The 288,358-nt window shown below is 43.1% G+C and overlaps 8 protein-coding genes and 1 long non-coding RNA gene across 31 annotated transcripts; 3 read left to right on the forward strand and 6 right to left on the reverse strand.

The window, feature by feature from the left end:
* Nucleotides 1-19,520: 19,520 nt before the first annotated feature.
* Nucleotides 19,521-93,388, reverse strand: LOC118360346 (disco-interacting protein 2 homolog B-A). Its single transcript, XM_052482525.1, has 37 exons — nt 93,136-93,388; nt 61,078-61,149; nt 51,066-51,245; nt 50,540-50,665; nt 49,724-49,957; nt 49,332-49,478; nt 47,857-47,976; nt 45,954-46,151; nt 42,647-42,738; nt 42,326-42,436; nt 41,919-42,042; nt 41,510-41,619; nt 41,213-41,315; nt 40,417-40,575; nt 39,969-40,088; nt 39,131-39,245; nt 38,771-38,910; nt 38,326-38,462; nt 37,903-37,983; nt 37,467-37,594; nt 36,913-37,027; nt 36,538-36,739; nt 36,232-36,344; nt 35,444-35,524; nt 35,045-35,168; nt 34,771-34,892; nt 34,485-34,596; nt 34,230-34,339; nt 33,889-34,019; nt 29,621-29,789; nt 28,649-28,819; nt 26,999-27,060; nt 26,751-26,808; nt 26,477-26,551; nt 26,075-26,249; nt 25,704-25,827; nt 19,521-23,077 (listed from the first exon to the last, which is right to left on the reverse strand). The coding sequence occupies exons 1-37, from the start codon at nt 93,218-93,220 to the stop codon at nt 22,825-22,827; spliced, it is 4,779 nt and encodes a 1,592-aa protein (XP_052338485.1). The 5' UTR covers nt 93,221-93,388; the 3' UTR covers nt 19,521-22,824.
* A 10,051-nt stretch (nt 93,389-103,439) lies between these two features.
* atf7a (activating transcription factor 7a) lies at nt 103,440-154,798 on the reverse strand. Of its 4 annotated transcripts, none has more exons than XM_035739364.2 (12): nt 154,693-154,798; nt 128,435-128,506; nt 120,182-120,278; nt 118,648-118,778; nt 118,227-118,388; nt 117,674-117,861; nt 117,272-117,356; nt 116,737-116,856; nt 112,924-113,067; nt 112,328-112,516; nt 112,022-112,127; nt 103,440-107,413 (listed from the first exon to the last, which is right to left on the reverse strand). In XM_035739364.2, exons 2-12 carry the CDS (start codon nt 128,480-128,482, stop codon nt 107,124-107,126), a joined length of 1,560 nt encoding a protein of 519 aa, XP_035595257.1. In that variant the 5' UTR covers nt 128,483-128,506; nt 154,693-154,798; the 3' UTR covers nt 103,440-107,123. The 4 variants fall into 4 exon arrangements, with proteins under 4 accessions (XP_035595257.1, XP_035595254.1, XP_035595256.1 ...); XM_035739361.2 differs by having other exon boundaries at nt 118,212-118,388; XM_035739363.2 differs by having other exon boundaries at nt 120,167-120,278.
* A 5,130-nt stretch (nt 154,799-159,928) lies between these two features.
* asb8 (ankyrin repeat and SOCS box containing 8) lies at nt 159,929-164,291 on the reverse strand. Of its 2 annotated transcripts, none has more exons than XM_035739365.1 (4): nt 164,138-164,291; nt 163,162-163,384; nt 162,747-162,851; nt 159,929-162,350 (listed from the first exon to the last, which is right to left on the reverse strand). In XM_035739365.1, the coding sequence occupies exons 1-4, from the start codon at nt 164,188-164,190 to the stop codon at nt 161,715-161,717; spliced, it is 1,017 nt and encodes a 338-aa protein (XP_035595258.1). In that variant the 5' UTR covers nt 164,191-164,291; the 3' UTR covers nt 159,929-161,714. The 2 variants fall into 2 exon arrangements, with proteins under 2 accessions (XP_035595258.1, XP_035595259.1); XM_035739366.2 differs by lacking the exon at nt 164,138-164,291 and adding an exon at nt 163,667-163,800.
* A 4,705-nt stretch (nt 164,292-168,996) lies between these two features.
* On the reverse strand, nt 168,997-188,341 carry LOC118360154 (la-related protein 4). Of its 3 annotated transcripts, none has more exons than XM_035739367.2 (17): nt 187,774-188,341; nt 183,693-183,807; nt 182,794-182,961; nt 182,478-182,565; nt 182,073-182,209; nt 180,560-180,663; nt 180,179-180,289; nt 179,996-180,049; nt 179,625-179,831; nt 178,364-178,467; nt 177,823-177,864; nt 175,593-175,799; nt 174,685-174,736; nt 174,305-174,463; nt 173,931-174,103; nt 172,283-172,502; nt 168,997-172,101 (listed from the first exon to the last, which is right to left on the reverse strand). In XM_035739367.2, exons 1-17 carry the CDS (start codon nt 187,888-187,890, stop codon nt 171,670-171,672), a joined length of 2,490 nt encoding a protein of 829 aa, XP_035595260.1. In that variant the 5' UTR covers nt 187,891-188,341; the 3' UTR covers nt 168,997-171,669. The 3 variants fall into 3 exon arrangements, with proteins under 3 accessions (XP_035595260.1, XP_035595262.1, XP_035595261.1); XM_035739369.2 differs by lacking the exon at nt 187,774-188,341 and adding an exon at nt 185,698-185,909; XM_035739368.2 differs by lacking the exon at nt 177,823-177,864.
* Nucleotides 188,342-199,182: 10,841 nt separating this feature from the next.
* On the reverse strand, nt 199,183-224,427 carry LOC118360347 (ATP-dependent 6-phosphofructokinase, muscle type). 2 transcript variants are annotated; one of them, XM_052482527.1, is made up of 22 exons: nt 224,244-224,427; nt 222,576-222,649; nt 222,220-222,297; nt 221,476-221,665; nt 219,468-219,633; nt 214,748-214,901; nt 214,480-214,575; nt 208,985-209,077; nt 208,649-208,774; nt 208,371-208,435; nt 208,178-208,241; nt 207,913-208,059; nt 207,375-207,445; nt 207,106-207,193; nt 206,664-206,816; nt 203,385-203,549; nt 202,911-202,972; nt 202,636-202,747; nt 202,396-202,495; nt 201,771-201,876; nt 201,199-201,352; nt 199,183-199,255 (listed from the first exon to the last, which is right to left on the reverse strand). In XM_052482527.1, the coding sequence occupies exons 1-22, from the start codon at nt 224,323-224,325 to the stop codon at nt 199,253-199,255; spliced, it is 2,349 nt and encodes a 782-aa protein (XP_052338487.1). In that variant the 5' UTR covers nt 224,326-224,427; the 3' UTR covers nt 199,183-199,252. The 2 variants fall into 2 exon arrangements, with proteins under 2 accessions (XP_052338487.1, XP_052338486.1); XM_052482526.1 differs by having other exon boundaries at nt 199,183-201,352.
* On the forward strand, nt 204,894-206,650 carry LOC127912549 (uncharacterized). 5 transcript variants are annotated; one of them, XR_008083236.1, is made up of 5 exons: nt 204,894-205,035; nt 205,342-205,579; nt 205,988-206,191; nt 206,294-206,361; nt 206,464-206,650. It is a non-coding gene; the product is annotated as an uncharacterized LOC127912549 (long non-coding RNA). The 5 variants fall into 5 exon arrangements; XR_008083239.1 differs by having other exon boundaries at nt 205,376-205,409; nt 205,444-205,579; nt 206,294-206,650; XR_008083235.1 differs by having other exon boundaries at nt 206,294-206,650.
* A 4,054-nt stretch (nt 224,428-228,481) lies between the features above and the next one.
* Nucleotides 228,482-246,013, reverse strand: troap (trophinin associated protein). Of its 2 annotated transcripts, XM_035739370.2 has the most exons (14): nt 245,828-246,013; nt 245,391-245,500; nt 244,929-245,211; nt 243,850-244,486; nt 243,585-243,706; nt 235,735-235,786; nt 234,285-234,422; nt 233,925-234,073; nt 233,605-233,659; nt 230,216-230,283; nt 229,930-230,025; nt 229,364-229,841; nt 228,973-229,190; nt 228,482-228,713 (listed from the first exon to the last, which is right to left on the reverse strand). In XM_035739370.2, the coding sequence occupies exons 2-14, from the start codon at nt 245,453-245,455 to the stop codon at nt 228,639-228,641; spliced, it is 2,436 nt and encodes an 811-aa protein (XP_035595263.1). In that variant the 5' UTR covers nt 245,456-245,500; nt 245,828-246,013; the 3' UTR covers nt 228,482-228,638. The 2 variants fall into 2 exon arrangements, with proteins under 2 accessions (XP_035595263.1, XP_035595265.1); XM_035739372.2 differs by lacking the exon at nt 234,285-234,422.
* A 2,034-nt stretch (nt 246,014-248,047) lies between these two features.
* Nucleotides 248,048-265,427, forward strand: LOC118360157 (differentially expressed in FDCP 6 homolog). The gene is made up of 11 exons (XM_035739373.2): nt 248,048-248,242; nt 255,766-255,906; nt 256,080-256,265; nt 257,629-257,856; nt 258,018-258,164; nt 261,423-261,531; nt 261,750-262,048; nt 262,276-262,442; nt 263,329-263,527; nt 264,000-264,090; nt 264,817-265,427. The coding sequence occupies exons 1-11, from the start codon at nt 248,147-248,149 to the stop codon at nt 265,026-265,028; spliced, it is 1,875 nt and encodes a 624-aa protein (XP_035595266.1). The 5' UTR covers nt 248,048-248,146; the 3' UTR covers nt 265,029-265,427.
* A 4,169-nt stretch (nt 265,428-269,596) lies between these two features.
* On the forward strand, nt 269,597-287,876 carry ppardb (peroxisome proliferator-activated receptor delta b). 11 transcript variants are annotated; one of them, XR_008083242.1, is made up of 9 exons: nt 269,597-270,004; nt 272,419-272,880; nt 273,092-273,243; nt 275,427-275,565; nt 277,346-277,548; nt 279,258-279,464; nt 283,651-283,894; nt 284,228-286,875; nt 286,928-287,876. XR_008083242.1 is itself a non-coding variant. In XM_035739374.2 (8 exons), the coding sequence occupies exons 2-8, from the start codon at nt 272,493-272,495 to the stop codon at nt 284,473-284,475; spliced, it is 1,581 nt and encodes a 526-aa protein (XP_035595267.1). In that variant the 5' UTR covers nt 269,597-270,004; nt 272,419-272,492; the 3' UTR covers nt 284,476-287,876. The 11 variants fall into 11 exon arrangements, 1 of the variants encoding a protein (XP_035595267.1); XR_008083240.1 differs by having other exon boundaries at nt 284,228-286,849; nt 286,902-287,876; XR_008083243.1 differs by having other exon boundaries at nt 284,228-286,849.
* Nucleotides 287,877-288,358: the final 482 nt, after the last annotated feature.

Raw genomic sequence — 288,358 nt, forward strand, 5'->3', positions numbered from 1 at the left:
AAACTTGAACTGAAACATAAATGTACATTTTAAACGTCCAATATTCGGTGTTGTTAATGATCGCATGCTGACAGCGGCCGTTGGCAGACGCTCCAGGAGGGTCACGTGTTGTTGGAGGGCGTGATGCACCTGTGGTGCTTGGCCTTGGCAGGCCAGCGTGCAGGTGAAGTCGTGGCACCTCTGTGGCGGGACTATCCTCAACAACCTCTGGGTGCTCACTGCTTCACAGTCGTTCCGTGAGTCATTTACAGGCCTGCAAGAATAGGCAGCCTATATTTAGTATATCTTGTTATTAGATAAATCCAAGCCTGAATGCCAGTCTGATTGCGCTATCATGCCAACTCCTTGTCACTCATTGTCACGCCATGTGTTTGGCTGGACAACGACAGCAATGTAGTTGGCAAGAGCACATATATATATATTGGTATAGGCTAAAGGAATTACTGTAAAGCAGATAAATCCAAAAAAGTCATAAAGGTATAATTACTTGAGATAAGTAAGTGACAGTGCCACTGATACATGCAGGCTTGGTTACAGCTTTCAGATTACTCTTGTGTTAATTGTTTAGGCCAAATAAGACAATCCTATAACACTTTGAAATTACATTAGTTACCAACACACACATGCTGCCATTCTTCCTAGTCATTGCTCAATGTAAAAAATCTGCTATCACTTTTCTGCTAAATACAGTCATTTTTGTTGTTCACCCCAACTCTCTTTTCTGCTGCACCTAGACCCCATAGGATGTCCAGTCTACGCATGTTGGCAAAACTCAATGTGCTAACAGCGCTATGTTACAGAGGTCCGAACTCATGAGTTTCACCACCCCAGCTTCTCCAGTGACCTACCTCTTCTCCGTCTCTGCTCTCCACTGGAGTACACTGACTTTGTCCAGCCTGTCTGTACAGTGGAAGACGAGATGGAGGAATTCAATTTAAACCTCAGCCGGTGTTTTGTCAGTAGCTGGGGCAGCACTTATTTCAAAGGTTTGTGTGGGATCTATTAGGTAATTACAATGCAGTGCGATATTATCTTTATTAATCAAACTGTTACATCGGAAGCTGGTCTCAACCCCCCGTATAACACAAAGACACCCATTTGAGAGAACCACAGGATCAGGCACAGTTCAGTGCCCCTGGGTGGAGAGCAGTTTAGGGGTTAAGAGCCTTAGCCTGGGTACCAAACTGTTTGTGCCATCATGACAAGGAGTTGACATGATAGCACAAACAGATCTGGGACCAGACTATAAGAGCCTTGCTCAAGGGCACAACAGTGCTGAGTGTTGGATTTAGCAGTAGATGAATACAGCATGTGTGTCTGGTCTCTCTTTAGAAATGCCGATGGGCATACTGCAGGAAGTTGAGGAGAAGCTGATTGAGAGAAATACTTGTAATCGGATAGACTGGTACAACAGTTACATCAGGAATGGTATGATCTGTGCTGGCTCTGAGACTGGGGGGGTTGACACATGTCAGGTGAGATGGCCATCATGTGAGTGTGTCCAAAATGGCACCCTATTCCCTTTATAGTGCACTCCTTTTGACCAGAGAAAATGGGAACTAGGGTGCGATTTGGGACATAGCTATTTTGAACTTTTTTTGAAATAATCGCTCCCTTTGCTTACCCCATGCATTATACCGGTCTCATAACTAAGGTGTTATATGTCTGCTTATGGTGCATTATAAAAAGGGGTTCATTTATTCCTTTTTTCCCTTCATGAATTCATTATGAGAATAAAGTTGTGTTCTCCATTACAGTGCCTTCGGAAAGTAGTCAGACCACTTGACTTTGTTCGCATTTTGTTACATTACCGCCTCATTCTAAAAGTGATTCAATAAAAAATTGTACACACAATACTTCATAATGAAAAGTAAAAACAGGTTTATAGAATTTGTTTCAAATTTATAAAACATAGAAAACAGAAATACATTATTTACATAAGTATTCAGACCGTTTGCTATTAGACTTGAAATTTAGCTCAGGTGCATCCTGTTTCCAACATCATCCTTGAGATGTTTCTATAACTTGATTGGAGTCCACCTGTGGTAAATGCAGTTGATTGGACATGATTTGGAAAGGCACACACTTGTCTATATAAGGTCCCACAGTTGACAGTGCATGTCAGAGCAAAAACCAAGCCTCGAGGTGGAAGGAATTGTCCGTAGAGCCCCTGAGACAGGATTCGAGGCACAGATCTGGGGAAGGGTACCAAAAAATGTCTGCACCATTGAAGGTCCCCAAGAAAACAGTGGCCTCCATCATTCTTAAATGAAAGAAGTTTGGAACCACCAAGACTCTTCCTAGAGCTGGCCGTCCGGCCAAACTGAGCAATCGGGAAGAAGGGCCTTGGTCAGGGAGCTCCAGAGTTCAGCACTCCACCAATCAGGCCTGTATGGTAGAGTGGCCAGGCGGAATCCACTCCTCAGCAAAAAGGCACATGACAGCCTGCTTGGAGATTGACAAAAGGAACCTACAGGACTCTCAGACCATGAGAAACATGATTCTCTGCACTGATGAAACCAAGATTGAATTCTTTGGCCTAAATGCCAAGCGTCATGTCTGGAGGAAACCTAGCACCATTCCTACAGTGAAGCATGGTGGTGGCAGCATCATGCTGTGCGGATGTTTTTCCGCGCATGGACTGGGAGACTAGTCAGGATTGAGGAAAAGATGAACGGAGCAAAGCACAGAAAGATCCTTGATGAAAACCTGCTCCAGAGCTCTCAGGACCTCAGACTTGGCACACCTTGGCATACAGGTGTGTCAAGTTGTGGCGTCATACCCAAGAAGACTCAAGGCTGTAATCGCTGCCAAAGGTGCTTCAACAAAGTACTGAGTAACGGGTCTGAATACTTACGTAAATGTGATATATATACTTTATATAATTTAGCAAAACATTTTAGAAACCTGTATTTGCTTTGTCATTATGGGGTACTGTGTGTAAATTAATGAGGGAAAAAAACACATTTTAATCCATTTTAGAATAAGGCTGTAATGTAACAAAATGTGGAAAAAGTCAAGAGGTCTGAATACTTTCCTATTGCACTGTATAGGGGATACAACAATCCCACCCCTGCAGATTTAGGTCACGAAGAGACAGACTCATTAGATCATTTGTTTTGGTACTGTCTATATGTAGCTTTTTTTTGGTCGCAGGATACTGAATAAAAATATAAATGCAATATGCAACAATTACAAAGATTTTACTGAGTTGAAGTTCATATAAGGAAATCAGTCATCAGTCATCAGCCAATCCGAATGAGTTTTTCCCCACAAAAGGGCTTTATTACAAATAGAAATACTCCTCAGTTTCATCAGCTGCCCGGGTGGCTGGTCTCAGACGATCCTTAGGTGAAGAAGCCGGATGTGGAGGTCCTGGGCTGGCGTGGTTACATGTGGTCTGCCGGTTGTGAGGCCAGTTGGACGTACTGTCAAATTCTTTAAAACAAAGTTGGAGGCAGGCTTATGGTAGAAAAATGAACATTAAATTCTCTGGCAACAGCTATGGTGGACATTCCTGCAGTCTTGAAACGTCTGTTGCATTGTGTTGTGTAACAAAACTGCAGATTTTAGAGTGCCCTTTTCTTTTCCCCAGCACAAGGTGCACCGGTGTGATGATCATGATTTTTAATCTGCTTCTTGATATGCCATACCTGTCAGGTGCATGGATTATTTTGGCAAAGGAGAAATGCTATAATTATCAAGGCTCGGGCTAAGACCCAGATGCAGACACAGGAGGCGGATAGTACGAGTCTCAGAGTTCATTATAGTACAAGGGGCAGGCAAAAGGCAAGTCAAGGCAGGACAGCCGGCAATTACATTTACATAAGTATTCAGACCCTTTACTCAGTACTTTGTCGAAGCACCTTTGGCAGCGATTACAGCCTAGAGTCTTCTTGGGTATGACGCTACAAGCGTGGCACATCTGGATTTGGAGAGTTTCTTCCATTCTTCCCTGCAGATTCTCTCAAGCTCTGTCAGGTTGGATGGAGAGCGTTGCTGCACAGCATTTTCAGGTCTCTCCAGAGATGTTCGATTGGGTTAAAGTCTGGGCTCTGCCTGGGCCACTCAAGGACATTCAGAGACTTGTCCTGAAGCCTCTCCTGCGTTGTCTTGGATGTGTGCTTAGGGTCGTTGTCCTGTTGGAAGGTGAACCTTCACTCCAGACTTTTCAGTCAGTTATGAATACCAGACCTGGTATCCCAGATTTTTCATACTGTTCTACTGTTCCCAGTACTTGTCTTATATTATTTCCAATGTATCGTCCATGTAAAAAAAAAAAACTATCTGATTAGGCTGAATAATATCTGACAATGCGTTTTTAATTTTCTGCGCTTGGTATTTTGCTAGAATTTTTGCATCACAACACCGAAGTGTAAGGGGCCTCCAATTTATTGAATGGACTGGATCTATATATTGTTTCAGTAATTGTGAAATCAGACCTTTTTGTTGAGTATGACACTTTTTTTAGGAGTGGTTAAAACATGCTAATAACGGTCCTATGAGTACATCCAAAAAGGTTTGATGTACCTTAACTGGTATGCCATCCAGCCCTGGAGTTTTCCCCTTATTTAAAAGGCTTTAATTTCATCAAGAAGTTTCTCCTCTGTAATTTGGCCTCCACATGAGTCTGTACAGCTGTTAATTATTCATAGAAAAAACGTCTGTACAATTAACTACGGTTTAGTGGAGATGGAGAAGACTGAAACGAAAACATATGCTGAAAGTACTTTGCTTCCTCTTTCAAAAGATAGTTTGGTGAATGATGGGTGACTAGCATTTCTATGTTGACGGTTCAAAAATAATTTGGTGCATTTATCCCCCATATTCCATCCAGTTCACTTTATTTTTTACAATATATTACACCTGATCTTTCTTGAATAAGTTCCTCCAGTTCTTTTTGTTTTTCCTCTTGCTTATTCTTGTGCCTCTATGGTACAGTTTTCATTGCTATCTATCTGTACTGTCAGTCCCTCTATTATGAACTCAATTGACCGAAATTGATTTTGTTTTAAATATGAGTATAGATTTTCGTGGCCTCTTAAAAGCACATTTAAAAGTGTCTCGTATAATAAATGGATCTGCTGTACCTATGTTTTGTTGGAAAAAGTCAGCTATAAGTTCTTGTCCTAGTTTAATAAAAACATTTTTTTTTAAGTAATCCAAAAGGCTTTGATTACATTTCCAATATCATTGCCCAAGTGGAAATTCTGTAAGAGTAATGTATATGCCAATTATCTGATGGTCCGACTGCATTCTGTTCCCTATCAACACTTTTTAAACTTTTGGTGCCAACGAGAATGACATAAGAAAGTAGTCAAGACGACTAGCATGATTAATCCATAAACTATGAAATAACATATATGGAATCATGTAGTAACCAAAAAAGTGTTCAACAAATAAAGATATATTTGAGATTCTTCCTGCCTTCAAAGGGGCGTCAGGGTAGCCTAGTAGTTAGAGCGTTGGACTAGTAACCAAAAGGTTGCAAGTTCAAATCCCCGAGCCTACAAGGTACAAATCTGTCATTCTGCCCCTGAACGGGCAGTTAACCCACTGTTCCTAGGCCGTCATTGAAAATAAGAATTTGTTCTTAATTAACTGACTTGCCTATAAAGGTTAAAAAAATAATTTAAAAAAATCAAATGTTATTTGTCACAAACACATGGTTAGCAGATGTTAATGCGAGTGTAGCGAAATGCTTGTGCTTCTAGTTCCGATAATGCAGTAATAACCAACGAGTAATCTAACCTAACAATTTCCTTATACACACAAGTGTAAAGGAATGAATAAGACTATGTACATCAAAAAATATATGAATGAGTGATGGTATAGAATGGCATAGGCAAGATGCAGTGGATGATATAGAGTACAGTATATACATATGAGATGAGTAATGTAGGGTATGTAAATATATACAAGTGGCATTGTTTAAAGTGGCTAGTGATACATTACATCAAGATGGCAAGATGCAGTAGATGGTATAGAGTACAGTATATACATATGAGATGAGTAATGTAGGGTATATAAACATTATATGAAGTGGCATTGTTTAAAGTGGCTAGTGATACATTTATTACACCATTATAAAAGTGGCTGGAGTAGAGTCAGTATGTTGGCAGCAGGCCCTCAATGTTAGTAATGGCTGTTTAACAGTCTGATGACCTTGAGATAGAAGCTGTTTTTCAGTCTCTCGGTCTCTGCTTTGATGCACCTGTACTGACCTCGACTTCTGGAGGATAGCAGGGTGGACAGGCAGTGGCTTGGGTGGTTGTTGTCCTTGATGAACCTTCCTGTGACATCGGGTGGTGTAGGTGTCCTGGAGCTGTTGTTAATCAAGCCTACCACTGTAGGGTCGTCTGCAAACTTGATGATTGAGTTGGAGGTGTGCATGGCCACGCAGTCGTGGGTGAACAGGGAGTACAGGAGAGGGCTGAGAACGCACCCTTGTGGGGCCCCAGTGTTGAGGATCAGTGGGGTGGAGATGTTGTTATCTACCCTCAACACCTGGGGGTGGCCCGTCAAGAAGTCCAGGACCCAGTTGTACAGGGCGGGTCGAGACCCAGGGTCTCGAGGTTGATGACGAGTTTGGAGGGTGTTAAATGCTGAGCTGTAGTCGATGAACAGCATTCTCACCTAGGTATTCCTCTTGTCCAGATGGGTTAGGACAGTGTTGCAGTGTGATTGCAATTGCATCGTCTGTGAACCTATTGAGGCGGTAAGCAAATTGGAGTGGGTCTAGGGTGTCAGGTAGGGTGGAGGTGATATGGTCCTTAACTAGTCTCTCAAAGCACTTCATGATGATGGAAGTGAGTGGTAGTCATTTAGCTCAGTTACCTTAGCTTTCTTGGGAACAGGAACAATGGTGGCCCTCTTGAAGCATGTGGGGACAGCAGACTGGTATAAGGATTGATTGAAAATGTCCTTAAACACACCAGCCAGCTGGTCTGCGCATGCTCTGAGGACGTGGCTGGGGATGCCGTCTGGTTCTGCAGCCTTGCGAGTGTTGACACCTTTAAATGTTTTTCTCACGTCGGCTGCAGTGAAGGAGAGTCCACAGGTTTTGGTAGCGGGCCGTGTCAGTGGCACTGTATTGTCCTCAAAGCGAGCAAAGAAGTTGTTTAGTTTGTCTGGGAGCAAGACATCCTGGTCCGCGACGGGGCTGGTTTTCCTTTTATAGTCCGTGATTGACTGTAGACCCTGCCACATACCTCTTGTGTCTGAGCCGTGAAATTGCGACTCTACTTTGTCTCTATACTGACGTTTAGCTTGTTTGATTGCCTTGCGGAGAGAATAGCTACACTGTTTGTATTCGGTCATGTTTCCGGTCACCTTGCCCTGATTAAAAGCAGTGTTTCGTGCTTTCAGTTTCACGCGAATGCTGCCATCAATCCATGGTTTCTGGTTTGGGAATGTTTTAATAGACGCTGTGGGTACGACATCGCCGATGCACCTGCTAATAAACCCGCTCACCGAATCAGCGTATTCATCAATATTGTTGTTCGCCGCAATGCAGAACATATCCCAGTCCACATGATCGAAGCAATCTTGAAGCGTGGAATCCGATTTGGTCGGACCAACGTTGAACAGACCTGAGCACGGGAGCTTCCTGTTTTAGTTTCTGTCTTATAGGCTGTAAGCAACAAAATGGAGTCGTGGTCAGCTTTTCCGAAAGGAGGGTGGGGGAGGACCTTATATGCATCGCAGAAGTTAGAGTAACAAAACTAGGGTTTTGCTAGCGCAATCGATATGCTGATAGAACTTAGGGAGCCTTGTTTTCAGATTTGTCTTGTTAAAGTCCCCAGCTACAATAAATGCAGCCTCAGGATATGTGGTTTCCAGTTTACATATAGTCAAATGAAGTTCATTTAGGGCCATCGATGTGTCTGCTTGGGGGAGGGGGGTTATATGCGACTGTGATTATAATCAAAGAGGATTCTCTAGGTAGATAATGCGGTCGACATTTGATTGTGAGGAATTCTATGTCATGTGAACAGAAGGACTTGAGTTCCTGTATGTTGTTATGATCACACCACGTCTCATTAATCATAAGGCATACACCTACGCCCTTCTTCTTTACAGAAAGATGCTCGTTTCTGTCGGCGCGATGCGTGAAGAAACCAGCTGGCTGTACCGACTCCGATAGCGTGTCTGGAGTGAGCCATGTTTCCGTGAAACAAAGAACGTTACAGTCTCTGATGTCTCTCTGGAAGGCTACCCTTCCGGATTTCGTCTACCTTGATGGTTTTTCCCACTAAGCCCAAGCCATGGTGGTTAAGTGTGCTTTGAATTCTAAATACATCACTGACAGTGTCACCAGCAAAGCACCCCCACACCATAACACCTCCTCCTCCACGCTTTGTGTTGGGAAATACACATGCGGAGATCATCCGTTCACCCACACCGTGTATCACAAAGACATGGCGGTTGGAACCAAAAATCCATTGCTTATGTTTCTTGGCCCAAGCAAGTCTCTTCTTATTATTGGTGTCCTTTAAGTAGTGGTTTCTTTGCAGCAATTCGACCATGAAGGCCTGATTCACACAGTCTCCTCTGAACAGTTGATGTTGAGATGTGTCTGTTATTTGAACTCTGTGAAGCATTTATTTGGGTTGCAATTTCTGGGGCTGGTAACTCTAATGAACTTATCCTCTGCAGCAGAGGTAACTCTGGGTCTTCCTTTCCTGTGGTGATCCTCATGAGAGCCAGTTTCATCATAGCACTTGATGGTTTTTGCGACAGCACTTGAAGAAACTTTCAAAGTTCTTGAAATGTTCCGTATTGACTGACCTTCATGACTTAAAGTAATGATGGACTGTCATTTCTCTTTGCTTATTTGAGCTGTTCTTGTCATAATATGGACTTGGTCTTTTAGCAAATAGGGCTATCTTCTGTATACCCCCTGTATACCCCTCACAACACTAATTGGGTCAAATGCATTAACTTGTAAGAAGGCACGCCTGTTAATTGAAATGCATTCCAGGTGACTACCTCATGAAGCTGGTTGAGAGAATGCCAAGATTGTGCAAAGCTTTTTTGGTAACTACATGATTCAATATATGTTATTTCATAGTTTTGATGTCTTCACTATTATTCTACAATGTGGAAAATAGTAAAAATAAAGAAAAACTCTTGAATGAGTAGGTATTCTAAAACTTTTGACCGATAGTTCTTCGTATACACTATCAATAGAAAACAGGTATCTGTGTTGATGGCTAGCTCTTGAACAACAGTGTCCCGACGAGAGAGTACATTTTCTATGCCAGGTGAAATCTTGCATCATTATTATTATAATTGTTATGGATGTATCTAAATAAATGTCACTAGATAACAGCTTAAACAAATGCAAATGAAGCTACATTGTTGTTCTTCTGGCTGCACTGTTTGAAGTGACTAAGTTAGCCGTAGTTGGCTAGCTAGCAAGAAAGGGTTAAGAACGTTGTCAGCCAATATGGCAATGGAACATTTATAACGAACGACTGGGATGCATCCGTAGATACAGAACAAAAAGACAACGACTGGGTCGCGTCTCTGGCAACCGAATCGATTGACCGAACAACCAGCCGGGTTAGGAAGCAACACTAGATTTGTGTTGGGACTATATCTTGTAGGATGAAATAGCACGAGTAAATGAATCAAATTAACGTGTTTAATGAAAATAGGTCAATCATTATTTGAATATGTTGGTAACCCGATGTATAAAAGTGGTAATGTCCTCAATTCCGGTGTTTGGAGGATATATTGGCACGGTTTGCTGGCCCTTGACCTCTTCTTGGCCCTAACAACACCCGTGCCAATATATCCTCCAAACACCGGCTTCTCGGGCATTATCACTTAAATATGTAACGTTAGCCTAGATGTAGCCTAGACATAGCCTAGAAGGCTCACGTTAACTAGTGTCATGACTGTCCTGTGAGGATCCAAATAGGTCAGATCAGCTTTGTAATAAATAACTTCAACCAGACCCCCCCCCCCCTCACCTGTAGAGGGGGAGGAGGGAACTGGTGGGGGTTAACACCTCAAAGACAGAACATTCAGCATCTCCCTTTCCAATGTTCACCAGAGGAATGTGCCTTTGTTTTAAGAAGACTTCCCCTGCCGAAACTCTAACACGTAACTCTAACACGTTCTAAAGCAAATACTAGCACAATATTTCTAACTTAGGATGTGGGGAATGGTCAGAGGCGATCCAAAGAACACTAATGACGTTTTGGTTCTTTTGTGATGTCATTAAAAATGTTCTAAAGGAAATACTGTAACTTGGATAGTATATACCCACTCTTTGTGTGAAGTGTCCATCCTATGCGTTGTGTATGAAATATGAAAAATGATGAGTGTGAGAGGGACATGCATTTTGGAGCCATAAGAGATAGTTTTACATAACTTTGCACGGTGACAAGTCATGCCCGTGAGTGAGGTCAGAGAGCGTGTCAGCCTGACGGAACTGCCTTTTTGAACAAACTGCATAAAATGATGAGTTAAGAATTAACCTATCAGACCAGAGAGACATAGAGCTGCAGCTCACTTTTAAAGTAGTTTGAACTCAATCTCAACACGAGGTAGAGATGATAAAGTCACCTACCGGACAATCACTGGTACGGCTGATTAGCTGTCCTAAGTAAAGTATCTTCAAAAGTGAATTTAAGTGGGACCATTCTACTACTCTTTTCAAACCATTGTATTCTCATCACCCCACTGGGAACCATCAACACAGCTGGCTAGCCTATCTTCAAAGAAGCTTCAGGCGCAAATGGAAGGAAAATCATCTCTGTAGTTCTGTTCAGGACTACACGACAAGTCACCGGATACCGGACGACTGCAGAGGAGAACAGTAGAAGACAGGTGGGGACCCCTTTTGGATAATCACAGCCTTACAAGCGTGCCATGAAAATGCCCAACCCCTTTCCAAGGCGGCCCGGTTCAGAGAGATACACAGCAAACCAAGGCATTTTCACGTAAATACATTCATGATTTCTTCCAAGCAGGTGGTGGTTGGTGTGTAAAGCATAGGAGTGCTATAAGTGAGAGTAGTATCAAAAATGTACCAACATTAAGTGTCTGTCCCTCTCTCTCCATATCTTTTGTAACAAGCAGCCATATTGTTGTCAGTCCACTTGTAACGGTTGTCGTCTGGAGAAAGAGAGGAGGACCAAAGCGCAGTGTGGTAAGTGTTCATATTTTTAATAAAACAACTGAACACTGAAAGAAAAGAAAAAACGACAAACGAACAGTCCTGTAAGGTGACAAAAAACACGAAACAGAAAATAATCACCCACAACTAAAATGGGGAAAACAGGCTACCGAAGTATGATTCTCAATCAGAGACAACGATCGACAGCTGCCTCTGATTGAGAACCATACCAGGCCAAACACAGAAATACAACATAGAAAAAAGAACATATACTACCCACCCCATCTCACGCCCTGACCAAACTAACACAAAGACAAAATAAAGGAACGAAGGTCAGAACGTGACACCGCTAGGAACCTGTTTTTAATGTATTAAGTGTGTATGTTTATCCAGTGTTACCATTTAGTTAGCTAGTAAATAAATAATTAAACCAATTTGTGTAGTACTGAATCATAAGTAAGGCTCGGATTTTTGCAGATGCAGAGGTTACGACTGTTCAGAATGATGATATGATACGAGGTTATGAGTAATAAGTTAACTGTTTATAACCTTTAGAGTTTAATACGAGAGATGGTAACTTTAAAGAACTGATCTCGTGGTGCCCCAGATCCTAATTCGTTAATTGTGACATGATTAATTTAAACTCGGGTAACAATTAAATATATTTAGGCTGATTAGATAAACAACAGTCTTCAGATTAATATTAAAAGTCAAGTCACGACACTAGCTAATTTAGCTGGTTCATTTTTGCCCATGGGAGGAAGTTAGGCTAGCAAGCATTTTTAGCTAGGTTCAACTAAACTTTAGTTTTTTTACTTGCTTGCTTGTGCGCAGACACACACACACACACACACACACACACACACACAAATCAGTACCATGGATAGCCACATGATATTAAGCTACATTGATTGAATTACATTTTCTTTTGTATCTTTATGCTTGTTTTCAGTGTATTAAACTAAGCATATATAGCATTGTTGATTTGATAATGTTTATGTTCAAATGGTCCTGGAATAGCAGAGGTAGTGCTCCTGTTGTCTTTGTGCTGATTTGCCGTAACTACGTGGTTCTAAATCAGTAGCTCGTTTTTTTTTGTAAAATGACAAAAACATAAACTTGCTTCACTATGCTGCAGGTCATGTAACTGCTTGTTACGTGCAATATTTGCTTTGTGGACTTCATTGGACAGATGCTGCTCTCCGGCTTTGTGATGAAGCAAATGTATAGTTGAATTTATTCCACTACTGTGTGACTGTCGTCTTTTTGTTGTCAGGGCCTTATTGAAGGCCTATATCATGGTGGCATATGAACGATTGGGTTACAGAGCAAACAAGGTAAATATGACAACGGGTTGTAATATGGCTTTACTGGCTTGGCTTCCCCAGTGATTTTACCCACGTACCGCTACTGATCGTGGATGCTAGGCCTCATCCATAGCTCAATTTTTTTATTTGTGTGGTAACATTTTCCCAGCAGCCACATCTCAATCAGCTTTATGTAGGCCAGGGATGGGCAACTGGTGGCCCGTGAGAATGCCCTTGGATTGGTGGCCCACGAGAAGGCCCTTGGATCAATTTCTACAAAATATATAGGCTTATATATACACAGTAGCAAGAAAAAGTATGTGAACCCTTTGGAAATACCTGGATTTCTGCACGAATTGGTCAAAAAAACTAATCTGATCTGATCTTCATCCAGGTCACAACAATAGACAAACACAGTCTGCTTAAACGAATAACAATTATACGTTTTCATGTCTTTATTGAACACACCGTGTAAACATTCACAGTGCAGGGAGGGAAAAGTATGTGAACCATTGGATTTAATAACTGGTTGACCTTCTTTTGGCAGCAATACCCTCAATCAAACGTTTTCTGTAGTTGCTGATCAGACCTGCACAATGGTCAGGAGGAATTTTGGACCATTCCTCTTTACAAACCTGTTTCAGTTCAGCATTATGTTCAGCATTATTCTTGGGATGCCTTGCGTGAACTACTCTCTTGAGGTCATGCCACAGCATCTCAATCGGGTTGAGGTCAGAACTCTGACTGGGCCACTCCAGAATGTGTATTTTCTTCTGTTCAAGCCATTCTGTTGTTGATTTCCTATCTTGTTGTCCTGTTGCATCATCTAACTTCTGTTGAGCTGCAATCGGCAGACAGAAAGCCTAACATTCTCCTGCAAAATATCTTGATTAACTTGGGAATTCATTTTTCCGTTGATGATTGCAAGCTGTCCAGACCCTGAGGCAGCAAAGCAGCCCCAAACCATGATGCTCCCTCCACCATACTTTACAGTTGGGATGAGGTTTTGATGTTGGTGTGCTGCACCTTTTTTTTCTCTCCACCACACAGTGTTCCAAACTTATTCCAAACAACTCAACTGTAGTTTCATCTGTCCACAGAATATTTTGAGAGTAGTGCTGTGGAACATCCAGGTGCACTTTTGCAAACTTCAGACGTGCAGCAATGTTTCTTTTGGACAGCAGTGGCTTCTTCCATAGTGTCCTCCCATGAACACCATTCTTATTTGGTGTTTTACGTATCATAGACTCATCAACGGAGATGTTAGCTTGTTCCAGAGATTTCCGTAAGTCTTTAGCTGACACTCTAGGATTCTTCTTAACCTCATTGAGCATTCTGTGCTGTGCTCTTGCAGTCATCTTCGCAGGACGGCCACTCATAGGGAGAGTAGCAACAGTGCTGAACTTTCTCCAGTTATAGACAAATTGTCTTACTGTAGACTGATGAACATCAAGGCTTTTAGAGATACATAAAAGCTTGAAAGGATTACAAAAGTAAGTCAACAATTCTTAATCTTAGGTCTTCTGAGATCTCTTTCGTTCGAGGCATGGTTCACAATCAGGCAATGCTTCTTGTGAATAGCAAACTCAAATTTTGTTAGTGTTTTTTATATGGCAAGGCAGCTCCAATATATCCAATCTCGTCTCATTGATTGCACACCAGGTTAGCTGACTCCTGATTCCAATTTGCTTTTGGAGAAGTCCTTAGCCTAGGGGTTCACATACTTTTTTAGAATCTACACTGTGAATGTTTAAAATGTATTTTTTTGTCTATATTGAATACAATAATTTGTGTGTTATTAGTTTAAGCACACTATGTTTGTCTATTGTTGTGACCAATTTTTGCAGAAATCCAGGTAATTCCAAAGGGTTCACATACTTTTTCTTGCCACTATATTTTTTGTTGTTGTTTGGAACTCGGGTCAGGGTCTCAACTTACTGTTTCGAGTGAGAATAGTATAATACAAAATTTGCTTGTGCATCAGCAGTTATTCTCTTTTTATGTCAGTCACTGTTATCAGTCAGTCAATTAGCCATGTCATCTAACATTTTTTAGATCGCCAAGTTGGTTTAGTGGCCAGCTATCTAAACTTGTTATCCTGATCGATTTTACTCAGATATCATATTAAAAACTGCAAACCCTCTCCACTCTATGGCAAAATGTGTAGAATTGAAAGAAATGAAAACAGCTAATTTTCCTCTCTGCCCCATGGCAAATGTGTAGAATTGCAACATACTTGCTTTAACACTACAACATACAGTTGAAGTTGGAAGTTTACATAGACTTATGTTGGAGTCATTAAAACTAGTTTTTCAACCACTCCCCAAATTTCTTGTTAACAAACTATAGTTTTGTCAAGTCGGTTAGGACATCTACTTTGTGCATGACACAAGTAATATTTTCAACAATTGTTTACAGACAGATTATTTCACTTATAATTCAGTCACAATTCCAGTGGGTCAGAAGTTTACATACACTAAGTTGACTGTGCCTTTAAACAGCTTGGAAAATTCCAGAAAATTATGTCATGGCTTTAGAAGCTTCTGATAGGCGAATTGGCATCATTTGAGTCAATTGGAGGTGTACCTGTGGATGTATTTCAAGGCCTCAGTGCCTCTTTGCTTGACATCATGGGAAAATCAAAAGAAATCAGCCAGAAAAATAATTGTAGACCTCCACAAGCCTGGTTCATCCTTGGGATCAATTTACAAACTCCTGAAGGTACCACGTTCATCTGTACACACAATAGTATGCACGTATAAACACCATGTGACCACGCAGCCGTCATACCGCTCAGGAAGGAGACGCGATCTGTCTCCTAGAGATGAACGTACCTTGGTTGCGTACAGTGCAAGTCAATCCCAGAACAACAACAAAGGACCTTGTGTAGATGCTGGAGGAAACGGGTACAAAAGTATCTATATCCACAGTAAAACAAGTCCTATATTGACATAACCTGAAAGGCCGCTCAGCAAGGAAGAAGCCACTGCTCCAAAACCGGCAGAAAAAAAAGCCAGACTATGGTTTGCAACTGCACATGGGGACAATGATTGTACTTCTTGGAGAAATGTCCACTGGTCTGATGAAACAAAAATAGAACTGTTTGGCCATAATGACCATTGTTATGTTTGGAAGAAAAAGGGGGAGGCTTTCAAGCCAAAGAACACCATCCCAACCGTGAAGCACGGGGGTGGCAGCATCATGTTGTGGGGGTGCTTTGCTGCAGGAGGGACTGGTGCACTTCACAAAATAGATGGCATCAGGAGGATGGAAAATTATGTGGATATATTGGAAGCAACATCTCAAGACATCAGTCAGGAAGTTAAAGCTTGGTTCCAAATGGGTCTTCCAAATGGACAATGACCACAAGCACACTTCCAAAGTTGTGGAACAATGGCTTAAGGACTACTAAGTCAAGGTTTTGGAGTGGCCATCACAAAGCCCTGACCTCAATCCTGTAGAAAATTTGTGGGCAGAACTGAAGAATTGTGTGCGAGCAAGAAGGCCTACAAACCTTACTCAATTACACCAGCTCTGTCAGGAGGAATGGGCCAAAATTCACCCAACTTATTGTGGGAAGCTTGTGGAAGGCTATCCGAAACATTTGACCCAAGTTAAAGAATTTAAATGTAATGCTACCAAATACTAATTGAGTGTATGTAACTTCTGACCCACTGGGAATGTGATGAAAGAAATAAAAGCTGAAATAAATATATTATTCTGACATTTCACATTCTGAAAATAAAGTGGTGATCCTAACTGACCTAAGAGTTGAGTTTAAATGTATTTGGCTAAGGTGTATGTAAACTTCCGACTCAACTGTAGATGTGGGTATGCAGACCTGCGAGCCCTCGTGAGGAGTTGATTGTTTGTGGCCCCCACCCCCATCCCTTTTATAGTCCTTCCAAATCAAATGGAGGGGTTGTCTGCCATTAAGCTGAAGCACAAACTCAGCATTATGGTTCTGGTCTTCCTTTTTAGTAAATTGTGGAACGAGACCAGACACCATCAACGATGATGCCACCTGACCATGGTGATTATGGTGGTGGTCGGTTTGTTAGTGGCACTCCAATGCCTTGTTTAAAACTGGGAAGTCTCCGACTTCAGTGTGTTCAAGACAACTGGGAACTCTGGAATACCAAGTCGGAAACACTTGTCTTTCTAGAGCTACGACGTTCTGATCTGAAGGTCACTGACATTGTGTTTTGACCAAGTTTTTCCCCCCAGAGTTCCCAGTTGTCTTGAAAGCACCACAGTTGACCCTATTATTTGGCCATGGCAAGTCTCTATCATGAACTGACCGACCACAGCAGATCCTTTCCAGCATCACTGTGGAGGAGCCATCATCATCAGCCAGGACTGAATACTGACAGTTGCCGTATGTGATCATACACCGCAAGCATTGGTATATATACACACGTCATCATATATTGAATGTCTACCATTTAGCTACTTTAGTTATGACTCTTTCCAAAATGTAACTTTTCATTTGCGCTTTTTGTTGCAGTCTTTCGACCTACCTGATAGTCAAAGTTGGGACTATGGATGCAATCAACAATGACGCTAACACACAGGCATTACAAATTTAGAGAATAGTCAGTCATAAAAGGTTTAATCCCATCACACTGTGATACAACGTTGCACTTATGAACATGAAAACCCCCTTGTATTCAACACCTTTGTGGATCAAATGTGCATCCCAGATTAATCCAAATGTTAAAGAACAGGGCCCAATGGTAAATACGAAAACACTACACTGCTTTGCATCGTCAAAGTATAGCTCGCCACATAGCCTACTGCCTCAAATGGTTAGACATACCAGTACCAGTCAAATGTTGGGACACACCTACTCATTCAAGGGCTTTTCTTTATTTTTTTTTTTTACTATTTTCTACATTGTAGAAAAATAGGGAAGACATCAAAACTATGAAATAACACATGGAATCATGTAGTAACCCAAAAAGTGTTAAACAAATCAAAATATATTTTTTATTTGAGATTCTTCAAAGTAGCCACCCTTTGCCATGACAGCTTTGCACACTCTTGGCATTCTCTCAACCGGCTTCATTAGGTAGTCACCTGGAATGCATTTCAATTAAAAGATGAACTTTTAACAAGGCACACTTGTGGAATTTCTTTCCTTCTTAATGCGTTTGAGCCAATCAATCAGTTGTGTTGTGACAAGGTAAGGGTGGTATACAGAAGATAGCCCTATTTGGTAAAAGACCAAGTCCATATTATGGCAAAAACAGCTGAAACAAGCAAAGAGAAAAGACAGTCCATCATTACTTTAAGACATGAAGGTCAGCCAATCAGGAACATTTCAAGAACTTTGAACGTTTCTTCAAGTGCAGTCACAAAAACCATCAAGCACTATGATGAAACTGTCTCTCATGAGGATCACCACAGGAAAGGAAACCCAGAGTAACATCTGCTGCAGAGAATAATTTCATTAAAGTTACCAGCCTCAGAAATTGCAGCCCAAATAAATGCTTCAGAGTTCAAGTAACAGACACATCTCAACATCAACTGTTCAGAGGAGACTGCATGTATCAGGCCTTCATGGTCAAATTACTGCAAAGAAACCACTATTAAAGGGCACCAATAGGAAGAAGAGACTTGCTTGGGCCAAGAAACATGAGCAATGGACATTAGACTAGTGGAAAATGGTTTGGGATGAGTTGGACAGCAGAGTGTTGTGAAAGAAGCCAACACGTGCTCAGGATGTGTGTGAACTCTTTCAAGACTGTTGGAAAAGCATTCCAGGTGAAGCTGGTTGAGAGAATGCCAAGAGTGTACAAAACTGTCAGGAAAAGGGTGGCTACTTTGAAGAATCTCAAATTTATTTTGATTTGTTTAACACTTTTTTTGGTTACTACATGATTCCATGTGTTATTTCATAATTATTCTACAATGTAGAAAATAGTACGAATAAAGAAAAACCCTTGAATGAGTAGGTGTGTCTTGACTGATGCTGTATATTCAGACAAGTTACATTTGGTATGAAGATAAGCCAGGAAATGGAGCAACCACTGTCGACATCTAGAAACGACTAGAAAATTCAGCTGAGAAAGAGGGTTGGCTGACCCCTGGTGGAGAGATGTAACTTCTCTCTGTAATAATGTGGTGCTGCACTGTGGCTTTGTAGTCTCTTTTTACAGTTGTCTTTCCACTCGTCTTTGCCACAGCATCTCAATTCAACACTATTGGGTATTCAGCCAATGGGCTGTTGATGTTAAAAATGAAGTTACTGACAGGTGATCACACCAATCAGACACCAGGTGGGCAGAGACAAGCAACTGAAAATAGACTAGTGGCTTTACAGATCACAGAGCAGGGCCCGGTTTCACAAAGGCATCTTAAGGCTAAGTTCATCGTTACTGTTTCCATCCTATGGTTCTAATGATGAACATAGCAGGATGCTTTTGGGAAACAGGGCCCAGAGGAGTGCTGACAAAAGCCTATTTTTATTGTTTTATTTTGCTAAACCAAATAGAAAACAAATGATCCCGATTAACAACTTCACAAAACGTTGGTTAAATAGGCCATAATTATGCCTCTTTTCTGAGTTGCACTACTGATGCATAGCGTTTATGCGTCGTGAACAGACCTCAAGCCTCGAAGTTAACAAAGAAACATGTATCTGAAAGATCTTTTTTTTTATCACTACAAAATTACAGTACATTTTGTGCTTTCAATACTGACTAAAAGATTATAACATCCTTCATTGTTTTACATTTTACTACAATTGGTACAGTGTAAAACATTAAAAAAAAAAAAGGAAATGTCTGCAGTTCTGATGGTTTATCCATGGGCAGGTTTTTTTAGTTTTTTTTTTGACTATTCGCCACTTCCAGTTTTGGAACACACCAATGTGTGTTGAATACATGGCAGGGCAACATGTTGTCCCACACAGAAATAAAATGAGTAGAACGGGCTTGGAACTTCTCACCGTGGCAATTTGACTAGTAAAACTCATTCTAGTTCTATGGTCACACCACTGTAAGATAAGATGTTTAAAACATGCGACGGTGTAATTATACAGAAGCAACTTGCAAAAAAATCCAAATACCACAGAATAGTCCAAGTTCAATACATTTATTTATGAACCATTCAATTTCAACTTCACTCAAGAGATTGACTTATAAATTACAATGTTTGTCTGTCATTCAAGTAGTCTAAACTACTTCCAAATCAAACAAGGCTTTTGTTTTGCAACAGAGTTGTGCTGTTAATGTAGGGTCGTTGAAAGAAGAGTTCATGAGAAAGAGAACAGAACTTGCATGAAAAACCATTAGAATTACATTTAAATCAATAATGTCTCATTTGGATAAAAAAAAAAGAAGTGGTTTATCAACTGATAAAAACTGTAGTACAGTGAATTTGACATAAAAAAAAGCCAATCTGGAACTAAAATATTGTTCAATATTTTGATGTTCATTTAATTAAAAAGGGCAATGAAACTTTTTTTGCACAAGGAAAAGACAAACAATGTCACCATTTAAACCATACGATCACACACACACACACACACACACACACACACACACACACACAGTAATGATATGGGAAAGTGCAAATCGTTACCACCTGCCAAACCATAAGATACTTTTTTTTAAATTTTGCAATTTGTTACTTAGCCTATTTTTATGTCAGTAATGCAGAAATTGGCTGTCAAGTATGAAAGACCAGTCAAGTTTTATCAACGTAAAGAATAAGTTCATCATGTCAATGTACACAGTAACACCAGTTATACAGTTTTTGACCTCTAAAATATACACTATGCTATACAGTCAACATCTCAACCTTACCCTCTGCAATCCCTTTTCTATTCATCACAAGCACAGCAATAAAATGAAAGCCTTTGACAAATCAAAACAGAAATGTTAAAAGTTCCACAGGTTTTATAAGGCAAGAATTTGTTCTCATCTTATACCCACTGCAAACTGTTTTGGTAATACACCAAGTCGTTGATCTATGAAGATCTTACGTTTCATGTTAACACAACAGAAAGGCACAGGGCAGCAGTCTCCTGATAACCCCGATGTAGCCTCGTGAAGTTAGTCAGAGTTGAAGATGCCCTTTGTGGCTCAATGGACAGTACAGAACGAAGAAACAAGCTTAGCAATTGACTAGCCTTGGACGCCAGGCTTCGCTTGTTGATAGCCTGTGACTGAGGCTAAGCAGTCGACTGACTGACTGATACTTATTCAAGGTAAGATATAGTGACTCGGTATAGGAGCCGCCGTGATATCAGCCAATAAGATAATCAGAAGTCAATCTTATTGTTCCATATTACCGGTATTGTGTTTGCTTGATATTTAAATAATGATTATTTACAATTCATTAATGTATGGTGCACTATAGTGAATACAGATGTTTAAAGGTAAATATCTACACTAGTTTACCTTGTCTTGTGGCTGCACAGACATATAACCGCAAGCCCATTGAATAGCGTTACAGTTAAACAGGAGTTCCTTTTCTTTACATGATCGATAAGATCACTGTCATTCCCGCTCATACATCCAAGGACTTAAACAGCTTTGTCCGTTTTGTTGTTTCCGTTTGCTGCTGATATGTTTGTTGCACATCCTTTTTCGTTTCATACCAATTCAAAGTGGGTTTTAAAAGTGATTTCTTCCAGCAAGTCAGAAAGCTTGTAACATAGCAGTGAGCCGTTAAAACAAACCTAGAGATGTGTGGGACAGAAACGTTAGATGACCGATCGATCGCAGCTCGGAATGTAAGTGCAGCTATAGAGGTGCAGGCATCCATTGGCCTGAAGTGAGCTGTACTCGCTGGCGGTAATTGTATTGTTTGAATAGTTGTTGATCTGATTTGTGTCATGAAAAATGGTGGTTAGAGGAAGTCAGTTTCACATCGACTACCCAGGAGACATATATGCACTATATAGGGAATAGGGTGCCATTTGGGACACACACCAAGCCTGGTCTCAGATCTGTTTGCACAGTCATTGTCACATGAGGAGTTGGCAAGACAGCACAAACAGATCTGAGACCAGGCTAGGAGAGACAGGACAGATTATGGAAGGACAAGGAAAGGTTAAAGTGCATGGGGGGGGGGGGGCTTCCAGCTCGTCTCATTGGCTCCACAGTCCCATCCTGACAAACATGACGGACTGTGGATCCCTCAGGAGAAAGGAGAGAGCAAGGTACAGGCTGAACTAAAAACAAACCATGGAATGGATTGAGACGATAAACAAATCTCTACAGTTTTTGTCTTCCTCTGTAAAACAAGATGCACAAAAATCATTATTTCTGGGGATAAAATCATTGATCGGAGCAGTCGGGAGAGAAGAGGGGAGAGACAGTGGATGGCCAAGATTGGCAAACGTCTCCTTGACAGGTGGACCTAAATATCAATCAAAAAGAAGTAACCAATCCTATTCCTCCTCTGTCAGAGAGAGGTGGGGAGTGGTTGGATAAGCACCAGTAAGAAGCAGCTCAACCTCATGCAAACGGACATGCTGTAGCTTCACTCCCACCGAAAAACTCGATAAACATAGTAGACTCTGGCGAGAGCACGCACTTAGGCAGAAGACACTGTAACAGGGTGGCTAAACTAAGTCCAAGCCCATTCACCATCGCCACTCCTGTTCTGCCACGCTGTCCCACTGACAGATGAGTGAATGTGAGAGGTCCGTTCTCAGGAGGAGCAGTCTATCCCACACCCCCGCCTCTCTCTCTGTCCAACTCATTCTTAGAGCCTCTACACACCCTCGCCTCCACCCCAGTGGACCCCCATATCCAGCCTTCACTCCAGTGGACCCCCATAGCCAGCCACCCCAGTGGACCCCCATATCCAGCCTTCACTCCAGTGGACCCCCATAGCCAGCCACCCCAGTGGACCCCCATATCCAGCCTTCACTCCAGTGGACCCGCATAGCCAGCCACCCCAGTGGACCCCCATAGTCAGCCTTCACCCCAGTGGACCCCCATAGTCAGCCTTCACCCCAGTGGACCCCCATAGTCAGCCTTCACCCCAGTGGACCCCCATAGTCAGCCTTCACCCCAGTGGACCCCCATAGCCAGCCTTCACCCCAGTGGACCCCCATAGTCAGCCTTCACCCCAGTGGACCCCCATAGTCAGCCTTCACTCCAGTGGACCCCCATAGTCAGCCTTCACTCCAGTGGACCCGCATAGCCAGCCTTCACCCCAGTGGACCCCCATAGTCAGCCTTCACCCCAGTGGACCCCCATAGTCAGCCTTCACCCCAGTGGACCCCCATAGTCAGCCTTCACTCCAGTGGACCCGCATAGCCAGCCTTCACCCCAGTGGACCCTCATAGTCAGCCTTCACCCCAGTGGACCCCCATGGTCAGCCTTCACCCCAGTGTGTCTGGGGCTTGGCCCTCCTCCTCACATCTCACATGTTATAGGCCACGTAGATGGGGTCCAGCTGGTCGGCCAGGAACGAGTCCCGGAGGTGCATCCTCTGCTTCTCTCCCCGGGAGTTGATGGGGATGACGCCCGGGTCCACGACGACCACCACGCCCACGATCAGGTGGTGCTCCTCCAGAACTACATTGGTCACCAGAGGCACCAAGTCCAGGGCCTCCTGCTCCGACCCGGCCAGCTCAGCCACTACCACCAGGAGGTTGGTCCATGTGAACACAGCACTGGGAGACAGACAGAGAGACAGACATGCACAAGTAGTCAGTCACTATTTAAGTTTAACGTTCAACTGTGGTTCCAATGGCTCAGTGGGTTAGAGCAGTGGTTCTCAAACCTTTTGACCCACGACCTGCAGTAGTTCACCGGATGGCACTGTGATAGACTGCATCCAGTTTGCTGAGCAGTGTGTTGGAGGCTATTTTTAAATTACATCACTGAAGTCGAGGATTGGTAGGATAGTCAGTACCGTAATAAAACTTGCTAGAATATGTTAAATCTTCATCCCATAATATTGAAGGCAGTGCGATGGCACAGCTATCTTTAGACATATAGCCAGTAGCCACCCAAAACTAGGCCTATCTGAAACATGAAAATTCTCAATGAAAATCAGGTAGCCTATTACTGCTCTGGCAAAGATGCCCCCGTTGTAGAATTCTAAACTGTGTTTTATATGGATAATATCAATGTAGGTCTACTATGTTTTTGTCTGGCAATGAAAATTAAGTAAACTAATCTGGATATAAACCCGCATTTGCACGACCAGTGGTGGAAAAAGTACCCAATTGTCATACTTGAGTAAAAGTAAAGATGGCTTAATAAACATAAAATGACTCAAGCAAAAGTGAAAGTCACCCAGTAAAATCCTACTTGAGTAAGTCTAAAAGTATTTGGATTTAAATATATTTAAGTATTAAAAGTAAAATATACTTAAGCATTGAAAGTAAAAGTATAAATAATTTCAAATTCCTTATATTAAGCGACCCAGACAGCACCATTTGTATTTTTATTACCGGATAGCCTGGAGCACACTTCAACACTCAGACAGAACTTACAAACAAAGCATTTGTGTTTAGTGAGTCCGCCAGATCAGAAGCAATAGGGATGACCAGTGCATGAATTTGGCAATTTTCCTGTCCTGCTAGCCATTCAAAATGTAATGAGTGTCAGGGAAAATGTATGGAGTAAAAAGTACATTATTTTATTTAGGAATGTAGTGAAGTAAAAGTTGCCCAAAATATAAATAGTAAAGGTACCCCAAAAAACGACTTAAAAGTAGTACTTTCACGTATTTTTACTTTAGTACTTTACACCAATGTACACACCAATGCTGATGTCTATCATTGGTCAACAATTAATATGAGCAACTTTTTGGTTCTGAAGCACAGATGAGATGTTTGAGACAATCATTTAGTACAATAACATAAGCATATATTAGAAGCCAGATCATACAGGCAAAGGTAGATAAAATACAAATGGTAGGCTATATGTATCCTATTAACATATACTACCATTCAAAAGTTTGGGGTCACTTAGAAATGTCCTTGTTTTTGAAAGAAAAGCACATTTTATGTACATTAAAATAACATCAAATTGAACAGAAATACAGTGTAGATATTTTTAATGTTGTAAATGACTATTGTAGCAGGAAACAGCTGACTTTTAATGGAAGACGCTCATTATCAGCAACCATCACTCCTGTGTTCCAATGGCATGTTGTGTTAGCTAATCCAAATGTATAATTTTAGAAGGCTAATTGATCATTAGAAAACCCTTTTGCAATTATGTTAGCACAGCTGAATGCTGTTGTTCTGATTAAAGCAATAAAACTGGCCTTCTTTAGACTAGTTGAGTATCTGTCCTCTTGCTCAGTTGTGCACCGGGGCCTCACACTCCTCTTTCTATTCTGGTTAGAGCCAGTTTGCGCTGTTCAGGGAAGGTAGTACACAGCGTTGTACGAGATCTTCAGTTTCTTGACAATTTCTTGCATACCTTCATTTCTCAGAACAAGAATAGACAGACAAGTTTCAGAAGAAAGTGCTTTGTCTCTGCCCATTTTGAGCCTGTAATCAAACCCACAAATGTTGATGCTCCAGATACTCAACTAGTTCCATAAAATATCTGCCGTTTCTAGCTGCAATTGTCATTTTCAACATTAACAATGTCTACACTGTATTTCTGATCAATTTTATGTTATTTGAATCAACAAAGATGTGCTTTTCTTTCAAAAATAAGGACATTTCTAAGTGACCCCAAACTTTTGAACCGTAGTGTATGTATGTATGAAAAATATGTATTCACACTCGTGACCCCCCAAATCCTCCTTGAGGGGGGTTGTGACGCCCACTTTGAGAACCACTGGCTTGGAGCATGGTATTGTGGGTTTAAAGCAAAAATATATGTCACCGTCAAACACAGCTCTGGGAGACAAGAGAGACGGCCAACTTTCACACATCAGGTACAACAGACAGTTTCAAAACAGTGCGAGTTACAGCTTCGGGATCCTAACTTTCATCTGTGTGCATAATCCAATCGGTGTAACTCGTACTCAGACAAGAGACAGCCACAACAATCACATTCAGCCCATTCATTCAATTTGAACTGTGTGTGCTATTGGTGCATTGGTGCCACCCAGAGACAGCAGCTATACATGTGTCTATATTCATAGTGCTGCACGCTGTGCACATGCATGTATGTGTGCACCCATCTTACATATCAGTGATTCTGCTGTGTGTATATACACAGTATACACACTCAGTGAAGCACGTAGGCACTGTGTGTGACAACACCCGTCAGCGTGCATTTACTGTGTGTGCCTGAGCAGACAACAGAATAGACCGGTGTGTATCGTACCTCTCAGCGATGCTGCGGTGTGCCCGGGACACAGAGGTCTCGATGTCGATGGGGTGGTAGCGAAGCCCCCTGAGCTCCAACGTCTCATCCAACTGGCCAACCACAAACAGGGCGTCATGCCGATCTAAGAAGGGGGGGAAAAAAAGATGGTTCCAGTTGGAAAGCACTATAATCCTTTCATCTGCATAACTGAATGATCAATCAACTGACTAAAACAATCCTTGCATGACTAAATGGAACTTCTCAGATTGGTTTAGTGTAGCAACCGACGCCCAGGGTGAGAATCGCCACAATCCCAAGAAAGACATCTGACTTGGCAGAGTCCATAACATGCTCAATGCTAGGATGGTTACATTAGAAGGGTCCTTAACCTCCGGTGGACCCCAGTAGCTCGGTCCTCTTGACAAAGCCCAGGTATCCCGTCCTGGCCCACAGGGTGTGGGGCTCCCCGAAGCTCAGCCGCGTGTTGAAGTGGTCCGCCTGCAAGCTCTCCTCTCCATAGATGGTATAGTAGCCACTGGAACTGTGGGGACTCTGAACCCAGATCTAAACAGAGAGAGGGTGAGGGAAATATGCAAAGGAGGTAGAAAAAAGAAAGCTAAGTAAAAGGCAAGGAAATGGGGGATGGGATTTGAACGGATAGTGGATTTGTTTAAAAAAGGACAAGAAACTGAGTGGAATCCTCTGTGCAATAACTCTGTGCGATAACACCCTTTTCAGCCATTCCTCAACGCTGCCATGCCTTCAACTCTAGTGTCTGTCTGCCAACTCACCTCTCCAAGATGGGAATCCCCCAGCGGTCCCCTGGTCTCCGGGTTCACGATGATCACCCTCACCCCTGGAAGAATCTGTAGACATGAGGTTTGGGTTAGGGTTAACAGACAACTCCACAGTTTCATCAATCTCAACAACGTTTTTGAACAAGTTCACTGGTTCTTCAGTACAGCAGCTCCATGACTGAACATGATGACAGGACAGCGTGTGTAACCTGACCACTTAGCTACCCTGATCAACAGTGATACTGTCAGAAACCCCGGGGATACTTACAGTGCCTGACTCCATGAGTGAAAGACTCTGGGGGGCACCTCGCTCCACCAACCTCACCCTGGAAGAGACACGGACAAGACAGACAGACAGGGAGTGAGACTAACAATGTCTCCGAATACAACACTAGTAAATTGCATTCTACTGTGGTCTCTGGCTCTGCAGTGTAGGCCACATGTTTTTCCTGTCAACGTGACCTGACCAGTTAAAACATCTGAGCTCTAGTTAATGTCAGCTATGCCTCGTCTTACCTGTCATGGCGGAGGGACTTCATGTCTACATAGGCGGTGGAGGGGTCTGGTCCAGCAGTTCCCTAGCACAGAAACAGAGAGGATTTTAAGCTTCATGTTTACCTGAGGTTAACCCCTGCAACTAGACCTAATGACGCAGTAAATTAGTAGGTGTGGGGTTATATATTTAGTCTAATGAGTGGTTGTGTGAGACAGGGGTGAAGTTCAAAGAAAGAGAGGGGGAGGGAGAGAAAGAGAGAAAATGAAAGATGGAGAGCACTGGAGAGAGAGGGTTGGACATCAAGAGCTGGGGAGAGAGCCAGAGAGAGAGAGATACAGAGAGAGAGAGCCAGAGAGAGAGAGAGCCAGAGAGAGAGAGAGAGAGCAGAGAGAGAGAGAGAGCCAGAGAGAGAGCCAGAGAGAGAGAGAGAGCCAGAGAGAGAGAGATCCAGAGAGAGAGATCCAGAGAGAGAGAGATCCAGAGAGAGAGATCCAGAGAGAGAGAGATCCAGAGAGAGAGAGATCCAGAGAGAGAGAGATCCAGAGAGAGAGAGATCCAGAGAGAGAGAGATCCAGAGAGAGAGATCCAGAGAGAGAGAGATCCAGAGAGAGAGAGAGATCCAGAGAGAGAGAGAGCCAGAGAGAGAGAGAGCCAGAGAGAGAGAGAGCCAGAGAGAGAGAGCCAGAGAGAGAGAGAGCCAGAGAGAGAGAGAGCCAGAGAGAGAGAGAGCCAGAGAGAGAGAGAGAGAGCCAGAGAGAGAGAGAGCCAGAGAGAGAGAGCCAGAGAGAGAGAGCCAGAGAGAGAGCCAGAGAGAGAGAGCCAGAGAGAGAGCCAGAGAGAGAGCCAGAGAGAGAGAGATCCAGAGAGATCCAGAGAGAGAGAGAGCCAGAGAAAGAGCCAGAGAGAGAGCCAGAGAGAGAGCCAGAGAGAGAGCCAGAGAGAGAGCCAGAGAGAGAGAGAGAGAGAGAGAGAGCCAGAGAGAGAGAGAGCCAGAGAGAGAGAGAGCCAGAGAGAGAGCCAGAGAGAGAGAGCCAAAGAGAGAGAGAGCCAGAGAGAGAGAGCCAGAGAGAGAGCCAGAGAGAGAGCCAGAGAGAGAGCCAGAGAGAGAGCCAGAGAGAGAGCCAGAGAGAGAGAGATCCAGAGAGATCCAGAGAGAGAGAGAGCCAGAGAAAGAGCCAGAGAGAGAGAGAGCCAGAGAGAGAGCCAGAGAGAGAGCCAGAGAGAGAGCCAGAGAGAGAGAGAGCCAGCCAGAGAGAGAGAGAGCCAGAGAGAGAGCCAGAGAGAGAGAGAGAGAGAGAGAGAGCCAGAGAGAGAGAGAGAGAGCCAGAGAGAGAGAGAGCCAGAGAGAGAGAGAGCCAGAGAGAGAGCCAGAGAGAGAGAGCCAGAGAGAGAGAGCCAGAGAGAGAGCCAGAGAGAGAGAGCCAGAGAGAGAGAGAGCCAAAGAGAGAGAGCCAGAGAGAGAGAGCCAGAGAGAGAGCCAGAGAGAGAGCCAGAGAGAGAGCCAGAGAGAGAGCCAGAGAGAGAGAGCCAGCCAGAGAGAGAGAGAGCCAGAGAGAGAGCCAGAGAGAGAGAGAGAGAGAGAGAGCCAGAGAGAGAGAGAGAGAGCCAGAGAGAGAGAGAGAGCCAGAGAGCGAGAGAGCGAGAGAGAAAGTGTGTGTGCTGGGGCCCACCTGTAGGCAGATGGCTAGGTTGACCCTAGATCCGAAGGCTGTGCTGACCGCGCGGGGGGAGAGACCCAGGTCTTTAAACAGCTTGGAGAAGGACTGGGTCAGTGCCAGCCGGGGACGCTCCTCTGCTATCACCACACAGCTCCTCACACACGACAGATTCACACCCCGTGCCTGGAAATATAAACACATACTGGTCAAATGACATTTTATTTGTCACATACATGTGGTTATGTATTGGTCACATTGCAATACGAAAATGTATTTTGATTGATTTATTTCACCTTTATTTAACCAGGTAGGCAAGTTGAGAACAAGTTCTCATTTACAATTGCGACCAGGCCAAGATAAAGCAAAGCAGTTCAAAACATACAACAACAGAGAGTTACACATGGAGTAAAACAAACATACAGTCAATAATACAGTAGAAACAAGTCTATATACGATGTGAGCAAATGAGGTGAGTTAAGGGAGGTAAAGGCAAAATAAAGGCCATGGTGGCAAAGTAAATACAATATAGCAAGTAAAACACAAGAATGGTAGATTTGCAGTGGAAGAATGTGCAAAGTAGAAATAAAAATAATGGGGTGCAAATGAGCAAAATAAATAAATAAATAAAATAAATACAGTAGGGAAAGAGGTAGTTGTTTGGGCTAAATTATAGGTGGGCTATGTACAGGTGCAGTAATCTGTGAGCTGCTCTGACAGTTGGTGCTTAAAGCTAGCAATACGAAAATACACACAGGTTGGAAACAGACAAAACACATATTCAGCTACTGATGCATGCGGTGGTTAAGAAATATCCTTTCATGACCCAAACTGTAATATTCTGGCTCAGGTTGTTTGATTTTTCATATTGTCCTTTCCAGCACGGTTTCAACAACTATGGTGGATTTGTAAAGCAGGACATCATCAGTACAGCTCAACTCGGCTCAGCTCAGTAGTGTGAAAAGGGTAATAGTATGTGTCCCTCACCTTGAGTGCGTCAGTCTGCGTTCCCAGGCCCTTGGTGCAGAGCTCCATGACAGAGTAGGAACAGAAGGTGTCTCTGATCTTGTACTGGCTCAGGGTGCTCAGCCACAGAGGCAAGGACAGCTCCAACTCCATAGGAGGGATCAGGATGGACTGGTGACCTGAGTAGACACTAGACACACCAACGATAGAGTATTTAATTACAATATATACTGAAATTGATGATCTTGCTATTACAATGGCCAACCTTACATACACACAGACACTCACTGGGATGGAAGCAGCCTGTCTTTCAAATACTTGGATCGTTTGATTGAGCTTGTCTGAAGAGCTGGATGGGCGGGGTTTGCACTATTCCATTGGTTACATTGAGCTAGCCAGACAAGCTCAATCAAGCACAGATCAAGTATTTTAAAGAAAACCAATACTATTTGAACTATATTTCATCTAAGGACCAAAAAAATGACAGCTGTGCCATACAGGATGCAAATAGCTGGGAAGAGATTTCCAATGTACCGATTCCAAGGCACAACGACGGCAGATTCAAAACTTAAAGAGTTTTCTATTTAAACGATCATACCAAATTCTTGCAACCAATAGAATGTGTATGTATATATATACACAACCATCCCAGCTCTGCAGATTTTGCTGCAAAGAGACAGAATCATTAGATCACTTGTTTTGGTACTGACTGATGATGTCCTGGCTTGTTTTTGGTCGCAGGTTCAGGAACGGCTGAAGAATTACAACATTTACCTGGAGCTAACACTCCAAATAGCACTGCTGGGTGATTTGAAAAGTCATAGTCATTCGATCATTAATATAATAATACTCGTAGCAAAACATTTCATCTTTAATTTACAATCTGTAGAAACAATGAGAACAGAAAGGTTCAAAACCTTAGTGAAACTTCACAGCACAGTTGAAAAATAGAAATAAAAACTGGACGGTGTTCAAAGATAGATGGGAGGAGCTGAGTGGAGCTGAAGGGTGGGGCTAAAAACAACAAGATAACTCGTGTAAAATATACTGTGTCCGGAAAATGTATATAGTATGTATACGTTGGAAGTAGAAGCCTAAGTATTGTTGTCCAGTAGTTTACTCCAATTAGGGGAGGGAGGATGGGGTTACTGGAAAATAATAAGGAAAAAATATGTATTTACCCAAAAATATATGGGGGATCGGAAATGATGCAGACAATTACATTGATAAATGCCACAATCTATCTGCAATATTAAAGCTGATCCACCCCTCAAATAATAAAACATATACATATATATCTATGGAATCATGTAGTAACCAAAAAAAGTGTTAAACAAATCACAACATATTTTATATTTGAGATTCTTAAAATTAGCCACCCTTTGCCTTGATGACAGCTTTGCACACTCTTGCCACTCTATCAATAAGCTTAACCTGCAATGCTATTTCCAATAGTCTTGAAAGAGTTCCCACATATGCTGAGCACATGTTGGCTGCTTTTCCTTCAATCTGCAGTACAACACATCCCAAACCATCAGGTTGGGTGATTGCGGAGGCCAGGTCATCTGATGCAGCACTCCATCACTCTGCTTTTTGGTCAAATACCCCTTACACAGCCTGGAGGTGTGTTGTGTCATTGTTGTGTTGAAAAACAAATGATAGTCCCACTAAGCCCAAACCAGATGGGATGGCGTATCGCTGCAGAATGCTGTGGTAGACATGCTGGTTAAGTGTGCCTTGAATTCTAAATAAATCACTGACAGTGTCACCAGCAAAAGCACCCCTACACCATCACATCTCCTCCATGCTTTATGGTGGGAACTGCACATGCAGAGATCATCTGTTCATCTACTCTGTGATTCACAAAGTCACAGAGGTTGGAACCAAAAATCTCAAATTTGGACTCATCAGACCAAAGGACAGCTTTCCACTGGTCTAATGTCTATTGCTCGTGTTCCTTGGCCCAATCAAGTCTCTTCTTCTTATTGGTGTCCTTAAGTAGTGGTTTCTTTGCCGCAATTCTACCATGAAGGCCTGATATACAGCGTCTCCTCTGAACAGTTGATGTTGAGATGTGTCTGTTACTTGAACTCTGTGAAGCATTAATTTGTGCTGCAGTTTCTGAGGCTGGTAACTCTAATGAACTTATCCTCTGCAGCAGAGGTAACTCTGGGTCGTCCTTTCCTGTGGCGGTCCTCGTGAGAGGCAGTTTCATCATAGCGCTTGATGTATTTTTGCGACTGCACTTGAAGTATCTTTCAAAGTTCTTTACATTTTCCGAATTGACTGATGTCTTAAAGTAATGACGGACTGTCGTTTCTCTTTGGTTATTTGAGCTGTTCTTGCCAGCAGGTTTTCATCAATGATCCCTCTGTACTTCAGTCAGAATCAAGGGAAAGATGAACGTAGTAGTTTCCCAGTCCCTGCCGCTGAACAACATCCCCACAGCATGACGCTGCCACCACCATGCTTCACCGAAGGGATGGTGGCAGGTTTCCTCCTTGGCATTCAGACCAAAGAGTTCAATCTTGGTTTCACCCGACCAGAACATTTTGTTTCTCATGGTGGAACCTTTCCAAATCTATCTATCTATCTATCTATCTATCTATCTATCTATCTATCTATCTATCTATCTATCTATCTATCTATCTATATCTATATATTTACAGTTGAAGTCAGAGGTTTACATACACTTAGGTTGGAGTCATTAAAACTAATTTTTCAACCACTCCACAAATTTCTTGTTCACAAACTATAGTTTTGGCAAGTTGGTTAGGACATCTACTTTGTGCATGACAACAAATTGTTTACAGATTATTTCACTTATTCACTTATTTCACTGTATCACAATTCCAGTGGGTCAGAAGTTTACATACACTAAGTTGACTGTGCCTTTAAACAGCTTGGAAATTTCCAGAAAATTATGTCATGGCTTTAGAAGCTTCTGATAGGCTAATTGACATCATTTGAGTCAGTTGGAGGTGTACCTGTGGATGTATTTCAAGGCCTAACTTCAAACTCAGTGCCTCTTTGCTTGACAGCATCGGAAAATGAAAAGATATCAGCCAAGACCTTAGAAAAAATATTGTAGACCTCCACAAGTCTGGTTCATCCTTGGGAACAATTTCCAAACGCTTGAACGTACCACGTTCAACTGTACAAACAATAGTACACAAGTATAAACACCATGGGACCACGCAGCTGTCATACTGCTCAGGAAGGAAATGCGTTCTGTCTCCTAGAGATGAACGTACTTTGTGACGAAAGTGCAAATCAATCCCAGAACAGCAGCAATGGACCTTGTAAAGATGCTGGAGGAAACAGGTACAAAAGTATCTATATCCACAGTAAAAGAAGTCCTATATTGACATAACCTGAAAGTCCGCTCAGCAAGGAGGGAGCCACTGCTCCAAAACCGCCATAAAAAATCCAGACGACGGTTTGCAACTGCACATGGGGACAAAGATCATACTTTTTGGAGAAATATCCTCTGGTCTGATGAAACAAAAATAGAACTGTTTGGCCATAATGACCATCGTTATGTTTGGAGGAAAAGGGGGAAGGCTTGCAAGTCGAAGAACACCATCCCAACTGTGAAGCATGGGGGTGGCAGCATTATGTTGTGGGGGTGCTTTGCTGCAGGAGGGACTGGTGCACTTCACAAAATAGATGGCATCAGGAGACAGGAAAATTATGTGGATATATTGGAAGCAACATCTCAAGACATCAGTCAGGAAGTTAAAGCTTGGTTGCAAATGTGTCTTCCAAATGGACAATGACCCCAAACATACTTCCAAAGTTGTGGCAAAATGGCTTAAGGACTACAAAGTCAAGGTATTGGAGTGGCCATCCCATAGCCCAGACCTCAATCCTAAAGAACGTTTGTGGGCAGAACTGAAAAAGCGTGTGCGCGCAAGGAGGCCTACAAACCTGACTCAGTTACACCAGCTGTCAGGAGGAATTGGAAAAAATTCACTCAATTTATTGTGGGAAGCTTGTGGAAGGCTACCCGAAATGTCTGACCCAAGTTAAACAATTGAAAGGCAATTCTACCAAATACTAATTGAGTGCATGTAAACTTCTGACCCACTGGGAATGTGATGAAAGAAATAAAAGCTGAAATAAATAATTCTCTCTACTATTATTCTGGCATTTCACATTCTTAAAATAAATTGGTGATCCTAACTGAACAAAGACAGAGAATTTTTAAATGTATTTGGCTAAGGTGTATGTAAACTTCCGACTTCAACTGTATATATACATACACACTATTTGAAGCCAGGTCTTACCTGGAGAGGCACCACTGTACAAAGCCCAGGCCGCAGTAGGGGTCCAGACAGATGGCTATTTGACGCGAGGAGTAGAGCTCACACTGTAGCTTGATGGAGCGACACAGAGTACTGACCGCCGAGTGGGACATCTGACGCACGCATACACACCACAGACAGAGACAGAAAAGGGAGAGCGAGAGAGAGACAGAAGACAGAGAAAGAAAGAAAAGAGATGCATTTTAATATATGATGTGCAAAACAATTACTATGGTGTGTTCCGAGTGGATACAGTATTTAAGTGTACATAGACATTGAGCAAATATACTTTTTGGTTGTTCATGTTACTACAGAGCCCTTACCTTGACCCCGGTCAGCATGCCTGTGGTGGACACACTGAAGTCCAGGTAGGCCAGCATCTCTGCTGTGGGGGGCTTGTAGAGCTGAGGGGGCCTCCTCCTGGGGAGGTCGTCTAGAAAGGGAGTGGGAGATTGAACTTAGGAAAAGATACGACCGTCTCAAAAGGTACGACTCTCACAATTAACAGCGGGTTCACTTCACTTCTCTCCTTGCGGAGAGCTTTGAATAGGTTACCACCAAATATCTCAGATCAGTACCTGTGTCTATGATAGTGGGCCAGGTCTTGACGTTGACGCTGGCAGCAGCCTCTCTGGACCGGAGGATCCTCATAAGGGGCTGGGTGGTTAGGATACAGGCTGCTTTACTCACCTTTAACACAGACAGAGACAGGGACGTTAAGAGTAGATGGGGGATCATTTTTCAAGAACATTTCAGCGCTTACCAAAGTTTTCTTTGTACAACTATATGCATGTCTACATTTTATGTTGATCATTGAGGCCAAGCATATTTTATAAAGCTGTTATGTGGCTGTAGTCGACTCACGTCGATGATCATGCGGACGGTGGGCAGGGTAGCAGTCAGGTTCTGGGGGTGAGGGGGCCGCACTGTTACAGGGATCACCCCCGCGTACAGACAGCCATAGAAGGCAGCTATCAGATCAATGCCTGGGGAGAGGGAGGGAGAGAGATGGGGAGGGGGGGCTTTTAACAATAGCATATAACTGACTATTCTAAGGACTAGATTTAATTGAGGTGAGGAAGGCCAGTCGCAGCAGTCAGGTGTGTGTGTGTGTGTGTGCGTGTGCGTAGCTCCTCACCAGGAGGGTATAGCAGCACTACGTTGTCTCCAGTGTTGAGGCCTCCTCTCTCCATCAGGGCTGAGGTTATCTTCTCTGCTCTCTTATGCAGCTGACTACATGTGGCCGTGCACACCGCTACCCCCTGCAGGATGGAGGTGGGAAAATACCATATACACAACAGAACGGCTGCAGCTCAAATTCCCAGGAAAGTCTAGCAATTGTGACTGACCGGGGTTCGAACCCTGATCTCCTGCATGGTACCTGACTAATTAGCCCACTGAGCTGAAGGCACCGCAAATCATCCAGACGCTGTTACTCGTCAAGCGAGCACGGTTCCAAACTACCTGCCTAACACGACCATGTTAATGCTTTGAAGCTCATAAAGAAAACGTGTGAACATGAATGTGTGTGTCGTACCTTAGCGTTGAGCAGCACATAGAGGACGTGGTCAGGGTCGGTCTGGGCTCTCCACTGTAAGGCTTCAGACAGAAACTGGTGCTGAGAGAGAGAGCACGAGAGAGGAGAAAGAGGGAGAGAAAGAAGAGAGAGAAAGAAGAGAGAGAAAGCCGAGATAGGGGGTGAGCTGTGAGAGCAGTCAGGATCATTCAATACTGATATTACGATTTCAGTTCAGGACTTTTCAGGGCCAATCACACAACCAAAGACCAGGATACAAGAACAGGACGGTAAGGGTCACTGTAACTGGGGAGGGAGAACAGTTACAGTAGCAGGCAAGCAGCCACAGTAAAAACACACACTGACATAGTGAGTTCTCAGTTGCTCCCTGGACGGTAGCATGCTGAGCTCGATTCCCTTCTCAACCACAGCCAGCAGCAGAGGTATACAATCAAATGACTATCACTGCAAAGCAGCACATCTGACAGAGGCAACAGGAGCCGAAGCAACACCCAGCTCAGCTAGTGGTAGACTTACCATCATGGCGGGCCAAGAACAGAGCTACCAGCGCCACCGACAGTAGAGACAGAACACAACACAACCTTAGGACAGGAAATCAGCAATAGTCACCCCTCCCTGACTCCATACCAGATATAAGGATCCTGCGTGGCCAACCTCTTTCGTACAATAATAAGGTTTAGTCAATGCTGGTATAATCCGTTGTGATGTGGTTTCTTCCAGGCGTCAGTCTGTTTAGGAGAGAAGACAGACAGTAGGGGCCAGCCTCACCAGGTACGTTAAGGTCTTACCTTCCTGACCAGGCCCTCTTCCTCCAGCACTCCCAGCTCTCTGCCTGCAGCCTGGGCCATCCTCTTCCCCGCTACCAGGTTACCAACCATGATAGAGGCCGGGCCCACACCAACTGTACAGGATAGGAGGATGGGTGAGTGAGTCAGAGATACACAAAGACTGAGACATTAGGCTAGCCAATCGCTATCACCCTGTTCTGTATACAAACACACAAAAGTTCAAGGTGCGAGACACAATCCCGAAACGCGCCAGTTCATGGGGAACTGAACCTCCCCCCAACATTCAGGACAGCCCATCGTCTTTACCTGGCTGTTTCTGTCGTGGTTTGGGCAGGTTGGTGACGCAGGTGTGTGGACAGAGGAGGATGTTACAGGGGTGCAGGTTCCCCTCTAGGAAGTTCTGTTTGGTCTCAGAGATGTGGATCCCTCCCAGCGGGGTCTTGGGTAACGTGTTGGCCGGAACCAGGGCCAGACAGTACAAACCCACCTGATGAATACTGTCTATGGCCTGCCGAGGAAAACACAGCATAATGGTCATGTTCAGCTAGGTGTGCTAACTAACAGTGTACATATCGATAGAAGATAGTGTACCCAGCTATACGTCCATCTAACTGTAACTGAAAGACTGATGCTATCCTAGATGAATGCTTAGGTGACATGCCAGGTGATGTGACAGGGTACCTGTAGTACTCGGCTCATCCACTGGAAGCTGTCCTCTTCACTGGCGTCAGGCCTCTGCTCTGCTACGATCACTATCCTCTCATCATAGAACACGGTCACTGAGAACACAGCGATCCTACACCAGGGGAGAGAGAGATTAGAGAGAGGGAGGGTCAGTCGGCAATAACACACAGCCCTGTGAACTACCATAACACACACACCAAAAGCAACGTACTCCGACTACACAACACAACACACAGTACATCAGGGAACACCGCCACAGAGAACACAGTGATCCTGGCCCCGGTGCCGAGAGGAAGGACAGCACGACTCCACACAGCACGGCACACTTTCACACCCTCACGCCGCCCTCTTACGTCACTTAAGGTCAGCACCACACGGAGGCTACATTTGAAACGGATCCAAAACGTTTTCTCCAGTGTCGTGCCTACTAAACAGGACCCAGAGGCTTCTGTATATCTCACCTCCCTCCTCAAACCACACTTCTACAAAAGGCACACTTGAACACAGCATGTGTACATTCACACGAGAAACCTGAGCCCTCTGACACCCACCTCCCCCTGTAGACAGTTTTAACAGGCTCCACGGCCAGGGCGGTGGCCACCAGGTCATCAGCATTGTGCCGTCTACCACTGACCGTCAGGAGCCCCTCGTTCTTTCCCACTACAAAGACCAGACTGCCCTGTGGAGAGAGGGAGAAGATCTTCACCTACTGCACATCAACAGACTAAAGAAGCAAATCTTAGATGGACAGGTTTTTTTCTATTCCTCCAGATCAGTAGAGAGCCTGGTCCCAGATCTGTGTGTGCTCTTGCCAACTCCATAGGTGTCAAGCCAAACTGTCTGGCCTCACTGCAAACTAGCGTGAACTTTTTATCATTCAGCCAGACTGTACGGCAGGACAATTCCATAAGGAGTTGGCAAGAAAAAGGACTGGCACCCAGGCTAGCTCAGCATGGCAAGTCCAAGGGGGACTCAACGTGGTCTTACCGGCCCTACAAAGCCCAGCAGGCCAGTCCTAGTGAAGAGGATCTCTCCTAACGGAGCTCCAGCCTGGTTCACGGGAATCACCTGCATGGAAGACAGAGGGACACACGTTCAGTTATGGGGTTTACAGAAGGGGCCTGTATTAAATATATTTCATCGTGACCATCGTTTCAAAAACATCACATTAACAACACTTTTCTACTGTCAACACAACTCCTCAACTCAGTTTAAAGAGTAGAGAGTCCATAGGCAACCATGCCCAGGGAAGAATAAAGGTGGGGTAGAGCGTTTAGAAGTGTAATACTCTGGCAGAGGAGTATTGTTTTTTTTAAAGGTTGATGGCTACACAACAGTGCCAGTACACCACACGGCTGCCAGAGACGCAGAGGCTTGATGAGAGAGTACGGTAAACAGTCCTCTCCTCACCTCGAAGGTGTTCTTGGTGACTCCAGGTAGGCCGTAGTACATGGTTCCGCCAGCCCTGGAGTTCAACACTATCTCTCCGATCTCATCTGTCTTACAGAGCTGCGGAGGGCCGTCTGGCTTCACGATACACATCAGAGCTGAAACACGAGAGGACAATGACATTAGGGCTAAAACACGAAAAGCAGAAACACGTAAGAAACTAACTTCCGAAAGCGTCTTTGGGTCCAAGATAAGCGCAATATAAAATCTATGTATTATTGAAGCAATGACTCGAACGCTGAGCCAAGTAGACTTAACACCAGACACTGACATGACAGTAAAAGCCCCACTGTCAAAGTAAGCCAGTGAGGAACAACTGTGAAAAGGAATTGAACCGTAACAGTACACAAACAGAATGTAAACGCGTGTACTGTAGTGTGGTGCACGGTGAAGTCAGTTCGCTGACCTCCAGGCATGACATGGCCCACGTCCTGTACAGTGAGGGCAGAGTTTTTATCCTCTGTGTTGACCCTGATGACCCCGTGACTCAGACCGCCCATGGACAGGATGGCTCTGGCTGGGAGGGCTGCACCACGGGCACCAGGCCTGGAAGGGGAGGGAGGGAGGGGGAGATGGAGAGAGAGGGAGAGTAAGGGCAAAGAAAATACGGGAGTGTGAGAGGGCTACGGAGACACACGTTTTCTCAATTGATGTGAAGAAGATTACTTTATTGTTCATATACTACATGAGAATGGAAATGGGTTGTATGTACAGTATATATATATGTGTAGTGCATCAGTAGCTGTGAACTGGTGCAGTGTAGTACCTGCGGATAGCCACAGTGAGGGCTTCAGGAGAGGAGGCACAGGGGCAGATGACCTCCGGCTTTAACCCGTGAGACTGGAACACGTTGAGGAAGGCGTCGCACGACGACACAGACCCTGACGGACATCCCAAATACAGTGAGTGTGTGTCAATATTCACACACACAATGCAAACTTGACTATACTTCCAATGTACTTTGATTAAGGTTAGATACAGTGCCTTGGTGTTTTTCCTATTTTCTTGCATTGCAACCTGTAATCCAATTGAGAATCTGTGGTATGACTTAAAGATAGCTGTACACCAGTGGAACCCATCCCACTTGAAGGAGCTGGAGCAGTTTTTCCTTGAAGAATGGGCAAAAATCCCCGTGGCTAGATGTGCCAAGCTTATAGCGACACGCCCCAAGAGACTTGCAGCTGTAATTGCTGCAAAAGGTGTCTCTACAAAGTATTGACTTCGGGGAGGGTGAATAGTTGTGCATGCTCAAGTTCTGTTTTTTTTGTGTTGTTTGTTTCACAATAAAAATAGATTTTGCATCTTCAAAGTGGTAGGCATGTTGTGTAAATCAAATGATACAATTCAAATAGATTTTTGGGGGGGTTAGTAAGGCAACAAAACAGGAAAAATGCCAAGGGGGGTGAATACTTTCGCAAGCCACTGTATGATTGTTGACCGGCAGATGCACTGTAGCTTACAAATACTAAATCACAGTCTACCTTTGTGTGTGTGTGTGTGTGTGTGTGTGTGTGTGTGTGTGCGTGTGCGTGTGTGTGTGTGTGTGTGTGTGTGTGTCCAAAGCGTCCATGTGTCTGAAGCCCGCGCACGTGTGTGTTACTCACAGGGGTTGGCTCCATCGGCTACTATGAGCATGCGTATGGAGGACAGGTTGGTGTCTCTCTGGTCCCTGTGAGCCATCATAGCCCAGTGGAGGTCACGACACTTCACCAAGGCGACACGTGCTGCAAGGAGGGAGGAACAGTAGAGACAGCTCAGCCTCTCACACATAGTAGTTAATGACACAGGCGCTAATGCCAATTCCACACATTTAGGTTGTGTTCATTAAGGCACGAAATGGAAAAACGTTCCAAAACAAAGTGAAACCGAGAGGTAATATCTGAATTTGCTCAATAAGAAACGCTTGTTTTTATTTCCCAGCAGACAAATCTTAAAACATTTTGCTACAATGTCTCCTAATGAACCCGACCCGAATTACCTTAATCCATAGTATGCAGTTTAGGATGCGAGTCTCTATGCAGTTTACAATACAAATGCTAACTGTAGAATTACCTTTGTGTATGTGGACCCTCTGCACCCAGGACATGGGACAGGCCTTCATGACAGCGTAGGGTACAGTGATGGTGTGGATCCTGTTCATCACACTGGTTAACACCCCGTGCCACAAACCCATGTCCTTCTTACAATCTAGCACGTTGACCAACGTTTCTCCTGAGAGAGGACACACACACTCAATTGAAATACTTGATGTCAATCCACAAATCACATTACAGCCACGAAGGATTCCAACATTTCAACAGTTACAGATACTCGGACACTTAAGGATAGCGAAAGCAGCTTCTCCATATAGCTAGGCTGCCACAGGGCATTTGATAATAGCTTTATATCACATGATAAGTATGTAGGCTACAATAAAAGTTAACTAATTATGGACAGGGAAACACCGTGTTCCAGGAACAGTCTTGCTGCCTGCCTCTGTGGATTCCCCTCACAGGATCTAATGTTCTCTGAGACACAGAGGCTAAAGTTCCCTTTGTCTGACAGATGATCTGAGTAGAGTGAGGGAGAGAAGAGAGACAGAAAGAGACAGAGAGAGTACAGGAGAAGAGACCTCAGGCCTGATCAATTATTTAACCTGAGCGCGAGTATTCGTGGTGAAGACAAGAGTAACAACATCACCCTAACCTCCTCCAAAGGTTCCAGTTCCTTTAGCTTCTTCATGCTCCTCCTTGCATAATTCACAAACTAGTTTTGGGTCATCTCTGTGTATCTAGGTTACTAAGAGGGCTTGAGTAGATATATTGTCACTAAAACAATATGTGTCGGTGTGTGTTTTTCATGTACTGACCTTCACAGTAGTTGCAGGCCTGTGTCAGGGCCTGGCAGTGAGTCAGCAAGGCTATCTTAGACACGGCTACTCCCATCACTGTGCCCTCTTTACTGGCCTTGTACTGGAAGAGCAGAACACACACACACACACAGTCAGTCATAGAGTTAAATTTATTCACAAAATAAATCTGCGATACACAGCATAAACAGAAAGACAAACGAGCATAATTGTTCTTATTTTTGTATTTATTTTTTCAAATCTGTCAAATACACGCATAAATGGTCTGTATACTTCTCACAAGGACGCTGGTCTCACCTCGATGTAAGCTGTGTCTGTGTTGGCGGTGGGGATGTGGGGCTGCCAGTCTTTAGAGGGCTTGGTCAGGTACTTGGTGTCTGTCACAACCCACTTCATACGGGGCCAACCTGGGAGGCAGAACATCATCATCAGCGGACACAGGACAATACTAGAAGTCAGTTTGACGACTGGACAAAGATCCACCGTGGATCGAAACCTTGTAGCTTTCAAAAAGGTGGTATTGGGACCATTAGTGTGTAGGCCTTGTTTCGTTCATATGGGACAATGGATGTACAAATGTACATCTACCCACAGATAAACAGTATAATGAGCAACGGGCTCCTCCTAATGTGCCTAGCTAATGAGTCCCAGAGAGAAAGTGAGTGGGGCGACAACTGCAGTGGAGCATTTTGTGGTGTGTGCTGACCTTTGAACTGCATGATCTCTCCCTGGGGTGTCTTGGGCAGTCCTTTGAGACAGATCTCACTAGTCAGGGCCAGGCCTACCCCACAGCTGCCCAATAGGAAGCCAATCTGAAGACTGCCTGCGTCCTGGGATGTGAAACACAAAGGTAACCATTACAAATGGACAGAAAATCTATACTGCCACTATTGGTCTGTAATGAGTCAGGTGACCACTTGGATCTAGCTATGTTGTTTGTGTTGCTATAGCTGGTAAGAACTGGCCCATGTCTACTGCATAGTGACTGAAAGCTGGATTTATGCTACTCTGATTTGATTTGGTTATTTGTCAGAAATCAAATATTCCATGAGATTGAGCTACATAGCTAACTAATGATGTCACTATAAAACACTCAACATCCTTGTCCCTTACCTGTCTAGACAGTGGCACCTCTATGGGTACAGGGATGACCTCTGCTAGGAGACAGCCATAGAAGGCCACCCAGAACATAGCAGGGTCACTGTTGGGGTACACCAGCGCCACCTAGGGGGCATAGACACTCAGTACAGTTTCAGAAAGAGCACCACACGTCACAATGGGAACATCTTACATTGTGTATTGTGTCGTCTGTGCATGTTCAATGCATCTAGAAGACACGTTTCACGTTTTTGAATAAAGATCAATCAATCAAAGTGGTCAAGTGGGAAGAAGAGGAATATCCCGTCTGAACGGCTGTGTGTTTTGACCACGTACCCTATCTCCAGGTCTCAGGACAGGCTCGTTCTTGGTGCCCAGTTTGTTCAACAGAGTGTAGGCCAGCTTCAGACTGCGGCTCCACAGTTTACCTGAGGGAGAGAGAGAGAGAGAGAGATACATACACCATTGTCACAAGAGCAATTTCTTAGAGAAGACTAAAATGACTTGAGTTCTCCATAGATTGACTGAGAGGAGTGTGATCTTTGGTGTTGATGAACTACGGTAGCACAAGTCATAAACTAAAAAGGTCAAATCTGAGACACCCGCAATCCTCCTCCCACCTCGGCAACAGCATCCTCCAGGTCTGTGGGTTTCATGTTGCACTTGTAATGACTGGGAAGCCCCCTACCATTTTGCGTGTAGAACACCCACGTTTCAGGAAATCATTTGCGAGCTATTGATTGTTTGATAGACCAAATGTCTGGCGAATATTGAAACTCAAGCCAACTTGACCACGTTTGTTTTCACCAAGCTTTTCGCTTTGGATGTTTTTATCTGCTCTTAACGCGCACCTGTCTGGTAAGGTTGAACGCCTCCTCTCCTACTCAGCCTCCCGAAAAAAGCTGGTGTGACACCTACTCCCGTTGCCTGCTGCACTGCTGTTTGGATCCCACCCATCGATCTGTTCCCCCGTCTGCCCTGGTCTGTCTCCCTACCCCCGGCACACTCTCCAGCACAAACGCACACACCGCAGACTTTGGACTGATCTGAATTTTATGTAGGCTAATTAACTTGAAGCTTATTACATTAACTTACTCAAACACTTTAATTAACAAGTATAGGACTACTATTTATTGATTTTTATCTCAGACTTTTATAGCCTACTGGACTCAGAGAGCTACTCTCTCAAGTTAATTTGAGTGAGTGAGAGTGACTCTGAACTTACAATGGCTAGCCCCAAGTCATTTGTATTATTTTCATGTGCTTTATGACTTCTGCGTGCTTTGTTGACTACGAACTTGCTCTCTCCTGGCCTCTTACACGAAGTCTGAATTTGTCCTGCTAGGTGACCTAAACTGGGACTCCCTAAATCTCTCTCAGATTATTACCAATCCCACAATGTATGACTCCAAATACCCAGAAAAGGCTACTCTCCTTGATGTTATCCTCACAAATAATCTGTTGTAATAACCTAATAATCTGTTTTCTGTAATGACCTTCATGATCACTGTTTACAGCCTGTGTTTGTAATGGCTGCTCAGTGAAACAACCTGTCCTGATTTGTCAGACGCTTGCTGAAAAACTTTAATGAGCAAGCCTTCCTTCATGACCTGGTCTCTGTAAATTGGTATAGAATCAGCTTGATCCCCTCTGTCGAAGACGCTTGGACCTTCTTTTTTAATATTTTCAGTGGTATCATTAACAAACACGCCCCATAAAGAGAAATTACAATTTAAAAAAAGGTTCAGCCCCTGTTTTGACCGTGATCTGGCAGAGTTACTCCACCTCAAGAACACCATTCGGCGAAAGGCTCTGCACACAAATACTCAGGCTGACTGGCTGTCGTTCAGGCAAATGAGAAATAAGTGCACTCAAGCCATCTAGAAGGCCTTAGTTAGTTACTTTAAGGAGCAGTTTTCCCTCTGTGGGTCTAACCCCAAGAAGTTCTGGAAAACAGTGAAAGACCTGGAGAATAAACCATCCTCCTTACAGCTGCCCATGGCCCTTAATGTTTTTATTTTAAAAAGTTATTATTATTTAACTAGGCAAGTCAGTTAAGAACTAATTGTTATTTACAATGACAGCCTAGGAACAGTGGGTTAACTGCCTTGTTCAGGAGCAGTACAACATATTTTTACCTTGTCAGCACGAGGATTCAATCTAGCAAACTTTCGGCTACTGGCCCAATGCTCTAACCACTAGGCTACCTGCCTCCCCAAATGTTGATGATGTGGTTGTTCCTGACATGGAGCGCATGACTGAGCTCTTTAATCATCACTTCATTAAGTCGGGATTCCTATTTGCCTCCTTGCCCGTCCAACATTTCCTCATCTCCCAGCCCTTCAATGCGACTATCCCCAATGCTCATCCCTATTTTCTACCTGCCCCGCTTCACCACTTCTCCCTGAGGTACAAAGTAGCTCCTTAATGCATGACCATTACATGACCCCAAAAAACAGCTGGGTCAGATAGTTTAGATCCTTTCTTCTTTAAGGTTGCAGCCCCTATCATCGCAGAGCCTATCTCTGAACTTTTTTTTTTTACCTGTCTCTCCTCTCTGGGGAGGTTCCCATTGCTTGGAAGGCAGAACAAGCTGAATCTAACTGTTATAGGCCAATTTCTATCTTGACCTGTTTATCAAAAGTGTTGAAAAAACTTGTCAATAATCAACGGACTGGCTTTCTTGGGGTCTATAGTATTCTCTCAGGTATGCAATCTGGTTTCCGCTCAGGTTATGGATGTGTCACTGCAACCTTAAACGGTCCTAAATGATGTCACCATTGCGCTTGATTCTAAGCAATGTTTGTATTTTTATTGACTTGGTCAAAGCTTTTAATACGGTAGACCATTCAATTCTTGTGGAACGGAAAAGGAGTATTGGTGTCTCTGAGGGGTCTTTGGCCTGGTTTGCTAACTACCTCTCTCAAAGAGTGCAGTGCCTGTCACCAAGGGAGTACCCCAAGGCTCAATCCTAGGCCCCACGCTCTTCTCAATTTACATCAACAACATAGCTCAGTCAGTAGCAAGCTCTCTCATCCACTTATATGCAGAAGATACAGTCTAATCCTTAGCTGGTCCCTCCCCAGATGTTGTGTTTAACACTCTACAACAATGCTTTCTTAGTGTCCAACAAGCTTTCTGGACTGTTTTATCTCCATCTCTAGATTCAAAGACTCAATCATGGACACTCTTACTGACACTTGTGTCTGCTTCGCGTGATGTATTGTTATCTATACCTTTTTGCCCTTTGCTCTGTTGTCTGTGCCCAACCATGTTTGTGCTGTTGCCATGTTGTGCTGCTGTCATGTTTTGTTGCTACCATGTTGTGTTGCTACCATGTTGCTGTCATGTTGTGTTGCTACCGTGTTGCTGCCAGGCTGTGTTGTCATCTTAGGTCTTACTTTTTGTAGTGTGGTGGTGACTCTCTAGTTGTGATGTGCTATATCTACATGTTTTATTTGAATCCACACAGCAGGCCTTTTTCCTATTGGTAGGCCGTCATTGTAAATACGAATGTTTACTTAACTGACTTGCCTAGTTAAATAAAAAAGCTAAGTAAAAAAATGAAGTGGGTTAGCTGGAAATGATTCACTATATAGCAGGGAATAGGAAGTCGAGTGCCATTGAAGACGGTGAGACCAACCGTATGTCAGCGTGTAGAGGGGTTTCCCGGTAACGTCCAGGGCGGTGAGAGCGGGACTCTTGGCCTGTGTGGCTCCCCAGCGTGCCAGGGCTGCCTGAAGGGCCGGGGGCCAGTTACTGACCACCCCCAGGGGCTCCCCCTTCACTGGGATGATCTGACGGCCCTCTGGCCTGGGGGTGTTGGGGTCCGGCTGGGGCACTACGGACAGGGGAGGAGACAGGGATGAAGGTGAAGAGGAAGAGAAAAATAAAGTGGGGTATAGTGAGTTAAATGTCTACTGTCTTTATATTTCATTCAAGGAAGGAAGAATGCATTGTATTCAATGGAATGTAAGTATTGGAATGCACAGTGCCTTCAGAAAGTATTCACACCCCTTGACTTTTTGTTGTTGTGTTACAGCCTGAATTCAAAATGGATTACATTAATCTTTTTCCTCTCCCATTTACACACAATAACACAATGACAAAGTGAAAACATGTTTTGATAAATTGTTCCAAATGTATTTCAAATTAAATACAGAAACAGCTAATTTACATAAATATTCACACCGGGTCAATACTTGTTAGGAGCTTTCCGCACCTGGATTGTACAACCTTTTCCCATTATTCTTTTCAAAATTCTTCAAGCTCTGTAAAATTGGTTGTTGATCATTGCTAAACATACATTTTCAGGTCTTGCCATAGAATTTCAAGCAATTTAAGTCAAAACTAACTTGGCCAACTCAGGAACATTCACGGTCTTCTTGTTAAGCAACTCTAGTGTAGATTTGAACTTAGGTTATTGTCCTGCTGAAAGGTGAATTAATCTCCCACTGTCTGGTGGAAAGCAGACTGAACCAGGTTTTCCTGTGCTCAGGATTTTGCCTGTGCTTAGCTCCATTCCATTTTATCTTGAAAAACTCCCCAGTCCTTAACAATTACAAGCATACCCATAACATGATGCAGCCACCACTTGCTTGAAAATATAGAGAGTGGTACTCAGTAATGTGTTGTATTTGCCCCAAACATGACACTTGTATTTAGGGAAAAAAGTCAATTGCTTTGACACTTTTTTTGCTGTATTACCTTAGTGCCTTACTGCAAACAGGATGCATGTTTGGATATAAAAATAAATTGTACAGGGTTCCTTCTTGTCAATTAAGATAGTATTGTGGAGTTACTACAATTTTGTTGATCCATCCCCAGTTTTCTCCTATCACAGCCATTAAACTCTGTAACTGTTTAAAAGTCACCATTGGCCTCATTGTGAAATCCCTGAGTGGTTTCCTTCCTCTCCGGCAACTGAGTTAGGAAGGACGCCTGTATCTTTGTAGTGACGGGGTGTCTTAATACACCCTCCAAAGGGTAATGAATTACTCCACCTTGCTCAAAGGGATATTTAATGTCTGCTTTTTAAAAATTTACCAATAGGTGCCCTTCTTTGTGAGGCATTAGAAAACCTCCCTGGTCTTTGTGGTTGAATATGTGTTCGAAATTCACTGCTGGACTGAGGGACCTTACAGATAATTGTATGTTTGGGATACAGAGATGAGGTAGTCATTCAAAGATCATGTTAAACACCATTATTGCACACAGAGTCCATGCAACTTAGTATGTGACTTGTTAAGCAAATCTACACCTGATCTTACTAAGGCTTGCCATAACAAAGGGGTTGAATACTTATTGACTCAACAGCTTTTAATTTTTAATTTGTAAAACATAATTCTACTTTGACATTATGGGGTATTGTGTGTAGGACATTGACACAAAATCTCTTAATCCATTTTAAATTCAGGTTGTAAACACAGCAAAATGTGGAAAAGTCAAGCGGTATGAATACTTTCTGAAGGTGCTGGAAGTATCAGAATGGAAGTATTGTATTTTATGGAGCCTAAGTCTTGCAGCAGGTCCTCTGTGCTTCTTACCCTCTACGATCTCCTCGGAGTCATCCAGGAAGAACTCACTGAGCGCTTGTCTCTTGGGCCGCTTCAGAGTGTTCAGCAGCTGCTGGATCTTAGTGGAAACACGGCTGTTCACTGGCACACCTGGAGAGCACAGAGGTAGAGGCAGACAATCACAGACATGACCATAGACACAAACACACACTCACTAATAGTCACAATCACGCACAAACACACACACACTCATACACTCAGACATTAAATAGGCAAGCACGCACAAACGGACACAAATGCTCACAAACGGACACACACAACAGGTCGATGCAACTTTATTCTTGGTCAAAAACAGAAGGATATTTCTATCTGTGGAGAGTAGATGGAGAGACAGGGCAAACAGACGACAGAAGAGGTGAAAAAGCAAGCTGATTGGAATTGATCCCTCCAACGCCCCTCCCCGGCCCCGTCCCATTTTGATTCATATTACCTTTTCGCTTTCCTTTTTTTAATGAAAGACACGACACGTACAGCCGAAAAAGGGATCACCCCAAAAAAGAACAAAATATAGTATGTTAGCAGCTTTCCCAACACAACGCCTGGAATGGGGATGAGAGTGAGTGAGATTCATTCAATATTATTATGTCTTGTCAGTGTGTCATTATGTCTGAATAAAAATAGATTATTAAAAAAGAGTGTGGTTGACATGAGCATGAGCACCCAAATCATCTGAATGGATTCACATAGGTACTGTCCCAAATGGCCCCATTACACACACACACATACATATATATATATATATATATATATGTAGTGAACTACTGACCAGGGGGCTCTGGTTAAAAGTAGTAAAAGTAGTACACTATGTAGGAAATAGGGTATCATTTGGGATGCAGACATAGCCATTTCAAACACGGTAGGGTAAACGCACTGAATTGCCAGCCACATTCATGATTACTGCAAACGCAGTACAACAGTGCTTTGTCAGTTAGCCAAACCATCACCAGATTAAGGATGTTGCAGACTAGAGATTATGGTTAAAACAGTGAGTGATCGCAGTGTGTGGTGGTTTTCTGCGGCGTGTTACCAGTCTGCTGCCGTGTGTGTGTGAGATCGTACATTCTGAAGTGTGTGGTTGTTGTTCTACAGTGCGTTCTATAGTGTGTGGCTGTTGTTTTACAGTGTGTTATACAGTGTGTGGTCGTTGCTCTACAGTGTGTGGTTGTTGCTCTACAGTGTGTCCTGCAGTGTGTGGTTGTTGCTCTACAGTGTGTGGTTGTTGCTCTACAGTTTGTCCTGCAGTGTGTGGTTGTTGCACTACAGTGTGTGGTTGTTGCTCTACAGTGTGCTCTACAGTGTGTTCTGCAGTGTGTGGTTGTTGCGCTACAGTGTGTGGTTGTTGCTCTACAGTGTGCTCTACAGTGTGTTCTGCAGTGTGTGGTTGTTGCGCTACAGTGTGTGGTTGTTGCTCTTCAGTGTCTTCTGCAGTGTGTGTGTGTGCATACCGTCAGCGGTGGTATCCAGCATGCTGGTGCGGCTCTGTCCTCGGGGCATCCCCCTGGTCATAGCATTGGGGGGCAGGTCCACCCTGGAGTCCACCCTTGAACCCCTCTCAGGGGTGTAGGACGTCACATCTGGGGGGACACTGTTCTCTGGAGGAGAAGGGACAAGGTTTAATACTCTGAGGTAAACTTACCTAAAGCTGTGGAGCTACAGACAATACATGTTCATTAAGAAAGTGTCTCTGAGGGTACGAAGAAGGGCTGCTATGTGTGTGCGCGCACCCTAGTGCGTGTGCGTGTAAGGAATATGGATTAAATGTGTGCAGGGTGTGTTTGTCTTACCTATGTGTGGGGTGTGTGTGTTTACAGAGTGTATGTGTGTGTGTGTGTGTTACCTATGCGTGTGCTTGCCAGTATGTCGGCCAGTGCTGAGGTGGGCTGTGGCTGCGGTTGCGTCTGAGTCTTATTTTCCCCATGGGACAGGGTGGAGGAGGCGGAGGAGGAGGTGGAGGAGCTCTGCACTGAGCGGTTGATCCAGTAGTCTGGGCTCTGGAGACTCTGGGCCAGCGCTGCACTCAGAGTCGCCTGGCGACGCAAAGAGCCTTCGTCCTCAGACGCTGACGATGTGTCTGACAGGGAGACAGAACGAGATGTATTTAGTAGATGACTCATGGTGAGCTTTGTCGCACAAAATGGCTGCCTTGGCAGCACCCCAGGTGGGTTATATACAGTGTTTGTGGACACCAAATATGTCTTCGCTTATTGGGGCAGAAGCAGTGATAACCTAACCAACCATCCCTGGTCCTGATGATGAGCTACAGGGTATGCAGGGTTTTGTCCCAACCCACACCTGAATCGACTCATCAAAGGTTGTCCAGTAACTGAACATCTAGACTTTGAATATGCTAACTCAAGTGTGTTAGTGCTGGGCTTGGAACTAAAAGTGTGTGGCGCAGTGTGTGGCGCACCCTGTATTTTAGCTCTCCGGGACCAGGGTTAGTTATTGAACACCACAGTGTACTACTCAAACATGGCAGGGTCAATTTTATTTCAATTCATAAAGTAAACCAAATTCCAATTCTAAAATCTCCTCATTGAAAAGCATTGAAGAGAATTGGAATTTCAGTGTACTTCCTGAATTGTGTGGAATTGAAATGGAATTGACCCCAACCCTCAAACATAGAACATAGTTTGATCTCTATGGTAGTGACCTGGAGGGGTGCAGTTGTCTACGGGTGACTGGACGAAGGCTGAGCGGCGCTTGGTGGGCATGGGCAGTGCCATCTTCTCCTCCTTGTGTTTGGCCAACGCTGCCTGTACCGCCTCCGTGTGGATATCTGACAGAGAGGGTGAGAAAGAATGAGAACAAGATCAGGACAGACCAAAAAACAGGGATGAGGAATGGAAAAAGTAGGTCAGTCACTGCATCAACTGTGTTCCACTAGACTCCTCTGTCACAATCAGAACCAACCACTATCCCTAAGCAAGGCAGCAGCTCCCACACATCCCACTCCTACTGTGGTGCCATGCATGTTAGAGGTCTGTGTCATTTTTATGAAATTGCACTTACGTCTACTTCCCATGTAAATATCCTTTGCTATGTTTGTTGCTTTTAAATCTGTAATTTCCTCTGAATGCACTGTGTTTTCTGCTAAACGAATGGCCTCATTGAGGACATTAACGTTTTCGGAATCTGAATCTGTGACGTATGAATGTACAGTATGTGTCTGTCTGTACCTGATCTGTAGCGGTCATCCCTTGCCCCCCCGCTGCGGTTTCTGCGCCCCCCAGAGGAAGAAGAGGGGCCAGAGGCCTCAGGACTGGCAGGGCTACGGTCAGAGCTGGCAGGGCTGGGCTCACCACTGGTAGGGCCGGAGGACGACTGCTGCTGGACGTCTGGGAGAGGCAGATCCACACCTGGACAGAGAGGAATGAGGAGATACTCAGCACCTAGCTCTAACACACACACACACGCACACACACACGCTAGGGCTGGTCGATATGGCCAAAAATCATTTACATTTTTTTTTAAACTTACGGGCGATTCACAAAATACAATATATATACAAAAAAGTATCTGGACACTCCTTCAAATTAGTGGATCCGCCTATTTCAGCCACACACGTTGCTGACAGGTGTATCAAATCAAGCTCACAGCCATACAATCTCCATAGACAAACATTGGCAGTAGAATGGCCTTACTGAAGAGCTCAGTGACTTTCAACATGGCACTGTCATAGGATGCCACCTTTCCAACAAGTCCAGTTTGTCAAATTTCTGCCCTGCTAGAGCTGTCCCGGTCAACTGTAAGTTCTGTTATTGTGAAGTGGAAAAGTCTACGAGCAACAACGGCTCAGCCACAAAATGGTAGGCAACACAAGTTTACAGAACAGGACCGCCAAGTTCTGAAGTGAAGTGCATTAAAAAATGGTCCGTCCTCGGTTGCAGCACTCACTGCAGAGTTCCAAACTGCCTCTGGAAGCAACGTCAGCACTAGAACTGATCATCGGGAGCTTCATGAAATGGGTTTCCATGGCCGAGCAGTGGCACACAAGCTTAAGATCACCAGCCCAATATCAAGCGTTGTCTGGAGTGGTGTAAAACTGGCTGCCATTGGACTCAGGAGCAATGGAAATGGGTTCTCTGAAGTGATGAATCACGCTTCACCATCTGGCAGTCCAACGAACTAATCTGGGTTAGGCAGATGCCAGGAGAACGCTATTTTCCCCAATGCATAGTGCCAACTGTAAAGTTTGGTGGGGGAAGAATAATGGTCTAGGGCTGTTTTTCATGGTTCGGGTTAGGCCCCTTAGTTCAAGTGAAGAGAAATCTAAAACACGACAGCATACAATGACATTCTAGATGATTCTGTGCTTCCAACTATGTGGCAACAGTTTGGGTAAGGACACTTCCTGTTTCAGCATGACAATGGCCCCATGCACAAAGTGAGGTTCATAAAGAAATTGTTTGTCGAGATCAGTGTGGAAGAACTTGACTGGCTTGCACAGAGCCCTGAACTTAACTCCATCAAACACCTTTGTGATGAATTGGAACGCCGACTGTGAGCCAGGACTAATCGCCCAACATCAGTGCCCAACCCTCACTAATGCTCTTGTGGCTGAATGGAAGGAAGTCCCTGCAGTCATGTTCCATCAGTAATGGAAAGCCTTCCCAGAAGAGTGTGGAGGCTGTTATAGCTTTATCAAGCTTTATTTATACAGCACATTTCACACATCGAATGGAACTCAATGTGCTTTACAAGAAAATAAAAGCTGAAACATTTACTATACAACAAACATAAGATTTAAAAAAACGAAAGAATGACAAACTGAACTACTAAAAAGCACCCGAAAGAAAAGTTTTAAGATCTCCTTTTAAAAATGTCCAGTTTCAGCCTCCTCAGGCTCTCTGACAGGCTATTCCAGAGGCTGTGGGCACAATAATTAAAGGCTGCCTCTCCATGCCTCTTGGTCCTAGGCTTTGGGATAGTTAAAAGGCTAGTGCCAGAGGAACTGAGGGACCAACTGGGTGCTTAACTTAAAAGCATGTCTGACATGCATTGAGGTGCACAGTCGTGGATTGATTTACAAAAAAAAAACAATATAAGAATCTTAAAATGAACTTAAAAAATTGAAAAAACTCACATGCAGCCAGTACAGAGACCTTAAAAACGGTGTAATGTGTGCTCTCCATGTGGTCTTGGTCAGTACCCACGCTGCAGCATTCTGTATGCTTTACAGTTGAACAATGGCTTTCTTGGGTAGACCAGACAGGAGAGCATTACAGTATTCAAGCCTGCTTGTAATAAAAGCATGGATTAGTCTGTATCAGCCGGAGAGAGAAACGGCCACAGCGTGGCAATGTTCCTCAGGTGTTTTAAAAAAACATTATTGGTTACATTCCTAATGTGCGATTCAACATTTTGTTCAGAATCTAAAATAACACCTAGCTTTTTTACCTGGTGTTTTATCTCTATTGCCCGTGAATTAAAATGTGCGGCTAGATTCACTCTCTGTGCTTTGACTCCAACAATAAGTACGTCGGCATTGCCTTGATTTAGCTGGAGGAAGCTGTGAGCCAGCAGTCTTATGAATATTAAAATCGCCCAACACATTGATTTTTTCATAGTTCTGAAGGAGTATAGACTCAGAGAAATCAGTGAAGAAAGTGGGGCAGTGCTTTGGTGGCCTATACAGGGTTACGGCCAGCACTGGTGGCCGACATTTAAACAGTATATCATGATGCTCAAAAGACCCAAAGTTGCCAAATGAAATTGACTATTGAAAGCATTTGTAAAAAAATAGAGGCTGTCACCCCACCCCTTTTCTCTTTTCTGATAGAGTATGGGGCGGCAGGTAGCCTAGTGGTTAGAGCATTGGACCAGTAACCGAAAGGTTACCCCGAGCTGACAAGGTAAAAATATGTCGTTCTGCCCCTGAACAAGGCAGTTAACCCACTGTTCCTAGGCCTTCATTATAAATAAGAATTTGTTCTTAACTGACTTGTCTAGTTAAGTAAAGGTTAAACAAATAAAAAATAAATGAAAAGCTGTAGTCCGGGGAGGGGGGGTGCCACTGGGCTTCGGGGTTGAGCTTAACATTTGTCCGTTGGATTTTCCGTGAGAAACATGCAATCAACTTTGCGCTCAGTAAGGAGGTCATTCACGAGAAAGATTTTACTCCAGGCTGTATCACAACTGGCAATGATTGATTGGGAGTCCCATAGGGCGGAGCACAATTGGCCCTGCGTCGTCCGGGTTTGGCCTATGTAGGCCGTAATTGTAAATAATAATTTGTTCTTAACTGACTCGCCTAGTTAAATAAAGGTTAAATAAAAAATATAAAAATTGTGATTGCGCTAACATTTAAAAGCGCCATGTCGAGGTAAGCAATGGAATAACAACCACGTTTTCTGACAGCCTCCAATCTATCAGAATGGTAGGAGATAACAGTTAGTAGAAAACCGATAAAAGGCCCGAGTTAAAGGAACATAAGTTAAGTTACTCATAGCGCCATTTCTACAGGAGTTTACATGCTTTCCAAGACCTGCCTTTCTTATTTTGTAAGGGAGAACTGGAGCACTAACAGACCAGGTACGTCCATCCCTAAAACAGTTTGCGATGTTGCGGGAAATAATACTGGAAGCCCTGCGGTTAGGTTGAATCCAGTCTCTTTTTTTAAGTGCTGGTTGCTCCCACAGCAAATCAAATGTTGTCACAAAAAGAGACATTCCTGTCGTTGATAAGTTTCTTCAAATACTCATCCAGGGCAATGAATCGGTTGAAATGCTCCGAACCCTTTCGGTAGCACGGGAGTAGGCCAGAGATAACTATTCTCTTCCCTGTGCTAGCGACAGTGCTTAAAACGAAAGTCGTTAAAACCTACGTGAGTGACAATGGTGGCAATATTGTAGTAGTTGGCCAGAACCGTGGGCACTAGGGAGTTGATGTCATGGGCACGGACTCCTGAGTGACAGTGGACCTTGGTCAGTCCAAAATCTCTCACCATCGATCTTTCCACAATGATGGTGGATGTGGTGTAAGCAACCTGCTGAACTGTGGTAGCAGTGGGGGAGGGGGGTGCCACTGGGCTTCGGGGTTGAGCTTAACATTTGTCCGTTGGATTGGGACAGATCAACGCCACCCGACTCATTGACAGCTTTACTACAGGAGGCATTTAAAAGTGAGATTTGGTTTGCCTGGGTTACAGCTAGGTCGGTGAACTTAGAAAGCAGGTTATCCTTTTCTTGCAACCGAGCTAACAGACGGAGAATCTCTTCCCTAAACTGCTTGATGGTGGTGCATTTAGGGCAGACAAATCCCTTGTTCATTTTACTGTTACAACGTATCTTCCTTCTGTGATTGTGTGGAAACATCTCACACCTGACTGCACGTGTCCAGCTGTGGATGAAAACACTGGTGGGCTAGCACAGCAAGCATTAATTAGCCTGATCCATTTTCATGATGGCTAGCAACTATCTGCTACATCTCCATTTTTGTTTGTTTAATTTAAATTAGCGTCATTGTACAATTAAATGTCAAATAGACTGCATTTAATTATTTTTGCCAAATAGTTCAACCTGCTTTTTTTGTTGTTGCAATAATCACTGATCTGACTTTCAAGTCAGTCTATGAAAATGCAATTTTTTGTTACAAACTTAACTAGAACCATGCATAATACACATCCACTAATAATGACTGACTTCTTGTAGCAGGCATTAGACTATAGAACTATAGGTCTTATCAACAATCTCTCAAGCCCACGAGCTAGTGATTGGCCAGCTAATCTTCATATTTCAGGTTTAGCCAACTTGGATCTATTTGCTAGCTAACAAGGTTGGATTGCTTTGAACACACCCTTCTGTCTGTCTCCAACTGTTTGAAAAACATGTTAGCCTGTCCATATGTTGAAATCAAGTGGCCGACCTTATTTCTCAAAATGAAAACGAGTTGCCAATTCCTTATAGATTAAACAGCTAGTATAACAGTCTTCGGCTAAAATGCTGCTAGCGGTACATGGTACCCCAAAAATGCTGTGCACGACAAACAGCATTCATTTTCCAGAATCAATGTTCAATGACACTCTCGTTTTAGTAGTGTCTGCTCTAAGCGCAATTAAAGTAGTGTGTATCGTTAGAAAAGAACACTTCTCCTCTATTACAGTAAACTAAAGTCCCAATGTGTTTGAGTCCGTTGGACCAAACCTCAAATGCAAATAGCGAGTTAAAACCACTTGTCAGGGAGGAAGATGTGATATCTCAACGTTGTAGGCGTGAGAGGTTTCACATTCTAAAATCTGTCCAAAATAAGGCCAATGCTTTTCTTTGGGCTTATTTTACACCTAAGCTTGTCGTCTGTTTTCCTGCCTTTGGGACAACAACTCCCATTGTTAGGGCTGAGACGTGCATCTCGTCATCATATAAAGATCCCTCTTAAAAATGGAAAGGCGCACAGAGGACCGAAGGAGGCGAGACCAAAAATACAACATGAGAACAAGTGTACATAAACGCTCATAAAAAAATACAAAATAAACAATGATTCTGCAATACAGGCATTTGCAATATCGCGCAAAAAAATACATTCAAATTAATATATTTAATACACCGCCCAGCACTAACACACACACACACACAAACATTCGCTGATATGCACATAGCACACGCAGACACACAATTTTGCATTGGTCAGGTAACTCTTGAAACAATATTTAATTTGATATAACCTCACTACTAACTAACAGACCACTTACAGTTTAAGTCGGAAGTTTACATAAAGTCGTTTTAATGACTCCAACCTAAGTGTTTCAACCACTCCACAAATTTATTGTTAACAAAGTATAGTTTTGGCAAGTCGGTTAGGACATCTACTTTGTGCATGACAAGTCATTTTTCCAACAATTGTTTACAGACAGATTATTTCACTTATAATTCACTGTCACAATTCCAGTGGGTCAGACGTTTACATACACTAGATTGACTGTGTCTTTAAACAGCTTGGAAAATTCCAGAAAATGATGTCATGGCTTTAAACACTTCTGATAGGCTAATTGACATCATTTGAGTCAATTGGAGGTGTACGTTTGGATTTATTTCAGGGTCTACCTTCAAACTCAGTGCCTCTTTGCTTGACATCATGGGAAAATCAAAAGAAATCAGCCAAAACCTCAGGAGGTTCAGGCCTTTATGGCAAGACAGAAGCTACTCATTAAAAGGCACATGACGGCGGCCTGCTTGGAATGTGCCAAAAGGTACCTAAAGACTCTCAGACTATGAGAAACAAGACTCTCTGGTCTGATGAAATTAAGATCGAACCCGAATTGGCCTGAATGCCAAGCATAACATCTGGAGGAAAACAGGCACTGCTCATCACCTGGCCAATACCATCCCTAATGGTAAGGCGTGGTGACAGCATCGTGCTGTGGTGATGTTCTTGGGGACCTTCAATGCTGCAGAAATGCTTTGGTACTCTTCCCCAGATCTGTGCTTCAACACCTTCCTGTCTCAGAGCTCTACGGACAATTCCTTCGACCTCATGGCTTGGTTTTTGCTCGGACGTTCACTGTCAACTGTGGGACCTTTATATAGACAGGTGTGTGCCTTTCCAAATCATCTCCAACTATTTGAATTTAGCACAGGTGGACTCTAATTAAGGATGATCAGTGGAAACAGGATGTACCTGAGCTCAATTTCTAGTGTCATAGCATAGGGTCTGAATACCTATGTAAATAAGGTATTTCTGTTTCTCATTTTTATTAATGAACATGCATATCTAAAAAGCTGTTTTCACTTTCTCATTATGGGGTATTGTGTGTAGATTGATGATTTTTTATTTATTTCATCCATTTTAGAATAAGGCGTTAACGTAACAAAATGTGGAAAAGGGGAAGGGGTCTGAATAATGTAGATACTGTAGAATTGATTCATCTAGCTCTAAACTCACGATGGCAGGTAGTCAGTTAGTCAGCCAACAGAGTACCACTGAATGATGTCCATGTCAAGTTTGTGGTGTGACCATCCCTATACTGCTCAGAAAAAAAGCAGAAGAAAGCAGATATGGCCTAACAGGCATTGAGGGAAGTAGCTCACAGTTTTTAGTTTGTTTGTCATCTCGAACCAGTGGCCCAGGGGGACCTCTTGGGTCTTTAGTTGTTTCTACTCCCCAGTTGACCACAGCTCTCTGTTCAATTGGTTGGTTGTTCTCCCCAGTTTACCTCAGCTATGTCATATTGTGGACACAGTTGAATGGGGGGGAACGTAATGATCCATTTGAAGTCGTAAGTTTACATACACCTTAGTCAAATAGATTTAAACTCACAATTCCTGACATTTGATCCTAGTAAAAAATTCCCTGTCTTAGGTCAGTTAGGATCACCACTTTATTTTAAGAATGTGAAATGTCAGAATAATAGTAGAGAGAATGATTGATTTCAGCTTCTATTTCTTTCATCACATTCCCAGTGGGTCAGAAGTTTACATACTGTACACTCAATTAGTATTTGGTAGCATTGCCTTTAAATTGTTTAACTTGGGTCAAATGTTTCGGGTAGCCTTCCACAAGCTTCCCACAATAAGTTGGCTGAATTTTGGCCCATTCCTCCTGACAGAGCTGGCGTAACTGAGTCAGGTTTGTAGGCCTCCTTGCTCACACACGCCTTTTCAGTTCTGCCCACAAATCTTCTATAGTATTGAGGTCAGGGCTTTGTGATGGCCACTCCAATACCTTGACTGTGTTGTCCTTAAGCCATTTTGCCACAACTTTGGAAGTATGCTTGGGGTCATTGTCCATTTGGAAGACCCATTTGCGACCAAGCTTTAACTTCCTGACTGATGTCTTGAGATGTTGCTTAAATATAGCCACATAATTTTCCTGTCTCATGATGCCATCTATTTTGTGAAGTGCACCAGTCCCTTCTGCAGCAAAGCACCCCCACAACATAATGCTGCCACCCCGTGCTTCACGGTTGGGATGGTGTTCTTCAGCTTGCAAGCCTCCTTCCTTGCTGATCATTATGGCCAAACAGTTCTATTTTTGTTTCATCCAACCAGAGGACATTTATTATTATTATTATTATTTATTATATTATTTCTCCAAAAAGTACGATCTTTGTCCCCATGTGCAGTTGCAAACCGTAGTCTGGATTTTGTATGGCGGTTTTGGAGCAGTGGCTTCTTCCTTGCTGAGCGGCCTTTCAGGTTATGTCGATATAGGACTCGTTTTACTGTGGCTATAGTACTTTTGTACCTCTTTCCTCCAGCATCTTCACAAGGTCCTTTGTTGTTGTTCTGGGATTGATTTGCACTTTTCCCACCAAAGTACGTTCATCTTCCTGAGCGGTATGACGGCTGTGTGGTCCCATGGTGTTAATACTTGTTTATCTGTACAAACAATAGTACGCGTGATACCTTCAAGCATTTGGAAATTGCTCCCAAGGATGAACCAGACTTGTGGAGGTCTACAATTATTTTTCTTGGATGTCTTGGATGATTTATTTGGATTTTCCCATGATGTCAAGCAAAGAGGCACTGAGTTTGAAGGTAGGCCTTGAAATACATCCACAGGTACACCTCCAATTGACTCAAATGATGTCAATTAGCCTATCAGAAGCTTCTAAAGCCATGACATTTTTTTTTAGAAGTTGCTTAAAGGCACAGTCAACTTAGTGTATGTAAACTTCTGACCCACTGGAATTGTGATACAATGAATTATAAGTGAAATAATCTGTCTGTAAACAATTGTTGGAAAAATGACTTGTCATGCACAAACTAGATGTCCTAACCGACTTGCCAGAACTATAGTTTGTTAACAAGAAATTCGTGGTGTGGTTGAAAAATGAGTTTTAATGACTCCAACCTAAGTGTATGTAAACTTCCGACTTCAACTGCACATATGGTCACTGTGGGGACGATGTTGTCGATGCACTTATTAATGAAGCCGGTGACTGACGTGGTAAACTCCTCAATGTCATTGAATGAATCCCGGGACATATTCCAGTCTGTGTTAGCAAAACAGTCCTGTAGCTTAGCATCTGATTCATCGGACCACTTCCGAATTGAGTGTCACTGGTACTTCCGGTTTGAGTTTTTGCTTGTAAGCAGGAATCAGGAGGATAGAGTTAATCTCAGATTTGCGAAATGGAGGGTGAGGGAGAGCTTTGTATGTATCTCTGTGTGTGCAGTAAAGGTTATCGTTTTTTCCCTCAGTGACAGGTGACATGGTGGTAGAAATGAGGTAAGATGGATTTCATTTTTTCTGAATTAAATCACTGGCCACTAGGAGCTTCGCTTCTGGGTGAGCATTTTCTTGTTTACCTATGGCCCTACACAGCTTGTTGAGTGCGGTCTTAGTGCCAGCATCAGTTTGTGGTGGTAAGCAGACAGGTATGAAAAATATAGATCTCTTGTAAATAGTATGGTCTACAGTTTATCATGAGGCATTCTAACTCAGGCAAGCAGAACCTCGAGACTTACTTAATATTAGAGATTGCCCACTAGCTGTTAACAAAGAGACACATAACCCCCCGCCCTTGGGTTTATGAGACGCTGCCATTCTGTCCTGCCAATGTATAGAAAAAAACAGCTAGATTTATATTAACCATGTCCTCGTTTGAAATTTAAAACGGTAAAAGGTTAGGTTCCGGCTTATGTTTAGAGTAAGGGTTTAGGGTAGGGTCGTCTGAAGGATTTCACTAAGCATCCACCATTGTACTTAGTTTGAGCAGCAATGCAGCTGTTCCGTCATCCACCACTAGAGTGCAGCAGAGAGCCATAAACACTCCCATCGCCATAGGAACAAACAGAGGGAGGTGGAAAAACAATCATGGGGAAGTCAGTTCAGTAACCCACTATTTGTGGAACAGTTTTGGTCCATCTGTGCATTCTTTCCCCATAAAAATGACTTGTTGGTACAAAACTGACTTAGTTGATGAGTTTGGTCATTGCTGTCAGTTGGATTGAAAAGGCATTTGTTTGAGTCTGGGGTTAGGCTGAAAACAATGTCTTGTTCTCTCTGCTACTATATCATCTGTGCGTGGATGACAAATATCAAGGGAGGTCAGAAGAAGAGAGCAATGAGGAGGAAGACAATAGTGGAGGAAGGAGAAGGGACTGAAAAGACGAGATGTCGTATGAAGAATTTATAAAAGGACAACGACAAAAGGGACAGAAAGAAAAAGATAAGAGGGGGAGATGCGTCTTACTGAGGAAGGTGAAAAGAGAAGGAGGAGAAGGAGAGAAGAGAAAGGCCTGTACTTACTGGTGATCTGAGGGAGGAAAGGGGCCAGCAGCCTGGCTCGTTTCTTCTCATAGCCCTTCTGTGTGATGTCACCTAGCAGAGAAGAGAACAGGACACAGCCACATTAGTCACCAGTCAATCAACACACACTACCATCAATCAATCAACAAATCAATACACACACTGACTGTCTGGGGTTTGAGTATTAGGCCTTGATTGATTGATAAACACTATTACAATCAAGATTGCATCAAGATTGAGAGAACACTAACTCTAAAGTCTCTGATTATAGACATGCACATGCTGGTCATCACCCCCCCCTGTATTTTTCCAGTTTTATTAACAGGGAGAAACATGAAATAAGGAGGGAGACTGATAGAGGACAGAGAAGTGTGTTGGGACTGGGTTTCGATCCCATGCGGTCAGGGGATTGCCAAGGTGCCGGGGGCGGCAACCTTAACCGCTCAACAACTCTCAGGCATCCTAACACACTTCAAAAAACTTTCCGTCAGCTTCGGGTACAGCTTCACACGTCCTGTGGCTCACTGCAAACAGAAACTAATGTTCATTTGTCACATGCGTCGTAAAACAACAGGTGTAGGCTAACAGTGAAATGCTTACTTCAGGGTCCTTATCCAACAATGCAGAGTAGAAAAAAATGAACAAATATTGAAATAGTGACACGAGGAATAAACACACAGTGAATAATTAATAATAATATTGAGTAAAAAAGGATCAGGTAAGATTATCGTTTCCCCTCCTTAGTGGACAAATATGACAAGAGCACACAAACCCCAGGGCAGGACAAGCAACTAACAAAAGTTATTACAGCTACGGTTATAGTCTCCCACCAGAGAAAAATACCAAAGTATCTAATCGAGCCACAGAATAGTAAACATGGACATGGCTTGCATCTCAAATGGCACCCTATTCCCTACTATATATAGGACACTACTTATGGCCCCTCGGGTACCATTTGTGATTGTAGCCATGGCACAAAAAAAAAGCAAAGAGGAAGCAATGGGAGGTAATTTCACATGGAACCCAACTCCCCCCTCTCCCCCTATTCTTCATTCTCTAGGGGGGGTGTGGGGGTAGAGGGGAAGGGGGAGAGCGTTTGGGCCAGCCCTCCCACAACTGCAAAGTCCAAACACTCCCTAGGCTCCCCCAAAACACACACACGCACAGGCACGCAGGCAGGCACGGGCGCGTACACACTCACACACATCCCCTTATCTGTGACCAGCGATAGCGTCACAGGGAGAGATAAGAGTCAGTCTAAGTGGAGTAGAGAGGAGGCCTGGGGGTCTGTAACTCCGCATCCCATTCCTCCTAAACCTCCCTTAAAACTGTGATGATTTGAAAAACTTTTTTTTTAATAGAAACTCAGATGGTTTAGGCTTAGTTATAGTGAAACGTGTCAATTCTGGTCTTCATTTTGACAGTTTGTTGCAAATGTGATGTATTTTGATATTTTAGTAGGAAATCTAGCTCTCTTTGCCCCTAATGGTTCAACTCTACCAACTCTAGTCATCTCAAGGGGGGTCGGCATGAAATACACTCCCTTCTAGATGTGCTGGGTGGTACCACCTCAATGCTGACGGCACGCCTTATTTGGCAATGTTCGTGATAAGTGGGGTATGCCAAAATATTTTGCATATGACGCTTCCTTGACTAGACGACTGACGTATCACAACATTTGTTTTTAAAAGCAGTAAGGCACATTTCCACGTATGACCAAATTCAACGTTTCTGCTTACCGTGCTTTTACGAAGAAAGAAAACGTATAGGCTATGAGGATTACACGCTTATACTCATAGCTACATCCATCGTAATAATGGGCAAAGGCTGAAATTGGGGTTGAGAGTTCCCCTTTAAGGCATCCGCATGCTTCCATCCGAAACAGTTCGACACAACTTGTGCATGAATTATGTACGGTGTTGGTCTTCGGCACGAACATTTATTCTTGAGCAAAGTCGAACTTCGGAAGCCGAAGTCTACGCCCCTTCATTTGTGATTCGACAAATGTAAGTGTAAATCGAGGCTCTTCTTCTCGATTCAGCCGAAACTCAGTGTGGATTCAAAAATGGCGAACGACAACAACTTGCAGCGTCGCTTGGTCGAGGAGGTACAGAAGTACTTGCACCTCTACGATTCCAGCCCTTGCATCATATAAAGACTAGCATGTAAAGGCCAATTCATCCTGAAGTACACAAAATGTTGCTCCTCATCAATTGGGCGCATTTGTTGAACCAGCATGGCATACCCCCCTCCGTTGTTGCTTCTCTGTTGAGTGGGCGCACTGACTATCTTCTCCTTTTATATGTGTTACTAGGTAAAGTGAATTTAGTAGATACCGGGCAATTCCCACAACTTCCATTTTCTCGCCAGTCAAGTGTCTCTCTCTGTGAACACCATATTATTTCTACAGCGCGCCTCTTCCTTGCTTTGGGTGTCGTCGTCACTTCCTTGTTTGGCCGTAGTTGAGTATTACCAGCACTATTTCCGCTCTTCCCCTTTTCAAGCGAATGTCTTTAAGGGAGTATGCGAGCGAGCACGCTCGTTCGGTTTGCTTAGCCAGGTTCTACTAGGCGCCAGCCGAACCTGTCTGGGACGGCTTTATACCCCTACACCACCTCCTACTACAACTCCCACTGACTTGTGGAGGGACAGGGGTGGTGTGTGCTGCAGCCCAGACTAGAGGAAGATAAACGTACAATGAGAGAAACTGGTTGGGGAAGTGAGAAGGAACAAATAACGCGAGGGAGCGAGAGAGAGAGAGACCGATGGAGGCGTTTGATAAGCTGCTGGGCCTGGGGTGGTGTGTGTTTTATCTTGAAGGCACTGGCATCTCTCTCTCTGCGCTTGATATTAGAGTAGAACAACAACTATTGAACATGAGAGAACTACTGCTGTGGGTTGTTTTTGGGGACAGTATTATTTGCAACATCAATCAGAGAAAAGGGGCAGGGGCCACAAGAGCGAGAGAGAGAGTAAGAGTGACTGCAGGAGTGAGAAAGGGTAACAAAAAGAGAGACCTAGTGGGAAAAATAGAAAGAGTGACAGAGAGAAGGAGAGTATCAGAGTGATAGGTAGAGAAACCAACAAAGTGAGAGGATAGAGAGAGAAAGAGTTCTGAGTGCTTTTTCATTCTGTGTCAGAGTGCTGTAGGGGTTCCCAGTATTCAGCAATGTGTTCATGCCTGGATACACACATTGTTCCCGCTGCCTGAAAATCTGGCACGGAAACAGCAACTACAAGACACACACAAACAGGGACACACACACACACACACACACCCACACACAAACGTACGCAAAGGCCTACATTACAGACAAACACACTCTTTCCGGCTTTCACACACAAACACACAGAGAGGGAGTTGGCCCCACGCTCTGCCACAGTAAGTGGTAGATTGATGTTAGTGAGGAGTAGTGGACTGGAGCTCCATTGTGTGAGAGAGAGTTCTGGCCTACTCCAAGCATGAGCTCTGAACTGTGACTGATGATGGGTCATTAACACAGAGAGACAGAGGGGTGCCTGTACTGGTGATGGGGTGGGACACAACAACAGGCACAGACTGACACCACCACACAGCACCACCATAGACAGCAGCAGACATCCAGACCTGGAGTTGGAGCTGGGCAGACAGAGTGGGCTGTGACCTGGTCAAGTCTGCACTCACCAACAGCTTGTGAGCAACACTTGCTACAGTTTGTGTATTAGAGAGAGATAGAAATAATGCTTTTGGAAAAACTGTTGCATGTTTTGAGAAATGTTTGTGTGTGCGCGTGCATGCGTGTGCGAGAGGTCTAAGGGCAGGATATGAGCGTTACCCCACCCCGTCTCCCCTGCCAAAAGCAGTTCGCAGTTTATTGAGACTACAGGAATGTGCACCAAATGGCACCCCATTCCTGAAATAGTGCACCACTTTTGACTAGGGCACATAGGGCTCTGGACAAAAGTGGTGCACTATATAGGGAATAATGTGCCATTTGGGACACCACCTAAAGGAATGTGCTGATGGGAGAACAGTCTCCTAACTGACTGGGCCAACTGGCTCACTGGGCAAACTGTGTATGTGCATGTGTGAGATGCTATTCTGATAGTGTGTGTATGCGCGTGCGTGCACAATGCTTTTCTGTGTTGTGTGGGTGATGCTATTCTGCGGAGTGTGTGAGTGTGTGTGTGTAACGCTGGAGCAGGTTAATGCAGGGTGGGGGGGGTTACAGTGTTTAGAAGAATGAGTGCTGAATTAGCTAGCGATGCAGTGGCACGGTGGGCCACCAGATCCATATGTGTCAGCACAGCAGCACCAGTTAGGGCTGCAATATATCGAATTCATATGAATGTATGTTTTTGCGTGATATTCCATAAGCATGTATCGCAAGAATCAAGGCTTTGTTATTTTTTGGGGCATTTATATCCGCTTGTTTTCATGTTGTATTTTTGGTCTCGTCTCCTTCGCTCCTGTGCTGTGTTCACCTTCCCATTTACACCAGAGATCGGTGTATAATGACGAGATGCATCTCCGCCCTAACAATGGGAGCTGTTGTACCAAAGGCGGGAAGGCAGGCGTCAAGCTTAGGTCCCAAATAAGCCCATAGAAATGCATTGGCCTTATTTTGAACATATTTTAGAAAGTGAAACCTCTCGCTTCGCCTCTTCTTCTGGTTTACAAACACCAAGCCCCTCCCCCTGCCTCTCACGCCAACAACGTTGAGAGATCACATCTTCCTCTCTGACAAGCGGTCTCAACTCGACATTTGCATTGGAGTTTTGGTGCAACAGAATTGGTCATATGGACACAAACACATTGCTGACTTTAAAGGAGAAGTGATCTTTTCTAACAATACTCTTTTTATGTCTCAACTACTTTAATTGCATTCAGAGCAGACACTACTAAAACGAGAGTATCAATGAACATTGATTCTGGAAAATGTATGCTCAGTTTGTTCCGTGTGGCATTGCGGTACCACGTACCGTACCGCTAGCAGCATTTTAGCCAAAGACTTATACAGTACTAGCTGTCTAGTCTGTGTTTCAGAAATGTGTAATAAGCAGTGTTGTGTTGCGAGACCACCTAAAACGAGACCGATTCAAGACCAGATCAAATCGAGTTTGAGTCATGACCGAGACCGGGAGGGGGAGCGAGACCGAGTCATGACCGGGAGGGGGAGCGAGACCGAGTCATGACCGGGAGGGGGAGCGAGAGCGAGTCATGACCGGGAGCGAGAGCGAGTCATGACCGGGAGCGAGAGCGAGTCATGACCGGGAGCGAGAGCGAGTCATGACCGGGAGCGAGTCATGACCGGGAGCGAGTCATGACCGGGAGCGAGTCATGACCGGGAGGGGGAGCGAGACCGGTCATGACCGGGAGGGGGAGCGAGACCGAGTCATGACCGGGAGGGGGAGTCATGAGAGCCAGAGTCATGACCGGGAGGGGAGACGAGGAGACATGACCGAGACATGACCGGGAGGGGAGCGAGACCGAGTCATGACCGGGAGGGGGAGCGAGACCGAGTCATGACCGGGAGGGAGCGAGACCGAGTCATGACCGGGAGGGGAGCGAGACCGGGGAGTCATGACCGGGAGGGGAGCGAGAGCGAGTCATGACCGGGAGGGGAGCGAGACAGTCATGACCGGGAGGGGGAGCGAGACCGAGTCATGACCGGGAGGGGGGGCGAAACAGAGTCATGACCGGGAGGGGGAGCGAGACCGAGTCATGACCGGGAGGGAGAGCGAGACAGAGTCATGACCGGGAGGGGCGAGCGAGACCGAGTCATGACCAGGGGGTGGGGGTGGAGCGAGACCGGGTCATGACCGAGTCATGACCGGGGGAGGGGGAGCGAGACCGAGACATGACCGGGAGCGGGAGGACCGAGACATGACCAGGAGCGAGACCGAGACATGACCAGGAGCGGAGACCATAGACATGATTCAGAGTCAAATGACAGCATTATTCTAAAATTGATTAAAGCGAGACAGAGTCATGACCGGGAGCGAGTCATGACCGGGAGCGAGAGCGAGTCATGACCGGGAGCGAGACCGAGTCATGACCGGGAGCGGGAGGGGGAGCGAGGCCGAGTCATGACCGAGACCGGGAGGGGGGGCGAAACAGAGTCATGACCGAGACCGGGAGCGAGTGCGAAACCGAGTCATGACCGAGACCGGGAGTGAGGGCGAAACCGAGTCATGAGCGAGCCGGGAGGGGGAGAGAGACCAAGTCATGACCGAGACCGGGAGGGGGAGCGAGGCCGAGTCATGACCGAGACCGGGAGGGGGAGCGAGGCAGAGTCATGGTCGAGACCGGGAGGGGGAGCGAGGCAGAGTCATGACCGAGACCGGGAGCGAGGCCGAGTCAGAGAAGGGCTAAGGATTTCTAAAATAAGGATTATGATATTCATATTAATTACAGTGCATTCAGTCAGTTTTCAAATGTTAAGTTACAGCATTATTCTAAAAATTGATTAAATTGGGGGGGGGGCTTTCTCATCAATCTACAAACAATACCCCCACAGGGTTTGTAAGTAAGCATTTCAACATATGGTCTCTACACTGATTGTATTCGGTGCATGTGACAAAATGTGATTTGATTTAAATGACAAAGCAAAAACAGGATAAGACATTTTTTCAAATGTATAATTACATTTTAAAAATGAAATATTACATTTACATAAATGTATAATTACATTTTAAAAATGAAATATTACATTTACACACAGTACAGGTCAAAAGTTCAGGAGGCAAAAATTAATTCCAGGGTTAATTTATTTTGACTATATTATACATTGCAGAAGACATCAAAACTATGAAATAACACATATGGAATAATGTAGTAACCCCCAAAAAAGTGTTGAACAAATTAAATATATTTTAGATTCTTCAAAAGCAGACACCCTAACACTCTCATATCTTTTGGACTTGCCCCGCAATCAAAACTTTAAAAAAATAAGATCTAACATTGGAAAAATAATGGGATTTGATATAGTACAAACATTCATGTCATTGTACTTGGAGAAAAGTACCTCTTGAAGGTCCTACTTGCAGCCAGTAAAAAGGATGTCACTAGGAAATGGCTACAAAAAGACCCTCAACACAGTGACACAATGGATAGACAATGTAAAAGAAATACACCACATGGAGAACACAAGAGATCATGACCTTTGCTTTAAAGATGTCACACAATATAATGAAGATCTGCTTTTTTTGTTCTTTTATTTTACTTTGTACTTTCTTTGGTATAAACAACTCATCCCAAACCATCTCAACTAGCTTTACCTGGAATGAGGTCTTGGTTGTTCCCATTGTGGAGACTGCTTTTCCTTCAGTCATCATCCCAAACCATCTCAATTGGGGCACTCCATCACTAAAGGTCACTAATAAGAAATACTGTAGGTATTCAGACCCTTTAATCAGTACTTTGTTGAAGCACCTTTGGCAGCGATTATAGCCTTGAGTCTTCTTGGGTATGACGCTATAAGCTTGGCATACCTGTATTTTTATGGAGTTTCTCCTATTCCTCTCTGCAGATCCTCTCAAGCTCTGTCAAGCTGGATGGGGAGCGTTGCTGCACAGCTATTTTCAGGTCTCTCCAGAGATGTTCGATGGGTTTCAATTCCAGGGGTCTGGCTGGTTCACTCAAGGGCCATTCAGAGACTTGTCCCAAAGCCACTCCTGCTTTGTCTAGGCTGTGTGCTAAGGGTTGTTGTTCGGTTGGAAGGTGAACCGTCGCCTCAGTCTGAGGTCCTGAGTGCTCTGGAGCAGGTTTTCATCAAGGATCTTTCTGTACTTTGCTCTGTTCATCTTTGCCTCAATCCAGTCTCCTAGTCTCCCAGTCCCTGCCGCTGAAACACATCCCCACAGCATAATGCTGCCACCCACATGCTTCACTGTAGGGATGGTGCCAGGTTTCCTCCAGATGTAACACTTGGCATTGAGACCAGAGTTAAAACTTGATTTCATCAGACCAGAGAATCTTGTTTCTCATGGTCAGAGTTTTAGGTACCTTTTTGGCAAACTCCAAGCGGGCTGTCATGTTCCTTTTACAGAGGAGTGTGTCTTCTGTCTGGCCACTCTACCATAAAGGCCTGATTGGTGGAGTGCTGCAGAGATGGTTGTGCTTCTGCAAGTTTCTCCCATCTCCACAGAGGAACTCTAGAGCTCTGTCAGTGACTATTGGGTTCCTGGTCACCTCCCTGACCAAGGCCCTTCTCCACCGATTGCTCAGTTTGGCCAGGTGGCCAGCTCTAGGAAGCGTTTGGTGGTGAAGAAAGATCTTCCATTTAAGAATTATGGAGGCCACTGTGTTCTTCAATGCTGCAGAAATGTTTTGGTACCCTTCCCCAGATCTGTGCCTCAACACAATCCTGTGTCGGAGCTCTACGGACAATTCCTTCGACCTCATGTTTTTGCTCTTGCATGCACTGTCAATTGTGGGACCTTATATAGACAGGTGTGTGCCTTTCCAAATCATGTCCAGTCAATTTAAATTCACCACACGTGAACTCCAAACAAGTTGTTGAAACATCAAGGATAATCAATGGAAACAGGATGCAACTGAGTTTCATGGAAAGGGTTCTGAATACTTATTTTATTTTTTATATATTATTATATATTATATATTTTTTTTATATACATTTGAAAAAAGTTCTAAAACCTGTTTTTGCTTCGTCATTATGGGGTATTGCGTGTAGATGGCTGAGGATATGTTTTTATTTAATGTTACAATAAGGCTGCGAAGTATCAAAATGAGGAAAAAGTCAAGGGGTCTGAAAACTTTCCGAAGGCACTGTATATTATTATTTTCAAGGATGTTCTGATTTAATCTCCTCAGTTTTTGTTAGAAATTAAAGGGTTGACACCGGGGAGATAAATCTAGCTAGCCAAGTCAGCCATTGGCTAGGCCATGAGAAGCTAGATGAAGGCATCTGTCATTCAACTGTATTAGGGCAAAATTTGTGAGTGACATTGGAATCAACCAATCACATCGAGTTAATGGGTGGGACATTTTTTACAAAAACGTATGGAAACTTCTGCCTTCTTGAAGAACACAGGTCACTGTGCAATAGCGAGCAGTAGTTATCCCATGGTCTAGCTAGCTAGCTTTTGTTGTCGGCTCGTTTGCAGCGGCCGCAGCTACAGCAGATTTTATCAAAGAGGATGTTGTTGCTAATTTGTTAGCTTCACCCTTTTCAAGAATAACTTTCAACAATAAGTAAGGTTCCAAATGATCCTCTGGTGAGGGGAACTGTGTTGTTTATTGCAGCGCGCTTGCTGCTGTTAGCCATCTCTTTGAAAATAACTTCTGTGTGTGAAACATTATTGCATTTAAAGTGGAACTAACAGCATTTTAGCTAAATTAAATCTTATAAAAATCTGTTCATATACACCCCCAGGAAGAATGACTCTAAAAAGCGACCACTTCGATATGGACATTTCATAAATTCTTAGAATGTTTAGGAATTACATATACTAAGACATTTGTGAAAATTCGATAGCAATGTAGAGCGGGAAAGCGGCCGTGCGTTTGGACAATTAATAGATAAATAAAATAATAGTCAATAAAACCAAATAAAAACACCTGTCTTGTCCAGGACCGGAGTCTACACAGACTGGTGCACTATAGAGTATAACAGTACGCCTTTATACAAACAAGCCATTTGCCACACAGGCCTGCCATCATTCCCTTTGAACTGGACTGTATGTTTACAAGCAGTTGCAACCGCGCGACTTTAGGTCATTAGAATATATTTGCCAAAAAAAAGCCACAAAATATACTGGAATGGATTTCTGCAAATATGTAAACACCCTTACATTTGGGAACTTTACAGTCCTATTGATCAAACAACCATGAAAAGGTAGGCTCTATCTCCCTCAGTTATGCAAATCAACAACACGATCAACAACTAATGCTAGCCAGAGCTAAAATTGAACAGAGGAACATTGGATAAACCCTCTCAAAATGTTTCAGCAAGTTTGGGGAATTGTAGCCTCCACTTCCTTCTGCAGCTTGCCTGCCAATGCATGCTTGTCCCAACCAAGCACCCATGCTAACTGGCTAAAGTTGGCTAGCTTGCTACTTCCAGACACAAATGAAAGAACACCTCACTCTGGCCATTTTATTCACCCTAACAGACCTGGTTAGGCTGTTTGAATGTTATCTAGAGCGTTCTTGACTAATTATTACTTTTATTGCCTATGTTAACGGACACCGGTCATATTCAGTGGATGTTGCGCGTTCGTAAATTCATCAGTTGTTCTGCGCTCTGACGAGAGTGCTCTGAAATCAGAGTAGATAGCCAGAGTGAATGTTCAAACACAAGAGATATGCTAACTAGATAAGTCGTTCAAGTTCTTGCTAGCTAACCAAATGACACCTGTATCTCTAGCTGTGTATATCCACCAAAAAAACAATATGAGGGGAAAAAGTCAGTGACTCACCCACTCCTCCAATGTCATGACATCCTGCTAGCAGCTAGCAAGCTAACATTAGGCTTTGTGTTTTTAGCTTGCTACATAAATAGATACGCTAGCCTATTAGCCACGTTACGACTGACTTTGTGATCATTGCCCTTGCTACCTTGATTGTATTGACATTCCCAGCCTTAGTTACATTCGTCCCTTCTTGTCCAGAATATTGAGTCATTTAAACTGAAACAGTGCATCCTGAACGGGAGGCAGAAAACAATGTACCAGGCCAGCTGTGATTTACAACCTGATCTAGGACTACCAAGAAATTAATTGGTGAATTATACATTGAGTCAAATACAACCTATTTTTAAAACCTCAAACTTTTGACTGATATTATGATTGTTTGTTTCATATCTGCAAAGTAGTCAAAACGCTGTCAGTTCCACTTGAAACTATAGTCCACCGGTTACTTTATGTGCTAAACGTGAAATGTTTTTTTTTGTAATGGGAAGTAATAGTTGTACATTTCGATTGGGAAACGCTTAATGGTTGTGTTTTGTATTCTTACGATTGGGACTTAACGGCTTATTATGTCAGAGTTTATGGACTTCTTATCCTTTAGTATTATGCTGTGTGTGACTGCTCTTTCCATCGCCCTATGCAGTGGAGTAGTGGTGCCTGGAGAATTTGCTATACTCTAATTTTGTCCAGTGAAGGTAATGCACCCCGTGTGTACCTTAATGAGTTTTCACTCTGAAAATCACACTTTTTTAATATACAAACATGATGGTTAAAGTCAACAACAATGCTTAAACCACATCAATCTGATTGGGTGGGCCAGTCAGGGCCTGGCTCCCCAGTGGGCCTCTGTCCACCCAGGCCCATCCATGTCTACGCCCCCCGATGCAAACTACGCATGATGACAATTGCGCATCACAAATAGTCTACTAACCAACACTTCGGACTAAACTTTTTGAATACCTGGTTTGCATACCCATTGTTGCTTTAGTTAGCTGGTATATAAGTTCAAACATCTTTCCTACCCAACTGGCTACCGATGTCATTCTTCTGTGAACAGCTCCATGCCAAAACCAGTTCAGAGCTGCACTCTTGCTGCCTGCAGATGATATTCCGCTGAAACTAGGGGAATATATTTGGCGTGCGTCGCGATTGTGTAGGCTACTTTGTCCAAGATTTCCCTATTGTACTACATAATTGATAAGTCGTATACCTTCACTACACTACTTTGATACGCATCAGTGGGGATTAAGAAGTGAGTATACGCAATGCCCGCCAAGACAAGAAGAGACACTCAATGTGGTCACAAGACCGGACTGGTCTCAGGTACTGAGAAATAAGGTAGGCCACTTGATTTCAACATCTGAACAAAGTGGACAGGCTAACATGCTTTTCAAACAGTTGAAGACAGACAGAAGGGTGTGTTCATAACAATTCGACCTTGTTAGCTAGTAAATAGATCCAAGTTGGCTAAACCTGAAATATAAAGATTAGCTGGCAAATCACTAGCTCGTGGGCTTTAGCGATTGTTGATGAGACCTCTTAATGTTCTATAGTCTAATACCTGCTACAAGAAGTTAGACATTATTAGTGGATGTGCATTATGCATGGATCTAGTTAAGTTTGTAACAAAAAAGGGCATTTTAATAGACAGACGTGAAAGCCAGATCAGTGATTATTGCAACAAAAAAAAGCAGGTTGAACTATTTGGATTCAATTATTAGGTACTTTATGGTTATGGAAGGCTTTTATTTCATCTAGATATAACTTCATAATTTATTAGATTATGACTGACTGTTTGAAATGCAGTGTATTTGACCTTTAATTATACAACAATGCTTCTTTAGAGGAACCCCCCCCCCCCAAAATTGAGATATACAGTATATCGTGAATCACCCATAAATTAGATTTTCTTTGTAAGCCATATCACCCAGCACCAGTATGTGTTTACACTTCATATCTGTTTCTGTCTCAGTGAGTGTGTCTCAGTCAGTGTGTGTGTGGGTGTGTGTGTTTATCAGTCGGATATGAGAGGTTTTGGGAGCTTCCTGGACTCTCTGTTCTTGGTGGGGAGGGGAAAGGACCCAGAGTACAGAGAGGAAGCGTGTGTGCGGTGCACGTCATGGCACCGTCGCACAGCTCCCGTCAGCAGGGCTGAGAGATCTCGGACTCCCTAAACATGATCAAGTTACACACTTATCATACACTGCCCTCATACCATTACCATCTTCTCTCTTTACTTAAAAGAAGGTCTTTTAAGGGAGTATGCGAGGACACTTGTTCGGTTAGCTGAGTTCGGCTAGGCGTCAGCCGAACTGAAGCATGCTGACGCCTTAAGGTCTGATCTCTGACAGACAGCTGAAGCACAAGGGTCAGCTTGAGGTCATTGACCCGCCTCCTCTCCCTCGCTTGTCACTGTTCCCAGACCAGTTTATAGAAATACAAAAACACACAGTTTACCTTAACTAGTTGGTTGGCTTTAATGTTAAAGCCATTCTGTCATTACTGACCCCTTTTTACATTTAACCCATAGGGAGGCCAGGATGGATATTATGCCATTTTATCAAGGAATTAGTCTGATGTTCCATTATATAGTCATTCAGCCACTCAACACCCTTGGACAGCTCGTCCTTTCAGCTCAACCCCTTAGTTCACTGGTGATTATGTTTCTTCATGTTAAACTTTGACCTTGGTGGGGTTGAGGTCAGCACTGTAAATGCTTTATGTTCTAATATACAGACTAGTAACTGACCCCAGAGAGATTTCTTGCCATGCTAGGGTAGCAGTCTAGCTACCGTATTTCATTCAACTACTAACCGACACTTCTTCATGTATAACTCAACCAGAGTAAATGCTGTAACTAAAATGGTATTTAATATGTACTTTAGGCCTAAATATAAAATAGGCTAACATTTATAGCTTCCACAGCAGTATTGGTAGATTAGGAATATGGTCATGGTAAGTGATAACTAAGGAGAGAGAGAGAACAGTAGTAGTTTCTATTCTAAGAGACTTGGATGAGCCTGGGATGAGCTAATGGTTGACGCTAGCAGACAGGAGGACTGGGTTGGTGTGGTAATGCGCTGATTAACGGCCACACACCCCCAACTAACACACACACACACACACAAAATCAGATTAGACTACAGTCACTGTAAATACGCTAAACTAAGCATTTGAGACTAGGGGGCTTTGGGAATCCTGGCTCAGGGACACTAAGCCCTTCCTGAAACAGTTGAATTCATTGTGAAATGGTGTGAGTAAACAACATCTTTAGTAACAATGCATCTTTATCCATTTTAGAGCTTGTGTAACGGAGTTAAGAACGTAAACTCACTCCACAGCAGCTTGGAATGTCTCCGGTGGAGCTATCGAATTAGATCTTTTTTTTGACTCAAACGGCTGGTATGTTGTCAAGGTCGGGCGGTTACGTGTGCACGGTTACGTGTGTTTGTGAGCAGAGGATCACTGGTTCGAGTCGGGTGTGATGACAGGGGCAGTGGAGGAAGCTTTAATGTGAGCAGCACACTGACATCCATTTCACTTGAAACAGAAAATGTAAAGTGATAAACTCAACATCATTCTCATTGTTATTCTTGAGGTTGTGGCTGAAAGTGGCAACGGATGTCAATCAATTCTAAACTGATCTGTGTCTTCCTGTGTCGACCCCCCTCCACTCCACCCCCCACCCACGTGTACCACAGCGGAGCGTGAAGATCACAGCGAAAACACATGCTCATATAACGTACACACAACCTCTTGCGCTCTATAAATGTCTCTCAACATGTCGGTAAATGACCCCTCTGTGATCAGTCAGCCCCCTACTGAACGTATGCAGATCGACAGGTCTAATTACGGCTGAATGGACGGATCGGACTGGTGGCTGGTCCCATGCAGCTCTGGGAGGAAGCAACATCTTTATCTCCCACTTCCTCTTTCCACAGGCACACTATCAGTTCCCCTCGGCCTGAACTAGGAACACTACAACATGAGACACTCCCACTGTCTTAACCAGAAAGACTGGTAAGAGAGGAGAGACAATGCAACTCTGGCATCCATAAAGGTCCTTTCATCAATAACGGTCTATGAATTTGAGAATTGTTACATTTTTCCAGCCAGATCGCTCTTACCACCAAACCAAGTTGAGGGGCTGCTGTTGGGCTGAAAACAAACTCAGAATTTAACCTGAGGTCCTGTTAATAGATCAGAAGGCAATAAAAATCTACATTGACTCAGTTCATCATTATAACTAATACCATCCCTCTTCCATTAGCTGAGTAGTGCGTACAGTACAGTCAGAGGGAGTGGGACATTCCCGCTGAGACCTCTCTATCATCTATTATCTCCATTCCAAACACACTCCCATCTCATGCCTGCCGTAATCCACAACTCCCTCTATAATCAGATTATTTTATGCAAAATCTGACAAGGGGGATAACTAGGGCTGACTACTGTCACTTTATCACAATCATGTCTCTCCGCCCTTGGCCAGTCTGTCTGTGCCTGTAGATTAACTTGTATCACCTCACCTTTAACTGGTTTGTTATAGATCAATATCAATAATAATATCAATATCAGTATATGTTTACAGATCAAGCCGGAGCCTAGGATGGTTGTGGTGGATTGAATATTTTTCCTATTTGAGGTTATCGTGAGTGTTGAAATGAGTTGTTCTAATTTAAGTAGCCGTCAGCCCTGGCCTGTATCACTTTACATTAATACTACAACATTACTGCAGTGAAACATGATACTTCACTTTCCCTGGTGGTGTCACACAGAGCTATGTTGAAACACTAGTCTGCCATGCAGTCAAGCAGCACTCCCTACATAACGGCCCTTTGTCTTTCTAAAGTGAGAGAGGAGGGTGTTAGAGCTTGAGTTTAGTTTACCTGTATATTAGCTAAACTAAAACCTCTATTGTTTTTGTGATTGAAACATGTTATGGTGGGGTATGCAAAAATTGGTCAATTTATGCACCTCTAGCTCCTGATTGTTTTGGCATTCAGGTCCAAAAAGTTACTTCCCGAACACTCCTACCATGGGCAAGGTTTTGTTCAAATCGAAAGGGGTGCAGTCAGAAACTGACTGAAATCATATGAAACGTCCCCTTAGTAAGCAGGTTCAATAGTCCTGACAGCATGGCCATGAGCCATCATGTAGGCTACTGATGAGTGGGTGGGAAGGAGGCAGACAGTACCTGCCAGGGAGAGGTTAGCGAAGTCACACTAGGTTGGACTCCACACCACAGGGAAGTCTCTCACATAACCATGAAGCTAACCTCGACTCCGGCCGTTCTAGGAATACGGTGGAATGTCTGGATGTGCAAGAACACTGTAGACTAGAGAGCTAGCATCAATGTAGGCTAAGGTCCCAACAGTAATCACCATTATTAACCTAGCCAGTATACTAACAGTCAGACAACTGTATAGCAGCAACAAAGTAGGTGTGTTTAGGTACCTTCTAAACCTTCACTGACTGACTCAGCAATTTACAAGAGCTACAAATGTTGAAATCTTTCATTTTGAGGAATGAAGTAACAAACTGTGGATTATCTATAAGAAGGCTTATAGGCTAGTCGTGAGAATCTGCGCGAGAACGATGATAGACAGTTTTTGTGTTGAGAAAAAGTGTTGGCCTGGATCAGACAGTGTGGGAAAGTGGGACGGGAGGGTAAAGTAAGATGGGAAACTCCTATTCAAATGGAGTTATGGATGTTGGGAAGAAAGGTGCAGGGGGGAATGGAGGATTGGTCTTGAGCTGTAGGATGAGTGGAATTTGCTGAAGTGGGAGCCTGGGAGGCTGCTGCGCTGCACTGCAGGGGTGGAGGATGGAGTGGGTAGTGGAGAAGGGAGAAGAGGGATTTCTCCCTGCCTATAGCTTGGCTAAATGTAGCCTGGAGTCTGGCACAGAACAGAGCCGCCGTCTCCTCTCTCCCACGCCCCCACCATAGCTGGGGGTAGTAACTCCCCCTTGGGGTCTGCTGTTCATAAACTGCAGCCTAATCTGGAGTGGACTCAGTAAAGATAATCTTGGTTCAGAGCCGCTGGCCACAATGACATATTTACAAGCCTTGTTTAATTGGCTCTTTATCCAGACGTGGAAGTATGATGATAGTTCACAGCGGTAAATGTATGTTTGACGCTTTAGCCTACTCTCCCCTGCTAAACTCTACTCACACTGACTCACTAAGGTCAACACACTCACACAGTCGAGCTGGCCAAGTAAGAGTGCCGTCTGAAACACTACATAGTATGTTGTTGGCCGATACTAAAAAATAAACTTAATGTAAAAAGCAAGAAGAGGTGCAAGATAGAATAGGCCTATATGTATTATTGATAATCACATTCTCAAACCAAGCTTAGTTCACTGCTTGTGTTTTTTATTTTAATGTTATTTTTTATTTAACTAGGTGGGTCAGTTAAGAACAAATTCTTATTTACCATTACGACATAACCCGGCCAAACCCTAACCCGGGCGATGCTGGGTGAATTGTGCGCCACCCTAAGGGACTCCCAATCACAGCCGGATGTGATACAGCCTGGAATCGAACCAGGGACTGTAGTGACGCCTCTAGCACTGAGATGCAGCGCCTTAAACCTCTGCGCCACTCGGGAGGCAGGCTACATATTGGGCTAGGTAGGCTACATCTTGTAATCGTATTAGCTAGTTCCCACACCAATAGAGTAGTACTGTTTTGAACTGGTAGAGGAAGTCTTGATTTAAAGAAAGGATTATTCGGGTCTGGATTCAGGCAGGGTTTAAACGAACTGCATTCTTTAGAGCTCGTTGCAGTGGGTCAAGACAGAGGAGGAGCATGCCAGGTCTCTTTGAGTGGGGACAGGGCAGGAGTAGCTAGAGGTGAACAGAGGACCTCAGTCTTTGATACCATCCAGACCACCACAGTCATCAGTGTGTCATTGGAGTCTGTGTGGGAGAAGATACAGATGAACACACAGAGATGAGTTTGTGTAACAGATACTGCTAGTCCTGCTTCCTTACCTCCATCACAGTGACAGACGGATTACCTCATTAGGCCAACCCATTACCCCCTCAGTCGTCAATGACACCATTCACTGACACAGGCTAATGCATAACATAACCCACTACAACAGCAATAAGACGTCTCTAGCTGACCATACATAACATGACATGTTTTAGCTCATATTCAGGAAGTGACTAAGACTGGACTAATTTTCACTAATGGATTGTAATGGTTATAATAACACTTCCTCTATGGCAGGTATCCCCAAACTGGGGTACGCCCAATGCCGTCAGGGGTACGCTCAATAAACATGTGATTCACATAAAAATAATAATTTTGAATTTTATTCCCCCCACATTTTCAAACAGTACATTTAGATTTTCCAACAGGGCTATACATTTTTGACTCGCCTGAGTAGCCTCGTTTCAGTGCCAAAAATAAAATGAAACAATCTAGTGTTCAGAGAAATAACAACGTCAAATACAGGTAGCCGAGTCAAATAATTAACATTCGATCACATTAACCGTTACTCTCTTGCGGAAAACCTACAGTCTTGCGCAGACATTTAGAAACGAAACACGCCAATTTGAAAAATAAGCCACAGGAGTTTTTGGAGCGAGAATTAAGATGACTTTCGAGTAGTAAGACACGTATAAACTGCAACAGATACCTTTCATAAGGTGCTAGAAGTGTCTTATATGGCGAGCTACCGAGTGGCCAGAACAGGCAAGCCCCATACTATTGTGGAGGACTTAATTCTTCCTGCTGCAGAGGATATAGATGGGACAATGCTGGGGGAAAAGGCCAAACAAACTATATAGACAATGCCTTCATCAAACAACACTATTTCACGACGCATCAGTGACATGGCAGGAGATGTTTTGAAACAACTACTGGTTTGCATACAAGCCAGTGAATTATATGCGTTACAGCTGGATGAGTCAACAGATGTGACGGGCCTGGCACAGCTCCTGGTGTATGTCCGTTACGTTTATGGGGTGTCAATTAAGGAAGACATCCTCTTCTGCAAACCAGGACAACAGGAGAGGATATTTTTTAAGTACTGGACAGCTTTGTGACATCAAATGGACTTTGGTGGTCAAGATGTGTTGGTTTCTGTACTGATGGCGCAAAAGCCATGACATGGAGACATAGTGGAGTGGTAATGCACGTGCAAGCATTTGCTCCCGACGCCACGAATACACTGCAGCATCCACCGAGGGAATGCCTGACAGCTTGAAAGACGTTTTGGACACGACAGTGAAAATGGTTCACTTTGTTAAAGCAAGGCCCCTGAACTCTCGTGTATTTTCGGCATTATGCAATGATATGGGCAGCAACCATGTAACGGTTTTTACAACATACCAGTGCACTGGTTATCAAGGAGCAAAGTACGGTCACATTTTTTAATAGAGAGACGAGCTTAAAGTTGTCTTTACTGGCCATAATTTTCACTTGTCTGACCGCTTGCATGATGACAAGTTTCTCACACGACTGGCCTATCTGGGTGATGTTTTTTCCTCACCCGAATGATCTGAATCTAGGATTACAGGGACTCTCCGCAACTAGATTCAATGTGCAGGACAAAATTGAGGCTGATTAAGAAGTTGGAGCTCTTCTCTGTCAGCATTAACAAGGACAACACACAGGTCTTTCCATCACTGTATGATTTTTGTGTGCAAATTAACTCAAGCTTGCGGACAATGTGAAATGTATTAGATGCTTCGCTATGAGTGAGCTGGGTGTGCCATTACGCAGGTACTTTCCCGAAACGGACGACACAAACAACTGGATTCGTTATCCCTTTCATGTCCTGCCTCCAGTCCACTTACCGATATCTCAACAAGAGAGCCTCAAGGATATTGCAGCAAGCGGTCCTGTGAAAATTGAATTTAATCAGAAGCCACTGACAGATTTCTGGATAGGGCTGCGCTCACTTTCTTGCCATATCTTGCTATTAAGACACTGATGCCCTTTGCAACCATGTACCTATGTGAGAGTGGATTCTTGGCCCTCACTAGCATTAAAACTAAATACAGGCACAGACTGTGTTTGGAAAATTATTTAAGACTGAGCCTCTCTCCAATACAACCCAACATTGCAGAGTTATGTGCATCCTTTCAAGCACACCCTTCTCATTAACCTGTGGTGAGTTATTCACAATTTTTGATGAACAAATAAGGTTTTATATGTAAGATGGCTAAATAAAGAGCAAAATTATGTATTATTATATTATTATTTGTGCCCTGGTCCTATAAGAGCTCTGTCACTTCCCACGAGCCGGGTTGTAACAAAAACTCACTCATTCTTATGTTTAATAAATGTATATATAGTATAGTGTGTGTGGCAAGCTTACAATGATGGCAAAAAACAACATTTGAGAGTGTGCTGACCCTGGTGCTAGAGGGGGTACGCAGCTGGAGGTTGAATGTTTGTAGGGGTCCGGAACCACTGCTCTATAAGGTACTATAAGGTATAGTTCAATGTTATTCAGTTGTTGTTACACAGTTGCTATAGGCTACAGTTGGTATAAGCCTATGAAATGATAGCCTCAAACTAATAAATGTCTAACAGACCTTGATGTAGAGCTTATTACAGCCAACTGAACTTTTCTTTACCTTTTAAACCACACCCATTCAGTGTTTTCATACCCTTTGTTCTGGCTTTCCTCTAGAGAGTTGAATTAAGGGGTCCACACACACACACACACAGCTCTGAGACAAACACAAATTATAAGGATCAGTGGGAGGGTGGGAGGGTTTCCTGAGGACTGTGAATTCTCACAAACAAAGTAACGGAAAATCAGTCCATAGGGATTTAGACAGACACAACTTTGTTGAAATCAACCACTGGATTCCTGAAAAGTATCCAAGGCAGCGACATGGCCTGCACTCGAAAGATATAAACAATTGTTGAAATGACCACCAACAACTAGATTCCTAAAGATTTCCCCCAGGGACATAGGCTACACATACCAGAGACAGTACTGATACTGTACAAAACTATGCCCCCTATCAAAATCAGCCCTAAATCCCATGACATATCCATGAAATTGAATAAACCCGGTAACAGACCATACGTCCACAGGGATTTAGAAAGATATCAAGCACCATGGGATTCCTTTACACATACCACCCACCACACAGTCCAGTAACGTATCAAACTATGTTGCCCACTATCAAAAATCAGCTCTGGCTAAACCCATGAGCTTGTTTTATATTTAGAAAGTGACCAACTGCTTAGGAAATGTTCAGTGCTCTCCACACCCTGTCCAAACAATCCACAGTCTAACGACCACATCCAGAGAGCCTAGCCCCACTGTTATAAAGAGAGACCGAGAGACGGGGGGGGGTGAAGAAAGAGGGAGGGAGAGATGAAGAGAGATTGAAGAGAGAGGACACTGGGAGAATGAGGACAAGATTAGAATGCTAAAACGTTACTGGGGGTCTAAATATAGATTTATCCAAAGTCAAACAGCTTGTTTGAAGTTGCTTCTCAGTTCATAATCATACACAGGTAGACTGACAGAATCTGGTCTTTTTCATCAAATTGACACCATTAATCAAGTTGTTTATTTTTATCATAACACTCCAACTTGATCTCACGAGCGTAGGTCAAATACCACAGACAATGAGTTGATAAGAGATGAGAGAGATAATATGTACCTGTAGCAAAGTCAGTCAGTAGGCCAATGTCGGTAGGACTAGTGGTTAGACTATTAACCGAAAGGTTGCAAGTTCGAATTCCTGAGCTGACAAGGTACAAATCTGCCGTTCTGCCCCTGAACAGGTAGTTAACCCACTGTTCCTAGGCCGTCATTGAAAATAAACATTTGTTCATAACTGACTTGCCTAGTAAAATAAAGGTAAAATAAAAAATAAAGGCCAATGTCGGGTAGGCCAATGTCAGTAGGCCATGTGTGTGTGTGTGTGTGTGTGTGTGTAACAGTGACTCGCATATGGCAGCCAAGCGGTTCGTTAGACTGACAGTGTGAAACAGTGTCAACAAACCATTCTGCTTTGGCTGTACAAGCAGGGCACAGGAGAAGAGAAGAGAAAGAGAACGGACAAACACAAATATGCCTGCCTTACTGAGTCCTACATGGAGCCTCTAAAGGGGCCCTACTTCAGCATAGCTTTTGTGAAGTGGTGTCAAAGAGTGGCTTGTTTTCCCCCTGCTCAGCCATGAAAGTGAATTTGTCTCGCCAGGTTTATTTGGTCCTATATTTAGTGAGAACAGCATTCTCCAACATCACCAACAGTCACATGGTTGCCATGGATAACATGGGGCTGGAGGGGAAGATTCCAGACTCCAGAACAAGAACATCGGTTAGCACATTCTGACAACAGGATTGTGTTCATTCGGCACCAATTGGAACAAAACAGACTGGATCAGGGAGGGACTAACTGGAGTTGTCCAATAAGAAGCACTGGTTTTCAGGGTCCGTTGCACGTTTCGTTAAGTGTGTCATAATGAACACGTCCCAGGCAAAGACACCAAGGCTGTAGAGCAGTGTTCCTGTCTCTAGGCCCTTGAGAGAGTCACAAGTCCAGGCTTTTACTCTAGCCTAGCACTAAAACACCTGATTCAACTGATCATAATCTTGATCAGTTCAATGTAAGTTAGTTGTGTAGGCTAAATACTGGGTTGGAATAAAACCCTGCACACCCTGTAGCTCTCAAGGACCAAGCGTGAGGAATACTGCACTAGTCTATGAAGACATTGTCACACTGATTCTCCCATCTCAGAGCTCTAAATCAGAGAAAGTGACAGTTGTATTTTAGTACCAACGCCTATCTTCTCTGCTGCTTCAGCGTGATGATAGAGTTGTAACTTGTAACGACTGGGTGTGAGTGAGTGACTGGCATGTGGTGGTTATAGTGGTGGTAGGTGTTAGCACATGTCTATGAGAACCTGGTGGGCCTCTGACAAAGGCTGGCTGACTGACTGACTGACTCCCAGGCAGTTTAGTAAAGCAGCTCTGTGCAACCCATCCTGTGCAACAGAGCTGCTTCAGCAGCACAACACCGCCACGGATCCTCGATTTCAGGTTTGTCCGATGACATGAACTACAAGTGCCTTGGCTTGTTGTTGTGACTTGAGAGTAATCTTGGAAACCCAGAACTAAAATCTTTCGGAGTTGCATCAGACGCTCCATTAAGTTCTGTGGGCAGACGTGTTAGAAAAGATACTAGAACGAGGAGCTGAAGCAGCACTGTAGCTCCACCCCGCTCTCTCTGATGGGCCAACTGTTGCCTCCCCTTCCGAAAGATGCGATCACCTGCGAAGTCGTGATTTGTCCAAATGACCAGTGCTGAAAAATAAGGGCACCAGAGAAGGAAAAAAAAATGTCCTTGTCAGTCATCACATCCAATTTATGTTACGTGTGTCTGTCCTTGAGAAATGAACTTGAGTGAATCACCCAACTTCTCAAGGCCCCCTATAACCACCCGTCATAGCTCTATGAATCATAGCTTTAATGTGAAAGAGGTGCATCCCACTCACAGTAACACAAACAGCCCTACGGTGACTGGAGCACTGAACAGGTTCTCTTGCTCTGCTATGCTGTGACTGACAGCGTTGCCCTGAAGGGGAGGACGCTGATCTTAATTGCATTGAGTAATGTCCCTAATGCTAACTTCATGAATGGTTTAACAGTGAGAATATATATAGATCATGTCCGGGGCTCTAAATTATAATTTTTCATTGGTAGCACTGGTGCTCCTACCTTTAAAAGTTAGGAGCACCACATGAAATTTAGGAGCACCAGAAAATAAGACATTAAATTGATTGAGACACAGCCTATATTGGACCTGAATTAATTAGAGCTACTTTCAAAGCACATGTTGTGCCCTATAAACAAATATGTAACACACAACTTTATTATAAAAGTTAAAATGTTGATACAAAATACCCATTATTGAACTTACATTTTTGGAAGATCAGGTTTCGAACATTGTGCAAAAGCACTATAGTCCAATTGAGATGCATTACATTGCAAATTGTACACAGTCTTTAGATGTATGATGATCATTGATCTCCCTTTTACTTTCTTCATGTGCCCCCAAATGTTTGCATATTACTGGTCAAGTTAGTGTAACAGTATAAGCTTCCGTCCCTCTCCTTGCCACTACCTGGGCTTCAACCAGGGACCCTCTGCACACATAGACAACTGACACCCACGAAGCATCGTTACCCATCACGGCCCTTGCAGGGCAAGGGGAACAACTACTTCAAAATCTCAGCGCAAGTGACGTCACCGATTGAACCGCTATTAAGCGCGCACCACTGCTAACTAGCTAGCCATTTCACATCAGTTACATTAGCAGGTTGTTAGCTAGCTAGCCAATGGGGGAACATAATTGGACAATGTAAACAAATGGTTGACGACTTTGAGATGCGAGTAGTTTTAGAACTGCCCACAACATGGTTTATGAATGTAAAATGTGGTCCAGGCCTTCCGCTATGGTGCCGGTCATATGGGTCAGAACTTTGCCTTGGTTGGGCTAGAAGCAAGCCGTTTTCGCTGTAGTTTTGGTGCAACCACTTGTTTCTTTAAGGGCACTCAGAAACAACGGTACAGCGCGAAAACTTATGAATACAATTATTATCTGGGAGAATTTTTGTTCATAGTCGCAGTGCTCCCAAAATAAAACTTGTGGTTGCACAGCAAATTATTTAGTTGCATATGCGACCAAATTGGTCACACTTTAGAGCCTTGACCATGTCTGTAAACATGTCAAAAGTCATGCTTTTGTCGGTATGATTTAAGCCAAGAGACAATATCTCCTGTCTGAGTCAGCATCTGGAGCAGGCCTCATATTCTGTACATTTTCACCCTCAACTCAAAAGACAACATGCCAGTGTACAATAGCGAAGGTGCATAAAGATGACGGCCCCCATGCACTCACCACAAATTCGCCTGTATTGTACATTGCTCTCGTTACTCTTTTTTTGTATGGTCATTAGCAGAGTAAACATGATCCCTTTTCAAAACCAAGTAGATTTTGCTGATTTATCGGAACACTGAACCATATTGCGCGGCGTCGTTTAAAAAAAAAAGCTCACTGGATGGTGCTAAAACAACGACGTCATATTTGAATTCAGCTAATCTTCATGCGCGTTCGCCATTAGGTTAAAATGGTGACTTATAATACAAGTTAGTAACGATATTGGGATGCGAGCACTGTTCTACAGGGTCATAAAAAAAACATTTCTTATGGGATTCATTCAGGTAATACTCAACCCTCTACCCTCGCTCCTCCTACCCTCGCTCCTCCTACCCTCGCTCCTCCTACCCTCGCTCCTTTCATGCCAACTGAACACGATACAGGTCGTTGCCACATACGCCTCAACTCTTAACTGTGAAGTAGGCTGACAGACACACACAGACACACACCTACACACACACCTACTTCCTGGGACAGAGGCCGAGTGGTGACAGCCTTGTCTCCTGGTGTTTAATGAGAGCATGTGAATTATTCATTCAGCCCTGAAGGAGTGAAGGGAACACAGCCCTTGGTCCATCCTAAAGGAGAACCATGGGATGGGAGACATTAACTATTCACAGCCCACAAGCTGTTTGGACTAAATCGTTATATAGCCTAGCCTAACAAATAATGAGTTAAGGAGATGCTGCCCTGCGCTCTATTCTCCATTAGACTTGGCGCAAAACAGAAGTCACAGATGCAGCCTGAATACAACAACTGGCTGTCAATTTGATATAGGCTAGCCCATTTCAATATGGTATGAATTGGAAGAGAAAGCTGTACTGTATTGCCTATGTACTCACAACAAGTGATTGGTCCAAAAAGCTCTACTGTAAAAGTAGACTGAGAGCAAGTGCTTGTTCCAAACAAACATCTGGTACAAGAAGGCTCAGTGTATCATGGCCAGTGGATTCTAAAGCCCCTAGAGAGGAGAGGGATGATTGGCTGAGATTCAAGCTCGATGTACTTGCATGGCTCAGCTTTAAAGCCCATGTTCCCGTTCCTGGCCAGACTCAAACTCTCCCTTCTCCACCATACGTGCAACACAACACAAAGGCTCATCAGCTGTTCTAAAACAAGCGGAAGGAAGTGTCTGTCAGTCACAAGCTTGACATCTCTCTCAACTGAATCGCTCTAGGCCCTGGCAGGCATGCACACAGAACAGCATGCTACTTTACTGTAGGCTCAATCCCATCCACGTCGTCCACAGTTCAGTTCAGACAACTTAGTATTTCTTAGGAAAACAGCAGCTACTCTTCCTGGGGTCCACGTAAAACATTACCTTAATAGGCAAGCATAGCACAAGGGCAGAACTACATACATTTAAAATGAGAAGTGCACGCTTTCATACATTTATGCATTTGCATTCCATGCATCGTGTACTCATTACAGCAACACTGTAGCCATTCATTTCCCCATATATTGCTATCCTTTGCTCTACCGCTACAATTGCTTTGTCTAAGCAGGTCCTGATATCTTAATCTCACAGCACCGGTTGTTCTGTAAACAGCAGAGAGAATCTCAGGAGGGCAGGAACCATCTGTGTCTTTGGTTCAATATCATGTGACTCAGACGCAAGTGCAACACACAAAAACGCAATAATATCGGGGGGGTGGTGGGGGGGGGTTCACCGAAGTCGTTAACTGCTGCTCAGTTCCCTGGCATGAACAGAGGCACATATCATATGGAGTTGCACCTCATTTTCACCCCTACCATGTTCCCCTGGTGTGAATGCGGCAACAACGAGAAGGAAGGGGACATTAAAGGCCCTATGCAGTCAAACGGGATTTTCCTGTGTTTTATATATATTTCCACACTATGAGGTTGGAATAACACTGTGAAGTGGTGAAAATGATTTCTGTTCAAACAGATGGAAAAGATGGTGTTAGAAAACACCTACCAGAAAAAGGTCAGAAAAAGGTATTAGAAATACAAGGCCCCTCCCAAATAATAGCAACACATATTTTGTTTGGAATAATTTTCTTGGCCTTCTGTAAGAAACATTGCCTTGTGCCTAAAAATACCATTTACCCCAAATCCCACATATCTTTAAGATACAGTGCCTTCAGAAAGTGTTCACACCCCTTCACCTTTTGTTGTGTAACAAAGTGGGATTCGAAATTGATTTAATAGTCTACACAAAATACTCTAATCTCAGAGTGGAAGAAAAAATGTAACAAATAAAAATAAATATATATCTTGATTAGATCAGTGCTAGAGGCGTCACTACAGACACCCTGGTTCGAATCCAGGCTGTATCACAAGTGGCCGTGATTGGGAGTCCCATAGGGCGGCGCACAATTGGCCCAGTGTTGTCCGGGTGTGGCCGTCATTCTAAATAAGAATTTGTTATTAACTGACTTGACAAATAAAGGTTAAATAAATAAATAATAATATAAGGATTCAACCCCCTGTGTCAATACATGTTAGAATCACCTTTGGCAGCGATTACAGCTGTGAGTCTTTCTCGGCAAGACTCTAAGAGCTTTCCACTTGTGATTGTGCAACATTTGCACATTATTCTTTTAAAAATTCTTCAAACCCTGTAAAATTGGTTGTTGATCATAAACAATCATTTTCAGGGCTTCTCATAGATTTAAGCAAATTTAAGTCACAACTAACTCGGCCAATCAGGAACATTCACTGTCGTCTTAGTAAACAACTCCAGTGTAAATTTGGCCTTGTGTTTTAGGTTATTGTCCTCCTGAAAGTTGAATTTAACTCCCAGTGTCTGGTGGAAAGCAGATAACCAGGTTATCCTCTAGTATTTTGCCTGTGCTTAGCTCCATTCCATTTATTTTTTTAATTCAGAAACACTCCCCAGTCCTTAATGATTACAAGCATACCCATAACATGAGGCAGCCACCACTATGCTTGACAATATGTAGAGTGATATTCATCAATGTGTTGTATTTGCCCAAAACATAACACTTTGTATTCAGGACAAAAAGGTCATTGCTTTGCCACATTTTTGCAGTATTACTTTACTACCTTGTTGCAAACAGGATGCATGTTTTTGAATATTTTTATTCTGTGCAGGCTTCCTTCTTTTCATTCTGTTGTTGATCCATCCTCAGTTTTCTCCTATCACAGCCATTAAACTCTGTAATTCTTTTAATGTCACCATTGGCCTCTGAGCTGTTTCCTTCCTCTCCGGCACCGAGTTAGGAAGGACGCCAGTATCTTTGTAGTGAATGGGAGTATTGATACACCATCCAAAGTGTAATGAATAACTTCACCATGCTCAAAGGGATATTCAATGTATGCTTTTTTGTTGTTGTTGTCTGCTACCAATAGGTGCCCTTCTTTGAGAGGCATTGGAAAACCTCCCTGGTCTTTGTGGTCGAATCTGTGTTTGAAATTCACTGCTCGACTGAAGGACCTTACAGATAACTGTATACGTGAGGGTAGTCATTAAAAAGTAATGTTAAACACTCCCGAGTGGGGTTCCCAAGTGGCGCAGCGGTCTAAGGCGGTGTTTTTACTGAAATCAGTTTTATTCATGAGTTATTAAGTGATTAAAACTGGAAATTCCACTATCAAATCAATTGGCTACAATGGGAAATCATAGTAGTCACACACAACAGTTGGGTTGACAAGTTTGGACAGCACAGTAGAGTATAGTAAAGTACACAGAGCACACTAAAGTGGAGTACACTATAATATACTCTACTCTGCTGTACTGAATTCTACTCTACTGTCCAAACTTGTGAAACATAGACGTCTATGATTGGTTCAGATGTAGTCCGGTCAGGACAAACCTAATTTGGTCGTGTTTGGGAGCAGAGGTCATTAAAACAATAGCCAGTGTGAAGCATATCCAAATATGCAAGGTGGATGTTGCATGTTTTGTGTACCTATTTAGGATACATCACCATGAAGACAATGACATTCATTTCCATAATTATGCATTTCTGTGTAGTACAGATCAGGGACCCACAATGTAAATCCACTTCGCATCAATAACCAAAATACATTTTCAAGGTCAAGGTGCCATGTCATAGATGACACCCCATTGTCTCTGCAGACATCTTTGAATAACAATTCAGAGCACAGAGTTATTGGAAAAAGTGGACACAACCACAACCAGCAAATTCCTAAAAGTTGTCCTTCTGCATTGGTTTGTTAAACTTTGAGATAAAATGTTTGCCAAACAAAAACCATTGAAGGGAACATTCTGAGTCTCAGCACAATTCTGTTACTGTGGAATTTTTTAGACCAATAAGAATGAGATCCAAACCTCCCTGCTAATAACAGCTAGTTCAGTTTTTCCCTCCCCACTCAGAACCCTCCCAGAGTCCATCAAAATCCTAGCTTGAGAAATTGCTCTTTGCTAAGAAGCTATTTTTGTTTCTTTTTGACCACTAACTGAAAACAATTGTTACCCAGAAATTATTTGACATGGAGATAAAAATGGCTGCATTGGACCTTGAAGGACCTGCCTTATTCTTGTTCTCCATCATCTCCTATCTACAGTGCTGTCACTAATGGGTGCAGTTGGTGGATGATAGCATCAGATCTCACTGGGGTTCAAATAGGATTCAAATTCTTTCAAATACTTTAAGCTTTGGGCGAGGTTTGCTTTGCACTTTTGGGACTATTCTGTTGGTTACCTTGCGCCAGGGCGAGCTCAAATCGAACACAGCTCAAAGCTTTTGAAAGAATAGGCCTACTTACTTGAACCTATAGGTCTGCTGGGCTGCCACTAACGGCTAGATAATAGCGTAGCACAGCATTGTGCTGCTGCGGATGCCCTTATTTCTCAGACTGGGCCTTTTTAGATGCTGTTCCTCTGCTGTGCTGCCTGACCCACTGGATAAATGACTCAGATAGGGCACAAATGGCTGGCTGGCCTAGATAGGAGGCAACTGGCAATAATCTGGACTCACACACTGGCCACAGCAGCAGGCAAAGTCAGTAAGTACGTAGGGCAGGACATCATCATACTGTATTGTATACACGCCGATGCACACACCCACACACTCATGCCACATTATGTTCCAGAAAACACTCAAGAGGAATTTTTTTTTTTTACGGTTTCCTAACGAACAATATGAAAGCAGCAACCAACAAAAAAAACTAATTCAAATATCAAAAACACCCCGAATAATCTATCATTCATAAGTAAACTCAGTGAACCCTTGCTGACGAAAGCAAATACCTCTGAAAGCAGGAAACAGCCAAATGCTTCTGTAAACTAAGGACGGAAGGACATTTCTCAACTCTCAATGAGGAGAAACTGCCGTTAGTTACCTAGGAAAGGTGAGTCACGTCTAGTCACTCCTGGCTGAACGCTAACACAACAACACGGGGGGCTTTGAACACACACAGTACACTACAGTACATCATCCTCCGAACTATGTCCAACCCCTCCCCTCCCTTTTGTATAAGAGCAGCTCATTTCTACTGCAGCACGCAAAATCTACATCCCAAATGGCACCCTATTCCCTATACAGCGCACTACCCAGGTCAAAAGTAGTGCACTATAAAGGGAATAGGGTGTCAATTGGGACACAAATAAAGAGTTTAGTTGAATGGCCTACTAAATGCCACCATGGCCATGACCAGCTGAATGAGGCGCATTGTGTCCTCACTGGTCACTGGGAGCTTTGCTCACACACACACAGAACTGGATTGTTATTTAAGAGGCCACTTGGCTTGCCTCTGTTCTCATCTAAGCAACCCAACAACAGGCATTTCCGCTCCGACTCGGTTCTGTGGTGGTGTTTGTTATGAGCCGGGCTGGCAGGGGACAAAATATGGTTGTGTATGTCACTCTTTTTTAGACGCTTGTCCCTTGAAGCACAATCCAGCATAGCTTAGCTACTGTCACAGGGGTGGTGTGTGTCACACAGGCTCGCCTACTGAATCTGGGCTAGGGTGGTCATTCAAGGGGCTGCATCTAAAAAGAGTCTGGATGGAATGAGTCATGTGAAACATGTTAATGACATCGAGTCTCTACTTTCCACTTTGTGACCATGTTATCACTCCTTTATTACACGATCTGAAGGGCTATCTTTCTAATGATCAATCACAATCCATAAATCAGTTGGTTAGGTGATGGAGCGAGCAAGCTTCTCCAGCTGAATGCATTCAGCTTAGGGATGTTTTCAGTGAAGTGTAACGGTCAGATTGAACGTTGCAGATAGGCTAGAGCTGACACGCTTCAAACCCTCTACCTGGCAGACATTCATATCTGTTGTACTACTCAATGGCTTATATTTTATATGTAAACATTCTGAAACGTTGCACCCTCCTGAACAGACCCCAGGGGCACGTTGAGCAGGGCACAACATTGTGTAACGTGCAGATAGAATGTTAAGTAGAACAAACTTGTTTCTCTGACATGTAGAATAAGGAATCATGTCAACTATATTCATGACATTTCTATTGGTAACGTTCCACAACATCTGACTTCTGAACGTTGCCCTGGTGTCAGGGAGGAGGAGACCCGGGCTGCGTTCAGTTCGGTTCAACGTTTCCTATGTCGCGTGGCAGTTTGTACTTGAATGACTCATTACTCTAAAACAGTGGGAGCCATTCTTCCTCCCGTTTGGTGCGTGCGATGTGGCCTCATCAATATGGGTGTGACCATTAGAAGTTGCAGCACACCACCATAATCACACCCTTCTTCAATCAACTGGTGGTTTAGTACAGTACCGATTCCGTTGAATTAAATGTCTAACACCATTCTGTCATACCCTGTGTTGCAGCTGTTTGAGATGGGAGGGAAGGGGGTGGGCATGTGCCACATGTGCACACACACAAACACATCCCCACCCCAACAAACACACAGCTCAAGGTAATATTGAGTGTGCCTCAGCAAACAATGGAGCCTAAATGTCATTGGTGTCCAAAGGTTACCCTATCTGGTCAAGCCATGCAGAGGACGGTATGATGTCACATCCTGTCATGTGCTATGAGGTTGACATACCAACATAGTATAGCCTAGACTGGCTACAGGTGCATTTATGATATGTGATGACTATCAGTACTCATGTTTCATTTCAATGATGTTGTCGTTAGTCATCTCCAATTCTTCCAATCACAAACCCACACATTGAGTCGCAGGTTGTGCAATGCAGAATTAACCAACTGAAAACCCAACATTACACTACGAAATCCACTGACTTACTGGTTATTGACGCCAACCCTGAACTGATGGTCAAGAAGACCCATGATTGCTAAAGACAAAGGCTTTGGCTGAAACCAAGCTGTCATAGCCAGATGACTCAGACAAGTTTGGCTTTGACATTAAATCACAACCGAAATAGTATTAGTATTTATCTGCATAGTTATTTACAGATGAATCAATGGCTTTACATATAAAATAGCTATGAAACGATTGAACCTAGATTGAACGTAGACAAGTGCGAGACGGTCACAGACTAGAGAGCCCATGGCCACAGGGGTTGAGCCATTCTCTTTCTGCTGTCTGTCAATGCAATGCTAGCAGAAAAGGGTTGCTAGCTGGCCAGACATTGGCAGAACACGATTGTGTATGGCTATAATACACTCAAATGTTACAATTTGCCTTATATACTCAAAGAGATACATAATACATAGCGCTAATTTGATAGCCGCAACTGGTGTCTATCTATCGAGCGTAACTACATGAGGTGAATTTTAATTCACTACTCTAGCTTGCTGGCCTCATCCCCTCGTCGCCCTCCTTACCTTCCGATAGCTCCAATTCCAACTCTGCCAAATGGTCTCGAAGCTCTTTCGGTATACCAGAGAAATCCACGCCACGGTCTGCCATGACTTAAAACGAAGTGTGGTTGAAGTAAAACGAAGTGTGCTTTAAGTAAAAACTAAATCTATTCTGGGTTAAAATACCAGCATCAAGACACAAAACATGAATTTGAAAAGAAGAGACAATCCATTCTCCGCCATAATGGGGAGAGCTCACCAATGGCAATGAGCCGTCACGTGATCTCTCACATACAAACCGCCAGGCTGCACCCAAAACAGGGTGTATGGATCGAGTCATACAGCTTGTGCTCCCTCTTGTGGTGCTCTAGAGATAGTACAACTGTGCACAATGGATTACAAAAGAATCATTTGATAGTGAGTCCTAAATTAGCATTAAGGTAGATTTGTAAATGTACAGTTTAACTTGACTTCATTTGTATGACACCAGATGACCTGACATCTCAAATAATTATCTGTGTGAATCATAGACTGTATAAGATTTGCAAATCAACTCAAACTTTATTTGTCACATGCGCCAAATACAAGTGTAGACATTACTGTGAAATGCTTACTTACAAGCCCTTAACCAACAGTGCAGTTCAAGAAGAGTTAAGAAAATATTTACCAAATAAACTAAAAGTAAAAAATTATAAAAAGTAACACAATAACATAACAATAATGGGGCTATATACAGGGGGTACCGCTACTGAGTCAGTGTGCGAGGGTACAGGTTAGTTGAGGTAATTTGTACATGTTGATAGGTGAAGTGACTATGCATAGATAAACAGCGAGTACGGGGGGGTTCAATGTAAATAGTCCGGTGGCCATTAGATTAGTTGTTCAGCAGTCTTATGGCTTGGTTGGTAGAAGCCTTTTGGTCCTAGACATGGCGCTCTGGTAACGCTTGCAATACGGTAGCAAAGAAAACAGTTTATGACTTGGGTGACTGGAGTCTGACAATTTTATGGGCTTTCCTCTGACACCACCTATTATATACACTACCGTTCAAAAGTTTAGGGTCACTTAGAAATGTTCTTGTTTTTGAAAGAAAAGCACATTGTTTTGTCCATTAAAATAACATCAAATTGATCAGAAATACAGTGTAGATATTGTTAATGTTGTAAATGACTATTAGAGCTAGAAATGGCAGATTTTATATGGAATATGCTATTCAAGGGGCTTTATTGGCATGGGAAACATTGCCAAAGCAAGTGAAGTAGATAATATACAAAAGTGAAATAAACAATAAAAATTAACAGTAAACATTACACATACAGAGGTTTCAAAACAATAAAGACATTACAAATGTAATATTACGTATATATACAGTGTTGCAACGATGTACAAATGGTTAAAGTACACAAGAGGAAATAAATAAGCATAAATATGGGCTTGTATTTAAAATGGTGTTTGTTATTCACTGGTTGCCCTTTTCTTGTGGCAACAAGAATATCTACATAAGTGTACAGAGGCCCATTATCAGCAACCATCACTCCTGTGTTCCAATGGCACGTTGTGTTAGCTAATCCAAGTTTATCATTTTAAAAGGCAAATTGATCATTAGAGGACCCTTTTGCAATTATGTTAGCACAGCTGAAAACTGTGGTCCTGATTAAAGAAGCAATAAAACTGTCCTTCTTTGAGTATCTGGAGTATCAGCGGTTGTGGGTTCGATTACAGGCTCAAAATGTCCAGAAACAAAGAACTTTCTTCTGAAACTCGTCAGTATATTCTTGTTCTGAGAAATGAAGGCTATTCCATGCGAGAAATTGCCAAGAAACTGAATATCTCATACAACGCTGTGTACTACTCACTTCACAGAACAGCTCAAACGGTCTCTAACCAGAATAGAAAGAACATTTTAAGGTGGCCATGTTGTTGATTTCCAGAGCCACCAGAAATTTGGCAAACATTTTTTACATTGAGGTTAATTTGGGAGTGTCAGAGTCAGGTAGTGGTGAAGGCTGAATGGCACAATGACGGACCACGCAAAGCTACCACCTTAGCCTGTTTTTGAGCCAGGAAAACCCCTGATATACACTACCATTCAAAAGTTTCATTCCGGGGTTTCTTTATTTGTACTATTTTCTACACTATAGAATAATAATGAAGACATCATACTACGACATATCACATATGGAATCATGTAGTAACCAAAACCAACCAGCTTCATGAGGTAGCTGTTAATTGCATTTCAATTAACAGGTGTGCCTTGTTAAATTTGGGGAATTTCTTTCCATCTTAATGCGTTTGAGCCAATCAGTTGTGTTGTGACAAAGTAGGGTTGGTATACAGAAGATAGCCCTATTTGGTAAAAGACCAAGTCCATAATATGGCAAGAACAGCTCAAATAAGCCAAGAGAAACGACAGTCCATCATTACTTTAAGACATGAAGGTCAGTCAATCCAGAACATTTAAAGAACTTGTGCGGTCGCAAAAACCATCAACCACAATGATGCTACTTTTTAATTACAGTTTATATTTTAGCTTTTTCCCTCCCTCTACTTTTTTTTCATTCAAGTTTTTCACTCCAGACGCTTTATCTGGACGTGGTTCGTCAGGACCTCCACCAGCCGAAGCGAAGTAGTAACATTAACATGATGCCTTCTAATTGCAGTCGCTGTACTCATAATATACAGGAGAACGATCGATCGCCTTACGGCGAAGATAGCTGTGCTGCAAGCCCAGCTTCAGACGCAATCGTTAGGCAAGGGTAATTTCAGTGTAGGAAAGGATGAAACCGCGTCTGTGCCACCAGTAAGTACAGATAGTAGTATAAATCCCCTCCTACAGTCCCCGCAGCCGGACAACTTTCTTATGGTTTCTGGAGGGAAATGCTGTAGGAATGCTCAACCGGTGTCGCTCATTCAGCCGACAAACTTTCAACCGGTTCTCCTCATTAAGTAGAGTCGGAGTCAGAGGCCGAGCCTTCTCTGGTCTCTACTCCTCCCACCATTAGCTCTGACAAATTGAAAACCCTAGTCATTGGCGACTCCATTACCCTCAGTATTAGACTTAAAACGAATCATCCAGCGATCATACACTTTTTACCAGGGGGCAAGGATACTGATGTTAAGGTTAATCTGAAGATGGTGCTGGCTAAAGCTAAAACTGGCGAGTGTAGAGAGTATAGGGATATTGTTATCCACGTCGGCACCAACAATGTTAGGATGAAACAGTCAGAGGTCACCAAGCGAAACATAGCTTCAGCGTGTAAATCAGCTAGAAAGATGTGTCGGCATCGTGTAATTGTCTCTGGCCCCCTCCCAGTGAGGGGGAGTGATGAGCTCTACAGCAGTCTCACAACTCAATCGCTGGTTAAAAACTGTTTTCTGCCCCTCCCAAAAGATAGAATTTGTAGATAATTGGCCCTCTTTCTGGGAATCACCCACAAACAGGACCAAGCCTGGCCTGTTGAGGACTGACGGACTCCATCCTAGCTGGAGGGGTGCTCTCATCTTATCTACTAACATAGACAGGGCTCTAACTCCCCTAGCTCCACAATGAAATAGGGTGCAGGCCAGGCAGCAGGCTGTTAGCCAGCCTGCCAGCTTAGTGGAGTCTGCCACTAGCACAGTCAGTGTAGACAGCTCAGCTATCAACATTGAGACCGTGTCTGTGCCTCGACCTGGGTTGGGCAAAACTTAACATGGCGGTGTTCGCCTTAGCAATCTCACTGGACTAAAGACCTCCTCCATTCCTGCCATTATTGAAAGAGATTGTGATACCTCACATCTCAAAATAGGGCTACTTAATGTTAGATCCCTCACTTCCAAGGCAGTTATAGTCAATTAACTAATCACTGATCATAATCTTGATGTGATTGGCCTGACTGAAACATGGCTTCAGCCTGATGAATTTACTGTGTTAAATGAGGCTCACCTCCAGGTTAAACTAGTGACCATATCCCTGTGCATCCCACAAAGGCAGAGGTGTTGCTAATATTTATGATAGCAAATTTGAATTTACCCGCCCCCCCAAAAAACTAAGTTTTTGTCTTTTGAGCTTCTTGTCATGAAATCTATGCAGCCTACTGTAACGGCATTCCTCCTCTTCCTCTGAGGAGGAGAAGCGAGAAGGATCGGAGGACCAATGCGTGTCCATAATGTTTTATTTTAAGATATAAACTGAACACTATGAAAATACAACACAATAAACGTGAACATGAACGAAACCGAAACAGTACCGTGTGGCAACAAACACACACACGGAAAACAAACACCCACAACTCAAAAGTAAAACCCAGGCGACCTCAGTATGATTCTCAATCAGAGACAACTAACGACACCTGCCTCTGATTGAGAACCATACAAGGCCGAAACAGAAACCAAGCATAGAAAAACAAACAGACTGCTCACCCCAACTCACGCCCTGACCATACTAAATAAAGACAAAACAAAGGGAATAAAGGTCAGAACGTGACAGTACCCCCCCAAAGGTGCGGACTCCAGCCGCAAAACCTGAACCTATAGGGGAGGGTCTGGGTGGGCGTCTGTCCGCGGTGGCGGTTCTGGTGCGGGACGTGGATCCCACTTCACCACAGTTTTTGTCCGCCTCCTCAACTGCCCCCGTGGCCTCTTATGAGCGGCGACCCTCGCCGCCGACCTCCGACTGGGGATTCTAGCCATGGGTCCCGAATGGACGGGAGACTCTGGCAGCGCCGGACAGGCGGGAGACTCCGGCAGTGCCAGACAGGCGGGAGACTCCGGCAGCTCCGGAGTGAAGGGCAATTCTCATAATCCTGGACTATCAGACCACCATTTTATTACGTTTGCAATCACAACAAATAATTTGCTCAGACCCCAACCAAGGGTCATCAAAAGTTATGTAATAAATTCTCGGACAAACCCAAAGATTCCTAGAGGCCCTTCCAGACTCCCTCCGCCTACCCAAGGACGTCAGAGTACAAAAAAATCAGTTAACCACCTAACTGAGGTATTCAATTTAACCTTGCGCAATACCCTAGCTGCAGTCGCACTAGCTCCCTGGTAACTAGCTCCCTGGTATACAGAAAATACCCGAGCTCTGAAGCAAGCTTCCAGAAAATTGGAACGGAAATGGTGCCACACCAAACTGGAAGTCTTCCGTCTAGCTTGGAAAGACAGTACCGTGCAGTATCAAAGAGCCCTCACTGCTGCTCGATCATCCTATTTTTCCAACTTAATTGAGGAAAATAATTACAATCCAAAATGTATTTTTGATACAGACGCAAAGCTAATTTAAAAGCAGCATTCCCCAAGAGATGATGGCTTTCACTTCAGCAGTGACAGATTCAGAACTTCTGGCACGACTCCTACCGAAGGTGGCTCCTCTTCCTGTTCGGGTGGCGCTCGGCGGTCGTCGTCACCGGCCGACTAGCTGCCACCGATCCCTTTTCCGTTGGTTTTGTCTGATTTGTTTCGCCAATTTCTTGTTTAGATTTTGAGTTGGGCTATTTAAGCCGTTAGGCCCACCTGCTCTTTGTGCGTGCTTGATTATTTTCCCCACTGGGTTGATGAGTGGTAGTGCGTGTTGTTTAGTTACCTGTTTTGGGCATTTGTTTTATTACGCCCAGTTTCGTGGAGAGTACTACTTTTTCCCTGTGCGTAATAAAGCGCTATTCTGAACATGCGTTTCGGTGGTCGGCAAAGGTCCGGTGCATTTGCCGTGGTCGGCAGAGGCTGACCAGAGCCTTCAATCATTTGAAGGCTCTGTTCACAGATGCGCCCGTGTTGGCGCACCCGGACCCCTCTTTATAGCGTTCATAGTGGAGGTGGACGCGTCCGAGGCGGGTACGCCACCGAAACTCTGCACCTGTGCTTTCTTTTCGAAGAAGCTCGGTCCCCAGCGTAACTATGATGTGGGGGACCGGGAGTTGTTGGCTGTGCTAAAGGTCCTGAAGGTGTGGAGACACTGGCTTGAGGGGGCTAAGCACCCTTTTCTCATCTGTACTGACCACCGGAATCTGGAGTATATCGGACAGCTAGGAGACTGAATCCACGTCAGGCAAGGTGGGCTATGTTCTTCTTAGGTTCACCATCTCATATAGACCAGGCTCCCTAAACACTAAGGCCGACGCGCTGTCCCGTCTCTATGACACGGAAGATCGGCGCATCGATCCTACTCCCATCCTTCCAGCCTCTAGGCCTGTGGCACTGGTGTTATGGGAGGTGGACACGGACATTGAGCGGGCGTTACGGATGAAACTTGCGCCTCCACAATGTCCTACAGGTCGCAAGTACGTGCCGCTTGGTGTTCGTGATCAATTGATTCGGTGGGCGCACACACTACCCTCTTCGGGTCATCCTGGTGTGGTGAGGATAGTGCAGGGTCTTAGGGGGATGTACTGGTGGCCCACTTTGGCTAGGGACGTGAGGTTCTATGTCTCTTCCTGTTCGGTGTGCACCCAGAGTAAGGCTCTTAGGCACCTTTCTAGAGGGAAGTTACAGCCCCTCCCCGTTCCACAACGGCCGTGGTCTCACCTGTCGTCTTCACGTCCTGTGTGTGGAGGGCATTTTTGGAACGTCTGGGGGTCTCGGTCAGCTTGACCTCTGGTTATCACCCCGAGAGTAATGGGCAGGTGGAGAGAGTGAACCAGGAGGTGGGTAGGATTCTGCGGTCGTATTGCCAGGACCGGACAGGGGAGTGGTCAAGGTACGTACCATGGGCGGAGTTGGCCCAGAACTCACTCCGCCACTCCTCCACAAATATGTCTCCATTTCAATGCGTGTTGGGCTACCAGCCGGCCCTGGCACCATGGCATCAGAGTCAGACCGAAGCTCCTGTGGTGGAGGAGGGGGTGCAGCACTCCAAGGAGACCTGGAGGGTCGTCAAGGAATCCCTCATGCAAGCAGGTGGACGGCAGAAGAGGAGCGCTGAGCACCACCGCAGTGAGGCCCCCGTGTTCGTACCGGGGGACAGGGTCTGGCTCTCGACCCGAAACCTACCCCTCCGCTTGCCCTCCCGGAAGCTGGGACCACAGTGTGTGCGGCCCTTCAAAGTCCTGAGGAGGATAAACGAGGTGTGTTATAAATTACAACTCCTTTCCTATTATCGTATTAATGGCTCGTTTCATGTGTCTCTCCTCAGGCCTGTGGTAGCTGGTCCCCTGCAAGAAGGTGAGGTGCCGGAGGTCCGTCCGCCCCCTCTGGACATCGAGGGGTCCCCGGCGTACACAGTACGTGCTATTCTGGACTCGAGACGCCAGGTGAGGGGCCTGCAGTACCTCGTGGACTGGGAGGAGAGGTCCTGGGTACCGGTGGGGGACATCTTGGATCCGTCACTGTTCCCATCGCCTCTATCCGGATCGCCCTGTGCCTCGCCCTCCGGGTCGTCCTCGAGGCCAGTGTCGGCGCACTGCAGGAGCCGCGCGTCGGGGGGGGGGGGTTACTGTCACGACGACTCCTACCGAAGGCGACTCCTCTTCCTGTTCGGGTGGCGCTCAGCGGTCGTCGTCACCGGTCGACGAGCTGCCACCGATCCCTTTTCCCTTTTCTGTTGGTTTTGTCTGATTTGTTTCACCTGTTTCTTGTTTAGATTTTGAGTTGGGCTATATAAGCCAGTACTATATCTCTTGACACAATGATGGCCTCTAAACATGGCCTCTAAACCTTCAAGCTGCATACTGGACCCTAATTCCAACTAAACTACTGAAAGAGCTGCTTCCTGTTCTTGGCCCTCCTATGTTGTACGTAATAAACAGCTCTCTATCCACCAGATGTGTACCAAACTCACTAAAAGTGGCAGTAATAAAGCCTCTCTTGAAAAAGAGTGGCAAAAGGTCGCAAAGTTCAAGGGGGCCGAATACTTTCGCAAGGCACTGTATGTTTTAGGAATTGTAATTATGAGATTTCTGTGGTTTGAATTTGGCGCCCTCTATTTTCACTAGTAGTTGTCATATCGATCCCGTTACCGGGATTGCAGGTATAACAAGCTAGCCTCTACACTGGCTTCCTGTTAAGGCAAGGGCTGATTTCAAGGTTTTACCTCTAACCTACAAAGCATTACATGGGCTTGCTTCTACCTATCTTTCAGATTTGGTCCTGCAGTGCATACCTACACATACGCTACGGTCACAAGAAGCAGGTCTAACTGTCCCTAGAATTTCTAAGCAAATAGCTGGAGGCAGGACTTTCTCCTATAGAGCTCAATTTTTATGGAATGGTCTGCCTACCTACAGTATGTGAGAGTCGCAGACTCGTTCTCAATACCTAAGTCTTTATTGAAGACTCATCTCCTATGATTGAGTGTAGTCTGGCCCAGGAGTGTGAAGGTGAACGGAAAGGCACTGAGGCAACAAACCACCCTTGCTGTCTCTGCCTGGCCGGTTCCCCTCTCTCCACTGGGATTCTCTGCCTCTAACCCTATTACAGGGGCTGAGACACTGGCTTACTGGTGCTCTTCCATGCCGTCCATAGGAGGGGTGTGTCACTTGAGTGGGTTGAGTCACTGACATGATCTTCCTGTCTGGGTTGGCACCCCCCCCCTTGGGTTTTGCCGTGGCGGAGATCTTTGTGGGCTATACTCGGCCTTGTCTCAGGATGGTAAGTTGGTGGTTGAAGATATCCCTCTTGTGGTATATGGGCTGTGCTTGGGCAAAGTCGGTGGGGTTATATCCTGCCTGTTTGGCCCTGTCCGGGGGTATCGTCGGATGGGGCCACAGTGTCTCCCGACCGCTCCTGTCTCAGCCTCCAGTATTTATGCTGCAGTAGTTTATGTGTCGGGGGGCTAGGGTCAGTCTGTTATATCTGGAGTATTTCTCCTGTCTTATCCGGTGTCCTGTGTGAATTTAAGTATGCTCTCTCTTTCTTTCTCTCTCTCCTCAGGTAGCCCTAGGACCATGCCTCAGGACTACCTGGCTTGATGACCCCTTGCTGTCCCCAGTCCACCTGGCCGTGCTGCTGCTCCAGTTTCAACTGTTCTGCCTGCGGCTATGGAACCCTGACCTGTTCACCGGACGTGCTACCAGTCCCAGACCTGTTTTCAACTCTCTAGAGAAAGCAGGAGCTGTAGAGATACTCTGAATGATCGGCTATGAAAAGCCAACTGACATTTACTCCTGTGGTGCTGACCTGTTGCACCCTCGACATCCACTGTGATTATTATTATTTGACCCTGCTGGTCATCTATGAACATTTGAACATCTTGGCCATGTTCTGTTATAATCTCTGCATTTGTGGTTCCCACACTGAAGCATGGAGGTGTGATAGTGCTTTGCTGGTGATACTGTCAGATTTATTTAGAATTCATGGCACTTAACCAGCATGCCTACCACACCATTTTGAAGTGATATGCCATCCCATCTGGTTTTTGCTTAGTGGGACAATCATTTGTTTTTCCAACAGGACAATGACCCAAAACACACCTCCAGGCTGTGTAAGGCCTATTTGACCAATAAAGAGAGTGATGGAGTGCTGCATCAGATGACCTGGCCTCCACAATCACCTGACCCCAACCCAAATGAGATGGTTTGGGATGAGTTGGACCGCAGAGTGAAGGAAAACCAGCTAACAAGTGCTCAGCATAAGTGAGAACTATTTCAAGACTGTCGGAAAAGCATTCCTCATGAAGCTAATTGAGAGAATGCGTGGTGTGGCTACTTTGAAGAATATAAAATATACTGTATTTTGATTTGTTTAACACTTTTTTGGTTACTACATGATTCCATGTGTTAATTCACAGTTTGATGTCTTTACTATTATTCTACAATGTAGAAAATAGTTTTTTTTTTTAAAACTCTTTAATGAGTAAGTGTGTCCAAACTTTCAACTGGTACTGTCCCCCCCCCATTTTTCACTTATCCCTGATGTTGACTATTGGCTCTATCATTATTTTCCTCAGTAAATATCTGATGCTGTTACAGGTGGCAACACTGGTATGCATGTGTAACGGATGTGAAACGGCTAGTTAGTTAGCGGTGGTGCGCGCTAAACAGCGTTTCAATCGGTGACGTCACTTGCTCTGAGACCTTGAAGTAGTAGTTCCCCTTGCTCTGCAAGGGCCGGGGCTTTTGTGGAGCTCTGGGTAACAATGCTTCATGGGTGACTGTTGTTGATGTGTGCAGAGGGTCCCTGGTTCGCGCGAGGGGACGGTCTAAAGTTATACTGTTACACATGTATGTATCTATGGTGATCACAAGATAAGATACAGCACAGGTTGCACATTATTAGTTGGACAAAAATCTTTAGTACAGAGATTGATTGCTGAATTCTGTATTGACCTATGAAGTGACCATGTAAAACAAACATACAGAATGAGATCTATTGTGTGAAAATGTCTGAATCAAATGATTCAGAAACGGTTGATATCCATTAGGTCCTTTTGTTTAATTAAATCCGCAGCACTGTAAGTGTTCATAGTAGTTCCACTTGGACATGCATGGAAAAGTAAATATATTCATATAGAACAGATGTACAGTACAATAAAGGACAATTTCAGAAATGATTAGTTCAATTCTGTGCGAAGGAACAATTCAAATAACTAATAGCAACTTTCACAATGTCTTCTCCATACATAAAATTGTTAATTTTTCTTATACAATTATGTTACTTGTTCACAACAACTGTTAATATTTTGAAATATTTATAATAATAAAAAACATTGATTTCCATGAAACCAATGCAACAATAACTTAGTTGGTTTGTGAGTTATGGGCAGTTCAGACAGAGCAGAGTTCCAGCCATTGAATTAGAATCATGATTTTAACTCACTGGTTCCGGCACAGTCCGGCTGATACAAACAGTTGGGTTACATTAAAAGTCTTTTAGATAGGAAAAATAAAGAAATCGATGTTCTGATACAAATTATTTTCTATATCTCATCAATACAACACAAAAATATATAATAGAAGCGTTTATTATGCCAGCGTATTTGTATATAGTCCTGATGACAAACAATAGCACGCAATAAAGAAAATACCAAAGACAAAAATGAGAAGAAACAAAGTGCCAATGACAAGATCAACTAACATGAAAGCTAAATAAAGTGTTTTTTTGTTTGTTTTTTTACCATTTCATATGAACAATCGTCTATTAATAAGGGACAGCTAGCCAACTATAGCGTCGGGCTCAGAGTACTACACAATGCCATACAGGGTCACCATTGGGATTGTCATTGTTGGGTAGCATCCCGAATCACACCCTATCCCCCAATATAGTGCAGTACTTTGACCAGAGCCCTGGTTACTATTGGGATTGTAGGCGTAGAACAAAGAAATTCAGTCATTTGTGAGATGTGTCAAGTAGTTACTGAGTAGCAATCCTTATTGGACTAAGTACTTTCGATCGCGAATGTCCGTTGAACACGCTTTAACGTTTAGAACCAGGCTAAATCTGTATCCGAGAAACAAGCCCATTATGTATAATATACATTATAAAGACAAAATAGCCAACTTTTGATGTCACTGAAAGTATTCAAATTAAACCAAAGTATATACAAACACAAACAAAAGAAAACACAATGAATGATAAACCTGCATATTTAAGTGCCTTTAGACATGTCCTTATGTTTTTTGACTGATACTCTAGTTACTTCTGCAGTAATACACCATGCAAATTGTTACATACATTTTCAGATGGATTGTGGGGGAAGTTACATACAAATGCAAAACAAGATTGATTATCCCTTGTTTAGGAGTTGTTTTTCTAAAACAAAATGTCTAAAACTTTGTTCATAAAGGGTATCCCTGAAGAATTGAAACTGTTCCCAGACTGCCACAGGAGTTCTGAAAGAATTTCCCTCAAGGTCCATGTCCAATTTCCGTCCTTGTGGGAAGGTGAAAGTCCTCTTACTCCACTAGATGGCAGCATTATTATCACCCAACAGTGAAGTGTGGTGACTGCAGTGGTGAAGTGTGGTGCCATTTTACTCCTGTTTTTTTTTAAGGCATCTTCTATACAATCAGCATATAAAATAAATGAATCTATTGTTACTCCTTGTGAATGGCTTTTAACTTCTGAGACAATTATTATTATTTTTCTTCCTAAGGCAGAAGCATTATGTTTTATCATGCAACCCAATCATCTTTGAGGGGTATTTTGGAGGCACGAAAGTGATTCTTTAAGGCAAAATTGTTTTCGAACACATTGTGTGTGTGTGTGTGTGTGTGTGTTGAGCAGAGATGGAGCTGTCACTGAGTGAGTGCTGATCCACAGTATAACAGTTCGGTTACATGTTTGTTCATGTGTCAGTGCCGTTTGTAGACACACAAACGTTACAGGGGAACACGGCTTTGTTTTGGATAGTCATTCATAAGAGCAGCAACGGTCCTGTTCATTAGGGAGCCCAACAAAAAAAAACATTCCAGAACGTTTTGTAATGGCAAACAAAAAGAAGCATTTCTTATTGGACAGATCCAGGTAGTTCCTCATCGTTTCAGTCCATTTTTGTTCCGTTTGGTGTCTAATGAACACGACCTAGAGAGACTAAAGCGCAGCACATTCCACTCCAGAAAGCAGCAAGGATGAACTACTACAGTACCACAAAAAAGACAAGAGAAAGGCCAGATAGACAGCCAGACAACCATTAGAAGAAAAGCTTTCTGCCAGCTAAGATGTCATAAAAGATGGTAAACGTTTAGAAACTAATACATACAAACATTGCATGGGAAAGAGGAAATGGTTACAGAGGAGAGGGGAAGTAGTCTGGAAAAAATGTCTGTGTATAATAAGTGTATAAGTCATTTAGAAATGACGGTGTACAGTGAATCTATTACTTTTAGCTTTCCGTTTCTGTCGCACGGCTTCAGTGACAACCAAAGACACCATTTGGTTCGCTATGGACCAAGCTGCAAATAAATGTGCCGTTAACGTAATGAAAGCTGCACAGGAACACAACTAAAATGCTAATTAAACAATATGTCACATGCTACCAAACCGGATCTTAGTGTATCAGATATTGAAACAACAAATTGCTATTTTCTGCTGTACATAAAAACACACACAGTTTATTAAAACGTATCATAAAAGGCTATAAATGAGGTCCACTTTTGTGAACGACTGACACAGGTGCTCAAAATGAAACCACTTAAACTATTAGGGATTCAGGAAAACAGACCAAATTTTTAAATATTGGATCCGACCATCTTGACAATGAAAGTATAAAAAAACCAATGCATCTTTGGATTCGGAGCGTCAATCATCTTTGTGTGTGTGAATAAAACATGTCAACATGTGCAGGAGAGCAAGGCCACAATCCCTTCTTACAATAATATGGACCCCTGCAGTGCTCAGTGTTTTGGTATCTCACGTGATCAACAACAAATGTGAATCAATGCAATGTTTACGTTGAGTGTATATGTATGTCTAGTATGTGCACGTGTGTTGTGAGTTTGACCGTGTGTTACCTGTATTTGTTAACTAAAGTCTAGTCTGAGTGATGAGTTTATCACAACGACCATTACCACCCTCAGGAAGATGCTATGCAGTCCTACAGTTCAGTAAAGTTCATAAGTGCTTGAGGGTGAGGCGAGAGGGTTGTAGGGTGATTTTTTTTTTGGGGGGGGGGGTCAAGGGGTGTGGAGTCCAGCCCCTGTATGTTGTCTATGGCATAGTGAACAGAACATGAAGCTCTTTCTCTCTTATTGTCCCAGTCCATTCCCAGAAGGCTGTTGTTGCTGAGCTCCAGCAAGGCTCCAGGCATGAGACAAAATGGCTGACACGAAATGGCAACCACAGCAGGGGGAAAGAGGAGGAGGAGTTTGTTTCATTTTAGTAGGAAGATATTATTTCTTCGGGTGTCCCTCCTCCTCCCATTGTCTTACGTCAGGTCGCGTCACTCCTACGCAATGCTCGGAGGCAGAATTGTCACGCTATCTGATGTAAGACAACGTTTCCTTCCTACTCTTCTGGTCACCTAAGAAGAGAGGAGTTATTTTTTATATATTTTTTATATGTATATATATATATATTTTTAACTATCTCCTCCACTCTCCTCCTGCCCGTGTGGGGTGGTGTCGCCGTAGAGTCCCGGGCCGTGATGTGTGATACGCTCATCATCTGGCAGAGTGGTGCGACTGTGTAGCCATGATGACGTGAGAGGAGGGACCATCCCTCCCGTCTCTCCCTCCATCCCTCTCATCTCTCCCTCCATCCCTTTCTCCTCTCCGCTGCTGGTGTTGACCCATCCCAGCCAGCACGGACATGGCCATGGCCTCGGCAGCCGCCCGGGCGCCCATGCCGTTGGGGCCCGAGGAGGGAGAGGGGCTGGGCAGGGAGCTGTGTTGGATGACAGGGGCTGGGGAGCCGGTGGGCTCCGACATGTCTCTCATAGGACTGTCCTCTCCTGCAAGACGAAGACACAAGAACAGTGTGTGTTACAGGGATGGGCTTACCAGAGTGACTCTTCATCAGAGATGGGCAGCTTTGGTGGAGGCCACAAAAAAAAAAAAACGAACTCATCTGCGTACCCACATCCATACCAACTGCCGGCCCTAGCCTTTTGGGGGCCATAAGCAAAATCATTTTTGGTTAGCTGCAATTCTACACATTTTGCCATTCGGCAGAGAGAAAACCTAGCAATTTTCTAACACATTTTATGCAATTGTAATGTGCTGTTTTAAAGCTAATTTCTTGCAATACTATAGATTTTGCCACAGGGTGGATCTAAATGTTTGCCGTTTTTAATGTGATATCGGAGTGAGTGACTATCAAAATCAATGGGGGCCCCACGGTCGGTAATTCGACCTTGATTACTAAAAGTTTAGACAGATTGGTAAGTCTAGTGGCCAGCTAACACATTTTAGCTGCTATGGGCTACTTGAGTGACTGCCAAAATAAGAGAAAAACCGCTGATGCACAACCAAATTTTGAAACTCCACCTTATGTATTCTACTATTCTAGAGTAAATTGAGACCCCCCTGAAAAAGAGAGAATTGATCTGCGGGCCACCAGTTGCCCGTCCCTGCTCTACAGAGTAGAAGGAATCGAGCTACCAGAAACCACAATCAGCTATTTCAACCACTATCCCCTATAAATTAAGAGATTTTTTTTTTTTTTTCCCCCCACCTTTATTTAACCAGGTAGGCTAGTTGAGAACAAGCTCTCATTTTCAACTGCGACCTGGCCAAGATAAAGCATAGCAGTGTGAACAGACAACAGAGTTACACATGGAGTAAACAAGTCAATAACACAGTAGAAAAAAAAAGAGAGTCTATATACATTGTGTGCAAAAGGCATGAGGAGGTAGGCGAATAATTACAATTTTGCAGATTAACACTGGAGTAATAAATGATCAGATGGTCATGTACAGGTAGAGATACTGGTGTGCAAAAGAGCAGAAAAGTAAATAAATATAAACAGTATGGGGATGAGGTAGGTCAATTGGGTGGGCTATTTACAGATAGACTATGTACAGCTGCAGCGATCGGTGAGCTGCTCAGATAGCAGATGTTTAAAGTTGGTGAGGGAGATAAAAGTCTCCAACTTCAGCGATTTTTGCAATTCATTCCAGTCACAGGCAGCAGAGAACTGGAACGAAAGGCAGCCAAATAAGGTGTTGGATTTAGGGATGATCAGTGAGATACACCTGCTGGAGCGCGTGCTACGGGTGGGTGTTGCCATCGTGACCAGTGAACTGAGATAAGGCGGAGTTTACCAAGCATGGACTTGTAGATGACCTGGAGCCAGTGGGTCTGGCGACGAATATGTAGCGAGGGCCAGCCGACTAGAGCATACAGGTCGCAGTGGTGGGTGGTATAAGGTGCTTTAGTAACAAAACGGATGGCACTGTGATAAACTGCATCCAGTTTGCTGAGTAGGGTATTGGAAGCTATTTTGTAGATGACATCGCCGAAGTCGAGGATCGGAAGGATAGTCCGTTTTACTAGGGTAAGTTTGGCGGTGTGAGTGAAGGAGGCTTTATTGCGGAATAGAAAGCCGACTCTAGATTTGATTTTAGATTGGAGATGTTTCATATGAGTCTGGAAGGAGAGTTTACAGTCTAGCCAGACACCTAGGTACTTATAGATGTCCACATATTCAAGGTCGGAACCATCCAGGGTGGTGATGCTAGTCGGGCGTGCGGTTGCAGGCAGCGAATGGTTGAAAAGCATGCATTTGGTTTTACTGGCATTTAAGAGCAGTTGTGAAGGCCACGGAAGGAGTGTTGTATGGCGTTGAAGCTCGTTTGGAGGTTAGATAGCACAGTGTCCAAGGAAGGGCCGGAAGTATACAGAATGGTGACGTCTGCGTAGAGGTGGATCAGGGAATCGCCCGCAGCAAGAGCAACATCATTGATATATACAGAGAAAAGAGTCGGCCCGAGAATTGAACCCTGTGGCACCCCCATAGAGACTGCCAGAGGACCGGACAACAAGCCCTCCGATTTGACACACTGAACTCTGTTTGCAAAGTAGTTGGTGAACCAGGCAAGGCAATCATTAGAAAAGCCGTGGCTACTGAGTCTGCCGATAAGAATATGGTGATTGACAGAGTCGAAAGCCTTGGCCAGGTCGATGAAGACGGCTGCACAATACTGTCTTTTATCGATGGCGGTTATGATATCGTTTAGTACCTTGAGCGTGGCTGAGGTGCACCCGTGTCCGGCTCAGAAACCAGATTGCACAGCGGAGAAGGTACGGTGGAATTCGAGATGGTCAGTGACCTGTTTGTTGACTTGGCTTTCGAAGACCTTAGATACAGACCTATATCCATCCTGCCCTGCGTAACAGTTTGGGTCCAGGGTATCTCCCCCTTTGAAGAGGGGGATGACTGCGGCAGCTTTCCAATCCTTGGGGATCTCAGACGATATGAAAGAGGTTGAACAGGCTGGTAATAGGGGTTAGGACAATGGCGGCGGATAGTTTCAGAAATAGAGGGTCCAGATTGTCAAGCCCAGCTTATTTTTACAGGTCCAGGTTTTGCAGCTCTTTCAGAACATCTGGATTTGGGTAAAGGAGAACCTGGAGAGGCTTGGGCGAGTAGCTGCGGGGGGAGTTGTTGGCCGAGGTTGGAGTAGCCAGGAGGAAGGCATATGGCCAGCCGTTGAGAAATGCTTGTTGAAGTTTTTGATAATCATGGATTTATCGGTGGTGACCATGTTACCTAGCCTCAGTGCAGTGAGAAGCTTGGAGGTGGTGCTCTTGTTCTCCATGGACTTCACAGTGTGACAGAACTTTTTGAAGTTAGAGCTACAGGATGTAAATTTCTGCCTGAAGCAGCTGGCCTTGGCTTTCCTGACTGACTGCGTGTATTGGTTCCTGCCTTCCCTGAACAGTTGCATATCGCGGGGACTATTCGATGCTATTGCAGTCCGCCACAGGATGTTTTTGTGCTGGTCGAGGGCAGTCAGGTCTGGAGTGAACCAAGGGCTATATCTGTTCTTAGTTCTGCATTTTTTGAACGGAGCATGCTTATCTAAAATGTTGAGGAAGTTACTTTTAAAGAATGACCAGGAATTCTCAACTGACGGGATGAGGTCAATATCCTTCCAGGATACCCGGGCCAGGTCGATTAGAAAGGCCTGCTCGCAGAAGTGTTTTAGGGAGCGTTTGACAGCGATGAGGGGTGGTCGTTTGACTGTGGATCCGTAGCGGATACAGGCAATGAGGCAGTGATCGCTCAGATCCTGGTTAAAGACAGCGGAGGTGTATTTGGAGGGCCAGTTGGTCAGGATGACGTCAGTGCATTAAGACTCCTTCCCTTTTCCCACATTTTGTTGTTACAGCCTCTAAAATGGATCAAATACATTTGTTTCCTCATTAATCTACACACAACACCCCATAATGATAAAGTGAAAACAGGATTTTAGATGATTTTTTTATCTACTTAAGTATTCACGACCCTTTGCCATGACACTCGAAATTGAGCTCAGGTGTATCCTGCTTCCATTGATCATCCTTGAGATGTTTCTACAACTTGATTGGAGTCCACCTGTGGTAAATTCAATTGATTTTACATGATTTGGAAAGGCACACACCTGTTTATATAAGGTCCAACAGATTTCAGCAAAGACCAGGGATTGTCTGTAGAACTCCAAGACAGGATTGTGTCGAGGCACAGATCTAAAAAATTGCTGCAGCATTGAAGGTCCCCAAGAACTCAGTGGCCTCCGTCCTTCTTAAATGGAAGAAGTTTGGAACCACCAGGACTCTTCCTAGAGCTGGCCATGGGCCAAACTAAGCAATCGGGGGAGAAGGGCCTTGGTCAGGGAGGTGACCAAGAACCCAAAATGTACTCTGACAGAGCTACAGAGTTCTTCTGCAGAGATGGGAGAACATTCCAGAAGGACAGCCATCTCTGCAGCACTCCACCAAACAGGTTTTTATGGTAGAGTGGTCAGAAGGAAGCCACTCCTCTGTAAAAGACACATGACAGCCCGCTTGGATTTGCCAAAAGGCACCTAAAGGACTTTCAGACAGTGAGAAACAAGATTCTCTGGTCTGATGAAACCAAGATTTAACTCTTCGGCCTGAATACCAAGCGTCACATCCGGAGGAAATCTGGCACCATCCCTACGATGAAGCATGGTGGTGGCAGCATCATGCTGTGGGGATGCTTTTCAGTGGCAGGGACTGGGAGACTAGTCAGGATCAAGGGAAAGATGAACAGAGCAAAGTATAGAGAGATCCTTGATGAAAACCTGCTCCAGAGTGCTCAGGACCTCAGCCTGGGGCGAAGGTTCACCTTCCAACAGGACAACGACCCTAAGCACACAGCCAAAACAACGCAAGAGGGGCTTCAGGACCAGTCTCTGAATGTCCTTGAGTGGCCCAGCCAGAGTCCAGGCTTGAACCGGATCGAACATCTCTCGAGAGAGACCTGAAACTAGCTGTGCAACGACGCTCCCCATCCAACAGAACAGTTATAGACAAGAACAACATAAGATAATATTACAAAAGTACATAGAGTTTCCCATGTGTTTTTCCTAGCTGCTGCTAGCTAGCAGGCTCACCCATGTAGGCAATCTTCTTCTGTAGAGTGGTGACAGGGCAGTCCTTGTGAGCCAGCAGTAGCTGTTTGAGATGAGCCACCTCATTCCTCAGGAGAGACACTTCATTCTGAAGAAACACAGTAACACAATGAGTCAATGCTGTTGTGTAACACAATGAGTCAATACTCTGTCTCTACCCAGTACAGCCAGAAGAGGACTGAATATCTTCTATTTTCAAACTTGTTGAAATGTTTCAACGAGTAAGTGGTTCGGAGAAAAGGAGAGATGAGACCGAAGTACAGTGCGGCTTTGAAAACCATCACACACCGCCAGCGAGACGTTCATGGAGACTAGCTCCTCTGCCTTCTTCTCCAGGGAGTTGACCCAGACTTTGCGTTTCTGTCGGCAACGCGAGGCGGCCGCCCGGTTCCTCTCCAGGAAACGCTGTCGACGGTCGTCCGGGTCGTCCTCCGCCGCACGTCGCCGCCGACCACCAGTAGGCTGGGCTGGAGACACCTGGAGGGAAGGGGGGAGAGGGCGTGGTGGAAATGGAGAGAGAGTGAGGGTTTGAGTCAGATTGTCAACACCTAAAACAAGACTGATTACAACATTTTCTTTCAGTGCCTAAATTATAATGCCCCTGCCCTTCTACTGATTTCAACGAACGACAGGTCATGAAGATCCAAGTCAAGAGGATTTTGATAATATTCTACTGCCACCAGGGTTGGGGTCAATTCAGTAAGTACACTGAAATTTCTATTTACTTTCAGAATTGACTGGAATTTAAATGGATTGACCCCAACCCTGATTACCAGAAAGTAAAACCTCCATGTGTATTCTTTACAATGAACATGCATGTGCGTAAGTGAGTGAGTGAGTGCTTGAGGGAGTAAGAGTGTGTTCATGTCTCCACGTCGTCCTACCTGTGGCTGTGCTGGGGAGGGTGCGTCAGGGTGCTGCACCAGTAACTGGCTCTGTTCCATCCTCTGGGGGTGCATGGGGCTGCCGGCCATACCTCCCATACCATGACCTCCTGAACTCTGCTGGGCCAGCGCTGCCTTCAGCCTCTACAGGAGACAGGACAACCAGGACCATTTTAACATTAAAAACACACATGGACAAAATACACACAAAATAAAACAAAAACACGTGTTCCTTTATGTTATCACAATTGCTTCTGGACTATGCCATCTCAGTCACGTGACAAACAAACCGAGATAGAAGGAGGGATTGAAGGGTAAAGGGCAACGAAGGGAGATAGATACATAGATACAGTTTAAGTCGGAAGTTTACATACACTTGGAGTCATTAAAACTCGCTTTTCAACCACTATCCGACTTTGGCAAGTCGGTTAGGACATGTACTTTGTGCATGACAAGTCATTTTTTAAACAATTGTTTACAGAGATTATTTCACTTATAATTCACTGTATCCCAATTCCAGTGGGTCAGAAGTTGACATACACTAAGTTGAATGTGACTTTAAACAGCTTGGAAAATTCCAGACAATGATGTCATGGCTTTAGAAGCTTCTGATAGGCTAATTGATATAATTTGAGTCAATTGCAGATGTACCTGTGGATGTATTTCAAGGCCTAACTTCAAACTCAGTGCCTCTTTGCTTGACATCTGTGGGAAATCAAAAGAAATCAGCCAAGACCTCAGAAAAACAATTGTAGACCTCCACAAGTCTGGTTCATCCTTGGAAGCAATTTCCAAACACCTGAAGGTACCACGATCATCTGTACAAACAATACTACGCAAGTATAAACACCATGGGACCACAAAGCCGTCATACTACGCATTCTGTCTCCTAGAGATGAACGTACTTTGGTGCGAAAACTACAAATCAATCCCAGAACAACAGCAAAGCACCTTGTGAAGATGCTGGAGGAAACTGGTACAAAAGTGTCTATATCCACAGTAAAACGAGTCCAATATCGACATAACCTGAAAGGCCGCTCAACAAGGAAGAAGCCACTGCTCCAAAACCGCCATGAAAAAGCCAGACTATGGTTTGCAACTGCACATGGGGACAAAGTTTGTACTTTTTGAGGAAATGTCTTCTGGTCGGATGAAACAAAAATAGAACTGTTTGGCCAAAATGACCATTGTTATGTTTGGAGGAAAAAGGGGGAAGGCTTGCAAGCCGAAGAACACCATCCCAACCGTGAAGCACGGGGGTGGCAGCGTCATGTTGTGGGGGTGCTTTGCTGCAGGAGGGACTGGTGCACTTCACAAAATAGATGGCATATTGAAGCAACATCTCAAGACATCAGTCAAGAAGTAAAAGCTTGGTCGCAAATGGGTCTTCCAAATGGACAATGACCCCAAGCACTCTTCCAAAGTTGTGGCAAAATGGCTTAAGGACAAAAGTCAAGGTATTGGAGTGGCCATCACAAATCCCTGACCTCAATCCTATAGAAAATTTGTGGGCAGAACTGAAAAAGCATGTGCGAGCAAGGAGGCCTACTAACCTGACTCAGTTACACCAGCTCTGTCAGGAGGAATGGGCCAAAATTCACCCAACTTATTGTGGGAAGCTTGTGGAAGGCTACCAAAAACAATTGAACCAAGTTAAACTATTATTAAAAGGCAATGCTGTTAAAAGGCAACTACTATTTAAAAGACAATGCTACCAAATACTCATTAAGTGTATGTCAACTTCTGACCCACTGGGAATGTGATGAAAGAAATAAAGCTGAAATAAATCGATCCTTCTCACTACTATTATTCTGGCATTTCACATTCTTAAAATAAAGTGGTGATCCTAACTGACCTAAGACAGTGAATTTTTACTAGGATTAGAAGTCGGTAATTGTGAAAAACTGAGTTCAAATGTATTTGGCTAAGGTGTATGTAAACTTATGACTTCAACTGTACATACATAGAGAAAGGAGAAATGGGGGAGATAGAGGGGGAAAGAACCAGAGAGAGAGAGAGAAGGTGGGTGAGAAAGAGCAAGAGAGAGGACCAGAAATAGAGATAGATCTCACAATTTTGGTTTCAGAGTGTGTGGTACACCCGAAGGGGTAGACCAAGGGGGACAGAGAGCCTATAGATCTATAGGATAATTTGCATAACTGAGTGTAATTAAATTGGCATGTGTGTATTTTCATATGTTTGTCATGCGTCTTAATTATCACACGGGCACCACACGCGCATTAAAAAGCCTAGTTTGAGCAGAATATCAACCGTCAGACACAGAGAGCTGCAGTGCCCGGTTGGATAAAACATTGAAATAAATATTCCCCTCATCTTTTCCATTACAGTTTCCTTAACTTGAAGTCAGTCGCAAACAACTTTTTAAGGCGAATTTCCCCTTTAACTGAAGTGAAAATGTTCAAATTGAGGGCCCGGTTGCATAAAACATCTTAAAATGTTTCCCTTAAGGGTTTACTTACCTTAAGGAATACTTTTCCCTTATCTAAGGGAATTGTTAAGGGCGTTGCATAGAGCCTCACAAATATTTCCTTAGGCAAGGGCAAACAACAAAGCTTAATCCCCATCAGGATACATTCTTATTTTGGGGTGTAGTTACCCTTTTATTCAAGTGTGCACCGAGCAAGAGGATGTTGTTTAGCGGTGGTTTTGTAGGGCACTTTGCAACTCCCTTACTTGTTTTTGGTTTGCAAAACAAATATCTGCTGGATTGATGAAAATAATCAAGACATGATTCTGTCAGGCTAATTTTTAGTTAGCATTTCATTGAGAAGGCTTTTGAGAAACATTTCCATCTACACACAAACATTCCCATTGCCTCTTCAGAAAGTTGCAGGAAATACGAATCACTGATGCATTCTGTTCATGTCTTATGATAAACTTGGGCAAATTAATAATTGGTCAATACATTTAGTTGATTCCCTACTAAAAGGTAAATAGATTTTAGAATATTGTTGAAATCCGTTTTAATACCTGGATTACGTGAGGGACCTAATTATGATATTTGGACCAGAATGAGGCTACCTATACTACCTATTGTTCCTGTAGTGATGATTCACCATCTTCATCTTTTCATAAATTATCTGCAGATAAATCGCCAAAAAGTAGCCTATGCAAATTAGGGAGTCAAATGAACGGCTCTCTCATCGATGCGATTCGGTAGGCTGACGAGACGAGTCACTCACTTTACCGTCACTGTCTGGCAAGCCCCAAAATCCTAGGAAAGGAAGCCTAGGAAATATGAATGATACCAGAAAACAATAATTAGGATTTTGACTCATCGTTACCACTTACATTACATGGGAGGTGCAAATTCACGAGCATCATGCTCTCTCCCTCCTCCGTGCAAAGAAATTTGACTGCAACCAACCATAGTGCACACATATTATACCGGGGAGGCGGGACAGACAGCAGACTGCAGGTGCCTATCCTATCAATAGATCACTAAAAGATGCATATCGTTCATTCTAGCGAGAGAGAGCTTGACGGACAAGCAAAATGAAAGTAGCCTACTTAATTTGAAGTGGAACATTTGTCTGTAGCCGCAGCCGGCACTAAGTGAAAACCCTGCTTGCTATCGTTTCAATAGTTTAAAAAAATGTCTGTTGTTTGTATGAACACATAGTATTTTCTGTTGGTCACATCATTTTTACTGTTTGGAACAAATGTAAGCGTTTGTTAAGCGGTTAATGAGGGTCAGTTAGATGGCAGGAAAATTGACAGGAATGTGCATCCCTAATAGAGAAAGATAGAAAGACACAGAGAGACAGAGAGACAGATGCATTTGTTCCTAACCATTTTGGCCTCAGAGTGTGTGGTGTACCCCGAGGGGGAGTTGGAGCCGCTGCTGCCACCTCCCAGAGGAGGACCAGGGATGCCGGGAATGTTGGGCACCATGTGCATGGGCCGGGCCAGCTAGAGACAGGATGCACACACACACACACATTTTAACAACCAAGGTTGGGGCTTATACAGTGTTTCAAAGTGCTTCATGTATTCTCTATGTGAATTAATACTCATTATAGACAACTAGTGCAAGCGTACAATTTAATTATTATATGATCAAACTAGACTCCCTGACTGATATGTTATTACTCTGTTACTAATGTAATAATAATTAGAATAAATGCCAGTCATCTGTGCAAACATTTTACATACGGGCATTCCAAGAATCGAACCCACTATACTGGCGTTGCAAGCGTCATGCTCTACCAACTGAGCTACGGGGGACCAGCTTCCAGGTAATGGTCAGCTTCCACTTGAATCAGAATTGGCAACAACCAATTCAACAAACCAGAGAAGGGCAGAGCGATGAAGGCAGGTTACTTACAGATATGACAGAGGCTATCTGCATGGGTCCAGGGAGGAGCCCGTTGGGAAGGTGCATCATCATGGGGTAGTGGCCTGTGGGAGAGCTAGAAGAGAGAGGTAGAGGGTTACTGATGGGAAGGAGAAAAAAACATTATTTGGAAATCTTCATCTTGCCCTCTGATAGGCTAGGTGGAATTTACACCATATAGGATACACTTATCCAATCATTTCAGTTCTACAGAAATGGCCTAGGGGGTAGGGATTGTAAAAATAAAAAAAAAGGGTTGAAGTGAGATTCGGCATTTAACAGCCATCTTTAACTGGATCTCCAGGCCCCACAGAGGACTAGCTTGGTTCCAGAACTGCTTACGCCATCTTCAGATCTGGAACCAAGTTTGAGGCGAGAAGACCAGTCACTCACCCCAATACGGTGCGGTTGGATGGTGGGGTGGGTGTGATGACAGAGGTGGGTGAAGGCATGGTGGGCTGCAGGGCGTCGAAGCCCAGGTGGAGGGGCAGAGAGCCTGGTCTGGGCCGCACCGGGAGGGCGCCTGGCCTCATGATTGTGGGGGTGGGGGCCGAACTCAGCGCTGGCCTCGGGGGAGTGTCCTGAGGAGAAGACAGGAGAGATGCTCAGTTCAACATCGGGTGAGCATGAGGTCAATAATGACTTTTTCCAATGCATTCTGGATTGTTCCTTGATAGCACATAGACATAGTAAAGGAGGAGTCCTCTATCCTATCAGTCATCCATTCGATCCCCATTAACAAACCACAGTGCCCATCCTGGTCTCTCACACCTACTTACTATGTGTTCTTCTGGCCCTCCCCTGTCCCCTACCTTTGGGTGTGACTGAAGGAACGTGACTGGCATGCCGACCCAGAACTCTAATCCTAACCAATTAGGTCATTCAACATGGGTTTGCTGGTCAGTCATGTCCCCTTAGTTTTGACCCCTACCTTTCCTCTTCTCACCATGGTGTCCCTGCTACTGTCTGACATGCTGGAAAAGGAATCTGGACTTCCTGGTGGGGAGGAGTCAACCTCAACAGGCGTCTCCTCCTTCACCTTGACGGCTTCTGCTGAAGGCGTCTGCAGGCTCATGTCCAGGGCCACCTCCCTGTTCGGGGCAGGGAGCTGGAGGAGAGAGGGGGAGAGAGGGAGACTGTGAGACACTACAAAGCACAGGAGAGATAACCCTTCAGAAGATCCAGGACTCCAATCCCATTCCACCCCATTGCTCATGTGACTGACAGGTTCCGATCCTAGTCTTCTGCGCGCAACACTAAAATTAGTCCACTGACCTAAAGCCTAGAGCTTACGCAAGTCTTCAGGTCTCAGATGGAGTAACTCGTTAGGCAAACGTGGTCCATGGAACCACCTGCGTTCTACTCACAGGGTTCTTGGCCCGCTTGTCGTCATCCTCCTGGGCCTTCCTGAACTCCTCAGCGAAGGAGCTAGCCAGCTCGTTGAACAGCCCCACCTCCTCGCAGTTCTTCAGGAAGCGAGTGGGAGTAGGGGTCTGGTCTGGAACAGGAGGAAATGAGACACAGAGAAACATCTATTTTAGAAAATCTTACCTTTTTTTCCATACTTACCGTGCAAAAAAACAGCCAACGGATGGATGTTTTATTCTGAAACACTTTGGCGTGGAGATTTAAAGCTAGAATCCTTAGTTGCTACATACATTTTTGGACATATAAATTAATTATATATATATATACACCCATTGATTATTGAATAATATAACTTAGAAACAGCTCATGAGCTTATATCAACTACCATAACCCATCAGAACCCAAAATATAAACTTGAGGGCATTCGATTATCTGGCCCGGGTTACCCCAGTGGAAGGAGTTTGCACTGGAAAAGTGACTGCATTCGTTTTGGAATCGGGCTGCCTCCCGGGCATGAGGATTCTGTGTTTTCACATGCAAAAGTGATTGCTTTTGATCAAATAAAAACTATCTGCCTTCCCAATGAAGACAAGTTTGAACATTTGAACATATTTTATAGTCTCAAAAACCGACCCTAGGCAAGTGTCCAAGGTTCTGTTTCAATTATGGACTCTTTTGGCATAGAGGAACGACATCTCTGCCTACATCACTACTTTATCTGCTCGATTACAATATCCGCTTGAATAAAATAGTAGCTAGTAAGATGGAGATCACAGAGGTTCTTTTTTTTATGAGTGTATTTCACAAGTGGCTAGTTTGCATCAACTACCACTACAAAAGGTTATGCCTGCAAACTTGGGTTTTGAATTGCGGAGATCTGGCATGTCTGCCTCGTGATTCGTTGGGAGAGTCCCCAGAATGCGTTTTTTCCCCTTTATCGACGTAGGCATTGGTGTAGTTCCTCTATGCCAAAAGAGTCCAGTGTTGCCTAGGGTCGGGTTTTCGAGACTATATATTATTTTAGGAAAATGTTGTGTTTCTGGATGTTGCACCACGCTGCCTTGTTGCAGGAGGCCGCTCCTCCCTCACCACTTTTGACCTTTCACATCACGGACCATACACCGGTGCACCACGGCTCAGGATAACAGAACTCCCTCCTCGTTTTACTCCAATGTTTGTAAACAATAGCTAAAACTATCATTTTGATATCATGGAAGGTCATTTATTGCATCCCTAGCTCTATGAATTTGAGGCTACATTTCTCCAGGCCCTTCCCTCAGCCCCCCAAAAAACAAAGGCAGGGTGACCCTTTGTTATTCTTCAACTAAGGATTGTAAGCTTTAAAGATAAACAAAACAATCCAATATTCAACTAAAGGTCTTCAGGGAAATAGAACAGGACAGGTGGTGACAGAGATGCCATTTCTGACTAAAATGTTTCGCTGATCACAACAAGTGACAAGAGTACCAAAGTATAGAGGTGACAGTAGAGTAATAAAGTTGAATAGACCAGACTCACTAGGAGAACCAGTACCTTGGATAATGACAGAGTCAGTCCTGGCAGGGGCAAACTTCAGACTCATCTCATGTTTGTGTTTGTGTACAGCCAGGTGGTCCTCGTTGGTAAACCTCTGAAGAAAGGTGGGGGGGGGGGGAGAGAGAGTTTATGAAGATGATTAAACGCACGCACACACATACACAACTAGAGGTCTCCTCGGATCCCGAAATGAGATCCGAACCGGATCCACAAAATTCCCACCCGACCGACAGGATCCAGTCATTTTCTTAGAAAATACAATTCAGATCCGAGGTGGACCAGATGTTGAGAGAGAATCTAATCCAAATTGGATCGGGTCTGCATTCAATCCAAATTGATTCAAAACATTTATTTTTCATTTAGCTTTTACATGCGGAGACCAGCAAATAATTCACTTTAGTCTGTAATATTCTGTATTCGTATACTGTTCAACATTAAAATCTAGTCTATTTAACTGTTTTGATAATAATTGATTTAGACTAAAAAAAAGCTAGGCTATAGGCCTGTTTGACCAGCAAGCTTCAAATTAAAAATAAATGTTAAATAGTCTATGGAAGGATGGAGTCTGCTGCATTCATTTGCAACAATTGGGATTTCAAGCGAACATGTAGGCCTACCATCCGGAGAGTTAATCAAAATTGAAGAGAGAAGTCCTGATACTTCTTATACCATGCCTTACACAATTAATCAAATCGGGAGCCTTTCAACATAAGGAGACAATATTTTCTACAATATCAGTCTACTGTACAAACACAACATGAGCAGATGAATAAAAACAACATTATTGACCAAGTTAAAGACGATCTGAAAGAATGTGTCGGTAACTCTGCATTAAATTATATAACTTATTTATTTGGAACGAAAGCCACGAAACTAGCGTATGAGTGAGTCCCTGCTTTATGCCTACAAATAGCCTATCACTCGAGTCATTCAACGTTACTTACGATTTTTTTTATTAAGATAGCCTACTAAATAGGCCAAGCCTAAACAAATAAATTAAATAAACTAGTAAATTGACTAAAGAAAACTCAAATGCAATAGCTAAGGTCTGTAAAATATGGGCAACCTTTCTCCCCTCTTTATATACAATGTGCATATAAATGAGGCCCATACAGACGATTTGGCTGTCGGTTTTTCCACCCCTGGCCTATAGGCTACTCTCTTTCATTCAGTTTCTGCTTCACGTCAGCAAAGAACGACTCCATGTCTCAGAAACTCCTCTCCTACAAGTAGACTATTTTACCATGTGCCACGTGCAGTGCACACTGGCTCGTTTTCATAATCCGAGGGTTAACTACAAAATGTTTTCATCTGACCTGGTCGGATCCCGGGTAAATCGGGTTGGGGTAGATCCGTGAAAAAACAAACAAAGAGAGACAGACAGAAGGAGAGAGAGAGAGAGGTGATAATCTATTAGGCCTGATGCTCAGTCGGTTAGGTGCAAGAAAGCACCTCAATATCAGATGTCAAGTCACAGAATCATATACATTTGACTTGCTATCTTTTGGAACACATTCATACTGTATCACTTTGGGTTGCACCACAAAAAGTATCTGTGATGTACAATACACTCTGGTTTTTCTACCGCAGCCCTTTCAAACTAGACAACATGTCTTGGAAGAGCCATGGCTGACTATCGCTATATGCCACAAAATGCTGCTGACACTGAAAACACATTGACTCAACAGTTTTCTCAGCAGGGAAGTGGAATGCTAGGCCTGCGTGTTGGCTTACTGTACATCGTTTGTTCTTAACTGACTTGCCTAGTAAAATAAAAAAGGATAAATAATTGATCTAGCATCTGCTGTGCACTTGTTCTACTACTGCATTTGTAAAACACATTGTCCACTAAACAAGTAGCCTTGAGCACAAGTACGTGTTCATTCAAGGTATGCGTTCTTCTCTTGTGCTTACAATAGTCTTCCTCTGTCAGTCTTTCTGTATTTGTTCTCTTCCCTTTTGGAGTTTCTTTGGTTTAGTTTTAGTTTACAGAACTAAGTTGTGTTCATTAGGCACCAAACGGAAGGAAACGCGCTGAAACCGGGATGGACTACGGTGTCACTATGTCCAATAAGAAAAACAATTCAGTTTGCTGTTACAAAACCTTTTGATACATTTTACCCTGATGAATGCGACCGTGGAGGTGAATCAGGAGGGGATGCAGTAGGTGGAATTTGAATCATAATGGCTTTAGCATTTAGGCTGAGGCCCAAACGTTACCCTATTTCCTATTTAATGCACGACTTTGATCACGGCCCAAAGGCTCTGGCCGAAAGTGGTGCACTACATAGGGGATAGGGTGCTACTTGTGACGTAGAATTTGGTTTCTCCTCCGTCGTCTTCTGAAATGAAGGCCATTTCTGGTTGCGTGAGTGTCACAGTAACAAGTTCAGTTGTGAGAGAGGGGGGAGAGAGAGGGAGACAAAGAGAGAGAGCGCCAAGTGGAAACACTGTCAAGTGTCAGGAGCATATTTTTAGCCAGTACCAGCTAGCGGTAGCGTCACCAATACACTCATACGTCTCACAGACTGACAGTATCTTTCCTGTGACCAAGACAACTGGGTCGGGCTGGGAAAACCATCTAAAATTAGCCTCTCTGACCTGTACGTACGTAGGAGATACTGGAAGTAAGGATTATCATATCTAAAAATAAATAGCAAACAGGTCAAAATGGAGACCCTGTCGCTGTAAACTCAAATTGTACAGAAGGATTCTTGGAAAGGCCAGACTAACACCAGGACAAGGTTTCCCCGTATGAATATGCTATGTGCCATAGCAAGACAAGGTCTGGACATGACCTGAATAAAATCATACTTCTGTTGTGTTTGCACTATATAACACACACACAGACACAAAAAGGGCAGCCAAGTGTTTGAGTGTGAAAGTGTCAAAACACACCATGCTATGATGATTCACAACGTGTTGACACACACACACACACACACACACACACACACACACACACACACACACACACACACACACACACACACACACACTAGGGTTGGGCGATGTCAATCTTCATCCTATCGTGATTATGTAGCCATAAAACCCTACATGAAATCGAATGCTTCAACAGGACAAATCATGACAAAAGATCATGTTGAAAGCCCAGCTAGAGACTAAATGCAAGCAAATATTTCCTAATATTTATTTCTGATGGAGGAGCTGCAGCATAGAACAGGTGTGTGTGTGTGTGTGTGTGTGTGTGTGTGTGTGTGTGTGTGTGTGTGTGTGTGTGTGTGTGTGTGTGCCCACATGATGGAACGGTGACTGTCTGATGAGGAACGGTCTTACCGTAGTGAGTAAGTAAGAGAGCACTCTAGGTTCTTCAGAACTGGCAAATAAATAGCTTAATTCGCCCCATAAAATAATAGATAAATAATAGTTTCTTCTATCTCTCGTAAAGCTTTGATTGAGAAGAGCCTATGCCTAGGCTATTAGACTTCCATTCTTGCGATTTTTGAAAGCAGCAACTTTAGGACAACACCAGGCTAGAATATTTGGCAAATAAGTGACTGTGACTAACTTGTCTCACATTTTTTTTAAGACAGGTTATTATTAGTAATTTTTACATTTGAGTCATTTAGCAGATGCTCTTATCCAGAGCGACATACATTAGTGGGTGTATGAATGTTAATAAAAAAAAAAATGTATGGTCCTCTGGCTACCTTAGGTTTTTAGGCTGTTCAAACAACTTTTTAAGATGGAACTCCGTTACGTTTGATCAGGAGAAAGCCACGAATAAAACGATCAATGTGTAGCCTATAGCCCAAAGTCATATTCATAGCCTATCGAATGGAGAGAGAAGGCTATATTTAATATAGCCAACGTTTTTTTAAAACAGCTCCACACAAGATAGTTAAGTAGTGTCATTTTACGCCGCGTCGGTGGAATTCTCGGCTCCGTCTGGCCTATATTCCTCGCTTGCGTTCTGCATGCAACATACTTATTGAAATAGGTTTAAGCAAATAGGAATTACCCAGAATGTCACTTGTGCTGCCGTGTTGTGCACTTCGAGACACCGTTCTTTCCTGCCAAGTTCAAATAGGCTGAAGCATCGTCTGTCACATCATGTCAATCATCAACGATACTATCATAATATCGCTCAACTCTTCACACACACACACACACACACACACACACACACACCAGCTACAGACAGACATCAGTGTTGATTCAACCAAATCTCAAAGGACATCCTGTACCTTTTATTTTAGCATCCATTGTAGCCTTTCTGTAACTGATTAATAAATGAATCATGTCAATAAATTAAATATGTTACAACATTGTTGTCCTTACAGAAGCAAGTCAAGTGGAAGCTGAAGTGTTTGTTGTGGTAGCTTGAATTTTCTAACAGAAGCAAGTCAAGTGGAAGCTAAACTCAGTGTTGTGGTAACTTCAATTGAGTCCCTTGCTGTCCTGAAGTTTCCGAGAGGGAAATGGAGCCAACAAGCAATCAATTATTCATTTCAGACGCATGTTATGGTGTGTGTGTGTGTGTGTGTGTGTGTGTGTGTGTGTGTGTGTGTGTGTGTGTGTGTGTGTGTGTGTGTGTGTGTGTGTGTGTGTGTGTGTGTGTGTGTGTGTGCGCGCGGCACAGTGTCTAAACACTCAAATGCAGATGACAGCACAGACTACAACACTAATGATTTCTTCTATAACAAAAAGTATTAACATCAATAATTCCATCTCCACTCTCTTAACAATGCAGTCGTCTGTTGCCTGCAAGCTGTCCACAGTAAAATATGTGGTAACACTTTTAGAAGCATGTGGGAGTCTATATAATGTTTCCTAATAACAAGGCGTGTAAGTCTCAAGTCATGGCATCAATAGTCAGGGAGGGAAGAACCAGAGAGCTCGAGGTGTTGAAAAGACATCTCTCTTAACATCTTCACTAGGATTGTATTGTAATGTTGTACTAGGCTTAAAAACAACAACCATGTGCAACTCTGTGTTGTCTGTTCACACTGCTATGCTTTATCTTGGCCAGGTCGCAGTAGCAAATGAGAACTTGTTCTCAACTAGCCTACCTGGTTAAATAAAGGTGAAATAAAAAATGTAAAAAAACTAGCCTATAGGTGAAATCTAGCACCTTAGGACAGAGTACAACAACACCTGTCTCGTTATGACTGCTATTCGTCATGTTCTGCTGGCCAAAACCAACATTACATTAGACATGATTGTGGCTTGTGTAGTCGTAGACATACATAACTGCCAAAGCAGTCACTCGTGTTGCGCGTCGCTAACCTCCAGTACGGCTGTGTCCCAAATGGCACCCTATTCCATATATAGTGCGCTACTTTTGATCACAGCCCTATGGGACTAGGGTGCCATTTGGGATGCCGTCAGCCAAAGACATTTAGTGCCCAGCCGAGTCACTATATGGGTCTTCAACCTCCGTGTCTGCAGGCCAGTAGAAGTGAGACAGAGACGGGTTGAAACAATAACGGCGCCTAGATTACTCATCTGTACCGCCTGCTGCCTGTGACTCACTGGCTAGCTGAATGGGAAAACACACATCCTGGTTAGCAATGTATCGCAACACCGCTAGGCTAGCTGTCCATGTCAGTGATCAGTGTATAGTCCATGTGGGCTCTCAATGAGAAAAAGAAGTAGCCAAGAGACCCATGTTCGACTAGCTAGCTATCATTAACAGTGCGATCAGTGTGTGTGTGTGTGTGTGTGTGTGTGTGTGTGTGTGTGTGTGTGTGTGTGTGTGTGTGTGTGTGTGTGTGTGTGTGTGTGTGGTCCATGAGGGCTCTTCCAGAGAAACAGAAGAGCTAATCTATCAAATATCCTACATAAAAATTGTTTTGCAATTCTAGTCATTGCAAGTCATTGTCAAGCCAATAAGGAGTTGGCGAGAGAACAGAAACAGACTGGTAATAGGAACGTGTTGTGTTGTACATGTGGACACTCAGTCAGTGACAGAAACAGACTGGCAATAGGAATGTGTTGTACATGTGGACACTCAGTCAGTGACAGAAACAGACTGGCAATAGGAACGTGTTGTGTTGTACATGTGGACACTCAGTCAGTGACAGAAACAGACTGGCAATAGGAATGTGTTGTACATGTGGACACTCAGTCAGTGACAGAAACAGACTGGCAATAGGAACGTGTTGTGTTGTACATGTGGACACTCAGTCAGTGACAGAAACAGACTGGCAATAGGAATGTGTTGTACATGTGGACACTCAGTCAGTGACAGAAACAGACTGGCAATAGGAACGTGTTGTGTTGTACATGTGGACACTCAGTCAGTGACAGAAACAGACTGGCAATAGGAACGTGTTGTGTTGTACATGTGGACACTCAGTCAGTGACAGAAACAGACTGGCAATAGGAATGTGTTGTACATGTGGACACTCAGTCAGTGACAGAAACAGACTGGCAATAGGAACGTGTTGTGTTGTACATGTGGACACTCAGTCAGTGACAGAAACAGACTGGCAATAGGAATGTGTTGTACATGTGGACACTCAGTCAGTGACAGAAACAGACTGGCAATAGGAACGTGTTGTGTTGTACATGTGGACACTCAGTCAGTGACAGAAACAGACTGGCAATAGGAATGTGTTGTACATGTGGACACTCAGTCAGTGACAGAAACAGACTGGCAATAGGAACGTGTTGTGTTGTACATGTGGACACTCAGTCAGTGACAGAAACAGACTGGCAATAGGAACGTGTTGTGTTGTACATGTGGACACTCAGTCAGTGACAGAAACAGACTGGCAATAGGAATGTGTTGTACATGTGGACACTCAGTCAGTGACAGAAACAGACTGGTAATAGGAACGTGTTGTGTTGTACATGTGGACACTCAGTCAGTGACAGAAACAGACTGGCAATAGGAACGTGTTGTACATGTGGACACTCAGTCAGTGACAGAAACAGACTGGCAATAGGAATGTGTTGTACATGTGGACACTCAGTCAGTGACAGAAACAGACTGGCAATAGGAATGTGTTGTACATGTGGACACTCAGTCAGTGACAGAAACAGACTGGCAATAGGAACGTGTTGTGTTGTACATGTGGACACTCAGTCAGTGACAGAAACAGACTGGTAATAGGAACGTGTTGTGTTGTACATGTGGACACTCAGTCAGTGACAGAAACAGACTGGCAATAGGAACGTGTTGTGTTGTACATGTGGACACTCAGTCAGTGACAGAAACAGACTGGCAATAGGAATGTGTTGTACATGTGGACACTCAGTCAGTGACAGAAACAGACTGGTAATAGGAACGTGTTGTGTTGTACATGTGGACACTCAGTCAGTGACAGAAACAGACTGGCAATAGGAATGTGTTGTACATGTGGACACTCAGTCAGTGACAGAAACAGACTGGCAATAGGAATGTGTTGTACATGTGGACACTCAGTCAGTGACAGAAACAGACTGGCAATAGGAACGTGTTGTGTTGTACATGTGGACACTCAGTCAGTGACAGAAACAGACTGGTAATAGGAACGTGTTGTGTTGTACATGTGGACACTCAGTCAGTGACAGAAACAGACTGGCAATTGGAACGTGTTGTGTTGTACATGTGGACACTCAGTCAGTGACAGAAACAGACTGGCAATAGGAATGTGTTGTACATGTGGACACTCAGTCAGTGACAGAAACAGACTGGTAATAGGAACGTGTTGTGTTGTACATGTGGACACTCAGTTAGTGACAGAAACAGACTGGTAATAGGAACGTGTTGTGTTGTCCATGTGGACACTCAGTCAGTGACAGAAACAGACTGGTAATAGGAACGTGTTGTGTTGTACATGTGGACACTCAGTCAGTGACAGCAGCAGACTGGCAATAGGAATGCGTTGTACATGTGGACACTCAGCCAGAAACATAAGCCGGTTGATGGCTATCTAAAACATGGTCTACTCTCTACCCATGTTCTATTCCACTGACAGCAGTGGGAAATTCCATTCATTTCACTACAGAACTAGGCCATGTACAGTATGAATGAATATCGTCAGTTTCAACTTCCCAATCAACTGATTGAGGAGGATGCTCACTTCAAGTTATTCCAGAGTCAACTGCTATAGACAACACACACTAAACACAAAGCCACACACACAAATACCAAGTACAACCATACAAGCACACACACAAATACCAAGTACAACCACACACACACACACACACACACACACACACACACACACACACACACACACACACACACACACACACCTGAAACCCGAGACAAGACAGAGGTAGTTGACGGCTTACCTGTCCACAGCCCGGAGCGTTGCACACAAAAGGTCGGTCGTCCCCCATCTTTGCAAAGAGTTTGCAATGTAACTGTGGGAAAGGAGAAGAGAACATGGTTGTCTTTTCTTTTCTTAATTTCCTCAAAGCGGTTCAGTTGGTCCTCCAGTAGACTAGTCCAGAAACCAACAAAGCAGGAATACTCCTGTCCTGCTGGTAGGCTAGCTGTAGTCAGGGCAGCCAGGAAGCAGAATGGATTTAAAAATAACCTACCCAAGCAGGGAGGAAAAAACACAGACACACACATACACACAAAGCTAGGCAGCGAGATCAGGTCTCCCTGGTGGTGTTTCCTTCATACAAGGGGCTTTCAGCTGGCCAATGAATGAGGAGAAGCTTACAGGGGAGAAGGAAGCTAGCATTTGGTTAATACAGACTTCTCCATCACACCCACCACTAGTCCCCAAGCACCCATTCTTGACTCCGTCTCTCGCTCTTTTTTTCTGTAGGCTCTCTCGCTCTCCCTCTTTTTGCCAGCTCCCTTAATATTTCAGATTCAACTACCACTCTATAGTCCTGTAGCCTACACGTCAATGACCCCCCTTCACCTACTTTTTGAAGGATGTCATCTCTAATTCCACAGCTTAAATATCTGTGCGCCATACTACCCCCCCTAGTGACCCTCAACAACAGTCTTTCACCTCACCTCGGATACATCCCAAATGGCACCCTGTTTCACTGCATAGTGCACTACTTTTGACCTCAATCCCATGGGCCCAGGTCAAAAGTAGTGCACTACATAGGGAATAGGGTGCCATTTTGGACGTAGCCCCTTATCATATGATCTCATTTGCCTGTTCTTGTCTGCTGCTGTCACCCCACTTTCTCAGTGACTTTACTGCCACAAGCTAAACAGAAACCAAGCACGTTCAGAATGCCGTACCAAGAACCCCTAGTCTAACGAGAAGAGACCTAAGCTCATAGCTGAGAAGGGAAGGGCACTACAGTTGATGAATGGGAGACACTACTCTCAGCTGGTGTTGGAAGGTGTGAATTGTCAAGAGTTTGAAACTCGCTCGTCAAAACTTGTTGCTAATAAGGTACAACACCGTAAATTCGATTTAGGCCTATGCTGCTCTGGGTCGTACTCATTAGTGCACAACGTAGCAAAATATTATGCAACGGACAAAGAAAACAAGCATTGGACAAAATCAGATTGTATTGGACAAATTCACTCCCTCCAGGACATTTCCTCTAGGCCCACCCACCTCCTCTCTAATCTGCAGTTTCAGTTGTTTTCACCCACCTCTCTCAACTCACATTTCCTTGCATATGCCTATGCTCTACTATTGACAAATGTGACATAACACACATACAGCACCGTTATGTTTCTCCTCCCAGACCACGTGCGAGTACAGTTGAACTGACATGACCTAAAAGCTTGTTTGGCGGTTACAGGCCTGGGTTCAACTTTGTCTCCCCTCCCTTGCTCGCTCTTCTCCTCACCTCTTCCTCCCTCTTCTGCTCACCCACAGTGAAGACAGGTTGGGAAGTTCAGTAAAGATAACTTGGTCATGAAATGTTTATCATGGGATGTAATGTTGGGGATAGGACATTAACATTGAATGACCAAGTTATCTTTACTAAACTTCCCAACCTGACTTCAAGTGGAGCATGGGAGAAGAGAGGGATGGAGAGACAGGAGAGGGAAGGATGAGAAGAGATGATACTTGGGGGCGGGAGGGGGGAATTATGGCATACATTTTTCAGCAGCACTCTGTTCTAACGTCCCAGCACAAACCTCTAGATGACGTCTGGCAACAACTATTACACAACGCAAGTCCCACAACACACACACACACACACACACAAACAGATTATACAACAGCATCACGTTCTCCTCCAATAACATCCACTGAAGATGCCATGTAGATCCGTAACCATGTAAATATCTGTAAGAAACCAAGTAATTACAACCTGTTATAGGCCTTTTTACATGGTAATTACATTGCCAGGTAGGCCTACTGTGTAACCGTATTGTAACTGTACATTTACATACTTGACTTACAACCTTTTATAGACCACTAGTTTTAGTAGCACTTATCATGTTTCCACTGTTCAATCTCTCGTCTCTCTCGAAAAAATACAAAGGCTGCATCTTATTTGCCTATAAAAAGCAGGCTGGCCAATCCTTCCCCAGTGTGATCAAAAGGAGGAAACGGAACACATACAAGGCAGAGGAGCAGAGGGCTTGATTCCTAACCGACCTCACAGGCTGTGTCAGCGTCCCAAATGGCACCCTATTCCATATTTAGTGCACTTCCTTTGACCCCTCGTCAAAAGCAGTCCCCAACTTCAGTAATAGTGTAAGAGGCTGGTGTCAGGCCTCTTACACTGCTCACACTAAAACACAATTCTCTGAGTCTATTTGGGCAGAGACGTGTGAGTTCAGTCCATCTACACACAACAATACACCAGCAACTCTTTACACACACGGTGTGCACTAACGGGCTGTGGGTGCCACATCAAGGACACAAACTGGACGGAGCAGAAGGCGGGGTGGGGGACAGACTTACTTGTACACTTGATTACATGGATATGAAACAAACCATTACACTTCGTAATTATCATGGCATTTCAATATTATTCAGGTAATTACTTCTAAATATTAAATCAACAAATTAAGAAATGCCAGGTTGGACAGGATCTGTCGCATTTTTGTATTGACAACATTAACAGAGTCAAAATAAAGATATGCCTAACTTGTCCTTCCTTGTCTGTTGGCTTTTCTGCACAAAAGTTTTTTTTAATACAGATTCTACCTCGACGCACAAAACCACTCAAACGAAGTCGGATGGATTTTTTTACCCCACTTTTCCCAAAAATATTCACATTACGTCACAGACCTTGCAGCTGCGGTCATTTGATGGCAGTGGCATAAGTTCTTCAAAGAGAGAAGGCCGTCGTGAGAGAAATCATGTAGCTTAAGCTACTGAAAATAGGCCTTTTACTAGATTAAATCATAAAAAGGTGCGTTTGAGTCTTATTAAAGAGATAGATATTTTAGGAAACTTTAATGGAAGTACAGTGCATTGGGAAAGTGTTCAGACCCCTTGACTTTTCCCACTTCGTTACGACTTATTCTAAAAGGGATTAAATACCCCCCCCTGAAATATCACATTTACATAAGTACTCAGACCCTTTACTCAGTACATTGTTGAAGCGCCTTTGGCAGCCATAACAGCCATGACACCATAAGCTCGGCACACCTGTATTTGGGGAGTTTCTCCCATTGTTCTCTGCAGATCCTCTCAAGTGCTCTCGGGTTGGATGGGGAGCGTCACTGCACAGCTATTTTCAGGTCTCTCGAAATATGTTAGATTGAGTTCAAGTCCGGATTCTGGCTGGGCCACTCAAGGACATTCAGAGACTTCAAATGAAATCAAATTGCGCCGAATACAACAGGTGTAGGACCTTACAGTGAAATGCTTACTTACAAGCCCTTAACCAACAATGCTTTAAGAAGTAAAGAAGTTAAGAAAAAAAGTGTTAAATAGAAAATAGTACAAATAACTAAACAGCAGCAGTGAAATAACAAGCGAGGCTATATACAAGGGGTACCGGTACAGAGTCAATGTGCGGGGTTAATGGGGGTCATATGTACTAGTAGGTAGAGTTAAAGTGACAATGCATAGATTATAAACAGAGAGTAGCAGCAGGGATCTTGGTAGTCCTTTGATTAGATGTTCAGGAGTCTTATGGCTTGGGGGTAGAAGCTGTTAAGAAGCCTTTTCGGACCTCGACTTGGTGCTCCGGTACCGTTTGTCGTGTGGTAGCAGAGAGAATAGTCTACGACCAGGGTGGCTGGAGTTTTTGATCATTTTTAGGGCCTTCCTCTGTCACCACCTGGTATAGAGGTCCTGAATGGCAGGAAGTTTGGCCCCGGTGATGTACTGGGCCGTACGCACTACCCTCTGTAGCGCCTTACGGTGGGAGGCGGAGCAGTTGCCATCCCAGGCCGTGACGCAACCCGTTAGGATGCTCTTGTTTGTGCAGCTGTAGAACCTTTTGAGGATCTGAGGACCCATGCCAAATATTTTCAGTCTCCTGATGTGGAATAGGCTTTGCAGTGCCCTCTTAGTGGGTTTAGACCATGACAGTTCGTTGGTGCTGTGGACACCAAGGAACTTGAAGCGCTCAACCTGTTCCACTACAGCCCTGTCAATGAGAATGGGGGCGTGCTTGGTCCTCCTTTTCCTGTAGTCCACAATCATCTCCTTTGTCTTGATCATGTTGAGGGAGAGGTTGTTGTCCTGGCACACACAACCAGGTCTCTGACGTCCTCCCTATAGGCTGGGTCATCGTTGTCAGTGATCAGGCCTACCACTTGTGTCATCGGCAAACTTGATGGTGTTGGAGTCGTGCCTGGCCGTGCAGTCATGAGTGAACAGGAAGTACAGGAGGGGACTGCCTTCGTGTTGAGGATCAGCGTGGCGGATATGTTGTTACCTACCCTTACCACCCGGGGGTGGGCCCATCAGGAAGTCCAAGATCCAGTTGCAGAGGGAGGTGTTTAGTCCCAGGCTTAGTGATGAGCTTTGAGGTCACGATGGTGTTGAACGCTGAGATGTAGTCAATGAATTGCATTCTCACATAGGTGTTCCTTTTGTCCAGGTGGGAAAGGGCAGTGTGGAGTGCAATAGAGACTGCATCATCTGTGGATCTGTTGGGGCGGTATGCAAATTGGAGTTGGTCTAGGGTTTCTGGGATAATGGTGATGATGTGAGCCATGACCAGCCTTTCAAAGCACTTCATGGTTACAGACGCTACGAGTCGGCAGTCATTTAGGCAGGTTACCTTAGTGTTCTTGTGCACAGGGACTATGGTGGTCTGCTTGAAACATGTTGGTATTACAGACTCAGTCAGAGACAAGTTGAAAATGTCAGTGAAGACACTTGCCAGTTGGTCAGTCCATGCTCTGAGTACATGTCCTGGTAATCCATCTGGCCCTGCGGCCTTGTGAATGTTGACCTGTATAAAGGTCTTAATCACATCAGCAACAGGGAGCGTGATCACACAGTCGTCCGGAACGGCTGGTGCTGTCATTCATGTTTCAGTGTTACTTGCATAGAAGTAATTTAGCTCGTCTGGTAGGGTTGTGTCACTGGGCAGCTCGTGGCTGTGTTTCCCTTTGTAGTCTGTAATAGTTTGCAAGCCCTGCCACAGGCAACGAACGTCGGAGTTGGTGTAGTACGATTCGATCTCAGTCCTGTATTGACGCTTTGCCTGTTTGATGGTTCGTCGGAGGGCATAGCGGGATATCTTATAGGCTTCCGGGTTAGAGTCCTGCTCCTTGAAAGCAGCAGCTCTACTCTTTAGCTCATTGTGGATGGTGCCTGTAATCCATGGCTTCTGGTTGGGGTATGTCAGCACGGTCACTGTGGAGACGATGTCATTGATGCACTTATTGATGAAGCCATTTCTTTTCTTTTGCAATTTCTATTTTTATTGTTTATTTTGTACTTTAGAGTTACCTTGTTTTGGTGTATAAATGTATTTGGTATATTTTTCAGTTATCTGCTACATAAGCTAAAGAAGGTTCAAAAGTATGTTCTGATGTTCTTTTCCTCAATGCCATCAAAAGAATCCTGGAACATATTCCAGTCTGTGCTAGCAAAACAGTCCTGCAGCTTAGCATCTGCTTCATCTGACTACTTTCTTATTGACCAAGTCACTGGTGCTTGATGCTTTATGGTCAGACTTGCTAAATGGTGGGCGAGCTTTGTATGTGTCTCTGTGTGTGGAGTAAATGTGATCTAGAGTATTTTACCCTCTGGTTGTACATTTAACATGCTGATAGAAAGGTAAAACTGATTTGAGTTTCCTTGCATTAAAGTCCCCGGCCACTATGAGCACCGCCTCTGGATGAGCGTTTTCCTGTTTGCTTATGGCCGTATACAGCTCATTGAGTACGGTCTTAGTGCCAGCATCGGTCTTGCGTGGTATATTGACAGCTACAAAAAATATAGATGTAAACTATTGGTAAATAGTGTGGTCTACAGCTTATCATGAGATACTCTACCTCAGGCGAGCAAAACCTTGAGACTTCCTTAGATTTCGTGTACCAGGTGTTGTTTACAAATATGCATAGGCCGCCTCCCCTTGTCTTACCAGAGGCCGCTGTTCTATACTGGCGAAAAAGCTTAAAACCCACCAGATGTATGTTACTCATGTCGTTGTTCAGCCACGACTCGGTGAAACATAATATATTACAGTTAATGTCCCATTGGTAGGATATACACAACCGTTCAAAAGTTTGGGGTCAGTTAGAAATGTCCTCGTTATTGAAAGAAAAGCACATTTAATGTCCATTAAAATAACATCAAATTGATCATTAACAATGTCTACACTGTATTTCTGATGTAAATGACTATTGAAGCTGGAAACAGCAGATTTTTAATGGAATATCTAAATAGGCGTAAAGAGGCTCTCTAGGCTTCTTCCTAGGTTCTGGCCTTTCTAGGGAGTTCTTCCGAGCCACCGTGCTTCTACACCTGCATTGTTTGCTGTTTGGGGTTTTAGGCTGGGTTTCTGTACAGCACTTTGAGATATCAGCTGATGTAAGAAGGGCTTTATAAATACATTTGATTGATTGATGATCTCCACAGAGGAGCTCTGTCAGAATGACCATCGGGTTCTTGGTCACCTCCCTGACCAAGGCCCTTCTCCCGTGATTGCTCAATTTAGCTGGGCGGCCAGCTCTAAGAAGAATCTTGGTGGTTCCAAACTCCTTCAATTTAATAATGATGGAGGCCACAGTTCTTGGGGACCTTCAATGCTGCAGCAATCTTTTGGTACCTTTCCCTAGATCTGTGCCTCGACACAAATCCTGTCTTGGAGCTCTATGACAAGGTAAAAATCTGTCGTTCTGTCTCTGAGCAAGGCAGTTAACGGGGCGCCGAAGATGTGGATGTCGATTAAGGCAGCCCGACCCCCGCACCTCTCTAATTCTGAAATGTGGAAGACACATTTCAGTTGAAGGCATTCAGTTGTACAACTGACTAGGTATCCCCCTTTGCTTTCCCTTTTTACACACAATTCCTTCGACCTCATTCATGGCTTGGTTTTTGCTCTGACATGCACTGTCAACTGTGGGGCCTTAGACAGGTGTATGCCTTTCCAAATCATGACCAATCAATTGAATTTACCATAGGTGGACTCCAATCAAGTTGTAGAAACATCTGAAGGATGATTTGCAAAAAATTCTAAAAACCTGTTTTCACATTGTCATTATGGGGATGTGTAGATTTTTTATTTGACCTTTATTTAATTAATCAGTTTGGCCAGTTGAGAACAAGTTATCATTTACAACTGCGACCTGGCCAAGATAAAGCAAAGCAGTGTGACACAAACAACACAGTGTTACACATAAACAAACGGGTTTGGTGACGAATATGAAGCGAGGGCCAGCCAACGAGAGCATACAGGTCACAGTGGTGCTTTGGTGACAAAACAGAAGGCACCATGATAGACTAAATCCAGTTTTTTATTTAATTTTTTATTTTACCCCTTTTTCTCCCTAATTTTGTGGTATCCAATTGTTTTAGTAGCTACTATCTTGTCTCGGCGCAACAACTCCCGTACGGGCTCGGGAGAGACGAAGGTTGAAAGTCATGCGTCCTGTCCGATACACAACCCAACCAAGCCGCACTACTTCTTAACACAGCGCGCATCCAACCCGGAAGCTAGCCGGACCAATGTGTCGGAGGAAACACCGTGCACCTGGCAACCTTGGTTAGCGCGCACTGCGCCCGGCCCGCCACAGGAGTCGCTGGTGCGCGATGAGACAAGGACATCCCTACCGGCCAAGCCCTGCCTAACCCGGACGACAATAGGCCAATTGTGCGTCGCCCCACGGACCTCCCGGTTGCGGCTGTTTACGACAGAGCCTGGGCGCAAACCCAGAGTCTCTGATGGCACAGCTGGCCCTGCAGTACAGCGCCCTTAACCAGTAGGAAGCCGATTCTAGATTTAATTTTGGATTGGAGATGCTTAATGTGAGTCTGGATGGAGAGTTTACAGTCTAACCAGACACCTAGGTATTTGTAGTTGTCCACATATTCTAGGTCAGAACCGTCCAGTAGTGATACTAGTTGGGCAGGAGGGTGCGGGCAGCAATCGGTTTTTAGAGCATGCACTTAGTTTTACTAGCATTTAAAAGCAGTTGGAGGCCACGGAAGGAGTGTTGTATGGCATTGAAGCTTGTTTGGAGGTTTGTTAGCACAGTGTCCAAAGAAGGGCCAGATGTATACAGAATGGTGTCGTCTGCGTAGAGGTGGATCAGAGAATCACCAGCAGCAAGAGCGACATCATTGATATATACAGAGAAAAGAGTCGGCCCGAGAATTGAACCCTGTGGCACCCCCATAGACTGCCAGAGGTCCGGACAACAGGCCCTGACAGGCCCAGAGGTCCGGACAACTGAACTCTGAGAAGTAGTCGGTGAACCAGGCGAGGCAGTCATTTGAGAAGCCAAGGCTATTGAGTCTTCCGATAAGAATTTGATGATTGATGAAGAAACAATTTAATTTAATCAATTTTAGAATAAGGCTGGAACGTAACAAAATTTGGAAAAGGGTCTGAATACTTTCTGAATGCACTGTATAGGCCTTGGCCTAGAGAGAATCAGAAAACTCACACACCCCCATAAAAAAAGTCACCAGCATGTCAGGCCCAACCTAATATTTCTGTGTGGTTTCCACCGTGAAGCATGGAGGTGGTGGTGTGATGGTGCTTTGCTGGTGATACGGTTATTGATTTATTTAGAATTCAAGGCACACTTAACCAGCATGGCTACCACAGCATTCTGCAGCGATACACCATCCCATCTGGTTTGCACTTAGTAGGATTATAATTTGTTTTTACAACAGGACAATGACCCAAAACACACCTCCAGGCTGTGTAAGGCCTATTTGACCAAGAAGGAGAGTGATGGAGTGTTGCATCAGATGACCTGGCCTCTACAATCACCTGACCTCAACCCAATTGAGATGGTTTGGGATGAGTTGGACCGCAGAGTGAAAGAAAAGCAGCCAACAAGTGCTCAGCATATGTGGAAACTCCTTGAAGACTGTTGGAAAAGCATTCCTCATGAAGCTGGTTGAGAGAATGCCAAGAGTGTGCAAAGCTGTCATCAAGGCAAAGGATGGCTACTTTGAAGAATCTAAAATATATTTTGATTTGTTTAACACTTTTTTGGTTACTACACGATTCCATGTGTTATTTCATAGTTTTGATGTCTTCACTATTATTCTACAATGTAGAAAATAGTAAAAAATAAAAACCCTTGGTGTCCAAACTTTTGACTGGTACTGTATATTTAAAAAGGTCTTTGTTTACTTACTGTGCAAGGTGAAGAAAACATTACTGAGAAGCCCAGCTGGGCTCTTTCCTACATTTGACATTTGTTAGAAGCAGGCCAGATACTTCTATGCTCGCTCCGTCAACATTAACAGGACAGAGAGACCAGTCACTTGCTCATTGCTCACATGGAGCGTGTAAATGATGGTATGAAATAAACCAAAACTTGTTTCTCACAAGTGTAGCAGGATGTGAACTCTGCAAACAACATTTCCACTCAGAGAAGGAGAACAGTAAATTACTGTAATTAATACATGCATTAACAGAAATAAATATAACCAAATGACAGGGATTAACAGTAAACTGTTTTATAAACGGTAGGCTACCACATGAGCATTCATTAAAGTGCATTGCGAGCCGACACTGTATAGCCTAGCCTACTATTCTACTTTGCGGTGATTGGTGGGTCTGGCATTATTCGCCTAGGGTGGATTATCGGACCAGGCCTGATCAGCGTTGATTAGTCTATACATTAAAGTAAGAAAAGATTCCGCATCAAATTATACCATACCAGGTTAGAAAGGATTGGCGCACTGTCCATTTGACACAAAATTAGCACATTATAGGACTCAGAGCCAGAACAACCTTGTCTAGTCTATGTAAAGTGTTGATCCCGTGTTTCGTGAGCTGAAATAAAAGATCCCAGAAATGTGCAACACACAAAAAGCTAATTTCTCAAGAATTGAGCACAAATTAGTTCACATACCTGTTAGTGAGCATTTCTCATTTGCCAAGATAATCCATCCACATGACAGGTGTGGCATATCAAGAAGCTGATTAAACAGCATGATCATTTCACAGATGTACCTTGTTCTGGGGGCAATAAAAGGCCACTAAAAATGTGCAATTTTGTCACAACACAATGCCACAGATGTCTCAAGTTGAGGGAGAGTGCAATTGGCATGCTGACTGCAGGAATGTCCACCAGAACAATTCCCAGAGAATTACATTTTCATTAAGCCGCCGCCAACGTCATTTTAGGGAATTTGGCAGTACGTCCAACCAGCCTCACAACAGCAGACAGCGTGTATGTTGTCGTGTGGGTGAGCGGTTTGCTGATGTCAACCTTGTGAACAGAGTTCCCCATGGTGGTGGTGGGGTTACGGTATGGGCAGGCATAAACTCGAGACAACCAACACAATTGCATTTTATCAATGGCAATTTGAATGCACATAGATACCGTGACGAGATCTTGAGGCCCGTTGTCATGCTATTCATCCGCCGCCATTACCACGTTTCAGCAAGCCTAGTTAAATTAAAAAATAGGTTTTTAACCTTTAAATGCACGGACCCATGTCGCAAGGATCTGTACACAATTCCTGGAAGCTGAAAATGTCCCAGTTCTTTCATGGCCTGTATACTCAGACATGTCACCCATTGAGCACGTTTGGGATCCTGTGGATCAACGTGTACGACAGTGTGGCCCAGTTCCCGCCAATATCCAGCAACTTAGCACAGCCATTGAAGGAGGGTGGGACAACATTCCACAACGAACAGCCTGATCAACTCTACGCGATGGAAAAGTGTCGCGCTGCATGAGGCAAAAGGTGGTCACACCAAATACTGACTGGTTTTCTGATCCTTTTATTTAAGGTATCTGTGACCAACAGATGCATTCTCAGACTAGGGTCTACAAAAGAAATGTCAGTAAAATCTTTGAATAGTTACATGTTGCATTTATATTTTTGTTCAGTGTACATGAAAATAAAATTCATACAAAATGTTGAGAAAAAAAACTAAATGAATGTAGGCCTATTTAAATTAGGGATGCACAATATATCGGTGAGCTTATCGGAATTGGTCGATATTAGCTAAAAATGCCAACATCTAGTTTAATGCCGATGTGCAAATCCAATGTCAAAGCTGACATAATGACTCCGCGAAAAATACAGTGCTACACAGAAAAGCAGAAGAAATACTAAGCGCACACTTCCAACAACTAAACTAGTTCCAAGTCATTTGAAAGAGTGCCCTTGACAATCAACCTGTCGTGGATGATGGTGGCTTTCGCCGACTGGTCTAGCACCTTGAGCTCCGGCACACATTATTTTATTTTTCAGGTGTTGCCCTACCGAAGTTAAACAGTATTGATGAAATGCACATCTATGAGCTACTTGCTATGGGAGTCACTGCTATTAGCTTCACGATTGACTGACATTTGGACCAGCGATGTCAGCATGGAGGCGCTTCCAGGAGACAGCCCAGTACATCAGGAGACGTGGAGGAGGCCGTAGGAGGGCAACAACCCAGCAGCAGGACCGCTACCTCCGCCTTTGTGTAAGGAGGAGCAGGAGGAGCACTGCCAGAGCCCTGCAAAATGACCTCCAGCAGGCCACAAATGTGCATGTGTCTGCTCAAACGGTCAGAAACAGACTCCATGAGGGTGGTATATGAGGGCCCGACGTCCACAGGTGGGGGCGTTTTTCATTTGCCAGAGAACACCAAGATTGGCAAATTCACCACTGGCACACTGTGCTCTTCACAGATGAAAGCAGGTTCACACTGAGCATGTGACAGTCTGGAGATCCCGTGGAGAACGTTCTGCTGCCTGCAACATCCTCTGGCATGACCGGTTTGGCGGTGGGTCAGTCATGGTGTGGGGTGGCATTTCTTTGGTGGGTCGCACAGCCCTCCATGTGCTCGCCAGAGGTAGCCTGACTGCACTTAGGTACCGAGATGAGATCCTCAGACCCCTTGTGAGACCATATGCTGGTGCGGTTGGCCCTGGGTTCATCCTAATGCAAGACAATGCTAGACCTCATGTGGCTGGAGTGTGTCAGCAGTTCCTGCAAGAGGAAGGCATTGATGCTATGGACTGGCCCGCCAGTTCCCCAGACCTGAATCCAATTGAGCACATCTGGGACATCATGTCTCCATCCACCAATGCCACGTTGCACCAGACTGTCCAGGAGTTGGCGGATGCTTTAGTCCAGGTCTGGGAGGAGATCCCTCAGGAGACCATCCGCCACCTCATCAGGAGCATGCCCAGGCTTTGTAGGGAGGTCATACAGGCACGTGGAGGCCACACACACTACCGAGCCTCATTTTGACTTGTTTTAAGGACATTACATCAAAGTTGGATCAGCCTGTAGTGTGGTTTTCCACTTTAATTTTGAGTGTGACTCCAAATCCAGACCTCCATGGGTTGATAAATTTGATTTCCATTGATAATGTGTGTGATTTTGTTGTCAGCACATTCAACTATGTAAAGAAAAAAGTATTTAATAAGAATATTTCATTCATTCAGATCTAGGATGTGTTATTTTAGTGTTCCCTTTATTTTTGGAGCAGTGTATATACTTGTGTATCGATTTTAAGAAAGGCATTGATGTTTATGGTTAGGTACACATTGGTGCAATGACAGTGCTTTTCTCACAAATGCGCTTGTTAAATCACCCGTTTGGCAAAGTAGGCTGTGATTCAATGACAAATTAACAGGCACCGTATTGATTATATGGAACGCAGGACAAGCTAGATAAACTAGTAATATCATCAACCATGTGTAGTTAACTTGTGATTATGTTAAGATTGATTGCTTTTAATAAAGATAAGTTTAATGCTAGCTTGCACCATATCTTGGCTCCTTGCTGCACTCGCATAACAGGTAGTCAGCCTGCCAGGCAGTCTCCTCGTGGAGTGCAATGTGATCGCCCATGATTGGTGTCCATTAATGCCGATTACAGACTGTTATGACAACTTGAAATTGGCACTAATTAAATCGACCATTCCGAAATACCTGCTCGACAAATCTGCCGACAGACAGTGGGGTTAACACTTGCAAAAGTACTCTACAAGAGGCTGTGAACAAGTGATGCGGTGGAATTCTCTGATCCTCTTTACTGTGTTGCCACCATTGTCGATGCTAGGTACAAGGGCCGCTACTTCGATGCAGACAAGAAACAGGGTTTACATGAAATGTTACAGACACAGCTGGACAAGATGGAAACGGACACAGTGACCGTGTACACTGAGGAAGAGCAGCGACAGACAGAGCTGACACTTCACTGCTTGACATGTATGATGAACCCTGGTTGAGACTGAAATGACTGAACAAATGAACAACGAAACAGCACAGCAAGTAAGTGAAAGAAATGGGTTTTGATTTGGTTTTATTGGTAATGGGGACATGCGTAAGTGCCAACAAAATAATATTTTGGTAAGTGTGGTGTGTGTAACCTTTATTTAACTAGGCAAGTCAGTAAATAACAAGTTCTTATTTACGATGGCGGACAAACCCGAACGACGCTGGGACAAATGGGACTCCCAATCACGTCAGGATGTGATTCAGCCTGGAATCGAACCAGGGACTGTAGTGACGACTCTTGCACCGAGATGCAGTGCCTTAGACCGCTGCATCCATATGTGTGTGTGTTAAATATTTAGCTGTACTAGGATGCCTAAAAATGCAGCTAAAATTTTAAATATTGGTTATCGGCATACGTTTATTTTTTGGCAAGGGAAAGAGAAAAAAAATTGGATATCGGTATCGGCCAAAAATGTCATATCGGTGCAGCCCTAATTTAAACGGTTTTGACAGTTATTTTATTTTCATGACAATCTTCATCCATAACCGTTAGTTACACGGTTATTCAATTATCATCACAGCCCTAGTCCCATCGTACATCCTGATATTACCAGGTTCTGACCACTAGATGGTGTTATTCCAAGAGATTGTTGTTTTAAGAACCCCCTCCCCCTTAATGGAAACGGAATAGTTCACAAAATTACATATTGGTCTTACCGTGTAAGCAGTCTATGGACAAAATATGACAGCAACCCATGCTTTGGTTATGTATACCTGGCCATGGTTTCAAATGCTTACTTTTTTGCATTTGTGGCAAATGGTACCACAGGAGGTTGGTGGCACCTCAATTGTTGAGGACGGGCTCGTGATGCCATTCCATTCTCGCCATTCCGGCCATTATTATGAGCCATCCTCCCCTCAGTAGCCTCCTGTGAATGGTACCTATAGTTTCCCACTTAATTGAGTTACACAACACATTAATAGATACTTCATGTGATTTAGACATGAAGCATGAAAATGCTAATATAGGTACCATTGACTTGCATTGTATTTGTGCCACAAATGCTAAAAGGTTTGCCTTTGAAACAGTGGACAACAAAACCAAAGCATGGATTACTTTCATGCCTTTCCCATAGACTGCTTACAGGGTAAAGAAACAGGGTGAATTCTCCCTTTTTACAATTTCTTGGAGATCATTTTTTTATAAAAATCACCTGGAACAGCACCATCTAGTGGTCATAACCTGGTAATATCAGGATGTAGGATGTGATTGACGTGGGGTGTTGCAGGAAGGCCGTGGGTAGCTTTTGGCGATTTCTTTGGATTCCTCGTGTCTAACTCATAGCTGTAAAAAAGGTTTGGTCGAAATTATATGTTGGGTACTATATTTATTGAATATTAAATTATTTCTATAAATTATAATAACCAATTTGTTTACGATAAATAAGAAAAAATTCAGAGCTCAAATTATATTTCAACAAAATAAATGTTGCAGAAAGACTAATTGTATCTGTGTTTCTACAACAGAAACAATTTCAGAAGAAGCAAAGATTGTGGGTGTCTAAATCTTCCTTCTTGTGCTTTTTGAGGTAAAACGCCTCCACATAAATCCTTTTCATTATATCCATTTCAGACATGCGATAGCCTACATATGAGTCAGACTCAGAGTCAGTCCACCCATCTATTTAAGCTTCCATTCATCCAAGGTGACATGGAAACATCAAAAGAAGTCAGCGCAGCCAGTGGGCCCTATTCCAATTGCTCTCTCGGAGCCTGCCGGCAATGTCCCCGTCACTGTTAACTTGGTCTGCGTCCCAAATCCCAAATGGCCAAGGGAGCGAGCAGGTCGAGCGGTTCTCTGTCTATAATCAGCTACAGGCCTGCAGTGTTTGATGCAGCCTGCTAGGTAACTAGCTAAACAAACTGTATTAATAGTTCTCCCTGCCTGCAGCCAGGGAGCCAAATGACTCAGGAATCTACAGGGCTAGAGTTGCCAGGGTTAGAGGGTAGGGGAGACCAACAAAAAAACAAAAACACAGAGAGAGAGAGAGAGAAAAAAGAAAAGAAAGAAATTGGTTGACTCTGACTTTACTGTGAGATCAAAGGGTATTTGGTAGCTTAAACAGGACATGACCAGTGATGTATATAAACCCTGGATTGCTGATCCTTTCTATTGGCCATTGAGAGGCTTTGAAGCCACAGGTCGGCCATATTGGCACTCCCCAGTAGGAGCAGTCCTCCAAAGGAATTAATGGAATTCCACGGTATTTAAATGAGATGTTTCGTGCACAAAAAGTATTTGTTGTAGCGGTGTCAGTATCATTAGTAATCTAAAAAAGTATACTTTAAAAGGAAAACGTTTTAATATATACTGAACAAAAAAATAAACATTCAAAGTGTCCCATGTTTTATAAGATGAAATGAAAGATCCCTGAAATTTTCCATCCTCACAAAAAGCTTATTTCTCAAAAATTGTGCGCACAAATTTGTTTACATCCCTGCTAGTGAGCATTTCTCCTTTGCCAAGACAATCCATCCACCTGACAAGTGTGGCATATCAAAAAGCTGATGAACAGGTGGTCCTTGTGCTGGGGACAGTAAAGGGCCACTCTAAAATGTGCCGTGTTGTCACAACACAATGCCACTGATGTCTCAAATTTAGAGGGAGAGTACAATTGGCATGCTGACTGCAGGAATGTCCACCAGAGCTGTTGCCAGAGAATTTAATGTTCATTTCTCTACCATAAGCCGCCGCCAACGTTGTTTCAGAGAATTTGTCAGTACGTCCACCCCGCACCACAACCGCAGACCCCAATCAACAGCCTGATGAATTCTATGCAAAGGAAATGTGTCGCGCTGAATGAGGAAATGGTGGTCACACCAGATACTAACTGGTTTTCTAAACCACCCCCCTACTTTTTTTAAAAAGTACACTATATATAGTGTGTGTACACAGATTCAAATTAGCGGAGTCGGCCATTTCAGCCACACCCATTGCTGACAGGTGTATAAAATAGAGCACACCGCCATGCAATCTCCATAGACAAACATTGGCAGTGGAATGGCCTTACTGAAAAGCTCAGTGACTTTCAACGTGGCACGGTATTATGGCGGTGCCACCTTTCCAATAAGTTAGTACGTAAAATGTCTGCCCTTGTTAGAGGTGCCCTGGTCTTAAGTGCTATTATTCCAAACTGCCTCTGGAAGCAACGTCAGCACAAGAACTGTTCATCGGGAGCTTGATGAAATGGGTTTCCATGGCAGAGCAGCCGCACACAAGCCTATGATCACCATGCACAATATCAAGCGACGTCTTGAGTGATGTAAAGCTCGCCGCCACTGGACTCTGAGTTTCCACTGCTCCATTCTCTGGAGTTATGAATTACGCTTCTCCATCTGACAGTCTCACTAACACCTGTGTTAACGAGAGAATCACTGACATGATGTCAGCTGGTCCTTTTGTGACAGGGATGAAATGCAGTGGAAATGTTTTTTGGGGTTTCAGTTCATTTGCATGGCAAATAGGGACTTCGCAATTAATTGAAATTCATCGGATTACTCTTCATAACATTCTGTAGTATATGCAAATTGCCATCATACAAACTGAGGCAGCAGACTTTATGAAAATGTATATTTGTGTCATTTTCAACTTTTGGTCACGACTGTAGGCTGTTATAGCAGCAAAGGGGGAAGCAACTACATATTAATGCCCATGATTTAGAAATTAGACGTTCGATGAGCAGGAGTCCACATACACTACATGACCAAAAGTATTGGTGACCAACAGATTAATTTCTGTATTCCTGGTCATGTGAACCCATAGATCAGGGCCTAACGAATTTATTTCAATTGACTGATTTCCTTATAAGAACTATAACTCAGTATGTTTAAAAAAAATAATCTGTGTATTTAAAAAAATATATATATATATATATTTGCCTCATAATAGGCATATCATTTTAAAAGTATTAATAAAAAATAAAAAAGGTACAATATACAATATTGCCTGGTTGCTAAAATACTAATAGTTCGCCTAATTTCAATTTATGTGACAAAACAAGCAATTGTGTAGAGTAGGTATTCCCCAGGGGTATGCGCAAGGCTGTTGGAGGTACGCCAAATAAAAATGTGATTCACATTTAAAAATAATAATTTTGACATTTCCCCCCATTTTCAAACAGTTCATTTATATTTTCCAACGGGGCTATACATTTTGGGTGAGGTTTTTGACTCGCCTGAGTAGCCTCGTTTCACTGCCAAAATTAAAATAACACAATGTCAAATAAAAGGTAGTCTTGTCAAATAATTAACATCCAATCACATTACTCTCTCGCGGGAATTCCAATAACGGTCCGTATGAAGCCAAACGTAGCAGACGCTCATTCCATTAAAAAAAATGTATAAATGGTTAAAAAAAAAGAAATAGGCCCGTTTCCATAGAGACACACATACCACCTCTACTGGTAGTACTGCTACGACCAGCAATACTACACCTGGACCTGTCGACGACACAAGTTGTTCAGCTTCCACAAGCACATCCAAAGCTAACATCAGTAATTCTACATGTTGTACTTAGCCCAGCTAGCATGGACACTTACAGTTGTGAATCTGACACGGCCAAAGAGCTACTGCCCCTTCACCCGGGACAGCACCGAACAACAGACAGGGACGCTGGACAATCGAAGAGGTGCAAATATGATGAGAACTACATTGATTTGGGGTTCACTTATATTGGGTGCCTTTCCTCAGTTCTTTTGCACATATAATACACAGTGGCTATCTCACAACTCGATGAAACCTTCACTCTTGTGCAGACATTTAGAAACAAAACATGCCAATCTGAAAAAAAAAGCCTCAGGAGTTTTTTGAGCGAGAATTAAGCCTTGAGTAGTAAGACATGTATAAACTGCAACAGATACCCTTCATAAGAAGGTGCTAGAAGTGTCTTATATGGTGAGCTACCGAGTGGCTAGAACAGGCAAGCCCCATACTATTGTGGAGGACTTAATTCTTCCTGCTGCAGAGGATATAGCTGGGACAATGCTGGGGGAAAAGGCCAAACAAACTATATAGACAATGCCTTCATCAAACAACACTGTTTCACAACGCATCAGTGACATGACAGGAGATGTTTTGAAACAATTACTGGTTCGCATACAAGCCAGTGAATTATATGAGTTACATCTGGATGAGTGGGGGGGAGGGGTGTCAATTAAGACATCTTCTGCAAACCAGGACAACAGGAGAGGATATTTTTAAAGTACTGGACAGCTTTGTGACATCAAATGGACTTGTGGTCAAGATGTGTTGGTATCTGTACTGATGGTGCAAAAGCCATGACAGGGAGACATAGTGGAGTGGTAACGCGCGTGCAAAGAGTTGCACCCGACGCCACTTGAGTACACTGCAGCATCCACCGAGGCCCTTACTGCCAAAGGAATGCCTGACAGTTTGAAAGACATTTTGAACACTACAGTGAAAATGGTTAACTTTGTTAAATCAAGGCCACAGAACTCTCGTGTATTTTCTGCATTATGCAATGATATGGGCAGTGAACATGTAACGCTTTTACAACATACAGAAAGTGCGCTGGTTATTATGGGGCAAAGTATTGACACGAGAGACAGGCTTAAAGTTGTCTTTACTGACCATCATTTTCACTTGTCTGACCGCTTGCATGATGACGAGTTTCTCGCCTGAATGATCTGAATCTAGGATTACAGGGACTCTCCGCAACTATATTCAATGTGCAGGACAAAATTGAGGCTATGATTAAGAAGTTGGAGCTCTTCTCTGTCTGCATTAACAAGGACAACACACAGGTCTTTCCATCATTGTATGATTTGTGTGTGTGCAAATTAACTCACGCATACGGACAATGTCAAATGTGATATAGCGAAGCATTCGAGTGCTGGGTGCGCAATTACGCAGGTACTTTCCCGAAACGGATGACACAAACAACTGGATTCGTTATTCCTTTCATGCACTGCTTCCAGTCCACTTACAGATATCTGAACAAGAGAGCCTCAAGGATATTGCAGCAAGCGGTCCTGTGAAAATTTAATTTAAATCAAAAGCCACTGACAGATTTCTGGATAGGGCTGCGCTCAGTTTCTTGCCATATCTTGCTATTAAGACACTGATGCCCTTTGCAACCATGTACCTATGTGAGAGTGGATTCTTGGCCCTCACAAGCATTAAAACTAAATACAGGCACAGACTGTGTATGGAAAATTATTTAAGACTGAGCCTCTCTCCAATACAACCCAAAATTGCAGAGTTATGAGCATCCTTTCAAGCACACCCTTCTCATTAACCTGTGATGAGTTATTCACAATTTTCAAATAAAGTTTATGTAAGATGGCTAAATAATGAGCAAAATTATTGATAATTATTACTATAATTAGATTATTATTTGTACCTTGGTCCTATAAGAGCTCTTTGTCACTTCCCACGAGCCGGGTTGTAACAAAAACTCACTCATTCTGATGTTTAATAAATGTATTGTTTAGTGTGTGTGTGGCAGGCTTACAATGATGGCAAAAAATAACATTTGAGAGTGCGCTGACCCTGGTGCTAGAGGGGGTACGCAGCTGGAGGTTGAATGTTTTAAGGGGTACGGGACTATAAAACTTTGGGACCCACAGGTGTAGAGAATCATTGTACCATCTAAAGCGGAGTGAAATATATTTTCAATAACCTAAATTATTGTATTTTCAGCTGTTAGAAGCCGGTGTACAAAATCGAAGACGCAAACACTAAACTTAAGAATGGGAAGCATAGAAAATCTACACATCATAGACTTGCTTTCAATAAGAATGACAAATGCATAACTGATTTTTTCTATGTGAATTTGGTCAGGGGTTGTTAAAAAAGTTGCACATTGCAGCTTTACGGTGTCTGTAATATAATAAATAAAACAAATGTAGACATTCATAAATTAATTTCTATAGCTTCCAAATATATATTTTTTTACAATCGTGGGGGACTGCCAAGATGGAGGCATGGTGGCTGTGGCCTCCATTGTTTAACAGAGGAAGTTTGGAACCACCAAGAATCATTCTAGAGCTGGCAGCCCGGCCAAACTGAGCAATTGGGGTAGAAGGGCCTTGGTCAGGGAGGTGACCAAGAACCCGATGGTTACTCTGACAGAGCTCCTCTGTGGAGATGGTTGTCCTTCTGGAATGTTCTCCCATTTCTGCAACACTCCAACAATCAGGCCTTTATGGTAGAGTTGTTAGATGTAAGCTACTCCTCAGTAAAAGCCACATGACAGCCTGCTTGGAGTTTGCCAAAAGGCAACGAAAGGACTCGCAGACCATGAGAAACAAGATTCTCTGGTCTGGTGAAACCAAGAATTAGCTCTTTGGCCTGAATGCAAAGTGTCACATCTGGAGGAAGCCAGGCACTGCTTATCATCTGGCCAATACCGTCCCTACGGTGAAGCATGCTGTGAGGATGTTTTTCAGCATCAGGGACTGGGAGAAAAGTCAGGATCGAGGGAAATATGAACGGAGCAAAGTACAGAAAGATCCTTGATGAAAACCTGCCCTAGAGCGCTCAGGACCACAGACTGGGTCAAAAGTTCACCTAATTTCTTTTACCCCATTTTCTCCCCAATTTCATGGTATCCAATTGTTTTTAGTAGCTACTAGCTTGTCTCATCTCTACAACTCCTGTACAGGCTTGGGAGAGACGAAGGTTGAAAGTCACGCGTCCTCCGATACACAACCCAACCAAGCCGCACTGCTTCTTTAACACAGCGCGCATCCAACCCGGAAGCCAGCCGCACCAATGTGTCGGAGGAAACACTTTGCACCTGGCAACCTTGGTTAGCGCGCACTGCGCCCGGCCCACCACAGGAGTCGCTGGTGCGCGATGAGACAAGGACATCCCTACCGGCCAAGCCCTCCCTAACCCGGGCGACGCTAGGCCAATTGTGCGTCGCCCCACGGACTTCCCGGTCGCGGCCGGTTACGACAGAGCCTGGGCGCGAACCCAGAGTCTCTGATGGCACAGCTGGCGCTGCAGTACAGCGCCCTTAACCACTGCGCCACCCGGGAGGTAGCAGAGCGGCGACCCTAAGCACATAGCCACTCCTGTATTGTATTGGCTTCGGGACAAGTCTCTGAATTTTGTTGAGTGGCCCAGCCAGAGCCCAGACTCGAACCCATCTAACATCCCTGGAGAGACCTGAAAATGGCTGTGCAGCGACGCTCCCCATCCAACCTGACAGAGCTTGAGAGGATCTGAAGAGAAGAATGGGAGAAACTCCCCAAATACAGGTGTGCCAAGCTTGTAGAGTCATACAAAAGAAGACTCGAGGCTGTAATCGCTGCCGAAGGTGCTTCAACAAAGTACTGAGTAAAGGGTATGAATACTTACGTAAATGTGTTCTTTTTATTTAATACATTTGCAAAAATTTATAAAAACCTGTTTTTGCTTTGTCATTATGGGGTATTGTGTGGAGGGGGGGGGGGATTTAAATACATTTTAGAATAAGGCTGTAAACTAAAAAATATTGGAAAAAGTAATGGGGAAAGCTAGCGAAAACTACCAGTGCTAACTTCGTACATCTCCCAGATGATTCCCCCTGAACATAATCTTGGTGATGAGCTAGTCTTGGAGTTGCATATATTTTTTATTTAACTAGACAAGTCAGTTAAGAACAAATTCTTATTTACAATTACGGCCTACACCGGCCAAACTCGGGAGACGCTGGGCCAATTGCGCGCCGTCCTATGGGACTCCCAATCACGACCAGTTGTGAAACAGCCTGGATTCAAACCAGGGTGTCTGTAGTGACGCCTCAAGCACTGAGATGCATTGCCTTAGACAGCACCACAGATATAACACCACACTTCGATTTGATATCTTTATTGACTTAGCAGACAAACAAATACTTGTGAATATGGACACATCACAGAACCAGACAAAGTCCCAGACATGGACCCTCAAATACTCAAAAAGTTATACATTGCACTAGAGGTCGACCAATTATGATTTTTCAACGCCGATACCGATTCTTGGAGAACCAAAAAAGCCGATACCGATTAAATCCGCCGATTTTTTTCCCCCTTATTTGTAATAATGACAATTACAACAATACTGAATGAACACTTATTTAACTTAATATAATACATCAATAAAAATCCATTTAGCCTCAAGTAAATAATGAAACATGTTAAATTTGGTTTAAATAATGCAAAAACAAAGTGTTGGAGAAGTAAAAGTGCAATATGTGCTATGTAAGAAAGCTAACGTTTCAGTTCCTTGCTCAGAACATGAGAACATATGAAAGCTGGTGGTTCCTTTTAACATGAGTCTTCAATATTCCCAGGTAAGAAGAATTAGGTTGTAGTTATTATAGGAATTATAGGACTATTTCCCTCTATACCATTTGTATTTCATTAACCTTTGGCTATTGGATGTTCTTATAGGCACTTTAGTATTGCCAGTGTAACAGTATAGCTTCTGTCCCTCTAGTTAGTGCGCGCTAACCAGCTAGCCATTTCACTTCGGTCACACCAGCCTCATCTCGGGAGTTAATAGGCTTGCGCAATGCTTGACGCACAACGATGATCTGCTGGCAAAACGCACGAAAGTGCTGTTTGAATGAATGTTTACGCGCCTGCTTCTGCCTACCACCGCTCAGTCAGATACTTGTGTGCTCAGTCAGATTATATGCAACACAGGACACGCTAGATAATATCATCAACCACGTGTAGTTAACTAGTGATAAGATAAGTTTAATGCTAGCTCGCAACTTACCTTGGTTTACTGCATTCGCGTAACAGGCAGTCTCCTTGTGGAGTGCAACGAGAGAGAGGCAGGTCGTTATTGTGTTGGACTCGTTAACTATAAGGTTGCAAGATTGGATCCCCCGAGCTGACAAGGTGAAAATCTGTCGTTCTGCCCTGAACAAGGCAGTTAACCCACCATTCCTAGGCCGTCATTGAAAATAAGAATGTGTTCTTAACTGACTTGTCTAGTTAAATAAAAAGGTATATAAAATAAAAATAAAATACAGATTTCCGATTGTTATGAAAACTTGAAATCGGCCCTAATTAATCGGCCATTCTGATTAATCGGTCGACCTCTACACTGCACCATTGAGAGCATCCTGACTGGCTGCATCACAGCTCGGTATGGCAAGTGCTTGGCATCCGACCCAAAGGTGCTACAAAGGGGAGTGCTTACGGCGCTACAAAGTGGAGTGCGTACATCACTGGAGCCGAACTCCGTGCCATCCAGGTCCTCTCTACCAAACGGTGCCAGAGAAAAGCCAAAAATGGTCAAAGACTCCAGCCACTCAAGTCATAGGCTGTTCTGCACAGCAAGTCTGAGACCAAAAGGCTCCCGAACAGCTTCTACCCCCATGCCATAAGATTGCTGAGCAGTTAATTAAATGGCTACCTGGAATATTTGCATTGACCCCCTTTTTTGTTGTACTGACATTCTTGTACTGGCTCCAATGCACACTCACTGCACTCTACTAATAATAATCTTAGACCACCAAGCCACTCGGGAGCCTTGTCAAATAAATTCATTAGGCACTAATCTAAGGATTTCACAACTAGGGATACAGAAATGCATCTGTAGGTCACAGATTACTTTAAAAATAAAAAAAAGTAGGGCGTGGATCAGAAAACCAGTAAGTGTCTGGTGTGACCACCATTTGCCTCACACAGAGCAACACATATCCTTCACATAAAGTTGATCAGGCTGTTGATTGTGGCCTGTGGAACGTTGTCCCACTCCTCTTGAATGGCTATGCGAAGTTGCTGGATATTGGAAGGAACTGGAACACACGTCGATCCAGAGCTTCCCAAACATGCCCAACGGGTGACATGTCTGTTGAGTATGCAGGCCATGGAAGAACTGGGACATTTTCAGCTTGCAGGAATTGTGTACAGATCCTTGTGACATGGGGCAGTGCATTATCATGATGAAACATGAGGTGATGGTGGCAGATGAATAGCATGACAATGGTCCTCAGGATCTTGTCACAGTATCTCATATTCATATTGACATCGATAAAATGCAATTGTGTTCGTTGTCCGTATACCTGCCCATACAATAACCCCACCGCCACCTGGGGCACTCTGTTCACAACGTTGACGTCAGCAACCCGCTCGCCCACAACGCCATACATGCTGTCTGCCATCTGCCCAATACAGCTAAAACCGGGATTCTTCCTTGAAGATCACACTTTTCCAGCATGCCAGTGGCCATCAAAGGTAAACATTTGCCCACTGAAGTAGGTTACGCTACCGAACTGCAGTCAGGTCAAGACCTTGGTGAGGACAACGAGCATGCAGATGAGCTTTCCTGAGACAGTTTCTGAAAATTTTATCAGCTGTCCGGGTGGCGAATCTCAGACGATGCCACAAGTGAAGAAGTCGGATGTGGAGGTCATGGGCAGGCGTGGATACACGTGGTGTGCGGTTGTGAGGCCGGTTGGACCTACTGCCAAATTCTCTAAAACGACATTGACGCGGCTTATGGTAGAGAAATTAATATTCAATTATCTGGCAGCAGCTCTGGTGGACTTTCCTGCAGTCAGCATGCCAACTGTACGCTCTCTCAAAACCTGAGGCATCTGTGGCATTGTGTTTTGTGACAAAACTGCACATTTTAGAGTGGCCTTTAATTGTGCCCAGCACAAAGTGCACCTGTGTAATGACCATACTGTTTAATCAACTTCTTGATAATCCATCCCCCTGACAGGTGTGGTCTATCTTGGCAAAGGAGAAATGCTCACTAACAGGGATGTAAACAAATTTGTGGTCAAAATCGGAGATAAATAAGCATTTAGTGCTTAAGGAACATCTCTGGGATTTTTTATTTCAGTTTATGAAACATGTGACCAACACTTAACATGTTCCGTTTATATTTTTGTTCAGTATAGATATCAATACAGATAACAATATTACAATAGAATGGAGGATTGTATATGTAGAGGAATTTGAATCTCCCAGTTTTTAAAGAATCAAACTATACTGTAATTTATTGCAGGTTATTCTTTCAGCTACACATGGTGTGTGGATCGCTTAACTTGGAGAAAACTTATTGTTAGCTAAAGTTATAAAATTCTCTTCTCAATAAGCAGAATCGAAATCATCGTCTCAAGAAGCAGAATCGCAATGACTTAACTTCTGCTAAAAGTTGAAACCATCAGACTTCTGGCTAAATTAGATGTCTAGCCAAGTTAGCATGCTAGCTGAGACCCGAATACACTTAACACACACAAGACCTGCCTTTTCCCGCATGAGACCGCCCTTTCTTTTCAAGGATTGGCTACCGATATGTCAATCACCATGATCTCGTACCCTTATCGCTCATTGGGCTGTCAATCAATTCTGACAGAAGAATGTGATTGGTTCATGACGATTCCACTCAAAAGATGGGAGTTTTCGCTAGCTATAACTTTCCCCAGTGCTAACTTCGAACAGGCCGCTACCACAGCCAGGGAAAAGCAATGTGCAGGACTAAAACCTCATCAACAAAAACGAACTTTATGCATGACAACATGAGCATGTCATATAGTCGTGTAGTTTTGCTGATAAATAATTAGTTGACACTTTAGTTAGCTAAATACTAACCAACTTGTTAGCTAGAAAGCTAAAATATGCACTCGAGTGCGAGCGAGAAGACAGACCACAACAGTTCTGTCAACTAACGTTAATTGCCCACTCATATTTCATGGCCGACAGCGCAACGATAGAAACGTACACACTAACTGGAACGACTTTCAATACTTCTATGTCACATTTCCATCGGAATTACGCGTGGATTGTACATTTTGACAATGATATACTGTTTACAAACTCACCGTTGCGCCCCTCTCTCTCTCCCTCTCTCCTCTTCTCTAGTCTTGGAATTTGACACTCCCCTCCTCCTTGAATCATCGCGAGGTTCTACGTCGAGGTCTTCGTCGTCAATTTTACTCAAATAATAAAAAACAGTGTACGGAATTTACTTTTAAAAAATACAGTAGACTAGGCCTATTTCAAAGCTTTTTATGTATTTTTTATTTTACATACGCCTACATGAATTATTTTAAGATGTAGTAGGGGGTGCATACAAAATGGTATAATATTTTTTCCCAGGGGCAACATATTCTATTCTATTCACCCTGTGTAGCAGATGTTTGAAGTGGGGTGTCATAAGCCTACCATATTTCTGACTGAACACAACACTGAATTTCATACTCACATTGCTCATACTTACAACAAAAAAACAGGCACCTTTGTTTTTGCAGCTGTTTTGGTTACCTCAATAAACCTGTTTCTGGAATGTGGCGATGAAATGCATGAAGTTTGTCTATATAGAATAATAGATACTGTCTGTTTCTGGGAAAGGGAATGTGCACAGTGTAAAGCTTTGTTTGCAATCAATCTAAAGTTGTTAAAGCTATAATAGAAGCTGGTCGATTTATAAGCAGTCCGGTTCTAAATTCATAGTTTAGAACCGTTCACATGAAGCAGGTATTCAATTCAAGATGCAACATAAGAAACTGTTTAAACAGTACACTGTACACTACCAGTACACTGTACTCTCTCCCCAAGGACACCACCCAGCAATGAGTGTTGCTCATAATTATTGCTAACATAAAATTTTCAGCTCATTTGCTTTGTTTGCCAACTGTGTTGTTCCAATATTCTGTACTGAGCCAGGAGTCTGTGGACAAGAAAACCATGTCTTCATCCCAAATGGCACCCTATCTCCTAGATAGGGCACTACTTTTAACTAGAGCACTATTGGCCCTGGTCAAAAGTTGGAAAAAAAAGGGAAAAGGGTGCCTTTCGAACTCAGACTATGTAATGAATTATGTATCCAGTCCCTAAGATCACAGTTTGCATAACAACCACTGGCCTGGCCTGCCTCCAACCTTGGGCATGTGGAGCCACATAACTAGAATGATTCCAGAACTAGAATGACCCCAGTTTATTATATTGCTATGTGTAGAAGGAGCACTGTTGTGAGGGATTGTTACAACATTATAGACCATCTCTGGTGAGGGCAGTTACAACAATGCTCTGTCACATTTAAAATGTCACATTTTCTCCTATCGTTTTTAATTTCATTTTCTCTTTTAAAAAATCTTTCTGTTTTACATTTCCAAGCCTGATTGATATACAGTGGGGAGAACAAGTATTTGATACACTGCCAATTTTGCAGGTTTTCCTACTTACAAAGCATGTAGAGGTCTGTAATTTTTATCATAGGTACACTTCAACTGTGAGAGATGGAATCTAAAACAAAATTCCAGAAAGTCACATTGTATGAAAGTCACATTGTATGATTGTTGAGTAATTCATTTGCATTTTTTTGGAAGCCAGATCATCTGATGCAGCACTCCATCACTCTCCTTGGTCAAATAGCCCTTACACAGCCTGAAGGTGTGTTGGGTCATTGTCCTGTTGAAAAACAAATGATAGTCCCACTAAGCACAAACCAGATGGGATGGTGTATCGCTGCACAATGCTGTGGTAGCCATGCTGGTTAAGTGTGCCTTGAATTCTAAATAAATCACTGACAGTGTCACCAGCAAAGCACCCCAACACCCTCACACCTCCTCCTCCATGCTTTACTGTGGGAACCACACATGCAAAGATCATTCGTTCACCTACTCTGCGTCTCACAAAGACATGGCGGTTGGAACCAAGAATCTGAAATTTGGACTCATCAGACCAAAGGACAGATTTCAACCGGTCCATTGCTCATGTTTCTTGGCCCAAGCAAGTCTCTTCTTATTATTGGTGTCTTTAGTAGTGGTTTCTTTACAATTCGACCATGAAGACCTGATTCACGCAGTGTCCTCTGAACAGTTGATGTAGAAATGTGTCTGTTACTTGAACTCTGTGAAGCAAATTTCTGAGGATGGTAACTCTCATGAACTTATCCTCTGCAGCAGAGGTAACACTGGGTCTTCCTTTCCTGTGGCGGTCCTCATGAGAGCCAGTTTTATCATAGCGCTTGATGGTTTTTGTGACTGCGTTTGAAGAAATGTTCAAGATTGACTGACCTTCATGTCTTAAAGTAATGATGGATTGTCGTTTGATCTGTTCTTGCCATAATATGGACTTGGTCTTTTATCAAATAGGGCTATCTTCTGTATACCACCCCTACTTTGTCACAACACAACTGCATTAAGGAAAGAAATTCCACAAATGAACTTTTAACGAGGCACACCAGGTGATTAACTCATGAAGAGAAAGCCAAGAGTGTGCAAAGCTGTCATCAAGGCAAAGGGTGGCTACTTTGAAGAAACTCAAATACAACACATAATTTGATTTGTTTAACACGTTTTTGGTTATTACATGATTCCTTGTGTTTTTTCATAGTTCTGATGTCTTCACTATTATTCTACAATGTAGAAAATAGATTTAAACATAAGAAAAACCCTGAAAAGTGTCCAAACTTTTGATTCTTGCTGTAGTAGAAATGTGCATTGTATTGAACATTTACAGTAGCACCAATGTGAAGACAATCCAGACATTGAACAGATGTGAGTGAATGATAACTACTGTATTGTCCTGTTTTTAAGGAAGGTAGTGTGAGAGAGTGCTGAGAGGGGGCCTTCTTCCTCTCTGTGTTGCTTTAGTTTCCTTCCAGAAATTCTCCCCCTTTTTTTCTGGTTTCCACTAGCTTCTATAGCCACCACGTCAGATTCCAAAGCCACAAAGTCAAAATTAGAAAGATGCATGATATTTTTGGTCTTAATTTATGGTTAGGCATAAGGTTAGCAGTGTGGTTAAGGTTAGGATTAAGGTAAAAGTAAAAATAATAATGTAAGATGATCAATTGTAGAAATGGGCAGGGTTTATGAATTTCTGGCTATAGAAGCTAGTGACAAACCTTTTTTCTCTGGCTGGGAAACAAACGTCCTGTCTTCGTCGGGATATGGGGCCAAAATATAGCATTGGAAATATCGAGAGACAATACCGAAGTAACTCAACAAAGGATTATTATTGAGTGGTACTTTTGAACCTGCTCTTATGTCATCAAAGGGGAAGTAGCCAATTAAAACAAAGGCAGGATTTGAAATTTGTCCAATTGCTTTGTGTTTTTACACAGTGACGATAAAGTTAAAAATTAGAGTGGCAGCCACTGTAAATACAGATTAAACAGTGAAATATATCTTGTTTACAACAATTCAACTGTCACATCTTCAGTGGTGCCACACCAACAATGGCATACAAGAGTACACTGTATTATCCTGTAAATAGGATGTAATTTTGGCACAAGATGTATACAATCATTTTGAGTAGAGTATATACTTCTCAAGATGTTGTTAAACCAATCTTTCTTTCTTGTCATATTTTCCCAATAACACATCACTGAAGATTATTAACACGTTTTTCAATGCTATACTTAGATCTCCTGCTATTAAGCAAATACAGATTTATTCAATGCCTTTAGAAAGTATTCACACCCCTTGACATTTTCCACATTCTGTTGTGTTACAGCCTGAATTTTAAATAGATTCAATTGAGATGTTGTGTCACTGGCCAACAAAAAATACCCCATTAATGTCAAAATTGAATTGTTTTTAGACTGATTTACAAATTAATTAAAAATATAAAGCTGAAATGTCAAGTCAATAAGTATTCAAACCCTTTGTTATGACAAGCCTAAATAAGTTCAGGAGTAAAAATTGCATAGACTCATTCTGTGTGCAATAATAGTCTTTAACATGATTTTAGAATGACTACCTCATCTCTGTACCCCACACATACAATTATCTGTACGGTCCCTCAGTCAAGCAGTGCATTTCAAACACAGATTCAATCACAAAGACCAGGGAGGTTTTCCAATGCCTCGCAAAGAAGGGCACCTATTGAAAGATACAAAATTACATTAAAGAAAAGCTGACATTGAGCACGGTGAAGTAATTAATTACACTTTGGATGGTGTATCAATACACGCAGTTACAAATATACAGGCGTCCTTCTTAACTCAGTTGCAATGTGGAAGGAAACGGGTCAGGGATTTTACCATGAGGCCAATTGTGACTTTAAAACAGTTACAGAGTTTAATGGCTGGGATTCGAGAAAACTGAGGATGGATTAACAACATACTAACATAAATGACAGCGAGAAAAGGAAGCTTGTACAAAATCCAAATACTTCAAAACATGTATCCTGTTTGCAATAAGGAACTAAAGTAAGACTGCAAAAAAATTGGCAAAGAAATGTCCTGAAAATAAATCGTTATGTTTGGGGCAAATCCAACACAACACATCACTGAGTACCACTCTCTATATTTTCAAGCATAGTGGTGACTGCATCATGTTGTGTATGCTTGTCATTGGCAAAGACGAGGAAGTTTTTTATGATAAAAATAAACTAAATAGAGTTAAGCACAGGCAAAATCCTAGAGGAAAACCTAGTTCATTCTGCTTTCCAACAGACACTGGGAAACAAATGAACCTTTCAGCAGGACAATAACCTAAAACACAAGGCCAAATATACACTGGAGTTGCTTAACAAGATAACATTGAATGTTGCTGAGTGGCCTAGTTACCATTTGTACTTAAATTGGCTTGAAAATCTATGGGAAGACTTGAAAATAGTCATTTAGCAACTTGACAGAGCTCAAAAAATATATCAAAAGAATAATGTGCAAATATTGTACAATCCAGGTGTGCAAAGTTCTTAGAGCGTTACCCAGAAAGACTCACAGCTGTAATCACTGCCAAATTTGATTCTAACATGTATTGACTCAGGGGTGTGAATACTTATGTATATGAGACATGTATTTTTATTATCAATAAATTAGCAAACATTTCTAAAAACATGTTTTCACTTTGTGAGTATGGGTTATTGCATAGATGGGTGAGAATCATTTTTTTTTTTTACAAATTTGGATTTCAGGCTAACACAAAATGTGGAATAAATCAAAGGGTATGAATACATTCTGAAGGCACTGTTGCAGACTAAAGACTCCTGCTGGACAAATTCAAAATTGCATGTGATGAAACCACATGATAAGTTGTTGCCAATATCCCCTAGGAGTTTTTGGTGTCTAAACTAAAATAACATAAAAACAACAGTAAGGCGGTACATAGTATAAGGGAAGGCGTTTACTTATTTTTTTTCATTATTTAACAGAAAAATGCACTTCGTATGTTTACATTGGTGTCTAAGAGAACCAAATGAACTATCAATGTTATGCATGTACACACCTGGCAAACAAGCAAACAGAAACAAACACATTAAACAACTGTGTCACTTGAGTTTCACTACAAACCAAAGTACATTGGTCAAAGCTTCTATAGTTTATATATTTTAAATACAATTTTAAAAAACATCCAAATTCATGCCACTATGACAATTTCTACAATTACTGAAAGCTTTTGCCTAAAATAAACAATTTTGAAAAATACCTTTATATGATTTGCTGGTTACATTGTTTATGGTCACATTTAAATCTGTGGTGCACAAAGTTTTGGACCAAGAAAAAGCACCATGGAAAATCCTGATGTAAAAATTATAAAATAAAAGTTTACCTAGGTTCTATAGAAAAAATATCTATAGTTGGCAGTACATCAGCATACTTCAACTAAAATAAGCCAACATACACATTTTTGAATGGAAAAGGTACAGTGTATAGCTAACACAAATAGCAAATCACATTTTGACACATATATTTGACCGGCTGGCATACCCATATATTTAGTCCAGGATGCAGGGTTGGGGTCAATACAGAATTTCTGAATTGAAATTCGCCACACTCGACAGGAAGAAGAATTTGAATGAAAGTAGAATTCAATTAAAAACCAATTCAAAATTAGATATGAAACATCAAGTTTCATTCCTTTGACAAATATTTTGCCAGAAGCATCTGCCACCTCTTACTGAAGAATACAGTTACCATTTCAAATATTTGCTTTATTATAACTCACAGATGTTTGTATTTTTGTCATGAGATGTTGAGTGGTTGAGCTAATGCATTCTGGAAAACATTTTTATTTGATCTAATAACATGTAAGTGAATTTGAATTATTATAGACAACCTTCAAAATGATCTTACAATATTCCAAACCACTGTAATTATAGTAAACTCTTTGAAGGATAATGAGTTTTAAATATAGTATTGGTAACCATACATGCCAAAATAAACATGTGCAGAATGATGTATGCAATAAATAATCCATTTGAATTTCAATTAATTTAATTATACTTAATGTAATTCAAATTCTGCTTCCTGTGGGGTGTGGCCAATTCAAATTCAAGAATGGAATTAAACACCAATTTGCAACTTAATTCAGAATTGACCCCAATCCTGCCAGGAAGTGCTATATGATACAGATGATTTTGTATAAGTCACATATCTGTTAATCAACATTATGGAACAACATTACCCGGCACACTGATTTCTATAATATATTAGTGATTTTAATTGTAATCTACAATTTTTTATTATTTTGTAACATGAAGAGTGATTATACTCAGTTATTATGAAATGCAACATTGAATGAAATGCAATTCCATATTTTACACTGTTTTTTAGGATTGCAAGGCTGATTCTGCAGACCCACTGACGGAGAGGGAAGCACTGAGAAAAAGCGAATCACTCAAATTTTACACATACAACCACATAAGAACTAAGTACTTCCTCTTCTCACTGTGACCTTTTGGACTGCCTACAACACCTCATACTATCTAGAATCAACATCATTCCTCATTACGGAGAAATGTTGTCTGAATATATGCATCATAAACTGTTAAATAGGTGACATAGGTGCGTGCAACTCTGAGCTAATTTGAGCCAAGCACAGATTTCCAGTCTGAATACAATTGATAGTGATTAAACATCCTGTCACCTCTAGTCCCACCCCCTGTAAGTTCAGTCTCTCAGCAGTAAGTACTCTTTGACTGACTCTGGTAAAGGTAGCTCTTTGACTGCAGTGGGGAGGAACCTCACCCCCAGGCTCTGTCTGACAGCACACCGTGACAGCGCGCGTAGCGTCGGTGCTTCAGCCACCATACTGGTCAGTTTGGCCAGGAGCTGGGGATCCTTACTGAGCTCCCTGGGTAAGGTACCATCTGCCCGGCGGATCTCAAACCTCCCCGCTGCCTTATACAGCAGCTCCAGACACTCCTCCTCCTGCTCTGCCCCCAGGCCCCTGGCAAGTAGGGCCACCAGGCGAGAGATGGGTGTCTGGCCTTTTAGGTTAGTAACATGGACCTGGCCTCCGTATTCTAACAGAACCCTCACACTCTCTAGGTTGCCTTTCATGGCGGCCCAGCTTAACGGAGTGTCATTGTTGTAGTCCCGTGCGTTTGGGCAGGCACTGCTCTCCAGCAGAGCCCTGACGCACTCAGGGTTGTCCTTGAAGGCCGCCCAGTGTAGCGGGGTGTCCTTGTTGCCATCCAATGCATTGGGCTGGGCCCCGTACTCTAGGAGGAGTTCCACACAGCCCTCGTCCTTCTCTGCTGCGTAGTGCAGCGCTGTGCGGTTGTAGCCGTCCAGGGCATTCACCTGAGAAGACAGGTAGGGGATTCACAGAATACAATAAAACTTTGTCAGTCCATTTGAGAAAGGGAGAGAGAGCATGGTATATTTTACAATTGGAGGCATTACATAGTAACAAATAGCAGCTATTATAGACCTAAGTTCAAAGATAAGAGATCCACTATTATTTTCTGAGATTCAGGTGAAGGGGATTCAAGTGGGAGTAATCAAGAGCAGGTTTAGATGTATCGATGCCTGCAGCATGTACAGTATAAAAACAACAAAATATATATTTCCTCAGGATGTTTAACTTTTTTTTTTGAACATTACAACATAACACCACAGGCTAAGCACGTAGCTAAATATTTTCAAACAAAGTTAAAGTTGGATGAGTGAGAGTTAAAACCATGCCACCATACATACCTCTGCGCCTTTCTCCAACAACAACTCGACACAGTCGGCATCCGCCACCATACAGGCACAGTGCAAGGGCTTCAGAGTGCCGTGCATACGGTTCACGTCAGCTCCCTGAAGGTCGACATGCAATTATGTCATTTTCAACAGTATGCAAAATATGAATAGATACCGATCCCAGACACAACAAGTCATATTCAACTGAATAACATCAGGCACTCAAAATTGTGGCATAGTTAAAAGATAGCAATGAAACTACAAAACATTGACACAATTAAAAACGTGCAGAGAGAATGTGAGGTTGAGGGAGTTATTTTACTACAAACAAGTCAACTCTGTGACACAACAAATTAGATAAGTACAGTGGTGTTCGTGTTAACATTTCATCTCTACAGTTCAAAGATAAGCCAACCAGCCAACCTACCCTTCGAATAAGATCCTCCACATTGTCGTGTGGGAAAGAGCGTATGGCAGCAATGGTGCGGATGAGCCGCTCGGACAGGGAATATTTACTTTGAATAGATTGCATGATGTACCACATAGTAGAGCTCATGTGGAGCTGAGGAACATTGCACCCAGGCTGGGGTGCACTGACGGCCACACCACACTGTCTACAACACCTGGCTGGCCAAGTTGGAGTTAAAGATCTGAAAGAAAACACAGTGTTGGTATTATTATGGTAAAGAATTACAGGTGTTCACTTTGGAGAGACATGCTTGTTTTTAGCTAGGTCTACTATATTATTCTAGGATATCAATTACGTGCATGGGTATGGCAATCCCCCTCTGGTGAATTTGTAAATGTAACGTTGAGTGACATTATGTGCATCAAATAATAACAACTATTTTGACACCCGCCCACACAAACTGAATGGCTCTGTACAAGACAGTTATCATTTCCCAACCTAGCAAAAGTGTTTTTAGTTTTACCTGTGCATCATTTGGCAAAAAGTAGAAACTTTGCAATTTAGCTTGTTATGTTAAAAGGTAACGTTAGCTAGCTAGCCTGTTAACCAGCTGTTGCAACACGTCAACTAGCAGCTAATGCTGGCTACTTAATGGCCAACTACCAGTTAGCTAACTTACTTGCATTAGCTAAGTTACCGATATATAAACAATAAAGCTAAGCTATCTAGCAAAATTCTTATACATAATTGCAGTTGCTAACCAAAACACAATTTAGCTTAACTAAATGTCGCGACCTCGATCAGCAGTAACGGTAGCTAGCTAGCGTGCTAATCGGCTCGCTGTTTTCCACTCCAAATGACAGTTCGCGCTAGCAGAGATGACCACTAATTATACATTTTATTGATTGTTCAGAATGTGTAAAATATTTCCATAGCTTGTTTTAAAATTCAAGTTGCATCGTTGGTAATCTCGATATTTTGGGCCCTTACATACCGTTTATGGCCCACAGTTTCAAGGAATGCGCTGTCCAAGCTTGACAAGAACATGGAAACGGCAACGTCATATCATTTGCTGCGAAAACATGCGACTGGGCTACGCCCATAAAATATCAGCGGTGGGAAAAGTACCCGATTGTCATACGAGACTAAAGTAAAAGTAAAGATAGTTTAACATAAATTGACTCAAACAAAAGTGAAAGTCACCCAGTAAAATACTACTTGAGTAGAAGTCTAAAAGTATTTTGTTTGAAATATATTTCAGTATCGAGAGTAAAAGTAATTGTTAAAATATACTTTAGTAAAAGTATAAATAATTTAAAATCCCTTATATTAAGCAAAGCAGACCATTTTCTTGTTTAAAAAAAATGTATTTATGGATAGCCAGCACTCAGACATAATTTTCAAACGAAGCATGTGTGTTTCGTGAGTCCGCCTAGATCACAGGCAGGGGATGACCAGGGATGTTCTCTTGATACCTGCGTGAATTGGACCATTTCCTGTCTTGCTAAGTATTCAAAATGTAACGAGTACTTTTGAGTTTCAGGAAAGATGTATGGAGTAAAAAGTACCAAATGTTCTTTCGGAATGTAGTGAATAAAAGTAAAAGTTGTCAAAAATATAAATAGTAAAGTACAGATACCCCAAAAAACGACATAAGTAGTACTTTTTTTCAAGTATTTTTGACTTTAAGTACTTTGCACCATTGAAAAATATACACAGGAATCTTCTGACTTAGAATTTTGTGTTTTGTAATGTTGTTCAGCATCTTACATGTGTTATTTTAATAGTAACAGACTTCATGTAGTGCTGGCATTTATCACATACCATAGTAGCTATGCTTCCTCTCCAAGTATGGGCATCAGGTGGCTCCATTGCTTTCTCTGGGAAGCACTTTAAAAGGCTGACTGCTTGGCAGTGCTATGTTAAATACCTTGTCGTGAAATGCAGCACAGGCAATGCCCATTAATGTGTGTGTGTATGTGTCAGATGTTAACATTGCGTGAGCCATGACATCTATCTATCTAGACACAAACGTAATATTTGCTGTCAGATTGAATCATTACATACCTTCTCTATTCTTTCATTTCCATTTCTGGTGAAGCTATAAACTCAGGGGCACTTCACTGTATAACCTTGTTTTATTTGGTACTTATCACAAAATGAATAACATTTTTTGATACATTTTTTTAATGTAAGTGGTCATTTCAAAACTCTTACTACAAAACGGATAACACTTGTAATGCCCTGTAATAACAGTCAATGCAATACCACTGGTTAATTTAACAGCTTTTCTAAGTGTGATAACTTTTAAAATGTTTATGTAATAAAACCGGTTAATGTAATAACTTGCTGGATAACGTAATAAACATGTTGAATGGATAATGTAATACATTTTTCCACTTAATTTAAAACGTTATGTTATCTGGTGGTTATTATGTTATCAGGTGAGTAACAACATTTGTTATTAATAACCTAATTACTGCAACCAATCATATACAAATCTGTTTTTGTTTATTATTTCACTCATTTTAATGCCCATATCACCCTCCACCAATTGCAATCACATAGGCAAACCTATGTGTGTACTTATACACAAACTCACAAGTACATATTGAAATGTACACATGTAACAGTTGTTAAAAGACTGCATTTCACCAGGTTGATATATTCATAATAGTCCAGGCAACATGTGAAAATGTAGTTTACTGTTTCATAAAAGCATGAAACTTCGTACACTTGTATAGTTTGGGGCCAATGATGTATATAAACCCTGCATTGCTGACGATATGCATTGGCCATTGAGAGGTTTGAAGCCACAGGTCGGCCATATTGGCACTCCCCAGTAGGAGCAGTCTTCCATAGGAATGAATGAAGTTCTACAGTACTTCAGTTAAATGTTTTCTAATTTTCCATCAACATACACAGAACATGGTTGCCATCTTCTCAGAATATAAGACATTAATGTTCTAGACACATTTCGTGGGAACTGGGAGTTTATATATATATATATGAGAGAGAGAGAGAGATTGCCACTCTCTCTATTTATTTTTCTATCTTACAGTTTATTCTCCGTTAGTCAGCATCTCTACACTAAATAATTCTCTCTGGGTGTGCTTCAGCTTTTTAAAAGTACACTTAAGAAAAATTATTTTTATTGATCATAGTGATTCAGGGGTAACAGCTGAAATGTTCCCTGGCTAACCAAACGTATGGCTCATGCCAAATGCCACGCCCACAAACGTTTCTTCTCCACAATGAGTCTGGATTTGAGTCCCTCCTAGACAGCAAACACATTCTAACCATTCTGATTGTACCAGAAACCGATGGGTTGGGCCAGAGCCAGAACACATTTGGGTAAAGCAGCACATTGCCAGTGGCCTTGATACTTGATATTGGTTAGAGACAATCCATCGCTGATGACTCTGTTTTGTAAAACACCCCTCATTTTGACTTCACCATAAATGACTTCAACGATGGCAGTCTCAGACTGAAGTATGTAGCGAACAATAGAGCAGCGGGCAAGTTAAATGCCCCACCAACATTAGACCACTATACAGAAAGCCATAAAATTGGTGAATGAAAATAAAATCAATGATGGGTGATTACTCAGACTGGCAACTGACACAGGCATGGTAGTGTAGCAGAAAGATCGGAATGCTGTGAATCAAGAGATTGTGAGTTCAAATCACAGGGGAGGACATGTTGAATAATAATGAATGTATATATGAGCATGCACAATGTAATCATGTATGTCAAAACGTGTCAAATATATACAGTATATCACAAAAAAGTGAGCACACCCCTCACTTTTTGTAAATATTTGAGTATATCATTTCATGTGACAACAATGAAGAAATGACACTTTGCTACAATGTAAAGTAGTGAGTGTACAGCTTGTATAACAGTGTACATTTGCTGTCCCCTCAAAATAACTCAACACACAGCCATTAATGTCTAAACCGCTGGCAACAAAAGTGAGTACACCCAAGTGAAAATGTCCAAATTGGGCCCAATTAGCCAATTTCCCTCCCCGGTGTCATGTGACTCGTTAGTGTTACAAGGTCTCAGGTGTGAATGGGGAGCAGGTGTGTTAAATTTGGTGTCATCGCTCTCACACTCCCTCAAACTGACTGGTCACTGGAAGTTCAACATGGCAAAGAACTGAGGATCTGAAAAAAAAGAATTGTTGCTTTACATAAAGATGGCCTGGGCTATAAGAAGATTGCCATATACTGCCGTCACATGTGCAGTACAGAAACCTGACAGAAACACCGCTTGTCTAACAAAAGTACTGTGACAAACTTGGCTGGGACATGCTTTCAATGGTGCTCTCCAACATCTGACAACAATATAGTGGATTGGGGGGGTAATCTGACTGGAACTCAAACCCTGGTCCCTATGACTGTCATTCCAAAATCATTATACTGTCACAATCATTGCTATTTGAGCCATGATTAGGGTGGCAGGTAGCTTAAGGGTTAAGAGCATTGGGCAAGTAACCAAAAGGTTGCTGGTTTGAATCTCCTAGCTGACTAAGTGAAAATTCTGTTCCCTTGAGCAAGGCATTTAACCCTGATTGCGGCTATAAATTGCTCTGGATAAGAGTGCCAAAATACTTAAAATGTAATAATACTATGCCTACCAAGTGGGTTAACCCTATTGGCATGATGCATATGGTGTTAGCTTTATACGCCAGTGACCCGGTTTCACTTCCTTGTCCTGCCGTTTGCTACATTGGTTCCAGAAGTGGGATGGCGGCCATCGAAAAGCACGGCTCGGACATGCTAGGGGGCTCAGTTGTCGAAGCACAGGGATGCACCTTGAAGTACAGAGGGTGCAGTGTAGTAAACCTGGCTATATGAGTCATGTTACAATTACCAGCAAGTGGGTTAATAAGTGGGTTAACCCTATTGGTACGATGCGTAGGGTATTTGCCTTTCAGGCCAGTGACATTCCTGCCCCACCATTTGCTACAATGCCAAAAGGCTAAATTCTCTTGGTCACTAGGTGTATTACAAAGATTGTTCAGTATTATTGCAAGGGGTACAACTTTTAGATTTTGTATACTGAACAAAAATATAAACCCAACATGCAACAATTTTAACAGAGTTACAATTCATAAAAGGTTAAGTCAATTGAAATAAATTAGGTCCAATCTATGCATTTCACACAACTGGTCTGGGGTGCAGCCATGGGTGGTCCTGGAAGGGGATAGGCTTACCCACTGGGGAGCCAATTAGAATGTATTTTTCACCACAAAAGGGCATTACAGACAGAAATTCTTCTCGGTTTCATCATCTGTCCAGGTGGCTGGTCTCATACGATCCCGCAGGTAAAGAAGCCGGATGTGAAGGTCCTGGGCTGGTGTGGTTACAAGTGGTCTGCGATTGCGAGGCCGGGTTGGAATTCATGACAAATTCTCTAAAACGACGTTGGAGGCAGCTTATGGCAGAGAAATAAACATTCAATTCTCTGGCAACAGCTCTGGTGGACATTCCTGCAGTCAGCATGCCCCCTCAAAACCTGAGACATCAGTAGCATTTTGTGTGGAAAAACTACACATTTTAAAGTGGACTAATTGTCCCCTGCACTAGGTGCACTTGTGTAATGATCATGCTGTTTAATCAGCTTGGTGATATGCCACACCTGTCAAGTGGCTGGATTATATTGGCAAAGGAGAAACTCACTGATAGGGATGTTAATAAATCTGTGCACATAATTTGAGAGGAACAAGCTTTTTGTGCATTAAGAACATTTCTGGGATTTTTCAGCTCATGAAACCAACACTTTACATGCTGCGTTTATATTTTTTGTTCAGTGTACTTTGAAACAAAGAAAGTCAGAACTCAAAAGCCAAATCAAAATAATTTATTTTTTGTGACATTTCATACAGTTTGAGAATTGTCTCAAACACTTAATTGATCCATTGCCATATTTCGTTGCCACCTCAAACCAAAAAAATTAAAATGCCAAGCATGAGAAAAAAGCTATTCCTGCAGATTTTCACAAGCCTGTCTACCTCAATGTCATTACCATATGCTTCTAAAATGATTTCACATTACTTAAACAGTAAGATTTATTTGTATTTTTTAAAACAAGTGCATTTATTTCATTACACTAGATCACTAGCTGCTCAAAACTTATGAAATTGAAAAGAAAAGAAAAAGCCTCGGTGATTGTTTAAATCATTTAGAACTACATTACTAAACCCCAAGTCAATGCATCAAGTATTTCTCTCAGTTGAAATCTCAAACAATATGTCAAATGCGTGATTCTTTGCCAATGCGAGTTCACACACAACTTTGGGGAAACCAGCCTACCAAGATTGGAAAAAGCGTTGCACAGTACAATTAAAAATAAATAAAATGTAAAAAGCAAATAATGTCCAGTAAGTTCAAACCCAAACTGCAAATACCCAAGTCAAATTTCAGTCTTCGTTTTAATGAAATTGGAAAACAGCAAACTCACCCTAAAAAGCACAACATCTGCAGTGGTGGACAGATACCAGTCTGACAAATGCCAGCCTCCCCTTCTCTGGAAGTTCAGCACTAGAACAAATACATTCTCCCACACACAACTCAAGTGAAGGGTTAATAATGTGATATAGCATAGGCAACTACACCTCTACAGGTCTAATGTTCAGTTTAACTGGGACAAAGTTTCCCCAAAGGACTACATTACCTAGCCAACCTTGACGAACGATTCAACTCTGTGCATCCCAAATGGCACCCTATTACCTATATAATGCACTACATTTGACCAGGGCCCTGGTCAAAATTAGTGCACTTTATAGGTAATAGGATGCCACTTGGGACGCATCCAAAGCTTTTACTCTACCAAGTCAACTAGGATCGTAGGCAGCTGGCACATAGCACATAGAAATGGTCTGATATCGTTTAACCCCTTTACTTCGCTGCCAAATCTATTATATATAAGCTAGCTAAATCACTCTCAGCTAACAGCATTCAGCCTACTTCTGAATGATATTGCTATACCATCATTTATTTATATTTACAATACACAGAATATGTTGCTAAACCTGAATATCCTGCATTGGTGTGGAGAAAACAAGATCTTGCCAAGACCATTCCGGTCAACTCTTCAACCTAAGCACAGGCAGTCAGGTTTGACTGCATCGACCGTAGCCTGGTCTCAGATCTGTTCGTGCCCTTGCCAACACCATTGCTGTCATTGTTAAGCCAAACATGACAATTACATAAGGAGTTAGGGCAAGAGAGCCGAAACAGACTGGCACCCAGGCTACATCAACATATCTATTCCCTAGGTTTCCATAAAAATAGCCTAACTAAGCTACAATCCCATTGTGAATAGTAAGTTGTAAACAGAGAGCCTGACTGATTATCAGTATGTATGATCTGAATCCGTTAGAAGACGGAAAATCCAGACAAATCAGGAAATAAAGATAAAAATAGATGAAACAACTTCAAATAAACAGCATTGGACCAGGAGACTGCGATTTGCGAGTCGGACCGCGCATTGCGCTGCTCCTACCCAGAGTGGATTCCAGCTTTAAAAAATATATAATAATAATTCACCCTTCCTTCCGCAAACAAGAGCCTTCCAGCTCTGGGAAAAACCACCGACATAAAACTGTAGCTTGATTTGTTACCGATAATTTTGTTGACCTTTATACAGATAACATAGTTGACACAATAATTACCAAACCTCAAATTATATATATTTTATTTTCAATGAAATAACAGAGGATCATCTCTAACTGCCTAATTTCAGGTCATCGATTCCGATTCTAGAATGTTAGAATCACAATGAGCTGCTTGTTAATTCCATGAGAATCAGTGCAACAGCAAACTGAACTGAAGCACTCTGTCCCAATCTGTTTGCTTAGCAGCAGTCAATGCATTAACAGACATCTTAATTAATCAACCCAGCTTATCTACAGTCATTCATCCTTGCCAAACCTACACTCAGAAGAAAATAATAATAAGATGTCTCGTCGTCACTGCGTTGTTACTGATATCTTCGTATGTGTACACGACATGTATGCATGTATGTTCTTTTCTTTTCTTTAGTGCATATGTTTCTGGTAGACCAACATCTATTCTTTAAAATCAAAAATGGTAGAGGGCCTTAATACAGGGCCCAAATGTCCCACCTCTTCTCAGTTAGAGAAGAAAATGAAAACGGCCTCCAAAGAAAGCACATTGATTTTAAAATCACTGATTTTAAATTCTGTGAATACATTTGTTTACGAGGCCTAATTGAGATCTTTTTCCTTTTTAAAAAATCACTGTGAAAGTTCACACTTCTTTACGCAGTTTCTTTTTTGCCCTACTTTCTCCTGGATGTCCCCAGGCTTCCATTTTCATTTCATTGTCATTTCACAAAGCTTTTTTTCCCTTTCTTTGGGACAATGCTCCAGGAGGCAGACAGGAGGCGACTACCGTTAAGATTGTTGCTTTTATATGCATTTCATTTTTTATATATTTATATCCACGTATATATTTCATACTTTTTTGTTTGTTTTCGTTATTCATACCGGAAGTTTTACTTTGGCGATACCGGGGGGATGTTCTGCTCTTTGCCGGTGTGTCGGGGGCCTCCTTGGGGGGAGCTGCGGCAGGCTGGTTGGGGGCCCCGTCTCTGTTCACGGAACTTGAGGCCCCCATAGCCTCCCTGTCTGGAGGGCCCATTGCTGCGGTAGTAGCCTCCATCCCGGGAGTCCCGGTCTCGATGGTCACGATCACGGGGACGGGCCTCCTTGCACTCCCAGCCACCATCCCTATCCTGGGCTTTGTCCAGCCGGTCTCCCCTTGGGCGGTCGCCCGAGCTGGTGGTAGAGCTGGAGCTTGGCTCCTCTACCTTATTGACGCGCAGCTCACGCAGAGGCTGGGCTAGCGTGGAAGGGGAGGCTGAGGCTGGGGGGGCCGGAGGGGGGGCTCGCTGGCACACCTCGGCATAGCTAAGCTTACGGGGCTCCTGAACAAGAGCCAGAAAAAAGGAACAATGAGTTCAGAGGAACAGATGTAGATCTGAGAGTTCAGGTAGAGAATGGAAACCAATTACGTTTCATAAAATCAAGAAGCAATCCCAATGTAAAACAAAGCAATCATCTCTAAATGACTAGATTAGAGGTACAGGATTATCTTTGGTGCCTCACCACTGATGCAGGGGTAGCGGTGGTGGCTGGGGTGCTGGGTGTAGCTGGAGTGGAGGACACTGTGCTGGGTTGAGGCTTGGGGCCAGGCATAGCTGGCGGTGTGGAGGGGACTCCGGGTGGGTTGGCTGCACAGGGAGCAGGTGTGGGTGGGGTTACTTTGGGGGCTGGGGCCTCTGCTACCCTCTCCACCTTCTCCCACTTCTTCTCCTGATGGGGTACACTACAGAAGAACAAAAAGCAGGAAGGAAAGGAAAGCCCCATTTGACCCAAAGTTAGTTTTAATGCCATTATGACTGAGGCAGACCTTTGTATGCTTCTTGGAGCTATATTTATTGACGATTCTAGTCAATTCAGCACAACTTTATTGGCAGATCACTAATTAACAAGGCAAGTCTCTAGAATTCATCTGTGACATTAGCTTTACAGCTCATTGACTTGATGCTAGCCAGTGATCTAGCAATTTCGTTTAAAGATTGGAGGAGCAGAATTTCCAGCTAACATACAAAAACGTATGCACTCACTAATGTAACTAATGTAAAGCGCTCTGGATAAGAGCGTCTGCTAAATAAAATGTAAACAGACTAACTTTTTGATTAGGGGGCAGTATTTTGACATCCAGATGAAAAGCGTGCCCAAATTAAACTGCCTGCTACTCAGGCCCAGAAGCTAGGATATGGATATAAATTGGTAGATTTGGATAGAAAACAAAAGTATCTAAAACGGTTAAAATAATGTCTGAGTATAACCAAAAAAATAATCCTACCACTGATTTCAATGGCTGGCACTTTTATAGTAGGGCGAAATCGTGCCCGATTGCAGTTTCTTAGGGCTTCCACTAGATGTCAAGTCTTTAGAAAGAGTTTCAGGCTGGTTTTAGGAAAGATTTGACAGAAATTGTAGTTTTTCTAGATGGCTCCCATTTTGGCTGTAGTGTTTCCAAGTGCGTGAATGAGAGCATGTTCTTTGGTATTTTTTTCCAGTAAAGACAATAACGATTCTTAGTCTTACATTTTTACATTTATTTGAGTATTAGGGCACCTAAGGTTTGATTATAAATGTTGATTGACTTGTTTGGATAAATTCTTTGCTAACGTTTGGGATACATTTTGTAAGCATTTTGAAGGAGGGAAACCGAGTGGATTATTGACTGAAGGGTGCCAGCTAAACTGAGTTTTTATGGATATAAAGGACATTATCAAACAAGACCATTTGTGATGTATAAGGGAACCTTTTGGAGTGCCAACAGAAGAAGATCTTCAAAAGGTAAGGCATATATTATATCACTATTTCTGACTTTTGTGTCGCAAAATCCCTTGTTTAAAATAGTTTGCTACGCATGTGTGTGCTGGGCGCTGCCCTCAGATAATCGCATGGTTTGCTTTCGCAGTAAAGCCTTTTTGAAAGCTTACACGGTAGCTGGATTAACAACAAATTAAGCTTTATTTTGATGGATCACACATGTGATTTCACGAAAGTTTAATATTTATAGTAATTAAAATTTGGCGCTCTGCAATTTCACAGGAAGTTGTCGAAATGGGACACTAGCATCCCACTGATCCGCAAGAAGTTAAGTCTCTATACACAAAGAGAGTGATATTAAACTCTAACCCTATGAAAAAAAATTAGACTTCAGCCTATTTTCCCTTACCTGGGAGCAGGTACATGGATGGGGGTTCCGTGGGGGAGTACAGCAGGTTTGGCTGCAAGCTGAGCAAGATTAGAGACACACACTGCCTCCTCATGTCCTGGGGCTGGGGTCGGGGCTGGGACTGATCCGGTACCCACTTCCTTGCTGGATTCCTTGTTTGCTTGTTCCGGCGTCTGTAGAGGGAGTAAGGAAAGACTGAAGTCAGCATATGAGCAAAAAAAACAACACCCAAAACTAACTTGAGATCTGCATGTAAAATTCCAGTTTGTGGTTTATGCAAAAGTCTGAGTTGATCATATGCATCTCAAGTTAGGATTCTGCCCAAAATGAAGTGATAGGAGTGTGGTAGTTAACCATAGGGATCCTGTCTTAACCTTGTCTCTGTTCAGTCCTCGCACCACGTCTGACATCCTGTTCTCCAGTATGGGCTCTCCCTGTGTACTGGCTACACAGCCCGGCAGCGGGGGGAAGTTAGTAGCGGCCAGGTCAAATTTAGGGACCGGCACCTTTACCTCAGCCAGGGGTATGGGCCTCTGGGGGGGGGGAAACCAAAGAGATAACATTTACATTTTGCACCATTCAAACTCAAAAATGTAAATAACAAAATAAGCTTAATAAACAAACAAAACGACATGCAAACCAGAAAAACAAGGCAAGACCAGTTGCGTTGATAACCGGTTTGGTCCAGATTAAATCTATTATGCAAAAGCCAACTAAATCCACATAGTAACTGTCATTCGTCTTGCAACGGTACCGTAATCCGCTCATCCTCTCTCCTCCTTCTTGTGCCTCTGTATGTAGTCCTTCTGTAATCGAGGACAGAAAAGGCTTTTAAAAGTGGTTCAGAAACTAGTACACAAGTGTTCTGTTAACTGACTTAACATTCTCCATCAGACCTTCAGATCTCATAATCTTAGCGCTCATCGGGACAGGTGTGGAGGATCATAGCTTACGGGAGAGGGGGAGCGTAGGTAGAGGACGAGGAGGAGAGAAGGGAAAAGACCCAAAGCCAGTCACACTCCACAGCCTGCTTTCCCCTCCTGCGCATCAAGTTGTCATCACTAGGTCTGATGAGATGACCTAGAAGAATACACCACTTCAAAAACAGAATGTCATTGTTCCATTAGGAGGATAATACCATCCCTGAGGACCTCACTGTGTTCTGTCATAATACTGGATCGAGATACATATGTATATTTAACTTTCACTCCTTTTTTGTGATATCCAAATTGGTATTTTACAGTCCTGTCCCGTCACTGCAGGTCCCCTATGGACTCAGAAGAGGCTAAGGTCGAAAGCCACGCGTCCTCTGAAACACGACCCTGCCAAGCTGCACTTCTTCTTGACACAATGCTTGCTTAACCCAGAAGCACCAATGTGTCGGAGGAAACACCGTCCAGTGCGTCTGGCCCGCCACAAGGAGTTGCTAGATCGCGATGGAACAAGGAAATCCCGGCCGGCCAAACCCTTCCCTAACCCAGACGATGCTGGGCCAAATGTGTGTTCCGGTCACGGCCGGCTGTGATTCAGCCTGGGATCGAACCTGCGTCTGTAGTGACGCCTCAAGTGTTGCGATGCAGTGTCTTAAACTGCTGCGCCAATCGGGAGGCCCCCCCGAGAGACCTTTATGAATTAAAAAAAGTTCTTAAGTGTCAGGCTCACCTTCCGCGTCCAGCCATGCTGCCGTCATCGTTGAGGTCCGAGGAGGTGGAGATGAGGGGGAAGGCTGAGGTCAGGTCTGGAGGTGTCTGGGTCTGCAGAGGTCCAGGGCCAGTGGTGGGGGGCTGGGGACTCCTCATGCCAGTCAAGCTCTCCAGGGGAACAGGAGCCACTTCGCCTGGTCTCCCCACCTGAGGCTTCACGTGTGCCCTAATAAATACGACCCAGGGTTACAGAGGCTAATCTTGGCACAACTGGGACGTGGTGGGATACAAATAGCATGCAGCAGCTAGGCCTACATTTGATGATATATACGCCAACATGCAACTGATGTGCGAAGAAAACTAGAAGACAAATATCGGCTGAAATTAACTTTGCAAGAGTATTACGAACACAGCACCACCCTTTGAATTCATGCATTTGTTTTTTCAAGCCCATGCTTAAAAGAACTTCAGATATCAATAGTTGAACTTGTCGGGACAGGTGCAGAGATTCAAGGTTTTGGCAGGAGAGGAGTAGTTAGGGGTGAGCACAGGAGGAGAAACAGAGAGATCCATTCCCTCCAAAGACTGTATTCACATCAATGTGTCATCAGGTCCAACCAGTGTCAGGGTTATACATGACACAAGAGTACAAAAGAATAAGCCCACTACTGATCTTAAGAAATACATGCATTTGTTAAGTGGTGGACGCATTTCTCAATTTAAAAAAAAATACCCTGCAAAGTTAATGTGGGAATCCGTACCAATTCACCAGCTAAAATAAGGTTATTTCTTATTCAGGTTGAAATGGCAGTTTGCAAAGGAAAAGTTATCAGTCAATCATTTTTGGCTGACCAAATCGCCATTCCACATTACAGTAAGTAGCTAGCTGTCTAACTTATACAGTCATCATATGAAACAGATTAGGTAACAGGAATTTCCCTCACCTCTTAGTAAAGGCCATTTGGTAGCATGACTACATTAGCAAAGTACAGCTGTACTACGGAAACATTTATAATGAAACTAAGAGATACATGAAAATAAATCAAATGGATGGTTAGTCAGGATGAGAGAAACAGTTAAATGACAAAATGGAGAGCTAGCTAGATCACTGTGGATAGGAGCCAAGTCATAGTTAGAACTGTTGTCTGAGCTATAGCCTATACAACTATTAACCAGTGGTGTCAAGTAAAACATATTTTAAAGTACTACTTAGTAAAGTACAGATATCCCAATAAACTACCTATTTATATTTTTGCCAACTTTCACTTCACTACATACCTAAAGACAATGTACTTTTTCATTCATATACATTTTCCCTAACACCCAAAAGCAATCATTACATTTTGACAGGAAAAATGGTCCAATTCACACACTTATCAAGAGAACATCCATGCTGCCTCTGATCTGGAGGAATCACTAAACAAACGCTTCATTTGTAAATGTTACAAATGCACACAGGCTTGCTGTGCAATTAAACTGAACTTCTTTACTTCAGATCAAAATGTTAACTCACAAAACTCACAGCTCCGTTCACATACAATGTGCCGGATACATTCTTAAACAGTGTTCAATACTCAAGTGAGCTACGACACCACATTACTGAACACAACAGTAAATTGTTGGAGTATTGGAGTGTGCCCCTGGCTATCCATAAATAAAAAATACATTTTGCCATCTGGTTTGCTTAATATAAGGAATTTGAAATGGTTTATACCTTTACTTTTGATACTTAAGTACATTTTTGCAATGCCATTTTATTTTGACAAGTATATTTAAAACCAAATACTTAAGACTTTTACTCAAGTACTATTTTACTGGGTGTCTCACTTTAACTTGAGTAATTTTCTTTTAAGCCATCTTTCCTTTCACACCACCAATTATTAACTCTTCCAAACATCTTGCAAACAGAAGCTGTCAAATGACTTACCAAATCCTATGTCAATGTTAAAAGTATTAACTGAACTGTTATGCACTGGCTGTCAGAGCTAAGACCAGTTATAGATTTAGTCATTTGGCTGTAGACTAGTATAGTAAGACATGGGATAATGCTCAACTGTTCAATCAAAATCAAATTTGACGTAGCATATTTAGCAGACGTTATTGCGGGTGTAGCAAAATGCTTGTGTTCCTAGCTCCAACGGTGTAGTAGTACCTAAACTGTTAAAAACAGCTATGAACTGACAAAGCTGTCAGTGGTATTGCAAGAGATGGGGAAGCGATGAAGCTGTTATACAGTATAATGGCTGTACCTGAAGGCATTTATTACATTCTTTCTTGAATAGAGGGGTACACTGCAGGGACAGACAGTAAGAGAACAGGTGGTGAATTCAAAACCTTACCCTGGACTGGTTCATTCAATAAGACTCGTGCACTATTAATATGGAAATGCAAAATCTGTGGTTTTATGTAAGGATATATGCCATTAGGCTACGGCAACAGAGACGCATGTACAAGAAATACTTCATATTTGCATTCATCAATAGCCTGATTTTGTCAGTCAAAGGTTCAATCCAAGTAAACCATTTTCCCGACAAGCTGCATTAGTAAAAAGGCGAGACTATTGTGCATTTTTGAATGGATAATCTCAAATTGAAAAACCACTGATTCAAACAACTTCTGTGCGGCTATAGCCTTATTCTACGCAGAAGGAAAAAAATTGTACAACGTATTTACCAATTTTACTATTGTTTATCCACAAACTGGCATGTACGGGTTTAAAGCATTTTCACCCACAGAAAGACAACTTGAAACAACTCACGGCACTTCAGAGAGAATACAAGATCAACGTACCGGTTTCGGTTATAGGGCCGAGTCATATTAAGGGAGTTGTTGCCAGTTTTGTAGTGTCCAGTAGAACTGAATCCATTCACAAAGCCACTGTTGGGAAATGGTGCCTGGAGATGTGGGAAAAGGAGGAAGAATACTTCATTGTCAATATTCTTAAACTGAATTTTTCCTTTTTGTATGATCAGCCCAATCCCGAGACACACACACAGCGGGATTGGAAGCACATGTCAGTCACAGTGTAGTGCAGGAGAGTTAGTCATTACACAAGTTTCCACCTTACAAATCACATTTATACAGGTCACTGTTGAACAAGAAATATCAATAATATTTTGTAATTCTCAATTTCATTAACCTTTTTGGGATAGGGGGCAGCATTTATTGTCGAACTGGGATTCCTGGGAGTGCCTTCTGATGAAGATCAAAGGTAAGTGAATATTTATGGTGTTGTTTCTAACTTTGTTGACTCCAAAATGGCGGATATTCCTCTGGCTGTTTTGGGTTCTGAGCGCCGTTCTCAGATTCCGTACAGTTTTTGAAATCTGACACAGCGGTCGCATTAAGGAGAAGTCTAATCATTAATTCTGTGAATAACACTTGTCTCTTTTATCAATGTTTATTATGAGTTTTTCTGCAAAATCACCAGATGTTTTGGAATCAAAACATTACTGCACGTAAGGTGCCAATGTAAACTAAGATTTTTGGATATAAATATGCGCATTATCGAGCAAAACATACATGTATTGTGTAACATAACGTCCTATGAGTGTCATCTGATGAAGATCAAAGGTTATTGATTCATTTAATCTATATTTCTGCTTTTTGTGACTCCCATCTTTGTCTGGAAAAATGTCTGTTTTTTCGACTTGGCTATGACCAAACATAATCATATGTTGTGCTTATACTGTAAAGTATTTTTGAAATCGGACACGATGGGTAGATAAACATTTTGTTAATCTTACATTTGCTGTATTGGACTTGTTAATGTGTGAAAGTTACATATTTCTAAAAAGTATTTTTGAATTTCGTGCACTGCCTTTTCAGCGGAATGTTGTCGAGGGGTTCCGCTTGCCCTAGAAAGGTTAATAGGAAGACATATCTTCTCTCCTGTAGGATTTTCAATAAGACTACCCAAATTAAATTACAGTTGACACAATTTACGAGGATAAAGTTTATAGTCTGCTGAAACTTTCCAAATAATTTGAATATTATACATTTATACCACAATTAACACCATAAAGATAGTATATTGAGTGTTGATGTTCACCAGAGGAGTCTCGAAGTAGGGTGTAGGAGAGGGTGTCCAGGTCTGTGGTACGATGCCGTAGAGAGGGTACTGCTGCTGAGGGCTGTACACGTGCTGCATGTACAGGTTAGGGTTGTACTGGGACTGGGTCTGGGCAGCGTACATGCTGCTGTCCATGCTACGGTAGCCATTCTTAGCAAAGAACGTGTTGATGGCTTTTATCCTCGCCTGGAAGTTAGAAAAATCAAATCAAATTTTAAAACACTTGTGAAATGAACCAAAATGTGGAAATGTGTCTTTGGCTTCACAATATGATTGTGAAGAGAAGAGAGATTAATAAAGGGAAGTGACAGTCTTAAATTACAAGTGATTGATTGTGTTATGTAACTCACCATGATAGGTTTTCCCTGAAATGTTTTCACCTCTTCTCTTAGATATCTGTGTGCCTGAACAGAGAGAAAGACAACAGACATGCAGAAATTCCATAGGTCTTCTCAACAAAACTGGGACTGATAAATGCTTACACCAATTAGAAGCCTGAATACTACTTTATACGCCAATCGGATCCAGCTTACCTGTTGAGCATCAGTGTCAGATTGGAATGTGATGTACCAGTTGTTGTTGTGCGCAAACTCCACACTAATCACTTTTGGACAGTTGTCATTTTTAAAGAGAGACTCCACTTCCTGAGGGGAACAAAAAAAAAAGATAAGAGTATGCGAGTTGTTGCTCAAATATAGCAAATGTGCCAGCATTTTTACTTAGGAGTACTACTAGCAATTCACCTTGTCATTTACAATAATAACACTGGCTACAAATATTGTTGTAACATGATTGCATATTGGTTATAAAGTGTGTGTGTGTGTGTGGGGGGGGGTTAAATTGTATTTTAGTTGTAAGAGTAATGTAACCACGGCAGTAACATGGTAATATATTGGTTAACACGGTCGTCTGACCTCTACAGGTGTTGTCTCAGGAACCTCCCTCAGGATGATGATGCAGCGTTTGTGATTAGGACGCACTTTCTCTCCTTTCTCATCCACTTGTACCATTGGAGAGGCTGAGAACAAGAACAAACACCCGGGTCACAAATTACATCACTATCCATCTACATTACCAGTCAAAAGTTTGGATGCCTACTGATTCCAGGATTTTACTTTATTTTTGACTGTTATCTACATTGTAGAAGACAGCAACACTATGTACACACATGGACTCATGTAGTAACCAAAACAAGTGTTAAATTAAAATATTTTATATTTGAGATTCTCCTAAGTAGCCACCCTTTGCCTTTATGACACACACTTGGGCATTCTCTCAATCTGCTTCATGAGGTAGTCACCTGGAATGCATTTCAATTCAATTAACTGACCTTCATGAGGACCACCAAAGGAAAGGAAGACCCAGAGTTACCTCTGCCGCAGAGGATAAGTTCATTAAAGTTCCCGGCCTCAAAAAATTGCAGCCCAAATAGAGTTCAACAGACACATCTCAACATCAACTGTTCAGAGGAGACCGAATCAGGCCTTCATGGTCAAACCGCCATGTCTTTGTGAGAAGCAGAGTAGGTGAACGGATGATCTCCGCATATGTGGTTCCCACAGTGAACCATGGAGGTGTGATGTGTGTGAGTGCTTTGCTGTTGACACTGTCCGTGATTTATTTTGAATTCAAGGCACACTTAACCAGCATGGCTATCACAGCATTCTGCAGTGAAACGCAATCCCATCTGGTTTGCGCTAAGTGGGACTATGATTTGTTTTTCAACAGGACAATGACCCAACACACCTCCTGGCTGTGAAAGGCCTATTTGACCAAGAAGGAGAGTGATGGAGTGCTGCATCAGATGACCTGGCCTCTACGATCACCTGACCTCAACCCAATTGAGATGGTTTGGGATGAGTTGGACTGCAAAGTGAAGGAAAACCAGCCAAACAAGTGCTCAGCATTTGTGGGAGCTCCTTCAAGACTGTTGGGAAAGCATTCCACAAGAGTGTGCAAAGATGTCATAAAGGCAAAGGGTGGCTACTTTGAGGAATCTAAAATATATTTTGACTTGTTTAACACTTTTTTGGTTACTACATGATTCTATATGTGCAAATTAACAGTTGATGTCTTCACTATATTCTACAATATAGAAAACAGTAAAAATAAATAAAAACCCTGGAATGAGTTGGTGTCCAAACTTCTGGTACTGAACATACAGTAACTATAATTGTATGGGTTATACCACTCCATTGTCCAAAAAGTATTGCCATTGGTGCGTAACATTTAAATAATAATAATAATAATAATCAATACCATTCAATCACAAGTCCACTTGTTCCTAGACTGGTCACAGAGCTGTTTGTGCCATCCCACATTGACCATAGGAGTTGGCAAGAAAACACAAACAGATTTGGGACCAGGGTACATAGTTCCACAAAAGTAGCAAAAAATTACAAATAAAACAACGGTATAGTTCCTTACATCGGAGTATGTCTAGAATGAGCTCCATGTCAGTAGTGAGGGCCTTGATGCTCTCCATGCTGGCAATGGTCCATATGGGGACAAACTGGTCACTGTCCATCTGGGACATCAGGTACAGGTCCTTAGACAGGTTCTCCCTAGACATCAAATGAGGTTATCATAAAACATACATGGCTATCAAACATTCACATTTATCCTAAAGAATTAACTTAATATATAATCTAATAGCCAAAGCCCCATCAGACTATGGGTCATTCAGTAAGGCATAGTGTAGCAAAATATTTGCAACTACAAAACTAATGTTTTTTTATTGGACAAGTTCAGGTACTATCTCCCAGTTACAAACATGGGAACAATTACACTCACCTTGAGGTAGAAGACTTAACCTAGAACACGTGTACTAACCTTGAGAAGCAGAACTCCAGCTCTTTCTTGAGGGATTCTCTCAGGTTCTCTGATGAGAGGGGCCTTTCCTCGGTCAGCTTTGTCTCCCCTGAAAACCAACATGTGTTTCATTAGCATGTACTAAGGTAGGTCAGAAAACTCCATGAGGTCCGAAAAGACATCCGGAAGAGGTCTGCCGCAATAATACATCTGTAAAAGTGTTATAATTTGTCAGTGAGAAACATGCAGCTTTGTGGCTATGATTGACTAATCTTAACCATCTTTATTGTATATGGTGCATTATGAGTAGTGTAGTTTAGTTAATTGTGCTACATACCTGATGTTCCGGTAGTGGTCTCAGCGGGGGTGAAGCCCAGGTCTGGGGGATCCATGCCGTTCACAGTGATCTCAGCTGTGGATGCTACCGAGGAGCTGCTATCCTCCAGGATAGTGAAACCAACACTGTACGGTTTACAACCGGGGGAGGACACAGACTCGGAATAACCTGGATGGGAGAGAGGGTACATCACGGTGTCATTTATTGTTCAATTCTTCAGTTAATAGGATGTGTGATAATTGTAAGAACCTATTAGTAGCCTATTAGAAATTCCACTGCCGAAATGTCTGCACTTAAATAAAAACAGTGCAACAGGGGTCGTCATTTATTGTTAAACTCTTAAACTTTGTGACAAATTGTAACATATAGATTTTGTAAACTAATTTGGATATTGTGACTGGCTATGTCTGTTGCTGTTGTGCCACTGCACCCTCTTGGCCCCACAGTTTTATACAGAGAGTTCTCAATAACAATAGGCCTACAGATTTCAGTATATGTGGCATTGATGTCATGTATAGTACAGCATAGGTTGTGGTATATTCCTTCTGTTGTCAGCCATAATAGCCAATCAGAGACAAGGGTTATTTCATTGATGTGGTGGATAAGATGAGCTTTCCTTACAATGTAAATGCACTTTGAGCATCTGGAAATGTGTTATGAAATATATTATGCATAGCCAATCAATGATTATAAATGACACCCGATGTACCCTCTCTCCCATCCAGGTTATTCCGAGTCTGTGTCCTCCCCCGGTTGTAAACCGTACACTGGTGGGTATGGTGCTAGATATGTATGAAACCAAAAACATGTATGCACTCACTTCACTCTAAGGTGCATTGGCTAAAAAAAGTCTGCTAAACGGCATACATTATTATATGTTGTCAAGTGTAGTTTCTCACCCTCAGTGACATCAGCCGGGGGCCACTGTGCTCCGTCAGGAGGGACCTCAGCGGGGGCCACAGACACCTGCCACACCTTGGCATTGGGGTTCAGACCGGCGCCCTTGGAGGTGACCTTGGAACAGGGGGAGAGGAAATGCACTTAAAAGTACAGTATCATACACTTCAGGGTTGAAAAACAATAACATTTGGATTTTTTTATGCAACGTCAGTTTACTTTCTAAACAGACTGAATCAAAATGGAATTAATCCCAATCCTGACATCCTTCTATTGTCTCTGTTTTTCATGCTGCCTGAGGAACACTCAAGTCGAAATGCGTTGCGGTAACGCGTCCTGATGTATTGTCACTCTAGGCTGATCTGCTCTATGAATTTCTGTAAATTATTTGCAAATAGTTCACTAAAATTGGTGCCGTCATACTGGCCACTGTCTTTATTTCTTGCCATGTCAAATACATTGCAATTTTCTTGCCCATCCTAAAATAAGGGAATTACACTCAGCATAACATTTGTATTTTGATTATGCACACAACCACTCAAAAGACAAAAAAATATATACTTGTCTGAGCTTCTTACACTAGGTAGACTTGTTTTTGGAAAGGGTTTCCCAGACTCAGTCCCGGGGCAGTGCTCCACATTATTCTCCCAGTTTATTTTTGAATCTTTAAAACTGCCCTGTGCACTTCATTTTCCTGTGATTTAGAGAGATGGATATATCCATCTTCACACTGAAAAGGCCACTTGAAATGTGAGCCTGTTGTGGTGGTGAATTAATTTTGGCCTGCTGTAAATTAGTTTATCCACCACTAAGATAGTCCCCAAACCTCTCTCAATAACATATTGTTTTCAGTTTCCCCTCCAAACTCAGTCCGAGCAAATGTATTGCTTGAAAAAAATTCAGTGGTGTAAAGTACTGAATGGGGATATCTGTACTTCACTACTTATATTGCCAACTTTTACTTCACTACATTCCTAAAGAAAATATACTTTACACGCCATACATTTTCCATGACACCGAAAAGTACTTGTTACATTTTGAATGGCTAGCAGAACAAGAAAATTGTCAAATTCACACACTTATCAAGAGGATATCCCTTGTCATCCCTACTGCCTCTGATCTGTCCGACTCACTAAACACAAATACTTTGTAAATATGTACGTGTACGTGTGCTGGTTCTACGTAAATAAATAAAAAAAATATGAAAATGGTGCCGCCTGGTTTGCTTAATATAAGGAATTTGAAATGATTTATACGTTTCCGTTTGATACTAAAGTATATTTTAGTAGTTGTAGCAATTGTATATTATTTTGATACTTAAGTATATTTTAAATATTATTTTTTTACTCAAGTATTATTTTACTGGGTGACTCACTTTAACTTGGGTCATTTTATATTAAGGTATTTTTACTGTTACTCAAGTATGACAATTGGGAACTTTTCCACCACTAGATAAATGACTCTGCTAAGAAGCCATTTGTTTCCATTTGACCATTTTTTAATTTAAAATATTCACAGTAAGGTACAGAAATGATTTGATATTGAGATAAAGGTCCAATGCAGAAGTGTTCATGTAAATACCATGTAATGTGAACATGAATTGTAATTACCCTGTAATAACATTGGATAATCCCCTAACGTAAATCTGAGAAATGTTAAACGTATTCAGGAGAAATATATAACAAAAAAATATATTACATCAATCTTGATACAAATATATCAAACGCCTCGAGGATGTATTACATTTGTTTCCATGAGCAAAACATCCACACAAAACCGAAACCAGAAAGATTCATAAACAAGTAGTTAACTAAGCTATTGGGAACCGAATTGAATTCGTGGTCGATTTTTACATTTTATTTTCAGAACAACCACTGATCGATAAACCACTATGACCAAGAAAGCCAAAACAAGCATGGCGCGCTGTCCCCATCCACTATTAACGTTAGCCATTTTCAACTTGCGAGCGTGTTGTGTTGCCTTATTGTATCAAATAAAGATGCTTACCTCGAGATTAACTATTTTGTTGTACTTTGTGGATAAACGTTTAAAACGCCAAGGATCTTCTATTGCGAACAAGAGTGAGAAGCAAAACTTGAGATAATTCACAGTTGTTATTAAAAATATATATTTTTAATTAAAGACTACCCATAAAGTCGATTTTTCGAAAAATCAACATGCGGTTCTCATTCAACTCCACCTACATCCTTAGCAGATGGACCCACATGACATGTATCAGCAGAGCGCGCGCTCTCTTCCGTACACTTTACCGCCAACCCAAACCCATAATCGCTGTTGGCAGGCAACACCTTCAATCTCAAACACAAGCGATACACATAATGATATTGTGTTGCTGCTGCTACCCCTGCTACTGAGCCCTTAACCATTTCTGAGGATACTTGAGGCACGTGCCACTTTCTCTCGCCCCCGCCCCACGTTCTAAAATTTAATATAGGAATTCGGAAATTAGTATTCTTCACAGGAGCATCTCGTCCGGTCTAGGGAGGATCCCCAATCCCCAGTTACATGACACCATTTTAAAAGCGGGTGTGGATGGGCTTCAGAGGCTTGGCACTAATCCAAAAAGGTGTAGCTAGCGCTACATTTTAGTAATTCAGCAGACTTTGTTATCCAGAGCGACTAACAGAAGCAATTATGGTTAAGTGCCTTGCTCAAAGGCACACCGAAGGATTTTTCACATTGTCGGCTCGGTTACTGGCCCAATGCTCTTAACTGCTAGGCTACATGCCGCCCAAGAGCTGTCAGTTACATTGACTGGATATGACAGACAAAATATGTCCAACTTAGTTTGTCAGTTACATGTGCCATTAAAGCAACAATGCCACAAATAAAAACAGATATATACTACGGCCCATAGCTTGACAAACTACAGCATAAATCAGTAAATACTTAGCTAATGACTGCCAATGCCAGCCACGTACTTAAACATTGTAACATACATATGAAGCATTTGATATTGGTCGTCATCTTGTTTCACCTTTGAGTCCACAGAGCTAGCTTTAGATAAAATAAGTACAATCTGCCCCACAACGTTACCACTGAAGGGTCGTACCTAGTCACCACCTGCTACAAAATGATCCAACGTACAAGTCTAACTGTTACTCGTGGCAAGAGCAGCTGTCACATCTCAGTATACATTGTCGTTTTAAAATAATTTGATATATTAAGGAGCACACCTTACACGGTGCACAATGCGTCTGACAGTCCCTTTGTCTAGCAAAGCAACTCTAATTAATCTTTAGCAACATACTTGCAATGCTAGCTTGCTGCCTGGTTGTATCTCGTTATAGAAACTGGGGCTACAGTATAGTCATCTGACACCGACTGTGCTGCATAGGCCGGGTATTTGCAACGCATGTTAGCTAGCTAGGTAACGTTGATTCGGCGAATTTGCTTGCTGGTTTGGCTGCATAGTTTGACAGCATCGGTGCGCCTGCCCGCCGTCTCCAATCGATAGTATACCAAAAGAGCATTACAGTTGTCACTGCATATTGATTACTAGGTAAACTCCCAAATTAGCTAACTATGCTACTACTGCTAGTTAGGTTAGCAAATTAAATGGCTGCCAAAGTAGATTGCTGAACTAAGCTTCAGATAACCCTTGGCTAGATAGCCAACGTTAGCTGGCTAACTGAGTTACTCAATATTATTCTGTTTGCAAAATAAGATAATGGATTAAATATGGTTTGCAAAGGTGATTTACCCTAGCAAACCAAATGTGTGGGCTATTGAACGACAGCAAATAAATCATTCAGCGAAACATATGCGAAACACAGCTAAACATATGGCAACATACCTAGCTAACGTTAACTATAAATAATCTCAACCAAGTTATCGATATGAATCGGATTGGTAGTTAGCAGAAATCATTGCAAATGTAGGTAATATTATCGGCCTCAAGAGCCTATGACTGAGGCATGATGACCCTATTTGGAAAGGCAGTGGCAGGCAACAAATCATGGTGGTAGGAATGGGACTTAGGAGGAGATGGGGATGGTGTGTTGTGTGTAGGCTAGGCGACGTTAGCTTAGCTAGTTCGGAAGAGTAGAGGCCGCTACTCACCATGCCGCCTGACCCTCCCCCGATCCCAAGTGGTGTGTCGTCCACCACACAGGTCTTCGGTCCCGGATCACCCTCCTCCTGCAGCAGCCGCGGCTCTCCGCCCTGGTCCGAACTCATCGGCCGCTCCTGGCTCACGTCTCCCCCGTCGTTTTCCTCCCAACCCCCCGGTCTGCTTGCCACCCCTAGTCTCTCAAAATACTGGTTTTACTGACTTACAATCAGCCTGCTTATCTCGTGCTAGAAATGTTTAGCCAACACCTAAAGCTAACTAAATAGGCAGGGTTAGCAAGTAAGCTATCCTACTAAGCTAGCTAGCCGGGTTGAATCAACGTGTATGAACCAAACTCGCACGACAATATACTACAGACGAAAACTATGCCAGATCATGAACCTACTTTTACCACCTTTGTCACTAATGTTTCTTCCCACACATTTTTACAAGCGTCAAAGGCGAATTCTTACCCGGGCAACCGAAGCGGACACTAGGGACACGCACCATGCACGCACCTTTCTAAGAGCAGGCAGAAGCAGACATTAGTGAAGTCCGCCACCGTCCCAACTCACATTGCGAGTTAGAAATGACCTTAGGAACTTTCGTGGTACTTTCCGTTTCCGGTTGACAAACTTAAAAACAAACAGCTTGGTCAGACAGGGATGTCTTAAAAAACAAACAAAAAAAAGCTTTCCCTTTATTGTACAATAATTTCGTACGTTTGATCCAAGAAGGGCAATTACTTACCAATGCAACTGGGATGCAGTTTTTGATAATTATTTGCTAAGAATAGCGTTTCTTAACCAGGGCTCCAACATTGGCCATGGAGAGCTAACATTACACCTTCCTGTACGTTTTCGCCCCAACGGTAATCTAACGCATCTGGTTCTAATAATTAGTCTGGTGTGTTGGTCTTACAGTTGGGTGAAATTTGAGACCAAATATCCACAGGAAAAGATTGTTTACCTGTCTTTTTAGGGTGCTTGAACTGAAGTTGAAATGTCTATCACCTGGCACTTGTGCAAAACCATGTAAATACCTTCTGACAACAGTTAGTATGCATGCATTGTGTTGGCCTACACAAGTTTGCTAATGACTGAATGGCACGAGCACAAGATGGAAGTACATGCACGCAATGCATATTAACAGAAGTCAGCAGGTGTTTACATGGGTGGCAAGGCAATGAAGATATCTCGAGAGGACCCATAATCAACAATAGAATCATGATTATCGCCTTTATATCGTGTGAGTGAAAGGAAGTCACTTTGATGAAGTTCAACTTCAGTGGACCGAACTTTTAGTCGAGCCAAGCGGCATGTGGTCGAAGATGAGGGATGAGAGTGAGTCAGATCCGAAGAATGCACTTTATATTGGGTTATGGCTGGGTCGTGCCGCCGGGGAACTTGGAGGTATTGTGGAAAAAGAAGATAAAGAGCGTAAAGAAACCAGATGTTGAGTTTGAATCCGATGAAGCGAGCAATAACAAGGGATATGGTGTGTTGAGGAAGATTGGTGTTAAGTACAGAGTGAGCTGTACTCCAGACCGAGTTCTGGAGTTGAAATGGAAGAGAATGAGGGAGAATTACCAGAGGTGGTAGGTGTGGGGAAGATATTGGAGCCTAAGCCTCGCTCAAATGGATAAAGATGAATTTGGTCCAGTGGGAGTGACATTTTTGGGGAAAGTTTTTGTCAGACCCATATGTGATTTCAGGGTGGGTGGGGAAAGGAGTTGGGTGCAGTTGAATCGGTGAAGGTAACCTGAAGTTGTCTTGTGACCAAGAGGGGGCGGACGCTCCACACCACACAAATGAGGAAAAGAGATGTTACTTGTTTTGCTCCCAAGAATAGGGCACCAATGAAAGGAATGATTACTGGGGTAGAGGTGAAGATGGAGCAGTGGAAAATTCCTGGTGTCAAGCGTGGTGAAACAGATGAGGCACACTATTTCAAATATTATTTATCACATGCTTCGTAGACAACAGGTGTAGACTAACAGTGAAATGGTTAATTACAGGTCCATTTTCAACAATGCATAGTTAAGGATAAGACAATAAATAAAATAAAACATTGAAATAATGAAACAGTGAATAACGAATAAAAATAACATGTAAAAATATTATGGCTATATATAGGGAGTAGAAAACAACATGGCTATATACAGGTAGTACCGGTGCCGAGTCTATGTGCTGTACATAGAAATGTCCCTTTTTCAGGACCCTGTCTTTCAAAGATAATTCTTAAAAATCCAAGTAACTTCACAGATATTCATTGTAAAGGGTTTAAACACTGTTTCTAAGGGATAGGCGTCCCGTCAATGGGGCAGTTGTAAAATCATGCAGCGATGTGGAAATGTCGTTGAGACACTTAACAGCTTACAGAAGGTAGGCAATTAAGGTCACAGTTATGAAAACTTAGGACACTAAAGAGTGCTTTCTACTGACTCTGAAAAACACCAAAAGAAAGACGCCCAGGGTCCCTGCTCATCTGTGTGAACGTGCCTTAGGCATGCTGCAAGGAGGCATGTGGCCAGGGCAATAAAATGCAATATCCGTACTGTGAGACGCCTAAGACAGCGTTACAGGGAGACAGGATGGACAGCTTATCGTCCTCACAGTGGCAGACCACGTGTAACCCCTGCGGAACAGGTACAGGATGGCAATAACAACTGCCTGGGTTAAACCAGGAAAGCACAATCCCTCCATCAGTGCTCAGACTGTGCGCAATTGGCTGAGAGAGGCTTGAATGAGGGCTTGTAGGCCTGTTGTAAGGCAGGTCCCCCCCAGACGTCCCCGGCAACAACGTCGCCTATGGGCACAAACCCACCGTTGTTGGACCAGACAGGACAGGCAAAAAGTGCTCTTCACTGATGAGTCGCGGTTTTGTCTCATCAGGGGTGATGGTCAGATTCGCGTTTATCGTCGAAGGAATGAGCTTTACACCGAGGCCTGTACTCTAGAGCGGGATCGATTTGGAGGTGGAGGGTCCGTCATGGTCTGGGGCAGTGTGTCACAGCATCATTGGACTGAGCTTGTCGTCATTACAGGCAATCTCAACGCTGTGCTTTACAGGAAAGACATCCTCCTCCCCCATGTGGCATCCTTCCTGCAGGCTCATCCTGACATGATCCTCCAGCATGACAATGCCACCAGCCATACTGACCTGTTGGATCGGAGGGTGAGGGCTAGGGCCATTCCCCACAGAAATGTCTGGGAACTTGCAGGTGCCTTGGTGGAAAAGTGGTGTAACATCTCACAGCAAGAACTGACAAATCTGGTGCAGTCCACGAGGAGGAGATGCACTGCAGTACTTAATGCACCTGGTGGCCACACCAGATACTGACTGTTAATTTTGGCCCCCCCTTTGTTCAGGGACACATTATTCCATTTATGTTAGTCACATGTATGTGGAACTTGTTCCGTTTATGTCTCAAGTTGTTGAATCTTGTTATGTTCATACAAATATTTACCCATGTTAAGTTTGCTGAAAATAAACGCAGTTGACAGTGAGAGGACGTTTCTTTTTTTGCTGAGTTTAGGTAGGGGTAAAATGACTAATAGCAGTGTATGTAGTGTGTGGCATTAGTATGCATGTGTGTGCATGTTATGTGGGTGTGTGTGTGCTGGGGTGTTAGTGCAGGTATGCATGAGTGTATGGTTATAGTCCAGTATGTGTGTACAGAGTCGGTGCAAGAGAGTTCGTATAAATAAAATAAAGCAAGTTGTAACATTGAAATACATAAATAAACACTTTTCCATAAACAAGGTCTAAATCATGTTTGATGTACTCTGGATGTAAACATTTTTGCAGTACTGTTTATTCGAGATGATATGAACACTGGACCATTTTCAGCAAGTTGCAACATTGAAATACAGAAATAAACACTTTTCCATAAACAAGGTCTAAATCATGTTTGATGCACTCTGGGTGTAATTTTTTTTTTGCAGTACTGTTTATTGTAGATGATATGAACACTGTGGACAATTTTCTGCAAGTTGCAGCTAGCTAGCTCACAGCTTGCTTGCACTCATCGTGGCACCCAGTACCGAAGCTATCCCTGAGGCCCACCTCCCGGCCTAGGGTAGAGCTCAATACACCACCGGATCCTTGCTGTAAACTCTGGACCTTGGCACCGGATCACCGCTGCTACCGATTGGCTATAGTGGCTAACGCCACTGCCACGAAGCTAGCACCAGTTAGCCGTGAGCCAGGCGCATCTCCAGGCTAGCAAACTAAATTCTACAATACCTCTTTCGCCATCTGGCTTGGTTTCTCTGTCGACACGGCGCCCCGCCGCACCACCACGACTGGTCTGCCGACGAATACTCCATCCGCTGTGCCTTCAACCGGCCTCCGTCGGAGCAGACGCTCCTACTTGCCCCGGGCTACTAACTTTAAACGCTGTGTCGCCCGCATGCTAGCGTAGTGGCGGCTTCCCTGTTCCATCTACTGTTGTCCCCTGGACACTATGATCACTTGGCTACATAGCTGATGCCTGCTGGACTGTCCATTAATCACGGTACTCCATTCTGTTTATTTATTTTTTATCTGTCGGCCCAGCCTCGAACTCAGGCTGTGTGTAGTTAATCTGACCCTCTCTGCCTAGTCATCGCCATTTTACCTGCTGTTGTTGTGTTAGCTGATTAGCTGTTGTTGTCTCACCTGTTGTTTTAGCTAGCTCTTCCAATCAACACCTGCGATTACTTTATGCCTCGCTGTATGTCTCTCAAATGTCAATATGCCTTGTATACTGTAATTCAGGTTAGTTATCATTGTTTTAGTTTAATGGAGCCCCTAGTTCCACTCTTCATACATCTGATAGCTCCTTTGTCTCACCTCCCACACATGCGGGGACCTCACCCATTACAACCAGCATGTCCAGAGATACAACCTCTCTTATCATCACCCAGTGCCTGGTCTTACCTCCGCTGTACCCGCACCCCACTATACCCCTGTCTGCGCATTATGCCCGGAATATATTCTACCACGCCCAGAAATCTGCTCCTTTCATTCTTTGTCCCCAACGCTTGAGGCGACCAGTTTTGAAAGCCTTTAGCCGCACCCTCATCCTACTCCTCCTCTGTTCCGCGGGTGATGTGGAGGTAAACCCAGGCCCTGCATGTCCCCAGGCACCCTCATTTGTTGACGTCCGTGATCGAAGAAGCCTTGGTTTCATGCATGTAACATCAGAAGCCTCCTCCCTAAGTTTGTTTTACTCACTGCTTTAGCACACTCTGCTAACCCTGATGTCCTTGCCGTGTCTGAATCCTGGCTTAGGAAGGCCACCAAAAATTCGGAGATTTCCATACCCAACTATAACATTTTCCGTCAAGATAAAACTGCCAAAGTGGGAGGAGTTGCAGTCTACTGCAGAGATAGCCTGCAAAGTAACGTCATACTTTCCAGTTCCATACCCAAACAGTTCGAACTTCTAATTTTAAAAATGAATCTCTCCAGAAATAAGTCTCTCACTGTTGCCGCCTGCTACCGACCCCCCTCAGCTCCCAGCTGTGCCCTGGACACCATTTGTGAATTGATCCCCCCCATCTAGCTTATGTTAGGTGACCTAAACTGGGATATGCTTAACACCCCGGAAGTCCTACAATCTAAACAAGATTCCCCCAATCTCACACAAATCATCAAGGAACTCACCAGGTACAACCCTAAATCTGTAAACATGGGCACCCTCATAGACATTATCCTGACCAACTGGCCCTCCAAATACACCTCCGCTGTCTTCAATCAGGATCTCAGCGATCACTGCCTCATTGCCTGTATCCGCGGTCAAACGACCACCTCTCATCACTGTCAAACGCTCCCTAAAACACTTCTGAGAGCAGTCCTTTCTAATCGACCTGGCCCGGGTATCCTGGAAGGATATTGACCTCATCCCGTCAGTTGAGGATGCCTGGTCATTCTTTAAAAGTAACTTCCTCACCATCTTAGATAAGCATGCTCCGTTCAAAAAATGCAGAACTAAGAACAGATATAGCCCTTGGTTCACTCCAGACCTGACTGCCTTCGACCAGCACAAAAACATCCTGTGGCGGACTGCAATAGCATTGAATAGTCCCCACGATATGCAACTGTTCAGGGAAGTCAGGAACCAATACACGCAGTCAGTCAGGAAAGCAAGGGCCAGCTTTTTCAAGCAGAAATTTGCATCCTGTAGCCCTAACTCCAAAAAGTTCTGGGACACTGTAAAGTCCATGGAGAATAAGAGCACCTCCTCCCAGCTGCCCACTGCACTGAGGCTAGGTAACACGGTCACCACCGATAAATCCATGATAATCGAAAACTTCAAAAAGCATTTCTCAACGGCTGGCCATGCCTTCCTCCTGGCTACTCCAACCTCGGCCAACAGCTCCCCCCCCGCAGCTACTTGCCCAAGCCTCCAAGCCTCCCCAGCTTCTCCTTTACCCAAGTCCAGATAGCAGATGTTCTGAAAGAGCTGCAAAACCTGGACCCATACAAATCAGCTGGGCGTGACAATCTGGACCCTCTATTTCTGAAACTATCCACCGCCATTGCCGCAACCCCTATTACCTGCCTGTCCAACCTCTCTTTTGTATCGTCTGAGATCCCCAAGGATTGGAAAGCTGCCGCAGTCATCCCCCTATTCAAAGGGGGAGACACACTGAACCCAAACTGTTACAGACCTATATCCATCCTGCCCTGCCTATCTAAGGTCTTCGAAAGCCAAGCCAGATCACTGACCATCTCGAATCCCACCGTACCGCTGTGCAATTTGGTTTCCGAGCCAGGTACGGGTGCACCTCAGGCACGCTCAAGGTACTAAATGATATCATATCCGCCATCGATAAAAGACAGTACTGTGCAGCTGTCTTCATCGACCTGGCCAAAGCTTTCGACTCTGTTAATCATCATATTCTTATCGGCAGACTCAGTAGCCTTGGCTTTTCTAATGACTGCCTTGCCTGGTTCACCAACTACTTTGCAGACAGAGTTCAGTGTGTCAAATCGGAGGGTATGTTGTCTGGTCCTCTGGCAGTCTCTATGGGGGTGCCACAGGGTTCAATACTCGGGCCGACTCTTTTCTCTGTATTTATCAATGAATGAGCATTTTCTTGTTGGCTTATGGCCCTATATAGCTTGTTGAGTGTGGTCTTAGTGCCAGCATCGGTTTGTGGTGTTAAATAGACAGCTACGAAAAATATAGATGACAACTATCTTGGTAAATAGTATGGTTTACAGCTTACATTGAACCTCCAGACTTCCTTAATATTAGAGATTGTTAACAACAGCTGGTGTGCAGAGACACACTCCCGCCCTTGAGTTTAAGAGACAATGGGGTTCTGTCCTGCTGATGTATAGAAAAATCAGCTTGATTCATATTAAACATGTCCTTGTTCAGCCATGACTCCCTGAAGCATAGGATATTAGTTTTTCAGGTCCTGTTGATAGGATAGTCTGGAATGGAGCTTGTCTAGTTTGTTCTCCAGTGATTGTACATTCGCCAATAGGACAGAGGGTAGAGGTGGTTTATTCACTCTCCGCCACAGTTTCATCAAGATTATCACAAGTCTAATATAACACAGCATGTGTGGGTCAAAGTCGAGGAAGAAAACACTGTTCAAGCCATCAACATACTTTTTTGGTTCAGCAAAAGGTTCAGAAAATGTGTATTTTTAGACAGGCCTAGACTAGTGCATATTATAATTCTCGCCTCTCTTTTCTTCGGCTCATATCTTCCCACTGGATATTTTCCTTTCCCTTCAGGAACCTTCTATACTCCCTCTGGTACGACACTTCTACCTTCAGCCGGTAGATTATTATCATGACACCAAGTAAAACGATACCTCCCACTGCAATCACAACATTTATAATCCATGTGTCAATCCCCCCTTTCAGGGATTGAGGAAGATATCAGAAGACCAGAGACAAAAAAAATACAAATCATTACCAAGGAATGTTGGTTAGGATTTCGCTAACCAGGTTTGTCTAACATAATAAATGGAAATTCCCCATAAATTCCAGTAAAACAATATAAAACAGACTTGGATTATCTGTGTAGTCAGTGTCGATCCATCATTTTGAGGCCCACATTTTGTGGATATTTCCTTCGAGACGGATTTGAACCAGCGATCTAAGGATTACAGTTCCTTTAGCTCTTCCCCAACAGTCACAGAAAATAAACGAAACACCGCTTCTTTTAGAAACTCACAACGTAAATGTTTTTTGGACCTCTCCTTCCCCTGTTGTTGTGAAGGTCATCACACTGGCCCCTGTGTTTGCCCCAGCAGAAGCATCGGAGACACACAGTTACCATGGTCGCTGCACAGCTGTGTGCCTGTGTTGTCTGTCTGTGTGGCAAAACACAAGGCCTCTAGTACCAGGCTGGTACCCATGTCCTACTCGGTCTCACATTCACATCGCTGGCCTGTGTGACCTGGATCACAACTGTAAAATTAACAACGATTCAGTAACAGTTTACACATTTTTTAAACAGGACACTATGGTCCACTATGGTTGGTAAGCAACTCCAGTATAGATTTGGCTTTGTGTTGTAGGTTATTGTCCTGCTGAATGGTGAATTCATCTCCCAGTGTCTTGTGGACAGCATATTGAAGCAGGTTTTGCCTAGGATTTAACCTCTGCTTAGCTACATCCCGTTTCTTTTCATCCTGAAAAACGTCCCAGTCTTTGCCAATGTCAAACATACCCATACTCGTCTGGCTCTCTGGGTGCTAGGAAGCCCTGCAGGTTGGTTATAAGACACCTGCTACAACCTCCGACGAGCCATCACAAGCAAAGAGTTAATACAGGACTAAGATCGAATCCTACTACGCCAACTCTGATGCTCGTCGGATGTGGCAGGGTTTGCAAACTATTGTGGGTTACAAAGGGAATCCCAGCCTAGTGGCGAGAGCCTACCAGAGCCTACCAGGGAAGTGAAATGCCTTCAATCAACACTGAACCATGCGTGAGCACCAGCTGTTCCGGAAGACTGTGATCACGCTCTCTGTAGCCAATGTGAGTAAGAGCGTTAAACAGGTTAACATTCACAAGGCCGCAAGTCCAGATGGATTACCAGGACGTAGTGCATACGCAGAGCATGCACTGACCAGCTGGCAAGTGTCTTCACTAACATTTTCAACCTCTCCCTGACCCCGTCTGTAATATCTACATGTTTCAAGCAGAACACCATAGTCCCTGTTCCCAAGAACGCTAAGGTAACCTATCTAAATGACTATCGCCCCGTAGCACTCACTTCTGTAGCCATGAAATGCTTTGAAAGTCTGAGCATGGCTCACATCAACACCATAATCCCAGACACCTTGGACCCACTCCAATTCACATACCATCCCAACAGATCCACAGATGAGGCAATCTATATTGCACTCCACACTGCCCTCTCCCACCTGGGCAAGACGAACACCTACGTGAGAATGCTGTTCATTGACTACAGCTCAGCGTTCAACACCATAGTGTCCTCCAAGCTCATCAATAAGCGAAGGACCCTGGGACTGAAAAACTTCCTCTGCAACTGGATCCTAGACTTCCTGTCGGGCCGCCCCCAGGTAGTGAGGGTAGGCAGCAACACATCCTCCACGCTGACCCTCAACATGGGGAAGCCCCTCAGGGGTACGTGTTTAGTCCCCTTCTGTACTACCTGTTCACCCACGACTGTGTGGCCGCGCACAACTCCCAACACCATCATTAAGTTTGCTGACGACATGATTGTGGTCGGCCTGATCCCTGACGACGACGACGCTTAGTATGGCAACTTCTTGGTATCCGCGCTAAAGAGGGTAGGGCGTACAGCCCAGCACATCACTGGGGCCGAACTCCCTGCCACCCAGGACCTCTATACCAGCCCGTGTCAGAGGAAGGCCCTAAAAATTGTCAGACACCAGCCACACATTTTTTGCAGTTTGGCTTTAGCCTTATTGCAAACAGGATTCATATTTTGGAATATGTTTATTCTGTACATGCTTCCTTCTCATTCTATCATTTAGGGTAGTATTATTGAGTGACAACAATGTTGTTGATCCATCCTCAGTTTTCTCCTACCACAGCCATTAAACTCTGTTTTAAATCAAATCAAATCAAATTTATTTATATAGCCCTTCGTACATCAGCTGATATCTCAAAGTGCTGTACAGAAACCCAGCCTAAAACCCCAAACAGCAAACAATGCAGGTGTAAAAGCACGGTGGCTAGGAAAAACTCCCTAGAAAGGCCAAAACCTAGGAAGAAACCTAGAGAGGAACCGGGCTATGTGGGGTGGCCAGTCCTCTTCTGGCTGTGCCGGGTAGAGATTATAACAGAACATGACCAAGATGTTCAAATGTTCATAAATGACCAGCATGGTCGAATAATAATAAGGCAGAACAGTTGAAACTGGAGCAGCAGCACAGTGAGGTGGACTGGGGACAGCAAGGAGCCATCATGTCAGGTAGTCCTGGGGCACGGTCCTAGGGCTCAGGTCCTCCGAGAGAGAGAAAGAAAGAGAGAATTAGAGAGAGCATATTTAAAGTCACCATCGGCCTCATGGTAAAATCCCTGAGCGGTTTCCTTCCTCTCCAGCAACTAAGTTAGGAAGGACACATGTATCTTTGTAGTTGTATGGTGTATTGATACACCATCCAAAGTGTATTAATAACTTCACCATGCTCAAATGGATATTCAATGTCAGTGTTTTTTAAAAGCCATCTACCAATAGGTGTCCTTCTTTGCGATGCATTGGAAAACCTTCCTGTTCTTTGTGGTTGAATCGGTGGTTGAAATTCACTGTTCGACTGAGGGGCCTTACAGACAATTGTATGTGTGCAGTACAGAGATGAGGTAGTCATTCAATAATCACGTTTAACAATATTATTGCACACAGAATGAGTCTATGCAATTTTTACTCCTGAACTTATTTAGGTGAGCCCATGCAAGTTAATATTTGCTTATTGACATTTACTGTAAAGCCGACCAAAACACATTACCTTCTTTGTCCTGGTCTCCTCCTGGGGATCCCAGTATTAGTAGTCTTGAGCATTGAGTCAACATTGTAGGAAAGGTGATGGTTATGAATGTAACCCTATGGAAGATACCAATGTGACAGTAGTCAGGGGTCATGAAGAAAGTCCAGACGTTTTGTCTGTGTATTGGAGGGAGGTCAAGCTTTGATAAGTTTGCAGGGGAAGTGAGAACATTAGCAACTTTGGGTGTCTTTCCAATGCATAACATTACATTTTCCACAACATTTAGCTTACGAATGCCCGAAAGAGTTACCACTTTCGCGAGGTGACTGCAACTGTACTTCACTGAAGCAATAAGCATTTAACCTTTTTTTTTTTTTAAGTTTAGGTTATGATTCTTACGTCTTGACAATGCATTTATTTGTATTTTAGAGGAAATACATTACAATTAGTGAGCTGTAAATCATGCACAAAATAAATCAGAAGAGCCAAAATCGTAACGTGTTTAATTCTTGAAGCAGTAAAACGGGTTTCCAGATCAGGGCAGCACACACAGGGTTCACTGGTTGAGAAATAAAAAGGTGCAAGGAAAAATGTTTGAGAAGATCAAAAAGAAGAGGATATGCAAGTCCAAAAAGAAGACAACAGTAAGAAAGAATGTAGCTCTTGTTTAGTTAATGAGTCAGATGATTCATTAAAACAGAAACAAACATGCAAAACAGACATTCATGTAACATTAAAAAAATTACTCTTCCCTTTCATGCACCACTTCCTTCTCCATATGCCAGGGGTCTCCAACCTTTTCTGGCATGAGAGCTACTGTTAAATCATGTGAGCTACTCACAATTGCTTTCCTAGCTTTGAAACATGCACTCCTTGTATTTTCCCAAATTCTGTTCTCTCAGTTTTATTTTTTGTGGTTTGGGATGTATTTTTATTTAACTCAGAATTACAATTATTCATAGAGAAACAATGCAATGTTATGTTCTGAATCAATGTCAATGCTTAAATCACACCAGAATACCATCTTTCGGCCTGGAAAAAAAATCAATTCTGATTTGAGTGTAATACCACTTTAAATGCACATTTTGCGAGAGAGGAACTTGCTGGTTTAGCAATGTTTTTGCAACTGCATATGTCATACCAGTTTGCAAAACAAACGCCCACCCAATCGGTACAAATAATCATGATATAATTCTGCCAGGTAAACCTGGTTTTCAGTTGACATTAAAATGATTAGGTTTGGGGTTGTCTGTCTACCGAGAAGACAATTGTTATTTCCGCTAACTGGTATACGAAGTGAATGATAGGCAAACAGGCACACCACACAGACATACAGGGGCAATATTGCGGGAAATGTATTGACAGATATTGTTACGTTTGGGTTTTAAGCCAGTTGTGACTAACTAGGGGTAATGTCAATGTGGATTTGATAGTAGCCGGGAGCTTGGTGTGTGTGATACTTGACAGTCTGCAGAGTGCTCATTCTCAGCCCGAATCCAACCGCGATCGGCCCAGTCTTTTAGTCCTACATAATAATAAAACGCTTGGTTGTATTTAAAGGTATTAATGACTCGTTTGCTGTCTAATGGCATGAATTATTGATTGATTATATTTTTGTAGGCTAAATTAAGACATAACGTGCGCTCACAGGTTGATGGATTGATTATGCAAGGCTACTACGAGGTGGGTCGAGCAAAAATACATTATTTAGGCTATTGCTTGCTAAATGTTTCTGATCAGTGATGGATGAGCTAACAAATAAATGAACCACCTCCACTTGCCCAGCCAGAGATCATTTAAGCAATATACAGACATAAATTCAGTGAAACAAAACCATATTGATTTATCAGTAAAGTCACAGGCATTAGGTCGGGTGTATCACAGGCTACTACCGAGTGAAGAGCAAAATACACTTGTTAGGCCACATAACATTCTTGCAAAATGTTCTAATCAGCGAATATGAGCAAACTAGAATAAAGATTATCACGAGCACTCACCTCAATTTAACTAACATTTTCCCAGTCTAATTGTTACCAAATATCCAAAATATTTGGATATCCAATCTGACATTGATTTAGCAAGAGGAGTCCCCCCCACACTTGTCCCAAAAAGAGCACAATGGGGCAGTCACAATCAAAACAGTGATGAAATGAACCCACAATACTGACTTTAAACAATTTGGGAAGTGCATGTATTTTTCCTAACTATTTGGTGGGCTGCTCCAATTGGCCTGTTGGTTGAACCCTGATATAGACATACATCAGAGGCGGCTGGTGGGAGGAGCTATAGGAGGATTCCTCATTGTAGTGGCTGGAATGGAAAAAAGGTAATGGAGTCAAACATATGGTTTCCATATATTTGTGTTTGATATTGTTCCATTTATTCCATTCCAGCCATTACAATGAGCCCATCCTCCTATAGCTCCTCCCACCAGCCCTCCACTGACATACATGTAACACAGAACAATTACTCTTCCTCCTCGTGTTTAGTGGGAGGACATGCCTTCTTCATCAGTGGCGCTGGCATCGACACCCTCTTTTTGATAACATGCTCCATGTGGGCATGCTCAGATGTGTCCAGGCTGATGTTGTATTTAGCAAGGATCTTCATGATTGGCCTCAGTTTCAGCCACCACGATGTTTTGGGGATGCGGTGCCTGGACAGGACAGCAGAGGGGGGTAGAGAAGCATTAATAGGAACGTTAGGGATATTTTGGCCCTGTCCAGGAACAACCACTAGCCCTTACCTCTAGACACTTGTGGAGATCTGAAAGGATTGGATAGCAATATGGTGATAACAGGTGCTAGGGTTCATTTCTGGACAAGGCCAATATAAAAAGTGGTCCTTTGTAGCTCAGTTGGTACGGTATGGCGCTTGTAATGACACAGTAGGGGGTTCAATTCCCAGGACCACCCATATGTCAAATGGATGCACACATGACTAAGTCATTTAGGATAAAAGTGTCTGCTTAATGGCAAATATTATATTATTATAGAATAATCAGCAACTGCCACTTTCAAGTTAAGCGTCATAGATTTTATTTTTGAAAATATGTATGATTTAAAGGATCTTACACAAAGTCTGTCTGTTCCTTCAGCTCAGCAAGAGGCTGGAACGTCAGTGCTCTCTTCTTCATGCCCAGCACACAGGCAGAGTCTGGGGTGTTAGCGAAGATACGACCTGGAGAAAAGGAGAAGAAGATTAACTGAGACAGAGACAGAGAATTAAAAACAAGTATATGAATTTGTGAGGTATAAGCAGGGGTTATCTCACATGGACAAACGCACGTAACAGAGGATGGTATCGTAGCATCTGTCTGTCAGATTTTCTACATCACTGATCATTTGGACAAATTACGATTTCACAGGCTTTCAAATTTTGGAAGAGGGGACATTTGGCCCATAGACTTGCCCGAATTATGCAGCGAGAGGGGGGTGGAGCTACCATCGTGCTTCAGCTCCTCATTCTAGTATATTTTCTAAGATGTCTGCCCCCAGAGCTTAATCAAGCATCTGACGCAATTATGCAAGATTTTAGTTCTGTGCTTCCGAGATTAAACCCAGGGATACAACAGACACAAAATGTACTATCAATGGACACATTTATTTTTTATATCCTATCTTCTACGTATGTGTACATTACAATTGCCATTAAGACACATGGTCTAATTGGAGACATCCCACAGCCTGTCTGTCTTACCGTGTCTATAGACCTCCTTGAGTTTCTCTGTTATCCACAAAACAGCCTTGGAACCCATCTTGGTGCCAAAGTTCCGGTCGAAAGGTGTTGGGGTGCCGCCCTGGGGAGAGGGAAGGTTGTATTACTGCATCTGAAGTCGACGTGCTGTATGTTCTGGAAAAGCTATAATATTAGGGACACTCTTCTACTACTTCTAATAGGGTGCCATTTGGGGATGCGGCCTTGTCACTGTTAACAGACCTGTTGCATGTGTCCCAGAACGTTCTTGCGGCAGTCAAAGATGCCCTTGCCCTCCTCAGAGTAGAGGGCGAAGATAAAGTCTGTGGTGTAGTTGGCATTGCAGTTCTCATTCCTGACACACAGAGGAATAATCAAAAGGTGTGCAGATACCGTTCTTAACATGAATGTAATGTGTATATACACTGTTGAAGTGGCATGGCAGTTTGGGGTTTTTGGGAAAGGTACAAGAATGGTAGATAATGAAATGAATGAGGGAATGCTTGAATGAACCCCACCTGAGAATCAAACCTCTCTTCACGTCTGTCTTCATCTTCTGCACGAGATGCTCTACGTTCATCTGTAAACCAGAGCCCGTCGGTCAGCACACCTTTGTACCTTGTAAACTATATAGAGGCCAGTTTGTACCATGCATACTTTTATGTAGAGGAGAAACTTAAGCCTAGTCCTGGACTAGAAAGTATGTTCAACGAAGATTCTCCACGGACAGCGCCTCTCCAGGAATAGTGTTCATGACTAAGCTTAATCTGTGTCCGGAAACTGGCCCAAAGATTTTCACAAGCTGACAGACTGGTGTCGTCTATGTATGTGTCTAAAGCTCTCCATGTCATGATAGATAGAGAGAGATATATAGAGATATATATATATATATATATATATATATATATATAGATAGAGAGATAGAGAGAGAGAGAGAGAGAGAGAGAGAGAGAAAAAAACTGCAAGAAAGTGTTTATCCTGCTTCAGCTCACCTCCAGGTCTCTAATACCAAATTTGTCCTCATAGATGTATGCAGCATCAGCCCCAGCAGCCAGACCTGCCATGGTAGCCAGGTAACCACAGTACCCTCCTGCGGTCTCAATGATGAACACGCGACGCTTGGTGCCTGCTGCTGACTGCTTGATCCTGTCACAGGTCTGAGGGGACAGGGAATAAGAGAGGAGACGGGTTAAGAAGTGGAGACTGACAGTTTTACAGCATCAGAGTATGTGAGCTGAGCGGCACGAGGAGTGGAGCTTGCCCAATTTGTCACTGGAGCGTGGAGCCTTCTCGCCCGCTCCAATTTCGCTCCAAGTAGCGCTCACTTCACGAGCTCAGGGTATGCCCGTGCCAGCATTAATTAGTAGTCTACTTGTGTGCTGCTATAGCCCCTTGCTTTATCTACTGTCATGGAGTTCGCTAAATATTTTCATAAAGAAACTGATAGAACACAGGTGCTAAATCAAGGTGACTTACAAAGATGAGGACCAAGAGCAAGAGAGGGAGTGTGGTGAGTGTGGTGATGAGTCCACAACTAAAGAATCATAGTGGAATCTGAAAAGACATGTATACTGAAAACATGATGGTGTACTTACTACGTGCACATGCTAAAAGAAAGGAACGAGGCCGATAGAGGTGGTCATTGTAGCAAAGTATTTCTAAACGAAAAATCAGATCTCTTAAACGTTTCGTTCCTTTTTGGTCTATTTTCTATACAATAGGCCATAATATATTTTGTCCCAATAGGCCTGGCATATTCCCACGTTCAATGAGCTTTCCGTTTTGATCGGGTTATTTTGCCTAAAAACTTTTAGGCCTACCTATAGAAAAATAAAAAATTAACTCTGCATCTCTGCCTAGCCTGGCAAGAGTGGCCAAGAGAGTGTTTATCATCCCCAGTGGCTCTGCAAGTGTTGAGAGGATACTCTCCCATCGCATGTGACTGAAGTCACAGACTAAAAATGAATTCAAAAGGCAATAATAAGTCATTTTTCATTTCATTTGTATTTAATTCTGAGTAAGTCACAGCCTATATGCGTAATTTATAGACTATAATGATTTAATACAACAAAATGTTGTTTAAATGCTGTGCACTTTATGTCCCTACCAGCCTACAGTTGCACTCGTCAATGCTTCACAATGTTTTTCTTTGTAGGCTAGAGCCTTGAAATAATTGAAATACTACAGCCTAAATAATTCATTTTCGTTCCTTCTTAGGCTCCCTGTCTGGCTCCTGACCTATATAGACTGTTTATATGCGGTTAATATGACATGTAACCTATTTGAAATGGAGCGCAGGAGCTGCTGAGCGGGATTTCCAACCACTCAATGCTCACATTCAGAATATGGAGGTTATGGTTTAGAGTAGACCATGTGCCCTAACTGTTATTGAGCAAGGCCATTAACATCTTTGTTTTTATGGGACAATTTCAGGGACAGCAGCACCTCCCTGTTCCAGTTTAAAATGTTTTCACCCTACTGAACATGATCCAGGTGTTGGTGTTACTTATGGTGATGGTGTGTTCATGTATTACGGTACTGACCACAGTTATGGTGTTGATATGTTACATTTCTGATCACGATAATGATGTATTACGGTACCGACCGAGGCGGTGGTGTTGATGTATTACAGTACTAACCGAGGTGATTGTGTTGATGTATTACGGTACTGACCGAGGCGATGGTGTTGATGTATTACAGTACTGACCGAGGCGATGGTGTTGATGTATTACAGTACTGACCGAGGCGATGGTGTTGATGTATTACAGTACTGACCGAGGCGATGGTGTTGATGTATTACGGTACCGACCGAGGCTATGGTGTTGATGTATTACAGTACTGACCGAGGCGATGGTGTTGATGTATTACAGTACTGACCGAGGCGATGGTGTTGATGTATTACAGTACTGACCGAGGCTATGGTGTTGATGTATTACGGTACTGACCGAGGCGATGGTGTTGATGTATTACAGTACTGACCGAGGCGATGGTGTTGATGTATTACAGTACTGACCGAGGTGATGGTGTTGATGTATTACGGTACTGACCGAGGCGATGGTGTTGATGTATTACGGTACTGACCGAGGTGATGATGTTGATGTATTACAGTACTGACCGAGGCGATGGTGTTGATGTATTACGGTACTGACCGAGGCGATGGTGTTGATGTATTACGGTACTGACCGAGGTGATGATGTTGATGTATTACGGTACTGACCGAGGCGATGGTGTTGATGTATTACAGTACTAACCGAGGTGATGGTGTTGATGTATTACGGTACTGACCGAGGCGATGGTGTTGATGTATTACAGTACTGACCGAGGCGATGGTGTTGATGTATTACAGTACTGACCGAGGCGATGGTGTTGATGTATTACAGTACTGACCGAGGCGATGGTGTTGATGTATTACAGTACTGACCGAGGCGATGGTGTTGATGTATTACAGTACTGACCGAGGCGATGGTGTTGATGTATTACGGTACTGACCGAGGCGATGGTGTTGATGTATTACAGTACTGACCGAGGCCATGGTGTTGATGTATTACGGTACTGACCGAGGCAATGCTGTTGATGTATTACGGTACTGACCGAGGTGATGGTGTTGATGTATTACGGTACTGACCGAGGCGATGGTGTTGATGTATTACAGTACTGACCGAGGCGATGGTGTTGATGTATTACAGTACTGACCGAGGCGATGGTGTTGATGTATTACAGTACTGACCGAGGCGATGGTGTTGATGTATTACGGTACTGACCGAGGCGATGGTGTTGATGTATTACAGTACTAACCGAGGTGATGGTGTTGATGTATTACAGTACTGACCGAGGCGATGGTGTTGATGTATTACGGTACTGACCGAGGCGATGGTGTTGATCTATTACAGTACTAACCGAGGTGATGGTGTTGATGTATTACGGTACTGACCAAGGCGATGGTGTTGATGTATTACAGTACTAACCGAGGTGATGGTGTTGATGTATTACGGTACTGACCGAGGCGATGGTGTTGATGTATTACAGTACTGACCGAGGCGATGGTGTTGATGTATTACAGTACTGACCGAGGCGATGGTGTTGATGTATTACAGTACTGACCGAGGCGATGGTGTTGATGTATTACAGTACTGACCGAGGCGATGGTGTTGATGTATTACGGTACTGACCGAGGCGATGGTGTTGATGTATTACAGTACTGACCGAGGCGATGGTGTTGATGTATTACGGTACAGACCGAGGCGATGGTGTTGATGTATTACAGTACTGACCGAGGTGATGGTGTTGAGGGCTGTGTCAGCTCCGATACTGAAGTCTGAGCCGGGGACGTTGTTGGAGACAGTGGCGGGGATGACCACCATGGGAATGCACAGCTCTTCATACTTATCTCTGCCCTGCACCAGCTCCAGACCACCCATATACGCCTGGGAGAGGGAACAGGAGGAGAGAGGAGAGGAAAAAGGGGAGGGAAAAGGGGAGGGAAGGAGATGCGAGAAAGAGGGAGAAGAGCAGCAGGGGTTATACTACTGAGGTACTGGGCGTATGTGTCTTTTGTAGTTACATGTGAGATCCCACATAGACATTACATTTACATTTGAGTCATTCTTCAAATGATCTTATCCATGATGACTGACCTACTTTTAGAACATTGACATAAGACAGCCACACATTAAAGAAGACATGCATGTGATGAGATAATCTTCTGACTCTTACCTCGAACCCTCCAATAATCACCAGAGAGTGGATATTGAACTTAGCGATAGTCAAGCTGATTTCCTCAATGTACTCAGAAGGAAGGACTCTTCAAATAAAGGACGATTTAGTTAGTAGTGTGAAATATCAGCGATTTACCGTATCACTGCCCCAAAAATGATTTTACATGTCAAAATGAGTTTTGTGTGCCCCTCAGTTCCACTCCTGCTGACAACACAAACTATTGCACTGTATTCATCCTGCATCCTAATAATCATTCTGAGTAGTACCTCTTGGTGCCCAACTCAGAGCCCCCCTTTCCAGTCCAGCCTGACACTCCAGTCCAGGTGATAGGCTCAATCTGTGGAAGACAACAAAGTCAAGGGGTCAAGGGAGTGAGGTTTCCAGATTCACTGGACAAGAGTTACTGTACCAGGCAGAGGAGGCTGCTGGGATGAGATATAGGAGGACAGGCTCATTATAATGACTAGAATGGAATACATGGAACGGAGTCAAACATGTGGTTTCCATATGTTTGATACTGTCCTCCTATAGCTCCTCCTACCAGCCTCTTCTGGTACCAGGCCACACTTATTCTATATTTAGATTAGAGATGACCTGGATCTGTACACACAAAGCATCCAAGAGTGTTGATCTAGGATCAGTTGAGCCTTTTAGATGTTTCATGGACAAAAGGGACCTGATCCTAGGTCAGCACTCCTACTCTGAGACGCTTTATGAATATGGGCCCTGATAAAAAGAGGAGTTTTGGCTGAGAGGAATGGGCTCTGCCTAGTACGCAATGTGTAGTGCGTAGGGTGTACACACCTTTCCTTGAGCGAGACCCTCGAACCCGTCATGAACGGCCAACATGTTGTGTCCCTGAATGATGCCGATCCTCACTGCAGAACGCACAGCAGCATTCATACCAGCACATGGAGCACCAATGTTTACTATAGCCACGTTAATGTTGCTCTGAAGAGGAGGAGAGGAGAGGTGACAAGAAGAGAATGGTGACACATTGCTGTCAGTGCTAGAGTCGTGACTAATTTAACTAAACTCATGTGTTCATTATGTAGCTGTTGTTCCCCACCTTGGTATCTGGAGGGTTGATGTGGGCCAGCATCTTGTATGTGTTCCAGTTGTTTTCAAAGCTCCTGGACACGGCCAACAAAACAGTGATGTGTTAGTAGACTGCGATAAAGTTCATATGTGACATCCGAGTGAGTAGTTTCAGTAATAGTGAAGCCATTGTAAGAGTGGTAAAAGTAGGCTAGTGTTCTTACTTTCCTCTGAGCTTGATAGCATCCTCCCATCTCTTCTCAGCCATGGCAGTAGTCACATCCTTAGTCTGGGGGGGATCATTGATGCAAATTTACATAGAAGTTGAATCATCTGCCATCTCAGTCCATGTCATTGATTTTCTCTGCCATATAATAGTCAAAACCCTTTAGTAGTCAATTCAATTCTTGTTGAAATGACAGCAAAAGTGCTCAGATCTATGATGAACCCATTTGAATGGCACACATACAACAGTTGATGTGGCTTAGTGACTGATACTGACCACTTGGACACACTCCATGAGGGGCAGCCTGACGGCCTGGTTACCGGACAGACTGACCACACAGGCCGGGGTCTCTGGAGTGGCCTCCAACAGGGCCATCACAGCCTCCACACCCATTCTGCTGCCCTAGGGGAGAACACACACCAGGGTTAGACACACACATCACGGTCAAACACAATCACGACACACCGTAGCTAGATACACACAAAGACACACCAACAGAGCCAGGACCACCTCCACACCCATCCTGCTGCCATGGGGAGGAGGGAGAACACACACACACATCACACATTTAGACATGCTCATACGCACAGAGACAGAGAGAGAGAGACCTACCAGGATTCTGTCGAAGGCTGAGGGAGTGCCGCCTCTCTGCACGTGTCCCAGGACAGTGGTACGGGTGTCAAAGCCCAAATTCTTCTCCACCAGCTACAAATGTAAGAAGCACACACAAAGAGCTGTTAACAACCGGCAGTTTAAGGCTAAAATATGCTGACACATTGTTCTGTCAGTTTTATAGTCTTTTAAGTAATATTTCATGTGTTAATTGTGTAGCCGTTGTCCCCCCTTGGTATCTGGAGGGTTGTTGTGGGCTAGCATCTTGTGTGTCTTCCAGTTGTTGTCAAAGCCATCTTTTTGTGTGTTGCCTTCTTGATGCTGGAGTGTTTACGGACATATTCAACCTCTCCCTATCCCAGGCTTTTGTCCCCACTTGCTTCAAGATATCCACCATTGTTCCTGTACCCAAGCAAGCTAGGGTAATTGAACTAAATAACTATCGCCCCGTAGCACTCACTTCTGTCATCATGAAGTGCTTTAAAAGGCTAGTCAAGGATCATATCACCTCCACCTTACCCAACACCCTAGACCCACTACAATTTGCATACCGCCCCAACAGATCTGCGGACGACGCTATCGCCGTTGCACAGCACACTGCCCTATCCCACCTGGACAAAAGGGATACCTATGTGAGAATGCTGATCATCGACTACAGCTCAGCCTTCAACACCATAGTGCCCTCCAAGCTCATCACTATGCTCAGGGCCCTGGGTCTGAACTCTGCCCTGTGCAACAGGGTCCTAGACTTCCTGACGTACCGACCCCAGGTGGTGAGGTTAGGCAACAACACCTATGCCACGCTGATCCTCAACACAGGGGCCCAACAGAGGTGTGTGCTCAGACCCCTCCTATACTCCCTGTTCACCCATGACTAACTCAATCATCAAATTTGCTGACGACATTAGTGGTAGGCCTGATTACCAACAACAACGAGACAGCCTACAGGGGAGGAGGTTAGAGCCCTGGCGGAGTGGTACCAGGAAAAGCCATCCACATCAACAGGGAGCAGTGGAGAGGGTCAAAAGCTTCAAGTTCCTTGGCGTGCACATCACTGAGGACCTGAAAACTTTTAGTTGTTGCAGAAATTGACCCACTACGCTGTTTATTTTCTGCATCTATGTAAAAATTGTAATAAAAAATATTGTTTTATGGTTAGGAATGTTTCTTAACGTTAAGGCTCCAAATTTCAATCAAACGTTTTAACAGTCACACACCTAGCCCTTCACAAACTTTGACAGATGCACCATTGACAGCATTCTGCCGGGCTGCAACACCGCCCTGTTACGGCAACTGCACCACCTTCAACCGCATGGCTCTCTAGAGGGTGGTGCGGTCAGCCTAATACATCACCGGGGGCACGCTGCCTGCCCAAGAAGATCATTAAGGAACTCAGCCACTGAAGCCACGGTATGTTCACTCTGCTACCACCTAGCAGACAGAGACGGTACAGGTGCATCAGAGCCGGGACGAGAGACCAAGAAACTGCTTCTATACCAGGCCATCAGACTGTTGAACAGCCATCACTAACTGGCTACCTGCCAGACACTCAGCCCTGCACCGTGAGACTAATGCCACATGTATAGTCAGTGAACGCTGGTCACCTCATATTCAGTTTATATACTGTTGTTTACTCACTGTGTATGTACAGTGCATTCGGAAAGTATTCAAACCCCTTAACTTTTTCCAAATTTGTTACATTACAGCCTTACTCTAAAATGGATGAAATAAAATAAAATTCATAATCAATCTACACACAACACTCCCCAAAGATGAAAACAGATGACATTTTAGCTAAATTTATTCAAAATAAAAAACAGAAATACCTTATTTAGATGAGTTTTCAGACCCTTTGCTATGAGACTCGAAATTTAGCTCAGGTGATCAGTTTCCATTGATCATCCTTGAGATGTTTCTACTTGATTGGAGTCCACGTGTGGTAAATTCAGTTGATTGGACATGATTTGGAAAGGCACACCAATTTATAAAAGGTCCCATAGTTGACAGAACATGTCAGAGCAAAAACCAAGCCACGAGGTCAAATGAATTGCCTGTAGAGCTCCGAGACAGGATTGTGTCGTGGCACAGATCTGAGGAAGGGTACCAAAACATTGCTGCAGTATTGAAAGGTCCCAAGAACACAGTGGCCTCCATCATTCTTAAATGGAAGAGGTTTGGAATCCCCAAGACTGGTCGCCTGGCCAAACTGAGCAATCGAGGGAGAAGAGCATTGGTCAGGGAGGTAACCAAGAACTCGGTCACTATGTCCGAGCTCCAGAGTTCCTCTGTAGAGATGGGAGAACCTTCCAGAAGGACAACCATCTCTGCAGCACTCCACCAGTGGTACAGTGGACAGACGGAAGCCACTCCTCAGTAAAAGGCACATGACAGCCCGCTTCGAGTTTGCCAAAATGCACCTAAAGGACTCTCAGACCATGATAAACAAGATTCTCTGGTCTAATGAAACCAAGATTGAACTCTTTGGCCTGAATGCCAAGCGTCACATCTGGAGGAAACCTGGCACCATCCCTACGGTGAAGCATGGTGGTGGCAGCTTTATGCTGTGGGGATGTTTTTCAGTGGCAGGGACTGGGAGACTAGTCAGGATCGAGGGAAAGATGAACCGAGCAAACTACAGAGAGATCCCTGATAAAAACCTGCTCCAGAGTGCTCAGGACCTCAGACTGGAGAGAAGGTTAATCTTCCAACAGGACAACAACCTTGAGCACACAGCAAAGACAACACAGGAGTGGCTTCGGGACAAGTCTCTGAATGTCATTGAGTGGCCCAGCCAGAGCCCAGACTTGAACCTGATCGAACATCTCTGGAGTGTCATGACTCTCCTGGTCGAGGATCCAAGGCCTCAGATCAGCTTGGCAAATGAACGACAGAGAGATGGGGGGCTTGGCCAGTTTTATGACACTTTCACACCCTGTAGTGAATCAAGTTATAGTTCTGGCTTTCTAGTAGCAAGATTGGAATTACTTTGTTAGAGAGAATATTTTGTAACGTAACAAAATGTTGAAAAAGTGAAGGGGTCTGATACTTTCCAAAGGCAAATCAAATCAAATGTATTTATAAAGCCCTTCTTACATCAACTGATATCTCAAAGTGCTGTACTGAAACCCAGCCTAAAACCCCAAACAGCAAGCAATGCAGGTGTAGAAGCACGGTGGTTAGGAAAAACTCCCTAGAAAGGCCAAAACATAGGAAGAAACCTAGAGAGGAACCAGGCTATGAGGGGTGGTCAGTCTTCTTCTGGCTGTGCCGGGTGGAGATTATAATAGAACGGCCAAGATGTTCAAATGCTCATAGATGACCAGCAGGGTCAAATAATTGTCGATGGTGCAACAGGTCAGCACCTCAGGAGTAAATGTCAGTTGGCTTATCATAGCCGATCATTCAGAGTATCTCTACCGCTCCTTTTGTCTCTAGAGAGTTGAGAACAGCAGGTCTGGGACAGGTAGCACGTCCGGTGAACTGGTCAGGGTTGCATAGCCGCAGGCAGAACAGTTGAAACGGGAGCAGCAGCAACTGTTCTCATCCTAATACTATTACTGTATGTACCATTTCCTTTTCCAAATTATATACTGTCTATACACATCACGTATTTATATTCTGGATTCTCACACATGCTCACTCTAATATATCTCCGTGGATTGTTACAGTGGGGCAAAAAAGTATTTAGTCAGCCACCAATTGTGCAAGTTCTCCCACTGAGAAATATGAGGCCTGTCATTTTCATCATAGGTACACTTCAACTATGACAGACAAAATGAGGGGGAAAAATCCAGAAAATCCCATTGTAGGATTTTTAATTAACTAATGTGCAAATTATAGTGGAAAATAAGTATTTGGTCACCTACAAACAAGCACGATTCCTGGCTCTCACAGACCTGTAACTTCTTCTTTAAGAGGCTCCTCTGTCCTCCACTCGTTACCTGTATTAATGGCACCTGTTTGAACTTGTTATCAGTATAAAAGACACCTGTCCACAACATCAAACAGTCACACTCCAAACTCCACAATGACCAAGACCAAAGAGCTGTCAAAGGACACCAGAAACAAAATTGTAGACCTGCACCAGGTTGGGAATACTGAATCTGCAATAGGTAAGCAGCTTGGTTTGAAGAAATCAACTGTGGGAGCAATTATTAGGAAATGGAAGACATACAAGACCACTGATAATCTCCCTTGATCTGGGGCTCCACGCAAAATCTCAACCTGTGGGGTCAAAATGATCACAAGAACGGTGAGCAAAAATCCCAGAACCACACGGGGGGACCTAGTGAACGACCTGCAGAGAGCTGGGACCAAAGTAACAAAGCCTACCATCAGTAACACACTACGCAGCCAGGGACTCAAATCCTGCAGTGCCAGACGTGTCCCCCTGCTTAAGCCAGTACATGTCCAGGCCCGTCTGAAGTTTGCTAGAGAGCATTTGGGTGATCCAGAAGAAGATTGGGAGAATGTCATATGGTCAGATGAAACCAAAATAGAACTTTTTGGTAAAAACTCAACTCGTCGTGTTTGGAGGACAAAGAATGCTGAGTTGCATCCAAAGAACACCATACCTACTGTGAAGCATGGGGATGGAAACATCATGCTTTGGGGCTGTTTTTCTGCAAAGGGACCAGAACGACTGATCCGTGTAAAGTAAAGAATGAATGGGGCCATGTATCGTGAGAATTTGACTGAAAACCTCCTTCCATCAGCAAGGGCATTAAAGATGAAACGTGGCTGGGTCTTTCAGCATGACAATGATCCCAAACACACCGCCCGGGCAACGAAGGAGTGGCTTCGTAAGAAGCATTTCAAGGTCCTGGAGTGGCCTAGCCAGTCTCCAGATCTCAACCCCATAGAAAATCTTTGGAGGGAGTTGAAAGTCCATGTTGCCCAGCAACAACCCAAAAACATCACTGCTCTAGAGGAGATCTGCATGGAGGAATGGGCCAAAATACCAGCAACAGTGTGTGAAAACCTTGTGAAGACTTACAGAAAACGTTTGACCTCTGTCATCGCCAACAAAGGTTATATAACAAAGTATTGAGATAAACTTTTGTTATTGACCAAATACTTATTTCCACCATAATTTGCAAATGAATTCATTAAAAATCCTACAATGTGATTTTCTGGATTTTTTTTCTCATTTTGTCTGTCATAGTTGAAGTGTACCTATGCTGAAAATTACAGGCCTCTCTAATATTTTTAAGTGGGAGAGCTTGCACAATTGGTGGCTGACTAAATACTTTTTTGCGGGAATTGTATTGTATTTGCGAGACATTCTACTGCACTTTTGGAGCTAGAAACATAAGCATTTCTCTGCAGCTGTTAAAAACACCTGAAAATCTGTGTACGTGACCAATTAACTTTGATTTGAATCCCCAAGACTGGTCGCCGGTTGGTGGATGGAGCAACACTAAAAGAGGTCCTAAAATAACAAGCAAACAAACTCATTTCAACCGCAAGATACAGTAATATGAGGGAGAGCTTGCCTTCTTGATGTCTTCAGAGCTAATGGGGTTTCCAGCTCTGTCCATGGCTCCCTCAGCCACAATAATCACATTCAGACGAGATCCTCTTGCTCGTTGCTGTCAGAGACCAAAGACACAAGATGTCAGCCTGATGATTAGGTACCAACGATGGAAACCGATGAGTGGGATTAAAAATTCTGTTGTAATGTGGTGTGTTTAAAAAGTAATTCAATATGGATAAATGAATCATTCAGGTCAGAAGTCAGTCTGTCTGTGCATGTAAACCTACATCAGCCAGTCTTCTGCACAGATGCCCCTCCCATCCCTCATCTGGGGGCATCTCTGGGATGAACACCCAGTCAGCACCGCAGGCCAGAGCAGTCACCAGGGCCAGGTAGCCACAGTGTCTACCCATCACCTCCAGGATGAAGGTCCTCTGGTGACTGAGGAGAACAACAGAATAACCATCTTTGTTATAAACCAGGTTCAGAGGAGAAATCTGAAACAGGGTGTGTGAGCGACATAGTGCTGAGTTATTAACCAAAATGTATTTTTTGTTGTTGTTAGTAAACAAAGACATAAAAATAAATGTTTTTGAAGAGCTACTCATTCAAAAGGTTTTTCTTTATTTTTTACTATTTTCTACATTGGAGAATAATAGTGAAGACATCAAAACTAAGAAATAGTACATATTGAATCATGTAGTCCATATTATGGCAAGAACAGCTCAAATAAGCAAAGACAAATGACAGTCCATCATAACTTTAAGACATGAAGGTCAGTCAATACGGAAAACTTCAAGAACTTTGAACGTTTTTTCAATTGCAGTCGCATAAACCATCAAGAGCTATGATGAAACTGTCTCCCAAGAGGACCGCCACAGGAATGGAAGACCCAGAGTTAGCTCTGCTGCAGAGAATAAGTTCATTACAGTTGCAAGCCTCAGAAATTGCAGCCCAAATAAATGTTTCACAGAGTTCAAGTAACAGACACATCTCCACATCAACTGTTCAGAGGTGACTGTGTGAAACAGGCCTTCATGGTCAAATTCCTGCAAAGAAACCACTACTAATGGACACCAATAAGAAGAAGAGACTTGCTTGGGCCAATAAACACGAGCAATGGACATTTGTCATTTATTTAGAATTCAAAGCACACTTAACCAGCATGGCAACCACTGCATTCTGCAGCGATATGCAATCCCATCTGATTTGCGCTTAGTGGGACTATGATTTGTTTTTCAACGGGACAATGATCCAACACACACCTCTAGGCTGTGTAAGAGCTATTTGACCAAGGAGAGTGATGGAGTGCTGCATCAGATGATCTGGTCTCCACAATCACCAGACCTCAAACAAATTGAGATGGTTTGGGATGAGTTGGACCGCAGAGTGAAGGAAAAGCAGCCAACAAGTGCTCAGCATATGTGGGAGCTCCTTCAAGACAGGTGAAGCTGGTTGATAGAATGCCAAGAGTGTGCAAAGCTGTCATCAAGGCAAAGGGTGGCTATTTGAAGAACATCAAATATAAAATATGCTTTGTTTAACACTTTTTTGGTTACTGTGTTATTTCATAGTTTTGATGTCTTCACTATTATTCTACAATTTAGAAAATACATTTTTTGACCTGTAGTGTAAGTTCAAGTATTTGAATTCCGTTTAGTTCTGGGGTTTTTTGTGAGCCCAACGGTGTCATTTGCTCTAGAGAGAAATCAAATCATTCACGAAAGAAATCAAAGAAAGGAGTTGTAGTTTTCATTAAGCAAATATTCAACCTAGTTCAGTGCAGAAACATGGTAATTAACTACCATGACCATAATCCATTGCCCCTGTTCTTTCCGGCTGGAACAGAGACGGATACACTCTTATGCCTGCTGAATTAGGTTAGATACACACAGACCGCATGAGAGAGGAATGTACACAACAGAACAATGAGAGGGATAGAGGCAGTTCGTGAAAGTATGCCTTGGCTGATCTACTTTGAATAACAGGTCAAAGGATTTAGTCAGACAGCTCTGCAGCATAAATAGGATGACTAACAGTACAGAGATAACGTTAGATGTCTGGCTGGCTGGCTGCTACTGCCTTAGCAGAGATGAGATGATAATATATAATAATATATGCCATTTAGCAGACGCTTTTATCCAAAGCGACTTACAGTCATGTGTGCATACATTCTACGTATGGGTGGTCCCGGGAATCGAACCCACTACCCTGGCGTTACAAGCGCCATGCTCTACCAACTGTGCTACAGAAGGACCACATGATGACTAACAGTACAGAGATAACATTAGATGGATGTCTGGCTGGCTGCTACTGCCTCAGCAGAGATGAGATGATGACTAACAGTACAGAGATAACGTTAGATGGATGTCTGGCTGGCTGGCTGCTACTGCCTTAGCAGAGATGAGATGATGACTAACAGTACAGAGATAACGTTAGATGGATGTCTGGCTGGCTGGCTGCTACTGCCTTAGCAGAGATGAGATGATGACTAACAGTACAGAGATAACGTTAGATGGATGTCTGGCTGGCTGGCTGCTACTGCCTTAGCAGAGATGAGATTTACATTTACATTTAAGTCATTTAGCAGACGCTCTTATCCAGAGGGACTTACAAATTGGTGCATTCACCTTATGACATCCAGTGGAACAGCCACTTTACAATAGTGCATCTAAATCTTTTAGGGGGGTGAGAAGGATTACTTATCCTATCCTAGATATTCCTTAAAGAGGTGGGGTTTCAGGTGTCTCCGGAAGGTGGTGATTGACTCCGCTGTCCTGGCGTCGTGAGGGAGTTTGTTCCACCATTGGGGGCCAGACTAACAGTACAGAGATAATGTTAGATGGATGTCTGGCTGGCTGGCTGCTACTGCCTTAGCAGAGATGAGATGATGACTAACAGTACAGAGATAACGTTAGATGGATGTCTGGCTGGCTGGCTGCTACTGCCTTAGCAGAGATGAGATGATGACTAACAGTACAGAGATAACGTTAGATGGATGTCTGGCTGGCTGGCTGCTACTGCCTTAGCAGAGATGAGATGATGACTAACAGTACAGAGATAACGTTAGATGGATGTCTGGCTGGCTGCTACTGCCTTAGCAGAGATGAGATGATGACTAACAGTACAGAGATAACGTTAGATGGATGTCTGGCTGGCTGGCTGCTACTGCCTTAGCAGAGATGAGATGATGACTAACAGTACAGAGATAACGTTAGATGGATGTCTGGCTGGCTGGCTGCTACTGCCTTAGCAGAGATGAGATGATGACTAACAGTACAGAGATAACGTTAGATGGATGTCTGGCTGGCTGGCTGCTACTGCCTTAGCAGAGATGAGATGATGACTAACAGTACAGAGATAACGTTAGATGGATGTCTGGCTGGCTGGCTGCTACTGCCTTAGCAGAGATGAGATGATGACTAACAGTACAGAGATAACATTAGATGGATGTCTGGCTGGCTGGCTGCTACTGCCTTAGCAGAGATGAGATGATGACTAACAGTACAGAGATAACGTTAGATGGATGTCTGGCTGGCTGGCTGCTACTGCCTTAGCAGAGATGAGATGATGACTAACAGTACAGAGATAACGTTAGATGGCTGGCTGCTACTGCCTTAGCAGAGATGAGATGATGACTAACAGTACAGAGATAACGTTAGATGGATGTCTGGCTGGCTGGCTGCTACTGCCTTAGCAGAGATGAGATGATGACTAACAGTACAGAGATAACGTTAGATGGATGTCTGGCTGGCTGGCTGCTACTGCCTTAGCAGAGATGAGATGATGACTAACAGTACAGAGATAACGTTAGATGGATGTCTGGCTGGCTGGCTGCTACTGCCTTAGCAGAGATGAGATGATGACTAACAGTACAGAGATAACATTAGATGGATGTCTGGCTGGCTGGCTGCTACTGCCTTAGCAGAGATGAGATGATGACTAACAGTACAGAGATAACGTTAGATGGATGTCTGGCTGGCTGGCTGCTACTGCCTTAGCAGAGATGAGATGATGACTAACAGTACAGAGATAACGTTAGATGGATGTCTGGCTGGCTGGCTGCTACTGCCTTAGCAGAGATGAGATGATGACTAACAGTACAGAGATAACGTTAGATGGATGTCTGGCTGGCTGGCTGCTACTGCCTTAGCAGAGATGAGATGATGACTAACAGTACAGAGATAACATTAGATGGATGTCTGGCTGGCTGGCTGCTACTGCCTTAGCAGAGATGAGATGATGACTAACAGTACAGAGATAACATTAGATGGATGTCTGGCTGGCTGGCTGCTACTGCCTTAGCAGAGATGAGATGATGACTAACAGTACAGAGATAACGTTAGATGGATGTCTGGCTGGCTGGCTGCTACTGCCTTAGCAGAGATGAGATGATGACTAACAGTACAGAGATAACATTAGATGGATGTCTGGCTGGCTGGCTGCTACTGCCTTAGCAGAGATGAGATGATGACTAACAGTACAGAGATAACATTAGATGAATGTCTGGCTGGCTGGCTGCTACTGCCTTAGCAGAGATGAGATGATGACTATAAGGAATACAAAAAAATGAAGTCATCAAATAAAAAAAGTTATATACACAACTGAAATATTTCATTATTTCATAGTAATTTCATCTTTTTCTATTGATTCATACCCAATGCACCTGACAGAGACAATGGAATATTTTCTATGTTTTAGCAATTGAAAAAGATCTCAAATCATTTTGTCATTGTTTCATCATGCATTTAGTGTTTGAAAAAATGATTGCAACGGAAATCGAAAACCATGAGTATTTTGTCAAATAATCCAACTGAAACCCAACCAACCTTTAAAAAGCACTAATCGCTTAGCACTAGATTGCGCATGTGTGTGTGTCAGGCTGCCGTTTATGGAGTGTGTCCAAGTTGTTACTTCCAGTAATTAAGCCCATCAACTGTGTGTGTGTCTGCTTGTGTTGTGTGCGCACAGTTGCACATTTGCGTGACAGTGATGACCTCTCCTCACCTCTGTGCGGTAGTGGTGATGGCATCCACCACCTCTATGATGCGGTGCAGAGCAGAGTCAGTCCCGATGGTCATGTCTGTCCCACAGAAGTCGTTGTCGATAGAACCTACCATGCCTACGATGTTCAGGTGGCACGATTTCCGGGCCTCGTCATCTGTAATTTTACCTGGAGACCAAGCATGGTAACAAAGTAGTCAGTCATACACTGTCAGTCAAACACAGCAGCCGTTTCACCAATGTAACCAGACCTGGGCTTAAATCGTATACGGTTGAAGTCAGAAGTTTACCTACACCACACCAAATACATTTAAACTCAGTTTTCACAATTCCTGACATTTAATCCAAGTACAAATTCCCTGTCTAAGGTCAGTTAGGATCACCACTTTATTTTGAGAATGTGAAATGTCAGAATAATAGTAGAGAGAATGAATTATTTCAGCTTTTATGTCTTTCATCACATTCCCAGTAGGTCAGAAGTTTACATGCACTCAATTAGTATTTGGTAGCATTGCCTTTAAATTGTTTAACTTGGGTCAAACGTTTTGGGTAGCCTTCCACAAGCTTCCCACAATAAGTTGGGTGAATTTTGGCCCATTCCTCCTGACAAAGCTGGTGTAACTGAGTCAGGTTTGTAGGCCTCCTTGCTCGCACATGCTTTTTCAGTTCTGCCCACACATTTTCTACAGGTTTGAGGTCAGAGCTTTGTGATGGCCACTCCAATACCTTGACTTTGTTGCCCTTAAGCCATTTTTCCACAACTTTGGAAGTATGCTTGACTGATGTCTTGAGATGTTGCTTCAATATATCCACATAATTTTCCTACCTCATGATGCCATCTATTTTGTGAAGTGCACCAGTCCCTCCTGCAGCAAAGCACCACCACAACATATGCTGCCACCCCCGTGCCTCACGGTTGGGATGGTGTTATTTGGCTTGCAAGCCTCCCCTTTTTTCCTCCAAACATAACAATGGTCATTATGGCCAAACAGTTCTATTTTTTGTTTCATCAGACCAGAGGACATTTCTCCAAAAAGTATGATCTTTGTCCCCATGTGCAGTTGCAAACCGTAGTCTGGATTTTTTTATGGCGGTTTTAGAGCAGTTCATACTTGTGTACTATTGTTTGTACATATGAACGTGGTACCTTCAGGTGTTTGGAAATTGCTCCCAAGGATGAACCAGACTTATGGAGGTCTACAATTTATTTTCTGAGGTCTTGGCTGATTTCTTTTGATTTTCCCATGATGTCAAGCAAAGATGAGTTTGAAGGTAGGCCTTGAAATACATCCACAGGTACACCTTCAATTGACTCAAATTATATCAATTAGCCTATCAGAAGCTTCTAAAGCCATGACATAATTTTCTGGAATTTTCCACTGTTTAAAAGCACAGTCAACTTAGTGTATGTAAGCTTTTGACCCACTGGAATTGTGATACAGTGAATTATAAGTTAAATAATCTGTCTGTAAACAATTGCTGTAAAAATGACTTGTGTCATGCACAAAGTAGATGTCCTAACCGACTTGCCAAAACTATAGTTTGTTAACAAAAAATTTGTGGAGTGGTTGAAAAACGAGTTTTAATGACTCCAACCTAAGTGTATGTAAACTTCCGACTTCAACTCTATGTTTTCTTTATATATATATGCCATTTAGCAGACGCTTTTATCCAAAGCGACTTACAGTCATGTGTGCATACATTCTACGTATGGGTGGTCCCGGGAATCGAACCCACTACCCTGGCGTTACAAGCACCATGCTCTATCAACTGTGCCACAGAAGGACCACCCAAATACTTTCATTGTGCTTGATTGAGTTTTCCTGGCACCATGGAACCAATGGAATAGCCTAAAAAATGCAAACTTGCCAATTTGGCCCTCCAGGCAGACTCAATGAAACGCTCAAAGAATTTTGGAAGAAAACAAATACTATTTGAACCCATGTCTGGAATACACTAAAAGTTCTTAGGGCTTTCCTATGGTTCCCGGGGTTCGGGGGCTCAGTCTTACCGGCTTTGACCAGGTCGACCAGCAGAGAGGCCCACTCCTTCCTGAACTGGTTAGCTCCAGTCAAGCTACCGTCACCCCCAATCACACACAGGTTGGTGATGCCCAGCTTGACCAGGTTCAGGGCAGCCTTCATGCGGCCCTCCCTGGCTCTGAAGTCCATGCAGCGGGCACTGCCGATGACTGTGCCACCCTGGTAGAGAGAGACTCATAGAATTAGAAGAAATAATGGACAAAGTTGTGGACTGCAATTTGGTGGAGCCTGTTAAAAGTCATTGAAGAACCAGATGGCCGAAACAACAGTGTTTTTAAACTTTTCTAAACGTGATCTTTAGTGATGCATGCGAATCTTGCATCTTGTCTGCAGCTCAACTCTAGGTCGGTTTGAGCACTGAGAATATGTCAGGCCATCATGAAAGAGAGGCAGCTCTGTAATCACACCCTGCTGGGATCTTTCCATGGTGTCTGGCCACATCCAAACTCAACTTAAACACCCTGTGTACGTGGAGGTCAGCGTGTATTACTGGAGCCGACCCCTGCTCTCCCTTAGTTACAGTAGGCATTGTCTATCCATCTATGAACACATTTGGTTGTGTGTATGTATCGGTCTCTAATATTAAAATAAACCAGTACTCTTGGTTTCTTGTCATTCATTTACTGTAATACCCTCTCTAGACAATGACAGCTTATGACAGTTGTGTACTGTATTGGCATCAGTGCTTGTGAGTGTGTGATAACAGGACTCACCAGTTGCAGCATCATGGACACACTCTCCCAGGTGGCCAGTTTGATGTTGTCTCCTCCATCCACCAGACCCTGGTAACCCTGCACACATCATCAACACAAATACAAACTCCATTATCATCTGAAATGGGAGACAACACCATGCTACTGCAGCCACACAACTTCTCCCTCAATGTGGGTTGTGATAGAATCCATTTGGGGGGGTATTTCTTAAAACTTCAGTCAGATAAATCACAATGGTAATCAGGATCAAATGGATAGTAAGAGGCCTCTATGGGTGATCAGCAATGATATAGGCAACACATTATCGAGTGAATAAACTTGGATAACAGAACTGTGATTCTACTGTATGACTTTACCTCATGAACAAAGTAGACCTTGGCTCCGGTGTAGATACCAACTCTGACTGTGGCCCTCACGGCCGCGTTCATACCTGATAGTCACAGAGAGACAGACAAACATGGGTTTACAGGATTGACTGAAGGCGTATACATGCTTATAACAAGTTATAAAGTGCACTGCACAATAACGAGCTGCTTGTCAAAGCCAAACTGCGACATACACAGGGCCACATCTCACAGTGGCAGTACAGTAGTTATGGCGTAAAACATATTTAATGTGTATCAAGTCCCTTGACATTTGTGTTTTGTGCTCAAGAGTATTTTGGCTACAACATCCGCCTGACACTTCCAAAATGGCTCATAAACTTATTTTCAGAATTGGAATAGAGAGGTGTCGTGTCTGTAAACAGATCTGTAGACTGTACACTATCTTCTCTCCATGTTCAGAACACTAAAGGCCAAGATGTGCGGGTGCGTGTTGTGATTGGTTGGTTGGTAGACAAGCATGGTACGGGACCTTCTCTTGTTACAGTAGAGCAGCTGAGAGAAGAGCGTGGCCAAATCCTTCATACCGTGACGTTCCACAAAAAAAGGTCAGAGGGTCTAAAATTAACACCAAATTAGAGGGGGAGACGGACGGAGAAAAGGCGGGAGATAAGTGGCTCAGAGAAAAGGTTATGGGACACATTTGGAATCATATATCTAGCAATGGTTTTCATTTTTTATTTTTTTATTGAACCTTTATTTAACTAGGCAAGTCAGTTAAAGAACAAATGCTTATTTACAATGATGAAACAGCTAGACAAACATCAGTCATAATAATAATGTTTAATAGCCACTACACCCTATACCTAGCCGCACTGGCAATGTCTCTTGCAACAACTTAGTAGAGATCTGTCCAAATAAATATAATGTAATGGTATTTACTGGTGGGCCAGCTAAGGTATTATGTGAATTTAAAGTATAAACACAGTCAGCACTACTGAAATGTAGTTATATGACATTGCCAGTAAACTACAGTCTCATTTTACTCTACTTTTATGTCTCTCAACAATCATGGAGTAGTACACAAATTTGAAGCATAAGTTATGCAACTTGAAGATAAGAAGTGTACTCTGCTAGGGAAAGATGCAGGTCAACAATGTTTGTGTAGATATTGCCAATTTGAGATCCTGGTCAAGTTGGGAAGTTAAGTTATCTATATCGGGTGTCAGCCTAAAAAGTCCTGTGGCTCTAAGGGTTCAGGAAAGCTATCACGCTGTACTCATCACGTTGTCCTCACTGCCCTGCCAACCACAGTAAAGATAAACCTAAAAGCTAAAGACATTCATCAACTCCTGACACCTGGCCTCTGGGACTAAGTGATCATGAAGACACATAATTCCAGAATCTAACTGGCATAAGTGATCGCTCAGTTGCCCAAATATTCTTTGGCTGCTTTTAGCTTGCTTTGGATGTTCTTCAGAGATAACTCCAGCCCTAACTCAATAATTCAACTCGGGGTGTTGAGTTAATATAAACTGTGATGATTTGATTTCACCTACAGAGCTGGAGGTCCTCACAGTCAAACCCAGACTATTGCAGTACTAACACTGACACACACAAAAACCTCCACACACAGTTACAGGCACACAAAACAGTTACAGGCACACACACTGCCTCTCTGACGTCACACACACTTCTTACCTTGGGCATCACCACCAGACGTCAGCACGGCTATAGACCGGCCGATGCCCATCTTGGTTGGATCCATGCTTGTATGTGACATGGTGTCCACGGGGCTCCACACCAACTAGGTGGTGGCACTAAGGAAGGAAAGGAAAAGGATAGATTGGCTGCTATGGCTGCTACCCTGTTTCTCAAGAGAGAATGGTAAGGTCACTGGCTTTATAAGGACACTGCCCCATAGCCCTGCCCCCGAATCTCTCTCAAACACGCACACACACACACACACAGCCTTGTTTAACTGACCACACAATTCAGTCCCATTCAAAATCCTACTTTCCCTCACACCTAACCTATTCCTAACCCTAGCTCCTCTCCTATAACCCTAACGTTTACCCTCTATACATAACATTTGACCTTGCGAGGACTGAAAAATGTCTCCAGTTGGTCAATTTTAGTTTGTTTACTCTTCTGGTCCCCACAAGTATAGTTAAACAGATCCACACACACACACCTCATGACTGAACTAAATATACATCACAGTGACTGTCACCTCCTAGAGGGCACAGTAACAGAACATATGATAGAATGTAGGCTACATTTAAACATGCTTGAGGGATTCAAATGTGAACATTTAAAACTAATAAATTATAATACATTCATCTCTGAGACCAGAGACCTTGAAGGGTCCCTGTGTTCAAAAAGAAATAACAAATGAGACTCTACCCACATCAGGATACTGCTAGTAGACTGCATGTCTGTTATGTTTTGGTACACCCAGCACAGATGATATGAGAAAACCATGATAACATAGAAACTGTAAGCCACCATTAAGTCAAAATTGACATCGGGACCAGGCTTATGCATATCAAAGTGACGACAATGGCCGTAGCCTAGGAGTTGGCAAGACACACAAACAGATCTGGGACTGGGATAGACAAGCCCACCTGCATGAATGTGGCAATCAAAAGACACGGGCCACAGACAGTGTGCTGGGTCATCTCTACCCCGTCTTCGTGTCCTTTAATGAACCTGCTGCTTCAGAAACAGACAGGGTACATTTCAGATAACCAGCAGTAGAGAATTGCTTACGCGATCATCATGTGTTCCTCATCCAGTATGTGTTACATATACTATAGTCTTGCTGGTCTCCACCACCCCCAGTGTCAGAGATACAGTGGCTGTGGTAAGAGATGACTTGCTTCCTGAAAACACTGTCTTTAAAGTAACTGTCCAGTGTTTCCAGATTTCTGTTAAATATGACCTATAATTAATTACAATATGCATGAAATTGTTTTCCTTCCAAAAATGTTTTAATTAAGTATGCCTTTATGCGTTGGAATGGTGTGGGCATACCCCAACGACATAATGTGTGGGCGGTATACCAGCCATTAAAAATATTCATGCGAGTAGACCTCTAACAATGAACGTAGCCTTAAGATGCTTTTGGGGAACGGGGCCCAGTTTGACATACACGTTTAAAAAAAATAGTTTGAACGCTTTTTCTCTCCAATTTATGCTTTGGCCACAAATACAAGTATAGGACGAGTCTATGACGACATTATGAGGATGAGTTAACATAATATACACTATTAAAAGTGAGATTTTCACTAGACAGATACTTTAATTTGAGTATGGCCCAAGTAGAATTTCAGGGAATGTTAAAGTTATTTGTCAATCACCCGTAGACACACATTATAAATTGTAATCTGTTATGAGGTTGTGGGGCAGAAAAGTTCAGATGAAGACACACGAAATCTTTTAACATGCCAAGCGGAACAGTTGCCAAAGCCAATGGTATGCGCGACAGGTCGCGTTCTACATTGCAGTCGCACACTAAATCTCCCAAATACTTTTGTTGTGCTTTACATGCTACTAACTGAATCAATATATGACTGCAACGTAGATGACGTAACATTAAATAATTGGTAAATGTGTGTCGCGTGACTACTTTACAGGTGTCTGATGTGTGATGTCTGGAACGCGACCCTTGTCTCGCTCTTCTTCAGAAGTGGTAGCACAGGCCAGGGTATTCATCTGTTATGCGGTATAGCCCAGTTAAAGGGAATGTCATACATACTCCCCCGCTAAAGGCTTCAGATTCCAGATGGCAATTTCATACACAGCGCTAGAGTCAGTTGACACAGAGGGCTGGATTCAATTCAGGTTATAGCTCGATTGAAATGTAAAGGCAATGATCCCGCCTTCGTGGACTGCATTCACGGTAAAAGCAGCGTCGGCTCAATCTGAAATTACCTTGACATTTTAACGCGGCTCTTCTTGGTCGTCATTGTAAATAAGATTGGTTAAAAAAAATGAAGAGACACTAGTCTGGCTCTGCGAGATTGCTGTAGTTGACACTGTGCATCAGAACCTAAAAAGCAGTCTGGCTCTGCGAGATTGCTGTAGTTGATACTGTGCATCAGAACCTAAAAAGCAGTCTGGCTCTGCGAGATTGCTGTAGTTGACACTGTGCATCAGAACCTAAAAAGCAGTCTGGCTCTGCGAGATTGCTGTAGTTGACACTGTGCATCAGAACCTAAAAAGCAGTCTGGCTCTGCGAGATTGCTGTAGTTGACACTGTGCATCAGAACCTAAAAAAAAACTATTTCAGTATGTATAGTTTCCAACGGGCTTCACGACCATTTCATAATAAAACTCACAAAACATGCATAGTACGAGTTTTACACGCCCTGAAATCTACACAATCTGATTTCGGCCTCATTTCTTTAGTGTTTAACACGAAACAATGCTGACATCGATATTGACCCAGTTTTATGAAAAATTACAATCAAACATCGAATCAAATCTACATATTCCCCTCATCATTTCCGGAAGGTCATTTAATTTAAATATTTGTAACATTGATCAAGCCACAAACTCCAAATAGTGTCCAAATGGGTTCAGTGGTCTAGAAAATATCAACATTGATTTGACAATTCATTTTCTTTGTTTGATTCGAATGAAACACTTTTAATGTCACATTCTTGGATACTGTAAATACGGGCAAAAATACAATTATTTATTTAACTTTGGCAGCGATTACAGCCTTGAGTTTTCTTGGGTATAAACACTACAGTCCAACACTCTAACCACTAGGCTACCCGGGGTTCAAGTCCGGGCTCAAGCTGGGCCATTCAAGGACATTCAACACAGGAGTGGCTTCGGGACAAGTCTCACCACCATGCTTCACTGTAGGGATGGTGCCATGTTTCCTCCAGACGTGACACTTGGCATAGTTAGCCTGCCCTGGAGCAAGTAAATCTTGGTTTCATCAGACCAGAGAATCTTGTTTCTCATGGTCAGAGCTTTTTACTGAGGAGTGGCATCCATCTTGCCACTGTACCATACAAGCCTGACTGGTGGAGTGCTGCAGAGATGGTTGTCTTTCTGGAAGGTTCTCCCATCTCCACAGAGGAACTGTCAGAGTAACCACCGGGTTCTTGGTCACATACCTGACCGCTCAATTTGGTGGTTCCAAACTTCTTCCATTTAAGAATGATGGCGGCCACTGTGTTCTTGGGGACATTCAAAGCTGCATAACTTTTTTAGTACCCTTCCTCAGACCTCTGCCTGGACACAATGCTGTCTCTGAGCTCTAAGGACAATTCCTTCGAGTTGTGTGTGCCAATTCCTGTGTGCCTTTCCAAATCATGTCCAATCAATTGAATTTACCCAGGTGGACTCTAATCAAGTTGTAGAAACATCTCATGGATGATCAATGGATACAGGATAAACTTGAGCTTCATTTCAAGTCTCATAGCAAAGGGGCTGAAAACGTATGTAAATAAAATGTTTTTTAAATTTATAATACTTTTTTTTTTTAAAACAGTTTTTGCTTTGTCATTATGGGGTATTATGTGTAGATTGATGAAAAAAATATGATTTAATCCATTTTAGAATAAGGCTGTAACGTAAACAAAATGTGGGAAAAGTCAAGGGGTCTGAATACACATTCAAAATTCTGGGCAGGTCATTTTGGCTACCATGGCTATGCCCCCATAGGATGATAATGCCCCCATAGGATGATAATGCCCCCATCCACTGGTCACTGAATGGTTTGTTGAACCTGTAAACCATACGCCATCTCAGTCATCGAAAACTTATAGGAGCTTCTGGAGTGGCATCTGGAGTGGCGTTTTCCACCAGCATCAAAAAACAAAATACTAAGTGATAGAACTTCTCGTGGAAGAATGGTGTTGCAATCTTCTAACAGAGTTCCAGACACTTGTAGAATCTACAGTATGCCAATGTACACATTATGTTGGTGTTTCCTTTATTTGAGCAGTTACCTGTACATACATACACTCCTTCAAGTCTTTGCTTAACAATCCGTAATTTTTACAGTGTTTTATCATTAAACAAGACCAGACAAAAAAAAAAAAGATTAACATTCTCAGTGCAAAGCAAAAGCCATCATCTCTCCTGTAGAGGAGAGGAGCAGGGGGAGGAAAGAGCAGACGAGGGGTCCAAGATGATTGACCGAAAACTCTGAAGGGGAGAAAGGAAGGGAGGAACAGGAAAAGAGTTTCAATTTACTTTGAACTATCACAAAATGATCAATGATGCTCTTCTGATTATTGGACAATGAACATGAATCCTCATCAATAGGTAGGAAAAGTCTGAAGATGCCACCCTTCCAAGTCTTGTTCATCACTCGGCTACTGGAGGAATCTTAGAAACCGATGCTATAGATGGGCTAAATGCCTGTAGGACTAATATGTAAATTAAACAATGCTACCAAACTCACAGTGTAGTCCTGCAGATACAGGGCTGCTGCCACAGGGTTTCCACACCTGGTCTGCATGGGCCCGGAGGAGGCGGCAATGGAGGAGCAGGGAGGGGCTGGGGAGGTGGTGTAGGTAGCCACCTCCTCATCCAGACGTAGCTCCTGCAGAGGGGGGAGGCGCCGGCGGAGCAAGGCTGCAGCAGAACTCAGAGCGCCGCTCTTTGGGATAATGATACTACCTGCAACGACACAGGCTACTGGTTAGACATTCAGAGGACCGAGGTCAGTCAATCAAATGTATTTATTAAGCACTTTTTGCATCAATGGGATAAGAACCATCACATGTTTATCTATCAATGGATTCTGCCCACTACAAGGAGTATCAAAAGGTAAATAGTCTCAGCAGTCCTACCTCTGGGATGACTCAGGGGGACAAAGGCTGAGGGGTTGGATGGCCTGGTCAAGCCTGATGCTACGGCTACAGTAGCAACCGTGGATAGAGCTTCTGGCCCAGACGAGGGTCTGACTGGATGGAGCAGGAGCTCGAGGACAGTCCCCTGTGCTGAAGCTCTGGCCCCAGGCCAACACTTCTCCAGTGGCCCACTTCGCTCCAGGGGCCCACCTCGCTCCAGAAATCCAGCCACAGGGCTTTCCTGTTCTTGTGCTGGAGCTGCTCTGAGCAGCTTCTTCCCCGTTGAGAAGAAAATAACAGATTCCCTGTGTGGGGCTTGAAAGAAGGTCTGGAGTCCTCTTCCAGTGTTATTTTGCTCTTCCTCCTCCTCCTCTTGGTCCTTGTCAGCTCGGGTCTCAGCGGGGTCTTCGTCCAGCTCTCTGTTGTCTATCCTATCTTCCTCTTGGTCCGTCTCCTTGAATAATCTCTGAACAACCTCCTGCAACAAACACACACACTCAATGACTTAACTGACTCAACATTATGAAATAGACGTTAGCAACCTAATTCAGTCATGTGGTCCTCACCTCCTTGTGTGTCTCCAGATCTCGGTTGTGGCCCTGGAGGCCCCAGAGTCTAGGAGAGCATGCATAGGGGGTCCGGTGGGCAGACAGGTGCCTCCCCTGAAAAAAAGATGGCTCAGTGAGTTAGAGCATCTATGGTGCTGGCAATATCAGGATTGTCAGTTTGATTCCACCATGGGCAACATTTGCTGAGAAGGTGCCACTTTAGTGTTGACAGTTCAAAATCAAAAAAAAATTCTACATACAGACCATGGACATACGAGTGAAAAGTGTACTGTAACATACTTACCATGGACATGGGCTGATGCCTGGTGTCAGGGACCCGCTGGGGTGTCCACTTCTGGCCGACTGGCATCACTGATGAGAGGGACAGACAGATAGATCATATTGACAGACGGACAGCGACAGACTACTTCATAACACAGAGACAGAGGGGTATCCTACAAAGCAGGTTTGAGGAGTTAGCAACTGTGGTCAACTCAGAGTTCAAATCAGGATTAAATAAATAAATAAGTACAATTTAAAAGAAAAACGGTAATGCGGAAGTGCGTCACGTTTTAGCCAGGTACATGTCTATGGAAACGAATCCTTCAGAGCTAACCTGCTCTGGGGCTGGCTAACTAACTCTACTTACCCTGAATGCAATGACAAACGCAAGTTGAAGACCAATCAGATTCACTCCGTTGCAAAGATTGCATCATCATCTCCTTCATTTGGGGAAGATTAATTATTCAATATTTTATTACTCAAAATGTTTTTCCTGTGCAAAAAAAAGTTGTTAAAATATATCACATTACACATTTAGTAATGACAGAATCCATTTTAAACTTCATGTAATGTAATACAAATATCGATAGAAGTGGGGGGCGCTTGTGCATTGATAAGCACACCAAAGACGGCATTAACGATAAGTAATACAAAGGAGATGGCACAAGAACAATCCTACTTCACAAGCAGTATTCCCCGTCGTAGTAAGGATGAAGCCTGAGCTGGAATGTGAAACTAACTGAAGCTGGTTAACTTGAGAAAACCCTCAGGATATCCAGCTTGCTTCATAGGATACTCCTCAGAGGATCGCCAACTCTAGCAGGCTTGTAACTGTCATATAAAAGTTTTACTGTGCGCGAAGATTCAAATGCATTCTGTCATTACTAAATGTGATAGGAATTTTAACATTTAACAAAAAAAAAAGAGAATACTGAATCAGTTGTGTTCCATAAATGAAGGGGATAATGAAGCAATCTTTGCGATAGTGAGGGAATAGGATTTCATTGGTCCTCAACTCACAGCTCACACTTCATTCAGGATAAATGTAGTTAGCCTGCCCTGGAGCAAGTTAGTCCTTAAGGATTCGTTGACATAGAAATGTACCTGGCTAAAAGGTGAGCCACTTTGATGGTACCGGTTGACCAAAGACACCTCGCTAACTCCTCAAACCAGGTATGTAGTATTGGGCTCAGATCAAGTTATAAAGACAGACATAACATTTGAACATTTACATTTGTGTCATTTAGCAGACGTTCTTATCCAGAGCGACTTACAATTTGGTGCATTCCTCTTAAGATAGCTGGGTAAAACAACCACATATTAGTCGTAGCGAATACATTTTTCCCTCAAGGCCCCTGAGTAACACAGACCCAAGAGGAGAGGGACAAACCGGTGAATATCTGGCGATAGAAAACGGTAGCATATACAGGGCATTCGGGAAGTATTCAGACTTTTTCCACGTTTTATTACTTTACAGCCTTATTCTAAAATCGATTTTTAAAAAATCCTTATCAATCTACACACAATTCCCCATAAATGACAAAGCGAAACAAGTTTGTAGAAAACAAAGTATTTAGACCATTTACTCAGTGCTTTGTTGAAGCACCTTTGCCTGCGATTAGTCTTCTTGTGTATGACGCTACAGACTTGGCACACCTGTATTTGGGGAGTTTCTCCAATTCTTCTCTGCAGATCATCTCACACTCTGTTAGGTTGTATGAGGAGCAATGCTGCACAGCTATTTTCAAGTCTCCAGAAATGTTTGATCGGGTTCAAGTCCGGGCTCTGTGCGGGTCACTCTAGAACATTCAGAGACTTGTCCTGAAGCCACTCCTGCGTTATCTTGGCTGTGTGCTTAGGGTTGTTGTCCTGTTGGAAGGTGAACCTTGGCCCCAGTCTGAAGTTCTGAGCAGGTTTTCATCAAGGATCTCTACTTTTCTCTGTTCATCTTTCCCTCAGTCTCCCAGTTCCTGACACTCCACTGAAAAACATTCCCAAAGCATGATGCTGCCACCACCATGCTTCACCGTGGGGATGGGGACAGGTTTCCTCCAAACATAACGCTTGGCATTCAGAGCAAAGATATTTTTTCTCATGGTCAGAGTCATTCAGGAGCCTTTTGTCAAACTCCAAGCGTGCTGTCATGTGCCTTTTACTGAGGAGTGGCTTCTGTCTGGTCACTCTACCATAAAGGCCTGATTGGTAGAGTGCTGCTGAGATGGGAGAACCTTCCAGAACGACAACCATCTCCATAGAGGAAATCGGGAGCTCTGTCAGAGTGACCATAAATGTTTCCATTTAAGAATGGAGGAGGACAATGTGTTCTTGGGGACCTTCTTCAATGCTGCAGAAAATGTTTTGGTACCCTTCCCAGATCTGTGCCTCGACAACAATTCTGTCTCGGAGCTCTACGGACAATTCCTTCGACCTCATGGCTTTGGTTTTTGCTCTGACATGCACTGTCGACTGTGGGACCTTATATAGACAGGTGTGTGCTTTTCCAAATAATTTCCAGTCATTTTAATTTACCTTAGGTGGACTCCAATCAAGTTGTGGAAACATCTCAAGGATGATCAATGGAAACAGGATGAACCTGTGCTCAATTTAAAGTATCAGAGGAAAGGGTCTGAATACTTATGTAAATAAGGAATCGGTTTTTATATTTTAATACATTTGCAAAAATGTCTAAATCGTTTTTGCTTTGTCATTGCGGGATATTGTGTGTAGATTGATGAGGAAAAGGCTGTAACGTAACAAAATGTGGAAAAAGTCTGAATACTTTCCCAATGCACTGTAACTACACTGAACAAAAATATAAAACGCAACAGGTAGTGTTGGTCCCATGTTTCATGAGCTGAAATAAAAGATCCCAGAAATGTTCCATATGCACAAAAAGCATCTTTCTCTCAAATTTTGTGCACAAAATTGTTTACATCCCTGTTAGTGAGCATTTCTCATTTACCAAGATAGTCCATCTACCTGACAGGTGTGGCATATCAAGAAGCTGATTAAACAGCAAGATCATTACACAGGTGAACCTTGTCCTGTGGACAATAAAAGGCCACTCTAAAATGTGCAGTTTTGTCACACAAGACAATGCCACAGATGTCTAGTTGAGGGAGCGTGCAATTGGCATGCTGACTTCAGGAATGTCCAACAGAGCTGTTGCCAGAGAACTTAACCAAAAGCCGCCTCCGACGTCATTTTTAAGAATTTGGCGGTACATCAACCAAGTGGGTGGACCTATGCCCTGCCAGGCCCACCCATGTCTGCACCCAGACATGTGAAATCTATAGATTAGGGCCTACTGAATTTTACTCAATTGACTGATTTCCGTCTATGAACTGTAACTGAGTAAAATCTTTGAAATGGTTAAATGTTGCCTTTATATTTTTGTTCAGTATAACTTACCCAGAGGTCCTCCAGATGCTTCAGTGCAACTCTTTGTGACAGGTACTCTCTGAGCCTGGAAAGGTAAAGCACCACAGTGAATATTCTGTTTATATTCCTAAAGCCTCTCTATACTCATCAGTAAACTGTGGCTGACTGTTTCATGCAGCACTAAGGAGACATGACATGAGAAATAAGGACATGAGGCAGTACTATGGCAATGACTTTTAAATCTTAATTGAAATGCATATAAAGTTGTTTTCACCCTGGCTGGAGAGGCTTTATATGCATTATCAAATCCTACATTTTAAATAAATTTATCGATCAAAATATTAACTCACAGTGTAGATGGAGGTTCCCCTGCCAGAGGGGCAGACAGAGGTGCGTTGTGGTGTGGCCCACAGCATTCCCCCAGCTGTCACCCCTTCATTCTGCAGGATGCTCCTCAGGGCCGTGGGGTCTGGGGTGAACGGGACACTCCGTCCTGGACCTGGAACACAAGCACATACAAGGTTACAGACATATTAGTTAAACTTTTTTTCTTTCTTTTAGCACTGGTTGAAGCTAGAAAGCTTCTTTACAATGAATATTTTTGCATCATGATAATGAAGCAGTAGTAAGCTAGTTTGCAGGCATTTCTACACGTTGCTCTTCAAAACGTGCTCAAAGATGGAACATGTCCAAGTAGTACTACCACGGACCTGCCGAGGCTGCAATCTTCTGGTGACTCTTCATGACAGACACTCTCTGGGGCTGCAGAGGGTAGGTGACCCCTTCATTCTGAAGGATGCTGTTGAGGGCTGAAGGCTCAGGGGAGAACTGAATAGATCTTACGGGACCTATAAACAATTCAAGCACATACAAGTGTACAGACTTTCTAGCCTATCCTAGGCCCTTAGATTGAGCTGGAGTAGGAGTTTGAATAGGCTGGCTAATTAAACAGATCAGCGCAAATTGTGTTTTTAAAGGGGTGCAACATGCAACATTTCAACACGGAAATAGCCTTCAATGTCAATGCTAAACTCAGCAAAAAAAAGAAACATCCTCTCACTGTCAACTGTGTTTATTTTCAGCAAACTTAACATGTGTAAATATTTGTAAGAACATAAGATTCTACAATTGAGACAAACTGAACAAGTTCCACAGACATGTGACTAACAGAAATGGAATATTGTGTGCCCGAAGGAAAAAAAAAGGGGGGAATCCAATGATGCTGTGACACACCGCCCCAGACCATGACAGACCCTCCACCTCCAAATCGATCCCGCTCCAGAGTACAGGCCTCGGTGTAACGCTCATTCCTTTGACGATAAACGCGAATCCGACCATCGCTCCTGGTAAGACAAAACCGCGACTCGTCAGTGAAGAGAAATTTGTCAGTCCTGTCTGGTCCAGCAACGATGGGTTTGTGCCCATAGGCAACGTTGTTGAGGTTGATGCCTGGTGAGGACCTGCATTTACAACAGGCTTACAAGCCTTCAACCCAGCCTCTCTCAGCCTATTGCGGACAGTCTGGGCACTGATGGAGGGATTATTCGTTCCTGGTGTAACGTGGGCAGATGTTGTTGTCATCCTGCACTTGTCCCGCAGGTGTGATGTTCGGGTGTACCGATCCTGTGCAGGTGTTGTTACACGTGATCTGCCACTGTGTGGACGATCAGCTGTCCTTCCGGTCTCCCTGTAGCGCCGTCTTAGGCGTCTCACAGTACGGACATTGCAATTTATTGCCCTGGCCACATCTGCAGTCCTCATGCCTCCTTGCAGCATGCCTAAGGCATGTTCATGCAGATGAGCAGGAACCCTGGTCATGTTTCTTTTGGTGTTTTTCGGAGTCAGTAGAAAGGCCTCTTTAGTGTCCTTAGTTATCATAACTGTGATCTTAATTGCCCACCGTCTGTAAGCTGTTAGTGTCTTAACGACTGTTCCACAGGTGCATGTTAATTCATTGTTTATGTTTCATTAAACAAGAATGGGAAACAGTGTTTAAACCCTTTACAATGAAGATCTGTGAAGTTATTTGGATTTTTACGAATTATCTTTTGAAAGACTGGGGTCCTGAAAGGGGGACATTTCTTTTTTTGCTGAGTTTATATCAGCAGTTCATAAACCCTTATATGCAGCTTGGAAATGTCCAGTACTACTACCACTGACCTGCAGAGGGTGCAGTCTTCTGTTGACTCTTCATGATGGACACTCTCTGGGGCTGCAGAGGAAAGATCACTTCAAGTTAGTTCACAGGCTGATTTTGGACACACAACAGTCAGTAAGTACCCTGCAGATCTGGGTTCACTTCAATTGGCATTTGTTTTCTTTCAAATACGTTGAGTGTTTGATTACTGACTATTCTATTGGTTCCATTGCGCCAGGCAACCTCAATCTAATAGAACAAAAATAAGTTGATGCTGGATAGTAAACAATGCCAGAACAGCCTTTGTGCAAACAAAATCAAGTAACTCATGTAGTGGAAAAATAAGAACGCCTAATGTATGGTAAGAATAAAACCCACCGATGCCTTGCAACCTCCATCAGGGTGACAAAGAATAGTGGTGGACAAACTGTTGTATAACCCAACTCTCACAGGAAGTGACTCAATTCATTAACATATGTAGTTGATAAAGCAAAAAAAGACTTAAGGATAAAAAACATTCAAGATACAAAGACAAACATGGCATAACAAGAATGGAACACCACAAAAGAAATGCAATATCATAAAAGGAAAAAAAAAAAAACTGTACACGAGCTCTTGCTACTAACCTTAAGATTGGAGAACAAAAAAAATGTACACTGCTCAAAAAAATAAAGGGAACACTAAAATAACACATCCTAGATCTGAACGAATGAAATATTCTTATTAACTACTTATTTCTTTACATAGTTGAATGTGCTGACAACAAAATCACAAATTATCAGTGGAAATCAAATTTATCAACCCATGGAGGTCTGGATTTGGAGTCGCACTCAAAATGAAAGTGAAAAACCACACTACAGGCTGATCCAACTTTGATGTAATGTCCTTAAAACAAGTCAAAATTAGGCTCAGTAGTGTGTGTGGCCTCCACGTGCCTGTATGATCTCCCTACAATGCCTGGGCATGCTCCTGATGAGGTGGCGGATGGTCTGCTGAGGGATCTCTTCCCAGACCTGGCATCCGCCAACTCCTGGACGGTCTGTGGTGCAACGTGGCGTTGGTGGATGGAGCGAGACATGATGTCCCAGATGTGCTCAATTGGATTCAGGTCTGGGGAAGGGGCAGGCCAGTCCATAGCATCAATGCCTTCCTCTTGCAGGAACTGCTGACACACTCCAGCCACATGAGGTCTAGCATTGTCTTGCATTAGGAGGAACCCAGGGCCAACCGCACCAGCATATGGTCTCACAAGCGGTCTGAGGATCTCATCTCGGTACCTAATGGCAGTCAGGCTACCTCTGGTGAGCCCATGGAGGGCTGTGCGGCCCCCCAAAGAAATGCCACCCCACACCATGACTGCCCCACCGCCAAACCGGTCATGCTGGAGGATGTTGCAGGCAGCAGAACGTTCTCCACGGCATCTCCAGACTCTGTCACGTCTGTCATGTGCTCAGTGTGAACCTGCTTTAAATCAGTGAAGAGCACAGGGCGCCGGTGGCAAATTTGCCAATCTTGGTGTTCTCTGGCAAATGCCAAACGTCCTGCACGGTGTTGGGCTGTAAGCACATAGAGTCTGTTTCTGACCGTTTGAGCAGACACATGCACATTTGTGGCCTGCTGGAGGTCATTTTGCAGGGCTCTGGCAGTGCTCCTCTTGCACAAAGGCGGAGTGTCAATCAGTGTTGCTTCCTAAGTGGACAGTTTGATTTCAAAGAAGTGTGATTGACTTGGGAGGTGTTCCCTTTATGTTTTTGAGCAGTGTATAAACCACATATCTCTTACAGGAAGGGAGAATAATAGTGGCTTGCGAAAGTATTCACCCCCTTGGCATTTTTCCTATTTTGCTGCCTTACAACCTGGAATGAAAATTGATTTTTTTGGGACTTTGTATCATTTGATTTACACAACATGCAAAATATAATTCTTGTGAACCATCCATCAATCCTTCAATTCTGACCAGTTTCCCAGTCTGCCAATGAAAAACATATCCTCAGCATGATGCTGCCACCACCATGCTTCACTGTGGGGATGGTATTCTCGGGGTGATGAGAGGTGTTGGGTTTGTGCCAGACATAGTGTTTTCCTTGATGAGCAAAAAGCTATATTTTAGTCTCGTCTGACCAGAATACCTTCCTCCATATCTTTGGGGAGTCTCCCACATGCCTTTTGGCGAACACTAAATGTTTGCTTTTTATTTTCTTTAAGCAATGGCTTTGTTCTGGTCACTCTTCCATAAAGCCCAGCTCTGTGGAGTGTATGGCTTAAAGTTGTCCTATGGACAGATACTCCAATCTCCACTGTGAATCTTTGCTTCAAGGTTATCTTTGGTCTCTTTGTTGACTCTCTGATTAATGCCCTCCGTGCCTGGTCTGTGAGTTTTTGTGTGTGGCCCGCTCTTGGCAGGTTTGTTGTGGTGCCATATTCTTTCCATTTTTACAATTTTTATAATGGATTTAATGGTCCTCTATGGGATGTTCAAAGTTTCTGCTATTTTTTTTATAACCCAGCCCTGATCTGTACTTCTCCACAACTTTGTCCCTGACCTTTTTGGGGAGCTCATTGGTCTTTATGGTGCTGCTTGCTTGGTGGTGCCCCTTGCTTAGTGGTGTTGCAGACTCAGGGGCCTTCCAGAACAAGTGTATATATACTGAGATCATGTGACACTTAAGAAAAGTCCACCTGTGTGTAATCTAACTAATTATGTGACTTCTGAAGGTAATTGGTTGCACCAGATCCTATTTAGGGGCTTCATAGCAAAAAAAAAAAAAAACAGAAAAGTGGTTTGTACATTTTTTCATTTCACTTCAGCAATTTGAACTATTTTGTGTATGTCCATTACATGAAATCCAAATAAAAATCCATTTAAATTACAGGTTGTAATGCAACAAAATAGGAAAAACACCAAGGGTGTGAATACTTTTGTAAAGCACTGTACATTTCCTCATTTAGACCTGGTAATACAGTGGCCCTTAGTTTAAAGATCCTGAACATTAAATATTTGAGACAATTCATTGACTACAGCTCAGCGTTCAACACCACCTTAAAGCTCATCACTAAGCTAAGGACCCTGGGACCAAACACCTCCCTCTGCAACTGGATCCTGGGCTTCCTGATGGCCTCGCCCAGGTGTTAAAGTTAGTTAACAACATATCCGCCACGCTGATCATCAACACAGGGTCCTATCAGGGATCCGTGCTCAGTCCCCTCCTGTACTCCCTGTTCACTCATGACTGCACGGCCAGGCACGACTCCAACACCATCATTAAGTTTGCAGATGACACAACAGTGGTGGGCCTGATCACCGACAACCACGATAAAGCCTGAGGTCAGAGACCTGACCGTGTGGTACAATGACAACAACCTCTCCCTCAACATGATCAAGACAAAGGAGTTGATTGTGGACTACATGAAAAGGAGGAGCACACCCCCATTCTCATCGACGGGGCTGTGTGGAGCAGGTTGAGAGCTTCAAGTTCCTTGGTGTCCAAATCACCAACAAACTAACATGGTCCAAGCACACAGTCGTAAAGAGGGCACGACTAAAGATTTGGCATGGGTCCTCAGATCCTCAAAAGGTTTAACAGCTGCACCTTCGAGAGCATCCTGACGGGTTGCATCAATGCCTAATATGGCACCTGCTCAACCTCGGACCGCAAGGCACTACAGAGGGTAGTGTGTACGGCCCAGAACATCACCGGGGCCAAGCTTCCTGCCATCCAGGACCTCTATACCAGGCAGTGTCAGAGGAAGGTCCTAAAAATGGTCAAATCCTCCAGCCATCCTAGTCATGGACTGTTCTCTCTGCTTACCGCACAGCAAACGGTACCGGAGCGCCAAGTCCAAAAGGCTTCTAAACAGCTTCTACCCCAAAGCCATAAGACTCCTGAACATCTAATCAAATGCCTACCCAGACCATTTACATTTCACCAGGGTCAGGTCTCTGACCCTTCTACGCTGCTGCTACTAGAGGTCAACCGATTAATCGGAATGGCCGTTTAATTAGGGCCGATTTCAAGTTTTCATAACAATCGTAAATCAGTATTTTTTGGCGCCAATTTTTTTTTACACACCTTTATTTGATCTTTATTTAACTAGACAAGTCTATAAAGAACACATTCTTATTTTCAATGACGACCTATGAACGTTGGGTTAACTGCCTCTTTCAGGGGCAGAAAGACAGATTTTCACCTTGTCAGCTCAGGGGATCCAATCATGTCACCTTACAGTTAATTAGTCCAACGCAATAACGACCTGCCTCTCTCTCGTTGCACTCCACAAGGAGACTGCCTGTTACGCAAATGCAGTAAGCCAAGGTAAGTTGCTTGCTAGCATTAAACTTATCTTATAAAAAACAATCAATCATAATCACTAGTTAACTACACATGGTTGATGATATTGCTAGATATCATCTAGCGTGTCCTGTGTTGCATATAATCTGACTGAGCATACAAGTATCTAAGTATCTGACTGAGCGGTAGCAGGCATATAAACATTCATTCAAACAACGCTCTTTCGTGAGTTTTGTCAGCAGATCTTAGTTGTGCGTCAAGTATTGCGCCGTTTATGACTTCAAACCGATCAACTCCCGAGATGAGGCTGGTGTGACCGAAGTGAAATGGCTGGCTAGTTAGCGCGCACTAATAGCGTTTCAAACTTCACTCCCTCTGTGCCTTGGGGTGGTTGTTTCCCTTGCTCTGCATGGGTAACGCTGCTTCGATGTGGTGGCTGTGGTCGTTGTGTTGCTGGTTCGAGCCCAGGGAGGAGCAAGGAGAGGGACGGAAGCTATACTGTTACACTGGCAATACTAAAGTGCCTATAAGAACATCCAATAGCCAAAGGTTAATGAAATACAAATGGTATAGAGGGAAATAGTCCTATAATAACTACAACCTAAAACTTCTTACCTGGGAATATTGAAGACTAATGTTAAATGGAACCACCAGCTTTCATATGTTCTCATGTTCTGAGCAAGGAACTGAAAGGTTAGCTTTCTTACATAGCACATATTGCACTTTAAGGTTCTTCTCTAACACGGTTTTTGCATTAATTTAAACCAAATTGAACATGTTTCATTATCTACTTGAGGCTAAATTGACTTTATTGATGTATTATATTGAGTTAAAATAAGTGTTAATTTAGTATTGTTTTAATTGTCATTATTACAAATAGTTTTTAAAATATATATATTTATTTTTTAAATAAAAATCGTCCGATTTAATTGGTATCGGCTTTTTTGGTCCTCCAATAATCTGTATTGAAAAATCATAATCGGTCGACCTCGAGCTGCTACTGTTATTATCTTTTCATAGTCATTTTAATAATTCTACATATTACCTCGACACCAGTGCCCCGGCGTATTGACTCGGTACCGACACCCCCTGTATATAGCCTCTATTGTTATTTTACTGCTGCTCATGAATTATTTGTTAACTTTTTAGGTATTTTCTTAAAACGGCATTGTTGGTTAAGAGCTTGTAAGTAAGTATTTCACTGTAAGGTGTGACAAACATTTAATTTGAACTGGGAACCACCTCAATGGCCGTGGCTTTCAGAGAGTTTGGGCTGCCATGGCCAACCTGTCTGTAATGTTTAGCCATAGGATACTTGTCATTAGCAGCCCTTATAGCATAGGCATGCTCAGACACCCTGTCCTTTAGCCTTCTCTTAGTACGTCCTATATAAAAGCCCCCACGTGGGCACACAAGCCTGTACACTACACAGGTAGTGTTGCAGTTGACAAATGATTGAACTTTATGGGTTCCAGGTCCACAAGTGTCCCTGAATGTATTTGTTTTTACAATGTGATGGCAGTGAATGTAGTTACCACATGGGAAGTTGCCTCTGGGTTTGGGAAGCCAACTTGGCTTAGTTACTGGTGTGAGGTCGCTGTGCACCAACTTATCCTTGAGGGTAGGGGCCCTTCTGCGAGAGAATGCCGGGGGTGCAGTGAACACGTCGCACTTTCAGTTATGCTCCAATTGCGTTTGATGATGTCCTTAACCCTGGCTGCCTCCTGGCTGTGGCGGGTCACAAAATAGATTGGTTTGGGGTTGAGGTCTGTGAGTGTGTTTGAGAAAACTCTCTTTCCAAAGAGCCTTTGAAATTTTCCAAAGGGATTGTTATTAGACTTGCGGGGTGAAAACATATCTTCCCCAAGGATAGTATTGTGGTCCATACTTTTCCTGCAAATGGTGGTGTGGAGTGAGATTTTAAGATAGTTTCCATTTGACTGTATTCTAAACTCTGTCAATTCCCTCAATGAGAATTTGACACTTATATAGTTGTAGAATTCTTACAATTCATTTTCTGATTCAGAGAACACTAAAAGGAAAGGAAAGAGGAGAGTTTGGACAAACTCTCCCTTTTCCTTGAAGATAAGACTCACACTCTTAACATGCTATCTGAGATGAAAGACGTTGGATCTTCCTATTTGGTAACCATGGATGTTGAATCCCTACAACAATATTGTACACAATGAAGGTCTGGAGGCTTTAAAGCATTATCTCCAACTTAGGCCAGATAAAGAAAGTGGTTTATTTTCCAGGACAAGCTCTTCAGACAACAGAAGGTTTTTTGGGGACGAGAAGTTAATTCTCTGGTCTGCTAACCCTTTTTTTATTGTATGGTATGACAGATACATTGATGTCCCTTGAATGTTCTCTGCATCAGAAAATGAATAGTTCGAATTACACAACTATGTTAATTCCCGCAATGAGAATTTTAAACTGAGTGTAAAATACAGGCAAAAGGAATTTACATTTCTGCTTCTAAAAATCTTAACTCGGGATGGCTCACTCCACACCACCATATACAGGAAAGGTATGGACCGCAATACTATCCTCAGGGTGGACTATTTTCACCCCGCTAGTCTGATTAAGAACATTCTGTTCGAGCAATTTCAAAAGCTGCACCATATTTGTGATCGGGAGTAGGATTTTGGGGAAAAAGGCTGTGGAAATGCATTTTAGGTTTCAGCAACGGGGATACAAACCTAGCCTGTTAAACCTGTCTCTCACCAAAGCTCAATCTCTGGAAAGAGAATGTCTTCTCAAACACACACAGAGGCCTCAAAACCCCAAACCAATCTATTTTGTGACTCGACGCAGCCAGGGTTAGTTAAGAACATCATTAAACGCAATTGGAGCATCACTGAATGTGATCCTACTCTGTGCGATGTGTTCACTGAACTCCCAGCATTCTCTTACAGAAGGGCCCCTGCTCTCAAGGATAAGTTGGTGCACAGTGAACTCATCCCAGTAACTAAACCAAGTTGGCTCCCCAAGCCCAGAGGCAACTTCCCATGTGGTAACTACAATCACATTGTAAAAAACAAATACATTCAGGGACACGTGTGGACCTGGAACCTATAAAGTTCAATAATTTGTCAACTGCAACACTACATATGTGGTGTACAAGCTGAAGTGGCCACGTGGGTGCTTTTACATAGGACGTACGAAGAGAAGGCTCAAGGACAGGGTGTCAACATGCCTACGCTATAAGGACTGCTAACGATAAGTATCCTAATGCTAAATATTACAGACAGGTAATGGTAGCCCAAACTCTCCCTTTTAGAGTTGCCTTTTATTGTCCCCCAGCACAAGGAGCACCTGTGTAATAATTGTGCTGTTTAATCAGCTTCTTGAAATGCCAGTTGGATGGACTATCATAGCAAGGGAGAAATGTTCACTAACAGGGATGTAAACACATTTGTGCACAAAATTTGAGACAAGGTTTTTGTGCATTTGGATTTTTTTTTATTTTGTTGCGTTTATATTTTTGTTCAGTATATAACCAAAGAAGCACTCCTCTCCTGTGTCTCTCAATCTAATAGAGTACCAGGTCTGCTGTGTAAAGGAACCTTAGGACAACTCACCATGTTGTTATAGGCTTTTGTAGAGGGACGGCTAGACATAGAAGCCCCAGCAGCATTGACTCCGATATTCTGCAGGATACTACGTAGGGCAAAGGGGTCAGAAGAGAAGGCCTCCACACACCCTGGAACACATACACAAGGGACAATGGAACACAATTTCAAAAACTAAATATAAATCTGAAGACAAAAACATAGAAAATCTAGAGACAAGGGAGAGAGAACAAACACCATGACACTGCAACTATATGATGAGCTCTGAACTCACCAGCGGTGCTACTTAATAACTGGCCAGGCTCGGAAAGATCTTTGATGCTGAGCGTGTCCAAATGGCCCCTGCAGGCTTCCGTACTGAGGGCAGTGGGCTTGGCTGAGGTAGTGGAGGAGTCACTGCTAAATGAGAAAGCAATGGACGATAGACCTGAGCCAGGACCAAATGAACTGGGAGGTCTGGAAAGATCAAGCTGCCCCGATCCAGATCCGTGAAATGGATTGTCTGAAGAAGACTGTGCCTTTGGTTTCAGATGTTGAGACAAAGGCATGGAGGTGGCAGCACTGGAAGCCTGGGGCCATTCTTCTCCATCGTGATGTGACAAGATGCCTGCTAGCCCTGGACCTTCTTTTCTGGCCGCCAAGTGTTGTGTGAGTGTAGGGAGTCGAGCAGCGAGATCTACTGTTGACTTTGTTCGGGCCTTGTTATGAGTTTGTGGGACGGAACTGGGTAGTTTAGCTGTCGTTGTGAGTCTTGTTTTATGGCTGGCAGCAGTGCTCAAAGTATTTTCAGGTTGGGTGGTTTGAGCAACCAGCGGCCTCCTCTGGTTCGTTGCCCCCATTCGGTTGGCTCTAGGATGGGTGAAGTTGAAAGGTACAGGCTTGGTGTTTGGCTTCTTCCTCTTTGCTTTACCCTTTAGGAAAACAGATAAGGACAAAAATATAAATGACATCCCTTAGCATTGACAGTAATGCTAGTAAGATACACTTTCAGGGCCGGTTTCTCAACAAAGTTAGGGCTATTCCTGGTTAAGAAACACTCCCCATCGCACATACTTTTTAATGCAGAAATTTGGCTTAATATCGGACCAGAATCAGTGATATATTTCATTTGAAGCAATGGGTTTACCATATAACAATAATTGGGATGGTCCTTCTGTAGCTCAGTTGGTAGAGCATGGCGCTTGTAACGCCAGGGTAGTGGGTTCGTTTCCCGGGACCACCCATACGTAGAATGTATGCACACATGACTGTAAGTCGCTTTGGATAAAAGCGTCTGCTAAATGGCATATATTATTATTATTATTATTATATTATAATTGGGTTATGCATTTAGAATCTATCTATAGTTCTTACCGCTAGAGAGTTCTCCTCCCATCTCTTGTGTGACTGGGTGAAGTCAGAGGGCGTCTGAAGGGGCAGGGATTTAGCAAGCACTGGCAGCCTGCTGATGCCCAGTGGTCTTACAGGGGGCTTAGGGTCTTTGTCTGAGGTTGCTGCTGGGACCTTGTTCTCAGTCCCTCGTTTGGAATGGTGTCCGTGGGGTACAGAGGGGTGTTTGCAAGGGTGGGGTACAGACGGGTGTTTAGAACCTGGTTTGGGGTCTGCTGTCATTCTGTTGATCTTCATTCTGTTTGGACTGGAGATTTACAGTCAATGTAGACAGACATATATACTTTCCAGGCAGTGTATACAGTGTTTTTAATTCAGGTTAACTTAACAGTACTTGATAAACAGTGGCCATGCATCATTAGGGAGCGGCGACCGCCAACATAAAGCACAATTGACTCGTTAGTTGTTCAAACTCTGTAGGCCTACCTTGAATGATTTTTCAGGATTTTGTTCTGACTATGCTGACGCAGAATCGGAGAGGAATCCATCATTGGCTCAGTCAGAGAGGTTCAACAGAATTCTGTAAATAACAAACCCTGAACCAAATGTTAGTTAACATAATTCAGCATGCTAGCTAACACAGTTGGCAAGAGCATATACTTTTTAGAGACAAAAACAGCAACCACATTGCTTAATTGCTTTGCTACAAGTTAGCTAGTTGAATTGTTTAATGACTCGCTTAATAGCTGTCGTATAAAGCAAATAACCCACTGAAATATTCGAATCCCTTAGAAAACACCACAAAACTTTTAACAATTTAAACGGTACTGTTGCTGCTAGCTTCAAGCGAGCTACTGAGAGAAGGGGCAGCTTGCTCTCTGGGTAGCTGACCGTGACAAGAGAGAAAATCTGACTGTACTCACATGCACACTTCAAAATAGAGAATTGTTTACTTGCTTCACAAAATGTTTTCTTAAAAAATAATGAATATATCCCAGACTTTCCTCTGTTTTCAACACAAAAGAGGCATGATAAGAAGACAAGCTCAAAACTTCCTGAACATGCTCCAGTTTGTAAAAAGCAAGTATTTTCATTGGTTAAAACAGAAAAGTTAGAAGCCAATCGTTACGCTAGTTGTTTTCAAGAGCCGTCTTTTCTTTGACCAATCAGCATCAAGCGTGCAAAAACAACTCCATGGAAACGACGCATGATGCTACACCATGTGATCCAATGACTCCCTCCCCACACACCCTCTGAAATTTCTTTGTCCCTGTGCCCCCTTCTGAGCTTCAAGTCGCACCCCTGGTTACATATAAATATTAGTATTCTGTATATTAGTATTCTTCTTTTCAATCTGTCATTTGTATTTGTATGTATTATGCCTTGGCAGCAGCTACTCTTCCTGTTATTCAACAAAAATTAAGGCATTACATTTTTTTTTATACATTATAATTAATACATTTAATACATTATAATAAACATTTCAAAACATTAAAATACATTTTACAACAGATTTCACAATATATTAAGTGTGTGCCCTCCGGCCATAACTGTGTACGCATGTGTATAGTGTGCATGTTATGTATGTTTGTATGTGTGTATTTGTGCATGTGTGTGTGACTCTTCACAGTCCTCGCTGTTCCATAAGATATATTGTTATAAGATTTTAAAATCTGATTGTATTACTTGCGTGAGTTACTTGATGTGGAATAGAGCTCCATGTAGTCATGGCTCTATGTAGTACTGTGCGCCTCCCATAGTCTGTTCTGGACTTGGGGACTGTGAAGGGACCTCTGGTGGCATGTCGTGTGGGGTATGAGTGTACGAGCTGTGTGCTAGTAGTTTAAACAGACAGCTCGGTACATTCAACATGTCAATACTTACAAAAACAAGTAGTATTGATGTCAGTCTCTCCTCTACTTTGAGCCATGAGAGATTGACATGCATATTATTAATGTTAGCTCTACGTGTACATTAAAGGGCCAGCCATGCTGCCCTGTTTTGGGCCAGTTGTAATTATCCCAAGTCGCTCTTTTTGGCATCTGACCACACGACTGGACAGTAGTTCAGGTGCGACAAAACGAGGGCCTGTAGGACCTGCCTTGTTGATATTGTTGTTCAGAAGGCAAAGCGGCGCTTTATTACGGACAGACCTCTCAGTTAGTCTTGTAGTCTTGTTGTTGATCCCGCCTCAGTTTTCTCCCATCACAGCCATTGAACTCTGTAGCTGTTTTAAAATGACCAATGGCCTCATGGTAACATCCCTGAGCAGTTGCATTCCTATCCTGCAGCTAAGATCAGAAGGACAACTATATTTTTTCGTGTCTGGGTGGTTTAATACATAATCCACAGCATAATTATTAACGTGAACATGCTTAAAGAGATGTTCAACGTCTGATTTGTTATTGTTACCCAATCTACCCTTCTTTATGAGGCTTTTGAAAAGCTCCCTGGTCTTTGTAGTTGAATCTGTGCTTGAAATGCAATACTTGACTGAGGGACCTTACAGATGCTGTATGTATGGGGGACAGAGGAAGGGTTAGTCATTCATAAATCATGTCAACCCCTATTATTTCACACAGAGTGAGGCCATGTATCTTATTATGTGATTTGTTGAGCCACATTTTACAGATGAACTCATTTAAGCTTGCCTAAACAGAGGAGCTGAATACTTCAGCAACGATTATAGTTTGGTTATTCTTTATTTATCTTTAAAATATATATATATCTTCCACTTTGACACTCCAGAGTATTTTGATGACAAAAAATGTACAATGACTTGTTTTTAATCCCACTTTGTAACACAATACAACGTGAAGAAATTAAAGGAGTCTGAATACTTTTTGCAAAGCATAATAATGGCGCAGGCTGCCGTTTTACAGGCTCCTAAGCAACTGTGCACTTAACTCTATTTCTTGAACTGCATTGTTGGTTAAGGGCTTGTAAGTAAGCATTTCACAGTAAGGTCTACAGCTGTTGTATTCGGCGCATGTGACAAATACAATTTCATTTGATATGATTGTGGACCCCTACCTGCAGTGTTCTGCCCCACCAGCAGGTGGGATAGCTGAGACTGATTGGATTGTAGTGCTGTCAGCACAGGTCCTCACGAGCCACAGTACAGGGTGTGTGTGGGTGACTGTTGGGTGTCATACATAGGGCCACGTATCAAGAGGAGGGGAGAGGAGAGAAAAAAAAGCTGTGAAAGAAGGAGAAAAACGGAAAGTTATGCTGCTGTAGACATGGACCTACGCTCAGAGCTCCTCAAGTCCATTTGGTATGGATTCACAGCCTTGGATCTAGAGAAGAGTGGGAAAGTGTCAAAGTCTCAACTTAAGGTAAGTACCTGGTTACATTAGGTAAAGGTAGATTTTCTGAGTTTTTTTGGACCAATGCTTTGGGGCTCTTTCTTCTATCCAGGCACCCTTGCTGTCTAATGTCCGACCTCAGGAACATCATATTAATCTTCTCTTCTTAAGGTAGCTGGAGTCAGCCAACAATATATAAAGTGAACTGGATCCACAAAAATATAAATTTATTGACATTGGATGATGAGCAGAACAGGTCCTGACCCAGCAAGCACATAACGTTCTGGGAACCATATGTTTACCTTCCCACAACTTTCTGGGAATGGTGCAGGATAGTTGCTTGGCTTTGGAACATTCTTAACACATTTAAGGAACTTGACAAAAAAGCATTATTTTCTTGTTATTTCATTAATTTAACAGAACGCTTCCTAAAATGGTCACATGTCATTTAAATGTAGTTAATGTTCATGGAACATTCTCCAACTGGTTTGACATTGGAAATATTCTCAAATAGTTCAGAGAGTGTAAAGAAACATTGTTCTTCTGTGCGAATTTCAGTGCTTCAGCATAGCATTTCCTACATCTTTCCTCATGGTTCTATTTAAAGTCATGTTCTCACATTGTTATATACTATATTCAGTGCCTTCAGAAAGTATTCAGAAACATTGACTTTTTCTACATTTTGTTATATTACAGCCTTATTCTAAAATATATATTTTTTTACCTCATCAATCTACACATAATACGCCATAACGACAAAGCAATTATTTTTTGCTAATGTGGATATATTAAACCCCCCCTGGAAATGTCATATTTACATAAGTATTCAGACCCTTTACGCAGTACTTTGTTGATGCACCTTTGGCAGCGATTACAAGTCTTCTGGGTATGACAACTAGAAGCTTGGCACACCTGTATTTGGGGAGTTTCTTCTATTTTTCTCTGCAGATCCTCTCAAGCTCTGTCAGGTTGGAGGGGGAGTGTCGCTGCACAGCTATTTTCAGGTCTCTCCAGAGATGTTCGATCGGGTTAAAGTCCGGGCTCTGGCTGGGTCACTCAAGGACATTCAGATAGTAGTCCGGAAGCCTGTGTTGTCTTGGCTCTGTGCTTAGGGTCGTTGTCCTGTTGGAAAGTGAACCTTCACCCCAGTCTGAGGTCCTGAGCACTCTGGAGCAGGTTTTCATCAAGGATCTCTCTGTACTTTGCTCCATTCATCTTTCCCTCGATCCCGACTAGTCACCCAGTCCCTGCCGCTGAAAAACATCCCCACAGCATGATGCTGTCACCACCATGCTCTACAGACAATTCCTTCAACCTCATGGCTTGGTTTTTGCTCTTACATGCACTGTCAACTGTAGGACCTTATATAGACAGGTGTGTGCCTTTCTAAATCATATCCAGTCAATTGAATTTACCACAGGCGGACTCATATCAATGTGTAGAAACATCTCAAGGATGATCAATGGAAACCAGGAAACCTACATTTTGAGTCTCACAGCAAAGGGTCTGAATACTTATGTAAATAAGGTATTTCGGTTTTTATTTGTAATTCTTTATATCTAAAAACCCGTTTTCGTTTTGTCATTATGGGGTATTGTGTGATAGAAAAAAAACATTTAATCAATTTAAGAATAATGCTGTAACGTAACAAATGTGGGAAAAGTCAAGGGGTCTGAATAATTTCCGAAGGCACTGTATATAAAAGTATGTGAACACCCATTAAAATTGGTTGATTCTGCTGTTTCAGCTACACCCATTTTGAAAGGTGTATAAAATTGAGCACACAGGCAGTAGAATGGCCTTACTGAAGAGCTCAGTTACTTTCAAAGTGGCACCGTCATAGAGTCAGTTCATCAAATTTCTGCCGTGGTCAACTGTAAGTGCTGTTATTGTGAATTGGAAACATCTAGGCTCAACCACGAAGTGGTAGGCTACACAAGCTCACAGAACGGGACTTTCGAGTGCTGAAGTGTGTAAAAATCATCAGTCCTCAGTTGCAACACTCACTACCGAGTTCCGAAGTGCCTCTGGAAGCAATGTCAACAGAATAACTGTTCGTCAGGAGCATTATGAAATGGGTTTCCATGGCCGAGTAGCCTCACACAACTAAAATCACTATGAGCAATGCCAAGCGTCAGCTGGTGTGGTGTAAGGCTCAGCGCCATTTGAGCAGTGGAAACGCGTTCTCTGGAGCGATGAATCATGCTTCACCATCTGGTAGTCCTATGGACGAATTTGGCTTTGGCAGATGCCAGAAAAACACTACCTGTCTGAATGCATAGTGCCAACTGTAAAGTTTGGTGGAGGAGTAATAATTGTCTGGGGATGTTTTTCATGGTTCGGACTAGGCCCCTTAGTTCCAGTGAAGGAAAATCTTAACGCTACAGCATACAATGACATTCTCGATGATAATGTGCTTCCAACTTTGTGGCAACAGCTTGGAGAAGGCCCTTTCCTGTTTCAGCATGACAATGCCCCTGTGCAGTGGTAGTTCTAGCTTGTATGGCTCTAAGGGCGAACCTCCCCAACAACAAAAAAAGCACAATTCTGCATTAACTGTAATTTTTATTAAGATTTGGAACAACACAAATAAATAATCAGAACATTTAAAACTATATAAAAATATATGCAAAAATAAGTAACAAAAATAAGTAACAAAGACAAATGGAAACAAATTTGTGTTGATTTGGCACTCGAGCATCAATACATTACCCACCCCCCAACACTGTCAACCAAAAGTCAAGACTAAACCAATTCACCCTGCTGGTGTGCAGACTGGTTTTATATTATTCTTAATGATTTCACACAAACCAGAAAAAACAATATGTCTGTGAAACTATATATTCACTATATTATAAATGAATTGTGGTTTATTTGGTAGCATTTTGTAGTGTGACTGATTTTACTAATTGCATTAGTACTGTATAAAGTTAGAGGTGTGCTATTTGATAGATTCCCCCGCTCCCCCCACCTCGGACTTCCAGTGGGGAGACCTGAGGTCAACCTACCCCCGCCCCCCACCCCATCTCGTACTTCTGAGTGGATGACCTTCCCAGGCAGTAGCCTGCCTAGCTCACAAACTAGAATCAGGGCGCTCACTCCGACAAGGTTAATTGACCCACAGTCCCACACGGTGACAAAATATCATTGACGTGACGTGCAAATGAGCGATAGAAAACCGATCACGCAAATTCATATTTTTTTTGTTTGTGTGGGCGCCCTGTGGAGCCCCAGGCAAGATGCCGCCCGGGCGGCTGCCCATGTCGCCTATACTGTACCTCAATCCGCCACTGCCCCCATGCACAAAGCGAGGTCCATATAGAAATGGTTTGTCGAGATCGGAGTGGAAGAACTTGACTGGCCTGCATAGAGTCCTGTCCTCAACCCCATCAAACACCTTTTGAGATGAATTGGAACGCCAACTGCGAGCCAGGTCTAATCGCCCAACATCCGTGCCCGACCTCACAAATGCTATTGCGGCTGAATGGAAGCAAGTCCCCGCAGAAATGTTCCAACATCTAGTGGAAAGCCTTCCCTGCAGAGTGGAGGCTGTTATAGCAGAAAAGAGGTGGTTTGAGATGTTCGACAAGCAGGTGTCCACATACATTTGGTAATGTACTGTAGATGGCTGACTCAGTGATGAAGATGTTTCCTATGGGGAGCAAAACAGTAATGATAGTGAGAGTGAACAATGTGTGCTTGTGTTTTAGAGGCAATGCGAGTGTGGAGCTGACAAGTAACAGTTTGCTCTCAGTTTTTCTATGAATAAGAGCCCTTATCACCAAGTTGTACCCAGACTGGTCCATGATGTCACCACATACAGTGCAATTGGTACTGTGGCACTGAACATGACCAAAGAGGTGGTGAATGGAATAGAATGTGTCACACATTGTCTTCAATACTATGGTCATGTACATATTCAGTGCTTATTGTTATTGACAAAGTAGTGCTGTAGAAAGTTGGATATATAATCATTACATTACCCTCCATCTATCCATTCGGCCCTACGTTCAGTCATGTGCTACTGGCTTTAACTACTAGAACCTTGTGACAAAGCCTATCCCGTCATACTGTGTGTGGGGCAGGCTCTAGTCTAGAGTATTGTCCAGACCAGAACCATGCAGTTAGGTTTATCGAGGCTAAGTACTCTGGTCTGGAGTATGGCCCAGTCAGTCCAGAGACCAGGGAGTCATATACCCTTTTAAAAATCTACTTAGCCAAACTGAGCTGAGCTGTATCATGTTGGCTACAGTACACCGACCATCCACCATAGGTGATGGAACCGTGCTGGAAAAATGAAGAAAAAAAGAGCCAGCCAGCACAGTATGGTTCAGGTTGGAATGATATTGTGAAAGAATAATAGAGGCTTTGAAGCCAGCAGGCCGCACAGGTCACATACTCTTGGTTTCGTAGTGAAAAGAGGAGGGAGGGAGAAGGAGAGGAAGACAGGATGTGATGTTTCAAAAGATGTGGGCTGGGTGCACTGACTCTAACCCCCCCCTTCCCTCTCAAAAAAAGGATTGTCTCAAATTCTATTTCAATAAGCCTCCAGTTATTTATTGATGCTCTCTTGAAAAACTATTAACTTCACAGGAATAGCATTGTATTTTCTCTGAGGTCTAAATGGCAGTTGAAACATTGTTGTGCGTGTGAGAACCACTCTTGAATGACATTTTTATGGGTAAATCATAGATATTGTAGCAACCCTAACCCAACACTTAGCGATCTTGTCAAAGGGTTCAGATCTCATTGTAACGGCTATAAGGTGTTGGCTTTCCAGTCGCGGGACCAGGGTTTGAGTTCTGGTCGGGGCTACCCCCCAAATTCCCTAGAATATGTAAACTAACTTTTTTGCTTTTTATAGAAGACTAAAATACTTTCATGATTCAGCTTTTGTGTTTCAGTTCCTTCATAAACCGGCAAAGTATTTCTCTTTTTACTGTACGACACATCTGTCTGACAGAGACGAGTCACCGTTTTTAAAAGGATCTACCAAAGATTTAAACTTGATGTGTAACTTATTTTCAATATACATGTTGCTGCATCTCATCTACAGTGCCGTGAAACTCTTGAGACTGATTGTTATCGGATCTTCAACCAAAACCTAATATTAGATAAAGGGAACCTGAGTTTACAAATAACAAAGAAAAGGATACTTATTTAATTATCAAAGTTATGCAACACCCAATTTCCCAGTGTTTAAAAGTAGTTAACCCCTTACACTCAATAACGGGTTGTGCCACCTTTAGCTGCATTGACTGCAACCAAATGCTTCCTGTACAGTGAGGGAGTAAACTATTTGATCCCCTGCTGATTTTGTACATTTGCCCACTGACAAAGAAATGACCAGTCTGTAATTTTAATGGTAGGTTTATTTGAACAGTGAGAGACAGAATAACAAAAAAATCCAGAAAAACACATCAAAACTGTTATAAAATTAGTTGCATTTTAATAAGGGAAATAAGTATTTGAACCCTCTGCAAAACATGACTTAGTGCTTGGTGGCAAAACCCAGACGTTTCTTGTAGTTGGCCACCAGGTTTGCACACATCTCAGAAGGGATTTTGTCCCACTCCTCTTTGCAGATCTTCCAAGTCATTAAGGTTTTGAGGCTGACATTTGGCAACTCGAACCTTCAACTCCCTCCACAGATTTTTTATGGGATTAAGATCTGGAGACTGGCTAGGCCACTCCAGGACCTTAATGTGCTTCTTCTTGAGTCACTCCTTTGTTGCCTGGGCCGTGTGTTTTGGGTCATTGTCATGCTGGAATACCCATCCACGACCCATTTTCAATGCCCTGGCTAAGGGAGGGAGGTTCTCACCCTAGATTTGACGGTACATGGCCCCGTCCATCGTCCCTTTGATGCGGTGAAGTTGTCCTGTCCCCTTAGCAGAAAAACACCCCCAAAGCATAATGTTTCCACCTCCATGTTTGACGGTGGGGATGGTGTTCCTCCTCCTCCAAACACGGCAAGTTGAGTTGATGCCAAAGAGCTCCATTTTGGTCTCATCTGACCACAACACTTTCACCCAGTTGTCCTTGGCAAACTTCAGACGGGCATGTTTATGTGCTTTCTTGAGCAGGGAGACCTTGCGGGCGCTGCAGGATTTCAGTCTTTCACGGCGTAGTGTGTTACTAATTGTTTTCTTGGTCCCAGCTGCCTTGAAATCATTGACAAGATCCTCCCGTGTAGTTCTGGGCTGATTCCTCACCGTTCTCATGATCATTGCAACTCCATGAGCTAAGATCTTGCATGGAGCCCCAGGCCGTGTGAGATTGACAGTTCTTTTATGTTTCTTCCATTTGCGAATAATCGCACCAACTGTTGTCACCTTCTCACCAAGCGGCTTGGCGATGGTCTTGTAGACCATTCCAGCCTTGTGTAGGTCTACAATCTTGTCCCTGACATCCTTGGAGAGATCTTTGGTCTTTGCCATGATGGAGAGTTTGGAATCTGATTGATTGATTGCTTCTGTGGACAGGTGTCTTTTATACAGGTAACAAACTGAGAATAGGATCCCTCCCTTTGAGTGTGCTCCTAATCTCAGCTCGTTACCTATATAAAAGACACCTGTGAGCCAGAAATCTCTTATAATATTTTTGATATGCATTTTTCAGATTTTTTTGTTTGTTATTCTGTCTCTCGCTGTTCAAATAAACCTACCTTTAAAATTATAGACTGATAATTTCTTTGTAAGTGGACTAACGTACATGTTCAGTAGGGGATCAAATACTTTTTTCCCTCACTGTAGTTGATCAGTTTCTACCATCGCTGTGGAGGAATTGTTGCCCACTCTTGCATGCAGAACTGCTTTAACTCAGCAACATCTGTGGGTTTTCAAGCGAGAACTGCTCGTTTCAAGTCCTGCCACAATTTCTCGGGATTAAGTCTGGACTTTGACTACGCCATTCTAAAATGTCAAATTTTTTGATTTTGAACCATTTTCATGTAGACTTGATTGTGTGTTTTGCATTGTCTTGCTGCATGACCCAGCTGTGCTTCCACTTCAGCTCACAGACGGATGGCCTGACATTCCCCAAACCATCACACTACAGTACCACCGCCATGCTTGACGATTGGTATGAAGGTCTTACTGTGGAATGCAGTGTTTGGTTTTTGCCATAGTGGGACCCATCTCATCCAAAAAGTTGACCAAAAAGCACCTGGATGATCATCAAGACTCTTTGAAGAATGTTTTATAGACAGATCAGTCAAAAGTGTAACTTTTATGCCTGCCGAAAACCAAACACTGCATTCCACAGTGAGAACCTTTAACCAACAGTCAAGCATGGTGGTGGTAGTACGATGGTGATGGTGATGCTTTGCTGCCTCAGGACCTGGACAACTTGCCTTAATAGAAGGAACCATGAATGTGTGTTTGTGTGCTTCAGAGTTGGTGGTCAGTCCAGTCCAATTATTTAGCAGTCTGATGGCTTGTAGATAGAAACTGTCTCTGTGCCTGTGGGTATCAGACCTCATGCTCCGATACTGTTTGCCCGACGACAAGGGAGTGAACAGCCCTCACAACCCTGTCGTTTGTGTGTTCTAGGTCCTATCACATAACTTGTGTACGGTTCTGTCCATCCCTCACGACCCGGTGGCTCTGGAAGAACATTTCAGGGATGATGACGATGGACCGGTCTCCAGCCAGGGGTACATGCCTTACCTCAACAAATACATACTGGACAAGGTAAAGTCATGTACACAAACACACCCAAGTCACCTGACATTTTTGCCTCAGTCGTTCCTTTTCTTTTGTTTGTGTACCCAGATGACACCACTTGGTTTATACAGAAGGAAAAGAGAGCTAAAAAATGCTAGGTACATTCTCCTTACTCAGTGCTGTTTTATTATACCTCACAGGTTGAAGAGGGCTGTTTTGTGAAAGAACAGGTTGATGAACTGTGCTGGACTCTCACTGCTAAGAAGAACTACAAACCGGCGAAGGACAATAAGCACGTGTTGCCAGGGAAAGATGCCTTTCATCTCTGGAGTCTGTTTAACTTTCTGTCAGAGGATAAATACCCTCTCGTTATGGTTCCTGATGAGGTGAGTTATGTATACAAAGCATGCTGGGTTCTGTAGCGTATTATACAACAAACTCACCTAGAATACAGTGGATGGATGCTAATACATTTAGTCACTTAAAAAGGGAAAAGGTCCATCACTAACTTTCAAAACCGCTGTAACCAAATCCAAACACTCATTCTAATTGTAGTATTTAATTGTAGGGGCAGCAGGTAGCCTAGCGGTTAAGCTCGTTGGACCAATAACCGAAAGGTCTCTGGTTCAAATCGCAGACTTGTTCGGTGAAAAATCTGTCTGTGCCCTTGAGCAAGGCACTTAACCATAATTGATCCTGTAAGTCACTCTGGATAAGAGTGTCTGCTAAATTACTTAAATGTAAAATGTAGTATTTATCTGCCAAACCTCTATACAGCCTGCTCTCATAGACTAGACGTAACATAGTAAATGTAAATCAGTATGATATGTTACATTTGGTAAGGTTACTTAAGGCAAAAACAAAAGTAGGGAGGTTGGGCGTGCGTGTAACGCGAACATCTAGCAACCCAAAGTTTGAATTTGTATCTCATTATGGACAAATTTAGCAACTTTTCAACTACTTATTACTTTTGAGCTACTTTGCAACTACTTAGCATGTTAGCTAACCCTTCCCCTAACCTTAACCCTTCCTCTAACCCTTTAACCTAACTCCTAAACTTAACCCCTAACCCCTAGTCTCGCTAATGTTAGCCAGATTACTAATGTTAGCCACCTAGCCATCCAGCTAGAATTTGTAACATATTATATGTTTTGGAAATTCGTCACATATAATACGAATTGTAATTTGTAACAACTTACGTAATGGGTGATGGATATCCACAAATGAATACATAACATACAAAACGTAACATACAGTATCATACTAAATAGTGTCAGAATTACGTATAGAATAATACGAAATGCTCTGAGAGAGGGTTGCTAAATATAGCAAACCCGTGAGGACTGTTTTTCTTCCTACTGATTGTTGTGTGTCTTTCAATACCTAAATATGGGCTTTTATGTCACTTGTAGCATGGCTTTTGGTTTCAGCCTGTAGTCTGTTTTTCACAACCGGTGTTGGCAGTATGATTGTGATAAGCCACAGATTTAACAGATTTCAGAGCAGGGCACGACAGTGCCTCAGAGTAACAACCAGCAGTCGGGGTGGTTTCACTGAAAACAAAAGCATAGGTTACATTATCATCCAAATATTATCTTGAGTCGTGACGGACTATTAAAATAAACAAGATCGAGATTGAGACTCAGATTATAAACCAATTACAAAACAATTGAAAGGCAACCATTCCCCCCATAAACCAATTCATCCCTTTTACAAACAAATGATTTGTGTTTTGTTTGAATTATTCAGGTGGAATATCTCCTGAAGAAGATTTGCATGGCCATGAGTGTTGAGCTCAACTGTGTGGAGCTGGAAGACTTCATCTCCCAGGATGCAGTGCGACAGAATGGTTTCACTGTCTGGTCCTTCCTGGAGATGATGAACACTGGGAAGATAACCAGAGGCATGGGCCAGGAAATCACCAGCATGGCCATAGAGGAGGTCTACAGGGAGATAGTTGCTGATGTCCTCAAAGAGGTAGGGTACTTAAAAACAACAGAACAACAATACAGCATCTCTATACTGTCTGCCTGTCTGAATTTCTTGCCATCTGCCTACCTGCCTGTGACTTCCAATTCTGTTTCAGTGACGTGTGTTGATTGTGTCAGTTCTGTGTGGCTTGACTCTGTTGCCTACAGGGGTACCTGTGGAAAAAGAGTCAGCTGAGGAGGAACTGGAAGGAGCGCTGGTTCACCCTGAGGCCGATTACCCTGGATTACTACACCAGTGAGGACCGCAAGGAGCGCCAGGGAAGCATTGCTCTGGATGGGAACTGCTGTGTGGAGGTAGGCTGGGTTTGAGGTGGGGTGGGACCTGGGGTGGGGCAGTGGGGACAGGCACAGCTGAGATGGGCCTGCTCCTTTTTGAGAATGGGTGACAGATAGGAATGACTTATTACATTTACATTTACATTTAAGTCATTTAGCAGACGCTCTTATCCAGAGCGACTTACAAATTGGTGCATTCACCTTATGACATCCAGTGGAACAGCCACTTTACAATAGTGCATCTAAATCTTTTAAGGGGGGGGGGTGAGAAGGATTACTTTATCCTATCCTAGGTATTCCTTAAAGAGGTGGGGTTTCAGGTGTCTCCGGAAGGTGGTGATTGACTCCGCTGTCCTGGCGTCGTGAGGGAGTTTGTTCCACCATTGGGGGCCAGAGCAGCGAACAGTTTTGACTGGGCTGAGCAACTGTACTTCCTCAGTGGTAGGGAGGCGAGCAGGCCAGAGGTGGATGAACGCAGTGCCCTTGTTTGGGTGTAGGGCCTGATCAGAGCCTGGAGGTACTGAGGTGCCGTTCCCCTCACAGCTCCGTAGGCAAGCACCATGGTCTTGTAGCGGATGCAGGAAGCCAGTGGAGAGAGCGGAGGAGCAGGGTGACGTGAGAGAACTTGGGAAGGTTGAACACCAGACGGGCTGCGGCGTTCTGGATGAGTTGTAGGGTTTAATGGCACAGGCAGGGAGCCCAGCCAACAGCGAGTTGCAGTAATCCAGACGGGAGATGACAAGTGCCTGGATTAGGACCTGCGCCGCTTCCTGTGTGAGGCAGGGTCGTACTCTGCGGATGTTGTAGAGCATGAACCTACAGGAACGGGCCACCGCCTTGATGTTAGTTGAGAACGACAGGGTGTTGTCCAGGATCACGCCAAGGTTCTTAGCGCTCTGGGAGGAGGACACAATGGAGTTGTCAACCGTGATGGCGAGATCATGGAACGGGCAGTCCTTCCCCGGGAGGAAGAGCAGCTCCGTCTTGCCGAGGTTCAGCTTGAGGTGGTGATCCGTCATCCACACTGATATGTCTGCCAGACATGCAGAGATGCGATTCGCCACCTGGTCATCAGAAGGGGAAAGGAGAAGATTAATTGTGTGTCGTCTGCATAGCAATGATAGGAGAGACCATGTGAGGTTATGACAGAGCCAAGTGACTTGGTGTATAGCGAGAATAGGAGAGGGCCTAGAACAGAGCCCTGGGGGACACCAGTGGTGAGAGCGCGTGGTGAGGAGACAGATTCTCGCCACTCCACCTGGTAGGAGCGACCTGTCAGGTAGGACGCAATCCAAGCGTGGGCCGCGCCGGATATGCCCAACTCGGAGAGGGTGGAGAGGAGGATCTGATGGTTCACAGTATCGAAGGCAGCCGATAGGTCTAGAAGGATGAGAGCAGAGGAGAGAGAGTTAGCTTTAGCAGTGCGGAGCGCCTCCGTGATACAGAGAAGAGCAGTCTCAGTTGAATGACTAGTCTTGAAACCTGACTGATATGGATCAAGAAGGTCATTCTGAGAGAGATAGCGGGAAAGCTGGCCAAGGACGGCACGTTCAAGAGTTTTGGAGAGAAAAGAAAGAAGGGATACTGGTCTGTAGTTGTTGACATTGGAGGGATCGAGTGTAGTTTTTTTCAGAAGGGGTGCAACTCTCGCTCTCTTGAAGACGGAAGGGACGTAGCCAGCGGTCAGGGATGAGTTGATGAGCGAGGTGAGGTAAGGGAGAAGGTCTCCGGAAATGGTCTGGAGAAGAGAGGAGGGGATAGGGTCAAGCGGGCAGGTTGTTGGGCGGCCGGCCGTCACAAGACGCAAGATTTCATCTGGAGAGAGAGGGGAGAAAGAGGTCAGAGCACAGGGTAGGGCAGTGTGAGCAGAACCAGCGGTGTCGTTTGACTTAGCAAACGAGGATCGGATGTCGTCGACCTTCTTTTAAAAATGGTTGACGAAGTCATCTGCAGAGAGGGGGGAGGGGGAGGGGGAGGAGGATTCAGGAGGGAGGAGAAGGTGGCAAAGAGCTTCCTAGGGTTAGAGGCAGATGCTTGGAATTTAGAGTGGTAGAAAGTGGCTTTAGCAGCAGAGACAGAGGAGGAAAATGTAGAGAGGAGGGAGTGAAAGGATGCCAGGTCCGCAGGGAGGCGAGTTTTCCTCCACTTCCGCTCGGCTGCCCGGAGCCCTGTTCTGTGAGCTCGCAATGAGTCGTCGAGCCACGGAGCGGGAGGGGAGGACCGAGCCGGCCTGGAGGATAGGGGACATAGAGAGTCAAAGGATGCAGAAAGGGAGGAGAGGAGGGTTGAGGAGGCAGAATCAGGAGATAGGTTGGAGAAGGTTTGAGCAGAGGGAAGAGATGATAGGATGGAAGAGGAGAGAGTAGCGGGGGAGAGAGAGCGAAGGTTGGGACGGCGCGATACCATCCGAGTAGGGGCAGTGTGGGAAGTGTTGGATGAGAGCGAGAGGGAAAAGGATACAAGGTAGTGGTCGGAGACTTGGAGGGGAGTTGCAATGAGGTTAGTGGAAGAACAGCATCTAGTAAAGATGAGGTCGAGCGTATTGCCTGCCTTGTGAGTAGGGGGAAGGTGAGAGGGTGAGGTCAAAAGAGGAGAGGAGTGGAAAGAAGGAGGCAGAAAGGAATGAGTCAAAGGTAGACGTGGGGAGGTTAAAGTCGCCCAGAACTGTGAGAGGTGAGCCGTCCTCAGGAAAGGAGCTTATCAAGGCATCAAGCTCATTGATGAACTCTCCGAGGGGACCTGGAGGGCGATAAATGATAAGGATGTTAAGCTTGAAAGGGCTGGTAACTGTGACAGCATGAAATTCAAAGGAGGCGATAGACAGATGGGTAAGGGAGAAAGAGAGAATGACCACTTGGGAGAGATGAGGATCCCGGTGCCACCACCCCGCTGACCAGAAGCTCTCGGGGTGTGCGAGAACACGTGGGCGGACGAAGAGAAAGCAGTAGGAGTAGCAGTGTTATCTGTGGTGATCCATGTTTCCGTCAGTGCCAAGAAGTCGAGGGACTGGAGGGAGGCATAGGCTGAGATGAACTCTAGTTTCTACAGTGCTGCTATTCGGGGGCTAGCTGGCTAGCTAGCAGTGTTGATTACGTTACGTTGCGTTAAAAGAACGACAATAGCTATTATTCAATCAGAGCTACAGGGTAAACACATCCCTCCCTCATATGCTTAATTTGAAATAACTAAAAATATAAATGAATTTACAATGAATGTACAACAAATATATATACATTGTGCTAATGTGTCACAATGAGTACTTCTCCTGTTGATCAGGTGCTGCCAGACCGGGATGGGAAGAGGTGTATGTTCTGCCTGAAAACTCTGTCCAAGACCTATGAGATGAGTGCCTCGGACACCAAGCAGAGACAGGAATGGACTGCAGGTACCACAATCAATAATTTGTTAATTGAGCATTGACACAATTATTTAGGGATATGATGAATTACCAAGCTTATAACAACTATCATACTTCTGACAAAAGTAGTGAAGGCAACAATTCCCCCTGCCCTATATGTTTGGTTGATTACTGGGTTGATTATTCAAAGTCAAGCAGTAAGCATATACTGAGTACTGACATCCTGTCCCTCCCTTCACCCCCAGCCATTCAGACAGCCATCCGTCTACACACTGAAGGGAAGACCTCTCTCCACAAGGACCTGAAGCTGAAGAGGAGGGAGCAGAGGGAGCAGCGGGAGAAGAGGCGGCTGGCCAAGGAGGAGGAGCAGCAACGTTTTCAGGCTCTGCAGGAGGAGAAGGAGCGTAAGCTGGCCGAGCTGGAGCTCCTAAAGGAGGCGCAGAGGCAGGCCCAAGCCCTCCTGGAGCAGGACGAAATGAGACGGCGCCAGCATCATGAGGAGATGCAACAGGCCCTGGAGGTGCAGCTCCGCGAGGCAAAGGAGGTGAAGACTGGGAGGGGCAGGGGTGTAGGAAGTGTACGGGGGAGGAGAGGGTGGAGGGAAGAGAGGAGTGTGGTTGCTTGGATGAGAAAGGTGGAGTGTTGATGAATGGAGAAGAGTGACGACTGCACAATGTTTACCTGTGTCGCGCAGGAGAAGGGTGGAGGTTGATTCAGACTGGAGGAGTGGGTGTTTAGATGTTCCATGCTGATGTGGGTCTCCTCTTCCAGTCGCGGGCCACCATGCAGGCAGAGATGGTTCTGAAGGAGGAGGAGGCGGAGCGGCAGAGGAAGAGGATCAAGGAGCTGGAGGAGATGCAGACAAGTCTGGAGGAGGCTCTACAGCAGGAGATCAAAGCTCGGCAGGACGAAGAGGTCTTTCGATACGCACAGACTGGGTAAAGGGATACACACACACACACGCACGTAGGCAGTTACCCACGCACGCACGCAACACACTCTCGCATACACACACACAGGCTGAGGGCAGGGTGCTGGACACACTCAGACATTGTTTCGCTCACACTGACTCACAAACCTAGTACCCTCACTACATTGCTTACAAGACACAGGCTCATTTTAGGGCTAGCTGTCATGGTGTGAGAAGGCACCAAGTTGGCACGTAAAAGCTGCATGTCTTTTTACAGAGCACAGTACACACCAGAGAGATAGATGGTGTTAAGAGAAGCCGATTGCTGTTGAAGAGAGGCTGTTGCATTAGTTAGGTTCCTGAGGAAGTTGAGTTTAACAGAGGAAGTTGTCTAGCTACGATCTGTAGGATCTGTTGACACTGATAGGGTGTTCATGGTGTGTCTGTCACAATCTTACATGTAAGAATAAGCAATGTGCTTTTGATGCATTTATTCACTGACTGCTCGATGGGAAACATACAGATCCTAACCTGCTCTATTTAATTTTGTGACTGCAAATACCAAGCGCCAAGCTCTCTGCTTGTCTCAAAGATCCAAAACACTCACAGACAAGGCAACAATAGCATACAAATATGAAGTAATACGACATTAAAGGCTCATATATGCTTTAAAAAAAAAAACATAACATTGTACAGTATATAGTGAAAAGTAATGGAAATAAGCCACAGCGTTAGGGGTGCCTGTGTTTTACTGGACACTTTTTGAGAGATGATTGCGAGGTCAAGAGTTTGCATGTGTCACGTTTCTAAAAACATTAAATGTGTCTCGTCCAACTTCTTACCACACAATGCCATATCTACTGTATGTCTTCCAGTTAAAGATTTTCTATTTGTCCTATACGTTTATTGTACAGTTTGCTGTCTGAGGAGGAGGACAAGATGAAGGCCCTGATGGCGCTGCAAGAGGAGCAGGAGGAGTACATCCTGAAGACCCAGAGGGAGAAGCAGGAGCTAAGGCAAGAGATGGAGAACAAGTCCCGCGCTCTTGAGGAGGCCCAAAGGCAGCTGGAGGAGGTCAGGGCCAACCGCTACAGGGTCGACCAGGACGTTGTGGTAAGTGCAGAGATACACTATATCATATAAATACCTGTGCATAATGTTATAGTTATATAGTAATGAGTCACCACACTGTTAATGGTACTTCAAAACAGCCCTGGCTATTTGGGTATCACATCCCAATGGGCACAGACGTCAGTTCAACGTCTAGTTTCGATTTACATTTGGTTGAGTTGTCAACTATGGTGAATTTAACATGAAATTACAAATATTCACCATGTCATTGGCTTTAGGTTCAAAATTGTGAGAAAAAAATACAAAATGCCATGGTCGATCCAATTAGTTTCCCACATTGATTCAACGTGGTCACAGATTTTCTGGGTTAAAATTAGGTGGAAACAACGTTGATTCAACCAGTTTTTGCCAAGTGGGATGTGAGCAGTCATGGGATTGCGGGAGATAGTGAGAGAATTAAGTAAGTTTTACTGTGTTTGCGGGGGTGTTTTTAATCTGTCTTGTATTCTTATAGGCTGCCCAAAGGAAGCTTCGCCAGGCCAGCACCAATGTCAAACACTGGAATGTTCAGATGAACCGACTGATGCGTCCTATTGGACCAGGAGGTAGGCTACGTCACACCACACCAGAAAGCTTAGGTTTGATATATTATCATGTTTGAGGCGCAGACAAAGCAAGGAGGAGTAGTCACGATCTGCAACATAAACACTGGTCGTGTCCCAAATTTTGACCGGTCAAAAATACTGCACTATAAATGGAATCGGGTGCCATTTGGGATGCGTACACTGCCAAGAGCCTGCTGCTAAGTGCTCAGCCATGATTTATGCAACCAGGTCACTAGAATAAGCCTACGTTTCCTTGTGGTTTGGGTGGCTTTTAACTATGCACAAAGAGCATGTAGTGGATAAGACCTACAGTAGGTGTATAGTATGCTAAAGGTCCCTCTTTCTCACGGTGGTAGCAGCTGTGGGTTTGTCAAGCTCATTTTAGAAGACGTCTTCCTCAAACATAGTGTAGACAAGACGCGTTTGTGCATTTCTATTTTATTGATCTTAATCATATTTTGAACTGAAACCCCCTGGCTCTACTCTACATGTCACCCTTACCAGGTGACATCTCCCTGCATGGCAGACACAGAATCACATGGATCTGTCTCCTATCTTTGCCAAAGTTAGACAGCTTCAAGTTAGACCAATTACATTTCAGGGGGTGACTGATATTTTATCTGCAGACAACCCTGGTTTTCTTTGATGACATTGTTTCTTCAGTGCCATATATGTTAAAATAAATGTTTGTTGTTCTGTCTCCTGATCTCCCTCCCATGATTCTAGAGAAGAGACCATCAGGGGGGGGCTCTTTCTCCAGCTTCCAGATCCCATCCCAGAGAGATCCAGGTCTGCGTCTGAGACAGAGGTCTGAGGAGCCAGACGAGGAAAGCAAGGAAAACGTGGACAACAGCAGCAGTGCAGGGTCGGGGTGTGAAGGAGAGAGAGAAGAGAGGCGTCTCTCTCAGGCCTCTAACGGAGACATGGACATTCCCTGAGGATCATATGGTGCTTCTCGTCAAAGCCTAACTCATCAACTGTTTATTTTGTTTGTGTTTTTTCTAACGGAAAAGCAAGGTGGAGAACCTTTTAGTATGAAATCATATTTTTAGGTTAACTTCCTGTCAATTGCTGGGTAGGATAAAGGGAAAGTAAACACACTGTTCAAATGTTTTCCCACAAACATTTTTGTAATTGTATTAACTTTTTAGTAGTTTGTATTATTCTCTCACCTTTTCTCACAGTATGTTATAACAGATCTCCATGTTTTAATGAAGAATGAAAGAACCATAATGCACCACTATGAATTTTGTAGATATATTTACTAAGTTGTTTGTAACCTTTCCCCAGGCTCAATTGAGCTGGCTGGCGGACCAGATTAAATGGTTTGGAATCTAGTTTTTGCTCGCCTCTTTGTGTGTCTCCATTAAAAGTATTATCAAACGATAACGGGTTGGGCTCGATATGCAAACAGAGAGGACTGATTTGTAGAGGGAAACTAATGCAAACTGCTTCTGTGGTCTCTATTTCCTGTTTCCGTTGTAAGTCAACAGAGATCAAGGCTCTTTCTGGGGTGCCTGCCTTACCTACATATTATGCAACGTTGACGTGGCAGTTTCTCAATGGTCGTGTCTAATTCAAGGGTATTCTCTTGCTTTTTATTTGAGTGCATCCATTGCATTATTTACACTGAGTGTACAAAATATTAGGAACACCTTTCTAATATTCAGTTGCACTCCCTTTTGCCCTCAACAGCCTCAATTCGTCATTGCATGGACTCTACAAGGTGTCGAAAGCATTCCATGGGGATGCTGGCCCATGTTGACTCCAATGCTTTCCACAGTTATGTCAAGTTGACTGGATGTCCTTCGGGTGGTGGACAATTTTTGATACACACAGAAAACTGTTGAGCGTGAAAGATCCAGCAGCTTTGCAGTTCTTGACACAAACCGGCGTGCCTGGCTCCTAGTACCATACCCGGTTTAAAAGGCACTTAAATATTTTGTCTTGCCCATTCACCCTCTGAATGATAGATATACACAATCCATGTCTCAACTATCTCAAGGCTTAAAAATCCTTCTTAGTGAGCGTTTCTCCTTTGCCAATTTTATCTATCCACCTGACCGGTGTGGCATATCAAGAAGCTGATTAAACAGCATGATCATTACACTGGTCCACCTTGTGCTGGGTACAATAAAAGGACACTTTAAAATGTGCAGGTTTTGAGGGAGCATGCAATTGGCATGTTGACTGTTGGAATGTCCACCAGAGCTGTTGCCAGAGAATTTAATGTTAATTTCTCTACCATTAGCTGCCTTCAATGTTATTTTAGAGAATTTGGCAGGAAGTCCAACCAGCCTCAAAACTGCAGACCATGTGTAACAAAAGCAAGCCCAGGACCTCCACATCCAGCTTCTTCACCTGCGGTTTCATCTGAGGGGATACTGAGGAGTTTTTATGTCTGTAATAAAGCCTTTTTGAGGGGAAAAACTCATTCTGATTGGCTACCCAGTGGCCTATACCCACCCATGGCTGCACCACTGCCCAGTCATGAAATCCATAGAGTAGGGTCAAATTAATTTATTTCAGATTTTTTTATATGTACTGTAAAATATTTGAAATTATTGCATTTGTATTTTTATTCATTATAAAAAGGCCCTACAAAATCCTATCATTGCTATGTCGATGGCACTCAACTAATCTTCTCCTTTCCCCCTTCTGACACCTAGGAGGCGACACGCATCTCTGCGTGCCTGGCAGACACCTCAGCTTGGATGTCAGCCCACCACCTCAAGCTCAACCTCAACAAAACGGAGCTGCTCTACCTCCTGGGGGAAAGCCTGCCCGCTCCAAGACATCTCCATCATGGTTGACAACTCCACGGTGTCCCCCTCCCAGAGTGCAAAGAACCTTGGCATGACCCTGGACAACACTCTGTTGTTCTCTGCAAACATCAAAGCAGTGACTCGCTCCTGCAGGTTCATGCTCAGCAACATTCGTAGAGTATGATCTTTCCTCATACAGGAAGCGGTGCAGGGCCTAATCCAGAATGCCGCAGCCGCCTGGTGTTCGACATTCTTCTTCTTTGGTATCATGTCGTTCACACATTTTGTTTGTGCATGCCGCCACCTACTGTACTGTGTGTTCAATCACCTTAGATTTTCTTATACAAAAATAAAAAGGGGAAACATTTAAGAAATAATAATATGCACCACCAACTAACCCAACACCTATATATCACCACTTTTTTTTAATCACCACCCCATTCCACTATTTTGACCCTTTCTGGTCCATGCCACTTGCCTGGGAGGACGGGACACCACCACTTCACACACCCTGTAGCTCTTCTGAAGTCAAATCTCGTATACACAAATACTTCTCTGCAGCTGCCACCACAACATCTATTTTTTGTCATTTTCGTTCCATTTCTGTGCTACAGTTGATAACCATTGATATGAATGCTAAGAAGCCAACCTTACTAAAGCATACAGTGTATCATTCGATGGCCTATCCCTCTGTGCTGGCACAGATCCACTCCTCACATGGATCCTCTCAGGAACTCTCACCCTTGACGCATCCTCCTCTACTTTCTTCACTGCCTCAGCATACAACACATTCTGCACTACTCTGACCAGCTCCACCTGCCTCTCTCGCACCGGACACTTCCAATCCCCAGCAACATGGGCACCCCTACAGTTGACACACAACTTTATTAATCGAAACTACACAATCCTCCATCTCATGCACTCCTGCACTCTTCCCACATCTTTGAATCTCCCTCCTACAAACTGCTGTGACATGACCATAGACGTTGCACCTGAAACACCGCAATGGATTCGGCACAAAAGCTCTCACGGGATAACTGATATATCCTAACAAGACTTTGTCAGGTAAAAATACTCAAAACTCAAAAAGGACTGACAGTTTCACCACCGGGTCTGCGTTGCAGCAAACGGCAGGCATCACAAACGGCAGGCATCTTCAACTTCTCCACCTGCACACTTAACACTGCCCCAGGAATCACTCCATTCAATGATGCCTTATTCCTAAGCGCAAAGCAAGAAATAGATCTTGGCCCAAGTTGCGTGACATGGAGCGACTGCTTAACTGCTACCAACTTCTTTCCTAGCCACCCTTAAACCGCACATGGATCGGCCAAAAGGCAAGGATTTTCACCTAAAACGACATACCCAAATCAAACTGCCTGTAGCTCAGGGCCTGAAGCAAGGATATGCATATGCTTGATACCATTTGATATGAAACACTTTGAAGTTTGTGGAAATGTGAAATTAATGTAGGAGAATATCACACATTAAATCTGGTAAAAGATAATACAAAAAACAACAACATGCGTTTAAAAACAAAAAATTCATCTTAATATGAAAATATAATATTGCAGTTTAGGTGCAATTTAGATGATGCAGCGCGTGCGCAAAGTTTCAGATAGATCCAGCAAAGCATTGCAATTACTGGACAATATTTATTATCAAGTCTGCCCAAATGTGCCAAATTGGTCAACTGATTTATTTTCGGGTACATAACTAGAGAAAAATGATATGGTAACACATTGAAGTTTTACACACTCAAAGGAATGTCATACATGATGGATCATTAGCTTATACACTAACTTTCACACATCTAAATGGCCAGGTGAACCGGGGTGAACTGTAGAACCCAGTTATAACATTTGAATATAAAAATAGATTTGATCAAACAAAACTGCTACATTGTATCTCTGGGACATTCAGGATGACAAAATCAGAGCAAGATTACTGAATGTAAGTACATTATTTACTTTCAGAGGTGAATGTATCAAACCAGTTGCCGTGATACATTTTTTGTTGTTGTTGTGCACTCTCCTCAAACAATAGCATAACATTTCACTGTAATAGCTACTGTAAATCGGACAGTTCAGTTAGATTAACAAGAATTGAAGCTTTCTGCCCATATAAGACATGTCTATGTCCTGGAAAGTTCGCTGTTACTTACATCAAGTACATGCTAATCACATTAGCACCCGTTAGCTCAACCATCCTAGTCATGGTCTTGCACATGGCTCACTCATTTTTCACTTGACACCAATCTTCTACAACACCCCATCTGAAAAAAAGCCATCTTCCACAAATTCAAATCTCTGCTTTCCTTATTCTCTTCAATCTCTTATTCCCTTCTCCCAACATTGCTTGTGGCCTGTGTTCAACCTTCCAAAGTAATCCCATGTCACCCCTCTATTTTTTCACTAGCATTGACTTTGCTGATAAATATTTTGTTGAGGTAAAATGTACTTGATATGATTGTAATGTGTTGTCTCACCTGGCTATCTTAAAAGTAATGCACTAACTGTAGGTCTGCTAAATTACTAAAATGTAAAATGAGGGGAACTCAGGGTCGTCACCAGTTACCACAGCCACAAAGTCATAAACCCCGCCCATTTCTAACATTTATATTCTTAAAATTTGATTTTAAACCTAACCATAACCACACTGCTAATATAATGCTAACCCAACCCTTAAATGAAGACTCAAAAGCACATTTGTATTTTCATTAATTTTTACGATATAGCCAATTTTGCCTTTGTGATTCTGTAACGTGAACTAATGGAAGCAGGCACTCAGAGGGCAACAGCGGTGCGTAGAGAAGGTTGACTGAGTGAGGTGTATGATTCACACTGGGCTAACAGTAGTTAGCAAGAGCTCACTGAAAAGTTTGATACAAAATGTACTTTAACCAGCCAGCTACCAGACACGGAGACTGTACTGCAAGCATACAGGACAGACTATTTGACAGTATTGACAGATGAATTGGGATTTGTTTTTACAAGTTCAGAGCTAGCTAACGTAAGCTAGCTAGTGTTAGCTAGCTGCTAGCAAACAACACCTCACAGCCAGCGAATCGAATCAAGTGCTAATAGACACGTTTTGGTAACTTCACCGGTACACATTCTTTGGAAAAGCAAGCAACACCATTGAGAAAGGTAAGAATGGACTTACGGTTAGCTGCCATACTAGGCTAGCTAGTTAGCTATATTCACCAAGACAAGAACAGTTCAATTTATTCACTAGCTTGTCTTCTGCCTCTGGTCTGTACTCGGGAACTATCAGACATTGTTTATTTAGGATGATTGCTTTCACGTCACTATAGTTAAGTCTATAGGTTTCTTTCAATTAATGTTAGCATTTTCTGTCAATGTGATTTTTGAATGCATGTTTTGGGATATGGAATATGGATTCAATCAAATCTACCAGTCATGATTTAAACAAACGTCTCATGATAAGCCTATATTGCTGACCTTATGAGCCTACTTGACATCAACGCAACATTTGGTGTTGGAAGAGGCTGTATTGGGAAGAGGATTCATCAGAGATGTTTGTGATGCACTCACTCGTAAACACTTTTTTGTGTCATGTATACTTATATTGTGCTATTTTCGACCCTGTCTGTGCCAATCAATGGTGCCAAGCCCTTTAGAATGACTCACTCAAAGCACAGCAGCAGATTTTCTAAGAACTAGCATGACAGGTTATTAGCTAGGTGACAAGTCTGAACGAGTGTTTGAACAGTAATTTCCTACAGTTTTTGTCTGTACTAGACTTGTTCTATTGAGTAATAGCCTAGAATTGGTATTATTGCTGCTCCAGTAGGTTCTGTTGCTTGCATTTGAAATCTCCTGAAACATGCATGTGATGCACAATATGTAAACAATAGCTGAATGTTACCAAAAGTAGAGGACCTAAGCAAGTTAACTCGCAATCAGCTGTGAAATTTGCCAGCAGATAGTATGGGGCAACATTTGGTCTGTGGTTCGGTTAGGCTCGGCCATATCGTGCAAGTGTTTGTCATGTATTGAAAAAAAGAAGCCGGAATTTATTTATTTATTTTTATTTAAATGTTATTTTACCAGTTAAGTTGAGGACCTGGGGAATAGTTAGAGGAGAGGAGGGGGATGAATGAGCCAATCATAAAAATACAAAAGCTATACAGACTAGAGGTCGACCGATTACGTTTTTTTTTTAAAGCCGATACCGATTAATCGGCCATTTAATTTTATTTATTTATTTGTAATAATGACAATTACAACAATACTGAATGAACACTTATTTTAACTTAATATAATACATCAATAAAATCAATTTAGCCTCAAATAAAATGAAACATGTTCAAGTTGGTTTAAATAATGCAAAAACAGTGTTGGAGAAGAAAGTAAAAGTGCAATATGTGCATGTAAAAAAGGCTAACGTTTAAGTTCCTTGCTCAGAACATGAGAACATATGAAAGCTAGTGGTTCCTTTTAACAGTAGTCTTCATTATTCCCAGGTAAGAAGTTTTAGGTTGTAGTTATTATAGGAATTATAGGACAATTTCTCTCTATACGATTTGTATTTCATATACCTTTGACTATTGGATGTTCTTATAGGCACCTTATAGTATTGCCAGTGTAACAGTATAGCTTCCGTCCCTCTCCTCACCCCTACCTGGGCTCGAACCAGGAACACATTGACAACAGCCACCCATCGCTCCACTAAAGTCGCGGCCCTTGCAGAGCAAGGGGAACAACACTTCCAAGTCTCAGAGCGAGTGACGTTTGAAACGCTATTAGCGCGCACCCTGCTAACTAGCTAGCCATTTCACATCGGTTACACCAGCCTAATCTCTGGAGTTGATAGGCTTGAAGTCATAAACATCTCAATGCTTGAAGCACAGCAATGAGCTGCTGGCAAAACGCACGAAAGTGCTGTTTGAATGAAAGCGTACGAGCCCGCTGGTGCCTACCATCGCTCAGTCAGACTGCTCTATCAAATCATAAACTTAATTATAACATAATAACACACAGAAATACGAGCCTTAGGTCATTAATATGGTCGGATCCGGGAACTATCATCTCGAAAACAATTAATCGGTCGACCTCTAATACACAATATCGTTGAAATTAAGTTTGTTCAACATTCTGACTTGTAATGGGACTGTTTGGGAATGCCGGGCCTACATGTTAGACGAGAGTGTACGTATTTTACTCTTGGATACTTAAAGAGGCTAAGGTTGGTTATGAGACTAATGTTTGAATGCTGCACTAGCAGAGACATTTGAGCTCACTCTTGCTCTCTCACCCTGTCTCTAATCCTACAACAAAGAACCCCAATAACTAGGTCATGTTCATTAGGCACCAAAACAGAAGAAAACTGTCTGAAACAGGGAGGGCCTACCAGGACTTGTCCAATAAGTATTGCACATTTTTAGTTTCAAATGTTTAGCTACAGTTTGCCATAATAACTACCTGGGTTTCCTTTTGATATGAACCTAGTGATCCATTCAGTCATATGTCAAGTATATAGAGACATAGATAGGTCTTTAAATGTTGTTGCATAATTACGCTGTTCCTTACCTTAACAGGGGAGACCATGTCAGCAACATCATGACAGACAGGGAAGAGGCGCTTTAGCACCCTGACCACAAGGTAAGGTGCCATGGATGTGTTACAGCAGCTACCTTCCCCTGAGCACCTTGAACAGGTGAATGGGGAGACTAGGACAGGCCCGCAGCCCCTATGTGGCCCAAACTCTCCACATCCCCTGGACACGGCAGCTGATGATATATGGACTGCAAGGGAGGTGGAGGCAGTGGCCCCTGACTTTGGAGGGTTGACGGACCTGCAGGAGCTGGGGGTTGATGAGGGTGAAGGCAGTGGGGCAGAGAGGCCGAGGTCCCCCATCTCGAGGGTATCATGGAATGGGACTGGCAGCCAACAGAATGGAGAGAATGGAGAGAAGGGAGGAGGGGAAGAGGAGGGACTGGAGAAGGACAAGACTAGATACAGCAGACAAGACAGTCCTGCTGCTGATAACAACTATACAGGTAAGAGAGTAAATGAAATACATGTCATTGGTTAGATTTGAAATAATACGCTAAGTGGGATGTGATATGCTTCACTGTAATATTTTGGACTTATAGTGAATACATCAGCAGACCAGAGCATATGGTTATGGCCTGGTCCCAAATCAGTTTGAGCTGGTAATACGAGTCTCTCGTACGACAATCAGATGGGTGTTGTCTCTCTGTGTGCCAGACCTGTCTCACACGTCGTCTCCCTCGCTGTCGGAGCAGCTGCGTCTGGGACGGGATGAGGCCACAGGGCCTGGTATCAACGTGGAGTGTAGGATCTGTGCTGACAAAGCTTCAGGGTTCCACTACGGTGTGCATGCCTGCGAGGGCTGCAAGGTGAGAGATTTCACAAGTCTAACAATGGGGCTTAATAATCAGAAAACAAATGTGCTTAAAGTTCTTAGGTCTTAAATCCTGGAGGTTTTGTCATGGCTGCTAACAGCCTCAACCTGACCTGAGCTTAGCTTGAGTTTAGTTTGTGTCCTATGTTGCAGCATTCCAGTCCGGGAGCCCTTTCCTGCAGTCAAATGACCAAGTGGCCTCATGGGTGGAATGTTATTAATATATTTTTTTAAATATTATTTTAAATAACCCGTCAATCCGGTCTTCCAATGTCCAGCAGTTTTGTTTCATTTCAGTGTTCTGTGCTGTATATAAAGTGTAATATTAGGATGCACACTTAATATTGAATACATTTCAACTACACAGTGGGGCAAAAAAGTATTTAGTCAGCCACCAATTGTGCAAGTTCTCCCACTTAAAAAGATGAGAGGCCTGTAATTTTCATCATAGGTACACTTCAACTATGACAGACAAAATGAGAAAACAAATTCCAGAAAATCACATTGTAGGATTTTTAATTAATTTATTTGCAAATTATGGTGGAAAATAAGTATTTGGTCAATAACAAAAGTTTATCTCAATACTTTGTTATATACCCTTTGTTGGCAATGACAGAGGTGAAGACTTACAGAAAACGTTTGACAAGGTTTTCATACACTGTTGCTGGTATTTTGGCCCATTCCTCCATGCAGATCTCCTCTAGAGCAGTGATGTTTTGGGGCTGTTGCTGGGCAACACAGACTTTCAACTCCCTCCAAAGATTTTCTATCGGGTTGAGATCTGGAGACTGGCTAGGCCACTCCAGGACCTTGAAATGCTTCTTACGAAGCCATTCCTTCGTTGCCCAGGCGGTGTGTTTGGGATCATTGTCATGCTGAAAGACCCAGCCACATTTCATCTTCAATGCCCTTACTGATGGAAGGAGGTTTTCACTCAAAATCTCACAATACATGGCCCCATTCATTATTTCCTTTACACGGATCAGTCGTCCTGGTCCCTTTGCAGAAAAACAGCCCCAAAGCATGATGTTTCCACCCCCATGCTTCACAGTAGGTATGGTGTTCTTTGGATGCAACTCAGCATTCTTTGTCCTCCAAACACGACGAGTTGAGTTTTTACCAAAAAGTTCTATTTCGGTTTCATCTGACCATATGACATTCTCCCAATCTTCTTCTGGATCACCCAAATGCTCTCTAGCAAACTTCAGACGGGCCTGGACATGTACTGGCTTAAGCAGGGGGACACGTCTGGCACGGCAGGATTTGAGTCCCTGGCGGCGTAGTGTGTTACTGATGGTATGCTTTGTTACTGTGGTCCCAGCTCTCTGCAGGTCATTCACTAGGTCCCCCTGTGTGGTTCTGGGATTTTCTTGTGATCATTTTGACACCACGGGGTGAGATCTTGCGTGGAGCCCCAGATCGAGGGAGATGATCAGTGGTCTTGTATGTCTTCCATTTCCTAATAATTGCTCCCACAGTTGATTTCATCAAACCAAGCTGCTTACCTATTGTAGATTCAGTCTTCCCAGCCTGGTGCAGGTCTACAATTTTGTTTCTGGTGTCCTTTGACAGCTCTTTGGTCTTGGCCATAGTGGAGTTTGGAGTGTGACTGTTTGAGGTTGTGGACGGGTGTCTTTTACACTGATAACAAGTTCAAACAGGTGCCATTAATACAGGTAACGAGTGGAGGACAGAGGAGCCTATTAAAGAAGAAGTTACATGTCTGTAAGAGCCAGAAATCTTGCTTGTTTGTAGGTGACCAAATACTTATTCTCCACCATAATTTGCAAATACATTAATTAAAAATCCTACAATGTGATTTTCTGGATTTTTTTTCTCATTTTGTCAGTCATAGTTGAAGTGTACGTACCTATAATGAAAATTACAGGCCTCTCGTCTTTTTCAGTGGGAGAACTTGCACAATTGGTGGCTGACTAAATACTTTTTTGCCCCACTGTATACTTTTATTTCAAAGTAGATTTGTTTGACTACAACTCTGTGTGACCCTAATTTAGCCCACTGCAGTAAAATGTTATTAACCTGCAACTCAAGTTCAATGGCCATAATGTGTGACTTGTGGTGAATGCAGTGTTATATCTGTCTTTCCTATAATGCCTTCAATTGTAAATAAACTAAACTCGCTTGCTCCCTCTCCCCTGTGCGTATCAATTGGTCTAGGGCTTCTTCCGGCGGACCATTCGGATGAAGCTGGAGTACGAGCGCTGTGAGAGAGCCTGTAAGATCCTGAAAAAGAACCGTAATAAGTGCCAGTACTGCCGCTTCCAGAAGTGCCTGGCCCTGGGCATGTCCCATGACGGTGAGAGGAGACCGTTAATGGGTCTTTCAGGGTCTGGAAATACTTGGTCCTTTTACAGATTAAGGGCCAGTATCACAGATGCAGATAAAGCCCTGGACTGAATGGAGAATCTTAATCTGTGTTTTGAAAACTGTCCCTAAGAACTACTGATGATGTGTTTCAATATTAAGAATATTAATTTATGAAACTCTTGAACCTCATTTTGGTGGGGCTATACAGTGCATTTGAAAAGTACAACCTTATTCTAAAATATACATATATTTTTTAATACACCATAATGACAAAGAAAACATATTTATTTGAAATGTATTAAAAATAAAAACTGATATCATATTTACATAGTATTCAGACCCTTTACTCAGTACTTTGTTGAAGCAACTTTGACAGCGATTAGCCTCGAGTGTTCTTGGGTATGATGCTACAAGCTAGGCACACCAGCATTTGGGGAGGTTTTCCCATTCTCTGCAGATACTCAAGTTTTGTCAGGTTGGATGGGGAGCTTCAGAGCACAGCTACTATTTTTATGTCTCTCTAGAGATGATTGATCGGGTTTAAGTCCGGCCTCTGGCTGGGCCACTCAAGGTCATTCAGAGACTTGTCCCGAACCCACTCCTGCGTTGTTTTGGCTGTGTGCTTAGGGTCATTGTCCTTTTGGAAGGTGAACCTTCACCCCCAGTCTGAGGTCCTCAGCGCTCTGGAGCAGGTTTTCATCAATGATTTCTCTGTACTTTGCTTCAATAATCTCTCCCTCGATCCTGACTAGTCTCCCAGTCCCTGCCGCTAAAGAACATCCCCACAGCATGATGTTGCCACCACCATGCTTCACCGTAGGGATGGTCCCAGGTTTCTAACAGATGTGATGCTTGGCATTCTGTTCAGTCTTGATTTTATATGACCAAATAATCTTGTTACTCATGGTCTGAGAGTCCTTTGGGTACCTTTTGGCTAACTCCAAGCTGGCTGTCATGTGGCTGAGGAGTGGCTTCCGTCTGACCACTCTACCATAAAGGCCTGATTGGTGATGGTTGTTCTCCTGGAAGGTTCTCCCATCTCCACAGAGGAACTGTCAGAGTAACCACCGGGTTCTTGGTCACCTCCCTGACTAATGCCCTTCTCCCCCGATTGCTCAGTTTGGCAGGGTGTCCAGCTCTAGGAAGAGTCTCGGTGGTTCCAAACTTCTTCCATTTAAGAATGATGGAGGCCACTGTGTTCTTGGGGACCTTCAATGCTGCAGAAATGTTTTTGTACCCTGTGCCTCAACACAATCCTGTGTCGGAGCTCTACGGACAACTCCTTAGACCTCATGGCTTGGTTTTTGCACTGACATGCACTGTCAGCTATGGGACCTTTATATAGACCGGTGTGTGCCTTTTCCAAATCATGTCCAATCAATTAAATTTACTACAGGTGGACTCCAATCAATTTTTAGAAACATCTCAAGGATGATCAATGGAAACAAGATGCACCTGAACGCTTATTTAGAGTCTCATAGCAAAGGGTCTGAATACTTATGCAATGACATATTTCTTAAAACCTGTTTTTGCTTTGTGATTATGGGATATTGTGTGTAGATTGATGAGGAAAACAATACATTTAATTTTAGAATAACAAAATGTGGGAATAGTCAAGGGGTCTGAATACTTTCCAAATGCATTGTACAGCTTTCGATGCTAATGCTACTGTCTACCCAGTGATCTAATATGGCTGTATGCATGATGCTAAACTGTCTTTGTCTGTTTCACCTTCAATGCTAACACTACTCTGCCTGTTCGCCCGGCAGCGATCCGGTATGGGCGTATGCCGGGGGCTGAGAAGAAGAAGCTAGTGGCTGGCCTGCTAGCAGAGGAGCTGGACCCCCACCACCTTGGTGGCTCAGACCTCAAGACCCTGGCTAAACAGGTGTACCAAGCCTACCTGAAGAACCTCATTATGACCAAGAAGAAAGCCCGCAGCATCCTCACCGGCAAGACCAGCTGCACATCGGTACGCTCACTCTTATGTAAATATACACTGAGTGTGAACATTTGGAACACCTTCTCTTTCCGTTACAGACTGACCAGGTGAATGCTATGATGACTTATTGATGTCACCTGTTAAATCCACTTTAATCAGTGTAGATGAAGGGGAGGAGACAGGTCAAAGGTGTGGTGGTAGGTGCCAGGCGCACCTGTTTGAGTGTGTCAAGAACTGCAACGTTGTTGGATTTTTCACACAAAAACAGTTTCCCGTGTGTATCAAGGATGGTCCACCACCCAAAGGACATCAAGCCATCTTGACAGAACTGTGGGAGTCAACATGGGCCAGTATCCCTGTGGAACGCTTTCGACACCTTGTAGAGTCCATGCCCAACATTTTAAGGCTGTTTTGAGGGCAAAAGGAGGGTGCAACTGAATATTAGGAAGGTGTAACTAATATTTTGTACACTCAGTGTTGATGCCCTTGATTAAGATTAGCAAAAAATACTATAAAATAAATAATACAAATACTGAGCTATATTGTATGCTCCGAAACATTTGGAAATTAGATTATTTTATACTAATACAATTGCTCGGTTAAAAGAAAGAAACAAGGGTGGTGGTAAAAATTATTGGCAGGTGCCTATAATTTTGACCACCATCCTTTTTTTCGCCTCCCCTGTCGAGGGTAATGACAGGATTTTTCTATAATGTTTTTATGAGATTGGAGAACACATTGCGAGAGATCTTAGACCATTCCTCCATACAGAATATTTCCAGATCCTTGATATCCTTCGTCTGCACTTATGGACTGTCATCTTCAATTCAAACCACAGGTTTTTAATGGGTCGGTCCAAAGTCCAAAGACTGAGATGGCCATTGCCAAATTATGATTTTGTGGTCAATTAATAATTTCTTTGTGGATTTTGATGTGTGCTTGGGGTTACTGTCTTGCTGGAAGATCCACTTCCAGCAAGCTCAGAGGGGTTGTTGTGTATGTTTATGGTCATAACTCACATCATTGGTTCAGCTTGGAAGGAGCACAGACAAAGGATATCAAGGATCTGGAAAGATTCTGTATGGAGGAATGGTCTAAGGTCTCTCCCAATGTGTTCTCCAATCTCATAAAACAGTGTCATTATCCTCACAAGGGTAGGGTGATAGAGTACTGAAAAATGGTGCCAATCATTTTAACCCTTATCTTTTGGGGTATTTTTATTTTTAGTATAAAATAATATATGCACGTAATGTAGCTGTATTTGTATTATTTATTTTATACAGTCTTTTTTGCTAATCTTTATCAACGGTGCCAATAATTTTGGACCTGACAGTGCATGGGTATTGGTTACACCTCTGGTTAAAACCTTTAGAACACAGTCTCTGAGCTTGATTATGAGGAAGACTTTTCTGGTTGAACCAAGGTAGGATACGCCTTCCAAGCTGAACCAATGATGTTTATGGTCATAACTCACAACAACCCCTCTGAACTTGGATGAGGGGGAATGCTTTTCTGGTTGCACCAATGTGGATGCATATTACTAGTAACCTCCTCATAGAAAGAAAGATTTAGTGGCTGATTATTTGTAGAGCTCTTTAGTTTTTAATTAGCCTCTTATCAATCTGTTTTTCGTAATGCGTTTTAACTTGTCATTAACAATTACATATAGTTCGTTTTTTAAAGAAAAGGAAGACCAGACTGTTAAAAGATTAATGCTTTCTCTTTCTCTCCCCCGACAGCCATTTGTGATCCATGATGTAGACACCCTGTGGCAAGCAGAGAGTGGTCTAGTGTGGAACCAGTTAATCCCGGGCGCGCCCCTCACAAAGGAGATAGGGGTACACGTGTTTTATCGCTGTCAATGCACCACGGTGGAGACGGTACGAGAGCTAACTGAGTTCGCCAAGAACATCCCAGGGTTTGTGGATCTCTTCCTCAACGACCAGGTATGGCATGGACCACAGTCTTCTCAACAGAGCTTGCTAACGCTTGTCTTTTTTTCTTTTTTTTAAGGGGTGGATCAGCTTTAATATTGTGGATAGATTCTTGCTTCCATCACTGTAATTGTCTGCATCATTTCCAATCCCCCATATATTTTTGGGGTAAATATATATATATATATATATATATATACGCCTGAAGGTACCACTTTCATCTGTACAAACTATATATATATATATACGCCTGAAGGTACCACTTTCATCTGTACAAACTATATATATCTATACGCCTGAAGGTACCACTTTCATCTGTACAAACTATATATGTATATATATATACGCCTGAAGGTACCACTTTCATCTGTACAAACTATATATATCTATACGCCTGAAGGTACCACTTTCATCTGTACAAACTATATATGTATATATATATACGCCTGAAGGTACCACTTTCATCTGTACAAACAATAGTACACAAGTATAAACACCGTGAGACCACGCAGCCGTCATGCCACTCAGGAAGGAGACGCGTTCTGTCTCCTAGAGATGAACATACTGTGGTGCGAAAAGTGCAAATCAAATCAAATCAACAACAGTAAAGGACCTTGTGGAGATGCTGGAGGAAACTGGTACAAAAGTGTATATATCCACAGTAAAACGAGTCCTATATCGACATAACCGGAAAGGCCGCTCAGCAAGGACGAAGCCACTGCTCCAAAACCGCCATAATAAATCCAGACTACGGTTTGCAACTGCACATGGGGGACAAAGATTGTAATTTTGGGAGAAATGTCCTCTGGTCTGATGAAACGAAAATATAACTGTTTGGCCATAATGACCATCGTTATGTTTGGAGGAAAAAGGGGGAGGCTTGCAAGCCGAAGAACACCATCCCAACCATGAAGTACAGGGTGGCAGCATAATTTTGTGGGGGTGCTTTGCTGCAGGAGGGACTGGTGCACTTCACAAAATAGATGGCATCATGAGGTAGGAAATGATATATATATATATTGAAGCAACATCTCAAGACATCAGTCAGGAAGTAAAAGCTTGGTCGCAAATGGGTCTTCAAAATGGACAATGACCCCAAGCAGACTTTCAAAGTTGTGGCAAAATGGCTTCAGGACAACAAAGTCAAGGTATTGGAGTGGCCGTCACAAACCCTGACCTCAAACCTGTAGAAAATGTGTGGGCAGAACTGAAAAAGCATGTGCGAGCAAGGAGGCCTTCAAACCTGACTCAGTTACACCAGCTCTGTCAGGCTGAATGGGCCAAAATTCACCCAACTTATTGTGGGAGGCTTGTGGAAGGCTACTCAAAACATTTGACCCAAGTTAAACAATTTAAAGGCAATGCTACCAAATACTTATTGAGTGTATGTAAACTTCGGACGCACTGGGAATGTGCTCAAAGAAATAAAAGCTGAAATAAGTCATTCTCTCTACTATTATTCTGACATTTCACATTCTTAAAATAAAGTGGTGTTCCTAACTGACCCAAGGCGGGGAATTTTTACTAAGATTAAATGTCAGGAATTGTGAAAAACTGAGTTTAAATGTATTTGTGTAAGGTGTATGTAAACATCCGACTTCAACTGTACATACATACAAATGATGCTTTACAGCGAAAACAATACAAGCTCAAGTTCATCGATATACTTACAAAACATTATGTACACCTAGCGGCAGGTAACTTGGTCACGAAAATCAGAAAAGCAATCAAATTAATCGTTTACCTTTGATCTTCAGATGTTTTCACTCACGAGCCTCTCAGTTGGACAGTAAATGTTCCTTTTGTTCCATAAAGATATTTTTTATATCCAAATAACTCCGTTAGTTTGATGCGTTATGCCCAGGAATCCACCGGAAATAGCGGTCAACGCAGACAATAATTCCAAATAATATCCATAATATCAACAGAAACATGACAAACGTTTTTTTATAATCAATCCTCAAGGTGTTTTTCAAATATCTATTCGATAATATATCAACCGGGACAGTTGGCTTTTCACTAGGACTGGGAGGAAAAATGGCTACCTCTCTGTTTTGCGCAATAATTGGTTGCAAGAATTTTGTATCATTTACATGGGAAAATTTGAAGTTTTGAATCCGGTGTTGTTTTGCATTATCAATTCAAAAACCATGTGCCATGGTACATCACAAATCTCTTCCCAACTATTTTGCCATTTATTTGGCACAGCTGTCAATTTTTTGGTCCTTAAATTAAATTGGTGTGTTTATTTGGCACAATTTTCTTTAACCATTTATGGTCTTTAATGCAGGGCTGACAGACAAGTTCCTTACTTTTTCCCCCTTCCATTTGCCTCTTCCAGTTTTATGGTAATGCTGCGATTAGTTGGTTGTAATTTTGGGTAGAGCAGACATTTCCATATTTCTGTGTTAGCTGCACGTGTGACAACTCCACCAGTCCTATTTATGATATCATTTACAAAAATGATACCTTTTTTTTTTTTTTTAGATCATTTATTTATTTTGGGATTTGTATACCGAGTATGTCCACATCCCTGTCAGACTGTTGGTAAACTACACGGTAATGTAGAAGCTGATTTTTTTTTATTTTTGTTTTTTTAGTGACCCAATACGTAATATTTACTTGTCATAATTTGGTTTTAATCCAGAGAAATTAGCAGAAGTATCCAGATCCTCTATGAGGCTATGGAGGGATCCAAATTGTGGATTTGAAAGAAAACGACATGAATCATCAGCGTACAATGACACCTTTGTTTTTAAGCCTCGGCTTTCTAATCCCTTAATATTATTGTTGGATCTAATTTTGACAGCTAATTTCGATGGCAATAATAAATAGAGATGCCGATAGTGGACAACCTTGTTTTACTCCTCTTGGCAGTTTAAAACTTTCTGATGTAGCCATTATTTACTATTTTACTATTTTGTACCTAGGGTTATGAAACATAACTTTAACACGTTTTATAAGAGATTCTCCAAAATTGAAATATTATAGGCATTTATATATAAACTCCAGTCATACTTTATCAAAAGCCCTTTCAAAATCAGCTATGAAAACCAGTTCTGGTTTCCCTGATATTTCATGTGTTTCCAGCACTTGTCTTATGTTATCTCCAATGTATTGTCCATGTAAAAAACCTGTCTGACTAGGATTAATAATATCTGACAAAACCTTTTTTAATTATCTGCGCCAAGCATTTAGCTACAAAATTTGCATCACAACTCTGAAGTGTAAGAGGCCTCCAATTTTTTTAAATGGACTGGATCTTTTATATATACAATTTGGATCCTGTTTTAGTAATAATGAAATCAGACCTTCTTGTTGTGTGTCTGATAATCTACCGTTTTATATAGGAGTTGTTAAAACATGCTAATAATGGTCCTCTGAGTATATCTGGTCCTCTGGAGTTTTCCCATCCTTAAAGCTTTAATTGCATCAAGAAGTTCCTTCTCTAATTTGGCCTTCACATGAGTCTTTCTATACAGATGTTCATTTTAAATTATTAATTGGGGAAAAAATATTATAATTAGCTTCGGTTAGTGGAGATGGAGGAGCCTGAAATGAAAACATTCTTGAAGTACTTCCTCTTTCAAAATATAATTCGGTGAATCATGCGTGACTCCACTTGTAAGAAGTTTCAATTTTAAAAAATGGTAGCATTTCTATGTTGAAGATTTTTTTTTAAAATATCATTTGGTGCATTTTCCCCCATATTCTATCCAGTTCGCTCTATTTTTATAAGATATTACACTGGATCTTTTGTTTTTCCTCTCATTTACTCTGTGCCTCTGGTACAGTTTTTATTGCTATCTACCTGTACTGTTAGTCCTTCAATTACCTTTGTTAATATGGACTCTTGATCTAAATTGCATTTGTTGTATAGATGAGTACTGAATTGCATGGCCTCTAAAGGCACATTTTAAAAGTGTCCCATACAAAAAGGGAATATGTTGTACCTATGTTATGTCGGGGGGAAAAACAAAAAAAAAGCAACCTTGTCTTTTCACTTATTGATTGTCAACTTAATTTCTTGTCACACTCAGTGAAATGTACTGACAGTAATGTAGAAATATCTCCCATAGTTATACGATGAAATCATCATGCATTTTCTTTTGTCAACTGTTCAAACTGCTGTTAATGGCACTTTTACTTTGGTGTTGAATTCTATTTTCTCCCCTATTTACCTGCCTGCTTCCATCAGGTGACACTACTGAAGTATGGCGTCCACGAGGCCATCTTCGCCATGCTGCCCTCCCTCATGAACAAAGATGGCCTCCTGGTGGCCAATGGGAAGGGCTTTGTGACCCGGGAGTTCCTGAGGAGCCTCCGTAAACCATTCAGTGAGATCATGGAGCCCAAGTTTGAGTTTGCTGTGAAGTTCAATGCTCTGGAGCTGGATGACAGTGACCTGGCTCTGTTTGTGGCCATTATCATCCTGTGTGGAGGTATGGGATACTTTTGTACTAGTAGTATCACAGTAACTCTGACATTTGTACCCAAATAACCCAGGCTCTAATGTTGTTCGTAGCTGCTATTATCCTGTCTGGAGTTGAGGGGGAGCTCTTTCTCAATTCATCTTTCTCTCGATTCCTGGTATCCTCTCTCCTCACCTCTTTCGCAAAACACATTGGAGAATAAGATATGGTCCAATATGGTTGAGAAGGTGAGGAGATAGGATGCGTGGAGTCACGGAAAGCTTTTAGTGAGGTTGTGCTGCGAGTTGGCAGCTCTGTCACGTCTGTGGTCTACCCATCTAACTATTCTCGATCTATCTGCAGACCGCCCAGGGCTAATGAACGTGAAGCAGGTCGAACAGAGTCAGGACGGTATTCTCCAGGCCTTGGACCAGCACCTGCAGGCCAACCACCAGGACTCCCTCTACCTCTTCCCCAAGCTGCTGAACAAGATGGCCGACCTCAGACAGCTTGTCACAGAGAACGCCTTGCTGGTGCAGAAGATCAAGAAGACCGAGTCGGAAACCTCTCTGCACCCTCTACTACAGGAGATCTATAAGGACATGTACTGACTGGACTAAACCAGACTGAACATGTACTGACTGGGCTAAACCAGACTGAACTGAACTGGACTGGGACTTCTGCTAGTGCAGGATTTCTACAAGGACATGTACTCGTCTCCTCAGAAGTAGTGCACAACATAAGGAATAGGTTGTCATTTCAGACACACCCCTAGTCTGAGACCTCATTGCTCCCGCTACTGCAGGAGCTCAACAAGAACATGACTGGACACAGTGGCCTAAACCGGACCAACTCGGACTAGACTTTGTTGCATCTGCTCCTACAGGAATTGGACTAAACCAGATTTAACAGGATCGGACCGTACCTTGCTGCACTCTCTACTGTAGGAGATCTATAAAGACATTCATGTACTAGTCCTCCTCATAAGCAAAGCCACACTGTTCAATTCAATACTTTATTGTCCCCTTAGAGCAAACCCTGTCTTAGCAAATATTGTCCCCTTAGAGCAAATACTGACTGTTGTTGACAGCAATATGTTTACATAATGATGTTATGTATATATTAATGTACAATACCAATCAAATGTTTGGACACACCTACTCATTCCAGGGTTTTTCTTTATTTTTACTATTTTCTATATTGTAGAATAATAGTTTAGACATCAAAACTATGAAATAACACACATAGAATCATGTAGTAACCAAAAAAGTGTTAATCAAATTAAAATATGTTTTAAATTTGAGATTATTTAAAGTAGCCACCCTTTGACAGCGTTGCACACTCTTGGCATTCTCTCAAACAGCTTCATGAGGTAGTCACCTGGAATACATTGCAATTAACAGGCGTGCCTTGTTAAAAGTTAATTTGTGGAATTTCTTTCCTTAATGTGTTTTAGCTAATCAGTTGTGTTGTGACAAAGTAGGAGTGGCAAGAACAGCTCAAATAAGTGAAACAACAGTCCATCATTACTTTAAGACATGAAGGTCAGTCAATCTGGAAAATTTCAAGAGCTTTGAATGTTTCTTCAAGTGCAGTCGCAAGTGCTATGATGAAACTGGTTCTCATGAGGACCGCCACAGGAAAGGAAGACCCAGAGTTACCTCTGCTGCAGAGGAGAAGTTCATTAGAGGTAACTGCACCTCAGATTGCAGACCAAATAAATGCTTTACAGAGTTCAAGTAACAGACACATCTCAACATCAACTGTTCAGACTGCGTGAATCAGGCCTTCATGGCCGAATTGCTGCAAAGAAACCACTACTAAAGGATACCAATAAGAAGAAGATACTTTCTTGGGGCAAGAACACGAGCAATGGACATTAGACCGGTGGAAATCTGTCCTTTTGGTTCCAAACGCCATGTCTTTGTGAGACGCGGAGTAGGTTAACGGATGAGCTCTGCATGTGTGGTTCCAACCGTGAAGCATGGAGGAGGAGGTGTGAGGGTGCTTTGCTGGTGACGCTCAGTGATTTATTTAGAATTCAGGGCCCACTTAACCAGCATGGCAACCGAAGCATTCTGCAGTGATACGCCATCCCATCTGGTTTGGGCTTAGTGGGACTATCATTTGTTTTCAACAGGACAATGACCCAAAACACACCTCCAGGCTGTGTAAGGGCTATTTGACCTAGAAGGAGAGTGATGGAGTGCTGCATCAGATGACCTGGCCTCCACAGTCCCCCGACCTCAACCAAATTGAGATGGTTTGGGATGAGATGGATCACAGAGTGTAGGAAAAGCAGCCAACAAGTGCTCAGCATATGTGGAAACTCCTTCAAGACGGTTGGAAAAGCATTCCTCATGACGCTGGTTGAGATAATGCCAAGAGTGCAAAGCTGTCATCATAGCAAACGGTGGCTACTTTGAAGAATATAAAATATTATTTGATTTATCGCTTCATACACTACACTTTTTTTGGTTACTACATGATTCCATGTGTTATTTCATAGTTTTGATATCTTCACTATTATTCTACAATGTAGAAAATAGTACAATTAAAGAAAAATCCATGAATGAGTAGGTGCTGCTGTAGGGATTTCGCTAATGGAGGTAACACTAACACTAATGGAGTTACGAGACCAATTATGTAGACCTATTCTTCCAGAGTAATGTTGTGAATGGGTACTACTACCCTAATTGAGTCTGTTGCCAAAACCTGGCAAACCTTTTTTTAACAGGTTTCACTTCACATTATGACTAAAATTTTGTCGTCTCATGAATGCATTTGGAGGTTTGCTGTTAAGGAAATTGTTTATTCAGGTTACAAAGTATTTATAAGTTCTAAAGAGACTATATAGAAGTTTCTTAACAACATGGTGCAGGTCAAAAGGAAAATGGGATGGTGCAGGTCAAAAGGAAAATGGGATGGTGCAGGTCAAAAGGAAAATGGGATGGTGCAGGTCAAAAGGAAAATGGGATGGTGCAGGTCAAAAGGAAAATGGGATGGTGCAGGTCAAAAGGAAAACGGGATGGTGCAGGTCAAAAGGAAAACGGGATGGTGCAGGTCAAAAGGAAAACGGGATGGTGCAGGTCAAAAGGAAAACAGGAAACAGATGTTAATCAATATGGATAGTGTTAGAGTTCGAAAAACGAGTTATTAACATAAACTTGAGCCTCTACCTTTCCTTGGTTATACTGTATTCAACTGAATATTTGTTAACATTTTCATACTTCTCTCAGAATCGTTTCATACACTACTGGTACTGTTAGCAGTAGAGCAATTGTTTTAGGGAATTTAATTGTAGTTAGGGAATAAAAAAAAGTTAATGAATAATGTTCACCAGAATAATGGTGGTAATTTTGTTAGATTGTACAGATGTGTGCTCTTTGGTTTATCCAAGTGGTGAGTTGTAATGTTATAATATACCTGGGTACACAAATTATAAATGTATAGATAATTATGACAACTAATGACACAAAGTCTTACGTAAGTTTTTAAGGCTGTCATCTTTCAGTGATCATCGGTTATGGACAGGTACCACTGTGAAATGTGACTACCCCCAACATGTTTTCTAAAATACTGAAGTAATATTTTCTAGATGAGTTTGGCCTTTTACTTTGAGAGGTGTGATTCTGTATCTAATCTAGATTGATGGAGAACCAGCAAAGGACCAGTCCTTAAACCTTAGTGTATTACTTACGTTACTGGTACATGTAATGTAGTGGTGCCTGCCTATCTTACCACGACTCAGGACAGACAACGTGGCTGCTTTGTGGATTAAAGATATGTCTGGCATAATACATTTGAATAATGAGAGATGAATATCAAGACCAAAATCACACCTTTGAACTCTGCATCCACTCAGGACTATAATGTACAACACTGAACAAACTACTTTTTCAAGGATTTTATGTATTCTATCTATAATTTCATTATTGTTTCTAGGTCTGCACTCTCTGGGGTTGGGACTTTAATAAATGCAAAATAGCAAATAAAAAGTGTTTTATGTAAAGTTGTAGAACTCAACTACCTCATGAAATTGGTGACACCTATGAACGCTCTGCATACTGGAAGAACATTGTACATAAAGTGAGACTAAAATGTTTTCCAATTGCAGTATATGTAGCTATTGTGTATATAGTATGTATTCACAAAATTACCCACAAAAGCAAGTTTGTAAGTTTTATCAGTTTATTATATGGGAGTGTCCTTTTGTGGGGCCAAATTTTGTTAGAGGCACATGAGATAAATTGGGAACAATAGAATATTCTATCTCCAGTTGAAACAGTTTTTCAAGATATCAGAATGGCAAAAACTCTGTGAAGGCAACTGTTATTTTTGTGACTTCGCCCAAATAATGAACAGATACAAGTTGCAGCACTTTAATAGTTTTTGTACATGATTGTATCAATTTTTGTATTTAATATGTATTTGATATACTGCTTTTTATTACAAAGGTAATCTCAAAGACTCGTACATTCCAGTAAATTATCA

Source organism: Oncorhynchus keta, chromosome 27, assembly GCF_023373465.1.
Source record: "Oncorhynchus keta strain PuntledgeMale-10-30-2019 chromosome 27, Oket_V2, whole genome shotgun sequence".
Taxonomy (NCBI): Eukaryota; Metazoa; Chordata; class Actinopteri; order Salmoniformes; family Salmonidae; genus Oncorhynchus; species Oncorhynchus keta.

Coding starts and splice junctions, on each gene's coding strand:
- LOC118360346 (XM_052482525.1), bottom strand. CDS start 93,220: ATGGCAGACCGTGGCGTGGATTTCTCTGGTATACCGAAAGAGCTTCGA. Junction 34,893..35,044: donor AGTGCTGCTATACCCTCCTG/GTGAGGAGCTAC, acceptor CCCTCTCCCCAG/GCATTGATCTGATAGCTGCC. Junction 34,597..34,770: donor CCGTCCGCATGATCATCGAC/GTGAGTCGACTA, acceptor TCTGTGTTAAAG/GTGAGTAAAGCAGCCTGTAT.
- asb8 (XM_035739365.1), bottom strand. CDS start 164,190: ATGTTCTTGTCAAGCTTGGACAGCGCATTCCTTGAAACTGTGGGCCAT. Junction 163,385..164,137: donor GAAACTGTGGGCCATAAACG/GTATGTAAGGGC, acceptor GTTTTCTTTCAG/ATCTTTAACTCCAACTTGGC. Junction 162,351..162,746: donor TGTTGGAGAAAGGCGCAGAG/GTATGTATGGTG, acceptor CTGTCTTCTCAG/GTGAATGCCCTGGACGGCTA.
- atf7a (XM_035739359.2), bottom strand. CDS start 128,482: ATGGGGGACGACCGACCTTTTGTGTGCAACGCTCCGGGCTGTGGACAG. Junction 112,128..112,327: donor CCATGAACGTCTCGCTGGCG/GTGTGTGATGGT, acceptor GTGTTTCTTCAG/AATGAAGTGTCTCTCCTGAG. Junction 107,414..112,021: donor GAAGAAGATTGCCTACATGG/GTGAGCCTGCTA, acceptor TTCGTCTTGCAG/GAGAGGACAGTCCTATGAGA.
- troap (XM_035739370.2), bottom strand. CDS start 245,455: ATGATGGATTCCTCTCCGATTCTGCGTCAGCATAGTCAGAACAAAATC. Junction 245,212..245,390: donor ATCCTGAAAAATCATTCAAG/GTAGGCCTACAG, acceptor GTAAATCTCCAG/TCCAAACAGAATGAAGATCA. Junction 230,284..233,604: donor AGCATCTGGAGGACCTCTGG/GTAAGTTATACT, acceptor CCCTCTCATCAG/TGATGCCAGTCGGCCAGAAG.
- ppardb (XM_035739374.2), top strand. CDS start 272,493: ATGGATGTGTTACAGCAGCTACCTTCCCCTGAGCACCTTGAACAGGTG. Junction 279,465..283,650: donor ATCTCTTCCTCAACGACCAG/GTATGGCATGGA, acceptor TGCTTCCATCAG/GTGACACTACTGAAGTATGG. Junction 283,895..284,227: donor CATTATCATCCTGTGTGGAG/GTATGGGATACT, acceptor ATCTATCTGCAG/ACCGCCCAGGGCTAATGAAC.
- LOC118360347 (XM_052482526.1), bottom strand. CDS start 224,325: ATGTCACATACAAGCATGGATCCAACCAAGATGGGCATCGGCCGGTCT. Junction 208,436..208,648: donor TCATGGAGTGTGTCCAAGTG/GTCAGTATCAGT, acceptor GATCCCCCCCAG/ACTAAGGATGTGACTACTGC. Junction 206,817..207,105: donor TGATTATTGGAGGGTTCGAG/GTAAGAGTCAGA, acceptor TCCCTCTCCCAG/GCGTATATGGGTGGTCTGGA.
- LOC118360157 (XM_035739373.2), top strand. CDS start 248,147: ATGGACCTACGCTCAGAGCTCCTCAAGTCCATTTGGTATGGATTCACA. Junction 256,266..257,628: donor TCGTTATGGTTCCTGATGAG/GTGAGTTATGTA, acceptor TGAATTATTCAG/GTGGAATATCTCCTGAAGAA. Junction 262,443..263,328: donor TTTCGATACGCACAGACTGG/GTAAAGGGATAC, acceptor TTTATTGTACAG/TTTGCTGTCTGAGGAGGAGG.
- LOC118360154 (XM_035739367.2), bottom strand. CDS start 187,890: ATGAGTTCGGACCAGGGCGGAGAGCCGCGGCTGCTGCAGGAGGAGGGT. Junction 182,962..183,692: donor CCCGGCTGATGTCACTGAGG/GTGAGAAACTAC, acceptor TCTCCCATCCAG/GTTATTCCGAGTCTGTGTCC. Junction 177,865..178,363: donor CGGCCCTATAACCGAAACCG/GTACGTTGATCT, acceptor CTGTCCCTGCAG/TGTACCCCTCTATTCAAGAA.